Source organism: Cynocephalus volans, chromosome 14 (assembly GCF_027409185.1).
Source record: "Cynocephalus volans isolate mCynVol1 chromosome 14, mCynVol1.pri, whole genome shotgun sequence".
In the NCBI taxonomy this organism is placed as follows: domain Eukaryota; kingdom Metazoa; phylum Chordata; class Mammalia; order Dermoptera; family Cynocephalidae; genus Cynocephalus; species Cynocephalus volans.
The window spans coordinates 3,314,483-3,602,840 of record NC_084473.1 but is presented as its reverse complement, the minus strand read 5'-3'; positions in this window follow the sequence as shown (position 1 = coordinate 3,602,840).

Sequence of the window (288,358 nt, the reverse complement as noted above, 5' to 3'; positions counted from 1 at the left end):
TACAGAGACTTTTCAATTAACCTGCATTTTAGGCTGCTCTCTGCTTGTAGGAGAAAGAGACACGTCATGTGAGCGTGAATTTATACCGAGTCCCAAATTAACGTAGTCCCAGTGACAGCTTCTGGGGTTGGGTGAGCCCCACTCTCCACACACCAGAGGTCTGGGAGAGGATGCTCAGAACATGGGTTCCAAACCTGCACGAGATGCTGGTTCAGTAGATGTCCCAGTTGCATTGGCTTAGAACTATTAGCGTGCTTTTGAAAGACGGTCTTTAAGATACAGCCAAAATGATAATTCTGCCTTACCTCTGGTTACTTACAAAGATCTACCTTCTGCACTCATTCATAGTCATCATTCAGACTTCCAGATAAGCAGGGTTACCTTGAAAAGCATTTCCTTTCCTTTGATATCTGAAAATAAGACAGAGCATGGGATAACAGGGCCCTAACATAAATCCTTGACTTTTAATTTTTTTAAAATAGGGCCTTTTTAAATACATGCGCTTTTGTATGTGTTTTTAGGGAGATTGTGCTGGACACTGGGGGTGGGGGAAGGGACGTGTCAAGTGAATCCCTGCCTTCAGGGTGGTTGGAATCTGGGAGAGATGAGTGCTGTGTCAGATAGCAGCAGTCAGTGGCGGGATGTGGGTGTGCCGTGGCGATGCTCCAGCAAGTCACTCTGCGAGTCATGGGGAAGTGCTTGGTCTCCAGAGCTCCGGGAAGGCCTGGCTGAGCAGAGCCCTGGCAGGTGCACGGCTAGCAGGCAGTGGCAGAGAGTGGGGCATCACCTTAAGGAGGCAGGGCCCCAGTGCAGGGCGTGGGAAGCAGGGTGGGGCTGCTGAGTGCCAGGGCCTGGCTGACGTCAAATTCCAGGAGGAACAGTGGAATCTGCAAAACCTATACCCAGCCTGGGTAGGTGAGGGGCCACCAGGCTTGGTAGAGTGCAGCCACGGCGCAGGGCCATCTGGAGTGATCCAGGCCTGGCTGGGTGGGCGGCCCTGGCTGGCAGCCCTGGGCGGGCACCACTGGCCTTGCAGGAGCATCGTGCAATACCCAGAGTCAGGCAGGGAGTGTTCATCTGCTTGTCCTGGAAGAGTGGGGGGAGTTGAGAAACAGGAGGGGGATTTGGGTTACTCTGGGTCAGGTGGCGGGGCCTTCGGACTTAGCTGGGGAGCACAGGTTTTACTCTGTTGGCCATAGGAGAACTGCTCAGAGGCTTTGGGCAATGAAGCAAACAGAAAATAATTACGTTCTGAAGCCTGCCAGCCTTTCTATAGTGATATTTCCAGGCTTCTCTCGAGGTCAGGGTCTGCGTCTCCTGCTTTTCTGAGCAAATCTTGGGTCTTGCCCCCACTGAGGGCTTGGTGCGCAGGGGTGGATGCACAGTCAGTGGGCAGTCACTGGCCCTTGTCAGTGCAGCAAACACTCACCTCCCAACTGGTCTGGATCTGAGTTCTGCCCAGTTTGAGACCTGATTAATGAGAGTTGATAATTACAGTGCCGTATTCCAAGCGTTATGGACGTGGCTGGAAGCCAAGCCTTGTAAGACGCAGACTCATTGTCCAAGTTGATGCGAGAAACTGGGCTGTCCCAAGGGGAGGAGGCAGGGGTGGACTAGAGAGGATGTCCCCGCCTCGGCACGCTGTCATGCCACTCGCCAGAGCCTCTGTCTGCTGGCTGGGCCTGACAGTCCCTCATTGTTGTGGCTTGGTCCCCAACTTCAACGACATTTCTCACTTCCTTCCCATGGTGGTGAGAGCACTGGGCTGGGTGTGGGGGCTTCTCTGCACATAGAGAGGAGCTTAGAAGGAGGGGGGTATAGTGGGAGGGGATATTCAGGGGAGGAAGATATCGGAGAGGAGACCTGGAGGGCGCACAGACTGCGGGAGGGATGCAGGGATGGTGTCACAGCCACTGAGGACCCTGGGTGAGGTCACCTTGGCTGCATGTCAGAATCATGCAGAGAGCCCCCCACCCCCACATCCAGGTGCGTCCAGACCACAGGCATGAGGGTCTGTGGAGGGGCAGCAGGTGATGTGAAGTGCAGTCAGGCCAGGGACCCCTGCACGGGACGGACGGGTTTATCCCGATCCCTCAGCAGTGGGTCAGAAAGAGGCAGCCCAGGGACACCCAAGTCAGCCGTCGATCTCATCCCCAAAGTCACCGGCCAATCTGATGAAGTTTTAAGGGGCTTGGAACGTCACCCCATGTTCTTCCTGGAGACTGGAAATTTCCACCGTTACAGTGCTTTTTCTCTTTCGTTCATTCCGCAAGTGATGAAGTGCATTTATCATGGACCGCCCATCACACACGAGAGAGACTGGGGCCACCAAAGTGGAGGAGATGCTGGTGCTGAGTGGGGGTGGCGGGATGGAGGCAGGGCTTCACTGTGGGGTCGTCTCGGGGGGAGGAGCGTCTGGTGTGCATGCGGCGCACGCGGTCTGCTGGGAGGAGAGAGACCGAGGATGAGGGAGGCGCCTGCAGCTCCCCGGAGACGCAGCCAGACGAGCCAGGGAGCATGACAGAACCAGAATCCCCGTAGGCTGGGCTTCTCAAAGTGACTCCTTAGTCCCCGCAGGATTCCTGTTATTGCAGCATTTCCCCAGGTGAGGAAACTGAGGCTCAGAAGTGGTAACTGACTTGTCTCGAGTCACATGTGCAGCCAACTTATGAATCAGAGAAAACAGTCGCCTACCTGAGGGTCCAAGAAGCCCCCAGGCAGAGCTGGACACCAGGGTCGCCAATGAGAAACCCCCAGTCCCAAGAGAGGAGCTGGCTTGGTTGGATGCTGGGGCATTGGAGCTGAGGAATCCCGGCAGAATCGGGGCCTCCCTGAGCATGTGGGCTTGTCCCTCAGGCCACTGCTCCTGAGTGGCCCACATCAGGGAAGTCTACAGAGAAGGCAGCCCCACACCAGGCCGTGTGGGGATTCCTCATCCTTAATGAGGGCTGGGGAGGACAGGGGAGACCAGGGCCCTCATCGTGGGGAGCTCAGGTGGCAGCAAAGGCCCCTGAAGCTGCCGATGAAAGAGCGGGCAGTGGTATATTCCGAGGCACCATTCGGTAACTCCATACGTGATCAGTTGAAACCAAGCAGGAAGGTTGAAAACCAGCTGGGGACAGGTGAGTCTTGCTGGGGGCCCTGAGGACTGCTGTGGTCCATGTGCTCAGGCTGCCTCAGCACCCTGAGACTGCAGACGGGGTGGTGGGCCCCACCTCCCTGGGGTATTATTACCAAAGGAGTGGTTTGGAAAAATACAATCTTGATTCAAAGACGGTTTGCTGTTGAATGGGAGGTATTTTGCGTCCATGAGATCCTCCTTATCCTCTGGTGTCACGTGGCAGCTCAGCACGGCTTCCTCTGCCTGCACAGCTCCAGTGTCTTCAGAAGAGAGACCATTCTGAGCAAGGGATTCAGGAAGCTTGTCCTGACCTTCCCTGGGAGAGCCTCCCTGTGCTGGGTGCGCAGGGCAGTGCCACTTGACAGCCCAAGATAGGTCAGATGCAACAGAAATGGTGTCTTAAGAGGAAAGGGTCACGTCTCCTCTCCAGAAGAGTCTGGGTTTGGGTTGCACCCACCTCCCCCCAGCAGCAATTCCTGGGGTGGAGCTGAGGGGCACCCAGCCTGATGGAGCATGGGGCAGGGAAGGGCTGGGGGTGGCTGCTCCAGGAGAGCCTGGCAAGGAGGAGCCGAAGCCATTTCTCAGACCTTGCGATGATGGGGCTGCATCCTATCAGCACTGCACGGGCCACTTGCGCAGTGGCTGGAGTTTCATCTGAGATGAACCCTAGAAGCTACCGAGAGGTCAAACACAGGGCCTGGTGACAGGGGGCAGCCCCCAGGGCTGGCATCTATAGACTGTTAGGGGCCATCAGCTGCTGCATGGTGAGAACTGGGGTGAAGACGCTGCCTTGAACTCAGAACCTTCATCACCATCAAGCCACCAGAAACACATCAGAGCACCCCGGACTGCAGCAGGAAAGGGCTGCATGGACCATCCAGGTAATGATGACGCCAAGTGTTGCTTGTCATCCTCCTTGTAAAGGACATGGAGGGGCATCAGGAGGCAGCTCCTGTGCAGCGCTCAGGCCCCCCAGCCGTGCCTTGCCCAGGCCCCTTTTCCGCTCCTTCCCCCCGTGAAGCCTCCAGTCTTGCTGGGCCTCTGCCGTTCCATGACTGTTCAGCTCTGCCCCAAACTTACATACATGCCACATACTTAGTGGCGTATCTAAAGTGGAACCTGCCGTGCTGGGTTCCAGGCTTCCTGTGGTCTATACGGTTCTGATCAAGCCCGTGATGGGGACCAAAGTGGTTCTTCTCCCTGGGGACAGACCAGACGACACTTCTCGGCTGCCCTTTGCAGGTAGGCATGGCCCCCGGACCGGCTCTGGTCACTGTGGGGTAAGTTACCAGTGCCTCGCTCAGGTCTGGCTGGCCCTTTCAGCGGTCTTCCCTGTGCAGCCTCCGTGCTGTTTGCCCTGTCTTTGCATCTCGTGTGCAGATGGACACTGCGACTTTGGAAGTTGTGAGTTGAAGGTGGAGGAGCCACAGGATGGAAAGAATCCGATCTAAGAACCTCTGAGGATGGAAAGCCATTGGTCATCAGGAACACCAGCTTTTGGCTGTGTCTGGGTGAGAATTAAATGCCCAGCAGCCTTGGTCATTATACATCTGGGGAATCTTCTTACAGCATCCAGCATCACCTAAACTTACAGAGAGGGCAGTAAGGACCTACTCCAGCCAGTTTACTCCATTCGAGACTGGACTGTCCACCAAGGACTTTCAGCAGAGGTGACCCCCCTCATGCCTGCCCTGCACCTGTGGCCTCATCTCCTATCCAGGAAACCTGTACCCCTAGAACTTCCAGGCTCAGAGGGGACAGTGTGTGTGTGATTTTGGGTGTCCAGCCACCACGACCCGGGCAGCCCACCCCCCGTCTTTCCTGCCGGCCCCTGTCCTCGCAGCCTGGCTTTCACTGAAGGCTGCAGGCGGGAGAGGTCCTCTCTTGTATGGGGTTTGCTGCTCTTCAGTAGAGTCTACCCCGTGTCTTGCAAATAGTGCTTTCCCTCGGCAGGAAATCTTGGACATGTTTGCAGGACTTGGGAAGAGGACGCTTGTATGATACCATCTCATGTGGAGTCCAAAGCATTCCTGAAAGCTGCTTTCCAACTCTAAGAACTTACCTTTTGACCTTTCTCAAGCCGGGGCAGCCTTTTATTTCGCCAAATATTACCTATTCTAAGATGAGGGTGGTCTTTACCTTGATTCTTTGATTTGGAGCCTTTTTCCTAGAGCTCTGGAGGTGTGGTCAAGGGGCCCTACACTCCTGATGGCCACCTGCCCTGAACCTGGGACCTCTGGGTCCCTGATCTGATATTCCAGGGCCCTGGAGAGGACATGTGATTTCCTCCCCGCTCCTGCAGACTCTAGATTGAGTTTTCTCCTGGAAGCAGGATGAATGGTGGCCACCCAGAAAGAGCAGGTCCTGATCCATGGGACCTGTGAATGTCACTTTACGAGGAAAAATCATCTTTGCTGATGTGACTAAGGATTTTGAGAAACAGAGAGTATCTTGCACTGTCTGGGTGGCCCTCAGTATGATCATAGTGGCCTTCTAAGAGGGAGGCAGATGCCTGGTGACCACAGCGGCAGCAGCTGGAGTGATGTGGCCACAAGCCAAGGAACACCGAGGGTTGCCGGCAGCAACAGCAGCTGGAAGAGGCAGGATGTCACGACCCCTAGAGTCTTCTGAGGGATTAGGGCCCTGCCGACACCTTGATTTTGGACCTCTGCCCTCCGTGACTGTGAGAGAACACATTTCTGTTGCTTTAGGCTGCCGGCTTTGTGGTCATCTGCTAACAGCAGCCACAGGAAACTCATAAGCTCCCTGACATTAATTCCTACACATAGAATGCCCATCGTTCACTGAAGCCAATGTAGCAAATGTTCCACAAGGTCCCTGCATGTCGGGAGTGGATCAAGGGGCTTCAGATGACCCTGGAGCAGAACTGAGAAAGCCCCGCTCTGAGAGGCTTCATGGTCCAGTGGTCTGCACAGGGTGGTCTATAGACAGAGTGACAATACTGTGATACCAAGTGCCCTGAAAAATAGCCACTCAGGTGAGGACACAGAGAGAAGACAGGCCGCCACCTCAGGACTCGCTGATGCCAGGGGTGAGCACCGGCCCTGAGGCCACAGGGAGGGGCCTGTGCGGGCAGAGGTGGGCGGGATCCCTGTGTCAGGTTGGCTAGGGCGAGGCCCCACCCATTTCCACAGGGTCCTTTGGTTTCCTGTGTGGGGGGTGGGTGGAGGTGGTCAGTCTGGGCTGGCTGGGGAGTGGGCGGTGGGGCCACGACTCAGGTGTGAGTGGTCAGGGGTCACCCTCTGGTTCTGACCTCAGGAACTGTTAGGGTGGGTGTCCCATACCAGGATGGCAAGCCTTGGAGGGGCTGTCGAGAATGTTGATCTGGACCCAACAGATGTCAGAGGTCTCTCAGGAACTCACGGTGGGCTGTGGAGTCGTCCCTTGGGCCTAGGGATTTGGAGCTTTGTCCACAAGATTCCTCCTGAGGGGGACACACCCTGGGGTGCCGTGGTGATCCCCGGGCAGCTCCGAGCTGCTGGGAGCATGGCCTTCCCCACAGCCCCCAGCCCCTGCTCCTCACCCCACGACAGGTGATCGTTCTCCAGCGTGGACCCTCAGGAAACTTCCACGCAGCCACTGTGAAGGCCGCTCCTGACACTTGGGTGCAGTCATCATGAAAGAGCTGTCTGCTCAGCCTCCTGGCGTGGGTGGCCAGGGACGTTGACAAGCTGGCAAAGCTCCGAAGTGTCCTCTGGAATAGGACATGGTACCTCCTTAGGGGGCTGGCCTGGGTGTGTTGTGGGGAGGGGAGTTTATCAAAGGTGGTGAGAGAGGACCCACCACGGTCGTCACAGGTAACTGCCCCCTGCCTCCACCCAGGCTTCCGCAAGTGACATGCCAGCGTCTGTGTGCCCGTGTTCTGCCCGCAGGAGGACCACCGAGGTCATCCAGGAACAGGCTCTTCCCTGCGCGCTTCACCTCACACACAATGTAGTGGAAGATTTCTTTCCTGTCGGTCACCTGCAAGCCTCTGAGGACTGGTGGGGTGCCACACCTGTCCTGGGCCTTACTCCCCAGATCGTGCCCAGGGTCGGACCGGGAAGAACCATCCCCCACTCCCTCCCTGACTTCTTGCTCTGCCTAGCCTCGCTTTTTCTACTTTCAGAGAAGAAATGGGCTCCAAAGATCATTTTGAGCCCAGTCGTGGGACATGCTCTCAGCAGTCAGGGCTGGCGGGAGCGGCCACTTCTCACTGTGAGCTGCCCCAGGTCAGTGGAGAGTGGGAGACTCTGTTGATTTCAGGAAGGCTGAGCAGGTCTGGGCACTTGGAGGGGTCTCCAGCTCTGGCCAGTCCCATGCTAGCTCAGCCGACGTCAAAACCAGAGGCAGGACATGCCTATTGAAGGGGTGTGGGGACGCTCAGCAAGGAGGCCTGGAGAGGCTTTGTCCCCATGACCCCACCCCACCCTCGTTGTCCTCGAGGCATTTCCACTGAGGTTCCCACACCTGCCCCTCCCTCAGCCAGCATCTGGGAGGCCTGGAGCTCTGCCCTCGAGCCGATCCTCTGGGGATCAGCCCAGGCGCCTGAGCCTCCAGACTGTGACAACCAGTGTCCAAATCTCAAAGCTGGCTGCCCTCCTTCAGGAGAATTTAGTGAGTTCTGGGCAATTGGGTGGAGGAAATTTGAGAGCCATCGCCTAGCACCCTCTTGAAAACATTGCTCTTTGTAGGGAAGGATCCAGGCTCCCCTCAGAGACAGCTCTGGACCCACAATGCCTCCTGCCTTTCTGAGAGTTTGCTGTTTTCCCGGCACATGTTGGGGTGTTGGCTTGTTTCCCTGTTTAGGTAGCATTCCCAATCCTGGCTTCCCAGTGCCCTGGGTCCTCTACCCCACGGTGAAGGTCCCTGCAGTTCTGACCTGGGGTCCGGGCTCTCGGGGGCAGGGGGTACACAGATGGACAGACTCCTCCTCCCCTGGGGTCTTTATTGGAATTGCGTGTGTGCAGACAAAGCCCAAACAGAAACGGAAAGGTTGTTTTAACTGGTTGGTGAGGGCCTCTGGGCTGGGATGCTGGGCGCCCTGCCACGCTCCTTATGGCCAAGTGCTGAGATTCTGGGGAGGTGAGCTGACCATTCAAAGCCTCGGTTTCCCTCTCTGTAAAATTTGGGAGATCAGAACAACTAACAAATGCAGCTTTTAAGGATTGACTGCAAAGGGCTAACCCAGGCTTAGCTGGTCACAAAACGCTGATTCCTGGAAGAGATGTGCCCAGCAGACGCCACAACACCATTGAGAAGGAGTGTGTCTCTGACCCCTCCCATGGACTTTCTGGCATTCTGGATCTTTCTCAGGAGGATGAACGGGATCACAGGCGGGAGGCAGCTGAAGTGTCACATGGCTCCCCTGCTGGCGAGGGCCTCTGTGGGGTGTTAGGGATGGGGCACACTGGAGTGACCACAGAGAACCCAGGGCTGTGTCCCAGCCCATCCCCATCAGAGACATGCCCAGCTTCCTGGCCACCCCCACACAGCATAGTCTGTTCCTTCCCGAGACCGCTCTGGCTCTGTTTCCCCCCCAGTGAACTTGCCCCCTGTGCACCCTGCCCGGACCCTTGCAAGGGTGACTATGAGACACATGCCCCAGAGCTCCCTAGGGTGTCACTGCTGCACTCATGCACAGAGCCGAGCCCTGCCCCCTCCTCTCACCTTCACTGTTTCTGCGCTTTTTAGAAGGCGTGATCGAAAGGCAGCCATGTCACCTTCGACTGTACAGGTGTCGCAGACCATGGCTAATTTGATTTTCTCAGGACTGATCATTTTGATTTAAGAGAAAGGATTCTCAGAGCAGCAGACCAGAAACTGCCATGGAGAAACCCCACAGAGCAACTGGCACCTTCTCCTCTCACTTGAATCCATTTTGCGTAAAACACAAAATCTCAACCAGGGATCTGCCTTGCGGGGAAGGGAGAAGGCAAGCCAGCGCTGTCCATAATCAGAGAACTCACAGGAGGCAGAGGGCTTGGAGCTCTTGGGGCCCTCTTTTGTAAGTTATCACCCGAGGCTTGGAGGGGCAGGGATTTGCCCGGACACACCGAGTGGGCCTGAAGCCACCACCTTGGCTGGCTCACAGGAGCAGCATGCGCCTGGCAGCCAGGCACCCCCCTGCGAGGAGGAAAGTGAATCTGATAAATGACCCGTGCCTTGGTGGAAAATAGGCTAATGCATCATCTTGCCCTGGTATTGGCATTCTGGAGAGGAGAGGAAGATGGAGGAAAGGGCTCTGAGCCTCGGCCCCAGCTTACCCCACATGTGTAAGGTGACTTCAGGCCTCACCTTTCTGGAAGCCCCACTTGGTCAAAGGATCTGGGCAAGAGGTGGTCTTGTGGTCACTATGCCTCCCTGGAAAGGCCTCAAAGAGGCCATAGGTGTCCAGGTGTGGGCTTCTGTGGGAGTCCCTGTGCCATGGGATGCCTGCTTCCGTTCAAGCCAGGCTACGGGCTGGGGGGCACTGGGTTCTGTCTGCAGGGCCTTTGAGGTGGTCCTTCTGCACCACGGGGTGACTGTTGTCCTAGAGAAAGGCCCAGAGAGGGGAGCAGGTGCTCATGGGAGCAGGTACCAGCCCCCGCTGCTGCCAGGCTCAGTGCAGGCCAGACCCCTCCCACCACCTGGCAGGTGGAGGCTGCAGGACCCCCACACCCTCCCGTGGCTTTGAGCTCCCCAGCTCCCACTGCTGGCTCTCCTGCATGGCCCAGGTGCTCCAATTCCTCTAATGTTGGGTGGGGGTCTGTGTGTGTCTCTCCCCAGGCGCTCTCCTGCCTGTGGCTCCATGCTCACTACTGCCACAAGCATGCCCCACTCCCTAGACAGAGCGAGTGAGCCCGGGCCTCGCTGTCCCGCTGGCTGCTCCGGCTTCACCTCACCAAGCTCCTCTGCCCTCTCCACGTCCTCACTGGCCTGCAGTGGACACATGGGCTCAGCATCTGGAGCCTGGAGAGCTTCTGCCTTTCACTCGCTTCCTGCTAAACCCAGCTTGCAGGTCAGCTGGGTTGACCACTCAGTGGCCACATGAACCTTTCTGTTCCAGCCCCCACAGCTATATTACGTGAGTCCCTGCTCTACATCCCATGCTAGAGGCTGAGGCTCAGGGACGGTGGAGACACGAGGAACGCATTTGTGAAGCCACGTCGAGCAGAGAAGATGTGTCCGGGGAGAAGATGCTTGTGGCGCACAAGTGGGGTGGAGTGTACCTGCTCCTACCTGGAGATGCCCAGGAAGGAAGCCCGGAGAAGGGACATTGGAGTTCCCCGGCAGCATCCTGGGGAGGAACCCATAGACTGACACGTGCCGGTCACAGGCCTGTGGGGCAGGGTCCTTGGGGGCGAGGGAGAGAGGGCACCCAGAAGCGGGAACACAGAAGCGGGAGCCAGCGCAGTGCCATGACAATGGGGCAGTCCATACACTCGCGGGGCACATCAGGGCATGGGCAGCACGAGAGGGATCCAGTGAGGTCCGACCACAGAGGACTTTGAATTCAAGGCAGGAGGAAGGCTGCAGAGTCGTTGTAGGGTCTCGATTGTTGAAGAAACTCACTTGTAACCCAGCTGCAAATCCTGCCACCTTCCAAGTCAAGCTGAATGCTGAAACCCCTTTGCCACCCCCTGGTCTTAGCTCTGGCCAGAGCTGGCATCTGCTCCAGGGTGGGGCTACAGCAGCAACCCAGCTGGTCTTCCTGCTCTGGCGCTGCCATCTAGTGCTTGAGGGATCCTGGAAGAGGGACGGCAGCTCTGTCCATCCACGATCTGGCACGAGCCGAGGGCTCCCATCTCATTCACAGTGAGACAGAACTCAGAGTCCTGTGGTCCCCCAGCCCTGTGCTGTCCTCAGATGTCTTCCTTGATGCCCTGGCTACTCCTTGACATGCTGGGCTGGCTCCTCCCTCTGGGAATTTGGAGGGTCTGTTTCCTGCATGTGGAACCGTGATAATGGATTTGCCTCCTTCCAGGCTTGGACCAAACATTGCTATTCACAGGGCAGCCCTTCCCATGGGGCTCCCCATCACCCTTCCTGGCTTCATCTTTAAGGTAGGACTTAGAGCTGCCTGTGGTGCTGCCTCCTGGGTTCATGCCGTGCTATAATCCCCTCCCAACCCATAGAATGCCCAGGCATGATGGGATGCCCCCCGTGGTTACATGGCATTGTACAGACTGTGTTTTGCAGCAAACCTGCTCTGGAGGCTTGCTTTCCTGGGCTTGCCTTGAGTAACCAAGTTGTCCCTAAATGGAAAGACACTCTTCCAGCACCCTGAGAGGGCTCAAGAGGGCGTTCTTCCCCAGGCAAGCCTCCAGATGAGGACACAGCCTGACTGACATCTGGATTGCTCCTTTCTGGGATCCTGAACAGAAAACCTAGCTCAACAGTGCCCTGACTACTGACCACAGGGCTGTGAGATTATAAACGTGGGTTTCTTCCAGCTGCTAAATTTGTGGTAATTTGTTGTGCAGCAATAAAAGCATGCATTTTGCTTCTGTATTTTTTTTTTTGTCTTCTCCCCACACGTGGGCTCCATGTCTGTTGCTGGGCTGCACCCCCAGTGTCTAAGTGGGCGTCTGTCACCCAGGAGACATTCCACAGACATTTGCTGTATGAAGTGATATTTCATTGCTTTTGCAGACAAGCAATGAGCACAGAGAGAAACACTTTGATTCACAAAACACAAAATGTTTCTGCTCTGCAGACACAGCAGCAGCATCCCATGTCACTTCAATTCTTCTATCATCACATTCTAACAACATTTCCTTTCCTCAAGTACAGACACAGAATGTGGTAGTTGGAAGGGGACCTACTAAGCACCTAAGCTGACCCCTTTATGAAGAAATTGCACCTCAGAGAGGGGAAGAGTCACCCTCAAGGTCATACAGTGAGTTAGTAAGTGCTGTGCACAGAGAGCGGGACAAAACAAATCAGGAAAAAAGCTAGTTCTTCTATTTTCCTGTCGAGGGCATTTATGCCGATGCTATGCAAAACTCCAAATACCAAGTAGCTGTAAGGACCAGCTCTTTTTTTTTTTTTTTTTTTTTTTTGTCTTTTTCGTGACTGGCACTCAGCCAGTGAGTGCACCGGCCATTCCTATATAGGATCTGAACCCGCGGCGGGAGCGTCGCCGCGCTCCCAGCGCCGCACTCTCCTGAGTGCGCCACGGGCTCGGCCCAGGACCAGCTCTTTTGTCTGTCTTAAAAATGAATGAAATACTGGGATAAGTAAATTATCTGTTGTTTATAAACTGAAATTCACTATTAATGAAATTTGCTTCTAGTTTGGAATAAAGCTATTTTTCTTAGGGAATGTTAGCCCTGGCAAGAACTACATAATAAAATTTGTGAAGAAAATGTCCTATCACGTGGTACAGACCTCATGCTAAGTGGCTGCATGTGGTCCAGCTCCAGGAAACTGATTTTACATGAGGACAAGGAAGACTTTTCTCAATGAGTGCAAACCTGTATTTTATTTTATGGAACGTACATATTTTCTTGTTCAGCCGTATTTTCTTGTTCTTTTCGAGTCAAGTGTCTGTCTACATTCTGTATGTGACGACGTTTGATAGACTTTATTTTGCCACTGATAAGCCTGTGGACATATTACAAATACAATTTCAAACCACCTATTAAAATTCTATAGGCAGAGATGATTTAATATTTAATGGCATATGTCTAATTAATACAATGTCATACGGTAGTTCCAAGAGGTGCTGTCTCTTAGGCAATGCATTTATAGTGAATTATTTGCTAGGTGTTTTCATAGACGTTTGGTAAAAATTACCATTTAAAATAGTCTCCTATATATATTCTTCAAAGATGTACAGCATCTGCTCCTGGTTATAGGACTCAGTTAACAAGGTCAGGATGAAATCCCATCAGCAATACAGTCCCGTATAGGCCCTGCGTCCTTGTTGCACTCTCTTCTCCTCACGCTTGGAGGAAAACGGGCTGAGGGCACCACTGGATGATGCTTGTGCATCCAGTACTGTACCTGGGGGAGCCTCTGGTGACCCTTCATGATCTGGGACAGAGGCCAGCAGGGAGCAGGACAACTGGAGCGCCGCCCACTGTCCACCTGCCCCCCTGCCCTCAGACACCGTCTGGCCCTGCAGCCTGTTCTTCTCTCTGTCTGTGCTCTGCCATTTTGTGCCAGTGCTGGGCGTCACCTGAACTCACCCCGATGCTGTTTCATGCATCTGGGCCTGGCCCGCCTTGGCACCGTGTCCCGCCCACGCATTTTCCTCTGTGCAGCACTGGCTCCCAGGCATGCAGCCCCCATTGGGTCCTGACCCAATGCCCAGTCTCCAGGGGACATTGGCCCTTGTGGTGGATGCACGGCACAGGCAGGATAACTGTGGGGTTATAAGTGGAGGCCAGGAGGAGGATCTGATGGCCCCAGGGTCTCTACATGTGAGGCATGAGTCTGAGTTGCTGGCAGTGCAGCCTGCATGTGAAGTGGAATTAGACAGGAATGGACAGACCCAAGTGTGTGGATGTGATGGGAGCCTGCATGAGCTGGGGTCACTCGGAACCCAGTCGCCGAGTGCTGTGTGCCCCTGTGGCATCCTTCCTGGCACAGAATCGATAAGTACCATTTTGTTGAGTACGTGGGTCTGGGTGCCCATTACTTGTAGGCATCATAACCAACCCTGTGTGGCTAGCACCATCATCCCCATGCTACAGAAGGGGAAACTGAGTCTCACCAATCTGCCCAAAGTCACGTGACTGTCATGCAGCACGGCAGGATCACACTTCCTCCTCTGAATCCAAATCTGTGCTCCTCTGACCCATGCTTGTCTTGTTCAGTCAGGGAGGAGAAGCAGACGAAGGTGCATACACCCCAGAAACAGAGGCGGAATTGCCCAAGAGGGACTTGCAAGTGGGATTCTGTTCCTGAACATCGCAAATGTCCTCAGACAATTACTGACATTAGAGGAGAAAGAGCAGAGCACGTAGCCTTGTTAGCTGGGATGTTTGCTGTGCACTTTCAATGAGAGGTGACCCTAAGGAGACAGGGACTCTTAACTCTTTCCTTTCATCTCCTCTGGAGACATAGGTCTGCCCCAGCTGCCACAGAATGATACGCCAGGGAAGAAATAGGAGCAACAGCTGCTGGAGGAAAGGCAGAGCAGGTCTCCCTGAAACCCTTCCTTGCCTCTGATCTTAACCTCCGCTTTGGGAAACTGAGTGGCAATACTGCCCAGAAAGTACTCGTTAGTGACGAGCACTTAGTGGGTGAATGGACTCTGGAATCACCTCTGCACTCAGGTTTGCAGACCTCACGTCTCCGCTGCAGCCCAGGGTCTGCAGGGGCTTCGGTTAGACTTGAGCCTGTTCTGGATGCTGCCCTGCAGTTGTGACGGCCTCTGGTCCAGGCTGCTCTGGCGCTCGCCTCCCGTGCCCCAGTGCACTCAGGGCAGTGGCCCTTCCCGTGTCCCAGTGCACGCAGGGCAGCAGTCCTCCCCTGTGCCCCAGTGCACGCAGGGCAGTGGCCCTCTGCTTCCATCCCGCAGCATGGCCTGCCCCTCGCCACGGCCTCCCTGCCTCCCCCACTTCCACAGTGGTCACCCGAGAGCTCTCGAGGATAAACCACCTCCCAAGGGGCCGCTCCCAGGTGTCAGCCGAGGATGGGACAGGACACAGAAGAGCCAGCTGTGATAGGCACAGAGGGACACGAAAGTCCCGAGGAAGCAGTGTCCCCACTGCCATGAGGGGCTCCTGAGGGGCAGGGGTGCCCCTGGCTGTGGAGGCGAGGAGCTCTGATTCCCGAGCCCCAGGCACCCGCTGTTCTGAGAACCCTGGGAAACGTAAGAACCTGCTGAAAGTATGTGGTTTCTACTAGAAACGCTTTGTTGCTTACCTCTGTTTATCTCCCACTGTCACTGTCCAGTGCTGAATCTAAACAGAACTAACAAGACAAGCCAAGAAAGCAGGTTTGTCTCCCCCTCCTTCTCCAGCTTCTTGGGAGTGGTGTGTACACAGGCCTGTCTGCTCTGAGTTTGCATCCTTTGGGACATGGGACTTGCAGAGTATCGTGTCTGTGGCCCTGGGGCTTTGCTGCCTTCAGGAAAGGACTTTCTGGATCTCCCCAGCAAGATGGCTCCCAGATGCAGCCCAGCAGAGGTCTGACCCTACTCTACTAGTGGGGCTTGGAGGAGGACGAGGTGTCAGGGTCCTCGGGGGCACTTTATTTTCCTCTTGAGAATCTCTGTAGTTTGCAGGCTCTTGCCAGTCTGAGCATTGTGTTGTCACTGTGGTGACAGTCTCTAGCTGCCACCTTCCACCTTCTGGGTCTGGGGCCTTGGCTGCTCCCAGAGCCTTGCTCTCATCCCCTTGACTCTGGACGAGCCTTAGCATCTTGTCCCACCCACGCAGAGCAGAGGAGGTAACACGCCGGAGTGTGGGATGCTGGATCAAAGGAAACTGGCAGCTCTGTAGGGACCTCTTGGAACACTGCCTGGGGCAGCCTTGATACACCACGGAGGCATTCCCAATTCCCACCACGTGGTCAGGACTGAGGCTCCACAGGGAGGTAGGAGACTGGCCTTCCCACAGTTCCTGCCAAGGCACCCGCATGTGAGTGGAGCAGACCAGAACTTCCCGATGGCCAGAGTAACCCCCAAATGACCCTGCTGGTGCCTCACAGAACAGCAGAACTGCCCACCTGTGCCTTGCACGTACTCCTAACCCACACAGTCATGAGCTATGATAAAGTAGACAACTGGAACACACAGCAATAGACAACTGGAACAGCCAACTAAGTCTACTCAAGCGATGTTTATTGAGGGCTGGATATCAGCTGCATCCTGCTCACTCAGGGAGTGGAGCCTTGCAGGCTTGGAGGTGATCTGCTGCAGCCAGCTACCAGCTCACCATCATCACCTTCAGCACCGCAATGGCCACCTGGTAGACCAGGTCTGCCAAGGTCTCTGCACTGGTGACGTGGCAGAATCCCATCCATCTTTGTCAGTCTCAGCACCTGGTTTGGCATTCTTTATGGTGACTGTGGCCAGGATGGGAGGAAGACTAGCAAGTCCAGTTGTCTGGAAGGAGCTGCAGTATGCCATGCCACAGGAAAAGGGAACACTGAGTGTAATGGTATTAACTGAAAACCAGAGAGTTCTGAGAGAAAGGCCATTGCAAGAGAGAAGAGGTTTCAGGGCTGAGAAAGAGGGGCCGGGACAGGCACAGACACTCGGAACCCAGACATGGTATGAGATGGAGAATTAGACAATATTATGGTGAAAATAACTTCAAGAGCACCAGGATGCTCAGATGATGAGGGTCTGCAGGGCTGCCAACACCAGTGACATCTGTGCAGTATCCTTGCTTTGGACTTTGGGGATGTTCCGTGCCTGGTGGGAGCCAGTGTCCACGCTGGACCAGATGTGGGCTCTGAGTCATGAAGCTGGGTTTAAGTTCTCACCTGTGCCATGTGCTGTGAACCAGCTTTCTCTTGGGTAAATATGAAAATTAAGGAAGTTAAATTAAAAATGTCTTAGCTGTGCTGGCTACAAAGCTGATATTCCTATGTCTGAGGAACAGCATTCCACGGGAGGACACTGGCAGGAAGCAGAAGGTGCCGATCTTGGGGGGTCAGCGGAGTGGGGAGAAGAGACCACTCACAATGATCGCGAATCGCTGCTTCCGTCAGAGAGAGCGACAGAAGGAAAGTCTACATCTTCCTGCGGATCATTCAAATTATCAATGAAAATTAAATTCTGCTCTATGTAATTTTTAAAATCGATAGACTACTTATTAGAGGATTTTTAAGTTTACAGGAAAATTGAGCCAAAGATACAGACAATTCTTCCCGCCGCTCCCCTCCCAGCCCGTTCCCTCTGTAACTAACATTCCCCGCTAATGACTTGGTTTGTTACAGCTGAGGAACCTGCGCTGACCCATCACCATCTCCCAGAGTCCACAGCTCACATGAGAGTTCACTCCTGGTGTTGTAGCTTCTAGGGCTTTGGAGCAACGCACAGTGCTGTGTCTCACCATCACACTGCCCTAAGTGTCCTCTGTGTCCACCTGTCCATCCCCCTAACCCCTGGCTGCCACGGATCCCTTTGCTGTCTCCGTAGTCTGACTTGTCCAGAACGTCACGGACTTGGAATCACACAGTGCGTAGCCTTTGTAGACTGGCTTCTTTCCCTTGGCCACATGAATTTAAGGATGCTCCACATCTTTTCATTGCTGTACATAATTTGCTAGTGAGTATAGGACATACCATTACGTCCTCATTCTTTAAAAGCTGACAACCTAAGTCACCGTCTTTCGGCAGCTCTGCAGGTTAAGCAGCAGCCCCACCCCATCCCACGAGAACCAACGGGAACGAGGCTCCACCCCCGCCCCAGCAGCTCGCCGCTGCCCACCCTGCAGCCACTGCCCAGCGCTATGGGTGTCCTGGGCCCTACAGGGTTCTGGGTGGCCCTCCAAGGGGCACCTGCTCATGGTCTGATGCCCCCCTAAAGCCCAGCTGCATCCCACTCACTTGCTGGTCACTCCTCACAGCCCTGACCCTGTGACTATCAAAGAACTACTGTCAATGACCCAGCTCTGTGCACTGCATGTCAGAAAAGTCCAGAAGCTTTTCCTGTTTCCATGGTGACGTTTCCTAGGAGAGCAGGAGGGATCGGCGGATGCTGTCTCTCAGATAAAGTGTATTTCTCCTCCCCTTCAGGCTTCTCTGTCCTTCCTTGTCTGCTCCTCACACTTATCTTCTTAGGCTCTGTCACCAAATTAATCTGCTGCCCCTGGGGACCTGCTGCTCACGAGCCCACCCTCTTGGACGTGCATGGACTGACGCTAGTCAGTTTGGCCGTAGCTGATGTCACTTAACGGGTGTCCAGCCTGGACGAGGGGCGTGGGCCTCTCGGAGCCTGTGTCCTTCGAGGGTGGTGGACAGGTACCATCACGTGTGCCATCAGGTTCGAGGATGACTCCGTGAGATCCCGGCTGCAAAGCGCCTGGTGTGGGATGCTCAGTAAGGGCCTGTTCCTTTGTTCTCTCTTTTCATACTGAATGGAGGGTGAACATTCAGTGGAAACTGTACCTCTGAGCTTTACCCTATAGCTGTCTAAACAGCCACACGTGAAAAAGTCCTGTTTTGTCTTAAAGGTTCAGGTAAATTTTGCATGTTTTATCATGGCATATCCATGTTTGCTTTAATAAAAATGTTTTTTCCTTTGTAAAAAACCAAAAAACTGGCTCTTAAAATTATGTACGTATACATGATTATTATATATTTTTCTGATACAAAAGAAGCACAGCACACAATTTCTAAATAATAAAATATGCAATATTAAAAAAAAATAAGCCTCTCAAGTCTAGATTGGGCAACTCAGTCAAACTAAACAAAGCACAGCCAAATGGTCAAATGGTCAGTATCATTTCTGCTCACTCTGCCCAACACACACACTCCACACACGAACACGTGCACATGCACACACCCACCCCACACACATACAGTACACACACACGCACACACACGTTCTCTAGTCAAGAACCACTAAGTCAAAACCTATTAAATTCCCAGGAAGCAGAAGCTGTCAAGCGATAACAGAGCTTTAGAGAAAGAAGTCAGGAAGCTCACGGATTTCTAGAGCTGAAGGGAGGCTGCAGGTGTATCCTGGTGCACCTCCAAGGAGTGGGGACAGGGGCTGTAGCTGAGTTGCTTCTCACGCACTGAGTGACCTGAAGTCAGTGTGACAGCGCAAACTCACAGGCTCCCGGCCTCATGGGGCACGCAGGAACACCTGCTGACTCAGCGCCTAGGGATCCTGGACCATAGTCGAACACCTTGTTGTGATTACTGTGCACTTAGCCTGTGATATGGAGGAGGTCGTGTGGCCTGGCTGTTAAGACAGCACATGACATGACCTGCTCTAGAGGTTTCAGATCCTGTGAATGCCTCACCCTGGCCAAATAGCAAGCCCTGGTGAGGCTGGCTGGCCTTTACTGAGTATTTGCTATGTGTAGGGAAAGTACACAGACTATCCCACGTAATCCTCACCCCGCTGAGGGTAGTGTTGTTCTGATGGTACCAGCAGGAAAACGGCCTCAGAGTGTCGGCAGGTGACACTGGGCGCAGCCCACGCCCCCCGCAGGTGCAGGAGCTCTGCCCTCCCAGCCTGCATGACTGCAGCCGCAGCGCTGCCTCTCCTGGTCTGCCCTTGGCTGTAAGCTCGCTCCCTTCCCTGCTGCGGCCCTCCTGCCTGCCCAGCCTTCCCGGGGAGCCTGCAGGGTCCGTGTCTCCTTCAACTCTCCTCCCCCGCATGCTGCTAGTCCATCTCCCTCTCCAGCCAAGGCATCGCGCCGCCCCAGCCCCACAGCCAGGGTGTCACCCATCTCTGCAATATCCTGGCACACACAGGGGAACACTCGCTGTCCTTGAATGATTCACCTGAAGGAGAAAGACTTGCAGAATGGCCCTGCCTGCTGCAAGGCAGACCTCTGTCCACAGATTTCTGCTAATTGGGCTATTTTGTCACACAGAGGTTTTCATCAAATGGCCGGTCACTGTAATGTTCTGTCACCCAGTGGGCACAGCAAGTGCAGGTGGCTGAGCCACAGGTGAAATGAGACTCCCGGGAAAGGGAGGCCCCAGTCCCAAATGAAGGAGCTGAGAGTTATAGGTGGGCGTAGCCTGGTGAGAAGGGCCACAGCACGCCGTTAGGGGGTCTGCTCTCAGCCACCTCTCTTCACGCACATTGTGTTACTTTCAACACAAAGCCCGTCATCGCTCTGTCTGCAGATGAAGATGTGGAGGTTCCCAGCCGCAGCAGGAACCAGCTCCCACCCCAGAGTAATTAAAGGTGACTTGTGACCTTTGCCAATACTGCCCTCCTGAGAAGAGTTGATTCCTGAGACCCTCTGGTAAACCCAGGGACCCCTGGAAAGTCCAGGCTCCTCTACCAGTCACTCCTTGACTCTTCTTGAAGGGGCTGTGCTTTGAGTTTAGGTCCTGTAAATGGTGTCGAATAAAAACTATTTTAAGTGTGAAACAGAGAGAAATGACTGGATGTTTATTGAATATCTACTAGGTGTGAAGCTCTCTAAGTGTCTGGATTATATTTTGTAATTTATTCCTCATGACACACCGGGTTCAGGCACGTCTGAATAAGATAAGGAAATTTCTGTTTAGGGAAGTTTGGTGTTACGCCAAATCTCATGGTTAGGGAATGGCAAAGTCATAATTCAAAACAAGATCTGTTTTACTGAAACAAACAAACAAACAAAAAAACCCAAAAACAACTATGTAATTCCTGGTCAGCTTATTTATTCACTGATTCTTCCAAGAGATCAGTGTCATATGCTACGGTAGAATATATGCAAACCCTACAGTTTTTTGATGCTTCTGCTCAAACACGGAGACATTGCCTGGACCTCTTTGTGTAAGTATGGCCATGGAAACCCGCAGAAGGACAGGGCAGCTCTGGGAAGAGTTACACTCGAAGATTTCCAAGGCGCAGCTGCCCTGCTGATAACACGAGGGCTCCCCTCGTCTGATTACCAGTCATGCCAGGCTTCTTCAGAGTTTATGACCCCTTAGAGAATCGCAAGGAAATCTGTACTTTAAAAGGGAATTAAACTCCATGGAGAAATGGCTGATTCTCAGACTGAGGCAGGAAATGTACAAGATGAGCCTGGAGCATCTCATGGTGCCAGAAAACATGGAAGTGCTCAAAAACAAAATTAGAAACAAAAACCAACAGTGATGGGGCTGTGTCATAGGGACACAGGGGCCAACTGAAAAAACCCCAAAGGACAAAGCTTGAATCATCTGAGCAACAAAATAATAATGTAATATTGGATTATAACCCAAAGTATAAAATACATACCCATCACTTCATATCGATGTAAGTACATGATTGCATGAATAAGTGGAGCATAATTGACAGATTTCTCATGCAGAAGAACTCCAGTTTATGAAGCCACCCCACCCCCCGAGAAGGTGGGGCATCTCTCCCCACCCCTAAAGTGTGGGCTGTGCACAGTGACTTGCTTGCAAGGAGGACAGTCTGGAGGGGTGAGTCAAGAGTGAGCTTTCAGTGGAGAAGCCAGACAGATACACCTGAGCCAGGTGACCCAGGCCAGCATCACCAAGAAAGTCCTGTTGAGGGCGCGGCCCTTGACGTCGTGAAATGGGACGGGCCCTTCACCTCTGTGGTCTTCTTCTGCAAACCCTTGACCTCGTCAAGTCACGAGCATTGTACAAAATACCCGACCAGCACTCCTCGCAGCTGTTAAGGTCGGCAAGGGAAATCTGAACGGCGAAGAGGATCCTAAGGAGACACAATAAATAAGTGTCATGAGGGATCCTGGAAGGAATCCTAGGCCAGAAAAAGACGTCAGGTAAAAACAGAGTAAATCTGAATAAGTTACAGACTTAATAGTGATGTATCAAGATTAGCTCATTAATTGTGACAAATGTACTACACGAATGTGAGATGGTAGTAATAGGGCAGCCTGTGCAGGGAGGGACAGGTATCTTTCCAACTTTTCTATAAATCTAAAACTACTCTAAACTAAAAAGCTTATTAAAACAAAAAAATAAACCTAAAAAACGTAATACCCCCGCCCCCCGGTATCCACATAGTACACTGATGTTTGAAAAAAGTAAAATGAACCCATCGTAGCCTGGATATGGGCATGTTATAGGGCTCGCATAACCAGGGTCCACAGCGTTTTCCTTAACAGAAGCTATCTTCACTTTTTTTGGAGTCTTATTATCTGGGGACTGTAAGAGGTATAGAATCGACAAATTCAAATAAGAGGATACAGATAAGATGTGCATGAAGGTACTACAGATAGGAGGGACTGTGATATAAGCTGTGACCCCGAGTCCTGCAGCAGTTGCTAAGGGTTCCAGTCAGCGGGTGTCAACCGTGGGGCGGATGTTGCTTCCGCTGAAAACTCCCAGGGTCCCAGGAGTTGAGAAGCTGGAAGACGGAGAAAGTCGTGCGGTCCCATGACAGCAGCCTGTTGTTCTCAGGCTGAGCCACTGGCCCTGCACTTAGTCTGTGGGTTTAGGAGCCCAAGTGTGGCTTCTGTGACTGCAAGAAACGTGAGACTTTTCACTGATGGATATGATGTCGGAGGTAGGGTCCAGGGGCCCGAGAGTCGGCCTCAACCCACCCCGTCCTCTTACCATGTTCTTGACTCCACCACAGGAAAGGGCAGAGTCACAGCAGAAAGTGAGAACAAGTTTAATGTAACAGATAAGAAGTGCAGGCTCCACGGAGAGAGAGCAGCACAGCTCCAGAGACTGAGCAGGGCCCACACCAAGTTTAACACAAAAGTAGGTTCAGTACAGACATCAAATCTAACACAAAAAACAAGAAAAACACACTTAAAGTGCAGGCTGGCTCAAGAGAGCGGGCCGTGCTTGCTGAAAACACACCTCAGCCAGCAAAGTGTGGGGTGTCTCCAGGAGAGTGAGCGACAGTCCTGCCTTCGGCTGGGACTCGGCTTTTATAGTTTCTCGGTCTAGTGGATATTCAGTTAAGGAAGTGGTTCCCAGCTGTCTGTACCAGAATGTTCTGTGCTCTCTACTGAGCTTGCCCAGCCACTGGATTGCATAGGCCAGCCCCCTGTGGACTCATTTTCCCCTGCTGGTGCTGAAAATAGGTCTGACAGGCAACAGTAACTTTCTTCCAGGGGAGAGCTCAGAGGAGGGGCCTGAGACCTCAGGGAGTGGCTGGGAATCCAGAGGCGTGTCCTGAGCCCAGGGAAAGCGAGCCCCTCTGGTATCAGACAGAGGAGTCTACTGTAAAATGGACACAGTCCTGCAGCCCCTGAGTTTATGCTGACAGGCTGCTGTACAGCCTTGGGCCTGGGCCTTGGGGAGTGCAGGGAGGAGACGGGAGTCGAACAGAAGAAAGATGAAAAGCAGAGACGGAGCCCCGCAGAAATACTCAGAGCACGTTCAAGGAGAAAGTCTTCTTGTCCTTGGGCAGCTGCAGCTCCCAGCACCGGGAGTCCAGGCTTGTGAACTTGCAGGCAAGTGGCACTGCACCCTGATCTCACTTCAGCTAAGACGAGCCAAGGCCCTGTGGTTGCAACCTGTTTGCGTGTGCTTTGCCTATAGACTCTCTGTCTATACTGATGGAGCATTCCCTTCCCTCAGTCCTGCACTGAGAGCCATCCAGGAAATCTCACTGTGAATGCAGTTTGCCTGTGGCTTCGAGTCTGTGCGCGGGCAGTTCCTTTACCACGTGGAAAACTGTGAGCCTGTAGAGGAAGCAGTAGTCAGCCTTGGTATGCCAGGATTTCTTTAGGGATACTGGCCCAGAGGTTGGTAAAAGGCCCCTCTTCGTAGGCCCCCATTCTAGTCTTCCTCTTCTTTGCGAAGAGAAAACAAGATCTGTGCAGGCTTGAATATGGTCCTTTCTGGCATCAGCACTGAGGCTGTTGTCATCACTGGCTCCTTCCACTTGGCCCTGACCTAATCCCCAAATCTCAGACCCATGTGTAGAGCACACATCTAAGAGCTAGGCAGTCCAAAGAGAAACTGAGGAGCTGCTGGCAAAGTAAACGTGCTCTATTTTAAGATGTGTGCTCTGCCCAGCTGCTGCTTCACACACTGAAGAACACACAAGAATAGCAACAAGCTAAAAGATACATGGGCGTGCATGGGCACTAACTCCACCCACACACAACGTGTTTACAAAGAATGTGCTGCACCACCCCCAACCCAACCTGAGGCGAGGGGACCTGACTAAACTACTCTATTTTCCTCACACCGTGTTTCCAAAGCTTTCCTTCTCTAGCCTGCTTCCAAAGCTCCATAGACCTCCCTTCCCTATAAACACATGCCCTTTGGCTCTCCTGGTTTGGTTCAAAGCAGAGGTGTCGGTTTAATTTTCCAGTCATAAAGTGACCACTTATGTGCTGGGTTTTCTTCCAGATAAAGGGAAAAAAATACATGAATAGGGGAGAAGGAACTAACGTCAATTGAGTGTCTGCCGTGAGACAGACTTTGTAAACACATCGAAAAGTTGGTCACCATCAAACCCTGAGAGATAGCCATTTTTATTCCCCTTTAGAGGAGAAACTGAGGCACAACAAGGTTGGCACTTCTCTGGTGTTGACACAGGTAGTAATCGGCGCAGCCTGAATTAAAACTCAGGTGTGGAGATTCCAGTGCATTCTCCCTGACATCATCTACACTGATCCGCATCTGAATGGTTTTAATCCAGGAGTCTGTATAGAATTATGCATAGCCCAATAGTTGGTTTGTATAAAATCCTTCAAAAAAGGGGTTGTGCTGAAATGCTTCATTTTCTCCCAGGAGAGCTGATTTAGGAAAGCAAAGATAAAAATAGTGGGCAGGCAAGACTGAAATAAGAACAAAGTTTATGGTCCGCCTGTGTAAGAGGGTCCTTCCTTTGTTCTTGTAATTAAGTGCTCATGTTTACTGAACTCTCATTACATGTCAGGACATGAATGTGAACAAGACCAACATGGACTCTTCCCTCACCGAGCGTGCACTCTAGTGGGACAGACACTAAATGTGCAATTGTGTGAGCATTCAAATGGCATTCTGGCAGGTCCAGGAAAGAAAATGGACGTCTGGCCTTCTCAGGAGGGTGGCAAGTGCTCACCAGCTCCAGGGCAGCTAGGCTGACTGCTGGCCTGTAGGATAAATGAGCCAACCAGCTCACAAGGGATGGGGGTCCAGGGGTGTAGAAAAGAGAGCTTACAGACGCCCGTGACAACATGCACATGGGCTCTGAGGTGGGAAGGAGAGGGGGAAGAGGTGGGTAGAAGGTGTGTAAAGAAAGACAGACTTGAGCCCAGGATGGCGGCAGGCTGGCTGCAGACGTGCCCAGATCCACACCCTGCCCTGCATCCTCAGCCCTCTCTCTTCAACTTGGCTGCCTCCACCATCAAGAGGTGGAGTCTGTACCCCTTCAGCCCCCACCCCCACCCCAATCCCTGGATCTGGGCCTTCCTTTGACCAACAGAATGCGGTGAAAATGAGCCCGTTGTGAGCCTGAGCCTCAGGAGCCTGTGTGCTCTTTCCTGTTCCCCTCTGTCTCTCTCAGTTCCTCCACAGCCCTGTGCACAAGACCAGGCGGAGATCCCGTCATATGAGCCAGTGACTTCCTAGTCCAGCCAGCCTCAGCTGACACACAAGGACAGACCGTGTGTGAGCCCAGCTGAGAGCAGCCCAGCCCAGCCCAGCCTCCATGAGCACTGCTGAGCCAACTCACAGACTCATTAAGAAATGAGAAATCGCTGTTGCTTCAAACTGCTACACTTCGGAATGGTGTGTCAGGCTGCAATAGCCATTGTGTCCGCATGGAACAGTTGGGACAGTGAGAATTGTAGGTCAAAGTAAGAATTTTGTATTTTATCCTAAGCAAAGGGAAGCCAGCGAGGGATTTTATGCAGTGAGGTGATAGCATTGACTTGGCACTGTAGGAAAAGTTTCTGAGCAGTGAGAGGACAGCAGCGGTGCAGGAGGCTGTCATTCTTCAATTCACACCGGATGTGACCAGTGCGTCTCTAGGAAGCAATGCTTGACCTCTTCATCTCTGATATCTGCTAAAGCGTTTGCTAGCCAAAGTCTATCAACTTGTGTTTTAGACACTTGACTATTTAGGGTGCTCTGAGGGATAGGCCACAACTATCATCTATGGCCTTAGATACCACCGAATTGCTGGCAAGAGTGAATAAATATGTATTAACCCATTCAATATACACCACCACCCACCTACACACCCATCCATCTACATGTCCACCCATTCATCCACCCGCCCTCCTATCCAGCCGTCCGTCCATTCGTCCATCCTTCCACCTATCCATCCATCCACTTACTTCTCTTTCACTGAGGATGACCTTTTTGTGTATCTAAGTTCAAATGCTCCATTCTTCTTTAGATCCCACCTCCCGCACCTCCTCAAAGATGTTATTTTCCAGACATCCTCCACTCTAAATTCTGCATTGTCAATTTCCCACTCTCATGTTTTATTTCCAACAGCAGATAAATGTGACTTATTTCTTTACCCTTTAAATAGTCTCCCTTGACTTTTCTTTGTCCTCCAAAGGACACTACCACTCCATTTGTCTAGTTCCCTTCACAGCCAAACTCTGTGAAAGAGTAGTCCACATTCGTCACCCCCATTTCTCCCTCCCTTTCTCTCCTGAATGCATCAGTCTTCCCCACCTCCAACAAAGCTGCACTGTCGAAGTCGCCAGTGACCTCCACCTTTTTCATCAATGACAGCTCGATCCCCACCCCTCTTGACCTGAGGCACCGAGACTGCAGACCACTCATTCCCCTCAAGGCCTTTCTTCACTGCCCTTCAGGATGTCTCCCCCTCTGGCCTCCTACTACCCCCCTGGATGTTCCTTCTCAGGCTCCTTTGTAGGTCCCTCCTCATCTCCTTGATATTCCAAAACCCGAGACTTTAGAGCTTACTCCTTGGAATTTTTTAGTCAAGTCACATTTATGATTTAGTGATTCCATCCAGACTCATAGCTCTAAATAGTGTCCAATCGCTGGGGAGTCCCATTGCACATCTCCAGCCCCATTGTCTCCCGCAAACTCCAGAATCATCCATCGAACTGTTTACTTGACATCTCCCCTTGGGTGTTAAGTGGGCACTTAAAATATAACATGTTCAAACTTGACTCCTGATCTTTTCTCCAAAGCCTGCTTCTCTTGTATGTTCCCCATCTCAGCTAATGACAATCACCTCCTTCCAGTACTCAGACCCCAAATCTAGGAGTGACTCTTATGTCCTTTTTACCTCTCACTGCATATTAATCGATTACCAAACCCTGTTGACTATACATGCAAAATATAACCACCAACGTCCACTGCTCAGAAACTCAAAGCCACTGTCTTTCCTGGATTATGAAAACAACCCTCTAGCCTCATATCCTTGCACTCTCCATGAAGCTTACAGTCAATTCTCAACACAGAAACCAAAGCGACCCAAAAAATATAAATAACAACTGGTCATGTCTTTGATCAAGAAGAAAATCCCCCTATCGACTCACAGTAAACACTAAATAAATGTCCGAGGCTCCAGGGTCCTCTATGACCTTCATTCATAGTCCCTCAGATCCTTTTTTCTACACATTGTTAGGCTCATTATAATTTTCCCTATAAAATGTCTTCTTGTTCCTTAAACAGGAGACAAGATCCAGCCTCAGTGCTTTTGCACATGATGTCCTGTTCCCTGGATGGTGCCTCGATCACCCTCCTCCCTCCCTCCATCACTTTCTCCATCAGCCTCCTCCCTCACTCCATCAGGTCCCCCATCAGCCTCCTCCATCACTCCATCATGTTCTCCTCCATGAGCCTCCTCCCTCACTCCATCATGTTCTCCTCCATCAGCCTCCTCCCTGACTCCATCACGTTCTCCTCCATCAGCCTCCTCCCTCACTCCATCACGTTCTCTCCCATCAGCCTCCTCCCTCACTCCATCAGGTCCCCCATCAGCCTCCTCCATCACTCCATCATGTTCTCCCCCATCAGCCTCCTCCCTCACTCCATCACATTCTCCATCAGCCTCCTCCCTCACTCCATCACATTCTCCATCAGCCTCCTCCCTCACTCCATCACGTTCTCCCCCATCAGCCTCCTCCATCACTCCATCATGTTCTCCTCCATCAGCCTCCTCCCTGACTCCATCACGTTCTCCTCCATCAGCCTCCTCCCTGACTCCATCACGTTCTCCATCAGCCTCCTCCCTTACTCCATCAGGTCCCCCATCAGCCTCCTCCCTCACTCCATCAGGTCCCCCATCAGCCTCCTCCATCACTCCATCATGTTCTCCTCCATGAGCCTCCTCCCTCACTCCACCATGTTCTCCTCCATCAGCCTCCTCCCTGACTCCATCACGTTCTCCATCAGCCTCCTCCCTCACTCCATCACATTCTCCATCAGCCTCCTCCCTCACTCCATCACGTTCTCCCCCATCAGCCTCCTCCCTCACCCCATCACATTCTCCATCAGTCTACTCCCTCACTCCATCACGTCCCCCATCAGCCTCCTCCCTCACTCTATCACATCCTCCATCAGCCTACTCCCTCACTCCATCACATTCTCCATCAGCCTCTTCCCTCACTCCATCATGTTCTCCTCCATCAGCCTCCTCCCTCACTCCATCATGTTCTTCTCCATCAGCCTCCTCCCTCACTCCATCACATTTTCCTCCACCAGCCTCCTCCCTCACTCCATCACATTCTCCTCCATCAGCCTCCTCCTTCACACCATCACGTTCTCCATCAGCCTCCTCCCTCAGTCTCATTGGTTCTTTGCTGCTCAGTGAAGTCTCTCTTAACATTATATTCAAAATTTAATCCCATTTGTTTCTTATGTGACTAACCTGTTTGTTTTTGTCTTTAGAATTTTTTCAACATCTATATTTTACTTCTGGGTATCTATCTTGTTCAGTGTCTCCTCCACTAGAAGGTCAGTTCATTTAGAGACAATTTTGGGCTGTTTTCAAGCCTAGATCTGTAGTTATGTTTGTTAATAGTCATTAGATATTTATAGCATCAAATAAGAAGTGAACCAATGCACTCAATTTTCCTGAGCACCTACTTTGGCAGACCTTATTCTCACCTGAGGACACCTCCACTAATTCTTGAAGTGCACAACACCCAGTAGCCATGTGTTGGAATGGAACTGCTGCCACAGACCCCTGACACAGGAAAGGGTGTCTGAGTGCTACTGCTGGGTTGAGCTCAGGGTTCATCAACTGCTTCCTTCATTGTGTGGAGGACTTTGGGAGGTCTGGGAGAAGCTATGTGGACCTCCTGTTTGGAAATGTGGCCACTGCTCTTAGTGAGCAAGAGGGAATTGGTAACTTCTGTGTCCTCAGATTTTCACCTGCAGAATGATGGCTTGATCTAAGTCACCAGCTCCATCTGGTCCCAATTCATTTTAGGGGCCTTGGGACAGCATTCCATCACCTTCTGTCTTGTTGGCTCTCTGTTCTTTTCCAAGGCTAATCCAGTTTCCTCATCCTGACCTTTATGCAGCTTAGCTTTGAAATGCATGTTCGGGAGCAACTAAGCCCCAAATTCTGGGCTAGAGAGAGAGCCACACTAAATATTTGATTGCTTCTCACGTGGCCCCTGCTGAGAGGTGCCCAGGTTAAGGTCAGTCTGAGACCGCTGAATTCTTTAATAATCATAGCCTTTACAGTCTTCTCCAAGAGTTCAAAAGGAGGCTCCATTTTCGTCCCATTAATATTAATTCACGTGCTGTGTGGGCTTATTCTGATGACATATTTTCTTGTTAAATATTCATTACTGGAGCTAGTAGTGCACCGCAGACTAACTATTACTGGGGGAAATTGGAGCAAATCACCATTAGCTGCTATTGACAGTTGTCCCTGATTTGCCCCCCTGCCCTTTGAGAGAGAGCATCCCTGTCAGAGAACAGTAACCTGGTCCTCTTCAGGAGGGGAGCAGGGTGGTGAGGTTTTGCCTAGCTCCAAGGAAGTCCTTGGCTTCCCCTTGATGCGTCAAAGGCCGTGCAGCCTGGATGCTGCTTCTAGTGAGAGAAGCTGCATGAATCCCCAGGGCAAGACTTTGCCATATCTCACATGCACATCCTCCTTTGCAAATGATGGACTGTTCAGGTGGAAGGGACGTTCTATTCCAAACCCTCATTTTACAGATAAGAAACTGAGATTCAGAGATGTGATGGAAATTGATCAAAGTTAAACATGAACCAGGGTGGGGCTGTGGGAAAAATCCATGACACAATAGGTTACTTATCTGTAAAATCAAAACCAGTAATTTAGCTCCTATAGATTATTCCATTGAGCAATGCTTAGATTCCCCAATGACCTGTCAAATCAACCTGCTTATCAAATTATTTGAAACATGAATCAATCAGCAGGACTTGATTGGCCCCCTGCCAGGTTCCGAGAACTGTTCTAGGCATAGGGGAGGAACCCCTAATGTTAGCATCTCTCATAACCTTAGAATTTGTGTCCAGCACTAGCAGGAACACTGGTGCATCCCAGGGCTGGAAGGAGGAGGGACTTTGCTCTGTGATAACCAGTGAATCACCTTCAAAATCTTCTGCTGCTCCTGCTATTGATGCTGTTGCGAGGGATTTACAACTCTCCATGGCTGAACGCAAAAAAGAGAAAAGTGTGATGTCTGAGCTAATTCTTGACATAATGACGTTCGCATTGCTCATATAAGGGTTATTAGTGACTTTCCTGAAAATCTTTCTCATAAAGTCTCTGGGGTGAGTTGTTTTTGTATTTGTTGTGCCAATACTGTCTTGATCGGATGTCTGTCAACAGGGGATCTGATACTTTGCTGTTTTATTTCTGCACATGGACTGTGTAGAGAAGGTCTGAATGGCTCTCCATGGATCCTTATGTGTCCACGTAGGGGCATCCTTCTGTCACTTTCCTTTACATCCTGCTGCTTCTCTGCCTGCTCTCAGGGTGTATTTCAGGTACCCACAGAAGTTCTCTGCTCACTGCTGCTGCTTCTCAGGTCTTGGTCCAGAATACAAAGGAAAAAAATGCCATGGATGTGATGTGTCTGCACTGCCTACACATCAGCTGTGGTTTTATCTCTCCAAGCAGTAATTTCCCAGGAACCTGCCTCCTAAATCAGACCAGGTTTCTTCCCTGCACCCTTCTTCAGCTGAGGCATTTGATGATCAACCTGTAATTGTTCCCTTTAACACCCCACCTGAGGGTTTTACTCCCTCATTACTACAAGCTGCAATGGCAACGTTGTTCAGCACCTGTTAAGTTCCAGGCATTTTCCAAAATGATAGCCTAGCAGGCAATTATTTTCCCAACCTTACATAGAATGGCCCTTTTTTTTTCTTAAATTGTAATAAAGTATGCACAATGTAAAAATTGCCTTCTCAAATATTTCTAAGTGTACAGTTCAGTAGTGTTAAGTACATTAACATTGTTGTGCAACCGACATACAAATCATTTTAATTTTTCCTTTTTTAAAAACATTTAATTACTATTTATTTTTTACTTTTTTTAAAAAAAATATTTTATTTTGTCAATATACAACGTGGTTAATTATTGTGGCCCATTACCGAAACTTCCCTCCCTCCTCCTTCTCCCCCCCCCAACAATGTCCTTTCTGTTTGCTTGTCATATCAACTTCAAGGAATTATAATTGTTGTGTCTTCTTCCCCCCACCCCCCAGTTATTTGTGTATTTACTTATTTATTTTTAGCTCCCACAAATAAGTGAGAACATGTGATATTTCTCTTTCTGTGCCTGACTCATTTCACTTAATATAATTCTAGGTCCATCCATATTGTTGCAAATGGCAGTATTTCATTCTTTTTTATAGCTGAGTAGTATTCCATTGTGTAGATGTACCACATTTCCCGTATTCACTCATCCGATGATGGACATTTGGGCTGGTTCCAACTCTTGGCTATTGTAAAGAGTGCTGCAATGAACATTGGGGAACAGGTATACCTGCGACTTGATGATTTCCATTCCTCTGGGTATATTCCCAACAGTGGGATAGCTGGGTCATATGGTAGATCTATCTGCAATTGTTTGAGGAACCTCCATACCATTTTCCATAGAGGCTGCACCATTTTGCAGTCCCACCAACAATGTATGAGAGTTCCTTTTTCTCTGCAACCTTGCCAGCATTTATCGTTCAGAGTCTTTTGGAATTTAGCCATCCTAACTGGGGTTAGATGGTATCTCAGTGTGGTTTTGATTTGCATTTCCTGGATGCTGAGTGATGTTGAGCATTTTTTCGTATGTTTGTTGGCCATTTGTATATCTTCCTTAGAGAAATGCCTACTTAGCTCTTTTGCCCATTTTTTAATTGGGTTGCTTGTTTTTTTTCTTGTAAAGTTGTTTGAGTTCCTTATATATTCTGGATATTAATCCTTTGTCACATGTATATTTTGCAAATATTTTCTCCCACTCTGTTGGTTGTCTTTTAACTCTGTTAATTGTTTCTTTTGCTGTGCAGAAGCTTTTTAGTTTGTTATAATCCCATTTGTTTATTTTTCCTTTGGTTGCCCATGCTTTTGGGGTCGTATTCATGAAATCTGTGTCCAGTCCTATTTCCTGAAGTGTTTCTCCTATGTTTTCTTTGAGAAGTTTTATTATTTCAGGGTGTGTACTTAATTTTTAATACATTTTGAGTTGATTTTAGTATATGGTGAGAAGTATGGGTCTATTTTCATTCTCTTGCATATGGATATCCAGTCATCCTAGCACCATTTGCTGAAGAGACAGTCTCTTCACCAGTGTATAGGCTTGGTGCCTTTGTCAAAGATCAGGTGGCAATAGGTGTGTGGGTCGATTTCTGGATTCTCTATTCTATTCCATTGATCAGTGTCTGTTTTTATGCCAGTACCATGCTGTTCTGGTTATTATAGCTTTGTAGTATAGTTTAAAGTCAGGTAGTGTTATGCCGCCAGCTTTATTTTTTTTGCTCATCATTTCTTTGGCTATGCATGGTTTTTTGTTATTCCATATAAATGTCTGGATAGTTTTTTCCATTTCTGAGAAAAATGTCATTGGAATTTTGATGGGGATCACATTGAATTTGTATATCACTTTGTGAAGTATAGACATTTTCACAATGTTGACTCTTCAATCCAAGAGCATGGGATATCTTTCCATCTTCTTGTGTCCTCTTTAATTTCTCTCAGCAATGGTTTGTTTTCTCATTATAGCGATTTTTCACATCCTTGGTTAACTCAATTCCTAAGTATTTTATTTTTTTGGTGGCTATTGTAAATGGGCAAGCTTTCTTGATTTCTCTCTCTGCATGTTCACTACTGGAGGATAGAAATGCTACTGATTTTGTGTGTTTATTTTGTATCCTGTAACTTTGTGAAATCATTTATCAACTGCAAGAGTGTTTTTGGAGAGGCTTTATGCTGTTCAATATATGGGATCATGTCATCTGCAAAGAGGGACAGATTGACTTCATCTTTTCCAATCTGGGTGCCCTTTATTTCGTTCTCTTCTATGATTGCTCTGGCTAGTACTTCCAACACTATGTTGAATAGGAGTGGTGAGATTGGCCATCCTTGTCTAGTTCCTGTTTTTAAAGGAAAAGCTTACAGCTTTTCCCCATTCAGGATGATATCAGCAGTGAGTTTATCATATATGGCTTTAATTATGTTGAGATACTTTCCATCTATACCTAACTTATAGAGAGCCTTTATCATGAGTGAGTGCTGAATTTCATCAAATGCTTTTTCAGCATCTATAGAAATGACCATATGGTCCTTGTGTTGATTTTATTGATATGGTGTATCACATTTATTGAATTGCATATGTTGAACCAACCTTGCATCCCTGGGATAAATCCCACTGGATCATGGTACATAATTTTGTGTATGTGTTGCTATATGCTGATAGCTAGTATTTTATCGAGGATTTTTGCATTTATATTCATCAAGGATACTAGCCTATAATTTTCTTTCTTTGTTGTATCTTTACTTGGTTTTGGTATCAGGGTGATGTTTGCTTTATAGAATGAATTTGGGAGAATTGCCTCTGTTTCAATCTTTTGGAATAGTTTGTAGCAAATTGGTGTCAATTCCTCTTTTTATGTTTGGTAGAATTCTGCTGTGAATCCATCTGGTCTTGGGCTTTTCTTTGTTGGGAGCCTTCTGATAACAGCTTCAATCTCTTTTATTGTTATTGGTCTGCTCAGATTTTCTACATCGTCTTGGCTCAGTTTTGGTAGTTTGTGTGTGTCCAGAAATTTATCCATTTCTTCCAGATTTTCAAACTTGGTGGCATATAGTTGTTTATAGTAGTCTCTAATGAATCTTTGTATTTCAGAGGTATGAGTTGTCATATCACCTTTTTCATTTCTAATTTTTGTTATTTGGGTTTCTCTCTTCTTTTTTTAGTTAGCTGTGCTAATGGTTTGTCAATTTTATTTTTCTTTTCAAAAAACAAACTTTTTGATTCATTGATGTTTTGTATCATTTTTTGGGTTTCAGTTTCATTAAGTTCTGCTCTGATCTTAATGATTGCTTTCCATCTGCTAACTTTGGGTTTAGATTGTTCTTGTTTTTCTAGTTCTTTAAGGTGAAGTATTAGGTTGTTCACTTGCCATCTTTCCATTCTTCTGAAGTAAGCATTTAATGCAATAAATTTCCCCCTTCATATAGCTTTTGCAGTATTCACAGGTTTGGTATGATGTATCATTGTTTTCATTAGTTTCAATAAATTTTCTGACTTCCTGTTTGATTTCTTCTTGGACCCATATGTCATTAAGTAGAATGCTGTTTAATTTCCATGTGTTTGTATAGTTTCCAGAATTTTGTTTGTTATTGATTTCTAATTTTAATCCATTTTGGTCTAAAAAAATACATGTGATAATTCATATTTTTTTGAATTGTTGAGACTTGGTTTGTGACCTAACATGTGATCTGTCCTGGAGAATGATCCATGTGCTGATGAGAAGAATGAATAATCTGAGGTTGTTGGATGGAATGTTCTGTAGATATCTGCCAAGTCCAGTTGGTCTAGAATGTTGTTTAGATCTTGTGTTTCTCTGCTGATTCTTTGCCTCGATGATCTGTCCAATATTGATGGTGGGGTGTTCAGGTCCCCTGCTAATATGGTATTAGTCTCTATTTCTTTCTTTAGGTCTAATAGAGTTTGCTCTGTAAATCTGGCTGCTCTGACATTGGATGTGACTATATTTATGATTGTTATGTCTTTCTGAAGGATGAATCCCTTTATCATTATGTAGTGGTGCTCATTATCTCTTTTTATGTTTTTTAGTTTTTTTTTTTTTTTTGTATGGCTGCTATTTATTTATTTATTTATTTATTTATTTAATTTATTATTTTTTTAAGTTTTATTTTGTCGATATACATTGTGGCTGATTGTTGCTCCCCATCACCAAAACCTCCCTCCCTTCTCCCTCCCCCCCCCAACAATGTCCTTTCTGTTTGCTTGTCGTATCAACTTCAAGTAGTTGTGGTGTTATATCTTCTTCCCCCACCCCCGGTTTGTGTGTGTGTGTGTGTGTGTGTGTGTGTGTGAACCAGCCCAAATGTCCATCATCAGATGAGTGGATACGGAAAATGTGGTACATCTACACAATGGAATACTACTCAGCTATAAAAACGAATGAAATACTGCCATTTGCAACAACATGGATGGACCTTGAGAGAATTATATTAAGTGAAACAAGTCAGGCACAGAAAGAGAAATACCACATGTTCTCACTTATTGGTGGGAGCTAAAAATTAATATGGTTTTTAGTTTAAAGTGTATTTTATCAGATGTAAGAATAGCTACTCCAGCTTGTTTTTCATTTCTGCTTGCATGGTAAATCTTTTTCCATCCTTTCACTCTTAGTCTATGTGGGTCCTTATAGGTGAGGTGGGTTTCTTGAAGGCAGCATATAGTTGGGTCCTCCTTTTTAATCCAGTCAGCCAATCTGTGTCTTTTGATTGGGGAATTTAATCCTTTTACATTAAGAGTTGTTATTGAAAAGTGTTGATTTACTCCTAGCATTTTATTAATTTCTGTTTGGATGTCTTAAGTGTCTTTTGTTCCTTTCTTTTTGATTTACTGTTTGTCTTCTTTATTTGTTGGTTTCTTAAGTTGTAGATAAACATTTTTTTCCCTCTTCATTGTTGACATTTTTATTTTAGTAGTGGGTTTTGATTTTTCTTGAGTTCTTATGGCAGTGATAGTTATTTTTCAGGCACCAAACCCAGTCCACCCTTTAGAATTTATTGTAAGGTTGGTCATGTGGTAGTGAACTCCCACAGTTTTTTGTTTGTCTGAGAAATATACTATTTTCCCTTCATCTTGGAAGCATAGCCTTGCAGGGTAGATTATTCTTGGCTGGCAATCTCTGTCTTTTAGTATTTTCAATATATCATCCCCTTCCTTTCTGGTTTTTAGAGTTTGTGATGAATAGTCTGATGTTAGTTTGATTGAGGCTCCCTTATAGGTGATTTGACACTTCTTTCTTGCAGCTTTTAAGATTCTCTCTTTGTCTTTGAATTTTGCCCATTTGACTATAACATGTCTTCGGGAAGACCTTTTTGGGTTGAATACATTTGAGAATCTTTGAGCTTCCTGAATCTGAAGATCTGTGTCTTTTCCTATACCTGGGAAATTTTCTGCCATTATTTCACTGAATATGTTTTCAATGCCATTTTCTTTTTCCTCCCCTTCTGGAATACCCATGACTTGGATATTTGGGAGCTGAAGTTTGTCTTTTATCTCTCATAGATTTCCTTCCTTTTGAAGGCCGAACAGTATTCCATTGAATGTATATACCTGATTTCCTTTATCTGTTCATCTGTTGATGAACATTTAGGTTGTTTCTCCATCTTGGTAAATGTGAATAATACTGCTATGACTAGGGTGTGCAAATATCTCTTCAAAACCCTGTTTTCACACATGGATACTAAACAACATGCTCCTGAATTAACTGTGGGTCCAAGAAGAAATTAAGCAAAAAGTCAAAAAATTTCTTGAAACTAAGGAAAATAAAGACACATCATATCAAAATCTGTGGGGTGCTGCAAAAGCAGTACTAAGAGAGACGTTTATTGCAGTGAATGCTTATAGCAAAAGAATAGAAATATTTCAAACAAATAACCTAACACTACACATCAGAGATCTAGAAAAACAAGAAAATTCAATCCCAAATTAGTAGATAGAAAGAAATAATTAAGATCAGAACAGAACTAAATGAAATAGAGACCCCCAAAATGATACAAAAGATCAATGAAAAAAAATGTCCTTTTGAGAAGATAAAAAATAGACAAACCTTTAGCTAGGCTAACTAAATAAAGAAGAGATAAGACCCAAATAATAAAAATCAGAAATAAAAAAGGAGACATTATAATCAATACTTCAGAAATACAAAGAATCATTAGTGACTATTATAAACAACAATATGCCAACAAACTTGGAAACCTGGAAGAAATGGATAAATTTTTGAATGCATACAAACTACTAAGACTGAACCAAGAAGAAATAGAAAAATGGAACAGACCAATAACAAGCAATGAGATTGAAGCAGTAATCAGCAGTCTCCCAACAATGAAAATCCAAGAACAGCATGCCTTTACTGATGAATTCCATCAAACATTTAAAGAAGAATTTATACCAATTCTCTTCAAACTTTTCCAAAAAGTTGAAACAGAGGCTATTCTCCGAAATGCATTCTATGAGGCCAGAATCGCCCTGATACCAAACCAGACAAAGATACAAGAACAACCAAAAACAAACAAACAAACAAACAAACAAAAACTGTAGGCCAATATCTTTGTGAACATAGGCACAATAATCCTCAATAAAGCATTAGCTAATTTAATACAGCAACACATCAAAAAAATTGTATGCCATGATCAAGTGGGATTCATCCCAGGGATGCAAGGATAATTCAACATATGCAAGACAATAAATGTGATATACCACATCAGCAAAATCAAGGACAAAAACTATATGATTATCTCAATAGATGCAGAAAAATCATTTGACAAAATTCAACATCCCTTCGTGATAAAGGCTCTCAGCAAATTAGGTATATAAGGAAAGTATGTGAATACAATAAAAGCCATAGATATGACAAACCCATCGTCAGTATCATCCTGAATGGGGGAAACCTGAAAGCTTTTCTCTCAAGACCAGGAACAAGACAAGATATCCACTCTCACCACTCCTACTTAACATAGTACTAGAAGTACTGGTCAGAGCAATCAGGCAAGAGATAGAAATAAAGGACCTCCAGGTTGGAAAAGGTGAAATCAAATTGTCCCTGTCTGCAGATGACATGATACTACATATAGAAAAACCTAAAGACTCTACACAAAACTTCGAGAGTTGACAAATGATTTCAGTAGAGTTTCAGGTTTCAATATCAACACTCAAAAATCAGTAGCATTTTTCTACTCCAACAACAAACTAGCAGAAAAAGAAATCAAGAAAACTAGCTCATTTACAATAGTCACCAAAAAACAAAATACATAGGAATAAATTTAACCACGGAAGTGAAAGATCTCTACAATGAAAACTACAAAGCACTAATGAAAGAATTTAAGGAGGACACACACAAAAAAATGGAAAGACATTCCATGCTTATGGATTGGTAGAATTAATATTGTCTAAATGACCATATTACACACAATGACCTAAAGATACAATGCAATCTTTATCAAAATACCAATGACATTCTTCACCAAAATAGAAAAAACAATCTTAACATTTATATGGAACAGCAAAAGACCCTGAAAGCCAAAGCAATCCTGAACAACAACAAAAAATAAATAAATAAAATAAAGCCAGAGTCATAACACTACCTGACTTCAAATTATACTACCAAGCTTTAATAAACAAAATAGCATGGTACTGGCATAAATACAGACACTCAGAGCAATGGAAAAGAATACAGAACAAAGAAATAAACTCACATACTTAAAGACAACTGATCTTTTACAAAAGCGCCAAGAACATACATTGGAGAAAAGACTGCCTCTTCAATAAATGGTGCTGAGATAACTGGACAAACCTACACAGAAGAATAAAACTGGATTCATACCTCTCACCGTATATCAAAATCAACTGAAAATGGATTAAAGACTTAAATATAAGACCTACAATTTTAAATTCCTAGAAGTAAACCTATGGGAAACACCCCAGGATTTAGGACTGGGCAAATACTTTATGAATAATACCCCAAAAGCACAGACAACAAAAGAAAAAATAAACAAATTGGATTACATCAAATTAAAAAGCTTCTGCACGGCAAACAACAACAACAACAACAACAATAACAACAAAACACCTACTAAGTGAGAGGAAATATTTGCAAACTTTGCATCCAAGAAAGGATTAATATCCAGAATATATAAGGAACTCAAACAGCTTAATAAGAAGAAAAAAACAAAAAAAAACAAAAACAAAAAAAACAAATAACCCAGTTAAAAAATGGACAAAGGAGCTGAATAGGCATTTCTCAAAGGAAGATATACAAATGGCCAACAGACACATGAACAAATGCTCAACCTCACTCAGCATTAGGGAAATGCAAATTAAAACCACATAGAGACATCATCTCACCCTAGTTAGACTGGCTATTATCAAAAAGGCAGAGAATGACAAATGCTGGGGAGATGCAGAGAAAGGGGAATGCTCCTACACTGTTGGTGGGGCTGTAAATTTGTGAAGCTGTTATGGAAAACTGTATGGAGTTTCCTCAAACAACTACAGATAGAACTGCCATACTAGCCCACAATTCCACTGCTCAGTCTATACCCAAGTGGAAATCATCATGTCAAAGGGACACCTGCCTGCACCACCATGTTCATCACAGTTCTATTTACAATAGCCAAGATATGGAACCAGCCTAAATGTCCATTGTCAGATGACTGGATAAGGAAAATGTGGTGTATTCGCACAATGGAATACTACGCTGCCATAAAAGAGAATGAAATTAGAGGAATGGAAATCATCAAGTCGAAAGTATACCTGTTTCCCAATGTTTATCGCAGCACTCTTTACAATAGCCAAGAGTTGGAACCAGCCCAAATGCCCATCATCGGATGAGTGGATACGGAAAATGTGGTACATCTACACAATGGAATACTACTCAGCTATAAAAATGAATGAAATACTGCCATTTGCAACAACATGGATGGACCTTGAGAGAATTATATTAAGTGAAACAAGTCAGGCACAGAAAGAGAAATACCACATGTTCTCACTTATTGGTGGGAGCTAAAAATTAATATATAAATTCACACACACACACACACACACACACACAAACGGGGGGGGGAAGAAGATATAACAACTACAATTATTTGAAGTTGATACGACAAGCAAACAGAAAGGACATTGTTGGGGGGAGGGGGGGAGGGAGAAGGGAGGGAGGTTTTGGTGATGGGGAGCAATAATCAGCCACAATGTATATCAACAAAATAAAATTAAAAAAAAAAAAAGAGAATGAAATTCTGACATCTGCAGCAAGATGGATGAATTTAGAGAAAATCATGTTAAGTGAAATAAGCCAGGCACAGAAAAAGAAATACCACATGTCTTCACTCATAAGTGAGAGCTAAGAAAATAAACAAATAAACGAAATAGGAAAGAATGAAAGACACACCATCACAATGATATGTTGAACTTTCAGAAGGAGAGAACAGAACTGAGGCCACCAGAGGTGGGAAGGGGGTGGGGGGTTAGCAAGAAATTTGTAAAGGACCACAAAAAACAATTACATTGTATAATGTTGAATGTACCAACTCTCTTGACTACAGCATCACATATCGCACACAGGTAATGATATTCAACTCTGTATCCCACAGATATGCATAATCAACTATGTTTTAATAATTTTAAAAAAGTGACAGCAACAAAACCAAAGAAAACAGAACATCTCTGTTTTTGATCCCTTTGGGTGCATAACCAGAAGTAGAATTGCTGGATCACGGAGTAATTCTATTTTTAATTTGTTGAGTAATTTCCATATTGTTTTCCTTATTGGTTGCACCACTTTGCAAGGGTACTTGCAAAAGTTCATGGAAAGATAGAATTGAAAGACAAGATAAAGGGAAGCCATGAACTTTTGGAAGTACCCTAGTATGTTCCCACCTACAGTACAAAGGGTTCCAACTCCTCCATATTCTTGCTAACTTTTGTTATTTTCTACTTTTTTTTCCCCACAGTAATCATCCTACTGGGTGTTCCATGTCCATAAGGGATGTGTTGTAAGCTGGGTGCATTGAGACCCGTCAGCTTGGCAGGAACAGGGGCCAGTGTGAGAGCAGACATGTTGATGGCATGCTGACCAGGCACTGCATCCAGATTGGTGAGTTAGAAAACTCATTCGTTTACCCCACAAGATGCCTTGGAGGCTGACGAGAGGGACGAAGAACCAGCCAGAGAAGCTTGCTGCTCCACACCATTTAAGTAACTCACTAGTAGTTGTGATTTAAAGGTGGGATTTAAAACTGAGGCCTGGGATTTCCACGTAGTATTCCACAGCCCGTATGTATGATTTTAAATTATATTTTTAGCATACTTTAATACATTCTGCCATGGGTACAGCCTTTTGAAAACAAGGGCCCCTCTTCTTTGCTAGGGCAAGGCTCCTAGACCGCTTTTGGGTAATGACACTGCCTTGCGTGTCTGGAAAGTGCTGGAAAGGCCATCTGCAGACCCAGCCCAGCCCTTGCTCTCTCTACTGCAGGGCTGGGATTCCTTTGCTGAGCTCACCCTTAGTGACATTAGGGCTCTTGTGTTGAGCGGAGCAATGAGGGGTCGTGACTTCCTGGTGGTGACTACAGCAGAGAGAGAGAGAGAGAGTTCCTCACTGGCTCTCCTTTTAAAGCCCTCAGAACCATGTCCATGACCAACATTAAACCTTCAACTTATTAACCCACTTACTAGGCTTAGTCCTTACAATCTAATTACCTCTTCAAGGCCCCACCTTTCAATGACCATAATAGGATTTCCCACCATCTTAACTCTGTCATGGTCGGGGTCAAGTTTCCAATACATGGACTGTGGGGTATACAATTTAATCCACAGCACCCCATAAATCCCAGTTTCCATGTCTATGAAGTCAGCCCACGTATGAAGCATGCATAGCAACCTGGCTCACGAGAATAACACGGATAAAGCAGGAGTCACATTTAGCAAAGTGTCTATCACATAAGTGCAATGAATCTTAGATATTGTTATTCCCTGCAACTTTATCTCTTTCCATCCATATTTTGTGTATTTACTTATAATACTGGAAGTATGACATAGCTTCTTGGGGTCTCAGTTCCATCATATGTAGACTCTTGGGCTAAGGAATTGTCTCTAAGGACACTCTGACTTTGATACTTGGTTTTATTTTTTAAAAAATTTATCCACCAAACTATCTAAAATAAACGAAATTTTGCAATTAGCTTCTTATTGTCACTGAACTCAGTAATGAAAGAATTGGGGATTTTGTTTTCCTGTTATCATTTTTATGTTACATTGTACACCATAATGAATGTTGCCATTCACACTCAGGTAACTATGCAGAGTGACACGAGCTAATTAGATACTTTGTAACCACCAATCAGCAGAATCTCACAATATATCATGATAATGCCCCTGTATTTCACTGAGGGAACGGGCTGTTGAAATACTGGGTTAATTATGCTTGCATTTTATAGAATCTTGGCATGGGGGGTGGGTGTGGGGAGAGAAGGTGTGGAGTCAGCTCATTTGTACCCCCCTCCTGGTACTTACGGCTATGCGGTTGTCATCTGCTGCCTGAGTGGGTATGTTGGTTGCATTTATTTGCAAAGCGATTTACACTTTGCAAAATGAATTCATGGGAAGTATCTCATTTGATTCACCAATAAACTTAGGAATTGGTAGACAGAGGGATATTACTTGTGTTTTTTCATAAACAAGGAAAGTGAGGATCAGATCAAATCTTGCCCATAGTCATGAAGCTATTTCCTGGCCGAACCAAGACTCGAACCCAATTCTGCACTCTGAACTCAGGGCTACTTCCAGGACCACATCCCAGAGGAGAGTTTTTAAACACAGGGAGCAGCAGAAGGCTGTGCGTCACCTGTCCCAGACCGCCGAGCTGCTGTCCTCTGCACACCTGTGTGTTCCCTCTACAACACACACTAAAACCTCTCATTATTTTAATCATATTAAATAATGTCTAAATTTGATTTGGTGCTCCCGTGTCACCTCGAATGAGGTGCCTGAAGCACAGCTCACCGTCTTTGCTGTCACGGTCATCACTAGAAGCATTAGTTGCTGTGTGACTCTGGGATGCTCTCGGGCAGTACACTGTTTAGAAGAATTCACTCCTAAACTACTGGGATCCAGGTTGCTGTCTCGCCAGCCCCTGGCTTTGGTTTATACCGTTCCTCCCTTTTCTCTCCCTGTCGGTGGTTTCCTGTCCGTCTCTCAGCTTCACACTGTGGCATGTTGCGTTGTGTGTCATCTGATATAGTCTAGAGGGGACACAGTGGGTGAGAGTGCTGTGGAGACCGAGTCCTGGGGATCTAGTGCCATCCTAGGAGTCTCTTGCAGCCTTGATTCCCATTTCACTGTGTGGAGCCCCTTCCCTCAAATTCTGGGTCTCACCTGCGTCCTTCATAGCTGTGGTCACCGAATGTGTGACCTCTGGACAAGTTGTGTGTTTTTGCCACCAGAGTGCCATGACCTGCGAACTGAAGAAGCTGCTGTCATTAACTGAGTGGCAGCAGCAGATGGATGGATGTCACGGAACATCAGCCACAGGGAGCACCCCTCCACCCTCCCATTCACGAATCCAGGGGCAGTGGGAGGATAAGATCTGCAAAAGGCTCCCTGAGGACTCCCGTGGTAGCGGCTTTATGTGGACCCTATTTCATGAATTTTCACCATGCCTCTACAAAGTCAGTGCTACAATTCCCATCTTACAGATGGAGAAACTGAGGCTGAGGCTGAGAAGAGGCTCTCCAGGCTCAGCAGCTAGACGTGTGGGGCAGGGTTTGAGCCCAGCGTGACTGCAAAGCTGCTCCCTTGACAAGCCCGCTGCCTCCTTCCCCGCTGAGCTCCCTGGGGGCAAGAACGCCAGCTCAAAGCTGGGACTGCTTTTCAGGGAGAGAGGTGAGTGTGGGAGGAGGCCTATGCTGCTCACAGGTTACAGGTGCGTCCTCTCACCAGAGACAGCGAGCAGCAAAGGCACACGCTCTGTAGGGGCAGGGACAGGGACACACCAGGTCCCAGCCTTTTTTCTCTGGCAATAGCTGGAGGTGGGTTTATTCACATTGGAAAGAGTGGGGGCTTCCTTAAAGGAGCAGTTCCTTCCATGTGTGATGACTGGGGAATCTCGCAGCTGGTGGGCCAGTCTGTGAACAGGGCTCAGCACTCCCGTCTGTCCTGCTGCAGGTGAGCACACAGGTCTTCAGCAACAACACGGAGACCACTAACCAAACGCAGGGGAAGGCCCAGCTCCTGAATCCCCTGCCCCAGCAGGAGGTCTGGGCGCTGCCTGCCTTGGGTGTGAGCCCTTGAGTGACTGTGGAGGGAGGGATGGGGCAGGCCAGCTACGTCTCATCCCGGGTCTCCACGGGGTCCCTGGCGGTGTAGACCCAAGTCTGGCCCAGCGCAGGTGCTGCTGGTGAGCAGCCAGAGGATAAAGGGCACCAATGGGTCAGCACTTTCTTCAAAGATGTTTGCAGAATTCCAGACTCTCAGGAGTTATAACTGGGAAAGACGAGGCTGTGACACCATCGATTTGCCCCATCTTTCAGGTACAGATCCTGAGCCCCATCACAGTGAGCTGGTGCTGGAAGGTAGATGGGGCCTGGCGTTGGGCTGCCGGGGAGCACTTGCCTTCATTCCTAATCTCATTCCCCCACCTGCAGTCATGGAGCCCGGCGCCGTGGTGGGCAGGGGGATTAGGGCGAGACAGCTCCCGGGGCAGGGTGGATGTCCCATCATAGAGGGGGATGCACGTGGAGGGAGGGCGTCACAGCAGGTGGCTTTGGAAGGGATCCTGGTAATGAGGAGAGGCTAGCAGGCAGAGGTGGGAGTCCTGCCTAACCTGGAAGCAAAAGTATCCAGGAGAACATGTATTGAGGAAGTCTGCCAAGAGTCACACGGGCGGTTGGACCTTGCGGCTGGGAGGTGTTGGCCTGTCCTGCACGATCCTTGTCCCATCGAGGCCCCTGCTTGTCACAGCAGGCTGGACCAGGCTGGCTTCATTCTGGCCACTTCCTTCCCTTTGCTGCAGCATTCCGGGCCCTTCACGCTCTCCTGACTCTTGGCCTGAGATCTGGAAGTCATGCTCCTGCTTCCTCTTGTGCTCTCTCTCCCTCTTTGTTCATCCAGAACTCCTGAGCAGCAGGACAGCCTGCGCCCTCCCTTCCTCCCTGTGTCCTCCCCCAGCCTCTGAACACTGCCCCTGGCATTCCCCCTCCCTCTTAGGATGTTTGCTCAGGCTCCTGGGTGGGCCTTCGTTTCCATCTGCTGTCGGAAGGCAGAGGTGACCACATCTCCTCACTGCAAGTTCTGCATGACGGCTCTCAGACTCTGATGCCCGCCTGCACGCTGCATGTACCCATCCGAGGTCCTACACCCTCCTCAGACCCCAGCTCACCCTCTCTCTTGCTTGCCCTGCCCCTTCTTGGATCAGAGCAACCACTGTCCTTGATCAAGTGTTTTCTGGGTGCCAGGCACTAGACCGATGTTCTGTGGAAAGCTCCACCACAGCCCTAGAAAGCAGGCCCCGTATTGTCTGCATTTGGCAGCTGGAGAGGTGGAGGCTCAGAGACGTGAAGGAAACAGCCACCTTTGCTAGCCTGCCTTCCATCCCTCATGCACATCTTCCCCTGCACCCCTGGCACCCCCTTCCCTGGAGTGAGACAGGCTGGAGCCCCTCCTGCCCTCCTGCTCCCTTAGATCTCCCTTCTCTGGTAATATTAAATTTTCTGTGAATGTCACCATTCTGTAAAGGTCATCTGCTGTATTCTACAGTAAGAATACAAACTCCCTAAAAGGACGGACCTGACCCCATCCCTCCCTATGTCCCTATCATTCTTCTGGCACCTGCAGGGAGCAAATGCTCCTTCGATGGTCCTCAGCTCATCAGGGAAATGTCCCTGCCCTGAACTTCTCGCAGGATCCCCAGCATCCTGCGTCCTGCGTCCAGTGTCCAGTGTCCCCTTCTTTCTCCCATCCCTTTCCCACTCACCTGGGTCCTGTCCCTCGAGGCTGCCTTTCTTCTGCTTGTGAATCAATTACTTAGTAGCCCAATCACACTTGTATATTGAGTACCTACGCGAGAAAGGTCGGGGACAGGAATCGCAGCAGTCATGCAGCTGTTAGACGCAATGAGGAGCCTCCACATGTGGCCCGACCTCATCCTATGGCAACTTGGGGAAAAGTTCTGCAAAAGTTAGGACCGTTTGACAGAGAGGAGACATTCTGCATGCTGACCCTGGGTTTATAGTTACAGTCAACAAGGCTTTTGAGAGCCAAGACAGGCCCTGTTGAGATCAGCTGTGGCTGGGGTGGAGATAAGCAGAATTAAGAGTAACCTAATAAAGAGAAAGTAACGGGGCAGGGGAAGAAGAGCCAAGACGCCTGGAGGGAAACATTATAAATATATGCGTGTATGTGCATGTGTGGGTGTATATGTGCATGAGCAGGTGCTGTGTGCATTGTGCATGTGTGTCATCAGCACTGTATGAGTGTCGATGTGTGTTTTGTGTATGTGCATGTGTGGCTGTGCATGTGCATGCTTGGCTGTGCACATGCATGCGTGGCTGTGTATGCGCATGTGTGGGTGCTGTGTATATTGTGCATGTGCATCATCAGCAGTGTATGAGTGTTGTGTGTGTGTGTGTGATGTGCTCTATGTGTGTGCGGTGTGGTATGTGTGTCTGGTGCATGTGCCTGTGTGTATGTACATGCATGTGCATGCATGTGTGTGTTGTGTGTTTTAAACTGTTTGTGGATGTCTATGTGTGGGTGTGTATATGTGGTGTGTACCTGGTATATGTAATGTATTGTATATGTATCTGTTTATGTGTGGTCTGCTTGTGCCTATGTGTGTATTTCTGTATATGCATGCCTGTACATGTGTGTGCATGTGTGTGTTGTGTGTGTGTGTATATTTACCTGTGGACTGTGTGGGTGGGGTGTGGTCTGTGGGTGTGATGTGGTCCATCTGTCTGCCTGTGTGTATGTGCATGCATGTGAATGTGTGTGTGTGTACCTGTTGTGTGTATGTTTGTGTTTGTGTGTGGCTGACCTCTAAGAACCCTGTGGTTTTGTCACCAATGCACAGATGCCCAGGAAGCAGAGACTTAAAAGCTGGAGCTGTAAGTGCTCCTGGGCTCCTAGGAGGCCAGTGTTTTATGAAACAACCAGCCTTCCCACTCGTTCCTCAGGGCGCAGTGCTGGGGGGCGGCAGGCTGGGTTCCTGAGTCTGAACTCCAGCCAGGGCCGGCAGGTCTGCTGCCAGGCAGTTTCAGGCTCCAGGATGAAGCTGCAAGACAGCTCATCAGGGGACAGCATGACAAGCAGGGTGCCAGGCTGAGGACAGACCCAGGGCCTGGGGTATGTGTCAGAGGTGCCATCCTCTAAGGACACCAAATAACAGGAGAGCCTCTGCTGCGAGGATGTGGCTCTAGCTCAGATGCAGGCCGGGGACTATGGAGGCAGGAAAGGGCATGTCAGTCAAACCCCAGAGAGCACTTTAGGGCACAGCATGTGTCTGCAGGCAGGAAGGCATTCTAAAATGCTCAGGAGAGACCCTGGCATGTGGACTGGGGTGGGTGGGAGCAGCAGGACCAGGAGGAGGCAGGAGAGAAGTGATGCGGGAGGACAGGCCCCACCTGGGGTGGGCGTGAGCTTGATCGATCATTCCATCCACCCATCTGAGGCCCCCAGGTCCTCCAGGTGGAGGCCTCACGTGCTCTCCAATCAGGCTGGCAGAACAAAGGGAGGAAGGCAGAGGTGGGACGCTATTTCGTGTTGGCATGGTGGCTTGCTATTTCAGAGATCTTGTCACCTGTGTGAGCTCACCGGCTTCTTTCAGGGACCTAGTGCATTGCATAGTGGCAATGATTATATTATAGAAGCCAGAGCAGTCTCAGTGAGGTCAGGCAGCCTGTGGAGCTGCCACAGCTGGTCTGGGGAAGAGCCACGGGTCCAGCTCAGGGCTTGTTTCCTGCACTAAAGAGGGACTCTGTGGATCCTCTTGCAGGGTAGATAGTGTGGACGTGGTCCCCTTTCTAGCCTCTGACATCACTTCAGTGCTCTCCATTACTTTTCCTTTAGGTGCATCATTAAGGGCTTACTTTAGCATGGAATTCCATGGAATGCTAGATGTGGAGGTGCTGAGAGTTCAGGAGAAGCACAGAGTGCCGGGCATGAGGCAGTGGGGACAGGCAGGTGGCCTGCTGTCCACATCCCAGGAGCCAGGGCTCCCACTGAGGCAGACGTCCTGCTGATGTGTAGGCCCTGGTTCCCCCCATGTCTTTCGCAGAACATCCCCCCCACCTCCTCCCAGTGTCTCTCCCTCTCCCTCCCCACCCCTACCCTCTGCCCATCTCTCTCTCAGTGCTGGGAAAGATAACCCTCCCAGGCTCGTTTCAGGGCAGTTGTCAGAGCAGTAAGTGGTGGTTTCCTGGATGGAGCCAACGTTTCGGCCAGACCTGAGCTCTTGCAGGACCTCCTGGGTGTGTATGTACAGGGAGGGGTGTGGAGGCAGAGCCCACACAGGGGTGGGGCCAGCTTGCAAGAGAAGGCTCTGGCAGCCAGAATGGGAAGCAACTGGAGAAACCTGGTGTCAGTCCCCCAGGGAATGGGTGGGAGCTAAGCAAGGAGGAGCATCGTGACAGAGGAAGCCCAGCGCGGGGCCCAGGCGCAGAGCCCGCAGACACGCACGGAGGGGAGCCCCTGCCTCCTGCCCTCTCCCAGGACACACCTGACTTGATGGGAGCCCAGACCCGGGGCAGGTGTTCGGCTCGAGGAAAAGAAAGCCTCAGTGTCAGAGCCCAGGGAATGGCTCTGGGGTGGTGATGTCCCCTGAAGAGCAGCAGGAGGAGAGTCAAGAGAGTTTATTCTCTGTCACATGCACCTCCCAGAAGTCACCATCCGGGCATGGGGCCAGGGCTTGGCTTCCTTTTCTCTTGTTCATCAGGAAACATCTCTCACCTGCCACACATGACAGGGACGAGTAAGTTAGTGGAAAGCACGCTGACTTCAGGGTCAGGTACATCTACGCTGGAAACCTAAACCCTCTCCTTAACCACTGTTTGATCCTGGGCAGGTTAATATACCTTTATAAGCCTCGGTCTGCTCATCTGGGAAATAGAGGTAATGCCTATTTTTCAAGATTTTTTAAACACTAGAATACATGTATAAAGCATGGGTCTTACATGAGAGTACTTAAAAAAATTCGTGGAAAGATTCATATTGTCATTTAATTCTACCTTTCCCCCAAATGTTTTGAAGCCCCTTGTATAGCACTGTCACCAGAAAATAGCCACTGTGGTGACTCTGCTGGTCTGAGAGGAGCTGTCGGTTGCTTCTTTAATAGACAAGGATTCATCGAGAACCTGACGCATGCTGAAAACTGTCCTAGGTTGTGGGGTACAGGAAAATATGACCCGAAAACAAGCACAAAAAGCAAACGAGGAAGCTCACATCCCAGCAGGCAGACCCTGAGTGAGCGAGCCAGCCAGAGGACATGGCGCGGGGCCCTGACGAGGGCCTGGAAGGGAAACGGGTGAGTGAGGGCAGGGGTGCAGTGGGGTGTTGGAGCAGGGCTGCTAGAAGCCCTCCTGGGAGCTGAAGCTTGGCCAGGGAGTGCAGCGAGGGTGGGAGCCACCTCTGGATCAGGGGCAGAGGCACAGTCTGTGTGAGGCATGCGTGATGGGCTGAGAGTGGAGCCTCGAGGTGGGGAGGCGGGTCCTGGAGGGGCACCGGGCTGGAGAAGGGGTGTGCGTGTGCCCTGGCAGTGTTTTACAAGGAAGTGGAGACACTGAGCGAGTGACTGATGTGAGTGGAGTTCCATTTTAGAACCACCGTGTGTGGATTAGTTGGTAAAGGGCAAGGGTGGGTGTGTTTAGGACGCTGAGGTTATAATCCAGGCAGTGTGGGAGGTATTGGGGGTTCAAGTGGTTGACATGAGCAGGGGCCATGCCTGGATTTTGGGACCCCATTGGTAGATAGGATGCTGGCTGTGAGGGAAAGGGGGACCCAGAAGGAGGAGGTTTCTGCCAAAGGTATAATGACAGTGCCACTTACTGGGAGGGCAAGACTGGATGAAGACCGAGTGAGGGGTGGGATACAGGGATCTGCATTAGGAGCATTAAATCTGAGACATCTGTTGTCCCGAGCGTGGAGCTGTCCCATCAGGAGCTGGATACACAAGCCTGGATCAGAAGTTGTGTCGAGCTGGGGGGCGTAAGCTGGGAAGTCCATGGTGTCCAGGAAGGACTGAGTTTTAGGGTCCTAGGGAGGATCACCCAGGGAGTGAGCCGAAGTTGAGAGGAGACTGAGCCTTGGGGTCAGAAGAGGAGGCGACATGGGGGAAGGAGACTGAGAGGCCTTGCCAGGGAGTAGAAGGAGGCCGGGAATGTGCAGCCACATGGAGGAGACATTTCAAGGGGACAGTGCTCAAATGTGTCCACTCTTGTGTCTCAGGAAAGCTGGAGACTGAGATCACCTCTGGATTTGTCTAGAGGGAGCTTTTTGGTAACCCTGATTGCAGCGATCGCAGAGGCTGCTGATGGGAGTGTGCAGAGGTGAGGATGGAAGGTGGGGGTGGAGAAGGAACAGGAGACGTCAGTCTCAAGAGGAAATAAGAGGCTAGTTAGAGAAGGACATGGGACCTGCAGACTCTTCCCCTTTTTAGTACGATGGCGACTGCCACAGCCTGAGTGTGGCCTGGTGAGAAGGGTAGAGCACAGGGCACAGCTGAGGTGCAGGGAGGAGAGCAGAGAGCTGGGAGCAGCTTCTCTGAGCAGAGGAGACGGGTGTCGCACACTCACAGAAGAGGGCAGCCCACGAGGGCACAGCTGCGTGACAGGCGGTTGGCTGGTGGGAGCATGTGGGAGTCATACTTTGATTGCTTGCATGTTCTCAATGAAATACGAAGTGAGGCTGCTAGTTGAGCACAAAGCAAGGCAGGCGGGGCTGGAGCAGTGAGGAGAGAGAGGGACCTGCAGAGGAGGGTGAACCGATCTGCACGGCGTAGTTGCCAGGCAATGTGGAGGTTTCACGTGAGTTGCGTGGTCCTAACTCTAAACTTGGAATGGTCAGCACAGCTGTGTCCGTGTGAGTGTCTGGGAGCACATGAGTATATAGTGCCTTTGTTTATTCATGGGTAGGCACGACCGTCTTTCACCCAGCTTGGATTTTTCCAGGTGGTATCTTGGAAGAAATATGGGACAAGAAATCTAAGAGCAGTGCCAGGAGCACTCACATTGACGTGCCATGGCACCTGATCCACTTCACGATGGCAGAGGGGCTGTGAGGGGTTATGGACAGTGAGAAACTGGGAGGGTGAATGGATTGCAGGTTCCAGTGGGGCCAAATGTAAATTGTACTGGAACTTCTAGAATGACAGATCCGGAAACATGGAGCCTCGCAGGGTAGGTTTCTAAAATCATGACATTGAAGACGACATAATTATTGACAGTGGCAAGGTCTAGGGTTTGGCCATGGACTGAGTGGCCCGTTAAGGTGGAGAAGACCACTGGAGGAGATGCCCTGTGGGACACTGGATGACAGAGTCACCCCCAGTGACAGGAGTGGTGACAGGGACAGGTGTTATTTGCCAGGTGCTAAAAATGTGGAATGCCCCTGAGGCTGGTGAATGACAGCAAAAAGTAGGGGTAGCAGGTAGGATCATCTGATGGGCTGCGCTCCCAAGGAGGTGGGGGCTATGAAGGAGAAGGGAAGAAAAGTGGTTGAGATCATCAGTCAGGGGAGATGCCACCACCACATGCTGGCATGGGAGAGGAGCCTGGACTGCAAGAGGAAACGGAGATCTCAAGGAGATCCCTGCTTCAGATAGAGAGAGGAGGTGGGCGCCACTGAGGCAGTGGAGCAGGGACGTGGGGACACTGGGCGTGCACAGTCGGCCCCCTTGAGAACGCAGAGTAGAGGGCCTTGTTGGACAGGGAGAGCGTGCTGAATTGGAACAGAGGATGTGTACGAATGAGGTTGAGTTTGGGTGATGATAATGACCAGAAAGTCTTGGACTCTGAACCGCGACTGAGGGTGAAGAGAAGGAATAAGAGTGATGACACCACTCTTGGTCTTGGAAGGAATCTGGGTAATCAGTTCTAGTTCCAGCATCTGCTACGGTCTGAAAGGTAGGGTCCCCCCAGATTCACAGTTGAAACGAGTGCCCAGTGTAGTGGTGTTGGGAGGTGGGGACTTGGAAAGTGGCTCGTTCATGAGGGTGGAGCCCTCAGGAATGGGATTAGTGGCTTCCAAAGAGCGGGGAGGCAGCTTGTTCCCCTGCCACCATGTGAGGACACAGCAAGCAGGTGCCACCTGAGCACCAGAGAGCCCTTGTCAGACACTGAGTCTTCCAGTGCTTTGACCTTGGACCTCCCTTTGTAAACCATCTAGTCTAAGGCATTTTGTTACAGCAGCCCAGATGGACTAAGACAGCATCCTTCTTGGAACTGGTATTTAAACCGTGAGTGACAGGGCCCGGAGCATAAGAGTGGACTTACCATGAGCACGTGAAGCCTTGGTGTGCACTTACATACAAGTGCAGATGGACTTGCTGCTGTGGGAGGGAGAGGGTGTAAAGACTGAGCGGAGTTCCTTAGATACTCTTTACAGACAGAGGTAAGAGATGCTGTGGCCTGATGGGGCAGGCTTTCCAAGGTCACAGGGGATTCTGGAGGGCCTTGGTGCACTAGGAACAGTTGTTTTGTCCTGGGTTTGGGTGTCACTCATTCAGGGAGGACTTCCAGGTCACCCTCGTTGGCTCTGGATCCTCCTGATAAAGGTGGGCCCTGGCCCAGAACACCCTTTAACCAGCCAGGCTTCTCTTGTCCAGGGATGACAGACTCAGCCTTTTGGGATTCTTGGGAGGGTGAAGAGAGGGTATGTTATCCTGGGACATAGTTGGCCACATTTGCAGGTATAGTTGGAAAAGCCTAGGTTAGGGAGCTGGGAGGAGCTGGATTCTGACCTCTGATCTCTGACCACAGTGTGATTTTCGCATCGAATCATCTCCGTAAGTTTGCTTCTTTTCTCTTAAGTGTGGACCACAATGCAGGACGTGCATGCAGGACACACATGTGAAGGTTAAGTATGCAATAGCTTTCAAATAGATTTTTCTGTCTCTATTCTTAGAGTGGCCAGTATTTACTGACACCATCCTACAGATGAGAAGACAGACTCAGGGGATTAGGGGCCATAATTCTGGGATGTGGGGACAGCCCCAACCAGCTTTAAAAATCCTGGGGCTTTTCCCACTCCATCACAGCCTTTGATCACTACTGGGTCAACATCTCTTTGATAATGTGATTTAGAACGACAGGCTCTTTCCCATATGTTCATGAGCATATAGTTGCAAAATCACTTGCAGGGATATGATGGTTAAGAATCTCTTTAGGATCATATTCTGCCTCATGACCACCATGCTGTGTTCATCCATTGAAATGTTTAGAGGACCTACTATGTGCGCTGCATGTGCTGCATGCTTTTCCATAGACTGTCTCCTTTGATGCCATGGTGGGTGCAGAGGCAGTGCCCGAGCACCCAGAAACCTCATCCACATGTGCTTTGAGTCAAAGAAGGCTGAAAGCAGAGACGGCCATAGACACTGGGGCCCACAGGCAGGTTCTCACCTCCAGATGGCCTTTGGTGGTGGGTCATGGGGCCCAACCTCAGTTTCTGAGAAGCTGGGGCCATAGGCAGGGTCATGAGTTATGGACGAAGGTCTAGGAGACTGGAACTAAGAGATTGGTGGGTCTAAGAAGACAGTAGCTTAGAACTTGGTGAGAAGCTCAGAGGAGACCCCTGCCTGTGAGCAGATGTTTTATTGAGACCCAGAGCAGAAGTTCTTACATTTTATACACATTAAAATCACCTGGAGATCTTTTAAATATCCTAGTGCCCACATTGTACCAAGACTAATCAACCCCAAATCTCTAGGGATGAGACCTAGGTGTCAGTATTTTTTAAAGTTCCCTAGGTGACTCCATTGTGCAGCTAAACGTGAGAACCGCTGGCCTAAAGGATGGGGCGGTGTGGCACGGTGCTGCTAACATGGCGGGAGCATGGGGTGTGGAGTGAGTGTGTGGAAGGGATACAGATGGGCAGCCTCAAGCTCCGAGCCTGGCCCTGCCAGCTGCTCTCAGGAGAAATGCTGTCTCCCGAGCTCACAGGACAAAAGCTGAGTGCCTGGTCAGGGAATTCCTCCTGCCTTCCCGTGATTTCTGCTCCAGCCGAACCCCACTCACCTCCCCCACACCTAACACCCCAGCTGTGCACGTTTTCGTCATTCTGGTACATGTCGTGCTGTTGCTCATGCTGCCTCCACCTGCGGTCCTTTTCTTCTAAGCTGAGTGGACACCCGGGGGCAGACTGTGGTGCGCCAGGCAACGAGTGTTTCTGGCCAGATTTCAGTCTTAGTTTCACGGTCTCACCAAAGAGAGGCAGAGACTGGAGTCAGGCACACCAGCACTTGACTACTGCCTCCTTTCTTCCTTTAGCAGACATTTACTGAGCGCCTACTATGTACCAGGCTCTGTCCTAGGTGCTGGGTGTGCAGTGATGGAGAAGTTTATCTAAAGTGACGTTTATCCATTTTCACTGCAATATCTTGCTTCAGCAACATGCTCTTTTGCTCAAATTGTTGCAATAGCTTTCAAATAGATTTTTCTGTCTCTATTCTTACTCTCACTTAAGCCATAACACATCCTGAAGCCAGAGCAGTCCCTCTCTAGTAACACTCACCAGCTTAACACCACCCATTCATTGCCCTTGGGATTGAGTCCCGAGTCTCTGACGGGACTGAGGGTGGGCGCCCCTCCTGTGCCTCCCCAGCACTTCTCTTTTGACTCCATGCTCTCAGATGCGCTTGTCCTCTGCTGAAGCCACAACCAATTACTCTCAGCTCGTAAGTGAACCATTTTCCCTCTCACCTCCAGATCATTGCTCATTCTGTTTGCTTTGCCTGGAATGATGTTCTCCCTGACTCTGCATTTTAATTGCCTATTTATAATTCCCTCTCCATGTAAGGAAATGAGCAGATATATCGTTCCCGTTTGTATTTCCAGTGCCTAGCATAGTGCATGTTCCTGGTAGAAGAATACAAGGTTTTAATCAAGTGAACAAGTGTAGGCATTAGTTAATTACAATACGTAAGGTTAGCTGCTGTTCACTTGGCAATGTTTGTAACATCTTTCAGTCCCTCTTTGCTCATCTTAAAAACAAGATGGTAATACTTATCACATAGAGTCGTTGTGAGATTTAAGATAAATTACATTTGTAAAGCAACTGTGATGTGCAAGTCAGACGGTCACGTGGCAGTAGTTCATCAAACACTAGCCATCTTTTTACCTTTGTACCGTTTCTCTCTGGGCGCGGGACAAGTCCACAGCTCAGGGTCAAAGATCTGAATTCTAGCCTTGTTGCTGGCCTCAGGGAAACCCCGGCGATGTCCATGCCTGATTTTGTTTATGGGGGGAGCAATAGCACCCGCTGTTCTGTGCTCACAGAGCTAAAGTAGGAGAAGGTTGCAGAGCACTTGGGAACACTGGAAACTCTACGAATGGAAGGGCTCGTCACTTCAACGTTTTGGCTTCTCGGATAATCTTGAAACCCGTGTTTTAAGTTGTTGCCTCTTTCTTTCAAATTTTAAGCTGATTGTTCTTTCTTCCAAATCATTAATAAAAATGGTAAATCCAGCCTGATGCTCTGACAGTGTCCTTGAAGACCTCATTCCCTCTCAGCACTGCGGCCAGATCATAGTGCATTGTGTGTTTGCACTGTGCTTACTGCAAATGCAGTTGTGATCAGCTTTGTGGAAACTCTGAGCAGTTCTGTAAAACTGACACTTCACTGAAGTCTACACATGTTCTTGTTATTGTCATATGTCCCATTGCTTCATGCAGCTTTGACAATGCTTTCTCTGACCAGCACTCCGGAGTGAAAAGACGCTGTCCTCAAATGAACCGTGTGGCTAACTAAAGTTCACCAATTTGAGCAGCAAAACTTAGACACACAGATTATTTTGAATTTTGAGTTGAGATATTTCTAAAATGGATTACACATTTTCTTGTATACAGAATATGAGAAATATCATTTGGCCATTCATTAATGATGTGAACAATATCAATTATTCCACATGCTCCTGGAAAGTAGTAAGAGGGAGAAGTAAGGCAAAGATGTGGGAGATGCAAGATTCAGGGCTGAAGCCCTTTACCGAGGGGTAATGGACAGCAGGTGCAGGCTCGTATTCAGTATGATTTCAGAGCCACAAAGACAAATGCTCCAATTCTGGCTCTGCTGCTTAGCGGCTGTGTGACCTTGGATGAGACTCAACTGTCTCATTTGTGAATTGCGGCCAACATGACAGCCTTTCCCATGCAGGTGCTTTCCTGCCAGGTTGGGGAAACAGCCTACACGATTCAGGACTCTCTCATGAGAGACTTGAAGAACTGCCAGAACTTTAATTAAAGTGACTTTAATAGGAGTTGCCCATGGACTCAAATAGTGTTTTATGTCTCAGGAACGCTGCGGGCACACAGTAGAGCTGAAGCCAGGAAATCCTTGGCTTTTTTCTTTTGTCCCTTAACATTTCAAAATTATAATTTCTCATGTGTCCAGGGACCAGAAGCAGGAGATTCTATCACTTAGGGGATTGTGTCCAACCTGCTTGTTACATTCCCAGTGCCAAAATTGGTCTCAGACTTCACGAAGTTGCATGGAGGAGCTGGTACTGGATGCTTCAGAGATTCTGCAGGGCAGTGCAGCTTCTCAGAGCAGGGCACGGGGGTGAGGAGATGACACCCAGCTTTGAACAGGGCCACCATGATGAGTCTAATGATCAGGCATACACCAAACACTTCCATGCTAAAACACAGAGCAGGATGAAGTCTGCAGATGCCTAGGCTACCCGCCTCCTGTTGGCCCAGCCTGCGAGGCACAGGGGAGGGGGGAGGAGGAGGGAGAGCCAGGGCGAACCTCCGTCTTCCTGCCCTGGATGGTGTCTCCGGCTGCTGCTGTTCCCTGTGCCTCTCCTGGCAGCCGGATGCACTCAGGCACTCAGGTCTCACAGGGTGGCCCCCACCTCCTGCTCCCTCCACTGCCCAGATGTGGTCCCCGTCCCTCCTCCTGCAGGGTGACTCCTTCCTGCTTTCAGCTCTGGCTTCTCAGCTTCTCCACCCTCAGGTAACCGGTTCCCTGCAGATGCCCTGGGTGCTAAGCACTCAGCCTGGTGTCTGATCCCGGTGGGTCCTCATAATGACATGCTGCGTCACCCCAGGGCTTCCAAATTGTTATCTTACCCTCCGCACTGCAGGGGCTGGCCTCACTATCGATGCAACCAAACGCTCTTCCCTTCCCCCTCAAATGAGGTTTTCCAGGATTCTGCTCCTTGGTTACGGTTTCTGGCCCGAGAGAAGCACCTAGTTCACAAACGATTCCACAAGCAGCATTAAAATGCATTTTCTAAGTTTTCCAATTTTAGGTCCATCATCAGAATAATAAGAAATGATTCATCAGGAGAATATGTGTCTCCACGGGGGGGTGGAATGTGGCAGTCTTCTCACGAAAGGCTTCAGGATGACAGGACACCCCTCCCCCTGGACAAGCAGCCAGTCGCTTCAGGGCACGCTCCCCAAGTACGTGCCAACCACAGAGAGTGGCGCCAAGTTCAAGAACGAAGACAAAGCTTCCTGCTCTTCCAGCATTTGCAGTCCAGTGAGGGGAGACTGATAGTGAGCAATAAACACAACACCTAGTTTATGGCATTAGACGCTAAGTTTTAGGGAAATAAAAATAGGAGGTGGAACAGAGTGCAGGGTTTGGAAGTGCCATGGGGCACGCAGGATTCAGCACTACATCGGCCAGCGTAAGCACCACTGTGAAGATGTCACTAGAGCAAAGTGCACTTAGAAATGTGGGAGAGAGCACCCCAAGGAGAGGGCAGGTGGGAAAGCACAGGCTGGGCTGTGCCCCGGTGTGGCCAGAGAGCAGCCAGGAGGCCCCCTGTGGCCAGAGAGGACAGAGAGAGAGAGAGAGAGAGAGAGAGAGAGAGAGAGAGAGAGAGAGAGAGAGAGAGAGAGAGAGAGAGAGAGAGAGAAGGAGGATCCAGGTGAAGGACCGTGTAGGATCCTGTGATCCACTGTAAAGACTCGATCTTTTATTCAAAGTGATATGGGGCTACTGGGGATTTTGAGTGATGTGTTGGGACGTGTTGAAAGATGGCCCTCCATTCCATGGGGGAACCAACCATGGGAGAGGAATGTTGGTGGGTTGATGAAGTGAGCTTTCCAGGAGCTCGTGGTGGTCATCCAGATGAGGCATGAAGATTCAGAAACAGGCGTGGCAGTGGAGGTGGTGAAAGGTGACCCCATGTGGGGCGGCTTTAGTGGTGTAGCCAACAGAATGTCCTGAGCAATCACGATGTGGCCAAGCTGCTTCCATGCTTCCTGGACAAGTACAGGATGTCACCATCTGAGGGGCAGAGGCAAAAGGACAGGGAGTGTCAGGGGAGGGAAAGCCAGGGGTCCAGTGTGGAAAGCCTCTTCGGTTGGAAATATTTGAAAGGCTCAGCCAGGACAAGGAACGTCTGCCAGGGCTCCAGTGCCTGCCTGTCTAGGGGGGCCTGTCCACGGGCACAAAGCCGAGCTCTCCTGGGTCGGCAGACCCGGACGGAGAGGAACAGCTGGCTCAGAAGCCACCAGGTCCTGGGCGCCACCTCGTCAGGGGGGCGTCCGTGATGAGGGAGGAATCACAGATCCGCAAACAGAGTGATTAGGTTGAGTTAGAAACCGTGATTGCTCAGTCTATGGCTGAGGTCTTAATAGAAGGAGGTTGATGACGCTGATGGTAATTCTGTGGTTTACAGAAACGTTAGTTCAATTTTTGCCTCATCTGGGATTCACACCTGAACTCTGTGTGTGCATGTGTTTGGGTAAAGTTAGTATTTAATTCTCATGCTTTGGGGAAGACGGCCCCCCTCTGAACACTTATGAAAATCTCATCCTCCTGTTCATCTTTTAAGGCCGAGGTAAAATGTTTTCTCCTAAATTAAGGATTCCTTGTTTTCTTTCACTCCTTCAGGCTCACGTTTCATTGCCACGGTTATCTCGCTAATTCTGTATTGTAGCTATTACTTCCTCGTTAGGTCGTGGACACCTGGAGAGAAGGACTCTTGTCTTATCAATCCGCACGTCCTGCATCATTCCAAACAGTCCCTGAAACACGATCACTGTTCAGTCAATAAATAGGTAGATTACTGAATGAATAAGTACGGGAGAGTCGAAATCTGTGGTCACTGTCAGTTTTCAGTCAGAAGGTGGACGACGAGCTGGAGGGACATCACAGGGAGGCTGTGATGCTGATGTCGGTGTGTGGGGGGGACCTTGAGTTGGGCCCATCTAAAGCCGTGTCTGTGAGGCTGCACCCGTGTCACCTCATGCTGCAGCCCACAGCTTCCCGCTTCCTTCCCTGCTCTGTGCTCCTAAAGGCTGCTCTACCCTCCCGAGCACGTTCCCCGTGCACCTGCCCCAGGCTCCCACTGCCGTCCAGCCGGTTTCATCCGGTGCATGACACCTGCAGGAGATTAGGGGATGGAAGGAAGGAAGGGACGCATCTGTGTTTCCTCCTCGCTTTCTCCCGGGGGGCCCTGAGGAGGCTGCCTCCCAGATCACACTCCTGCCAGGGGGACCCCCGAGGCCCCAGCTCTACAGGCCAGGCTGCCGTGGGCTCCCGTGTCTCCACCCTGACCTGTCAACAGTCTTTTCATCAGCATCTTCTGAGCATCCTCAGCTGGTTCTGTTTCCTTCTGGAAACTGGAGACACTTTCTGTTATGGAAGTTGAAGATTCCGTGATTCTCTAAGCACCCGAGGTTCGCTTAACCTTCTTCTGTCCTGCATGAGGGTATTCAGAAAGGGGGAGGAAGGACTTGAGTTACCTTTCAATTCCGTTTTCCCACTGTCTTTTTGACGTTCTCTCGTACATTATCTGTGCCTGCATCTGTGCCTGCATCTGGACATGGAGCACACGAGCATGTGTGTGTGTGTGTAGAGTGGAGCTTCCAGAAATTTGCCTTGAGTTGGTAGTGAGTAGAGACCATGGCACAGGGCGGTGGGGCTACAGGGTAAGAGGTCACAGGAGAGGTCAGTCTGGTTTCTCTCCATGTCCCTCTGGCCCCTGGCCTAGTGGATGAGCAGGCCCTCAGGGAGACCTCCCTACAGGAGATGTAGGTTTGCCCTTTTTCTCTCCAGATTTCTTCTTTGTCAGTGCCGCATTCCATGGGATTCCCTTTTCCTCCTTTCTCCCAGCTCAGTCTCCACCACATGCCAGGGCAGTGCCGGGCTCTGCGAACACAAAGGCAGATGGAGGAATGTCATTTAACATTCACTGGTGATGTCATAAACATCAATCATTCTGTCCTGTAAGACAGAGATACTCTTGGAAGCGATGGAATGGCGCTAGTCTGTTTTCCCTACACCGAGTGATCTTGACACATGAGGAATTCTGAGCGTTCAGTGGGGTTTGTCTCCTTCTCTCATGCAAGCTGTTGGCAGTTTTTGCAAGGTAGGTTCATGAGTGAATTATTTTCTTCTCTTTACTTCTCTGAATTCTTAAATAAAAAAATGTATTTTTTGCACATGCCGTTAGTGGAAGATATTTATTTTAAATGAAATAAGTACTAATACAGTTACAGGTTAACATATACTTGGAAAAAAGTAAAAAGAATTATTATTTGGGGAGTGGAATAGAGCTCACAGAATGCAGTGCATGTGGTGGTGGTAAGAGAAGAGGTGGGAACGTAAATACTTGGGAAGTGTTGTCCAAGAATTGGGCACCAGGCATGGACGCTTTGGACGTTGCTATGGGTCAAATGTGTCTCCTAAAAGTTCATGTATTGGAAGCTTGGTCTCCATTGTAACAGTGTTAAGAGTGTAGGACATTTGATTATGGTAATTGAAAGGTGGGGCCTTGAAGAGGTGATTAGATTGTGAAGACTGTGCCCTCGTGAAGGTGAATGGATTGAGCATTCATGGAGTTACGGGCGTGGTTCCGATGGCTCTGTAAGGGGAGCCAGGGAGGAGGTCAGCTCTCTCGTGCTCAGCCTGTTCTCACCATGTGACACTCTGCATCGCTATAGTCACCACCAAGTAAGCCCTCACCAGAGGTGTTCCCTGGACCTGGACTTCCCAGCCTCCAAAACTGTAAGAAATAAGTTTCACTTCTTTGTAAATCACCTAGTTTCAGGAACTCTGGTATAAGCAACAAAAATGGACTGATACAGAAGTAGAGAGGGGGATCTTGCCTGCTGTTCTTGGGAAGGTCTCCCAGAAGAGACAAAGCTTGAACTAAGCCTGTGACGGAGACCAGGGCTTGGCCAGGGGAGGTTGCTCTGGACAAGAGGAGAAGATGGTGAAGTATGCCCTAAACAGGAGTTCAGAAGCAAGCTGACATTTCCAGGTGACATGTGAGCTGGGGAAGAGGGCAGGGAGAGAAGGACTGTGCAACGGTGACCAGGACCTCAGGTGATGGGCATTGGAAGATGCTTGCTGCAGAAGACGAGGAATGACATCAGCAGGTGTTTAACTACTCTTCTAACTGATCACAGTTGAGGTACATGGAGGATTCATTTAAAGGGAGTGAGACTGAAACAGAGAGAGACATTAAGGTATTATTTTTAGGGTCACCATGTAGGTATCTTCTAAATTAGGACACGTTTGTTCCTGAGAAAGAGCACTACTAATGATTATGCCAGAAAAATAGTCATAAACTTGGATTACCAAAGAAAAGCAAAGACAGGAGTAAACCAAGCGACTGCAGAAGGTAAGAGGAGACACATCGAGGACCAGAAACTGGGCAGAGCAGCAGGGCTGGAAGAATGTGGGGTGGTGTTAATTGATGATTGATTAGATGTGAGCAATGTAGGTGGGGAAGGAGCAAAGGATGACAGTCAGCTTTCTGACTTGGGTAAACAAGCACATGCAAAAAGCTACAAAATGCTGGAGGAGAAACGTGTGAGATCTCAGGGGTCTGCAGGGTCTGAGCTCAGAGCAGTCGCCAGGGTTGGTGATGGAGGTTCGGGAGTTGCCAGCACAGAGGTGGAGGTTAACCTGAGGAGAAGGGATAGGAACACAGAAGACAAGCATCAGGAATCCTCAGAGGTGTATGGAGGAGAAGAGAGGGCTTTGGGAGGGCACTGCCCTGGGTAACTCCTGCTCATCAGGAGATCCCCTGGTCCCGCACCAAGATGTCAAGATCAGGGAAAGAGTCGAATGACAAAGAGCTGTGAGAAATCACTGAGACCCCATTTCTGAGTGTCCTGGAGTCCTCCGTTTATAACTCTCCATGCACTCCATAGTGTTTTCATTTCTAACTCCTCCAGTTTCTTCAGATCTTGAGGGTCATTCCAGGCATTTCAGTCCTCAGACCCCTAAAATTCTCTTTGTACTTAACCTGTGCCACATTTACCAGTCTCCCTTTCTGCTCTTCAATTCTCCGCCCTCGTGTGGACTGAACTCACCTCTCTGCGAGCAGAGACGTTCTTTTTCATTTAGGAGGGAGGGATTGGGACGAGTGGTCACAGACTTCTCTTAGAAGGCCAGGGAAGGGAGAGGCTGCAAATACTATTTTGTTAATTTTGTCCCGTTATACGCAGGACTTGTAAGATTGAGGGGAGGATCCACAGTACCCAAATGCTCAGAGTGTTTCAGTAGCCTGCTGGACTTGACACTGCGGGGCAGAGGTGGCCTCCCCACAGTGTTTCAATGAAGTGGTCAGGGTGAGCTCAGAAGCTCAACTCACGATGGGAAGAGACAGAGCGTCCACTAGGAATAACAAAGACACCGCTGAAGGTGGTCGTGGCTTGGTTTGGTTGGTTGGTTGGACAATGAAAAGGACAAATCTGGGCTTTTGGGATTACCGTCCAAATTCACAGAGAGCGATGGTTGTCAAAAACATAATCTTTTGTCTTTCTTTCTTTTCTTTTCTTTTTTCTTTTTTGGTCCCAGGGCTGATTACAGGAGTCACTGAGCTGTCTCCACAGGTCTGGTGTCCTGTCAAAGTAGGAAAATGTTACTGCAGTCCCCTCCTCCTTGTCTGTCTGTGACTTGTGTTCCATCGTGGAGTTCAATAGGCAATTTAAAAGCTTTTTTTTTTTTTTTAAAGTATTTGGTAAGGAATCCCTTCTTTCCTCCTCTCTCAGAGAGGCAGGTGGCCACTTGCTGCAGGAGATTTTATTTAGACAGAGTCCTTGTGTGTGGAAGAAAAGGCAGTGGGACCTTAAAGAGAGCTGGGGGTCCACATCAGAGCAGGATAAATCCTTTCTCACTTCCTCCTCTTTGACCCCTGTTAGGACTCTATTCATCAACTAAAATGACAGAACTGAATATCTTTCAATAGGGCTTCTCTTCTTGATCCCAAATTCTATTTAAGTATCTCAATTGGGACCCTGGGGAAACATATGGCCACTTCCAGCCAAGAGAGGAAGCCCACAGCAAATCCTGATTTTCTACACCTCGTACCTGATTAGAATGCTGGCATCTCAAGTGAAGTTTCTGTGGTGGCAGGAGTGCCACAACCCCCAGCACTCGCAGGGGACCTGAGCTTCTCCCCAGTCCCACCGAGGGAGGTGCAAGGAAGAAAGGTGGCAGGAGAGAAGGGCTCTGAGCCTCTCCTCATGACAAAGGAGTGGTCAAGACCCTTGACATGAGCATGGCAGGTGCAGGACAGGAGAGACATGGGCCCTGGGCCAGCGGTGCAGTGGCGTCATTTACCTCATGATGGGTCCAGGGTTTCCCTGGCCAAAGCCTGTGGGAAGCAGATGGAGAAAACTGAGTTGTGGTGCCGAGGGGGCACCTGCTCCTGACTGGGCAAGCTCAAGGCAGAGAAGAGAAAGGACGTGGAAAGATGGAAGGAGAGGACGTGCCCCCGAGGACGGTGCCGAGTCCAGAGATGCTGCCCGCTTATCTGCGGGACTGCGCGTTCCAGCTCCATTTCTGCTCTGACATCCCCTGATGGTAACACTGAGGCTGTTGGAGGGGACAGGGCTTGCCTGAGACTCCTATCCCATCTCCCATCCTCACCAGCTGGGGCCACTCTGTGCTCAGCTTTCTCCTGTGTCCCTCAGGGCCCGAGGACAATAGACGCACAGAAGTTAAGACTCTTGAAGAATGTTTAATGAGGGTCTCTTTAGAAGGATGAGGGTGGGTCAGAGGGGGACCTCACATGGTGGTGACAGAGGCTTATTAACCACAGAGTTTGTGGTTGATCACCACTGCCTAGCTAGGGAACAATGGGAGGGCCCAGTTATCAGAACCAGAGGGTCCTGCAGGGGTAGGGGTCCTGATGAGGGAGAGCATCCATAGAGACCTTGAAGTGATGGTGCGGGGGGTAAACGCCCTCCTGACTTGCTTCTCCCCATGCTCTCGCTCCAGGGCTCCCCACGGCCAAACCCAACCAGAAGACGGGGAGCAAGAGTGCTCACGGACCTCAGCAGAGCCAGGTGGAGGGGTGGGCGGCCCTCCTTGGATGAGCAGAAGACCCTGCTCAGACCTGCTCCTGGGTTCGCTCGCCACCCTTAGGGCCAGCTGGCTGGCTCTGGTCCCCACCCCACCCTCGTGCTCTGCACCCGTAAAGTGGAGATACAGTTGTGGCCACTCTGTAGGGCTCTCATGAGGGCTAATAAAGCAATTGCACAGTGCCTGACACGTGGCCAACACGCAGTCACCATGAGCTGCCTTGGTGTCCCCTGCTGGATGGCAGACCTGGTGCTTCACTCTCCCAGAGGCTGGCCTGGGCTGGAAAGCACAGCATGGATGGCCTACGAGTGAGGGTCAGGGGTGGGTAAAGGGATGGGGAGATGGGCGCACATTTCCTGCCCTTTAAATGCAGATGGCTCTTTAGGATCCCAGGAGCACTTTCAACATAATTGCACCTGCCGTTGGGCAGGTAAGGAAGATGCATTGTCCTAATGTCAGACAGAGTGCTGAGGCTCACCAAGGCTGACGATGTGCCCAAGGACACACAGCTTTCCACGGAGCAGCAGGCATCAGTCCTGGACTCAATTCCAAATCTCGTATGTATGCCGTGTGCGTATTTGTGTATGTGTGCATCTCAGGTAGTGTGCGTCTATGCACACACTAATGCATGCACGTTATACACATAGAGCCTGCATGCACATGTCTCTGGGTTCAGTCTGCCCATGGGAATGGCAACCCCTTTTTCTGTAACAGCACCAAACACACAGTCATTTTTCAGCCAATGCGTTGGCTGCCTTGGCACTTTGTTTAGAGCCTGCTCTAGAAAGAGAGGGAATTTCTCTTCTGAGGGCTGGAGATTGACAGAAAGAGAAGAGATCACTATGCACTTATTTGTGAGCATTTTTTTTCCCTCCATGCTGAGGTCTTCTCCACTGATTAAAAGTTCAAATACATTAGTGTGTGAAAATGTGTAGCAAGGGTGAAAATGGTACTGCAGGAGGTGACAGCCATAGTGACCGTGGTCCAGGTTCCCCAGGTGCACCTGCTGTCCCAGTCTGAGTGGGAGGGAAGCATCCTTGGAAGGGCAGAATCTCAGCACTGGCAAGGCCAAGCCCCCCGCCTGGCTTTCTTTCTTTCCAGAATCAGTGTGACTGTCCAATGAAAGACACCTCAGCTGTCCAGGGATGTTCCCAGGCACCTCCTCTCCTGGGTGCCAGCACAGCCAGCAGGAAAATCAACTGGCCCAGCAGCTTTGCCATCCAAGACCTTCCAGAGCACCCCAGAGATTCGAGCCTGGGCACCAGGGTCTGTTCCACATGGAGCAACAGGCGGGCTCTGGGTGTGCTGTCAGCTGAGCAGGGAAAAGGGACAAGCTGCAATGTCAAAAATGCCATGCCGTCTTCTGCTGGCCTTGTAGAAAGTGTCTGCTGTGATGTGACTGCGGCTGACATCCTGCAACAGAAGTGGCTGGTTTCTGTGCTGGATTGAAATGCATCCAGCTCCCTGCATTCACAGCGATGATTTCCAATGCTAATTCTCAGCGAGCCAGGCATGAAATAATATACTCACAGGCACTGCTCGGCGAGGGCCTCTGGAGCTATTTGAGGCACCTGCGATGGAAACATCTGTGCCACTTGCCATCGTGCGTTTTTGTCCGCTCGGTTTCAATTATGCAGTCAAAGACTCTTTGGGCAAGAGAAAGAGAGAAAGGGAGAGAGTTTGCTGATGCAGTTCTTTCTCCTTTTTGATAAGAGCAAGTACCTGGTCAGATGCTGGGATGGGGAAAGTGAGAGAGAGAGGCAGGCTTTGATCTTCTGCAAAGACGCAGGGATGCCCTCTGCTTTATGCAGATGAGGCTGTTCTAAAGGCAGCCACATGTCCTGCTGAGCTGCCCAGGGTCACTTAGCATCCTCTCCACAGGACAAACAGGGGGTGAGTTTGCTGAAATCACGTCTGTGAGCATAAGTAATTGATAGGGTGCTGGCAGCAGGGGCGGGGGCGGGGGTCGAGGGAGGGAAGCAGGCCTCCAGGGCCGTGGGCGTGTGCGTGAGCTTTCATGTTTAATACCCTCCTTCCTGGTGCCACAGCCTTGAGAGTCTCTTGTCTTCTCTGCTGCAGATCCAGCGTTTGTTCTCTCGTGGAGGACGTGTGCTGGGCACAGAGTGTGCTGGGAGACAACCTGAGGTCCAAAATTCAGAGACTCAGAGATGGGCCCCAGGTCACACTGTGGGGCGGAGATGAGCTTGGAATCCAGGCCTCTGATCTCACAGGTGCTGTGGCTGGACAGGGCCCCACATCATTCCTGCCCGCTGGAGGCTGCTCCTCCAAGTGTCGCTGGCTCCTTGAAGCCAACACCTTGCCCTTCTGAGACGCTGCCCTGTCTAGCCTCAGCTCTCATGTATAGTAGCTGATGGCTTTGCAGGAAGCATCCATTGATTCCTGGACCCGCCTTAGACATCTTAGTTACTGTGGGAAACGCAGACAGAGGTCTACTCCCTCTGTTCTGAAAGCAAGAGCAGGCACAAACATGATGTGGAGGAGCTAGTGGGGGTTTCTCCAAGAGGCCCCTCCACAAGTCAGCACACACCGTCCCCCGCTGTGAAGGGGTAAAGGCAGATGTGTCCTCCTGACACTCAGACACAGTTTCCAGACCCGTGTGGCGCCTGTGTCACGTGCATTCTGCAGTCGAACACAATCTTGCACTTTGGTTTGTGTGTGAATCTGCTTCGTTCTCTCTGCACGCTGGTTTCTCTTCTCTGTGCTGCTGGGAAGCTTCTCAAGGCCCCATCCCAGCCCTGCACCCGATCGGCTCCTCCGTCATCCCGTTCTGTGCGCATGGACCCCTCTGGCTTCTGATCGGGTTCGATAGTGGGTTAGGATCAACGCTCCAAATACGGGCTTGCGGGGCCTACTCTTCCCAGCCCTCCCTGCAGGGTCTCTGCGGTCTGATTATGCCCTTCAGTCTATGGTCCCAGCCCCTCGTGCGTGTTGGTACAACTCCTCCATATTTGTTTCCTGTGGCTGCTGTGACAAAATACCACAAACTTAGTAGATAAAACAACACAAATTTACTGTCTTACAGTTCCGGATGTCACAAGTCCCAACAGAAACGTGTCTGCAGGACCACACTGCTCCTGGAGGCACTAGAGGGAAGTCCCGCCTCCTCCAGACCCTGGAGACCACCCACGTTCCTGGGCTTAGGATGTGTGCCCACGTGAGTGCCACAGCGCAGCATGTCCATGTCTCTCTCTGAGGCCTCCATGTCTGTCCTCACATTTCCTTCTCTGACTCTGTAAGGAAAGTGTGGTTGTTCCGGGCCGCCTGTGTGATCCAGGATCACTGCCTCAGTCTCAAAATCCTAAACTTAATCTGCAAAGTCCCCTTTGCCATGTAAGGTGACATCATCACAGGTTTTTAGGATTAGGGCATGGACATCTGCGGGATCTACTGCTCTGCCTGCCATGGCCCCTGCCCCTGCCCCTGAGGGTCTGTCACCAGCCGCACAACCTTACCTTCCATGGGCTTCTGTCTCCGCCGCCCCTGTCTTTGGGCGTGGTCCTTCTGGTGGGCTCTCCTCAGATTACCTGTCTCTGCTGGGACCACGGCTCCTCCTCACGGCCCATCAGGGCTCCCCACGGGGCATCCTGTTCTCTGAGTTCAGGTCTAGAGCTGCCTCCTCTCCTTTTCTTTTTCCCCTTCCAAAAACACTGGTGGAGGGAGCCTGCTTGTCCAAAGCCCACTCTTTTTTTTTTGTCTTTTTTGTGACTGGTAAGGGGATCACAACCCTTGGCTTGGTGTCGTCCGCACCGCACTCAGCCAGTGAGCGCACCTGCCATCCCTATATAGGATCCAAACCCGCAGCCTCAGCACTCCCAGCGCCGCACTCTCCCGAGTGAGCCACAGGGTTGGCCCCAAAGCCCACTCTTGAAAAGCCCTAGGAATGGTGCAGACAGCTCCGCAGGATGGTGGGCTGGACACAGAGGGGGGCTTCCCGTTCACGCTCCCTTCCCCACTCAGCCCCCTGCGACTCTGGCCTGGGCGCCAGCACTCGGTGCCGTCGGTCGTCGCCCTCTTGATGGGAGGCCTGGAGATGTAGCCCTGGCCCTGTCTGCTCTGCACCCCTTGTGTCCGTGCAAAGTAGGGCTCAGGCAGGGCTGTCCTGCTCCTGCTTCCCTTTTGGCTCTCATGGTACGTTGCTCATGTGATTTATTTAGCAATGGCTGCATGCTTTGCTGTGCATCTGTGTGCCCGGCTGTCTGTCCTCAGACCCAGAGCCAGCTGAGGCAGGGCTCTGAGGCACAAAGAGGGCGTGCGGCGGGTGGAGTTGCCTTGACAATCGTAGAGGCACTGATCTCTCTAGGGGGCTTTCCGTCAGGAGGCTGCTCTCCGTCCTTCTCTATCCTCAGGCCCTGGAGTTCCCCTGCTGCTGCTGCTGCTGCCATCTGATTACAGAGGAACGGGGTTCCCTGCTAAGAAACGGGCAGCTTAAAGCCAGGGAGGGGAAGCTCTGCACTTGAGAAAGGGAGGGAGAGGGGCATTTCTAACACGAAGACCTGGATTGTGCATGGGGACATTTCAGGCCCAGAGGGAATGAAATTTGGAAGTGACAAGAGTCTGTGTCACACTCAGGTCCCGTCTGACGCCGACAACTTCCTTCACAGCCTCCCTTGCTCCGCTCCTCTCTCCGGGTCTCATGTGCTCAGACATAGCGTGAGGGTGTCGTGCCCCCTGTGGTTTCTGCCTTCCTGTCCTGACCTTCTAAATCCCTCCCACCCCGTGGATTCGCACAAGGATAACCTAATGGAGAGAGCCCTCCATGCCCAAGAGCAGACATTGTGGAGAGACCGAGGCTGACACCTGTACCCCGTCCCCTGACGTGTGTCCTCAGCAGCTCACGTGACCCACCCACCCTCCATGTCTCATCTGCAAAATGGGCACTTAAGACCCAGCTCGTGAGATTTCCATGTAAAAGTGCTTAGAAGCACCTGGCATGTAGTCCTTACTCAAAAGTACAGATTTTTTTTTTTTTTTTAAATTTATTAGTATCCAGGTTCGGGATTGTTCTAGGAAGGAGTTGTATGTACAGAAGAAACGAGATCCCAGGGGGATGAGGACGAAGGGCAATCTGGGTGGCCACAACAGCTTCTCCACCCACCACCAGGTCAGTGCCATCAAACGCCTTGGACTGCGGACCCTTCCGGAAAGATGGCCCGAATCCAGGACCCAACACGGCAGCCAGCCTAATCTTTAAATGCACGTTTTTTGGCAATCAGTGTATGTGAGAGAGACAAAGACAGCAAGGGGAGGGCAGGGAGGGGCTGGCTGCCCTTTTAGAGAGGAGATGGATTTGGGGATTCTTTTCTTCCTCCTAATTATCTCTGGATGGCTGCTGTGTCTTCGCCCCTCCTGTCTTAACTGCCTCGTTCTAAGTGTCTGGGGATCGATCGCGGCTCAGGCTGAGAGCCCTTGGAAGGAGCCAGTTGGAGCCGTGTGTGCGCCGGCCATGCAGGATGGAGTCTGAGAGCTGGGCAGGGACCCAGGCTCAGGAAATGGATGCCTGTTGCTGCCACGCTCACCCCCACCGTGGCACACGCTCTGCCTGGACCCCGGGATGCAAAGGCACAGACAAGCAGGACTTGCAGGGCCTCCCTGGACTGGCCACTCTGCTGCACATCTTGTCTGACTCTGTGGAGCTCGAGTGAGACCCCGTGCTGTGTTCAGGGGGCTGCGTGATCGCACCGTCTCTTCACCCTCCTGGGCAGAGACCACAGCCCCAACGTGCCTGCTGGTTACTCAGCTTATTTTGAAAAAATAAGGATGAGGCAGTTCCACATCATCTCTAAAGCCAGCTTGCCTGCTGACAGCTGTGGGTGGAGAGAGGCTGGTGTCTGGCCACCGAGGGCCCTCTGTGGTGGGTGGCATGTTGAGGGTGACACCTGCTGAGGCAGATTTTACCTGGGAGGCAGCAGGAAGGCGAGATTCACTGGAAATGCAGACACGGGTCTGGCCAGAGCTGCTGCTGAGGCTTCTCAGTAAACGTCCCAGCTAGATGTTACTTGGGTGTTCTGAAATAACCAGGTGAATATGGGCCTTCTTTCTGCACAAAGAAACTCAGTACTAATGTAGCCTCGATAGTGATGTGACTGTTAAGGATGGGAAGGTTTCTTGTTTTTTAATTGCATGGAAAGATGTATTATTAGTGTCTTCCAGGCATAGTGAGGGTTGGGTAGGACAAAGCCCGAGCCTTCAAGGAGCTCACAGCCAGGTGGAGACCACATGGCAGACACCTGTCTCCACTGCCAGTGCCCAAGAAAATGCTCAGAGAGCCCAGGGGGATGGGCAGCCACTCTGCAGGTGCAGCGGGAGGCCTGCACCAGAGAGAGATTCAGGTTTGCCCACCTACCTAGGAGGGCTACTATCGTTCACCCCACTGCCCCCAAACTCCCCAAGTCACAGAGCGAGTGACAGAGAGTTAGGATTCAGCCTAAAGCACCCCACCCACCACCAAGGGAACATTGCCTCTCTAAAAAGACCATGATTGCTACAGACCGGATTCTGCGCAGAGGGAAAGATGAGGAAAACCTGCCCAGGTCGATATCTTCTCGTTTGCTTATCTTCCCAGTAAATGGAGCACCAGAATAGGAATTGTTCTAATCCTACATTTGCTCTGGTTAATTCCATTAACTGTAATACGTAATCATATTTCATGTACCACTGAAAAGATGGCACCAACTAAATTGATGTGCTGTGGATGTTAAAATAAGAACAAGAAAGTGTGGAAGTGACCGAACACACCAATGCCTCTGTGGCGTCCTCTGCTCCATGGTGGCTCAGGGGTGTCTGTCACCTCTCCAAGTGTGCCTTTTGCTGGAGGAGGCCCAGGGCAGGCTTCAGCCCCATGCTTCTGTCCAGCAGATGGACAGGGTCGTGAAGTCCTGCTGGTCCTTTGCACTGCTCTCTCCTGGCTGGTCTGGGCTTGCCCTTGTTTCCAGGGAACAGAGACCAGTGGAAATCAAGACGACTCTAAGTGCAGCTGCAGGATCTCCACCCTTGGCAGCTACTCTCAGGCTAGTCTGTCCTAGCATTTGGGCATTTAATAATGCAGATGAGAGACTCTCTCTCTCTATTAATTATTAACCGTCCTTTTTGCATTTTAAGAGCAGCAAGGAGATGAGCTCCAAGCGGAAGAGAATGAGACCGGAGGGATCAGCAGGCAGCCGCCCTCTCATGCTCTCTGCTGAGGGACCTCCAGGGGTCATTCTGCTTGTGTCCTGGGATTCACCTCTTTCTATATTGCATGTGTGTTTGTTCATGTAGTGCGTGGGAAGGCAGAATTGCCACGTGCACAGGGCAGTGGTGGCAGCGGGGGGGTCTCCAAGCAGGAAAAAGCAGGGAGGCTGGTTTCTTGAGAGAGCCTCCTTTGTCTCTGAGAGCGACTAATGAGCGTCACCGCCGCTGATGTGCTCTGGAGAAGGCACAGCACAAGCCCCATGCGGGGCCCAGACGTGGCAGTCACTCTCTTGGCCGTGGGCTGGGGAACTCTCCCTCCCTGATAGTTGGTGGCATGTTTGGGGGCTTTGCAGCATGCCCACGCTCCTTCTGCATGGCCCTTTCCACTGCCAGCCAGCAATTTCATGCTCACGGGCCCTGAACACGCAGCAGCAGGGTGGGCACTGTGGGATGTGCCAACCCCGTCCACCAGCCCGGCCATCATCAGCTGCCTGGCAGTGGTGCTCGTGACAGCCAGACCTGCAGAGACAGTGACAGCTGGCGGGAGCCGCCCGCCCACTCGCTGACAGAACCTACAGCCTTTCCTTCCATGATATCCCTCTGTTGTCTTACTAATGTGTCTCTTACCCTTGAGAAGTAGAATTAAAAAATAATTATAAAAAGGGGAGAAAGAAAAGACAAATGTTTTCCTTGGTTGAGCTCAGCTTTACTTGTGTCCTTCTAAGTCGTGGGGGGGTGGGGTCACCATCATTGCCATCATTGCCAGAGTCTTCTCTGGGAGGAGGGGCTGACGGAGGTGAGCCAGTCGGGGCAGGGGGCTCTACTGACTCCCATGACCTCGGGGCAGCTCCGTGGCATGATTGTGACAGTGAGGACCAGCCACCAAGTCCAGGCCTGAGGCAGGAACAGGAGCTGCCTGGCAAGGGCCTACGGCTTGGGGTCTTCCCATAGTATTTTGCCAAATGCCAAATCTGAGCCCCCCCCCCCCAAAAAAATTTACTTGTTCCAGCTCTCAAAGCCAGTTAATAACAGAGCAGGGTATTTATAAAACCTGCAGCAGACTTAGCTGCGAGCATGGAGCCTGAACTTGGATATGAATTTCTTATTATTCACAAAACCGTCAGTTTAAAGGCATGCCTGTAGAGGACCAAGTAAACAGCCTTAACTAGTGCTGGGGCCTGGCCTGGCAAGGCCACGAGTGCACAGGCTTCCCCTGCCTGGGCCTGGGGCTGGCATTTAGGTCTCGTGCGGCCGCCTCTGCCACAGACCTGTGAATGGAAACCCAGCTGGCTGTGAGGTGACTCCAGGTGTCTTCACTGTGTCTGCACCTATTTCGTGTTACCCACCATGAACTGCAGATAGAAGGTCTGGGTTTCCACCCAAGTGTTTAATGATGATTGTGTGCTCTCCACGTGTCTAATTCATCGTCTCATTTTCATCCTTACCACTGGCATGTGAGATGGGCATTTCCATCTCTGCTTTACAGAGGGAAAGGTGGAACTTAGGGAGGTTCTGGGGGACCTGTTGTTGCTCAGAGGCTGGTTATGAATTGCACGCTGGCCTTGACCTCAGCCCGGGGCCCTCTGGAGCTGCTCTGTGCACACGGGTGCTGGGCAAGGCACTCTCATGTCAAATCATGACTGTGTCCTCACCCTCAGTGTGAGGTTACTGTCATGTGTGACTAATATCACATTATACAGAGACACTAACATTTAATTAACTATTTCCCTAGCTGTGGACATTGACATTGTTTCCATGTATGATACTATAAGTAACACTGTAATAAACACCCTGGTTAATACACTTGTTTTCTTGTTTTAGATTCTTTAATCAGGAAAAGTTCCCCAAAATATTGTTCTATTTAAAATTTTTATTATCAACAGCCATGTATGGGAATGTTTTTATCACTACACTCTCATCAGAAACAACTTGTATTATTAATCCTTTCAAATTTGATTGTTAAAAAAAAGTTTCTCCTTTCTCTCTCATCACTTTAATCTGTGGGCTACCGGGGCTGCAGCCAGTGCCTGCAGTCTCCAGAGTCTGAGAGCCAACTGAGTGGGGCCTCCTGTAATAGGCCCTGCTCTCCTCAGATGGTACCCATTCAACTTTCCAGGGGAAACAGAGTCTAACCCAGCTATGGCTGGCCCCCCAGGGCCCACCCATTCCAGCTGGTAGTCTGTGTGGGGCACACCAGTGATGCCCAGTTACAAGCAGTCCCACACAGAACTGGTAGACTCACCTGGACCCACCCACTCCAGCCCCAGAGAGGCCACTTACCTCCTCTGCAGCACACAGGGACCTGCTCAAATCTGGCAAGCCTGCTGGACCCTCCCACTTCCTAGCAGAAAGGGTCTAGGGAGTGTGCTGGCCACTTCTGGGTACATGCAATCCTGAAAGTCTCTGGTAAACTTGCCTAGACCCACCTGCTCCAGTAAGGAAGTTTGGAAAGTCCATAAACATTTCTCTGAGGGCACAGAGCCCTGCCTGACTTTGGAGAATCCTGAGCTTCCCACTCCAGCAGGAAAGTTGTGGGAAGCTCATCAGCCTCTCTCAGGGTACAAAATCCCATGATCTTCTCTCTTAATCATTGAGCACCACCCAACCCAGTAGGGAAGTTTCAAGAGCCTGTCCACTTCCTCCCAGGGGCACAGAGAAGAGCCCCAGTTTGCCTACCAGGAGTGTGCAACATGCTCAATATCCCAACAACCCTACCTACTTTGGTGGAGGAATAGCCCATCGCTCACCTCATGTTAGGAAGCACTGAGCACACCAGCACATCCCCAAGGTACTCAAGGTCTCACACATAGCCCCAACAACACCATTCAGTGTCATTCACAAGAAGGTACTGCCAAGGGCCCCATTGCATAGGCCATGAATGCATTCACAGACAACCCCATGATTGAATACAGTCAAAGAAGTCACATGAAGACTACGCTATCATTCTTAGCCAAGAACCAAATCTAAAACTTACTACTCAAATGCCATATAGAACACTTATGCAGGAAAGAGTTTCCATTTTCAAGTAATACTCCAAAAATCAGAAGAAGCAACTGCCCAGACATCAATGTAGAGATACAAGAAACATAAAAAAGAAGGAAACATGACACTGCCAAAGGAAGACAATAATTTTCCAATACCACACCCCAAACAACAGGAAACCTATGGAATGCCTGGAAAGGAATTCCAAACAATAATCTTAAAGAAACTCAACATGATGTAAGAATATACAGATAGAAATCACTTTGAAGTCAGAAAAACATTTCACAACCTAAGGAGAAATTCAACAAAGAGGTAGATATCATAAAAATGAACTAAGCAGAAATATGGAACTAAAGAATTCATTCACTGAAATAAAGAATACAACTGAGAGCTTAAGCAACAGGCTAGAACAAGAGGAAAAATAATTTTTGAACTTGAAGACAGGATTATTGAATTAACCCAATTGGACAAGAAAAAAAAAAAAAGAATTAAAAAAATTAAAAAAAAAAAAAAAACCCTTGAGATCTATCAGGCAACATTAAGCTTATAAACATCTATATTATGGTTGTTCTGGAAAGGGAAAAGAAAGGAAAAGACATTCAAAATCTATTTAACAGAGGAATAGCTGAAAATATCCCAAGTACTGGGAGAATTGTGAGATTCCAGATTCAAGAGGATAAAAGATACCTAAACAGATTTAATCCAAAAAGTCCTGTCCAAGACACATTGTAGTCAAAGTGTCAGAAGTCAAAAATGAAGAGAGAATTCTAAAAACAGCAAGAGGAAAACATGAAGTCACTGTAAGGAAATCCTCATCAAATACGGTAGACTTCTCAATAGAAAACTTACAGGCCAGGAGAGAGTGTGATGACAGATTCAAAGTGCTAAAAGAAACAAAACTGGCAGCTAAGAAATCTATACCCAGCAAAGCTATCCTTCAGAAATGGAGGAGAAATAGTGTATTTCCCAGACAAACAAAAACTGCAGGAATTCACCACCACATGATGGACCATACAAGAAATCCTCAAGGGAGTCCAACATTTGGAATCAAAAAAGCAATAACTACCATCACGAATACATGAGAAAGAATAAAACCCACTAGTAGAACAGATATGCAAATGAGAAAGAGAAGAAAACTGTATATTATCATTACATAAAAACACCAAACAGCAAAGACAAACAATAAAAGGGAAAGAAAAGAACAAAGGAAATATGAAACAACTATAAAAATATAAAAAAATGGCAGTGGTAAGGCAATACCTTTCAATAACAACCCTGAGTGTAAATTAATTCCCCACCTAAAAGATATAGACTGGGTGAAAGGATTAAAAAACTAGACCCAACTATATGCTGCTTGTAGTAAACTCACTTCATTTGTAAAGACGCACATAGACTAATAGTGAAGAGATGGAAAAAGATAATCCAAACAAATGGAAATCGAAAAGGAGCATGAGTATCTATACTTATATCTAATGATACAGACTTTAAGCCAAAAACTATAAAAAGAAAAAAAGAATGTCATTATATAATGATAAAAGGGTCAGTTCATGAAGAAGATAGACAATTATAAATATGCATGTATCTGACATCAGAACACCCAGATATATAAAATGAATGTTATCAGATTTAAAGGGAGAGATAGACTCCAATACAATAATAGCTGGGGACTTCAACACCCCCCTTCTCAGCATTGGACAACACTTAGCAGGGAAAGATTGGATTTAAAACGCACCTTAAACCAAATGGACTTGACATTTATAGAATATTTCATCCAACAACTGTAGCACATATATTCTTCTCATCAGCACATGGATAATTCTCCAGTATCGACCACATTTTAGGCCACAAATTAAGTCTCAATAAATTTAAAAAGATTGAAATCATATCAAGTATTTTCTCACACCACAATGGAATACAAGAAATCGATAACAAGTTAAACTTTAGAAACTATACAAATACATGGAAATTGAACAACATTCTCCTGAACAACCAACAGGCCAAAGAAGAAACAAATCAGGAAATTAAAAAAAAATTGAAAGAAATGAAAATAGAAGAATATCACACCAAAACTTGTGGGGTACTGCAAAAGCAGTACAAAGAGGGAAGTTTATTGCAATAAGTGCCTTAAAAAAATAAAAATATCTCAAGTAAACAACCTAAAGTTATATTTCAAGAAACTAGAAAAGCATGAAAAATACAATCCCAAAATAAGGGGGTTGGAAAGAAATAATAAGATTAGAGCAAAACTAAATGAAATAGAGACCAAAACAATGATACAAAAGATTGACAAAATAAAAAAGTCGGTTTTGTGAGAAGATAAACAAAATTGAAAAACTATTAGCTAGACTAACCAAGAAGAGAGAAGACCTAAATAAAAATTAGAAATGAAAAAGAAGACATTGCAATTGATTTCACAGAGATACAAAGAAGCATTAGAGACTATTTATGAACAACTATGTGCCAACAAATTGGAAAATATGTAGGAAATGGATAAATTTCTGGACACATACACAACCTACCAAGACTGAACTAAGAAGAAATAGAAAAACATGAATACACCAATAGCAAGCAACATCATTGAAGTAGAATCAGCAGTCTCCCTACAAAGAAAAGCCAAGGCCCAAATAGTTACACTGCTGAATTCTACCGAACTTTTCAAGAATATTCAATACTAAATCTTCTCAAACTACTCCAAAAAATTGAAGCAGAAGGTATTATCCCTCACAAACTCATTCCATGAGGCCAGTGTTGCCATGAAACCCACACCAGACAAAGACACAGCAAAAAAAAAAAAAAAAAAAAAAAAAAAAAAAAAAGCAGAGGCCAAGATCATTGATGAATGTAAATGCAAAAATTCTCAACAAAATACTAGCAAACAGAATTCAACAAAACATCAAAAAGATTATACATCATAATCAAGTAGAATCCATCCTAGGGATGGAAGGATGGCTCATCATATGCAAATCGATAAGTCTGATACACCACATCAACAAAATGAAGGACAAAGACCATATAATCATCTCAACAGGTACAGAAAAAAAAGCTTTTGATAAAATTCAACACCTCTTCATGATAAAAACTCTAAACAAAGTGGGTAAAGAAAGAAAGTATCTCAACACAATAGAGGCAATATATGATAAACCCACAGCTAACATCATTCTCAACCTGGAAAAGTTGAAAGCTTGTCCTCTAAGAACTGGAACATGACAAGGATGCCCACCCTCACCTCTCCTATTTAATACAGTATTGGAAGTTCTAGACAGAGAAATTAGGCAAAAGAATGAAATAAAGCACATCCACACTGGAAAAGAGGAGGTCAAATTGTTTCTGTTTGCAGATGACATGATCTTATGTAGAGAAAAACCTAAAGAATCCACCAAAAAACTCTTAGAGCTGATAAACAAATTCAGTAAAGTTGTAGGATTGAAAACCAACATGCAAAAATCAGTAGTGCTTTTATACTCCAATGACGAAATATCAGAAAAAGAAATAAATAATGCAAGCCCACTTACAATAGACACAAAAAAAGTATAATACCTTGGAATAAATTTAATCAAGGAGGGGAAATATCTCCACATACAGTGAGAATTACAAATCACTGCTGTAATTAAAGAGGACACTAAATGTTGGAAATACATTCCATGCTCTTGGATTGGAAGAATTTACATTGTGAAAATGTCCCTATTACCCAAAGTGATCTACAGATTCAATGCAATCCCCATCAAATAACCAATGACATTCCTCACAGAAATAGAAAAAAATAATCTCTACAATCATATGGAACACCAAAAAATCCCAAATATCTAAAGCAATCCTGAGCAAAAAGAATACAGCTGGAGGCATTACACTACCTGATTTCAAATTACACTACAAAGCTATAGTAAACAAATCAGTATGGTATTGGCATAAAAATAGACATATGGACCAGTGGAACAGAATAGAGAACCCAGAAATCAATCCACAAATTTACAGCAAACTGATATTGGACAAAGGCACTGAGAGCATACACTGAGGAAAGGACAACCTTTTCAATTAACGGTGCTGGGAAAACTGGACATCCATGTGTAGAAGATTGAATCTAGACCCCTATCTCTCAACATATACAAAAATCACCTCAAAGTGGAGTAAAGACTTAAATATAATACCTGAAACTATAAAATTTCTAGAATAAAACATAGGGAAACACTCGAAGATGTAGGACTGGGTAAAGATTTTATGAATAAGACCTCAGAAGCACAGGCAACAAAAGCAAAAATAAACAAATGGGATTTTATCAAACTAAAAGCTTCTGCACAGTAAAGGAAACAATCAACAGAGCAAAGAGACAACCAGCAGAATGGGAGAAAACATTTACAAACTATACATCTGACAAGGGATTAATAACAACAATACACAAGGAACTCAAACAACTCACTAGTAAAAAACGCCAAATAACCCAAATTAAAAATGAACAAGGGAGCTACACAGATATTTTCCAAAGAAGACATACAAATTGTCAAGAGGTACATGAAAAAATGTTCAATATCAGTAATCATCAAAGAAATGCAAATCAAAACCACATTGAGATATCAGCTCTCCTCAGTTAGACTGGCTATCATAAAAAAGATAGAAAATAAATGCTGGGGGTGAGGAGAAAGAGAAACTCTTACACATTGTTGTTGGGACTGTAAGTTAGTATGACCACTATGGAAAACTGTTCAGAGGTTTCTCCAACACCTACAGATAAATCTACCATATGATCCAGCAATACCAGTGCTGGGTATATACCCAAAGGAATCATCATGTCAAAGGGACACCTGCTCTCCCGTGTTTATTGCAGCTCTATTTACAATAGCCAAAGTATAGAACCAGCCTAAATGTCCATCACTGAATGACTGAATAAGGAAAATATAGTATATCTACACAAAGGAATATTACTCTGCCATGCAAAAGAAAGACATTCTTCCATTTACAGTAGCCTGGATGAGCTTGGAGAAAATTATGTTAAGTGAAATAAGCCTGTCACAGAAAGAGAAATACTGCATCTTCTCAGTCCTAAATGGAAGCTAAAAACAACAAAAAATGAAACAAAACAAACAAGTCAATAAATAATAATAAGACAAACCATTAGAAGGAGAGAGTAGAACTGTGGTAAGTAGAGGTGGGAAAGGGGAGGGGGAGGGGTGATAGCGAGAGGCTGGTTAATGGACGACAAATTACAGCTAGATAGGAAAAAATAAATTAAACTGGTGCTCAGTTTAGTCATTTGTATATAATTAATAATAACTCACTACATGCTATCAAAAGACTAGAAGAGAGAAGATCAAATGTTCATATCCCCTGATTAGATAATCACACTTTGTACACATGTATTGAAATAGGGCTATACCCCATAAATATGTACGATCAATATGTTTCAATAAAAAAAATTAAAAATAAATAAATAGAGGGCTTACTTTGTGCCAAAGACTCTGGAAAAAACCCGAAATACAAAAGACAAATCAGGACAATTAGCATATTCATCACCTCCAATATTCATCATTTCTTTGTGGTGAGAACATATAAGATCCTCTCTTGAGAGATGTTGGTCAAAGGCTACAACGTTCTAGTTAGATAGGAGGAAAACGTTCCTGCGATTGACTGTAGTCAATAATAATGCATATTTCTAGGGTCAGTCTTGACCATGTCTCTTCCCTGTTTGGACTACTCAGAGGCACTACGAAGCCCCCAGGATAGAACCCAACCCCTCTGACATAGTGCGTGAGCCCTCAGGCCGGGCACGGGGCTTCTTTAGCCTCCTCCAAGCGTCCACCCCTCCGCCGTCCGTGTGCTCTCTCCCACGTGTGGCTCCCTGCCTCTGGCCATGGAGAGTGTAGTCAGTTTTTGACAACTTCGCCTGATGCAGCATTTTCTCGTTTGGTCTAAGTTTCTCTGTCTGTCTGTATTTACAACGTCATATACCTTTAGTTTTTATTTTAGAGAGGGTTGAGGACAGAACAGAGATAAACTCTGCATGTGACCCACGATGTTTAAACAAAAGTCCCCTGATTACCAAACCCTTCCTGGCAGCGGAAGTGAGAGGCCAAAGGCCGTGCATCTTGTACAGGGTGAATCATGTCATCAGCCGCACACACGAAAAGTGTACTGATTTACTGACAAATGCATAGGAGGGTTGGCATTATTTTACGAGGGCTATTTTTATTTCATATGGTAAAGGAAACTTCTTTTCAAGGCAAAATATTTTAGCCAGAGTATTTTAGCTGGTTGCTTCATCACGGAACTCTGGGATGAGACTGCAGCCCCCGAGGTGGCAATTCATGCAGCCTTCCTGAGAGTGGACATTCCAGGCAGATGCTGGGTGCACACCTACAGTGCAGACTGTTTGGAAGGTGGTTTTGAGGGGGCCAGTGATTTGCAGGAAGGCTTTGCAAAAACTGAAAAATAGAATCAGCCTGAGAGGCATTTCAGCTGCTGCTGAAGTTCCTGGCGTGTTGGGCAGAACAGTGGTGAGAAAGTGAACAGGAGTGAAAAGAGCCCCCTGGACCCCCCCGAAGTAGATGAAAGCAACTGTGCTTTTGCCAGGGAGGGCCGTGGAAGATGCAATCCCTGCACCGTTCCGTGCCTTAGGTTTGCTCGGTGAAGCGCAGTTTGCACGCAGCTGTGTGTGCGGGCTGGGGTGGGGTGTTGCCACTACTAAAGGCATGAGGCCGGTGGGGTGCAGGCTTAGGTGGGGAGTTGCAGCCCTGTGTCTTCTCTCTGAAGGTGTGGGTGTCCAGGAAGCAGCCACGAGGATCCACAGCAGGAGGAAGAGGAAGGCCTTTGAAGGGGCTGTTGCTCAGGGCTCTCCCTGGATGGTCCATGTTGGGAAGGACCTGGCGGTCCCCATTGCCATGGAAACACGCTTCCCTGACAGTGGAGAGGGGTGCTGAGTCCTCCCCTGGTGGAGCTCTAATTCAGACTTCAGTTAGAATATCCTGGGGTACCTTGCTTGTATTTTCTGCTCCTATGGCTCTTTTCTGAGTTTCTCTTTCGTCCTTTTCCCCGCTTCGTTTTCTGTTTATGTGATCTCTCCTTCAGGGAGGGAAGTGTGGGAGGTGAGTGAAGGAGTCCTGTTTTAAAGATGAGGGGCCAGGTTGAGGGGAGAGCCAAGGACAGAGGACGTGGCAGGCGGAAGCCCCAGAGCCGGTGCCCGTGCTGGGCGGTCACTCAGGGCATGGGTGCAGAGTCAGATCTCAAGAGGGTCTGGACACCAGAGCATCCTCTCCTCTGTGTCCAGCCAGGTTGGGACTTTATTGGACCATCTCTTTTCAGCATTCGTGGTCCAAGGGAGCATGATTGGAAAATTAGAAGTCGCTTGCTCCACATTGTTCTCGTCTTCCCTGTCACCGTGCCTGGGAGGGGAAGGTTGCTGTTTTGGTTTGTTAGAAAAGAACTGAAAATCTAGCAGGTGACATAGCTTTCTCCAGAGGACAGGCCTGTGTTTGGGAAGGAAGATTAAAACAAGTGGGTTTCTATTCCCCAAAGCTCTAACGAATACATATCAGAAGGGCTTCAAGGTCCAATCATTCATTCAAGGACATTTTTGAGACAAGGTAGCAGGTGCTCTGGAGCCAGGAAGATGGATGGCAGGTGGCATCACGGAGCCTCCCTGGGAATTCTGCCCCAGGTAACTGCATCTGCCAGGAAAGGGTGCTGATGCCAGAGTAGGTGATTCGCTGGACAATTGTCCATTTCGTCCAGGCGATATATGCTGGCACATAGAAGACAAACGGACTTTTGACGCAAGGCATTTCAGGCGGGGCCCCGGGTATCTGTGCTGCATCCTCCCTGCTCCTTTCTGAGGTCAGATGCTGAAAAGGACTCAGAGATCACCCAGAACAGTGTCCTGGGCTGTTGCCAATGTTTCACCCACAAACATTTACTGAGCACCTGCTGCACGACAGACACGAAAGCAGCTGTGCAGGAGGACCCTGGGTGTGCATGCTCTGTGTGAGGCCTGGAAAAGAGTCTGCCAGGTCGTCAGGATGCCTTACAGAGAGGCTGACACTGAGCTGAGTCGGGAGGAGCGAATCAAACTGGGCCGCAGGAGGAAGGGGGTAATGATGTCCTGAAATGATTTGTAGGAAAAGGAACGGATGTGCCGACTCTGGGCCATGTTGCAAGGCTACCCTTAGAAGGGAACTCAGAAAAAGTCCGGTCCAATGCTGACCAAATATGAGTTGTAAACAGTGGAGCTCAATACATAAAATTGGGACAATTGGCCCACTGACAAATGGCTTGGGGCCCCAGAGCCCTGCCCCAGGCCAATCCCAACCACCCAAGTCCCTGAGGTGCCTCCGGGAAATGCCAACGTCCACAGAGCACAGTTGCCCCTTAAACAGGCCAATCCCCGGTTTCTACAGGGAAGAAGGGAGGCTCAGGGAGGGCGCTTCCTCTCTGTAGCTCACACCGCAGAGGCATATCTGGGCCCGGTGCTGCGACCCCTGACCTGAGAGCGCCCATCCTCACAATGCCTCGGTACCTTTCTCTCCAACCAGGTGCTGCGGGCTCAGCAGATTTGGCACAGGTGCAGGTTCCGTGGCTAGGCTCACAGGCCAGCAGCCACCGCAGAAGCACCCCCCTCCTGCAGTGATTGAGCCGGTGGACGGCACCTGGACTCTACGGGGAGGAAGACTCGGTGCACAGCAGAGAGAGAGCAGCCTCAGAAGAGACCAGCAGAGGCTCAAGCTCAGTGGACAGCCCGAGACAGGCTGCCTGGGAGCCCACCACCGTCTGCACATCCCCTGGGCACTGATGAGACGAGTCCTGAGCTCAGCTCAGCTGGCCTCAGTGCCTGTCAGGCTTTAGGCTGGAGGATCTCAGCTGCGATCTCACTGAACCCCACAGTGCGGGGAGGGGGCTGAGGACACTAGAGCTGGGATCCCACTGAATCCGCACAGCACAGGGAAGAAGGGCTCTTCTGGGGCCAGACAGGCCGAGTAACTGGGCTCAGACAGGCCGAGTAACTGGCCTGAGGCCACACAGCAGCAAGGGCCGAGCTTGGTCCAGGTCTGTGTATCCGACTCCAGGCCCCGTACTGTGGTGACCACACAGCTTCTTCCTTTCTCATCCTTGGATAAAACATGTCTTCTTTCCTGAGAAAAATATGAATCATCTGACACCTCAGGACACAGAAACGCCTCAGTTCCTAATCCCAGGGAACAGTTCTGACTGGTGGGTTTTACTCTGGCACAGAGGTGCTGTGACAGAGAATGAGAAAGAAGAATCCAGACAGGGCGTGGTGTCCAGGCCCAGGAAAGGGTGCCCTGCACTTGCACTGGATGCCAACCAGGGGACACCGTGGCTCATCTGGGGTGCCAGGAGGAGCTGGGAGGTGCCGGGACTTGGGGCTTTCAGGTCTCAGGGGAGGGCTCCGACACTGCCCCCACAGCAGGGAGTGTAGACCCACTACAGACACGTCACCGAGGCTGACTTCCTGGCCCCGGTCCCCGCTTCCCCAGGTGAGTGGCTATTAGCACCTGAGAGCCTGCAACATGGCCCCATGGCAGCAGCCAGGCCCCTCACACTTGGCCTGGGCCTGAACTCTGGCTCCTTCCCTCCACCCGCTGCCTCGCTTGCCAGCTTCCTGCATTGCTCCTGGGAAAAGGGCTAGCTCAGGCCTTGCACTGCTTGGGCAGTCACTGGAGATGACCATCACAGTGTGTGTGCCCAAGCTGGGCAGGGCTGGCTCGAGGGCCTTGCAGCACCCAGACATACCCCACTGAGGCCCTGGGTCACACTCAGTCTCCAGTGTGCCTCCCTGCCCACATCTGGGTGCCAGCTTGTCCCCCACCTGTTCAAGCCAGGAAACAAGGCTCCTGGGTTCCCTGGCACATTACATTCCAGAAAAACAGCCTGAGGGCCCAAGCTCGAGTCCTGTTACACAGTGACATGTTATTTTTCTGCTTTGAATTGTCATGGTGACTCTTGGAGACTTTGTTCTGATCTTTAGAATGGCTTGGGTAAGATCATTATGACAGAGTGGCAGGAAAAACTGTGGTTATTTTATTATGACTAGAAGAAAGATTAAAACAAAAGAGAAAATCTTACAGGCCAGGCAGCTAATCCAGAGTACTTATGTAGCAATTCTGAAATGTAAGTGGTGCTTTATGCATTAAATTACAGAAAAAAACGAGCAGCAGCTTTTACACACTCTTTGTTAAAAGATACAGTTAAGATGAGAACAGAGTCTGGTGTTGGTTTGCTCAGGCTGCCAGAAGGAAACGTCACAGACTGGGCAGCTTGAACAATAGACACTCACTGTCTTACATTTCCAGGTCTAGAATTCCGAGATCAAGCTGTCTGCAGGGCAGGTGGTCACCTACTGTGTGCTCACAGGTTGTCCCTCGGTCCCTATTTTCTCCTTTTCTTAGAAAGACACTAGTTATATCATATTGGGGCCCAGCCTAATGACCGCATTCTACTTTGATATTCTCTTTAAATCAGTCTATCCAAATGTGCTCACTTTCTGAGATGCTGAGGATTAGAACTTCAAGCTATGAATACTGATGCTGGAAGAGAGGCGCACCGCAACTCCCAATACTTGTGAATTCAATTCCTGCAGGGCACCGTCATTTTGAGCAGAAAAGAGATAGGCCTGTACATGTGAACATCTGACAGGAGCATGGTGTGCGAGGCAGAAGAAGACAGCTGAAGTGCATGGAGCCTTCGCTTGAGATGGCTAAGAACAGGTGACAGGTGAGGATATGTGAACAGAAGGTACAAAAAAGTGAGATGCAAAAGATGTGAGGTGTGGGAGTTGAGGCATGGGAGGAGAGGCGCGAGTTGTGGGAGGTGAGGTGTGAGTGTGGGAGTTGAGGCACGGGAGGTGAGGCATGAGATGAGGGAGGTGAGGTGTGAGTTGTTGAGGTGAGGCGCAGGAGTTGAGGTACGGGAGGTGAGGCATGGGAAGTGAGGTGTGAGTTGTGGGAAGTGATGTGCAGGAGGTGAGGTATGAGATGTGTGAAGTGTGAGTTGTGGGAGGTAAGGTGTGAAATGTGGGAGGGGAGGCACAGGAGGTGAGGCATGGGAGGTGAGGCGTGAGGTGTGGGAGGTGATGTGTGAGTTGTGGGAGGTGAGGTGCAGGAGGTGGGGCATGAGAGCTGGGGCGCAGGAGATGAGGTGCAGGAGGTGGGTGTGGGAGGTGAGTTGTGAGTTGTGGGAGATGAGGTGCAGGAGGTGGGGCACAGGAGGTGAGGTGCAGGAGGTGAGGTGTGAGTTGCTGGAGGTGAATTGTGGGAGATGAGGCGTGAGTTGCTGGAGGTGAGTTGTGGGAGGTGAGGCGTGAGTTGCTGGAGGTGAGTTGTGGGAGGTGAAGCGTGAGTTGCTGGGGGTGAGGCACAGCAGGTGAGGTGTGGGAGGTGGGGCATGAGAGGTGAGACAACACAATGAGCTCCTATGCAGGTTCCTGGTGTGGAATTTGGAGGGGACACAATCAGGCAGACAGTGTGGGATCCACAGCCCCTGCACATTTGTCCTTGCAATTCACTCAGTTTTATGTCCAAACTTGTGACCCAGTTAGTGGCTTCTGGGAGTTGATGGGAGTGAGGATGAGTCCTGGGACAAGGAGATCAGGACTGGCTCTGCGGTCACTGGTCATGATGGGGCCAGACAGCCAGGTCCCGGGAATCCAGGTTGAAGAGGAAAAGTGTCACAAGGATGGTGGTATAGACTCAGAGAAGGAGGGATTTGAGGAGAGGTGACAGCAGATCAGGAGGTAGAAGCCAAAACAGAACAAGTGCACTGACTAGAGAAAATGCCAGAAGTGAGCTCCCATGGAGAGAGGTACGAGCAGAGGACGGTCCACAGCTCAGTGCAGCAGTCGCCTGTGCACAGAGTGGATGGACCCTGGGGGTTAGACCCAGATCAGCAAGGCCACGGCCCCCTCTGACTGTGCACATGCCTCTTCCTTGAGGGTAGACGACCAGCCCACTGGGCTCCACGCACATGACCGTCTTACAAACAGTTATGAACCTAAGCTTTGGATACGTTGATCTCATGACATCTTCATGTCCACTCTTGTCCTCAACCCTGGTGGCACCCCTGCTTTCTCTGACGGGCTCCCCACCTCCGCAGTTTTGAGGGGCTACTTGACCTCCCTGATAAGGAGCAAAGTCACTGGAGGGGATGTCACAGTGGCAGGTAACACACCCGGTGACGGGAGCGGAGCTCTGGGCGTGCTGAGGTGCTAGATCAGCTCCTGCTGTGCCTGGGATGGGCGGTGTCCGCTGCTCCACCTGGCTTTATCGTGATTTATAATTTCTCATCGAAGGCAGAGTAAGGATCCTTGGCAAGCAGTGTGGGTTGCGAACACTGACACCAACTGTGGAATTATCCATTAATTACATTTTAAGCCTTTGCTTAAATGGTAGGGAAAAAAAAGCTGAACCTGATCCAAATGTGTTTGAACTGAATTATTACTAAATTGTTCTGGGAAATACAGGGAAAAGCAGAGCTCAGGATACAGAAGAGGGGGTCCAGAGCCAGGACAAGTCCCACCTGCCTTGTGTCCAGCAGGAGCCTGGGCGAGACCAGGGGTCTGCTCCTCAAGCCGCTCCCAGGTAGGGCATGCCTGCTGAGCTGTGGCTCAGCCTATCCGGTGCTGTTGCCTGGAGATATGGGAAGATGCTCCCCAAAGGAGAAGGAGGTAGAGAAAGAATGGGCTCAAAACCAGGTGCCATGAAGGTGAGAGTGTGGCTGTAGGAGTGCTGGGTGTTGATCAAATCAGCATGGCGTGCTCTGTTTGGACCCAGGGACTGTGTCCCACTGCAGGACGTGAGCGGGGTGCATGTGGGTCTGTCCACAACGGCACACCCTGCAGAAGAGGAGGAAGAGGACAGGAGAGGAGGAGGAAGAGGAGCTGGAGAAACCCTACCTACCCGTGGGTCGGTTTTGCGAGCCCAGGCACCGCTTTCCGGGTGAGGTTACTGCAGGGCCCTCAGAGGCCACGCGTGCAGGACACTGGCTTCTGGGCATGCATCAGATAGGTTAGGACCCAGAATGGGCACATCAGCCTGAGCCTACACCAGAGCAGCCACAGGGCAGGCTTGAAGCAGCCTGTGATGCCACATCAGGGGTTCAGGCTCCAGTAGCAGATTTGGGGCCTCGGAGGTCTCCTCAGTAGACATCACCCCAGGGAGCCTGACTGGGTGGGAGAGAACGCCCATCCATTATGAGAACTGTGTCCCGGGTCACAGAAATGGTCCAGAAGGCTCTGCCCAGAGTCTGGGGCCCTGGAGTGGCTGACATGGAGAGACCTGGAAGTTCCACCCTTGTGTCCCGGTCGGTCTCTGCCCCAGAGCCCACGCCTGGTTCAGGGACTTGGGTGGCATTAGTTTTGCATCGGGCAGGCTCTGAGGGTGATTCTCTTCTCCAGAGGCCCCTGCTGAGATGGGCCACGTGGTTTCTGGCAAGACTTTGGCTCTTCATAGAGCACCTAGGAGCTATGGACAGTGTTCCTGCCACGGAGGGACTGAATCTTTTAGCTGCTTGTTCCCTTTAAACCGTCACTGCAGGCAGGGGTGAGGGCACAGTGAGAAAGCACACCTGTCTGCAGAAGGGTGTTTATCAAGCAGCGCTTGAGGGTGGAGAGTGCCTGACTCCATAAACCCCTGACACCGCAACGTCCAGGCTTTGAGGAGGAGCCGTGGGACCAAACGATGTTGGGTGACAATCTGGCTGACAACGACTGGGGTCTCAGGAGCCAGCAGCAGGAGCTGAGGGCCTGACCCAGGAGGTATGACTGGAGTAATGGGGTGGACCAGAGGAGGAGAAAGCGCTGTAATCATGGGCAAGAGTGGGTGGGGGCTCTGCCACCCAGTGAAGGTGTCCCCAGAGAAGCGAGGAGTCTCCTGACACATGGGAGACCAGGCAAGGCAAAGACAGAACAGACTCCAGGGATCAATTCTGCCCTGGCCAGGAAACGACCCCGGCGATCTAATGCCTCTCCTGTCTCTGACTTAACGGCGAGCTATGCAGAAACAGGGAGGGGGATGCGTGGTCTAGAAAGGGAATCAGGAAATTATGCTGCAGGAAATCTCTCAAGTTTTCCTGTTCTGTTTTGACCGGACCCCTTGTTCAGTTAACCACTAGACCCCAGTTAAACACTTTCAGGGATTTCATAAAGTCACTCACCTGGAAGACTACCCGCTTCAACTACAAATGTGGTCCTCGTATAAACAGTGCCTTGCTTTCTTCCTGCCCTAAGAGATGAGGTGCTTACATCTGGGCATGAATATCAGCAGGAGGAACTATAATTACAAAAACCGCCACTAAGCTGAAATTACTGTGCAGAGTGCGTGGGGACTGTAAGAAACAGCTACAAATAGCATGCCCTGGTTTGTTGCAGACAGGCCCGTGATGTGTGCAGGTCTCCATCTCCACAGAGGAGCTGAGAGAGGAAGTAACATACCATGTCACAAATGACAAGAATAAAAGGAACTGTCCAAAACCAGAATAGACAGCCCAACAAGTTTCTAAGCTCCCTGTCCCAGGTACGGGGACACAGGAGGGACAGTGTCCACATGCCAGGGATGCCGAGGGGGGCCTCTGCATGGGGAGAAGCAGGTGTGAGGAGCTATGGCAAGGTCTCTCCTCACCTGTGTTAGTTATCTTCTGCTGGTAAAGGATTACCACACATTCAGGGGCTTCAGACAACACATTTCTAATCTTGTGGCTACCGTGGGTTAGGAGTCTGGGGCCAGGTTAGCTGGGGCTTCGGCTCGGGATCTCACCAGATGTCAGTTAAGACACTGACCAGCTTTGTTCTCATCTGGATGCTCGACTGGGGGGGTCCACTTCCAAGCACACTTGGGTTGCTGGCAGAATCCACTTGATTGTGGTTGTACGACCCACAGCCTAGCTGTTTGCTGTCAGCTGGATGCCACCCTCCTTCTTGCAGGTCATCTGCCACTCCTAGACATCACCCGTGGCTCCTAGAGGTCACCCGCAGCTCCTTGCCAACAGGAGCTTCCCACTCCATCAGACCAACCAGAAGAGCCTCTGAGCGAGTCTGCTGGGGACTGAGCTTTCAGGGAACGCAGCGTGCTCCCCTGATGTCATCAGGACGTGCAGTCCTGGAGTCTGCCTGGGCAGTCTAAATCCCATGGTTATGTTTTGAGTGGCAATATTTAAAGATTTAAAACATTTAAAGATTAATAGTTTCTCTTGAGTTTTACTCCTAAAAATAACAATCTCTTTTAATATAAACAATGTATCTTTGCTAATTTTGATAGTTTTACTTATTAGAATTTGTCCAATAGTGTTTTATCTTTCAGTAGTTAAGACACTTTCATGGAGAGGACTCTGTAGGCAGAAGCTCGTGGCCACCTGGGATGGCAGCACTCGGTGACCTGTCTGCTCCAGCTGAGGTCAGATCTGTCTCAGGTTCAGGGCCGGTGGGCCTCTCCTGGGCATGTCAAGGAGGGAGAAGGGCAGCAGCTTTGCTGTCAGGAGCATGAGACACACACCCCACACTGTGAGAGTTCAGGGTTTGCATTGATGAAGTCATCAGATATGCAGGAGAAACTGGACACACAGGGCAAGTTTATAAAGACAGACATCCTCTCCCTCGCAAACCTGTGCGTTCCAGGTGGCCCCCTGCCCCCTGAGCCCAGTCCCTTGCTCACAGCAGCTCCTGCCTTCTCCAGGGTCCAACACCTCCTCCCATATAGTCCACCTCGTGTCTCACTGGGATCCCCCTGTAGGAACCTCACATGCTCATGTCTTTTTCACTTAAACAACACATTGAAAAGTGAGAAGAGTTCTCGATCCCCACGCCCCTCCAAGTGTGCCTACTTCTCTTTGAGCCTCCTTTCCTGAAAGACTCATCCATCCTGTCCTCCCTGCCAGCTCCCTCACACTCAGTCCACGGCCATCCCTCTGCCATCCGCCTCCGTCTCTCCAGCACCAGTGTCGCTCGCTCACGATGGCCTCCCTGATGGGACAGACAGCAGCTGCATCCCAGACTCCGTTTTGCTTGGCCCCCGGTTGCATTTGACAAGGGCGACCTTGAAACGACCTCTCTCCGGGCACCGTCTCTGCAGGCCTGTGGTTGTCCTCCCCTCCGGCCACCGCTGCTTTGCCTTCTTTGTGGCTTCCTCTCCTCACCCGGCCCAATCACAACCGTATCACAATGTCTGTGTGAATCTGCTGCGGTGTATACGGTCCTGCTCACATGCCTACGCAATTCCGTTGTTCGCAGGTTTTGCTAATGTGAAGCATCAGGCACGTGTCCATCTTCCTTCGCACTTCTGATTCCTTTGTCAGGATAAATTTGCACATATTCTCAATGCTTTCAAGCCTCGCTCCACGGCCCACCTCCCTTTTATCCAAATCCTCCTTCTGGAAAGGCTTGCCTAATCCCCCAGTACGAAGTGTTCTTTTCTCCTCTGAATTTCCTTGACCTTTCATCAGACTCTTTTCTGTCATTTATCGCTTTTAATCTTGTATTACATTATTTCCATGTGTATAAGCTTCTCAGAGGCAGTGTGAGTTGTACTCTCTTCTTTGTAGCCCCATGTGAAGTCTGACAGGACACTTACAGGGTGGCAACTTCTGCCCACCTTTAACCGTCGGGCCAGTGCCTGCTGTGTCTGACCCCAGGTGTCCTCATGTGCAAAATGGGACACCCATTTTCAGGGCTGTTGTGACGATGAAAGCACATGCACAGATTACTAAGTATTCAGTAAACGCAGTGGTTATCGTTGGCAAGAGTTGGTAGAAATGTGTGTTACATGAATAAAGGATGGAAGGATGGGTGAATGAATAAATGTACAGAGAAATTCCTTAAGATAGGAAAAAAGCAAACCACGCAAAGCAGATAGACAACCAACCAAAGAAGTAGCCAGTCACCAACTAATCCAACTTCCCTTTGCTCTATGACTTAAGCTGCATAATAGCAACTCTTAGAAAGGTCTACGTATCAAAAATATGTGTCTTATATTAACTAACGCGTTAAGGATTCCTTCAAAAGCCTTTCCATAGTCTCGTCATCTCTTCTGCCCTAAAAAAGGTGGTGGTAGGTGGTGGTGGTGGTTGGGGGGGGAGGGTCAAGGCTTTCGGTGGCAGATGTTGGAGATTTTAGAGCCTTAAAATAAGAAGAATCAGAAATTATCCAAAATTTTAAGTTGAGAATTACATTAATCCCTAAGGATTTAGATTTCAATCTGGACTTGCAAATTAAACTCATGTTGGATGAAACAATTCATGCTTTGCATTTCCTTGGGACGTTTACCTTATGTGCACTTGGTATCATGGTAGATTTAGAAAATACTCACATAACCTTGTTCACAGAACTCAAGTGCTTCTCCCCATGAGAATTCACCAGTGTATCTGTTGGGGCTGCGTGGCCCTCATAACCAATGCAGCCCCCCGTCATGCTTGTCACGTGTCTACGCGTGGAAGGCCGGAGCCTGATTTTCCATTCCACACTCCCCTGCCCCTTTTAAAAGCCTGGGTCTAGGAGAGAAAACATCAGAATGGAAATTGCTTCTAGAGAAAGTTGCAGTAGTTGATTCAAATGAAGACTTCCTCATCTCTGATTCTTTGAGGCTGCTGATGAGGATGTGAAAAATTCAACGATATGATCTGTATTTTACATTTCCAAATTTATCACAGAGGGAGCAGCATGTTGATGTGTATGTCTTCTTGTAGATCTCCAGAAATGAATTTCCTGACACTTAGCTCTTAAAGAAAATGTATATGTGTTACCTGTCAGAAGCAGGGTTATTTACGTGTCCTGAGACTCAGAGGTCCTAGCAGCTAATCTTCACAAGTATTACTCGATGGCCATCATAGACAAGATTTACTTGCTTTTTGTCCTTTTTCTAAATCTGCACATTTATTTAAAATAGTATCCTGGGCTCTCTAGTGAGGAATGGTCTCCAGACCTAGCCGTTCTCTACCTGGGCTATTGCCAAACATTGATTGTTCACAAGATAATAGCATCACGGAAGCAATTTAGCAAGGGGGAGGAGGAAGGGTAGCTCTTGTGAGTTAAAAATGAATCAGAAGGCAGCTGGGTCTCTGCCGAGGAGAATATGGAGTAAACACAGATGAAGCAGATGAAGACTAGAAGACAGTTCAAAACGTTTGCATCTTACAGTATGCAAAGAGTTATGCCAGGCATTATCTCTGTCCATCCTCACCCCTGCTGGGGAGTGGGCAGGGAGGTGGCATCAGTCCTATTTGAGGAAGAAGGAAACAGATTGGGGGGGCTTAGATGGCCCCAAAGTCTTGGGTCAAAAGAAATATTTGAGTCCCAAGTGGCCCCCAGTCTCTCAAGGAGCCATCGAGGCTGGCACCTCCTTCAAGCAACCAGCATGTTGGTAAATGGAAAGTCAGAATTGAAAGCCATAAGTTGGAACCGTCTGGCTGTGGGATTGAGCTCAGAGCCATGGCTTGTGGTCAGCGGTAGTGGGTCTGAGCCCGGGCTCTCTGTGGACTCAGCCAAGCTCCTCCACACTGCCATGGTTCAGTTCTCCTGAGTTATCGAATGACGAATGACGTCCGAGCTGGGTGGTAACTGAGGTCCTTGCGAACTACAACATTGTAGGATTATTCTTCCAGCATTTTTCTCACCACCTACTAGGCACCAGACAGTGCTAGGTTCCAGGAATACTAGGGTGAGTCAAACATAGTAAGGAGAGGCTAGTGACCCTGGGCACTGTGACAGGAGTGTCCACTGTTCAAAGGGACTTCACAATGGGCACCTGGCCGCACACAGAGAGGGACCAGAGGGCTTCCTGCAGGGGGTTCAAAATCTTAGAGGAGCACTTGTCCAGGTAAAGAGAAAATGGGAATGCCCAGGAAAGATAACTGTACCAAAGATAGGGAGGGCTTAAAATTAGGGCTTTGGCTTCTAGGTGGGGATTGCACACCCTCAGGACTTCCATTACCCACAGACCCCCCCGCCGCCAGGGGTCTGGCTGTTGGAAGTGACCCCTGGCTTCTCCAGATGCTCCTGGTCTCACCGAGAGCCACAGAGGGAGCTTGTTGCAGTAGGAGTAAGTCCGCTCCCTCCAATTTCTCCTCCAACAGGAACTGGGAGCCGACCACAGCTCCTCTGGGCTGCCTGCCCTTTCCCCCCGACGCCCCCACAGCACCCAAGCCTCCCACGCCTCACCCTCAGAGCCTGTCTCCACCCTGTGGCTCCAGTCACCACAAGACCCTGGCCAGGTCACCCTCCCCTTCTGCGCGTTTCTCTACAAGGCTGTGACATCTCCAGCGACTGCTCAAGTGTCTTCTGAAATGTTCAGTCCACTTCCAGGAGCACGTTTACGTCCTCACCTCCTCCTCCGAGTCCCCTTCACTTCTTGCGGTAACAGAAACCTGGTTCTCCCCCAACACTCTCCCACACCTGCAGCTTTCCCCACGGTGCTCTTTTCCTGCCTGCCTGTCTGTCTGTCTGTCTGTTTCCCTCAGCCTCCTCACCACCTGGCCTGGGCTGGGAGCTGAATACATGACTTTGTCTCCCTCTGCCACTCCCAGCACATTTTTCAGCCCTTCCTTCTAAATCCCCCAGTGTTGCCTCTTATGTCATCAGATGGCATCATCTGGTCCCCAGCTGTGGCTGTGGTCCACAGATGTCCACGTCACTGCTCTGGTTCCTGGATGCTCCTTGCTTCTGACTCACGGCCACTCTGCCTGAGCGCCACGCCCCCGTCTTGATTCTTGGATGCTCAGTGTGCATGTCGATGGCATTTCCAACAGTCTGCACACTCAGTTCCGTGAACTTCTCTTCTCCAGGCACTGTGCCCTCCATCCTGCATGGGCCAGACTCTAGTTTCCTTTGTCTGCATTCCCAGTAGCCACTACATCCCCATGAGCTCAATGCTGGGCATCCCCCACTCCTGGGCCACCATCTCCTGTCCTTCCTGTGCGTAACTCCAAAACCATTTGACTTCACCAGGAACGCCAAACCACTGATGCAGCCAACGCTTCCCTCCTGTCTTCTCTCTCAGATCACCTCCCCCATCAGGGGTCTCACTGGTCCTCACACACTGCTCTGTCCTTTTGTAGAACTCTCCCAGCAAAGCTATGTCCCTGCGTAAGCCCGACTTTCTATCTACATCAAGCCTGCATGCACTCAGTTGATCACGTCTGGAGAAAAACGTAAAACAGAGTGGAGTGGCCCTGTGTGTCACCCTCGGTGCCTCCACCTGTCCCCATCCCCTTCTCCAAGAGGAGTCTTCTTACCTCCCCTTCACTGCTCAAACCATCATGGCCTCCCCTACAACTCTCACCTCACCAATGACCTTGCCTCCTGCATCACTGAGATCAGAACCGGGAACCTGTGCAGCCCCTACCCTGCCCCACGTCCAACTGGCAGCCCCCAGCCTTGCCTCCGCCACTCGCCTGCTGCCGACGCTGCTGTGCATGGACCATCCGTGTACCTGTCCCACCTGTGCACCTGCCCATGACCCAGCCCCTGCCACCTGCTGAAACGACCACTCTAGTAATAGTCTCTTTCTCCTCAATTATTATTTTTCTCTTATGCTAAGTCATTCCCATCAGCCCCCAAACCTGCTGATGTTTCTAATTTGCATGTTTGCGTGTGGTATGCAGGAAAACGAGGTGACGGGGGCTAAGGCTTTCTAACGCAGAGCCGGGAGATGTCGAGAGCATTGTACTCATACCTGCTAAAGGTCGAGCCGCCGGATGTTCCAATAGACTCAGATAAACACTGAAGTCAGGATCCCCCGGCTCTCAGCTGGGAGCACACTAATTACTAACCAATCAGAATGGGTTTGACATTTAGGATTTCTGTCTAGCCAACGAGCTGCCTTGGAAAACAACCTTTTGTAAAATCCCCTATAAAAATGCTTGCCTTACCGGACACTGTTCAGGGCCACCCCAAATCGGTGTACCCGGATTGCAATTCTCTATTTCCCAAGTAAATGCTGCTTCCTTTGACCTCTTGTCAATCTTCTTTCTAGTTAACGCTTTCACTCGAAGCCCCTCCAGCTGCTGCTCTATTGATCTGCGCCTCTTTGCAGTAAAACCCTTTGAGTCATCTTGTAAATTCAGCTCCTCTCTCTCCTCTTCCATCTCAACCCCCTCCCGCTGGATTTCTGCCTCCACCAGGCCACATGATGACGGTGCCAGGGGCAGCTTCTCCTGGGACTCATGGCACATAGAAACCACGGAGCTGTCTTTCACTCTCTCGGTCTCACACACTGGACTCAGTACAGCGGGATTCTGTTGGGCCTGTCTTCCAAGCACGACCAGAATCCAATCACTTCCTCTTCCTCCACTGGTCCAGCCTGGTGTGGCCCCTTCATGTCCCCCTGGGTTACAGCAGCAGCCTGACTGGCCTGGCCACCACCACCCTGGCTGAGTACAGTCTGTTTTTAGCCACGCAGCATTCTCTTTTCAGAAGGCAAGTCAGATCATTTCACAGCTCTGTACAATGTCCTCAAATGGCCCTGATTTCACTCTGAGCAAAAGTCAAATTCCTTGCAATGGCCTGGTCCCTGTGTCTGGCTTCCTGTCACCTCCTTCCTGGCCTCCTGGCTCCAGATGAGCAGGCCTCCCTGCCCATCCTCTCCTGCCGGGTGGGCTCCCAGCCAGGGCCTTCCTCACAGCTCCTCTGCCTGCCCGGAACACCTTCCCAGCCCCACGTGGTTCTCTCCCTCACCCCTGCCAAGCTTTCACTCAAATGCCACTTTCTCGATGGGGACCAGAGCACCCCAGGTAATCCAGCACATCACCCCAGTCCTCCTGGGCCACTCTGTTTCTTCTCTTCTCGCAGCACATACAACCTTTAAACAAACTCTACTCTTTTCCTATTCATTTGGTTTATGGTTCATTGTGTGCCTTCTCCCAGTCCATTGTGAGTTCCACAAGGCAGGGCTTTCTGGTGTTTACATAAGCATCCTAAGTAAATAAAACAGTGCTTGACTGCAGGGCTGGATTGAGAGGTTGGATTTGGGGTTTTTGGGGTGGGGGAGTAAACACGGATGGGGACAGATTATAAACAGCCTTTAAGAGAATAGAAGTGAGCTGGAGGCTGATCTGGGAAGCCCATGAAGACAGTGAAGTGGGGCCAGCCTCATGGGTCTGCGCCATGGAGAGGCCACCTGGCTGCAGGGACCGAGGGCAGAGAAGGGGCCTGGGCTACACCAAGACGGGGGCAGCGATGGAGAGTGGGGGACATAGCTAAAAATAGCCTTTAAGAAAGGACACAAAAGGTTTCTTGTGTTGGACAGCTGGCTACACGGCAAGGCTGACACTGAATAAGGATTGGAGGAGAGGAACCCGCTTCCTATGATAAGGTAGGACTCACACCACAGGCTCGATCGGAGTCTTCCATGAAATGACATATGCGCAGAGAATGGGGAAGCAACGGCCAGCGGTGAGTACCTGGTACAGGTCGGCTGTGAACACCATGTCAGGAGTCTCGGGGTGTGGAGGCATGTGGGAGTCGGCTCAGAGACACAAAGCAGGCAGTGCTGAAGGATGCAGGCATGGCACGTGGGATCTGACTGTGGGAACAGAGTCGCCACCCCGCCCAGGGCAGGGACAAGGGCCAGGAAGGCCGGAGAAGTCCGTAACGCACCCTGGGTCTCTGTCCCTCTTCCCCAGCTTCCTTCTGTCCATTTCCACTTCTCTCTGCTTTATCCCATTCTCTCTGTTTCTATGCCTCAAGCAGACCCTGATCCCTCCAGGCCCAACCTGACTTTTAATTTCTTCTCAATTCAAGCACCCGGAGAGGCTGACCAGAATCTCTGTGTCCCAATTCCTGGTAACCAGGAAGAAATCTGGCTGTCTGACCCAGGCTGTCTGGCCAATGGGTCATGTCACAAGGGCCTGCCTGTGCAGGTGTGTGCCCTGCTGCTGGGCACAGTGACACTGATGAGGGAGGATCAGGCCCAGGCAGAGGAGGCGCAGGCCCGTGGCAGCCATCGTCAGGAGGCCAGCCCTGACGATGAATATGGAGCTCAGGTCCCAGCCCACTCATACACACGATGACCTTATGCAGATCTGGAGCCCCTCAGGATTCAGCATCCTCACCTGGGTCTCTCCCCCACCTCCAGGGAAATTTTGGGGAGCAGCGTGTGGTGGAGGCCCATGCTGGTAAGCTTAGAATAGGTGCGTGTGGGCAGGGTTGTCATTACATCCTCAGTTCTGAAGTGTGGAGGGAAGCCCTCTCCTCTCAGGGCTCCATGGAAACTGCTGAGAGGACCTTCTGGGGCATGACCCCCTCGCAGCCACACTGAGTGCTCCCCGATGGCACGAGCGAGCTGGAAATGGCGGGAGCACAGCAGCACGCAGGCAGGCCCTGGGACACCTGCCTTCCCAGTGAACCAAGGCTGTGCCTCATCAGCCAGCCTTGCCCTAGGGTGGATGGGCTCTGACACCCACCTGCAGCCTGGTGCAGACACGGCAGATGTTTGTGATCTCCTGTCCCACTGTCACCCTCCTGCAGACACCTGACCCCTTTGTTCCATGCTGTACCGATACCCAGCCAGAAGCCTGAGTAGGGTGGTTGGCAGGACGTGGGAGGTAAGCTGTGGATTCCCCCGCAGGAAGACTGCGATCAACCTGTTAGGGGCTCTGCTTGGAATGGACCTAGCCCCAGAGTGCGGCTCCTGCTAGTCCTCTGGGGTCCCAGTGAGCAGGTCTTCTGGTCCCTTCGCTGACGGCAGCCTCTCCACACTGCCAGAGCTGCATGGCCATGCTGCATCGCACCGTTGACGGGTTTGATGCCCTCACCGGGTGGTGTGGGCCTGAAGATGGGCACCCACTCCCGATGCTCCCCCCAAGTGAGTGCTCACGGCCTGTTGACCTGGGAAACTGATGGGACCCTGGGGGAGCCCTGTCTGCTGCAGAAGAGAGAAGCAGCGAGGGGCTGGCATTTCCCCCATAGAAGGCAGAGGCAGGAGTGAGCGGGGTGGGTGTGGGTGTGTGTGGAAGAGGGCAGGAGCAGCGCTGACCAGTCAGGACGATCCTGCCTGTCGAGCAGGTTTGCAACTGTCTGTTGTGGGCGTGGAGGGCCACGGGCCACCAAGACTAAGTGGTCGGCCAATTCCCTTCCAGGCCTTTGGCATCATGGGGCACTGTTTTAAGGACAGTTTCCATGAAGTCACAGTGGAAGGAGTTTTGTGGAGCAAACCAAGCCCCTCCGAGCACATCCCCTGCTGCCATTCGCTCAGGCCAGCAGGATGAAGGCTGGCGTCTTCATGGATGGAAGAAAGCCCGGTGTGGACAAGGACTCCAGGTGGCCCCTCGGTGCTCTTCTACCCTCCACCGTCATGTGGTCTCCCTCCAGATGACAATTCATCAGGAGCAGACAGTGCTCTGAGGGTGCTTGAGGTCCTTTGTGAGGAGCACCTGAACCTTGGGCACTTGTCCAAATATTCAGATGCCCTGGAGGCAGAGGCACGAATCAGGACATCAGCCCTCAGAACCGATTAGTCCTCTCTGCCAGAGGGTGGATGGCGTCAGGTTCCATTCACAGCTGGGGGACTGATGAAATCACACCACTTCCGACCCTTCTTTCAAGGCGCTTGTCAGAGGAGGCCTCCTTCTGGAAGTCTTCCTGGATTACCAGCAGGCGCTAGCTGTCCTGTGTGTCACCACTGCTCCATACCTTCCCCTCGCCCTGCTACAAGATGCACTGTTTTCCTGGGCTCACAGCTGCTGTGCCGGAGTCCTCAGGCTCAGGCTTCCTGCCACGTGTCTTCTCTCCACCATGCTCACCTTCCTGTAGGCACATGTGTGCTTGAGACGTTGCTAGTGCTTATTGTGAAATGTCCATGTCCTGTGCCGCCTGCCCGAGAGCCGGGGCATGAGCATCGTGGTGCCTGCACACGGAAGGCCCTCAATAAATCAGTATTGACCAGCTGCTCTCAGTATCCCCAGAACTCAGCAAGGGTCCCAGAACACCTGTGGAGTGAATGCTGGGAAGTTTGAAGTACCCAGGATATCATCACAGCAGTACTGAGGTGCTAGAGTACTATGTTTATTCACACTTTAAAGAGTGTCACTGCATCTCACTCATTCACTTCTTTATTTTCTGCCTTAATTTATCCTCAGATGGCAAAAAGATCATGGCACATTTTAGACAGAGCAAAGCCACAAGGAGGTTTCTAATTTTTTTTTTTTTTTTTTATCTTATAACAAATAAGCCCAAAATTCTCTGCAAAGCCAGATGTGGAATATATTTACAGCACACCACTGAACTGTTTGAATTTCAAATTGAAAATACATAGACAGAACAATCATGCCAAGGTATTGTATGCTTTCCCTGAGCGTGGAGGCTGCTGTCTCTGTAGAAAAAGCTGAGCCCACGCCGGGCCTGGGGACCAACACTGCCTTCCTGCACTTGGGATGCTGTGACCACCACCTGCCTTTTGTGATAGTCCTTGAGGGGCTTGGCTGATATTCACCTGCTGCAGCGACATGTGGAGAGCTAACTCAGGCTGATGGAGAGCCCAGTGTGAAAGTATGCCCTGTGTTCATATTTCTTCTTATCTGAAGACTCCCTGGAACAGATGCAAGCTTCAAGCTGTCTTACCTCTGAACACCACACCTTTTAGCAAGGGCCCTCTTCCTGGTGGCCGTGGGGAGCTTTGAGACTTGCATTCACAATCAGACTCAGAGATGAGGACCCCAGAACCCTCCTGACAGGCTCTCCCAGACAGAAGGGAGCACAGACCTGCATTTTCCAGGCCTGCCCTGAGGACTAAGGAAGGTCTGGAGAAGGGTCCAGCAGGACAGTCTGTTATGGATCCACCATGTGGTAGGAGGAGGACTGGGGCACCAGGAGAATGCTCGCCTGCTAAAGGAGATGATGGTCCTAAAATGCAATAGGTGTGTCCTGGAACTTCAGAGAGATGGGATTCACAGAATGTCCAGAACCATTCCTGGCCTGCAGTGGCTGCTCAATAATGTCAGTCCTCTTCTGTGTATGCACACAGCCCCTGTCGAGGAGGATAGTGCCGTACAGTCAGCAGTGCCAGCCTCGGGTCAAAAGGACTTGAAATGTGGTGGACGTCTCCTAGGTGATGGAACCTACCCTCTGAACCTTAGTTGTCTTACCTGTAAATGGTGCAGACAGGCACCTGCAGGGTCACTGTTGCAAGGTCATTGTCAAGATCAAGCGTGAGAGGCTTCACAGTGAGGTTCCATCATCAACCTTCTCTGTACAGAGAGCTCAAGTCACACTGTCCTGCCCGGGCCCTCATCCAGGCTGTTCTGGGCTGGATCCCAGCCTCGGTGGGCTTCTGTCTCAGAGCACAGACATCTTCTAAGTCCCTGTCCATCAGATGTGGCCACTTCTCATCAGGCAGCTCCCTCTAGCTTCACCTCACTCTGTCCAGCCCTGAGCCTTGGTGGGCCCAGCTGTCCCCTGGGGCCCGACAGTGGCCTGGTCATCAAATGGCATCGCTGAGTGGAGTACAAGAGGCTGGATGCTCAGTGGACTGATATGTGTGCAGGCTTTGTGTATTCACTCTATCTTTGGCAATGCTGAAAAGCTCAGGGAAGTTTTGTTTGTTTGTTTGTTTGTTTGTGACCGGTAAGGGCAACGGAACCCTTGGCTTGGTGTCGCCTGCACTGCGCTCAGCCAGTGAGCGCACCGGCCATCCCTATATAGGTTCCGAACCTGCGGCCTCGGTGCTCCCAGCGCTGCACTCTCCCGAGTGAGCCAGGGGTTCGGCCTCTCAGGGAAGTTTAAAAAACAAAGCCTATAAAGCAGCAGGATCTGTGTTTCCAGGGCGTGGCTTCATCAGTCCCCGGCTGTGAATGGATTCTGATTCCATCCACCCTCCAGCAGAGCGGGCTAATAGGTTCTGAGGGCTGACACCCTGATTCAGGCCTCTGCCTCCAGTGCATCTGAACATTTTGATGAATGCCCCAAGTTCAGGTCCTCCTCACAGAGGAACTCAAGCACCCTCAGAGCACTGTCTGTTCCTGATGAAATTGTCATATGGAGGGAGACCACACAGCGGTGGAGGCCAGAAGAGCACTGAGGGGCCACCTGGAGTCCTTGTCCACACCAGGCTTTCTTTCTTCCATGAAGACACCAACCATCAATGACTCTCCCATGTCATCCTTGAATCCCTCAGTGACACTTTTGTGTCAGACCTGGGGTCCTGTAGTGACTCTCCAGGGTCATCCTTGCATCCATCAGTGACAATCCCATGTCACCCTGGGGTACTGCAGTGAGGTTACCATGTCATCCCAGAGTCCTGCAGTGACTCTCTCATGTCTTCCCCAGGGTCTTTCATCGACTCTCTCGGGTCTTCTCCAGGGCCCTGCAGTGATTCTCCTGTATCATCCTTGAATCCCTCAGTGACACTCTTGTGTCAGCCCTGGGCTCCAGTAGTGACTCTCCAGTGTCATCCTTGCATCCATCAGTGACACTCCCACATCAGCCCCAGAGTCCTGCAGTGAGTCTATCGTGTCTCCCCCAGGTTCCTGCAATGACTCTCCCATGTCTTCTCCAGGGCCCTGCAGTGACTGTACTGTGTCTCCCCCAGGGCTCTGCAGTGACCCTACAATCTCTTATCCAGGATCCTGCAGTGGCCGTCCCGTGTCATAGTCTTTCTTCCTGCCTCACTCCCCTGCTCAGGGTTGAAGAGAGAGTTTAGGGAAATTTCCAGGGTTTTGTGGGGAGGGTTCCTTGAAGAAGGGAGACAGACCTTTCCACTTTCTTGGTTTTAAAACCCAGATTTCAGGTGGGAGCATGAAATTTGACATCCGTGCACAGAGTCAAGTGCAATGGTTTCACTCTGGAAGTGCATGTAGGTAAGTGGAATGGGTTTCTCTCCAAGACATGCTTCTAGGAGTCTCTCTTAAAACACGTTATGGACATGGATTTGAATTATACGTCATTTTGTTGATCTATGGGGAGGAGGCATTTTCTTTTATTTTTACTGAAAGTGGAAGTATTGTATTTTAAATATAATGGATTTTTTTCTCTATCCTGTGTGTGATCTACACAGTGGTAGGGACATGAGGGGGCAATGTGGGAGCCCACCAGGCACTGGGGACACACCTGTGGAGGTGACTCTGTGCTGGAAGATGACTCTTTGGTGCCTTGTAAGGGTTTTAGTAGAAAAATTCTGTGACTTACTTGTAGCTGAGCTGAAAACGACTCCCTTCCCTGAGCAGGAGCCCTGTGACTCCCTCTGTGTGAACACTGTCAACACCCTCCTCGAGTACAGGGATTTAGGGGCACAGCTATCCCCCCCCCATGAGGTGGTTCCTGAAGGAGTTGATGACATTGCTGTGGGACACACGGGATGCACTAAACAGAGCATGGTGGCCAATGAGGTGTCAGGGTGGAGCCCATGAGGATGCAGGGTGACCTTCGTGGACCTACTGCGGATACTGATGTGCAGAGGCTCAGAGGCTGGTCACCAGAGATCAGGCAAAACCTGGTGCCTTCGAGAGATGCCTATGGCTGCCAGAAGCTGGCTGTGGACCAGACTGACCTCCCCCGACTTCTGCAGCTCCTCAAGACTCTCAATGCCCAGATGACATATGCAGAGGAGAGGGGCTCCTGGGCCTGTGCTGGCATTTTCCACCTGGAGTTCTCACAGGAGGGCTGACCTCACCTGGGAGAACCATTAGTCAGGAGGAGGGCTCCACACACCAGTGATGGTCGCTGAGACACCACAAAAGCTACTTTTCTGCCCGTTTTGAACTTTGTCGAGCACTGTGTGTGCATTGTGAAGGCCGTGCCTGATGCACTGTGAAACGGTTTGCCTGGAAAAACCTCAGAAATAAGCTTAAGAAATACTCTGCTTATTAGAATGTTTGAAGGTGGGAAAGAAACTCGCTTTTTGAGTGCTTGTGGTGTGTGAGTCCCATACCTGATGCTGTATAAAATCATCTCATTTAATTCTTGCAGTAACTCTGTAACTCCCCATTTCTAAAATAGAAAGACTTTGACTCACAGAGAGTAAGTAATTTGCCCCAAATCTCACAGCCAGAAAGTGGCAGAATGAGGCTGGGAACACGTACCTGAAGCAAAGCTGTCGTTCCTGACAGTCAGTCGTTGGAGTGTGTGTTCAGCCCCCACCCACCGGAGGTAGACAGGAGCAGAGGGATTTTCCATCCTGTCAGGACACAGAGAGAATTCAGGGGCCTCCTAGTGGTCTGGGACAGCAGGGACAGTGGCCGTGGGAGCTCAGGACCGGGGGGACGGCAGTGTGTCTTGTTCTGTCTGGGAAGTCCCAGCGGGGCCACAGGCTCGCCGCCTCCCCAGCACACGGGCAGGTGTGACTTAGGCCTGTACCTACAGATGGGGAAGTGGACACAGCCGAGCTGAGCTGCCCTGCAGCACACACCGGGGATTGTCTCTGGGGACAGTGCAGTCTGATTAGCAGTCACCCCATCCCTACAGTCACCCCGTCCCATCACTAAGGATGGGAAGCTGCAGCCCCAGATCATGAACCCCCAGGGACAGCACGAGGCAGGAGCACCAGGATTGCCTGGGGTTGGGGGTGGGGTGCAGGTGTGTGTGTGGAGATGGGACTGCAGGGTAAACCAGAGTTTCTAGCCACTGCAGCTCCCAGGGTGACAGGGCCGCCTGGTGTGTGTGACTCCCAACAGCGGCTGGGACGACTGACTAGAGGGACCGCCACATCCTGACTCATCCAGAGAGCTGGCCGGGGCAGCACCAAGGTGGGGCCTTGACGCCAAGTCTTCTGGGCAGTGAGCCTGGATTTACTCTAAATCCTGGGTCAGGAAGCTCCACACTTGGAAGTAGAGAACACAGCGTGTCCAGCCCTGGGAAAGGGGCTGTGGAAGGTGAGCCGAGGGCTGCCCCTTCAGTGGGTCCTAGGTGAGGTCCCAGCTGCATGGGTGCCCGGGGCTGCTGTAACACATTAGCACACATTTGGTGGCTTACACGACAGGACTGTATTCTCTCCCGCTCTGGGCAGGAAGCCCCAGGTCCAAGAGCTGACAGAGCCGTGCTCCCTCGGGAGACTAGGAGAGAGCTCCTCCTTGCCTCTTCCAGATTCCACTGGCTGCAGGCTCTGCTCGGCCTTACCCGTGCCCCTCCCCACTGTTCCTCCACCGTCCGATGGCCGTCTTTCCTCTGTGCGTGGCTCTGTGTTCTCACATCTTCTTCAAGAACACCAGTCACTGGATCTAGGCCCCACCCTAAATCTTGATCACATCTGCAAAGACCCTATTTCCAAACAGGATTACATGCACGGGCAGCATGCACAGGGTTGAGGCATGCATGGGTCTTTCGAGAACATGATCAGCATGTAGCATTGGCTACGCTCTAGTTCCAAGGGGAGTGAACTCAGGCAGGGGATGGAGAGTCTGGGGAGCCGACCAGGAAGGCTGAACCGAAAAACAGAAGCGAGGTCTCTGGTGACAGTCCTATGCTTTCCCCACTCCGGGCACTGTGCTGGGGCTGCTGTGTCATGTCATGGCCTTGTTGCCTGGCTCTTTATGTGGCTTTAAAAAGCAGGCTAGAGTTGCCCACTGCCCTGTGCTCTGCCAGCCCGCCAGTTCACCAGCACCTCTGCGGGACGAACTCCTCTCGCCCTCATCTGGGGCTCTTTTGCTGTGTTGTTCCCGCACGTTCTCCCTCCTCCAGGCAGTGCCCCCTCGTGTGACTCCTACGTGCCCAGGTAAGGCCCACTCTTCCTCTCATCTCCCACGTGGTGATCCCAGCCATGGGTGCCGCGGCCCGCTGTGAGATCAGAGCCACTCTTGGCGGCGACCCTGCGAGGGCAGTTTCGGTCTCCAGCACAATCTGCAGTGGCCACTGTGATTGGGATGCTCAGGTCCACATGTCCTGTCCATCACGGTTTCTAGGCATCTATGGCTGTTAATCTGACTTACTTTCTCTCTACTATCTTTGTACTTTTAGTTTTGCTTTTTTTTGTTTGTTTGGTGTGAGGCTGTTTTCCCTAAAATTCTTAATTCTATTTGGAAATGACTGTTTGAACTTAAACATACTGATGTATGCAGTTGTCACTTTTAACCCTTACCCTTTTATTCCTCAACAGTGACCTCACAACAATTCCACAAGTCAGTTATTAGTGCCACCCCCCCTTTAAAGAGTAAAAAAGAAAAGAAAAAAAAGCCTGATGTTGCATGCTCTGCATAAGGCGGAGGTCCTGTTATTACTCCCACCCACTGTTAGTAGAAGAACACTGACGGCACCGCACATGACCGGAATAAGGAGTCACGTCCACAGGTGCATCTCTATGCTGCAGAGCCACGAAAGCCACCTCCCTCACGTCATCCTTCCATGCCCTTATCTCCCACGTGGCGGCACGGGAGAATCTTTATGGACCTCTTAAGTGAATAGGTCACTGGTGGAAATTTCCAGGAAGGGAGAGTGGGTGTGGTTTGGAACAGGTACATATGGACAACGAGGGCTCGGATGATTTGGGTAGAAGGGCAGGAGAGAGAAGGTGTGGAGGAGACCCCTTTGAGAGCTGAGACAGCCTGGGTGTAGGTGACTACTGTGACAGTACAGTAACCATGACAACCGCCAAATGAGTTTTCTAGTGCATGACCACATTCACCTCTAAATGGCCCTTTGAGGTGACTGTGGTTTCCCCTTAGGTGCTGAGGGCAAACAGACTCAGCAGTCACAGGGTTTCTGCAAGTGGACGTGTCTGGCTTGCATCGGGCCTGTGTGTCCTGCGGCTGCTCTCGCTGCTGTTCCTCGGTGTGGGTCAGCCACGCTGGGAGCAGGTGGAGCTTCTCCAGCAGAAACACTGGTACGATCTCGGAGGTCTGAACAGGGCTGGGTGATGGAGAGGTGGGGCTGGCCAGGGCGAGCACAGCTGAGAGAGGTGGGGGCCTCAGGTGGGGGACTAGGAGGCCACAGGGGTCCTCTGTGCCAGGAGCGCAGCTGCACGCAGGGTTGTGGGCAGGCTGCGGGAGAACGGGGACCTGAGGGCGGCAGCGGTGGACTGTGGAGCGCGCAGGCTGCACCTGACCCAGAGTCCCCTCCTGTGTGCTCTGTTATATGGGGCGGACGTGCCTACCTCTCTGAACCATGCTTTCTCCCCGTCGATAGCCTCGCTATGAGGATTAAAAGGTACAGTTCCTAGGACAGAGGTGCTCAGGGGAAACACAGTTGAGTTGGAACCTGGATGATGTCATGGCATACAGGGCTCGAGCAATCAGGAAGGGAGGAGGGCTGGGGGAGGCTGTAGTCCAGCTTCAGGTGTAGAATCTGAGTGAGATCCAGGGGAAGGTTCTCAGACGCAGAGCCCAGGTCTGTGGGGAAGCCAGCCTGCCCTCAAAACTGGGGACCATCTGCCCTGGAGTCTCCGTGGACATGGGGGCTTCTGGGCATTATATACAGAAATATAGCAGTGGGAAGCTAAGGGCTGGGTCCTGAAAGGCCACAAACAAACAGAACTGAGAGCCAGGAGTACAGGAAGGGCTCAGTGGAGGGAGGCAGCTGCACGTCGCAGTCTGGGCCACCACCCCCAGCCATGCAGGGAGGCCTAACTGTGCCGGCTAGTCAAAGGCGCCACGGGCACTTTCCCCTGCAAGCTTTTGTAGACCTTTCTCCCACTCCCTGCGTTTTAATTCCTCACATCCACAGAGGAGCATGCAGAATCTCAAAATACACAGTTTTTTGAAGGTGACTCCAAACGCATCTTGTATTTCCCCTCCTGGCTTTATAGGTCCATCGATCTTTCTTTTCTTCTAAAACGTCTGCAGCCAGTGTTAGGAGTTACCTCCCATGAAATGTTAAATGCAGCAAAGGCTTCAGTTTTCCATGACCCCGAGGCCCAAGGCAGGCTGGCTGGCCCCATAGCGAGAAGAATCTGCAGGTGCGCTCTGTGGATGTGCGGGGCAAGAGGGGAGCCTTTCTGGATGGGTTTCTCCTCTGCACGGGGCTGCTCCACTTCAGATCCATTTTCTCATCAACCTCAGACTGAGCCCGGAGAGGCCATAATCTGAAGGTTTCAAAATGCCAAATCCAATCCTGCGGGACGCAGAAATACAAGATAAACAGCTCTCTGGTCTGGAATCTGAAGGAGCCCGGCACCGTTCTCATGACATGTTCAAGCTGCTAACCCAGCACCAAATGTGCTAGTGCTTTTCACCTGCCACTGGGCAGACACAACAGTCACTCTCCTCTGTCAAGGGCAGATAAGAGCTTCTCTGCTCAGCATGGTGATGGGGGGGAGATAAATTCAGTTATGAATGTGAACATGTTTTATAAATTGAAGCCGTCCGAATTATCAGGATATTGTTAATGCTACACATTCGGGGTATAGAGTCTGCTCGTAACTAGACTGTCACTGCATATCTGTATTTCTTTAAAAGCTCATCTTGTCTCCATCGACACATTTTTATAGTTTTATTTTCCATAGCCTGAAAATTATTTGCCTGCACAATGGTTCAGTATAGCTACTTTTGAAGAATGCTCTCAATTGCCATCAAGTGAATGCTCTGTGGACAAGACTGTCTGAGCCGAGGCAGAGCTGTAGGGACAAGGATTCCCAGGTTTGTGTGTGTTCTTAGAGGTCCCGCTTCCACTGACTGTTACCCTGTGCTGCCGGGCCCGTGGTTGTCTCTGCCTCGGCCCTGGCGCCGTGTAGAGTGTCTGACCGCTGCTCGTGGGACGACCACTCTTCCACCACACAGAGCTCTCCTCTAGGCTTAGCACACGTTCCTGCCACCCCGTGTCAAATCATTCCATGCCTAAAACAAGTTACTTAGCAGAGATACTTATTACTATTTTTGAAGAAAATTTAGCCTATACACACACACACACTATATATATATATATACACACATATACACACACTATATATATATATATATATACACACACACACACACACACACAATATATATATATATATATATATATATATATATATATATACATATACACACACTATATATATATATATATATACACACACACACACACACACACAATATATATATATATATATATATATATATATATATATATACATATACACACACTATATATATACACACACAAATATATATATATATATATATATGTATATGTATTTTGGTAAAAGTACACATTTGGATAGAAATTGGAAAACAATTTCTATTTGAATGTGTACTTTCAAAGAGCATTGGAGAAGTTTTTTTTTGTTTTTGTTTTTGTCTTTTTGTGTCCGGTAAGGGGATCGCAACCCTTGGCTTGGTGTCGCCCGCACTGCGCTGGGGCAGTGAGCGCACCGGCCATCCCTATATAGGATCCAAACCCGCGGCGGGAGCGCCGCTGCGCTCCCAAGTGCTGTACTCTCCCGAGTGTGCCACGGGGCCGGCCCCAATGGAGAAGTTTTTAAAGAAGTAACTTCAAAAAAGAAATGTATGATTCTGCCACCCGGAGATAACTACCATAGGCATTTTAGTGAACATCTCTGTTTTCCTATGCATATAGTTACATGTTTTATGTTTTAAATGTTTTTTAAATTTTTAAATGTTTTTACTTTCTTATGTTTGAATGCTTTTTACGTTTAAGTTCTTATGTTTACACATTTATTTTTAAAAATTTATTTTTATTATTTATTTATTATTCATTTAAATTCATATTTAATTTTTTTCTATTTTTAAAGTTTTTTCATGTTTAATTTTTATGTTTAAATGTTTTTAAATGTTTTAAAACATTCTATGTTTTAATGGCATCATACTGTATTTATTGCTCTATAGTATCCTCCTATGTTTCAAAATATCCTAGACTTTTTCCCATGTCATTTGTTAAGTGTTCTCTATGACATTATTTTGGTGGCTGCTCAGTGTTCCAGCTAAAAGTGCACCGTTGCTCTGCATTTCTTCCTTCTCCATTTCCCTTCCTGGCAGGTGCTGTCTGTCACACTGTGATGTGTTCAGTCGTTTCTCGTCTGTGTCCTCCGCTGTGACAGAAGCTCCAGCAGGACGGGGCTTGGTCAATTTTCTTCACTGCTGTATTCAAGGAACTCAAGGTTATATTTGGCACTTAGGCAGTCAATACATCTTGTTGGATAAGTGAGTGGATTTAACCAGTTTTCCACCGGCGGGCACTTGAAGTGATGACGCAGTGAGCTACGTTGTCCCCGTACATAAATCTCTCCGTGTATTTTTGCTGTTTACTCGTAGCAAATTCTTCAACTCAATGTTTCTAGGCAAAAAAGTATAGACATTTACAAGGTTTCTGATAAAAACTGCCAAACTATCACCCACAAATGTCACATCAACTCATATTCTTACCACCCCACATATGAAAGAACTAAACTTATTTTTTAACTCCTTCCCCAAAACTCATTTGCATTTATTTTTATCTCTGTCAACTTGATAGGTACAAACAGTAACCTTTATCTTAATTTGAATTCTAATTCTGATGAATTAGAATCTTTTCACATATTTATTGATCATTTGTATTTTCAATTGTCTGTTCATTTTCTTTGTCAGTATTGTTTTCTCATTTCTTTGTTAGATTTCTTTATATTTTAAGGATATCGATCTGTCACAGGTAGAAATATTTTTTATTTGCCATTTGTCATTTCATTTTGTTAAGATGGTTTTGATGTATAAGATTATTGCATTTGTATATAGTCAAATGTATCCATCTCTTTTTGACTTCTGGCGTTTTATGCATGGAAATATTGCTTTGGTTCTTGAGTGAAGCCCGGCTATGACGGCAGGAGCTCTTTTTGAATGAGGGAATCCTCCATGAATTCAGGGTCCTGCATTTTCCTGCCGGAGAGAGGGGAAGGAGCTGTACGTCTCTCTCAGGATGGATTGAAGTTCAGCCCCATAGCAGAGACAAGACGCACAGCACGCCTGTACGGCATATTGCAACGGGCCCTAACGGGGCTGCGCCTGGGGATCCAACCAGCAATGAAATATTAAGGGGAAAGAGTGTTTCAGAACAGAAAAGGCCATTCTGTCCTGCACACCTGTCCTCTTAAAATTTATCTTAATCCCACATTCCTGATGTTTCACCATCTGTCGTCATTCCTTTTCTGCCTTGAAATAAGTCAGGGGCTTGAATTAATTTTTTGCTACATTTGCCTTTCTCTTCATTCATCCCGTATGTTCATTACCTTCCCCTGCAATCGCTCTGTCCCGATCTCTCAGCTTCCATCACAACTCCCCAGCTTTTATGCCTTCACCTTCGTCTGCAAAGTATGCTTTACTGTCTTTACTAATCCCTCTCCTGATATCACCTCAAACTATTATTTTTCAAGAAAATTAGAGCAAGTTTTAAAAGCCTCATTATTTTACACAGGTGAAATGAAAAGAGGTATCTTCCAATGGACGATGTCTTCACCAAATTTACAACTTCGCCAAGTCGCACTCTGACAAGACTCGGAAGTTTCCAGAACCCTGAAGTTGTAATTTGACTCAGGAGGAAATGGACTATTGGAGGGAACACAGAGAGATAGGAAAAGGCAGAGGTCTGGAGGGTCCTGCATGAGAACGCGCTGTGCAGACTTGAGATGCCAATGGCTGCTTCTCAGTCTTCCTTTGGAGCGAGGCACGCGTGGGTTAGTTTCCACCAACACTGATGAGGATTGAACATGCATATCAAAGGCAGCCCCTTGTGTGCTGCACTGAGCTTGTGCACAGGCAGGGAGAATGCAGGTCCCCTGCTCCGTATTAGCATGTGCTGCTCACCAGCCCCTTCAAGACTTCACTGAACCTGCCTTCAACATCTTGGGCTCTTTTACTTAAACCAAATGACTCCAAGCAGTGATCAGAAGCAGGTGGCGGCGTGAGTGGGGCTGGTTTGAAACGTGTTTGCAGACAGGCTTCTCGGCATCAAAGCTTCCTGATGGCTCCTCGGTGTTAGGAGACGTAGACTTGGATTTTCTGATTTTGTTTCAAAGGGAATGAGCATTGTCAGTACAGTCAGGAGATAAGAAATAATAATCAGGAATATGTGGCCTAATTTACTCTCTAAAATTTAAGTCGTGAAAACTGTCATCGCGTTTTCTTGCTTCATTTAGTTTTTACCCCACTTGTGGTATGAGCTGTATGTGCCAGACCTGCTGAGGTCCTGGCCTGGAGCTGGGCGAGCCCAGCTCAGCTCTGGGTGTGTGTGCTGGGGACCCTGGAGGAGCTGCTCTGAGCTGTGCTCTAGCCTTCTCTGCACAGCGGGATGGTGGAGTAGAGTAAGAGCTTGGCAAACTGTGGTCCTGCCTTCTCCTTTCTCCTCTCTTCCCATGAAGGGGACTTCGTTTCTCATTCTGCACCACAGAGTGGGGCTACGTGCTTGCTAAGATCCTTCTGGTCTCCACCCCTCTTGGACTTAAGTTGACAGTCCGCCTGGATGCTTTTCTCACATCGCTGCTCACGTCACTGCCCCCTCCAGGAACATAGTCCCTAACAGGAAGGTGGGGCCTGGTAGCCTTACCCCGGGGCCCAAGCACCTGCAGTAGGGCCACCTTCATGCTGTCTCCCTCTGTTGTGCCGCCGGCTGCTGTGGTAGGAGGGGTGTCTGCATCCCCCCTAAGTCCCTACAGGTCCATGCAAGCCTGCCCGGCCCCACCAGGCCTCCTGCAGGTGGCGTCCAGGGAGCCGTGAATGAGAAGGGTCTACAGCAATTCTGGAACAGTTTTTGCATTGGCCTGTAACAGGAAGGAGTGTGTGCGTGTGTGTGTGCGTGTGTGTGTGTGTGTGTGTGCATGTGAGTGGGTTGTGTGTGCATGTGCTCACACACGCGGCAGGAGCCTCACAGCGGCATCTCTCCTTGTCCTGCCCACCCAGGCTGCAGGTGCCTCGCCCTCCTGCCCCCCTGCCTGGTGCGCCCACCTCTCCACTCTTGTCTTCTCTCCTCGTTCCCCTCTCTCCCTCAGTCCAAACCCTTTGTACTCGGCTCAGCTAACTTCAGTCCTGCCTCCAAAGCCCCCCAAATGGGTCATTCTTATTGTAGGAGTGTTAGGTCCCAAAGCAGAGGGAAGGGACACGATAAAAGCAGAACTCATGGGAAAAAACTGGAAGGTTCGTGAAGCCCTTCCTGCCCTGGCCCTCCTTGAGTTATGGTGTCTGACACCCTCCGGGATGTGCTCTGGTGGCTCAGGTGGATATGCCTCTCCGGTTCCAGCGCTCTCAGCACTCGTCAGGTGGCACTCACTCCTGCTTCAGTGAGCCCTGCTGGACAGTGCCTTCTTTCCATATCCCCACCACCCAGACTGAGCGCCTCCAAGGGCCACCTGTACCTCTGGGGATGTCTGACCTCAGGACTCCCAGGCCCCACATCACTAGGCCTCTGATCCCATGTACACACACACACGTGCACAGAGCATACACTCCCACACAAACACACACATAGCATACATGGACAACAAAACACACAAACACACACAGCACACACACACATATCACGTACACACACCATACATGCACACACACAAACACACACAACATACATGCATAACAAAATACACACAAACACACACAGCACACACACACATAGCATGCGCACACACCATACCGGCACACACACAAATACACACATAGCACACACACACAGTATGCACCTCTACACACACACACACCTAGCATATGTGCACAACCATACATGAACACACACATAGCACACACACATAGCATGCACACATGCACACATACCATACATGTACACATGCAGCACACACACAAAGTGTGTGTAAAATCCATGTTTTGTGTTTATTTTTTAAAAATAAGAATTCATCCAAATGAATGAGGGCATCTCCTTCGAATTCCCTGCAGAGACGACATCAATTATTTTTCTTCCCAGACCCGCCCCCACGTTCCTGCTTCCTGGAATGCTCTTGTAACCCGCCCTGCCTGTGTCACTGTTGTGAAAGTCCTAATCATCTGAAATGCCCGGCTCAGTCTGTGTTTCTCTCACTCCTGTTTATCCAGCCATGAGGCAGGCTCCTCGCCTCCCTATTTCCTGCATCTGAGCCTTCCTGAGGACCCACGGCACGTGCAGCTGTGCACTTCCAATTTTTCTTCCTGCCTCATGTCCCATAGAGGATTGTGTGCATGAGATCACCCCTCCACGGCAGTAAGACCATCAGCTCATCAGCACAGCCCAGTGCCTAGGAGATGCACAGAAATACACGCACAGAGGCAGAATCTGCCAAAGACCTGCAGCAAGTCCTGTGATGTCACTGGTACCAAGAGACATCTGAGAATCTACTTTGTGCCAAGCACAGTGCTGGGTGTTACCTGGGACTCAGGGACGAATAAGTCTTGTCTTCTGTGCTGCTGAGATCGTTGCTGAACAGGCAGTGAATGTCACATACACGAACGTCAGTCCTGTGGTGTGAAGGGAACATGGCAGGGCTGAACATGCCTTGGGGCCATGGGAAGGGTAGGGGTGTTTTCTGGTGGAGCCAAAGTGGTAGGTGGTCAGCAGGCTAATGACCCCACCCCACACATGTACACATCCTGGTCCCTGGAACCCATGAACACGTTACACTATCTGGCAAAAGGGACTTTGCATGTTGAGATGGAAGATCACCTGGATCACCTGTGTGGGCACCAGTCAGCCACAGGGTTCTCATAAGAGGAGCAGGAGAGTCCTATAAATGTGAGAACAGAAGCAGAATGAGAGTCAGAGAGATTCAGAGGTGCTTCTGGTTTTGAGGATGAAGGAAGGGGCCATGAGCCAAGGAATTTAGGACCTGGGAAGCTGACTGAGGCGTTAGAGAGGCTCACAGCTCACTGCCCTGCACCTGCAGTATATCAGGTCTCTGGCCTCCTGGGATCTCCCATAGCTTGATATTACAGTTTTTAAAAACTCAAATGAGTGCCCCTTCTTTTCTAAAACAACCTGTTAATAAGAAGTGAGTCCAAGATCTCCTTTTTTGTCAATGTGCACATTTTGTTCAAGCAGAAATATTATTTCTCTAATGGCTAAGTGGTCCCTGCCTGACTGTGCAGAAACATTGTATCACCAAAGGGTCCAAGCCCGAACAAAAGAAGTGTCACCCGATCACTTACTCAGTGGAAGCGCGTATCTGCTGAGCACCCAGGAGCAGAGTCGCCCGGCTTGGGACTGCGGATCTCCTGATTGCAAACACTGGCCCTGAGCTCTCTGAGTCTGAAGGGGAAACAGACAGGCAGGACACTGCATGAGAGGCTCTGAGGAGGCGCACCAGAGCGGACACACGGCACCGCTGGAGCCCTGCCACGCATGGGCTCTGTGCTGGGGTACAGGACCCGGCAGTGACTCCTGCCCAACGTACTAGAGCTTCCAGCCCAATGAGTGAGAAAGATGACCCTGTTTTTACACAAGTGAGTAAGTACGACTAGGACATGCTAAGATGAAAAGGTGCAGGCAGCTCTGTGCAGGAGCTTGAGCTGAACTCCAAAGGTGAACAGCACTTGTCGGGCCCAAAGTCCCGAGGAAGCTCACGGGCAGAAGAACCTGCCTGGGGAGAGGTGCCTGGAGGTCCAGGCAGTCCCAGGGGTTCAGGCGGTCACAGCAAGTGCAAGTGGTGACCCAGGGGGTGTTGGACCAAACAGGAAGGATCTGTAGGTGACAGGGAGCCCTCAACCCAGAGAGGGTGCATGACAGGTGTCTGCTGGAAATGTTGTGTGGGTTGAACGTAGATAGAGGTGTGGGGCCCGTGAGGATGCTGGGGCTGAGCGGGGGAGTCTGCCCGGGGGTGGTTCAGCCAGTGTCCACCAGTGAGGAGACGGAGGCAGACACGAGCTGAAATCCACAGAACTCAGCGCCTGGCTGAACGTGAGGGGAGGACGGAAGGAAGGTGTCTAGGACGTCCTGGACAATTGCTGTCTTGGGTATTTGGACAGACAGGCGTCTCTTTTACTAAGAGGGCATACACAGAGATGGATGTGACTGAGGGAACATGGAGGAATTTAAGTATGGGACAACTCAGCTTTAGGCTCTGATGAGACACCCGAGCGGTGATATTGACCAGGCAGTGGTGTTTCCTTCTGGACTGGAGGCAGAGAGAAGGATGGCAGAAGGGATGGATGTTGTCATTAATGTCATGAGCCTGGCTGAACTCCTCCTGGGAGGTGAGGGACCGGCATGGAATCCAGGAGATGCAGGGAGCCACAAAGGAAGGGGACAGAGGTGGCTGGAGAGGTAGGACGTGAATCAGGAAAGAGGTTTTACAGAAACCAAAGGAAAGAGAAGTTGGAAGGAGCAGGAGATGAACAGTTTCAAACGCTGAAGAGGCATTACCCAGGAAGGTGGTTCAAATAGTCTGTAGAGTCTGCACATAGGAGTCCTTTGACACGTTCGTGAATTTCAGCGTCCTGCTGGGGCTGGATGCGGACCCTACAAGTTAGAAATAATGACCATTTGAGTAAGTGAAATACTGTGTCCAGCAAGTTGGCGATGAGAAGAAAAGGGAGAAACAAGCTGGTACCAAGAGGGATGGAGGGTCAGGAGAGGCCGGTGTTGTTTCTGCTGCTAAAACAGGAGGGTCCAGTGTAAGACGCTGAACTTTCTCGAGTGCCAAAAGAAATAGGAAGGTAGGAAGGCAGGAAGGCAGGAAGGCAGGAAGGCAGGAAGGCAGGAAGGCAGGAAGGAAGGAAGGAAGGAAGGAAGGAAGGAAGGAAGGAAGGAAGGAAGGAAGGAAGGAAGAGTATAGAGCTGTCGAGGTGGAAGGGAAAAGCGGCAGAGGGAATAGAAATAGAGACAATGAACTTTGAGGGGTGGACGGACCTTCAACAGAAAAAGGAGGCACATTTCTCTGGCAGGAGGAGAGACGGAAAATGAGGTGAAAGCAGTAGCTGAGCACGAAGTTGGGGACACAAAGAGATAAATAATGAGAATCGTCTCTTTTCTGTAGGTTTTTATTCCAGTTATTTGTTAATTCTACATGGAGCAATCCATAGGAAAGAGGAGTTTTTCAAAGATTCTAGCTGCCCCATTCTCTGAACCGTCTAAGTGAGACTTCACTTTTGCAGACACGTTCCTTTATTGAGAACCTTCATGTTTTCGCACAGCCAATGGGTAGGGCCGACTCTGCATGGTGCGGGCTGTGCCTTGAAGAGTCAAAGACACTGCTCTTCCTTCCTGGGTCTCACGTCCACCAGTGCAGAGGGCCAGAGATATGTTTCCCCAAATATTCTTTTTTCCCTTCTTCCTTAATTGTAAACGTTCAAATTCCCAGCTGGGCGCATGGCCCTCTAAAATAAAATTATGTTTCTTGCTCCCTTTGTTGCTAAGAGTGTCCACGAGAATAAGCTGTGATCAAATGGGTGTAAGCAGAAGGGTCGAGTTCAAGTTTGAGAAGGGGCATTTTTTTTTTTTTTCTGGTAAGGGGATCATAACCCTTGGGTCAGTGTGGTCTGTACCACGCTCAGCCAGTGAGTGCACCAGCCATCCCTAAATAGGATCCGAACCTGCGGCCTTGGCGCTACCAGCGCCACACTCGCCCGAGTGAGCCACAGGGTCGGCCCCAGAAGGGGCATTTTTAAGGGAGAAGACATGTATGTTTCAGGTCCTTCCTCCTTCCTGCTCACTGGAACATGAATGTGATGGCAGGAGATCGAGCAGCCTTCTCAGAACATGAGTTGTGAGTAACACATGGGGGTGTCAGAGAAACAGAATTGTGGGAACCAGAGTCCTGATGTTGGTGAAGCTGTCGTGCCAGCCTTAGGCTGCTTATCTCTGAACTTACTTTATTTGAAATAAGAATAAACCTATGTCTTATTTAAGCCTCCATTATTTTCAGTGTTCTGTTACTAGTTCAGCTGAAATTATACCAAATAATGTTGAGAAGCAGAATGCAATCATATAAAAAAGAAATATATGATTTTAACTTGAGATAAGTGATCTGATGGAATAAGTATCATGCAGTGATATAGACACGAAGGACAGGAGAAAGGGGATCACCCGGGAAAGGTTGTCAGGGAAAATGGGGAAGGTAAAATCTTACAGAGAAAAAGGATGAAAACTATGAAGACAGAGGCGGGAGAACTGCAGCAGCGGGGATGATGTTTAATGTGATTACACATGTCATGGTGTAGATTAAGTTGCCAAGATTTCTGTTAATCAAATGTAACAAAGCACACCCCTGGGATTCATAGAGCCCCTGCAAGAGACAAAAATCTAGCTAAGGTTGGCTACCTTCAAAAGAGGGCTTACCTGGCCAATATAGCCACCTTGCAGGCAGGGTGGGGGTGGCACCTACCTGGGGAGACCAGGGTAAGGCCCTCAGGTCCTGCTCCCCATTGTATTTCTCGGGGTTCAGTTTCCTTCTGTCCAATCAGCTTGTCCAAGAGGTTGGTCCCACTGCCCCGGGAACTACCTGCTCCGAAATTTAAATCTTCACTATCAGAGAGAGGACAGTTTCACTCTTAGTCTAGATTAAAAAATCTCTAGAATGCTTTGTGAATTATATCTCAGTTTTTAAAAAGTCCCCAAAGAGTTTTCTGAATGGCTTTGCCACCTTGGGGCCACTCCAGGTGGGAGAGCTAAGACATGAGAAGTAGGTGGACGGCCCAGATACGAAGGGGTCATGATGCACCTGTCAGGGCTGGGAGGTGCAGAAAGAGGAGTGAACGGACTGAGGGAGGAAGGGCACTAGCCGCTGTTAGAATCGCCGGCTCTAAAGGCACTGCATTTAAATTCCACCACCGTGCTCTCGTTCAATCTTAAGTCACCTTGTGTGCTGGAGTTCAATAAGCTGGTTCATCACATGGGCTGTGGAGTCAGAGATAGCCAAAGCCGAGTCTCTGTTCTAATATTTACCAGCCATGTTAGCTTCATGAACTACGACAATGCATAACACAGCTTATGACTGACACATAGTAAATGATTAATAAATGTTGGTTATTCTTAATAACTCTATAAATAGGTTTTTGTAAACATTCTTTTACAGAAAAGTGAATTTCAGAGAAGCCCACAGACAGCATGTTACTGACAGGGGTTCAGCTCCAGCTCTCCCTTATTTCAAAGCCACCCAGCAGCAACCCCCCAGAACCCTCCATCACCTCCTGAAAATGCCAGTAGGTGGGATGAGTCCTTACCCACGTCACATTCTTCTTCTGTGTTTTCATCAAAGCTCTTCACGTTAATTTGTCCCTAACTTTCAAACTCCAGGGTCATTCATAATAATATAAATTCAGCAAAATTTTTTTTCCCCAAACTAAACAATAATTATACAACTTAAAAGTTTATTTAAGTAAAATAAACTTAGGAACTCTTGCATTCCACATTAACCCAGGGATTATCCTGTCAACAATTTCCTAAGGGCCATCTATGATGTGGGAGGTTCTGTGCTGGGCTTGTGTGAAACAGTAAAATAAACCTGCCCTGCTCTCTGCACCAGCATGTGCACTACAGCAGAAGCTCTGCTCAGTTTCCAGCTGCATGATTTGGGGCAAGTGATAGAACTGTAAAGCCTGGGTTTCCTCATTTGTGAAAAGGGAAACAAAAATTATCTATTTTCCTGTGTGAGGACAGGTTAGCTGCTGTAACAAATCCCTGTCTGCAGTGTCTTAGCACCGTTAAAGTTTATTTCTCACCAGGGCCAGGCCCAACTGAGGCAAGTGGGTGCCCAGGGTGCAGAGTTGAGAGGCGTCACCTGCACTTGCATGGTCCTGAGAGCAGTGCCTGCTCATGTTATGTGCCCCAGACGCCCCCTCCCTCCACCACTCCCCACCTCAGACTTGGCTGTTTCTTGCAGGAGAATGCAGGTTGGCAGGGCTCTGTGCTATGCTGCCACTCAGGGGCCTAGGATCCTTCTGTCTTGTGGCTCCTCCTGTTGGTTCTTGGAGGGTTCTCCAGTCATCTGGCACAGAGAAGGGAGAAGGGATATGGAGCACACGGCTATGGCTCACATTCCACTGAGCAGAGCTCCATCTTGCAGCCAAAGGGGGATGGAATATGGGTCTAGCCAGTGCCAAGGAAGGAGAAGAGAGTGTGGGTGTTGAGAGCCTCCTGGACTCTGCTGCCTGCCCTTTCTCATCAAATCATATGGGACCATTCAGATAACATGAAAGGATTCTGTAAACTCCATGGAGATCTTGCTGCTGCAATTAGCCCCTGTCCTTCCCATATGGAGCAGAGTGGACTGAGAGCTGCATGGAGCTGGGGAAGTACTCCAGGAGCACGGGGCAGGGGAGAGCAGGTAGAGGAGACCACCTCTCCTGGAGGTGGTGGATGAAGAGCAGCAGGATGCTGAGAGGCAGCCACCCCAGGAGGGGACATGGTGACGACAGGAGCTGGACTCACATGACTCAGGCTCAGGGGGTCTGGCAGCCGCCCTTCTTAAACAACAGCCCCTCCTGAGCATGGTGTACCAAACTCAACCATAAGTTCTCCCCAGCCTGGACCTCCGAGGCATTTAGTTTACATTTCCTGCCTATTTCCTCCAGATTCTGCTTTACAAAGTCCCTGAAAAGTGGCCTAGCCAGGCAGGAATCCCTTGGGAAACTGAGACAGAGCCAGGTCACTGGGGCCTCAGTCGATGCTGGAGACCAGCAGGGTCTACCTGTGCACAAGTCTCGCCTCCTACATGGACCAGCTTCTCCAGAGTGGGCACTGAGTCAGACAAGTGAAAACAGCCTACTGCCAAGGGGGCCACTCCTTGGAGGTAGCAGGAGGTCCCCACCCCTGCCTACTGGAACCTGACCTCCCAGGGGGTCATGTGGCTGAGGTGGAGCTGACATTGCCCCAGGTAAGGTCATCCAGCCTGACTTGGCTATGGTGCCCTGAACTTCTTGGACATGCCAGTGAATCACTTGGTATCCCCTGATGCCTACACCCAAGAAGAGGCTGGGTCTGACCCCTGGGTCCCCTCCCAGTGACAGAAAGGGAGACCACACCTTAGAGCTCAACCAGTCTCTAGCAGGGGCCAGAGAGCCCAATGGAGGCTGGCAGCTGGCAGACATTTAGGGCTGGTGAGCCCAGATCTACCATCCTCATGCCCAGGCTTGCCCCCAGCCAGAAGCCAGGGTGTTGGTCAGTGGAAAGGAAACACTATGGCCAGGAGCCTGAGTTTAGTGCCAGCTCCTGGCCTGCCCAGCTGTACCATGCCACAGCAGTCAAGGCTAAGACCAAGGAATCAGTCTCACCCTTCTGTGAGCCAGGGTGATCGGGCTGCCACCATAGGAGCATTTATCTCCAGCTGAGGGGCAAGACTTAGCCTCTGAGGCCAATGACCTGAGCCCTGAGCTTCCATGTGGCCCTGAGATACATCTTTTTCTGGTCCCCAGGATGGCAAGTAGGTGTGACCTGCCCAGTTACCTTGCCTCTGCTAGAGCACCTCTCAGCTCTGTCTCTGGCCTTTCATCCAGCAGCTGGACTCCCCAAAACCACAGAGCTGCTGCCTCTGGGTTGGTGTGAAACTCTTGCTCTGCTGAAATGCCACTTCCCCCAGGCACTGCGCACAGTGGCAAACAACAGGGAGGGTGATTTGCTGGCATCAGATGGTGTCCGGAGGCATTCACGCGGGATTCTGCACTTTATTCTGTGGTTTTCTAAAAATGTGCACTGAGTTTCTATGCTTCTGAATACAGTTTGCAAATCTGAGCAAAAGAAAAAGTGTTAGGAAAAATTCTTTATTCCCATGCTCATAAAACAATCTGCATGTAAGGGTGTCTTAAGAGGTAACATTCCTCTGACTATTATTACTGGCTGGGTTTAAAATGCATACAAATTAAAATGCTGAAATGAGGATAAATATAACACAATCAGTAGTAAGATTAATTCTCTGTAACTGTACAGGAAATATTTTAATTTAGAATTTTTTTCAGTTAAACCTTGCTTTTAAGGAATTACATCAGAAATTAATACACTACAGTTCCTCTCTGTGTCTGCCTCTTTTTTCTTATTGAAATAGATTTTCCAACAAACCAAACGTTCCTGGTCTATGTTCCTAGATCTTCTAGGTGGCCAGTTTCCATCTGGGTGGCATTGCTTGTTTAATTTTGAGACACAGGCCTGTGATTTAACCCTAATGTAACATTGACTCGCTTTAAACACTAAAGCTGTCTGAGGTTCGTTCTGGTTTCAGCAGGCCTGCAGAGGTTCTCTACCCCTTCATGATCACAGACACAACGTGAACTGCAGCAGAGCAGGCTGGGCGGCTGAACCAGCAGAGGCTGCAGGTAGGAACATCACCCAACCCCTGAGCGCAAAGGCAGCCCACTCACTGCGGGACCCAGGGCTCTCCTTGGAGCAGCAACGCTGCACAGAGCACCGCACACCGACTCAGACAAGGCTACTCTCTTAGCGTGACATGTCAGGACTGAAGCAAATCCACCTCTGAGATTGTGTCTGAGCCCAGACAAACCAAGACCACAGTTCATTCAGGTCACACAGCTTGTCACATGCCCCCTTTCCTGCCTAATATGAGTAATGGAGGCTTCTTTAATAATGAAAGCTTTAACCTCATTCCATCCTCCTGTCTCCTGGTTAAAATTTACCAAAATCCCAAGACAGAGAATCACCTAATTTCTGACAGCAGCCAGACCACAGCAGGCCTCTAAGCCTTTCCATGGCAATGTGACACAGCTGGGTCCTGTGTTCCTGCCTCAGCTCCACCAGTCACTGAGCTGGAATCCGTCTGCCCGGAGATACCCCCTGCTAGGCTCTGGCTGGGGAATCCGCCACAGCAATGGCTTTTCTCCAAGCCCTTCCACTGCTCTGACTTGGGACAGCACTGCACCTGGGGGAGGACTGGAAATAGCAGGCTCCATTGCTGCACAACTAGGGACAGCTTTGGCATGGAGTGGAGGACAGACAAGGGGTGCAGCAACCTCAGGCAAGGAAGAACTGTCTGCCTGGAACAGCATCCTGCTGAGAAGCGCCCAATCGCTGGGAATTCCCAGACAGCCCAGGTGCATGGCCAGACAGCAAACCCTGTGGCCTCCAAGAACAACTGTCCTCGTCCCTAGACATCTGGACAGCCCACTCCTCCCATCCAAGACAATTTCTGTGAGTGGTTTCCTGGCTGTCTCCTGACCAACCTCATCAGCCGTTTGCCTCCAAATAGGAGCGTGCCAGGGACGGGGTCTTGTGAGTGCATGTGGCTGCTTCTGAGCAAGCCTCAGCTGAGCATGCACAGTGTGCCCGATGCAAAGCCAGGAGACAGGTAGGGCAGCTGCAGAGGTCACTGGGGGTGGCAGGGGGGCAGAAGTGGTGATTGGTGTAGGGGATGTAAGTGATGCTGCATGGGTGGAGCTGGGCACAGCTCTGCTGGGGGAGCCACAGGGCTGGGCCTCAAAGGACATGTTTTCCAGGCAAAGAGAACCAGCATTTGCAAATAACATACCCGTGAAACATGTGGTATGCTTGGGAAACTGAACTTTGATGTTGGGACATGAGCTGTGCTCCCAGAGTGCAGGAAGCAGAGACAAGGAAGAGGAAGGTCAGGAGAAACTTCCAGGGAGCTGTTTTCCTTGGCTGGCAGCCATGCCCCAAACTCTGCTCCCTTCCTCACTTCTCTTTCTCAGACTCTGACCACTGCATCTTTCCTTGTAAGGTCCCTTGAGATGACAAGGGCCGACCTGGATAATCCAGCGTAGTCTCCCCATCTGCGGATCCTTAACACAACCACACACGCAGAGTTGGCTTTGCCCTGTGAGGTGATGTATTCACAGGTTCCAAGGACAAGGGCATGGACATCTTTGGGGGCCGTGATTCTGCCTCCAGAGCTGTGTGCAGATTTACTTTCACCGTAAACCCAGCATGAACAAAGCAAGCCCGTGCTCATGCACCCATGCTAGGAGGACAGCTCCAACCTCCTTTTCCCTTCAAGACCTCTCAATGTATTTGCATTTTCAGGAAAAAGTAACACAGGTCCCGTGATGACCACATGCCAAGTGGTTGGTCAACCTCTTTTCTGCAAGAATCAGAGAAAGGGAGAAGCCTATGGTGTCAACTTCAGAATAGAGCCTTGAACCCTCCCCAGGTGCCTTTTTGTTCTATTTCAGGAGCTGTTTATTGCCATAATGGCCCCAAGAGGTGCTGTGGGAACCTCATCCCTATTGCCATGTCCAGGTCTGAGCTCAGGAATGTCAGTGACATGCTCAAGGTCACCAAACCCAGTGTGAAACTGCAGCAGAGGCTCCTGGCTTCCCCGGGAAGCAGACAGCATCAAAGATATGCACATTCTGCACTCAGATTTTAAGTTCCCTTCTCCTTCTGTGACGTGTAATCATGAAAAGAATATGTTCTGGACAGGCAGAACTTCCTGAGTTTGCATCCCATTCCTACCCTGGAAAGTGGACATTCCCGTGCTGCTAATTCAGGAGACTAAACATGAACAGCACCCGGCGCGGGCCTCTGCGTATCCAGCAGGAGCCGAAGCAGGGTCCCCTGCTGCTGGCAGGTGCTCTCTCTCTGCCTGCAGATTTCCGTTTCTCCCAGCCTGAAATAGCTCCCGTGGTCTGTGACCTCGGCAAGCACCCCTGAGAGGCTCTCCAGGCGCCCGAGAAACTGCGCCGCATCTGCGCTGGATCCATTGTTCACGCGCGTGTTCCAGCGAGCACGGTAATTCAGTCTCCCGGAGAGCCTCTCTGCAGCAGCCGGACACCACGCTCCACGTGCTCCCGGCAAGATCACCTTTCCGTTGCTGAAGCTAGGGCTTATGCCAGAGCGCTCGCACAGACGAAGCTAGGCGGCCCTTCAGGAAGTGCCGAAGACCCAGGCTGGGTGGCGGCTCACCCGAGTCACCTCCTGGAGTGCTTGAAACTTCAGCGTTCTGGTTGTGAAATGAGTCACTGCTCTAGATGTCTCACAGTCGGGCGTGCACACAGCTGCACCCCCAGGCCACCCCCACCCCCAACCTACAGCAAGTGATTTACTGCCCTCCAAAAAACAACTAAGCAGGGTTATTGATGCCTATGTTCCATGTTTTAGGAACCAGAAACAGTGCATGTACAGACCTAGCCCATTGAGACAAAAGTGCATTTCATGTGTGTATTTATCTAAATCTTCATAGCTCCCATTTTAAAAACATGCAGCTTTTATGTCTACAGAGAACATAACATGTACAGAAAGTGCAGATTTTCCTGGAAACACAGCATGGAGACTGCAAATGAACAGACATTAGCAAAGGCCACTCGTGCTGAGGGGTGTCGGTGAACATAAAGAAAATAAGGAAAGGAATTAGCGTCCACTTCTAGATGCCAGAAGAGCGACTAGGAGAGCACGCCGCAGGGAAGCTGGGAGGCCGGCACTGGCTACTGATTTTCCAGCGTGGCACACCTTCCTCTGTGCAGTGCCAGGCTCCCATTTCTGTTCCCCCGAAAGCTCAGCTTCTCTAAAGCATCATTCCATCCCGAGCAGCCTGGGCTGGGCATGAGCTGGATGCAGCTCCTGCCACCCCAGGGCAAGTGGATGCCCTTGCCCTGGCCCCGGGGGCTTCTGCTGCCCACCGCCTGCCGCCTGGCTGGAGAGCTGATACACTGCGGACTCTCCGGGGCTGTCCTGGGCTTCCTTCTCTTCAGGGCCTAGACTTGGCACCTTCTCCAACTGTCCTTGTGCTCATGATTGTTGGCTGGTGACAAAAACATCTGTGTGATACAGACCCTGAGGTGAGAGAAAGGACAGAATGCAACCTGAACACCTGGAGTCCCAGCAGGTTGGTGACACCTCCTGAGGTGGCAAGAGGAGCCGGTGACATCCGTCACAGGCTGATGCTGCCATGTTGGGTTCTTGCTGAGTTCTTGCCTGTTCAGTGGTCTTGAAATGTGCCCCTATCACTGTAGGGACATTCTGTTCCATGGGAACCAGGTGACAGCCCAAATCTCCTTCGTTAGTTTCCCAGGGCCTTTGATTTATCTGTGTCCTGTCCATGAAAAAATATAATAAAATAAAAATAAAATAACTCATCTAGCTGCACAATCTTTTGAATGTACAAAAAGCCCCTGAATTGTTTTCCTTAAAATGGTTAATTTTATGTTATGTGAATTTCACATCAATAAGAAACAGTAATAACTCATCAACTAAAGCAGCCTTCTGCAAGCCTGAGGTCCCTAAAGCTGCACAGGACTTCAGGGGTCTTTGCGAATTCATTCCTGCTGCAGGTAAGGAAACCAAGGCTGAGGTCCCACAAAGGAGCACCCGGCACCTGGTCTCTTTTCTGGAAGGGTCTCCAGGCTGGGCTGCTGCACCTTCGCTCTTGCCTCTTCTGCTCTTCTCTGGTTACCTGTTGGTCCTCCAGACTGGGCTAGGGAGTAAATCTGTCACACCGTCACGCCGACATCCGTGGTTTGTGGTGCCACTGGCCTGTGGTCTAATGCATCATCTTAGGATTCTGTGATGATCAGGCCTCACGGCAGGAGGCTCGCCACCCCTCCAGCTGCCCCAGTGGCTCCTCATGGGCCAAGCAGCTGGCAGTCAGCAGTCCTGCATCCTTGCAGGCTTGTCATGGTCTGGCAGTGTGGCTCTGCCCTCCTCTCTGAGGTGGGATCCTTCCAGAGCCTGCCACGCTCCTGAGCTGGGAGCAAGCTCTGTGAGGGTGAAGGGACAACCCAAATCCCACCTGGATGCATATGGTGTGGGCCCAGCAAGAACCACTCCCACTCCCAAAGGAGTTTTAAAGGCAAGGCTTCAAGAGAGCAGCGCAAGGATTAGCTACCTAGAGCTGAGCTGGCCCGCTGTGAGCTTGCACACGGCAATCCCGAGCGAGCAGGCAGAGCTCTTCAGGCTGGCTCACTGGAGCAGCAGCAGAGAGTCCTGAAGGGGGACTCACTGGGGTCGGCTGGGGTTTGGGTTTGGAACACTGACTTTTTTGGTCAGCCATTCATTCAGTAAAGGCTTTTTATCAAGCACTGACTGTATGCCCAGCCTGTTGTGGCTCTGAGGTTACAACATGGAAAAAGCACAGTGCCTGCTGGCTGGGGGCTGCATTGGGGGGTGTACAGGGTGGTTAGGGTCCTTGACACCTGAGCTCCCCGTAGGGCCTCTGGAAAGACCATGTCTCCACAGACCCAGAAGATGCACAGGTGGCATCAGGGGAGGGAAGGCAGGTGACAGGGACATGGGAACAGTTACGAGGGCAGAGAGGGAGCCGTGGCTGGGAGCGCTTGGGCAAGAAAGGTTCCAATGCCAGGAAGGGGAGCAGAGCCATTGATGGCTCTACAGGAGGGAGGGTCAGAGGCGCCCTGGGAAGGATTCTCTGTCCAGGGTGGGGGCTGGCCCAGGTGATGGGCAGGACAGGGCATGTACTGTGTTAAGAGTGGAGAGTGAGAGAGAAGGTTGGATTAGACATGACTATGGGGTCAGGGAGGCAGGCAGACCCGGGAGCTGCTGGGGGACCTGACTCCACAGGCCTGACGACATCGTGAAGCATAGGGAGGTGGGTGAGTGGGCATGGGGGTGGGCAGGTGGGGGCTTTCTCTGCTGTCTGCTTCTTTCCCCCACTTTCCGCAGGGACTATGGGCCCTCACAGAGGCCCAAACCCAACTTCTGACACGCACACTCCAAGGGCAGCGACACCTCCCCTCTAGGGAAGATCAGAGACTCAGACCAGGACAGCCTTTGGAGGACAGCCTGCGTCTGCACCACAGGTCCTTGGCACAGGCATGGCTGCTACCCTCTGAAAAGCTTCTTGTTTGCTCTGAGGCACAGTTTCCTTGTCTGTAAGATAAGGATAAGTCATTGTGAGTGGTGGGCTGCTGTGCAGATGGAGTAATCTCCTAATGCAGAGTGGCAGGGGAGCTGGGCTCAGAAGTCACCCATGGAGGTCAGTTTTCTCCCCTACCCTCCGTACCTTCAACTAACATGTTTGATCTTGTGATGTTAATTAACACGTTCAATCTACATCAGGGGATGGCTTCTGTCCGTAGGCAGGTGTTTGTCACGGGAACTCTCTAGGGTGTCCATGTGAGTCAGACCCAGGTGTGGGCAGTCCTACCTGCTTCTAACCTAGAGAATATCGCATAGATGAAGGGATATTTTTCAGATGTAAGTAAGGCCCCTAATCAAGATTACCCTAGATAGGATTGACCTAATCGGGCAAGCCCTTTGAAAGAAGGTGTGGGCTTCTCCAAGCTCAGAGACTGGGAGCAGCAGAGAGCCTCCTGCTGGTCTTGGAGGGCTGAGCTGCCACCATGTGAGAGGCCCACGTGGCTAGGAGCCGTGGTGGCCTCTGGGAACTGACAGCAACCACAGGCCAAAATCACAAGGAACTGAATTTTGACAAAACCCACATGAACTTGTTGGAGGACCGTGAATCCGGAAAAGAGCACGGCCCGGTTGACACCTTGACTGTGGCCTCAGGGGACCCTGACCAGAGGACCCAACTGCACTGTGCCCAGACTCCTGACCTGGGGGAACTATGAGGTAATGAATGCATGTTGTGTTAAGCTACCAAGGTTCTGGTAATTTCTGACAGAGCGATAGATGGCCAGTACAATTTTTAAAGCATGTTTCTGCTTTGTGACTTTTTTTATTCATTGTCTTAACAAGCAGAGTCCTAACAACTGTTAGTACTCACTGCTGACTCCTTCCTGAATCACACATCGCTAGAAAACAAGAGAGCTGGCATCAGATGTTTCTTGGTCTCACCCCTAAGAACAGGCTGAAGACCCAACCCCAGCCCATCTAACGGTGCGACCGGGCATCACGAGGTCAGTCTCAGTGGACATGTGCACCTCTGTTTGGGAGGAGTGGGGGATCTGATTACATTTTATTGCTAAACAAATGTGGCAATGTTTAGCTAGTCCTTTTTTTTTTTTTTTTTTACATTTCTTGAGGTAGAAAAGGCCCCTCTGAAAGCAAAAATGTGGGACCTTGTGGATGGAAGATAATCAAACACAAAAACCGTCAGGATCAGCAGTCACAAAATAGACAGGGGCTGCCTATAATATGAGAAGAAAGAAGATATTGGTCATTGATAGGCAGAGACTGAGGAGGAGGACATGGGGAGAGGAGAAACAGTGGGAGCGCGGACGCTGAGGGAAGAACGTGGGGGACGCGTATGGATGCCGAGGAGGTCACTGTGGAGCTGAGGAACAGCAGGACAGGTGAAGCGGGAGGGGACGTGAAGCTCAGAGGCATCGGGTGTCAAGATTAGGGCTGCCGTGCTCACTGCAGCACTGTCAACAGCCACGACATGGACTCGACCCAAGTGTCATCAGAGGATGGACAGATAAAGACAACGTGGGATATATACACAACGGAACACGACCAGACTTCAAAAAGGAGGAGATCCTGCCGTTTGCAAAAACATGAATGAACCTGGAGAACACCACACTGGGTGAAATAAACTAGTCACAAAAGGACAAATACTACAGATCTCACTTACGTGTGGAGTCCACAAAAGTTGAAGCCACAGAAGTAGAGAGTAGAAGGGGGGTTTCCAGGGGCAGGAGGCTGAGGGACTGGGGAGTGGCTGGTCAAAGGTACAAACTTCTGGTTATAAGATGAACAAGTTCTGCAGACCTAATGTACAGCATGGATGGTGATGGGTGTGTTACCAGTTTAATTGTGATAATTACTACACAACGTGTGTATATATCAAGTCATCACATTGTACACCTTGTTTATATGTAATCTTTATATGTCAATTAAATATTTTAAAATTTAAGAAACTTGAGTTTTTTGAAGACTTCCATCACCCAATGACCCCCCCAAATAGAGGACCAGGCCACAGAGTTAGAACGTTTAAAAAGATAGTAACATGATAAAAACTACTTAGAAAAGTAGTCTGAGAAAAGAAATTTGGCAGACCGTGGGATGAGTAGGAGCACCAGGGACTGAGGATGAGGAGCACCGCTCGAGGGTCTCGCTGAGCTGACACTCCGGACCCTGCGGGCAGAAGCAGCGGAGCAAGTCAGAGCTCAGACGTCATCCCTTCCTTGCACAGAGAAAGGGATGAGCCCGACGTGCCCTTCCCGAGGACATGCAGCGAGCTCTTGGCAGAGTCAGGACTGGCCCACAGAGCTGGAGGCGGACAGACCCTGCAGGGTCATGCACCTGAGCCGTCTCCAAGGGCCTCCTGGCTCCAGCTCTGCCTGCAACCCCACGCTGTCCACAGCGCTGCAGACTATTGGGTAAATTTCTTTTGTGAATAGGTGATTCCAAACTCTTGGCCAGATTTCTGTTTATTTATTCCTCTCCTTTTTCTGAGCATCTCTTACAACGTTCACTTAGCCTCCTTCGAGGATGGCAAGTGAGGGTCTGTTCACAGCAGCACTGGCAGATAACAAATTCCTCCCGTGTCTTCGTGCATTGGCTGGATTCTCAGGATGGTTTATCAAAACCCTGTGCACTTTTCTTCTGGTTCTTTATCAAAGGCTTGAGAAAGGCAGTCTATTTGCATGTTAAGATGAGGAAAAAGAACAACCATTTTAAGAGATAAGAGTTGGAATTTATAAGCCTTTACAAACTGTTATTTCTTTCACTGAGAGAAAATAAAAATGGGAGATAATATGGAGAGGCAGTGGCGTTGCAGATAACATCATTTAGAGGATTTGAAACCTGGTATAATTTATCATCATATAAGATGCTTTGGTCTGCAAGATCAAAGGCAGCCATGCTATCTATCTACACGCCGCCAATTGAATTCCTCTTCAGCGTTCCAGACGAACATTTCACTAGTCACCATTCATCACTAAATTGGGATAAAACGCCAAAACACTTCTTTAAAAAAGCTGGATTGCATTTCCTACATATGGTGCTTTAAAAATAATCATTTATATTGCACTTTTCTTTCAAGTATTCGAACGATGCTGCTTTCCAAATATTTGCATAGTCTCCATGACCCTCTTTTTCAGTCACATGTTTTATTCTGTTCATTTCTTAAGCGTTTGGGGGAGGAGGCACAAACTGTCCTCACACATAAAGTCAGTCTGAATTTTGCTAAGAAAACCATGAAGATATGAAAAAAGCTATTGAATTCAGAAAACTGCTGTGTCACTTTTTGCTTTAGGTTGGCAGGTGTCTGACCAAAATCATTCAGTAATCTCCATCAAAAACCTAAAAATGGGTTAGGCAGATCGGCTTAATTTCACGTGAACAACTAGGGTTACATGTTGAGAAAATTCCTGGGATTGCATCATGAATTAGAAAACATAGCAAAGATCAAGTAGGAATATTGTCCATGGACTGGTAGCAGGTGAATCGTGAGCCCCATATTTTCCGTCTGAACTGGAACCATGCTGGAGTTTATGGAGCCGTCCATGCCTCCCAGTTTGGCTATCAACAGCTTCCCTGAACTTTATCACCATGAAACCAAACTCAGGATTTCTGTTTGCAGCTAAGGTGAGGTATTGTTGCACCACATAACAATGCTTCATCGAGAAGTTTCAGAAAAGTCAGATTTTTTAAAAAGTCACTTTTAAGACACCAGAGAGCTGCCCAGGCAGCCTGAGAAATAAAAATCACAGACAGAAGGGGCCACTCAGAGGTGAGCTGAATTGGAGTTTCAAAAGTAGATTGTTGTTAGCAAATAGTCTAGGCTTTCAGTTAGAAACTTTGATGGTACATCTTAGAAGAGAGAAAAACTACAGGAATAGGAAACTTTATAAAAATTGCACCAAAACAAAACAAAACAATCGAAAACTGCATCATAGTCGCTAATGAACTCAGCCTACAATTAGATTAGGGAAAACAATCTCTCCCAGTTTGGGTACCAGAGGAGAGACATATCCTCAAAAGAAAACAACAACATCCACAACTTCTATAAATTTTTGTACAAATATACACAATTTTGTGAAAATCATCAGGTGTAACCAAGAAAAAAGGTAAATAGAAAAAGACCCCCAAATAGTCCATTGATTAGAGTCAAGATGTATGGACTTCAAAATAGTTCTGATTCATATGTTCAAGCAAAGATGAAGAATTTAATCAGAAACTGCATCTATAGAAAGGAAACTAACAATTTTTTAAAAAAATTATAATGTTCATTTGTACATATTTGTGGGGTACAGTATGTTGTTTCAACACCTGTATAGTAGTTTCATAGTTTTGGGTCTTAAATTTAGGTCTTTGATCTATTTTGAGTTGATGTTTGCATATGGCAAGAGATAGAAATCTACTATCAATCTTCTGCATGTGGATATCTAACTTCCCAGCACCATTCATTGAAGAGGCTGTCCTTTCCCTAGTGTATATTTTTGGCACTTTTGTTAAAAATCAGTCAACTGTAGATGTGTGGGTTTCATTCTGGGCTCTCTATTCTGTTCCAGTGGCCAATTTGTCTGTTTTTGCCAGTACCATGCTGTTTGGGTTACTATAGCTTTATGTTATATTTTGAAGTCATGTAGCATGGTGCCTCCAGCTTTGTTCTTCTGTTTTAAGATTACTTTGGCTATATGGGATCTTTTGTGGTTCCACAAATTTTAAGATTTTTTTTTTGTATTTCTGTGAAGAATGTCATTGGCATTTTGATAGTGATTGTGTTGAATCCGTAGATTGCTTTGAGTAATATGGACATTGTGATGATGTTAATTCTTCCAGCTCATGAACACAGCATATCTTTCCATTTATTTGTGTCCTCTTCAATTTCTTTAACAAGTGTTTTATAATTTTCATAATAGAGGCCATTCACTTCCTTGGCTAAATTTACTCCTAAGTATTACTTTTTTTTTTGACAGCTATTGTGAACGGGATTACTTTCTTGATTTCTTCCTCTTGACTTCTTTTGTTATTGCTGTATAGAAATGCTATTGATTTTTGTATGTTGATTTTCTATCCTGCTACTTTACTGAGTTCATTTATAAGTTCTATTAATTTTTTGGTGGAGTCTTTGGGGTTTTCTGGGTATAGCATCATGTCATCTGCAAATAGGGATAATTTGACTCTCCTCTATCCAATTTAGATGTCCTTTGTTGCTTTCTCTTGCCTTGTTGTACCGTCCACAACTTCCAGGACTATGTTGAATAAGGGTGGGGAAAGTGGGCATCATTGTCTTGTTCCAGATCTGAGAGAAAAAGCTTTCAATATTCGTCCATTCAGTGTGATATTAGCTGTGGGCTTGTCACATATGGCCTTTATATTTGAGGTACATTCTTTCTACACCTATTTTGTTGAGTGTTCTTTATCAAGAAGCAGTGTTGGGCTTTATCAAATGTTTTTTCTGCATCTATTGCAATGATCATATGGTTTTTTTCTTCCTTTCGTTGACATGATATATGACATTTCTTATTGATTTGTGTATGTCAAACCATCCTTTCATCCCTAGGATGAATCCCACTTGATCATGATGAATATTTTTTAATGTATTGTTGAATTCAGTTTGCTAGTATTTTGTTGAGGATTTTTGCATCTATGCTCATTAGGGATATTGGTCTGTAGTTTTCTTTTTTTGTTGAGTCTTTTTCTGGTTTGATGGTAGTGCTGGCCTCACAGAATGAGTTTGGAAGTGTTATCTCCTGTTCAATTTCTTGGAAGATTGTGAGAAAAATTGGTGTTAGATCTTTAAATGTCTGGTAGAATTCTGCAGTGAAACCACCTGATCCTGGGGTTTTCTTTGTTGGGAGACTTTATTACTGCTTCAGTTTTATTACTCACTATTGTTCTGTTTAGGTTTTCTAGTTCTTCACGATTCAACCTTGGTAAGTTGTATGTGTCCTGGAATTTATCCATTTCTTCTAGGTTTTCCAGTTTGTTCACATATAGTTGCTCATAGTAGTCTCTTATGATCCTTTGTATTTCTATGGTATCAGCTGTAATGTCTCCTTTTACATTTCTGATTTTAATTATTTGAGTCTGCTCTTTTCTTCATCAGCATAGCTAAAGGTTTATCAATTTTGTTTTTTTGAAAAACCTACTCTTTGTTTCACTGATCATTTGTATTATTATTCTTTTTTAAATCTTTAATTCATTTATTTCTTCTCTTATCTTTATTATTTCTCCTTCTACTGATTTTGGTTTTTATTTGTTCTTGTTTTTTTAAACCATTGAGATATAATGTTAGGTTGTTTATTTGACATCTTTCTTTTCAGATGTAGGAATTTATCAGTATAAACTTCCCTCTTAGAACTGCATTTGCTGTGTCGCATAGGTTCTGGTATGTTGTGTTTTCATTTTCATTTGTCTCCAAGAATTTTTTAATTTCTTTTTTGATGCCTTCTTTGCTCCATTCATTGTTTAGGAGTACGTTGTTTAATTTCCATGTATTTGTACAGCTTCCACATCTCTTCTGTTATTGATATCTAGTTTTGTTTCATTGTTTGGACAAGGTAGTTGATATAATTTCAGTTTTTAAAAATTTGTTGAGACTTGTTTTGTGACCTAACATATGGTCTCTTCTAGAGACTGTTCCATGTGCTGCTGAGAAGAATGTGTATTCTGTAATCATTGAATAAAATATTTTATAATGTTTGTTAGGTCCACTCGAATTACAGTGGAGATTAACTCTGGTAGTTCTTGGTTAATTTCCTTTGTGGATGATTTTTCATTTGCTGAAAGTGGAGTATTAAAATCCCCACCATTTTTGTATTGGAGTCTCTCTCTCTCTCATAAGATCTAATAGTAATTGCTTTATATATCTGGGTGCTCTGGTGTACAGTATGTACATATTTAAAATTGTTATATTATCTTGTTGAATTGATACCTTTATCATCATATAATGACCTTCCTGTCTCTTTTTACTTTCCTTGGCTTGAAGTCTATTCTATCTGATATAAATATAGCTACTCCTGCTCTGTTTTGGTTTCTACTTGTATGAAATACCTTTTTCACTCCTTCAGTCTCAGTCAATGTATGTCTTTACAGGTGAAGTGAGATTCTGTATGCAGCATATTCTTGGTTCTTGTTTTAAAATCCATTCAGCCACTCTGTGTCCTTTAATTAGGGAATTTAATCCATTTACTTTATTGATATATAATAACAATGGGACTTGTTTCTGCCATTTCATTACTTTTTTTCTGGCTGTTTTGGACATTGTTTTTTCCTCATTTTTGGTCTTATTGTCTTCCTCTGTGGTTCAGTGTTTTTCTCTAGTAGTATATTTTGATTTACCATGATGTATTTTTAGTATGTCTCTTAAAAGTTTTTGTGTTATGATTACCACGAGGCTTACAAAACACATGTTATAGTCGTAACAGATTATTTTAAACTAAAACCAACTTAACTTTGATAGCTAAGGAGAAAAAAAACCTAAGCCAATTCTATATTTTGATATCATTCCCCCCTACTTTTTGACATTTTGTTGTTTCAAGTCACATCTTACAAAGTTGCCTATCTCTTATATGGTTGTTGACTTTGCTATTACCTTGTTGGATATGTCCTTTAGTCCTCATGGTAATAATGTAAGTTGTTCATTCACCACCCCTACATCATTGGAGTATTCCGAGTTGTCTGTGAACTTAATATACTAGTGAGTTTTGTACCTTCAAATATTTTCTTGTCACACTTTAGCCACATGGAAGAGAGGATTATATTTTTGGATAATGGATTAGTAGAAAATATTCAGGCTGAAGCAGAGAAGGAAACATAAGAAAATGCAGGAGGCATATGGAACATGATGTAAAGTTCAACTGTACCACATGCAATTAGAGTACCAGAAGAAGAAGTGAGAGAGAATGGGAAAAAAGGAGTATTTAAAGAAATAATGTAAATAATTTTCCAAAACAGATGATCGAACCTGTCATAGATCAAAAAGTATTATGAATCCCCACCAATAAGTGAGAACATGTGGTATTTCTCTTTCTGTGCCTGACTTGTTTCACTTAATATAATTCTCTCAAGGTCCATCCATGTTGTTGCAAATGGCAGTATTTCATTCGTTTTTATAGCTGAGTTGTATTCCATTGTGTAGATGTACCACATTTTCCGTATCCACTCATCCGATGATGGGCATTTGGGCTGGTTCCAACTCTTGGCTATTGTAAAGAGTGCTGCGATAAACATTGGGAAACAGGTATACCTTTGACTTGATGATTTCCATTCCTCTGGGTATATTCCCAACAGTGGGATAGCTGGGTCGTATGGTAGATCTATCTGCAATTGTTTGAGGAACCTCCATACCATTTTCCATAGAGGCTGCACCATTTTGCAGTCCCACCAACAATGTATGAGAGTTCCTTTTAAATTCACACACACACACACACACACACACACAAACCGGGGGGGGGGGGAGAAGATATAACAACTACAATTATTTGAAGTTGATACGACAAGCAAACAGAAAGGACATTGTTGGGGGGGAGGGGGGGAGGGAGAAGGGAGGGAGGTTTTGGTGATGGGGAGCAATAATCAGCCACAATGTATATCGACAAAATAAAATTAAAAAAAAAAAAAAGTATTATGAATCCCAGGCAGCACAAACATGAATTAAGTCACATCTTGACACATCATAATAAAACTGCTGAAATCCCAAGACAAAGAGAAAAATCTTACACATAGACAGATAAAAAGTAATCATTGCCTTCAAAGGAAGAACAAATTCTAATAGTTAACATTTTAGTCAGAGCAATGGAGCTAGAAGACAAAAGCCTGATCCTTAAAGTGCTGAAAGAAAGTAACTGGCAACCTAGAGCTCTGCCTAGAAAAAAATCTTCATTAATAAGTGAAGCCAGAAGGAACACATTTTCATGATAAGCAAAAGTTGAGAGATTCTGTGGCCACCAGATCTATCCAAATATAAATATTAAGAGGAATTGCTTAGGAAGAAAGAAAATGATCCTAGAAAGAAACACAGACATCTAGTAAGGGCTAAAAGGAAGAAAAAGGGTAAATAAAAATATAAAGATAAATATAAATAAATATTAACTGTATAATAATAATTATATCTCATGTGGCCTAAAATACATGGAGATTAAAAATGCATAACAATAATAACAGAGAGGTAACTGACTTTAAATCTTCTAAGGTTACATCATTGACTGAGGTGTGGTAATAGCATTGATTTTTGTTAGGCTATAATCAATCAAAAATACAAATCTTGAGTTTATAACCTTGACCTCTTAAAAAATAACAGACATTTTTAGAATTAATAAAATAATACAGTTAAAAATTAAAAATACTTGCTTAACAGAAAGTAAGAAGTGTTTGCCAAGTCCTACTTCCTGAAATATTCACCTGTGTTTTCTTTTAGGAGTTTTTATGGGTTCGGGTCTTATACTTAAGCCTTTAATGCATTTTGAGTTGATTTTGGTATTTGGCTAGAGGCACAGGTCTAGTTTCATTCTTCTACACATGGATGTGCAGTTTTCTCAGCAACATTTATTGAAGAGGCAGTCTTTTTCCCAATGTATGTTCTTAATGCCTTTATCATAGTTCAGTTTGCTGTAAGTATGTTGGTTGATTTCTGGGTCCTTTATTCTGTTTAATTGGTCCAAGTGACTGTTTTAATGCCACTACCATACTGTTTTCGTTACTATAGCTTTGTAGTATAATTTGAAGTCATGTAGTGTAATACCTATCGCTATATTCTTTTTGCTCAGGATTGCTTTGGCTATTCAAGGCCTTTTGTTGTTCCATGTGAATGTTAGGATTACTCTTACTATTTCTGTGAAGAATGTCATTGGTATTTTGATGGGGACTGCCTTCAATCCATAGAATGTTTTAGGTAGTATGGACATTTTCACAATGTTAATTCTTCCAATCCAAGAGAATGAAATGTCTTTCCATCTTTTGTGTCCTCTTTGATTTCTTTCAGAAAAGGAAAATAAAACAGATAGAAATATAGAACAAAAGGTAAAATGGTAGATATAATCCCAAATGAAGTATTAATTATATTAAATGCAAATAAGTATAATTATTTGCAGAATAATATTATCAGAAGAGAGAGAATTATTCTTTGCATTTATTATAAAAATGCATTTATTACCTCTAGGCTCTAAATTCAAGTTGTTTTAGCCAGCTGTGTCAAGAAGGATCTGGGCCCTTTAAGTATTTTTTCTTTGCCACCTAGCCTGATGTTAGGTTTTGTGAGTAGAAGGCACTGGATAGACACTGCAAGAGGAAAGGAATTTGCTTCCCCATTCTGGTGAGTTCATTAACCAGGCTCCTCCAAATGTGCAGCTTCTCCAGCACCAGGCTCCTGCAGGTGTGCAGCTTCTCCAGCATCAGGCTCCTGTAGAAGTGCAGCTTCTCCAGCACCAGATTCCTGCAGGTGTGTAGATTCTCAAGCACCAGGCTCCTACAGTGCATGGTGGCCCACAACAGCCATTTTAGCCCAACACCCTATTTCAGCCAGTTTAGCTCAACACCCTGTCTCAGTTTGGCACAACACCCTGTTCAGATGGTTTCACACAAGAGGGCCTTCAGAGACACATCTTCCATGCGGCAGCTTTCCACAGCACCCTAGAGGGAAGATTTCTGGAAAGATCCGGGGGGCAGATTTCCAGCAAATTTCTCCTCTTCAGCAACATAATCATTCTCTTACATCCAGTGAGCCACAATTGTATCAACAAGCTCAGGACCTCAGCCCTGGGCAGGGCAGGGGTGGGCTGGCTCTTCTTAGGGACACATCTTAGTCCTAGAGGTAATGGCTGATCTATTTCTATGTTCTTTGGAGTTCTCTTTACTTGTTATTGCTATCACTCATTGTAGTTAGTACTATTTTATATTAAACTTTACCCTGTTCAAATTACTTTATGATTTCTCTTTCCTGATTGGGCTAAGACTTACACATATTCCAAATTAATGATTAATTACATAAAGTATAAACAGATTACCTACTCTAATTTACAGATTAAGATTTTCAAAATGGATAAAAGTTTTCTGTGCTGCTTAGAAGAAATACTTCTCAGATTCTAAGTAATTATAAAGACAAGAGGATATTCAGAACAACTTCATACCAATAAATATAAATGATATGCAAATGGAAAAATTTCTACTAAACATAATTCACCAACATTGGCACTAGACAAAAGAAGAAATCTGAATTGTCCTGTGTCTATTAACGAATTCAACCTGCCATCTAGAAAGAACATATCCACAAAGAAGTCTCTAGCTTCAGAGAATCTTGGTAATTTTTTTATTTACAAAATATTTAAGGAAAAATAATGCCAATTTTACACAAGCTCTTCCAAAGCATACAAAAAGAGGGATTATGTCCAAACTCATTATATGAAGCCAGCATAGCCTTGTTACCAAACCTGGCAATGACATCACAAGCACGTGAAACTATAGGCCATTCTCTCTCGTGAACATATATGTACAATGTGTAATGAAATATTAGAAATTAAATCCAGTGATATGTGAAATCAATACGATATCTTGACAAAGCTAGGATTATTCTAGGAATGTAAGGTTGGGTATCAGCCAGGCGTCTTCAGACATAATGGAGTACACCAGGTTTCTCAATTGAAAGACACAGTATTATAACAATGTCAGTTCTCCCTAAATTTGCCAACGTATTCAGTGAAATTCCAATTAAACCCCAACAATTTTTGTAGAAATCAATAACCAGATACTTAGATATCTATGGCAACGCCAAGAGCCAAAAGTAGCTGAGACAATTTCAAAAAGAAAAAAAAAAAACAAAAAAAACATTTGGTAACTTACACTATCAGATTCCAGAATTTATTATAAAGCCATTGTAATAAAAACAGTGTGATAGTCACAAAAATATACACAAATAGATTTTTTAAAAGGCAAAAGACAGAGTTCAGAAACAGACTAATACATATTATGATTAACTGACTTAGGACAAAGTTGCCATTCTTCTGCATGAGGAAAAATGGGCTTTTTAATAATGGCACCAGATCAATTGAAGATTCATATAGAAATGAAGTTAACTCTGACTTTCATTTCATAGTGCATGTGCGTGTGCATGTGTGCACACATGTGCACACACACACACACACACACACACACACACAAATCAGTTCCAAATAGGCCATAAACTTAAAATTGAGTATTAAAGCAACAAAACTCGTATTAGACATAATGGGAAAGTTGCAATCTAAAAATATCCCCTAAACAAATCCAAACACACTAACTTTAAGACTAAAATAATTGATTTTATAAATGTAAAAAATTCTGTTCATCAAAATTTATGATGAAGAAAGTGAAAATGCAAGCCCCAGAGTGGGATAAGGTGTTCGCAGTATATTTTCTACCCATGAACCAGAACATTTAGAAAACACCTACGAAAGAGAGTGGGGAAATTCTGATGAGAAACTCCACAAAAGATGTTATCCAATAACTGACAAACGTATAAAAAGGTGTTCAACATCATTATTCATCAAGAAAATTTAAATGAAAAGTGCAAGGCATTGCTACACACACACACACACACACACACACACACACACACAGACACACTAAAATGTTAAAAATGGACAGCACCGAGTGTTTACGAGGATATGGTGCAACAAGAATTCTCATGCATTGCAGGTAGAATTTAAGAAGTTGGGATGACTCATTTTGGAATACATCTGCTATAGCTGAACAAACACTTACCTTTTGTTCTAGTGATCCCACTTCTAAGTATATACTCTAAAGAATTGCTCACATATGTGCACCAAAAAATAGGTACAAGAGTGCTCACAGCAATGTGATTCATAATAACTCCCAACTAGAAACGACCCATCAAGTGTCCATCAAGAGTAGAACGGACAAAAAATTGGTCATATATTTATATAATGAAATAATATAAATCATCAAATAACAAACTATTGCTATATGTAAGAAAAACAATGAATGTCAGAAGCATATGATTGTGTGAAAGAAACCAGGCACCAACGAATCTATGGTGATGGATGTCAGAATAGTGCCTTCTTTGATGGAGTGTTGGCTTGGAAGGGACATAATTGGGGTCTCCTGGACACTGGTATTTTTCCATATCTTGAGCTGAGTGGTGGTTACATGGGTGTGTTTACTTTGTAAAAACTCCTCAAGCTGTGCATTTGTAATTTGTGAACCTTTTTGTCTATGCCATCCTTTAATAAATAATAATTTTAAAAAAACAGAGGATCACTTCCTCTCATTATGTAGCTTAGCAACCTTAACAGCTGCTTGATTTTCCACAGGTAAGATTCACATCTGCCTCAGGAAATTTCTAAAAACTAGATCTTTTGCTTTCATGTATTCCACATTGGAATCCCTTCTGTACTGAACTTTATTTCAAACTTCAAGCCTGGACAATATTTTGGTAGTTATTTTGGTTCTTACTTTCTAAAACATCTTTAACACTGACTTTAAGATTTATCTTGATTATAGATTCTGTAGTCAATGGATAAACCCCAGCTCAATCCCATATATTGCCCCAAGTGTAAGAATCCTAACTTAAATATGACTCCTAAGTTCCTGCTTGTGCAGGGAGGCATTCAGACAGCTTTCTCAAGGTGGCTTTCATTCCTTGTGTCACGACATCAGTCCAGCATCGCCATGGAAGTCGACGACCTTGAGATTATCTCCCATATATCACCATTATTCAATTCAATACAAAATTGTTGCTGTTAGCAGAAATGAATAACTCTTTTCTCCTGTCACTGAGGATATTATAGTCAACTTTGGACACTGCCAACAAAATGCAGCATTGTAAGTGTCACATAAGGCATTATGAGAGTAAAGAGAAGAGGCATCTCACTAGTGATAAGTTCCCGAAGAATATGATGATTGGGCTGAGTCTTTCAGAATAAGAAAGTAGTATACAGGGAAAGAGCAGGTGACAGAACGTTTCAGACAGAGAGAAACGCAGGAGCAAAGGCATGGTTGGCATGAAACAGACTGATTTCTTGTAGTGACTTTCTGACCCTTTATTTCTCGAAGAAAACAATGGCGTGTGTTACAACTTCACTAAAACCAACCAACCATCCAACCAACCATTCATTCAACCATCCAACCCACCCACCAACCAACAAAACAATCAACCAATCAACCACCACCACCACCATGACCACCACCACCACCACCACCAAAACCAGAAAAATCATTTCTCCCTAGGGTTCATCACAGGATGATTCAAAATACTCCCACATGTTTGTAAGGATTTCTATTGGCCTTGACTTAATAAAATCAGTTGCTGTTTTGGCTCTTTAGGATTGCTTCCAGGACTGTGGAACTGGCTGAGAATAGCTATGACCTCGTGGTTTCCCAACCCTATAGGTGCCATTGGATATAGTGCTGTGATGATAATTGCTTAATAACTAATCTCCATAAAACACTAATGTATGCATATATACATACACATAGTTTATCATACATTTTAATGATGTAAAGGGTATGTTACATAATATTTTAAATTAATAATAAATACATAATAGTCTTTATTATACATTTTGTATAGAAAGACAGATTATACCAAATGCTTTTGTTAATTTTCTTTTCAAAAGTCTTCGTCAATTGCAACAAATGTACCACTGTTGGGGGAGGATGCTGATAATGGGGGAGGCTGTGTTGTGGGGGCAGGAGGTATATAGGAAATCTCCGTATCTTTTTCTCAATTTTGATTTGAACCTAAAAGTGCTCTAAAAATATAATCTATTTAAAAAAGAAAAACTCTTGAACTAAAGCCAAACTATGGTTTGCCATAAATAAATAAATGTAATTGCAGCAGGAACGTTGGTCGATACTCTTGTTTACATAACACAAACCAAGGAGGAGGGACACTCAAAGGGAGACGCGGGTAGGAACTTCACCCATTTGTCAACGACGTGTGACTTCTTTGCTGACTTGGACAACACTTTTTGGATACTGGAAGAATATTTCCTCGATTCTTGTGCTGTTCACAATGTAACGGCTTTAGTTTCAACATACTTTAAAGCTTAACCTGCATTACTAATATTTTTCTCTATTGTAAGTCTAGGCAGTCAGGACAACACTGCATCAAGTGCTGAGTCACAGGTGTGCCGATGTCCACTGTGAAACCACTCCCACTATGGCCAATTCCCAGTTGCCAATGCGGCGTCACAGAGTGAACAGCTGGGGGAGGCGTGCAGGAGCACACAGGTGCAGGATCCCACCACACGCACAAAGATGCATTAGCCTCAAGGGAGCAGCTCAGAGTAAAGTACAGTACGGTAATTAGGAAGTGATGAGTCTGAATATTTCTTATTTTTATTACTTTTGCTTTCAGTAGAATTTATTTGATAATCTATTATTTAATTTTTAGCAATGACTATATCTAACAATGGGCTCACAAAATTCCTGAAGATTTAACAATCAGTTCTCACGATCTGGTATAGACCATCTCCACCATACTATAATTGGAGATCTTGGACAAGATGTTCCACACATTTTTTGCTATAACTTTCTGAGCTATGTTTTCTTAGGCTTATTTTCTAGGTGAAAAAGGGCTCATAGCTATAGAGTTGTAGAAAATCACACAGCATTCAATAGGTAGTGGTCTCCTAACACCTAGCCCACTCCTATTTTCTTTAACATTATTTCGCAATTATACAAAACAAAGCAAAAAAAAAAAATCTTACCTACTGGCCTACAAAAATTCACAACTCTGGTAATACCCATACAAACCATATGTGAATAATTATTAAAATGCATTGTTTCTGTGTTTGTTTAGAGGTATGACGTTGTATTACTTTTGCTCTGTGAAACATCATTTTAAACTTCTTGATTTTAATGTGCTTAAATTTATGAGCAAAATGACTTTGAATACTTCTGCTTTAATGCATAATTTCCTTAGCAACAAGGAAAACATGCACACACACACACACACATACACACACACACAAGAGCACAGCAACACAAAACAGGTGAACAAACAGAAGGTGTGAGTTTCAGGTGCCTTGTGGCTGGTCTATTTCCATTTGCAGAACTTGTATGAGTCGTACAGAAATCAGAGATGTATCCAAACGGTTGCCTGGCCATGGCCTGTCCCTGGAGGCAGAGCGTTGGAACCAAGAGTGCCCCTCCCTATGGACACCCATCTGTCATCCTGGCTTGCCTTCACAGGAAATCAGCTTGTGAGCACGAGGTGTATGGTCATGGTGACCTAAGGCCATTCCGGCCTGTCAGCATGCTCTCTGTCCCGGTAATGGCTATGCAGTCCAGGTAGGAAAAGACACACACCATGAAACTCAGTTGCTTAGGATTCAGAGTCCTTCACTTCTGTTGAAAAAGGACAACTGACCAAAAAAGCCAAGGTAATGGCTTAAAAAGTTTCCAGGTTGTGTCTTGCCTGCACACTAGAGGGGAAGCAGAGGGGCTGCCCTAGAAAGCAGACAGATAGCTTCAGAGCTAAGAAAACCTCAGTTTCCTCCTACTCTGTCTTTTACTAATTGGACATCGGACACCTCCCCTAACCTTGTTTATCCTGGTGAACTCACGTGTTGTGCCTGTGAGGAGTTGTGTGATGGAATGGAGATGATGTGCTTGAAATGCCTGGCATGCAAAAGACATTCAGTGACCCAGAGTTCCCTCTGTGTCACTGGCGATGTCAAAGTGGTCACCTCATCCTACCCACAGGTGGCACTTGCCCTAACACACTGTGTCTACCTGTGACTGCCACTAGACGACTCTTTCAAGCATAATCACTTCTTATTTGTTGGCATTTCTGGCTCCTGCTCATTGTTTGGCACAGATTACTTCCTCAACAACTTAAGTACAAACAGATTTCTAAAAAGATACTGTAGATGTATGTTTGATTATATAAAGTTACATCCAGGGTTTATTGATACATACAAAAACCATATACTCAATATTCTTTCGGACTCATGGACCATGATTATTCAACCGATTCCTCATGTAGAACTTTTAAGTTGTTCCCATTTTTCACAATTATGAACACGAATCTTCCAGCTTTATTATATTGACTCTCTTGTTTGACACTTGTACATGGGTAAGTTTCTAGAAGTGGAATTTATGAGCCAAAGCACACAGGCATGCCTTGGAGATATTGCAGGCTTGCTTCCAGATCACCACAATGAAGCGGATATCACAAAGTGAGTCACAGAAATGTTTCGGTTTCCCGGTGCCTATAAACGCTATGTATGCATTATACTGCAGTCTATTAAGTGTGAAGTGGCATTATGTCTGAACAGTGTACACGCCTGTACTGGTGTGGGAAAACAACAGCATGGTGTTTTCCCTCTATGCTCTTACTCAGCAACAGCCATCACAGAAGACAGTCTCTGACTTCTGTGACCAAATACATGGAGATTTCTTCTCACTGGTAAGTTAGCCAGCCATTTCTCAGTGGACACCAGCTGGGTGTCCTTCAATTCAATTCTGATGCTATTTACCTGGAGATAGCATCAGATCCCACAGGCTGACGACTCAGCTTCCCTCTCCCCCACCCATAGATGCCAGTCACAAGCCCAGGCTTCTGGAACTTTGGACCGACCAGCTATAAATCAGTCTTCCCACACCCCCCTCCTTGGGTGTGATTGGTTTGCCTGAGTGGCTCACAGAACTCAGGGAAACACTTCCGTTTACTACTGTATTATAAAGGACATTACAGAGGACACAGATGAAGAGACACACAGGGAGAGGTATGGGGCAGAAGCGCGGAGCTTCCATGCCATCCCCAGCTGCCTCCCTCCTCAAACCTCCACGTGTTCACCTATCCGGAAGCTCTCCAAACCCAGGCCTCTGCATGGAGGCTTCATGACACAGGCATGATTGATTAAGTCATTGGCCACTGCAGATCAGTATAACCTTCAGTCCCTCTCCCCTCCCTGGAGTTTGGGGGTGGAACTGAAAGTCCTGCCTTGGTCTTTCCTGTGACCAGCCGCTACCCTGAAGCTACCTAGGGATTGCCAGACATCAATAGCATAGGAAAAGGCTCTCACCACTTTGGAGATCTTAAGGATTTTAGGAGTTGTGTGTCAGGACACAGGGATGAAGAGCAAATGCATATTTTCATAATAATCCAATACCTTTATTTTAAAATCTTCATTCCTAAAAAATGCTAAGGATCATCTGAGTCTTCAGTAAGTTGTAATCTTTTTGCTGGTGGAGGGTCTTGCCTCCATGTTGATGGCTGCTCACTAATCAGGGTGGTGGTTGCTGAAGGCTGGGGTGACTGTGGCAATTTCTGAAAACAAGACAGCAATGAAGTTTGCCACATGGAATGACTGCTCCTTTCAAGAAAGACTTCTCTGTAGCATATGATGCTGCTTGATAGTATTTTACCCACAGTAGAACTTCTTTCAAAATTGGAGTCAATCCTCTCAAACCTGCCACTACTTTATCAACTAAGTTTACATCAAATTTTAAATACTGTGTTGTCATTGCAACAATGTTCACAGCATCTTCACCAGGAGTAGATTCCATCTCTAGAAAACGCTGTCCTTGCCCATCCATGAGAAGCAACTCGTCATCTGCTCAAGTTTTATCATGAGATTGCAGCAGTTCAGTCGCATCTTCAGGCTCCGCTACTAATTCCAGTTTTCTTGCTGTTTCCACCACATCAGCAGTTACTTCCTCCACTGAAGTCCTGAACCCCTCAAAGTCACCCATGAGGGTTGTAATCAACTTCTTCCAAGCTCCCATTCATGTCGACATTTTGACCTCCTCCTATGAATCAGAAATGTTCTTAGATGGCATTTAGAACGGTGAACCCTTTCCAGAAGGTTTTCAATTTCCTTTTCCCAGATCCATCAGAGGAATCACTATCTATGCGAGCTATAGCCTTATGAAATGAATTTCTTAAATAATAAGACTTGAAAGTAGAAATTACTTTTTGGTCCACTGGGCTGCAGAATGGATGCTGTGTTAGCAGGCATGAAAACAACATTAATCTTCTTGTACATCTGCACCAGAGCTCTTGGGTGACCAGGTGCATTGTCAGTGAGCAGTAGTACTTTCAAAGGAATCTTTTTTTTCCCTGAGCAGCAGGTCTCAAAATGACTTAAAATATTCAGTAAGCTGTGCTGTAAACATATGTGCAGTCATTCAGACCTGATTGTTCCATTCATAGAGCACAGGCAGAGTAGATTTTGCATAATTCTTATGAATCCTGGCATTTATGGAATGGTCAATGAGCATTGGTTTCAACTTAAAGTCACCAGCTACTTTAGCCTCTAAGAAGACAGTCAGCCTGTCCTTTGAAGTTTTGAAGCCAGGTGCTGACTTCTCTTTTCTAGCCATGAGAGTCCTAGATGGCATCGTCTTCCAGTAGAAGGCTGTTCTGTCTGCACTAAAACTCTGTTTTCCAGTGCAGCCTCCTTCATCAATGATCTTAGCCGGGTCCTCTGCATCACTCGCTGCAGCTTCTACATCAACGCCTGCTTCTTCCCTTTGTGCTTTGATGTTATGGACACAGCTTCTTTCCTTAAACCTCGTGAAGCAACCTCTGCTGGCTTCAGACTTTTCTTCCAGCCTTCTCACCTCCCTTGGCCCTCATAGAACTGGAGAGAGTCAGGGCCTAGCTCTGGATTAGGCTTTGGCTTAAGGGAATGCTGTGGCTGGTTTGATCTTCTCTCCAGACCACTAACACTTTCTCCACAGCAGCAGTCATGCTGTTCCTCCTTTTCATTACTTGTGTGTTCACTGGAGTAGCATTTTTAAAATGCTTTGAGAACTTTTCCTTTGCACTCACAACTTGGCTAACTGTTTGGTGCAAGAGGCTGAGCTCGTGGCCTCTCTGTTCACTGCACCTTCCTCCCTAAGCTTCATCATTTCTAGCTTTTGCTATAAAGTGAGAGCGTGTGACTCCTCCTTTCGCTAGAACACTTAGACACCATTGTAGGCTTATTAATCAGCCTAATTTCACTATCATTGTATGTCAGCATGTAGGGAGGCCTGGGGAGACTGGGAAAGGGCAGGTTGGTGGAGTCATCAGAACACACAACTTATTTATCACAGTATTTATCAATTAAGTTTGTGCAATTATGGTTGTGGTTTGTGGCACACCAAAACAATTACAATAGTAGTAACATCAAAGATGACAAATCACAGACCACCATAACAGATAGACTAACGATAATGAACATATTTAAAATTTTGAGAGAATTACCAACATGTGACAGAGACACAAAAGTGAGCATGTGCTGTTGGAAAATGGCGCTGTAGACTTGCTTGGCGCAGGGTTGCCCCAGACCTTCCATCTGCAACAAGTGCAAGATCTGCTGATCACGATGAAGGGAGCGCGCTGCAATGAGACATGCATGCACGTGTGTGTGCACATCCTAAGCCTTCTCATATTTGTTGCATTATTGACCTCCAAAAGCTTTTGAGATAATTGCAGAATTAATGTGGCCTTTCATTAATTCTAATGTATTATGCCACCTTCCCCTATTGATTTTTAAGGTTAGAACCACTCTAATCACATACTCAGTTATTACATAAATTATGCTTGTTCTTGTACTTTCAATTTTTTCCCATTATCAGACCACCTTTGTCTAGGTCTAGTAAAATGCTTTTTTGATTATAGTAGTTTTATACATTTTTAATAATGGTTTAAAAAAATTCGTATTATGTTTTAACTTATTTTCTAATGAACTTTGGAAATGTTTAATATTTTTTATCCAGTTGGAATATTTTACTAAAGATATTTAAAATTATAAATTGATTTGGAGAGAAACAGTGTTTTTCTAGTACTTTGTATCCTGCCAGAGATCACAGGATGTTGTTCTGTTTAGGCACGTCTTCTTCTGTCTTCCTGGGCTGCATTTAGCAGCTTTCTTCGTATAGGTTCTGCTCATCTTGCTAATTTCATTCTTACCTATTTTATATCCATTATTCCAATTTTTCACCTGCTATTATTTTCTTCCACGTGAAATACCTGCATAATTTCTCTCAGTACTGGTCTGCTATTAACTCATTGTTCACTTTTTCTTCGCCTGAAAGTCTTTCTCTCATCTTCATTTTCAAAGGGGTACTATCATTTAATATAGAACTTTAGGTTGAATTTTTTTCACTGCTTTGAAGATGCCGTCCTGTTGTTTTCTGGCTGTCTTGATTTCTGAGCAGTCTGCTGTCTTTTTTGTTATTGTTTCTCTATGACTAATGTGGCTTTTTTTTCCTGACCATTTTTAAGAAATTCAATTTATTATTAGTTTTCAGGAATCTGATTGTGATGTCCTTTGTGTTTCCCCTGTTTGGTGGTTCAGGGAGCTTCTTGAGGAGATGAGCTTACAGTTTTCATCAGATTTACAAAAGTTCTGGCCGTAAGTCCTTCAACCAGTTTGTCCGTGCTGCTCTCAGTGCTCCTTTCTTCCTGCTTTTCTTCCTCCCTTCAGACTTCATCTGGGTTGTTTCTGCTGTTATGTTCTGAATTCACTGTTCTTTTCTCCTGAAGCATCTAATCTGCTGTTAATTCCAGGCTGTGATTATTTTTCTTAACCAGATATTGTCATTTTCATCTCTAGAATTTCCATTTGGTGATTTTATCCTTTTACTTTTTATTATGGTAAAATGTACATAACATGAAATCTGCTGCTTTAGTCATTTTCATTTAAATGGTTCTGTGGCATTAGGTACATTGACATCACTGTGCGGCTACTCCTGTCATTTCTCTCCAGAACATTTTCAGCTTCCCTAACCTTAGCTCTGCGACCGTGCCCCAGCCCTGGTGGCCACTATTCCACTTTCTGTCTCCACGAATTTGACTACCCGAGGTACCCAGCATGAGTGGAAACATACGATGCTTTTGTCAATTTGTATGTGACTTATTTTACTTCGCATAATGTCTTCAATTATTCATCTCTATTGCAGCATGTGTTAGAATTTCCTTGGATTTAGGGCTGAATAATATTCCACTGTATGTATAAACCACATTTGGTTTATCCATGCATCTGCTGATGGACACACCTTGGGTTGCTCACATCTTTTGGCCACTGTAAATAATGCTGCTATTAACATGAATGTATAAATATCTGTTTGAGTCTCTCAGTTCTTTTGGGTATATACTCAGAAGTGGAGTTGCTGGATCATATAGTAATTTTATGTTTAACTTTTTGGGAAACCACCTTGTTGTTTTCCACAGCATCATTTTAAATTCATGCTAGCAATTCACAAGAAATCTAATTTTTCTATGTCCTTGCTGACACTTGTTACTTTCTTTTTCTTTTTCTTTTTCTTTTTTTTATAAACAATAGCCATCCTAGTGGGTAAGTGGCATCTCATTTTGATTTTGATTTACACATCTCTAATGATTAGTGGTGATAAGCATGTTTTCATATGATAACTGGCCATTTGTATATCTTCTTTAGATAAACATCTATTAAAGATTTTGCCTGTTTTTAAATTGGGTTGTTTCTTATTTTGCCATGGTTGAGTTGTTGATAAATTCTCTATATGTTATGGATATTAATCCCAAATCAGATACATAATTTGCAAATATTTTTCCCATTCCATGGGTTGTCATTTCACTCTGTTAATAGTGTCCTCTGCTGCATGAATGGCCATTTTTTATGGCTTATATATTATTTCCTCATTACGTTCATGTTTTTCTTTCAATACTGGAGCATATTTGTAATGTTGTAATAGCTGTTTTAATGTCTCTGTCTACTAATCCCATCATATCTGTTATTTCTCGGTCTGTTTTATTGACCCATTTTCTCCTTGATCTGCTTTACAACTTGTAGCTTCTCTACCTGTCTGGTAATATCTGAGTGGCTGCCAGGTACTGGAGAGGCCACGCTGTTGAGAGTTTGGCTCTGGCTCTTTTCCTTTAAAGAATGTCGAGTTTGGTTTTGCAGATCATTAAGTTTCTTTTAGATCAGATTAATCCTTTTGTGGCTTGTTTTTAAGTTTTCTTATGGTCGGTAGAGTTACACTAGGTCTAATTTAGCCGAGCTGGAAGGAAGACTTGACCCTTCCTGTGTCTTCACTGACAGTCCCATGGTCCTGTGAGGACACAATGCAAATGTATCATGTCCCTGGGAGCTTTGGGAATTGTCCACCTCACAGTTACCTGACATTCGTTTTTGCTTTGTCTCCTTGAGTTTCTCCCTAGACATGGATAGATGAGTGTTTAGCCAAAGACTTAAAGGGGATTTCTGGAGCTCTGTCTGAATGTTCTCTGCTCTGTGCACTGTGCCCACCATTTACAGCTGCCGCCACCTGCCTGATTGCGCATCTCCGTTTCCTCAGCTCAGCAAGACCACTGCTCTCTCACTGGGATTCTCTTTATGGCACCACAGCCTAAAAAGTGACCCCAGGCAGAAATCCACGGGAGCACTATGTATGTGTGTGTTTGTGTGTTTTTGTCTATGTGGCTTTCTATGTATAACTACTTCAAGCTGTGGATGCAGGTGAAACATATCAGTAATAATACTATGTACGAAAATACAAGTAATTAACCCAGGTTAGGTGTTGACTCTTTGCCAGATACTATTTTCGTGCTTCTCATTAACAGCCAGCCTATGACGCAGTGGCTATGACAGACGAGGAAGGCACAGGGAGGAGCTAGGGATCCTGGCCCCTTCCCCTGGAAAAATATCAAGCATTGAAATCACTTTCCTTTTGACCTATATGGCAACAAAGTGATTACCTACACATAATTAGAAAGTGGATTCCCCGGGCAACCCCTCCCCCAGAGACACACTCTGCAGAAAGAGCTAGAAAGGTGTATTAGTCCATTTCTGTTGCTTATAACAAAATACTTGGAACTGTGTGATTTATAAAGAATATGAAATTTATTGCTTACAGTTTCAGAGGCTGGGAAGTTCATAGTCCAGCGAACGCATCTGGTGACGGTCTTCTTTGGTAGTGGCTTTACAGCAATGCAGGGGTATCACATGGCAGAAAATGGCAGAGCAGAGAGCAGAGCCAGTTCCTCGTGTGCTCTCCTTTTAAAGCCCTCAGAACCATGCCCCTGACCCCCAGTATTAATCCATTCACCATGACATGGTCCTACAATCTAATCACCTCCAAGCCCCACCTGTCAATTACCGTAGTAGAATTTCCCACCCTCTTTACACTGTCACGGTGGGGACTAAGTTTTAGGCAGAACTTCAACCCAAGGCAAAAGGTAAAGAAAAAGAAAGAAGAAAAAATGAAAGGAAATAGAAAGAGAGAGAGAAAAAAAAGGATTAAAACCTAGCCTATGTTATAGACTATGTCTCAGTTCCATTTTTTTTTTTTCTCCTGACAAAAGAGTTTTGCAGCTAAAATATCTTTGAAAGCTTTTTAGTTCAATCTTCTCATCTTAAAAGGACAGCGCTGAGGCCTACAAGAGGAAGTGTCTGTCAGGACCAGCTGCATAATTTGTGGGGACCAGTGCAAAATAAAAACGCATGGCTCCTTGTTCAAAAATGATGAGGAATCTCAAGACAGTGATGGCAGAGCATGAAGCCAAGCATGTGGCCCTCTGAACTGGCCCAGACCAGTGCCCAGGAAGCTGGCTGTGGTGTCTGCCATGGGGCCAACAAGCCTCACTCTGATCCTTGCACGTGAGGACTGCTCTCTGTCACTGAACAGAGTTGTTGGTTGCTGACTCCCCGCCTCTAGCCGTCATGCTCAACTGAGAGCTCATGTGAGATTTGAGGGTTTCTAAGTTTTGCTGCACTCACTTTTCTGTCTTTGCACACAACTGAGAAGCAAAGACAAAAATATGATTTTCTCAGGAACAGCCCACAGGAACACAGATTAATAAGCACAGTGTGTCCCTGCTGAACCCTGGGGAGCAATGAGGATGGGCAGGTGACCTTGCTCCTCCCTCTTCCTGTGGGTCCTAAGCAACCACATGAGGGCTGAGTTCTACCAGGTAAGTCCCAGCTGTGAGGAACCTCAGCGTGTCTTGGAGAAGCAGCTGGAGGCTAGGTCTGGGGTATAACAGGTCTCTGAAAGTTCATGCCTTCCCGACGAGGACAGGCTGGGTGGCCTCCAGAGTTTTCTGCTGTGCTCAGAGAGACCTAGCAGACACAGCATGAGCCTCAGCTCCAGCTAATGTCTGTTAGGCTGAGGAAATCCTCAGCAGGCATGAGCCAGGCAGGGAACAGCGGCTCAGTCACAGTCTCTTCAACCCAGGAGCCTAAGAATACTGTCTCGTAAAAATGTCATCAGCCTGAAGGGCTTCTCTCCGAGAGCGGGGGATATGCACACAAGCACACCAAGCACCCACACTCTTGAGCACTACGTAGGCACACACGTGCATTTAGATACACAGAATGACAGATGCACACGCACACGCTGCAAACTGAAGGTGTCCAGAGTGAAATGACAGCTGTGTTTGATTCAAAGTGAACACAATCCAGACACCCTAAAACAAAGACTGACTGTCCAGGTAGTGTCACCCTATACGAGAATTCCCACTCGCTGTAAGGCTGATGGAGCCATATTTAGAATGCCTGCCACGTTCTCTCGAACGTTGTCAGGGGACACTGCAACCCTGCAGCAGCAGTCGGCCTCGGATCGCAGGAGAATGCTGTCCCCACCGGACGACAAGCGGCCGTCTTCTCTGCTGCAGGGATGCCGCTCCTCTGGGGTCCAGACCGCGGTGCGCGCTGCATGCTGGGGACTGTAGTTCACAACCCCTAACGCAAGTGCATGCTGGGAAGTGCTGTTCACAGCCCCTACCACGGGCTGGGGCGGAGCCGGCGCAGTGCATGCTGGGAGGTGACGTTCACAACCTCGACCTCGGACAGGAGCTGTGCTGTCGCTATGCATGCTGGGAGCTGTAGTTCACAGCCCCCACCGAGAACAAAAGCTGTGCTGGCGCGGTGCATGCTGGGGACTGTAGTGCTCCACGGGCACCACATTCCAGTGAGTCGGAGCAGGGTCTATCACGGCTGCGCAGATGTCCCCTCAGGCCTACAGAGCTGCCTAAATTGAGCCCTACGCTTTTCATGGCGCCCTGCTGTCTACTAAAAATTTCATAAAAGGAGAATAATAAGAAGGGAAAGAATGAGCTTGGAACTTAAGAAAAGGTGTTGCTGAACAAAAAAGAGTTAATTAAGCCAAAGACTCGGGAACAGCAGACTTCTGAAAATTAATTATTTCTGCATCTGAGATAGAGACATTTAGAAAACTGTTTATCTTTCTTTTCAAAATTTAGTTTTATTTTTAAATTTTAATTGACACATAAAAATTGTATGTATCATGGTGTACAATATGATGTTTGATATATTTATACATTGTAGAATGACTAAATTGAGCTAATTGACATATTCATTACATCGCATTCTTATATTTTTTGGTGAGAACATTTGAAATCTACTCTCCTAGCAATTTTCATGTACAAAATACATTGTTATTAACTATAACCACCATAATGTACAGTAGATCACCTGAATTTATGTCTATGGTGTAACTGGAACTTTGTTATCTTTTGATCAACATTTTCCCAACGCTTCCTCCCTCACCCAGACCCTTGTAAGGACCGTTCCACTGTTTCTATGAGTTAGAAATTTTTAGATCACACATACAAGTGAGGTTATTCAGTTTCTGTCTTTCTGTGTCTGGTTTATTACACTTTACATAATGTTCTACAGGTTCATCCATGTTGTTGCAAATGACAGGATTTTCTTCTTTTTTAAGGCCAAATAGTATTCCATCACATATATATTCTCACATGTTCTTTATCCAGTCATATGTTGATGGTCATTTAAGTGGATTCCATATCTTGGCTGATGTGAATAATGCTGCAATGAACATGGGAGTACAGATATTTCTTCAACATAATGATTTCATTTCCTTTGGATATATACCTGGAAATTGAATTACTAGATATTATGGTAGTTCTATTTTTAATTTTGTTGAGAAACCTCCATACTATTTTCCATAATGGCTATACTAATTTACACTCCCACCAACAGTGTGTAAGCATTTCCTTTTCTCTAAATCCTCACCTATATTGGCTATCTCTTGTATTTTTAACAATATCCATCCGAACAGATAGGAGGTGAGATCTCATTCTGGTTTTAATTTGCATTTCCCTGATGATTAGTGGTATTGAGCATTTTCTCATATACCTGTTGACCATTTGCATGTCTTTTTTTTGAGAAATGTCTTTTCAGAAATGTCTTTTACCTATTTTTTAATTGGTTTTTTTTTCCATGCTGTTGAGTTGTTTGAGTTTCTTATGTATTTTCAATATTAACCCCTAATCAGAAGTATGGTTTGCAAATATTTTCTCTAGTTCCATAGTTTGTCTCTTTACTCTGTTGACTGTTTCATTTGCTGTGGAGGATATTTTTAATTTGCTGTAATCCCATTTGTCTATTTTTCCTTTTGTTGCCTGTGCTTTCGGGGTCATATCCGAAAGATCTTTACCCAGACTAATGCCAAGAAGTCTTTCTCCTATGTTTTCTTCTAGTAGTTTTATAGTTTTAGGTCTTGCGTTTAAGTATTTAATCCATTCTTGAATTTATTTTTGTATATGGGGTAAGATCAGGATCCAATTTCTTTTTATGCATGTGGATATACAGTTGTGACAACACCATTTATTGAAGAGACTGTCCTTTCTCTTTATTTATTTTTAGGTTGCAAAGATGTATAATATATACATATGTATATATGTATTTTAGCATTACACAATGTAAACGTTTTTTTGTCGCCCTTTACCAATTGTTCTTTCTCTTTGGGGTGTTCTTGGCACCTTTGTGAAAGATCAATTGATGTTAAATGCATGAGTTTATTTCCGGGTTCTCTAGTCTATTCGATTGGTCTTTGAGTCTGTTTTTGTGCCAGTACTATGCCCTTTTGATTACTATAGCTTTGCAGCAGATTTTGAGATTAGGTTAGCAGCTTCGTTCTTTTTGCTCAAATTGTTTTGGTGATAGGAGTCTTTTGTGGCTTCATATAAATTTAAGAATTCTTTTCTATTTTTGTGACAAATGTTATAAAAATTTGGTAGAGATTGCACTGAATTTATAGATTGCTTTGGGTAGTTTGGACATTTTAACAATACTAATTGTTATAATCCATGAACCTAGGACATCTTTCTATTCTTTTGTTTCATCTTAAATTTATTTCCTCAATGTTTTATAGTTTTTAATGTACAGATATCTCACCACCTTGATGAAATTTATTCTTAGGTATTTTATATATTTATTTTTGATGCATTGTAAATGAGATCTTTTAAATATACTTTTTGAATAGTTTGTTATTAGTGTATAGAAATACTACTGATTTTTGTTTGTTTATTTTGTATCCCACAACTTTAGTAAATTCATTTATTACTTGTAATAATTTTTTGGTGGAGTCTTTAGGATTTTCTATATATAAGATCACACCATCTACAATCAGAGACAATTTAACTTCTCTCTTTCCTATTTAGGTGGTTTTATTATTTTTCTTGCCTTATTGCTCTGTCTAGGACTCCCAGTACTACTTGAATGTTAAGTGGTGAGAATGGGCATCCTTATTTTATTCCTGATCTTAGAGAAAAAGCTACACAATTTTCACTGCTAATTATAATGTTAACTGTAGGTTTGTCATATATGTCCTTTACTGTGTTGAACTACATTCCTTCTATACTGAATTTGTTGAGAGTTTTTATGATGAAAGAATGTTGAATTTTGTCAATTTATTTTCCTGAATCTAATGAGATAATAATATGTTTTTGCCCTTCATTCTGTGAAACATGTGGTGTATTACATTTATTAATTTGCATGTTTTGGTACCTCCTTGCATCCTAGGGATAAATCCCACTTGATCATGGTGAATGGTCCTTTCAATGTGCTGTTGAACTCAGTTCATTTTTTTGAGGATTTTTGCATCTACATTCATCAGGGATATTTTCTTTCCTTGTAGCATCCTTGTCTGCTTTTGGTATCAGGATAATGCTGGCCTTATAAAAAAAGTTTGGAAATACATCCTCCTCTTCAATTTTTTTGAAAGAGTTTGAGAAGGTTTGGTATTAGTCTTTTAAATGTTTGGTAGAATTCAACTGTGAAGACATCAGGTTCTGAGCTTTTCTTTTTGGGAAATTTTTGGTGATTGATTTAATCTTCTTACATAAGATTACTTTGTTCAGATTTTCTATTTCTTCATGGTTCAGTCTTGTTAGGTTACAATGTTTCTAGGAATGTATTGATTTTTCTAAATTATCCCATTTGTTGGCATATGAGGGTACTTCAAAAAGGTTGTGGAAAAATAGAATTGAAAGAAATACAAATCGCTTCATGAATTTTTAGAAGTGCCCTTTATAGTCATTCATGGTAGTCTTTCATGATCCTTTGCATTTCTGTTTATATTCCTCAAAAAAATTATCTGTGAGAAACAGGCAGAATTTCATTCTGACAATATTAATATTATTAATATTTATATATCAATATTAGTATTATTAATTTGTTATTAACTATAACAATTATATTAATATACTAATATATATTGATCAATGTATTATACATTAATTAATATGTTAATATTAATAATAATGCCTTAGCCGGTTTGTGCTGCTATAACAAAATACTTGAGAATGGGTAATTTATAGTGAACGTAAATTTTTTCTCACAGTTTTGGAGGCTGGAAAGTTCAGGATCAAGCTGCTGGCAGATTCAGAGTCTTGCTGCATACAGGAGGGCTTCTTCCTGCTGTGTCCTCGCATGGTGGCAGGGATAGAAGAGCCAGACAGGTCTCAGAAGCCACTTCTACAAAGGCATCAGTCCCACTCCTGAGGGTGGAGCCGTCATGACTCAGTCACTTCTCAAAAGGCCCCACCTCTTAATACCATTACCATGGGGCTTAAGTTCTAACAAAAGAGTTTTGGAGATACACATACATTCAAACCACAGCAAGCACCTCACATGTACTGAGTGCTTAACTTGTGGAAGGTAATTTCTAACTACTAGACACATATTAACTCATTCAGTGCTCACTAGCAACCATGTAAGGCAGATGCTACTGTCTTCCCTGCAGTGTAGACGACAAGGCTAAAGAAGATGGAGGGTAAGTGGCCTTCCACAGCTTCACAACTGATGAGAAGCATGAATTTGAGTCCAGGCTGTTGCCTGGACCCACACCCCTCATGTTGGACCCCGCTCCTCATGCTGGAGCCCACTCCTCACAGTGGACCCCTCTCCTCACGCTGGACTGACATGAGGAAAGGCCGGTTAGCCAAGGTGAGATCTGAGCTAATTTGAGCAAGGAAGTCTGCATGGAAATGAAAACCACAAGGGCAGAGTTAAAACCTGCATCACGAGGGACCAGGAGAACAGCCTTCCAGATGAAGAGTGAAGTAAGTTCATAGGAAACTGTAAACAATTTCCTTTAAGTGAACACAAGAAATCTAGAAAAGCCTAGTTAGAAGTGAGAATTCACCAGGTTTCAGAAGTTTAGTTACGTATCATTATAAAGTATCTATCTTTGGAAAAATTCCTCCAGTGAAAAATATGCAAAAATACTAAATTATCTTTGGTATGAGACCATGAATGACATTTTTATTTTTGTGTCTCTGAAGTTTGAACATGTTGTAGGATATATGTTTCTTTTAAAAATAAAGGAATGTACTTTGCCAAGCCCACCCGTTTATGGAGGGATGAGAGCAGGGGCTGGCATCAGTGTCGTGTCCTGGTGCCCTGACCCTCTGCCACTGTCCTGGGTCAGCACAGGCCCCAGTTCCTGGACGCGTGCTTCCCTTCTCTGGAAGTAGTGATTCTCGTCTTTGTCAAGGTAGTTGTGGAGTCTCCGCTAATCTTGATTCACTTCCCGTCTGTGATTCCATCAGATGTCGTTGGGGCCGTGGAAGTGTCCGCACCTCTGTCTGGGAGACAGCCCTGTGAGTGCCAGGGGCTGCGGGAGAGAGGAACACTCACAGGCGGGAGTGTTGAGCGGGATGTGGGTGCGGAAGGCTTCCCCGGGGGGTCAGTGGCAGGGCTAGCACTGTTCGCTGAGCTCAGCAGTATACTAAACTCTGTTTAGGATGCAAGAGAAACACAAGGTCTCTGTCTTCAAGGTGGCTTAAGAAGCAATGCCCACAGGAAGGGGGAATCAGGAGGAACAGCCCAGCCACGGAGGGCGGGCGCCCTGGCTGGCTTGGCTCCTGGCTGTGAGTGGGGGCTCACTAGGGACAGGGGAAAACCTTAAGGGCTTTCTCAGAACTGGGTTAGTGGATGCTACCTGCTCCCTCTTATCCAATAAAGCCACCCCCAGCATAATGAGCACTCAACAAATATGATGAATGACTGCTCGTGAGTGAGCCAGAGTTCCAAGACAGCCTTCCCCTGAAGTGCTTCTGGGAGAAATTCCAGCCTAGAGTTCAATAAAGTATAAACAGTTCCGTGCACTGCATCACTACCATGCTGATTGCTGTTTAAGTTGCCCACCCGGAACGCGTCTATTCCTCTCGAGAACCCCAGGATCTGCACTATGTGTTCGTTTCTATTTTAGAGATCAATTCATTGATTGATTCTTGATGTGGGGCTGCCTTCTCCAAGAAAATGGGCAGGCTTTGGGATGAAAATGTTCTCTCTGGATTCTGGGTCTGCCACTGATTGGCCATGAGGTCTGGGTAAGCACTTGCTCGTGCTTCAGATGAGTGACTATCTGTGTCTGCTCTTTGGGATTCCTGTAAGGACCGTAGCAATGCACGGACAGTGCCTGATAGCTGTCTGACACATAGTAGGACCTCGACGGAGGCAGTGGGTGGTGGCTGTGGGTTAGGGTTCTGCGATGGCCTTCAGGTTAAAATAGAGCAGAACACGTCTCTCCGAGGTGCACAAAAGTCCACGTTCACTGCCACACATGAGATTGTCCACTCTCATCCTGCAAAAGTGGCCATGGCTTTCTCAGCATCATGAGGAGTGTGTCAGAGGTCGCAGGCACAGACGTGGCTCCTTGACACATGCCTCCGAGGAACAGTGAGGAAATTAACGAGCTCTTTCCCGCATGGCCTCCTGATGCACTCTGAGCACACTTGGTATCTTTTGTTTTATTCAAGTGCAGGAGGTAGAGATATCATCTTCTCAGAAGTAGCTTCTGAAGCAATCAGGAAAAGGAAAGAGCAGCTTCAAACTGCAAACAAAACCAGTATCCTGACAGCGGGGTCTGCTCTGGATGGGGCCCCTGAATAGACCATTTTCCTGGAGCTGGCTTTGGGTGTGAGCTAGGGGAGGAGAGTGGGTTCACCCCTCGAGGGACTGGATGCTTTGTGAAGACAGAACAGCAAAGGGAGAAGAAGCCAGGGAGCAGGGGAGCCGCACGGCATGTGAAAGGATGGAAATGTGCCCCACGTTCATGGGTGTGAGAAGGGGCTAGAAGGCCATTGGTCAGGACAGCAGACAGAGCCAGGAGCAGGAGCAGGCCCAGGTCACATGGCTGGGAGCAGGGGAGCCGCACGGCATGTGAAAGGATGGAAATGTGCCCCACGTTCATGGGTGTGAGAAGGGGCTAGAAGGCCATTGGTCAGGACAGCAGACAGAGCCAGGAGCAGGAGCAGGTCAAGGTCACATGGCTGGGAGCAGGGGAGCTGTATCTCTGTGCAGGGCTGGTTACGTGGGGTCAAGCAGGACATAGAACTAACTGTAGGAGACAGAAGCTCAGGGCAGCCACACAGACTCAGTGATGACGGTGGCATCTCCCCAGCTCAGTCCTGGGAGAGCCTGTAGTCCACTGCCCAGGAAGCACAGGCATGGTATTCCCTGGGACTGAGTCTGAGCCCGCTTCCCCAGGGAGTCAGTTTGAACACTGGGGAGTGTTGTCGTAAACTAAGCCCTGGATTCAAAGACAAGTTTCACGGTTCAGGGTGTACCTTGCTCCTTTAGATCTCAGTCATTTTATGGTCATAAAATAGCTTTTGCAGTGCAAGTTTAAGATAAATTCAGGAGCAGTTCCAGAAGCACCCAGTCTGACCTTAAGTAAATGCAGGTTATTTAGAGGGTATCTACTGTCCTCTGTGTACCCTACAACCTACCTATTACAAAATTCAACTCCAGTCAAAAGAATCCCCTCACTGTTCACAAATAGTTTTCTGTGTTTCCTTCTCCACAGTTTTTCTTAGTGCTTGACTCAGCTGGAGACCTCTCACTGTTATTATTATTTTTATCTGTATTCTACACATCCTACAAGTACTAGCTCAAACACCTCAAATCCAGTGTCTACTCATCTGAAATAGATGCAAGATTGCTTGTACCTGGTTCTTTGTTCTTCATTCCTTAAGAAATTTGGGTAGCCCCTAACTGTGATGACAGATACATAGTACCCAAGTAGGTGCCCTTACCACTGAAGCTGGCAGCCTGGGGATCTTCCTCAATGGATGACTTCAGGCAGCCACTGCCAATCCATCATGCTTGACCTGCAAGATGAAGCCTGCTTACCAACCTTGTTCTACAATATCTAATGGGTTATGTAACTCTCACGCTGCTATTTAATATTTTCCATATTATGATTTGCTATCAAAGTGGATGGATGGCTTGGAAAGGGATTAAAAATCCTCAAATTGTCTCCAAGTGTTTGGCCACCATGGCAAAGAGTCCCCCCACTGGGGACTCATTCTTTATTTCAAGGACCCAGCCTCTAGGATACTGATGTTAAAAGGCAGATGTCCCCTGGGGACAACCCATTTGTTCATTATTAATTTAAAGTAGAAAATGCAGGCACCTTGGAAGTAAGAAAGTAGGACCTATGCGCGGGACAGTGGGCAGGTGGATTTTGATTGATTTTCACTCTTCCTAAGAACTGTAGATGATGGGCTTTACCATCCCCAGTAGTCGAGGGAACAGAGACATATGGGGTGAATAAATTGACTGTGTTCACCCGGAAGGTTAATGGCAGAGGTGGAGCCCAGGCCAGGAGGAGTGTGTGCTGAGTGATCTTGACCAGGGTTACGAGAGGGACCCGGGGAGGCCAGGCTGGAAGGCTCCTTGCAGCTGTCTTCCCAGAAGGACTCCGCTTCCCCTTTGCTGGGTCCCCACCAGTCATGTGCTCTCTCACCTGCAATACACAGGTAGAGCTGCGGAGCCCTGCCCCAGTGGCTCCAGAGGTGCTGGAACTTCTATGAGTTCTGCTGGGAGCTACAACCTTGAACCTCCCCACACTTAATGAGTCACCCATAAATGAAGTCAGGGTATTGACAGATACAGAGGTGAGAAGAAACATGCCCAGGAAAGTGACACCAATCAGCTTGAACACCACTGTGTGTACATATACGCACACGTACGTCTGTATGTGTATACATATGTGTATTATATATGCATGCACACACACATGTAACTGGATTAGTAAAATAGTCCTTCAAACACCTGCAATAGGATCTGCAGTGAATGGATTCAGGGCCCCTCAGCAGTACTCTTGGTTTGCTGTCTTTTAGCAGTATCGCAGAATGGATAAGATGACAGAAGAGAAATACCATGTGCATTTAACCCAACTGCAATTTTACATTTTAAATTAAATCAGAGAGCTTTGATGTAAATTGGGAATGAAAGCTGTCTGAACCATTACATAAAAGAAGCCTTGCTTAAGTGGCCGGTACCTAGACCAGGAGATAAGAGATATTTGGCCAGCTTTGGCAATTAAATTGACCTTCCATCATACTGTGTATATATATAGGCATGTTATATATATATATATATATATATAACACCTCCAAGAAGAACACAAAACGTGATATTTTTAAGTTAGAAACATTATGGGATGTGAAGACCTAAGCTCTGGGGCTGGTTTTCAGCAACAGTGCGGCATTTCTCATTTCTTCCTGTTGTCAGGGTACACGACCCAGGTCCAGATGCACAGATTCTGAGCAGAAATCTTCTTATAGAGAAAACTTAGGAAACCTGATAAATATAAATGTAAATTAGCTGTCATTCAAATATTAAAATGGATTTTTAGAAGAATTTATCTACTTTAAAAGAGAGAAAAGACGATCTTTCTGCTGAATGATTTTGGAGTGTAATCGGCGATGAGGGTGCAGAAAAACAGTAATGAATGGAACGTGCTTTTAATTTTAGCTCGTCATGCCGAGTTTTATAAATTGTTTTTTTTCTAAATGAACACACAGTTTTCAAAATTAAATTACATTATTTAAAAAATTTATTTAATTTTTTCTCCTCCAAGCTATGTAACTCCTTAAATATACCAGCCAGTGGACAAAAGCACAGAATGTGAGTTCTCTGTGCATGTGTGTGTTTCGAGGTATTTTATAGAAGAGCATTCTATTTAATGAAATTGCATTATATTGTCATCCACACACAAACCTGGTAAAACACTTGGCGCTGGGTGTGTCTTCTTCAGATAAGCCCTTGTTTAGAGGAACTTCGGTTGGGATGACCATATCTGATTTCCATTGTGGCCTTTTTAACCACATGAAAATCCTCCCTACCCCCTGCAGAAAACCTTAACAAGTTTCTCTGCAGAGCAATTAGCTGTCTTCAGTTGACTGTGTTACCAAACACACCTGGAACCCGCAGGGATCTAGTTCTGCATGAAGATCTGCCCAGACAGGTAAGGGAGAAGCCCAGCCAGACTTGTATTCACATGTGAAAATTCAGTCCATGATAAGAAACGGGTTGAGGATGACCGCTTCATAGGTCCTTGGAAGGGGACAGGAAGAGAGGAAAGAGTTTATCAAGAAAGGTAGGTTAGTGTAATAAGTGGTTCCCAAAGTGGGGTCCTCAGTCCAGCAGCAGCCACAGCTGCCATCACCTGGAAACTTGTTGGAAACACAAATTCTCAGGCCCCACCCCAGACCTGCTGAATCAGAGCTCTGGGGGCAGGGCTGAGCAATCTGTATCTCTCCAAGCCCTCCAGGAGATTCTGGGACACGCTCAAGTTTAAGAATCACAGATCTCATGCACAAAGAGCTCACGGAGTCTTGGGATTGAATCTCAACCCACTTATTGCCTGTGTGAATGTCAAAAAATTACCTCACTTCTCTGAGTCCAAGGTTCTTTATATGTAAATGGAGATAATTAAACCCACCTTGGCAGGCTGCTGTTAAGTATGTTACATGTTATGTTAAATACATTTCATAGGAAATCATGCCTTATATATGAAGTAGGGTGTTAAAATGGAAATCTTCCTGCCTCAGTGTCTATGGAAGCACCTGCGTGAGAGTTGTCAGACACCAAGGGAGGGTGACATATCCTATGAGCAGCCGCAACCGAGGCGGTCATTCACGGCAACTCTTCTGCTCCCCAGCGTCCTCGCCCACTCGGGATATGAAACCGCTGCACTTGGGGAAGAGAAGGTGTGAAGAGGTATTTCAGTGTTACTGTGATTCTCCAATCCTAATGACAGCAAGCTTCAGAGGCAGCTGGGTACATGTCCCCTGCAGTTGACAAGAGAGTCTACCAGTGGCTGCTGCAGGCCTGAGGAGGGTGCAGCAGCCTTTGCTGCTGTGTTGAGCTGGGTTTGCACACCCTAGAGCTCACTGAAGCAGGAGCTGGGGAAGAGTGTGGCGTGCTGTGGAGGAAGAGAGTCAAAGGGGTTGTTGGTAGGTCTGTCCAGAAGTTCTTCCCAGAGGGCAGAGGGGACCCAGCACCAAGAAGTTGGAAGTGGACACCAGCCTCCTAGGGACTCAGGAGGAGTCACAAGCAGACTTCCAGAATAGAGATTCATCTACCATGTCACATGAATGCCAGGAGTCCCAGCAAAGCTAATTTCCATAAAATGCTCAAGAGTGTCCATGGGAGAAAGAACCTGTCAGATGTCTGCCGAACAGAGAGTGGGAAGCCAGCTTATCACAGCACAAGTTCAGTAAGAATGGTTTCTGTCCTTTATCATGCGTGCTTTCTCCTGGCTCCACATGGTGGGGGGAGGGGGGTTCATAAGCTGAGAAAAAGCTGGTGTAGGAGGAGGGGGAAGGGTGAGGAGACAGATGCAGAAGCTCCATACAGCCCCTTTCCTCTCCAGGACAAGCTGCGGGAGCAAAGGAGATGGGGGCGTCCCGTCGAGCTCCCAGATTTGATTAATATTTGATCCCCACATTCCAACTTCTGAATTGAGACACTTTCTGATTTTAGTGACGCCAATATTTCTATTACCTAAAAGTGAGCAAAACAGCCATGGAGGTTCCAGAGTTTTCCTGTAGGAGAAGTTAAAATCACATTCACTGGAAAACTCTTCAAGGGCCAGGGATAAACAAGGCAGCAAATCCGAGTTGATTATGATGTGAATTACACTTGCTCAGGACACACAGATGCACACACACTTCAGCTGGTAGAGCCACAATGATGGTAGCTATTAACTTTCATTAGAAAAAATAACGTTTTGGCTCCTTCTAGAATCACTAAGATTTTATTGTCAGATTTTACAGGTCTAAGAATAAAGACAGATCTGTCAAAATGCAGTATTTTAATTAACATTAACAAGAACTGGCATGTTTTAGGCAGCAAAGTCTTTTCATAGATTCATGGAAAGAGAGGGCTGTAAAGTACCTAAGAGAGCTTCGGCTGTGGCGCAGAACTTCAGGGGGCACTGTCACCTGGTGGACTTTAAGAGTAGAACCCCCTGGTGTCCTGAAGTGCATAGTTATTATGGTCACAGCTGGCGTCCTGTAAATGGACCTCAAGGCTCAGCCCAAGTTAAGGTTCCATCCCCTCCAAATGGTCACATAATATTTTTGAATGCTCCTTGTGACAGAGAACCCTCTGCTTCTCATTGGAGATGACTCTGCTTAGGAATTCGAATGATCACTAAAACACCTCCACTCACATTCTTGCAGAATTGGAGCTTCTCATTACACCTCTTGGATCCAGGATTCAAGGCCGCACTGAGAGGTCTGTCCTCTCTCTTCTTAGCATCCCTACAGAAGTCTGGGAAAAGCGAACGAGTTCCTCCTGAGTCTGATTCCTTCAACGCTCTCTCATCTGAAGCATCTTAGACGCTCCACCCTTCCCACTCTGAGCTAAGCATGCTCTGGTTTATGGGGAGCCGCCTTAGAGTGAAGGTGATGCTCCGACAAGCCCGACTGCCACTGCCTTTTCCAGATAAGAAAAGTAAGGTCTGGGGAGGACGCTGACCTGTCTATGACCGTCTTCTTTGTTAGTCTCAGTAAGAGCAAACACTGGTTCCTTGTGATGTCCAGCTCTGGGCTTCCCCACCATGCCATCATCTCTCCAAAGCACAGAGCACAGGCTTGAGCACCTCTCTGCTGTTTCTACTGAGTGGGGAGGTTGTTTCCTAGTCTATATCCTTTTGCTTCCTTCCGAGTTTGGCGTGGTTGCTACTGACAACACACTGGAGCCCCCTGGACCACAGCATAACCCAAGCATCCACTGGACAACTTTCCCTAGAAAGACTCACAGTGGGGCCACTTAGTTTTGCCTGCCAGGGCAGCCGTGTGGCCCGGTGGGTCAAGGTGCATATCAGCTACATGGAGCAATCATGTTCATCAAAGGAAACATAATTCCCCGAATTCAGTGACTCAGTAATAACATTGATTACCACTCAAAGTTGTAGAAAGCTAAGGACTTTCAAACACATTATTCCCTTTTAATATTTTAATTATACCATAAATAAATGTATGAGGATGAGCAGATAAATATCTGTTGATTTGTTGAGTATTTACCAATTGCCGACTATGCTTCAGGTGCTGTGCAGGTGCCCTAATGCAAATTCACATCTTGTCCTTACATCCTACTTGGAGGTCAGTAATATTGTTTTCATTGTACAGATGATGTCACAGAGGCTCCTGGAGAAGATGTAACTTCTCAGGGTCACAGAGCTGCTCAGTACAGACCTGAGTTCAGCTCAGCGCCCATTTGACGTCCAGTCCGGGCTCTTTCCACTATACACAGCTCACTGAATTATCTACTTCTGCACAATAATTCAATCCAAAATTTAGCAGCTTGAACAACTCCTATTTATTATCAACCCACACACTTTCTGAGGGTCAGGAATCCAGGAATGGTTTGGGGTGGCTCTGGCTCAGTGTCTCCCAGGAGGGGTAGTTGAGACATGGCCAGCGATGGGCCACCAAGGGCACTCACATGGTCGCTGGCAGCCCTCGCCCCCTTGCTGCCTGCTGTCTGGAGGTGTCCTTTCCTCTCCATGGGGCCTCCCCACAGGCTCCTTGCATGTCCTCATAATGTGGCCCTGGCTTTGCCTGGTGCATGTGATGAGAGGGAGAGAAAGAGCAGGAGAGAGTCCCAGTGTGGAAGTGCATGAACATCCCCTGGAGCCATCGTAGAGGCTCCCTGCACAAACACAGCAGAATGTAGGGTGTGCTGAGAACAGACAGCTCCTACATCGACACCATCACCACACTGGCCATTCCCAGATAGACTTCATTTTTATTGTAAAAAAACAATGTGACAAAGAACAATCACCAAATCATTCTATTGTTGCTGTCGCTACACCTGTAATCTCCATGTGCCAACTTAATGGCATAATAGGTTTGTCCAAACAAAAAGACGAGCAAGCCATGGCGGGGGAAATGGAAGGGGGAGGACTTGGGCCAGGCAACTGGGGTTCAGGTCATGCTGCTATGTCACTGAGCTCATGTGTGCAGGTGAAGACTCAACTGGGTCCATTCTTTCCAGTGTGGGGATCCCACGGCCCACTGCCCACGGCCCCTCACCTGTGCTGCTGTAGGTGCTTCCTCCTCGGCTCCTTACCTGCACAGTCATTCAGTCATTTACTGTCTCCACGAGCTCCAGTCCTCCCAGTCCAGGACCAGGCCCTCCATGGCTTGCATCCTCTCCTGTAACCTGAACCCTGGCTGAGCACAGCGTCCTAGCATGACACCCACCAAAGAAACAGTGCAAGTCAGGAGTAGGGAAGGTTAAATATTCAATGAAGTCTTGAACACAAAACAGATTCTCCTTAAAGAAGAATATTTGGAAATATGGCAGAGAGAGAGAAAGGGGAGGGAGAGAGCGAGCATCCCTGAATCTCTGCCCTTCTCTCCTGACTCCCCCAAATGCTTCCCGCTCCTCTGGCTGCACTCCCTGGTCTCCTCATGCCCCTGATCTACACCACCATCAGTTTCCAAAACCATCACCACGAAGACCCAAGAGCCCCAGGGAAGGCAGGGGAGGATGTGCATATTCAGTTTTTCATTTTTCAGCAAACATTCTTTTGACGAATATTTCATGAATACCTATAACTTGCCAGCCATTGTGCCAGCGCCTCACCTATTCACCTTTAATTCCTGCAACAGTCCTGCAGGTCATCTGCCACTATGTCATTATACAGGTGAGGCACCCAAAGTAACGTGCTGGGAAGAGGTGTCGACTGGATTCAGAACCCATGTCTGCCTCGGAGCCTGGGGGTAGGGGGCACATGTCTGCAGACACACCCCTGTGATCTAATGGAGGCAAGAGTGGGACCGACCCAGGAGTTCAGAGGGAGCCAAGGTCACTGCTGTTTGAGGGTCCAGTGACAGAGGTCTTGGGCAGCGGTGGGGTGGGAGCAGGGATAGAGGCTGGAGATGAATTAGTTAATGTCTGAAGTGTCATTTCCATCCCTTTCCCTCACTGAATCTCCACTGGCTTTTGAACTATTGGAAATCACTGTCATCTACAGAACTAGGAGGGTCCTGAGGCCTCACACAGGTATGTGTGCCGTCACTTGTCCTGTGTTTATATAGCATGTTTGGAGGACACTGGAAAAGACTCCGTCGAGAGTTGTCAGCCAGGTACAGTTTTTAGACAGAAGCTGGACATTCTGTGCATTTGGTGAAATTGAAGGGGCTTTGAGGAAGGTCTGGGTTAATCCTTGCTGTTTGGAACGTAGCTTCTGCTTTACAAATACGCAGGACTGAGAACAAGTGATAAATAGAGACAACAGGGTGAGGTTCATTCTCTGATGATCCACATCCAAATAGGCTATAAAAATAGTAATGGATGTATTCATAATTAACATGCTAACCATAAATCACCTCAGAACTAAATTATTAAAACAATGAAATGTACACATCTCTATTAGGGATGAAAACGTGTTTGTGGAAAAGTTACAGAAGTTAAAACTAGACCTGCCAGGGGAGACTCATGGTGGCCCACAGTGATCCGCACTGGATGATGCAACGGTCTGGGCATCTAATGAAGAAACACAGACTCATCTCACGGAGATGTGAAAACTCCAGGGAGATGTAAGAAATGTTATGAGCTAGGGTGGTGATCACAGAACAGAATAGAATCATAGAAGGTGATTCTGTGACTGCCAGGTAATGCCCACAGGTGCACATTTTATCCACAAAATTACAGTGGAAATTCCCAGTTACCTTGCATAAGTCCCTCACTTATTGGCAAGCTTCTCTTCAAGAGCAATAGGACTGTTGATCTGCCCGGACCTTCTGTCTCCCTGCTTTGGTAGAGACGAGGTCACATAGCTAGTAAGAGCCTCGAACAGATTGAAATCTTGATTTTCAAGGCGACAGGAATGCTGGACCCTATTTCCTTGTAGTATGTTTCCCTGATTAAGGGTTCATGTCTGGTGAGCTGGGACAAGTAGTCTCCAAGAAGGAAGAATTCCCTCATTCTTCCAGGGAAGGTGACATGGGCTAGAGACCTCCAATAATTAGGACTTACTTGGGTAAATCCTCAGGCCCCAGAGCCACTTCCTGACCCAGACCCAGTTAGGATGGGGCCCACTACCTACTCAGAGCTGTGGCCAAGAGTGATCTTGGCTGAACTGGGGGCCTGTGGCAGACTTGCAACAGCCACGTCCCTGGGGTTGCTTTGGCAGAAGACCCCTTTCCTGGTGCCTTTGAAAAATTAAAATCTACTGAGCAGAGATGATGTCCACACAATGAAAAGAGCCTCCATGGACCATGGATTAGCTTTTTTTAATGAAGGAAAATAAAAGAGAATAAAAATGTATTGAGGACATGTTGGCGTTACCTGTGACAGGTGCTCTCCTGTTCATCATCTGAGTTACCCCTCATGGTAGCCGGAGCAGAGACAGGTACGCTGCTTGCTCTGCTCACACTGCTAGCAAGTGGTGAGGTCAGGATCTGCATTTGAATGCTGTGAAGCTGATGCTCATGGTTTCTGTGCAAACACATTTGGGGACACACACACACACACACACACACACACACACACGTACGCAGTAAGCAACAGAAGATTATGCAGTCTTCTTTTGTAACACCGGTCACTGTATTACACTTTCTCAGCTGCCCGCTCTGTCTTACCCTCACTGGATTATGATCATCTCCTTTTAAGCCACTGTTATAGATGATCCAAAGATCAAGCAGGGATTTCTTGGGCAGCTTTGAGCTAAGAAAAAGGATTGAGCTGAGAGTCTGCATTCCACATTTCTTCTCTCCCACCTTCTGAAAATGCACCAAATAAAATCAGGTTGTTATGATTTAAGTAGCTGATAGAAAGCAGGAGCATCTGCCCTCAGAGACGAGGAGGGAACCAGTACTGGAAAAATAATAATCACTAAACATACTGAGTGCTCAGTCTCCTACATTGTCATCAGTCCTCACAAGGCTCTGCCAAGAGGCATGACTGTCTTCTTGGAGAGTCAGAGAGATTCAGGGACCCAGCCGAGGTGACGCCACTGTGACATGGGCAAGCTGGATTCATATGCCAGGCACTTTTGTCTCTTCCTACTCTGCCCTTGCCTCTCCTTGTTGAGAAAATAAGCTCTTGAATGATTTTGCATGAAACATGAACCTGGAAGGAAGACGTGAATCACAGGCTCACCCTCTCCTTGGCTCTGTCCCACCCAGCTGTAGTGATCCCTTCTGTAAAATTGGAGGGGGGACATTGTTCCTCTGCAACTGCCTCCAAAGATGTTTTCCGAAACAAAATACAAATGTGACCATATGTATCAAAAGCACTTTGAAAACTACAGAGGACCACAGAAATGTACAGCTTGTATTTTATTGCTTAGGGGGTCACTAGCGGTGTGGATTTAGCTATGCAATCCCACAGATGGTTAGATGAAGACTACTCAAACCTTAGCGTCAATTGACCAACATTGCAAGATGTTAGGAGATATAAAGAGAAAATAATACAGCATAAGTAAAAATGTTTAAGTTCAACATACTGGATACTTATCTGGATCTTCCCACAGAAAAGTCAAATAAAAGATGAGGAGACACACTTAAGATTAAAGAGATCAAATAGGTTTGCTATGTGGATGTCTTCTGGTTAGGTTGGGATTATGAGGCAAATTGTGTCCTGGTCCTGGGAGAGGTGGGGATGGCGGGAGGGGAAACTGGGCCGTGTGTGCTAAGTTGGAACCCACTTTAACAGAAAGTAGATGGAATCATGTCACTTTCTAGCTTGTGGCCTGGAGTGAGGTGATGAACACCATGTCCTAATCCATAAAATGGGGAAAAAGTAATTGTCATAACCACTCATGGGTTCTTGTGAGGACTGCACTTGATAAAGAATGTAAAATGTGTAAAACAATTCCTTGAAACAGAGTAAATGCTCAGTGAAAATTGGCTAATGTGGTTTTTACTAAACAAGAACAGAACTTGCTACTTTCTGAAAGTCCCTGACAGCTCTGGTGATGTGCCGTGCCCTGTGAAAGGCGAGTTGCATCTTGTAAAAGCCTCTCAGATGCACCGCGGCACACTTGCTTTCTGTTGGGTTCAGCCAGTGATTCTAGACTGGACCGCATCCTCCACTCTCCTGGAAGGACTTCAAAAGTACAGATCCCTAGGAATATACCAAACTGATCAAGTCAGAAACTCTAGAGGCAGGTGCAGGCATCATCATTTTTTAATAGTGATTTTAGTATGTCACCAAGTTAAGGGGAACGACTATGTTAAGGGGATACCCTGAGAGAAACAGTTTAAAACCAGATCAGTGTGATCCAAGCAGCAGGATGGCAGGGCCTTGAATGGCAGATAAGGTGTGACCGTAAGTTCCATGTGTTAATTGGACGGAATTTACATAATCGTGAAATTTAGGGCAAGGAGAATTTTTTTTTTAATAAAGTCCAGTTCAAACCTTGGTCTCACAGTAAAGAAAACTAAGACTCCAGGAAGCCGAGGAACTTGCCTCGAGGTGACAAAGCACAATTGGTGCCTGATGCAGTATGTGGTTTGGTGTCCTGACATCCACGCTGGTGCCAGGTCCCTACGCCGTGGAAATTCCACAGCAAGTGCATGAACACCACGTGACCAATTCCGTGCTCGGCCTTACACTTCATTTCCTTTATCTTTCCAAGTAGAGAAGGAATTCTGGACTTTAAAAAAAACAAATGTTTACTTAAGAACCACATTGTTTTGGCTCCAGCTACAAGTCCGCCCGTGACCATCAATTCACCTGTCCTTTACAAGAGCCTCCATTTGAGCCACGCCCATCTGTCTCATGACCGTGATCACAGTTACGCTTTCTCATTCCCTCCTGTCACTCTCCTATAATAATCTCCCAAATATCTGTCCAAATGTTTTTCCTCAACTTGGCCAGTGGAGATGGCTGATCTGGAGGTCCCAGGGCACTCGCTTCTCACTGTCTGAGGTCCCGCTTCCACCAGCAAGAAGCAACTCCCTCCTCCAAGCTTCTGTGGTTATTGCCCCTGCCCTAGACTTTTGCAAGTGAAAACACAATTCCAGACCATGAGGCCTGAGAGTTGCATATGGCTTAAAAGTAAATGTCTGCATGATTTCAGCAAGATGAGGGTGGATTGCGATTACTAATCTTGTGGTTACTAAACAAACTGCAACTGATGCCTTAAAAAGAGAAAAAAACAGATCACTTTCTTTATGATGCACACTTAATAACTGTGCACACACACCAGTCTCACAAAGACCAAAGTACTTGTCAGTTGCCAATTTGTTGCAAGATGCCAACTACAATTATGGTTATACGTGTATATAGATACAGATGTAACCACCTATGTGAATATATGAGTGTGCACACGTGTGTGTTTGTATGTGAATTCAGTAATAGCAGATGTTGAGTTACCACTAGATGTTGAAGCCCAATATACTTGATTTTACTTAATTGAACCTATCGCATAAAATATGAGGACACTGAATAGCGAGGAAGAATCAATTTGCAAGTGGCTGATGTAAGAGGTAACCTGAGTTACCTACCGAGGAGTCACATACAGAAAGATTAGTACAAGTGCAGACCAAGAGCATCGGCTTCCAGCTGTTGCAGTGTCTGTCTTCCTTACATATTTATTACATGCAGTGTGTGCTATAGACATTTCTGAACACGATGGTCCTCTGATAGACTGATCTTCTAGAAGTTTCAAACAACCTCTCACTTAACCTGATCTCCCCCACCATGACCAGCTGAGTCCCTGGTACAAAGAAGATGGTAAATGTTTGGTTTTGGGTCCTGGTTGGCATCCCCTGCCTTTAAGCAGCACTACTCATTACCGGTAGTGATTTTTCTCTATGTGTAACCAGTTTTACTATAAGCACCTCTAATTAGGCTTTCCACCCTCTTCCCTCGTTCCTGCCAGGTTCATTCTCTTAAAGTCATTCCTTGCTGGCCGCAAGTGGGCAGGAGTGCCAGCCCGCAACCCTTCCAAACAGAGATGGTGGGTGCAGACCTCCTAGCTCACGCTGCCCGGACCCCTGAGAAGAGCCCGCAGCCTCGAGCAAGCTGTAGTCTCACCTCTTCCCACCAACCTTCAGCAATCCCTGTCCTCAGGGAGACGGCCCGGTGTGGGGAATCCAGATGACAGCTCTCTGTACCCCCAGGCTTGAGTCTATGTTCCTCGTGAGACTCCACGCCGCTGCCACTGTCAGCTGTGCGCTGCCCCACGCTGCCATCTCAGGACCGGAGTCAGCTTCGGCGGCTGCCCGGCTGCTTCTGAAGCCTGATGGTTCTTCCAGACTTTGGCGACTTCTTGTTCCCTTTTCTGCCTTTCCTCTTTCTGGCAATGACGTTAGGTGTAAGGCATCCCAAAACATACACCAGGGAATTAAGAATGAGGCAAAATGCCTACAGTTTGATCAGCCTGAATAGGCCGGGGCTTAAATGGCAAAGGGGCAAATAATCCAAACTGGAAACGCGTTCAGGTCTGGTAAACACAGCCGGAGCTGGTAGTAATAAAATATCGGTACTTACCCTCAGTTTGCCGGGGCTGGCACCTGGGGCTGAAGCCCTTCCTGCCTCCAGCCTGCTCTCTCTCCACCCAGGACCAGCTCTGGGCTCTGTGCCTCCAGAGATGCGTGAGGTTGAGGGCACATGCTCTGGCATCAGGAAACCTGGTTGAGTCTCATCTCTATCACTTGCTGACTGCTTCAGGCACAAGACTTCCCTGTGTGTTAGTCAACTGCAGTTTCCTCATTTACGACAGGGACATAAAAAGTCCTGTGATGCCAAATTCCATGATTCCCAGTCGTTCCACACTGTAGAACTTGCTGGGGAGCTTTTAAAAACCTGGAGTCCAGGTCAACCCCATTCCAGTCATGTGACAATGTTGGGCGGGTGTTAGCATTTATTAAAGAGTCCCCCTTCTCCACCGTGCAGTGGTGGGAGCTGCAGGGGGGCTGTGTGATGCCAGGGCACCTGTGGGGAATGCACTGCCCACTGGCAGTCCGTCCATGCTGTCCCCAGCAGGGCCAGGCACTGCCCTGCTGCACATGACCCACCTGTGCTTGTCTCATTTCATGTTAGTCATTTAAGTCCATAATAAGCTTTGAAAAGTGGAAGGATTTCTAAATATGTTTTTATAATCACATTTAATATTAAAACTGCATTGGTCTTTCCTGAATAATTTTATAGTAAATTGGAATTTTAGTCAAAGTGCTCTAGATATTTATGCTCTTTAGTGATTCTCAAATAAACAGGTGCTATGCTTGTTGGTCACTGGTAGAGTTTGTCATTTTATGTGGGGATTATCCAGCATGCTTGCTGGATTGTGCATGTCTTATTCATGTATACATTTTGATTTATGCCTTAGTGGGGCTGGGCATGGAGCAGATACTCAAAACATGCTTTTTGTAAAGGCTAAAAGAAAGAGTGAGCAGAAGTACAGGAAGACCAGCTCTCTAAGTGTCCTGGTTAGGACTTTGCACTCCGTTTCTGTAACCCTCTTAGGGCTTAGCCTCTGAGCAGAGCCTCCTGCCCCTGGAGCTTCCTCTCTGCACAGCCGCATCACGTGCACTTTCTACACACGCCTTCACTGCACACTGACTGGGAGCCCACTTTGTGCAGGCATCGTGAGATGAAAGCCAGCTCCCTTGCTTTGCTCATGCGCAGACACACCAAGACTTGAGAAGCACATAGGCTGTCACCACACCAGGTGACTCGGTCTTGGTGGACTCAGGCAGGGCTTGTCCAAGTGCAGAAAGAGGGTGCCTGATTCAGCCTGGGGCATGGGTTGGCCAGCGACGTCTTTGTCCGCAGGCTTGAACATCTGCTGGTGTCAGCAAGTCTGCGAGAGGCAGGGAAAATAGAACCATATGACGTGTGCAGATCGGCGGATTTCCGAGTGGTGGAAGGTGAGCAGGACTGGGGACAGTGGACCAGGTCCTGTGGGCCTGCTAGGTCCTGTGAAGGAATGTGGTCTCCAGGCTAAGAATGATGTAATGGTCTTATAGCATTTTTATCAGAGTGGTGATCTAATAAAAGCTTTTTAAAAACCTTCCTTTAAAAATAATTTTAGGGTGACATAGAGGTTCTAAAAACAGTAGAGTCCCTGAATACTCCTCCTCGAAATCCCAGAGATGACAGCATATTATAAGACCCCTCAACTGGGACACTGACCTTGGAACATTGCTATTAAGTAAACTTCAGACTTGTTCAGATTTCACCTGCTCTGCTGCTGTTTTTTAGACAATTTGTCACGTGCATTCATTCACAGAAAACCATACAGGCCCGTCCCTTCTCCCTCAACCTTGTGCTGACCTTTGTAGTCACAGCACCCATGGTCCACAGCCCCTGACATGTCAGACCCCTGACATGTTGGATCATGTGGCAAATGAGCATTTAACTTCATAAGATGTTGCCAGACTGTTTTCCAGTGTGGCTGTGCCATCTTGCATCCCCACCCACAATGTGTGAGTGACCTCGCCGACACCCGGTGGTAGTGTGTGTTTTATTTTTCCTGTCCTTATAGGCTTGTAGTGATATCTCATTGTGGCTTTAATTTGCATTTCCCTAGTGGCCAGTGATGCTTACTTTCTTTTCATGTGCTTCCTTGCCATCTGCATCTCTCCTTGAGAGAAGTGCCTACGTCTTTCGCCCTCTTTCTAATTGGATTGCTTATTTCTTTCTGTTCAGTTTTGAGTTATTTATGTATTCTGGATACAAATCCTTTGTTGGATTTGTAATTTTCAAATATTTTATTCAAGTCTGTAGCTTGTCTTTTCATCTGCCTAACAGGGTCTCTTGCAGGGAGAAACATGCTTAGTTTTTATGACGTGGAAATGATCTAATCCTCCTCTGTGGCTCCTGCCTCGGGTGCCACGTCTGAGAACTAATCCCTGACGACCACGGAGATTTCTCTTATGTTTTCTTCTAAAAGCTTTATAGTCTTACACTTAAATTTGTGGTATATTTTCAGTGAACGTTTGTGTCAGGGGTGTGAAGATTTTGATTTCAGAAAGACCACTGTGGTGTGCAGGATGGGTTGGAAGGGGCTGGGCATGGAAGTAGAGAAACCAGCAAGTGAGAGACGCAGGGTAAGGGCTTCGGTAGCCAAGATGAAGAGTAGGGATCACAAGCCCCCCAGCAGTGGTTGACCAGGTCACAGTGGCATATGTGTGTGCCTGTGTGTGCATATACACATGTGTGTACGTGTGCATGCATACATGAATGCATGTGTATGTATGTGTATGTGTATGTTTGGGTCACATATTTATAATCATGTGGAGAAAACCCCCTTATCCCAACTCCTGAGATGGTTTTAAACTTTTAAAGGGAAATATTTTAGTGTTTGGAAAATTTAACTTGAAGTGACATACACACTTGTTTAAAAAAGACAAACTATTAATTAGTTTGTATGCATGCACACAACGATTTAGGGACTAGTAGTTTAAACTGTAGTTATTTCCAAATGATCATGAAGTCAAGTTACTCACAAATATATTTTCTGGAAGAACAAGGTGTGTGTTCCTGGTCTAGACTGGTCTGCCTTGGACAGGACTCTGATGACATGATGAGGTGCTTCTGGCTTCTTGCCTTGGGCATTAAGAAGAAATAGTGCCTTTAGATCTGAGAGATCAGGCTTTAAATCTCGTGTTAGAAAAGAATATGAAGCCGCTTTCAAATAATCTCAGTGAAATACCACAGAATTCACTAAGGATCAGCACGTTCTGGGGAAGAGGAAATTAACACTGTAGAGGAGGAAGTAACGTGCACGTTTTGTACAATGATGCCGGCTCTGTGCACACTGTGCTGTGTCATGCAGCTGCTGGCCGACAGTGATTTAAAGGCCTCTCTGTGCATGTTAGAGCTGCCGTGCATGCCCTGCCAACAGTAGTGGTATTTCAGTGGCTTGTGGTGTATGTGATTTAGCACGTGAGACAAAGCTGCTTAATATGCGTCTGGATGTTGATTTTTTAATAAACAGTACAATACTTTCTGCAATGCACATCTGTAAAAATATCCGTATTTTTCTTTTTCTGAACTTGCATTTAGTGTTAATAATATTTATTCACGTAGCCCAGGAATGTTTCAAGCATTTTTTTTCAGGACAATCTAAGCCCAAGCACGCATGTGGTTTCCCACATGACTGTCCGGTCTTTTCTTGCTTATGGAAAAGGCAAAATGAGCTGTGGTGCAAGTGAGTCAGCGGTGGCTTCTGTCATCCCTTGTGACCCAGGAACCCGCTCTCCCAGTGCATCTCAGAACAGAAGGAGTCTTGTTCTATGCCCGTTGTTGCTTTTGTCTTTCTACTGTTGGTGACTTGGGATGCTGTGGGCACCACTCCTGGGTATCTAGGTCATGATCTAAATGCATCTTTGAATAAAAATACTTGGATTGACCATGAGCTGAGTGAATACGGATGATAGCCAGGCCTGTGTGTGTGTAAGAGAGAGAATGAATCTCTTCTTTCTGTACAAAATTTCACTCTTTGACCTTAAGAAAGAAGATTACTAATTTTTTTTGAAATTATTTTTAAGTATAGTTATACATTTTTTAATGTAAGAGTTCTTTTCTATCATTTTCCTTAAAAACAAACTTTGGAGTGAGAGAGTTCTCCCTAATTCCTATCCTATATCTATCTTGTTTTAATTTTGTTCATTGAATTCCTCGCCTCCACTCCCTTCCCCTCCTCCCATCTTCATTTGTCCGCCCTTAGGTGGAGCAGAGGTGCCTGCTGAGTGTTTCCTGCAGGATAACTCACCGTTATGTAAGTGCGGTTACCAATCTGTTATATCTGGACCTTTTTGTTTTACCCATTTATTTATTCAATAAGAAATTGAGTCCTATATTGTTTCCAGCTCTGTCCTGGGTTCCAAGGAGGCAGAGATGAAAACCACACAGGAAACCCTCCTGAGGCTCCAGACATGTGAGGAAACCTGCTGGGTGAACAGACCCTCCACCAGGCGTGCTGCCCGCACCTGTCCGGGAACTCCCCGGAGACTGGGGACAGTGGGCTTCCAAGAGGAAGGACAATAGGATCTCCAGCCGGGCAGGCCCCACCACGTGGGGGTTCGCCTCATCATTTTCTGAGGCTGAGCCTTGGCCACTGCTCTCGGCTTCATGCCACAGTGACCACTGCCACTGACTGTTGGGACTACTGTGTCAATGCTGCTCGCTGTGGTGTTTGAAGACCGAGAAACAAAGAGGCAGAGACAACACAGCACAATCCCCTGACTCTGGCTCTCTCAAGGTGTTGGGGTGGAGAAGCTCTAGGTGGCCTGTCTGTGGCAGCTGTGGGGGTCCAGAAGGCTCCCAGAGAGAAGACGTCTGCCGTCCTCACCGCAGAGACCATCTGTGTCCCTGTTGCTCAGCACACGGTTTACTTTGTAGGGCTCCGAAGCTAAGGCATGAACTATGGAAGAAGAGTGAATTATTTCCCATTTATCTTATGTGCATTCTCAGTGTTAGGCCAGTGCCTGGCCCATAACTATCACTTATAAACAATTACTGCCAAATAATCCAATTAATGGAGAGGTTTAATAAGTGTGTGCTGGTAAAGGCTTAATAACTGGCTCTCAAAAAGTATTACCCCCCCCCCCCCCCAATTTTCAGTGTTTGCCGATTTCTGTGGTATAAATACTCCTGATGTGGCTGATTTCAAGCTACCAACATGATACATTTTCACAAACGTCTGAAAATCTAATCACTGGCTCTCACTGACCAATGTGAGCAGCTCCAGGAATCCACGCGACCGCGTGTCCATTATTCAGCTTACCGGGACGGCAAGTCACAAATGCAAAGGACACAGGGTCGTATCTAGGGGCAGCCGAGCTTAAGTACGTGCTGAGTGTGATCTTACTGGTTATTCTGCTGGACCGACGGCCCCTTAAGGGTGGGCCTCGGCCTCGCCCCCGAGTCTGCTCTGTACCACGCATCAGGCGCGCTGCAGTTGCGCGGACGGTGGCGTCACTTCCACTTGCTCCGAAAGAGTTCTGACGTGAGCTTTTTGTTTTTATTTTTCAGATCTGCAGATTGCCAGAGGACAAACATATTAACTGCTCATGCCAAGTCAGGACCCAGGGCTGTGGGGGCCCAGGATGAATGAGAATCCTCTGTTCCTCAGTGGGCCTGGCATGCACAGAACAATGGTGGCCGGGCCAGATGGAGGCCGGGCCTTGGAGGGTGAGCAGGACTGGAGGGCAGCTGGGAGCAGCGGGGAGCAGCCTCAAGGCCCCGAGCGTGTGCACGTGCAGAGCCAGCGCGGGGGCTGGGCCCTGTGGAGCCATGGTGCTGGGCCCGCGGCGCCAGGAGGTGTCTACACAGCGCTCGGGTGGCTGGTCCACTCAGGAGCTAGGAGTTCAGACGGTATCACCAGGCAAGACCTTCACTGTCTCTTAACACTGACAGGCTGGGTGACAGCCGGCTTAGATTGAACCAGGACAGGAGAGGGTTTCTGGAGGTTTCTAGGACCTGGCTCCACCCCGAGGAGTTGGCCCAGGTCACCGTCCTGTTCCTTATTGTGATTCAGGGCTCCAGATCTCAGGTTTTCCTGAGCCTCACTCTGATGGCTGCAGCCTCAGCTCCCGGTCACTGAGCCTCCCCTATGGGCTCCCAGACAACCCCTGTGGTCTCGAGTCAGGAATCAGCACCCTTCTCTGTGTGGGCCTGGGCTGTCCCCAGTAGCTGCTGCAGGACGAGGGCCCAGGTCCAAGGCCAGCCCAGGATCTCCGAGGCTGCTCAGTCCCATCCACAAGACCCCCCCAAACCCCCACAGCTCCCCTGAGGCACAGCCTCCAGTGGGACTGAGTAGAGAGGAGTTTGAAAAAACCGCCCTCCTGATTATTCTAAGGATATCTACCTACATGACACAGACATGCTTTTTCTTTGTATAAGATAACATGTGTTTCAGTGCCTAGGATTGTTAGAAGTGTTCAATTTTTAATTTTTCCCAGAAAGAAACTATACAGTGGTACGTCTGTTTTCATTTGAGGTGTGTACACCTGTCTGGTGCACGTGTGTGCGTGTGTGTGCATGCGTGTGTGTGCATGCGTGTGTGTTGTCTTTGTGTGTCTGTTTGTGTGGGGTGTTATATGTACATGTCTGGCGTGTGTGTTGTCTGTGTGTACTGTGTGGGGGGTGTGTTTTCTTTTCTACATTGACGGGAAAGCCCAGCAATCAGATAACTCAGAACCTTTCCAAACTGGCTCTCGTCTCTCTCTCTTGTGTAGAAATGTGCCATTCAGGTCTTGTTGGAGCCACTACTGAGTCTTGGTCATTTCTAGGCTGGACAGGCTGATCAGGAGAAGATGACACTGACTAATGTGTTAATCTGATTCGCTGTCAGCACTTCTAGAAACTCCTGTCCCTCCATCCCATGTGGCGGAGAGGACTGTCTTGGGGAGGAGCCCCCAGGGTGGACAGAGTCCCCACTGTCAGGCCCACGGCCATAGGCCCAGATGCTGCTGAGGAACAGCCACCTCTTGGGGCCCCGTTGGTGACACCAGGCTGCTCTGGGGTGTGCATCTGCCCTACAGGGGACAGTGGAGAGGCTGAAGCCCACTGGGTGGTTTGCGTCAAGAGGCTGCCAGTGCCTGACAGGGAGCCCAGAGATGCAGCTGGGCCACTCTGCTGCCAGGACAGAGCTGGGGTGGGGGCACCTGTTAGCCAGAGCTGTGCATCCCTGGAGAGGAGAAGAGAGTGAAGAGCCCTGTCTGGAGACCAGGCTCCAAAGCTGAAACCAGAGGGCACCTAAATGGAACTTCAGGGCATGGAAGGCCCAGCCAGAGTGTCGGGAGCAGCAGGGAGCAGGGACCGTCCAGCCAGGAAGAGGGCAAGGGCAGCCAGAGGAGGCCGGGGAGGCCTAGGCAAGGGGGGTGCTCTCCAGCTTGGCCCCAGGTATCCGACCGCAGGTGCCAGGACTGACCCGCAGCTTGTGAGCAAGGTGGGTGAAGCTGGGTGTGGACAGTCCATAGCCCTGGGTGGCATGCTGGGATGGGAATGCGCTCCGGGAGCCCACGTGTGGACAGGCCGCAGCCCTGGGCAGCTCGCTGGGATGGGAATGCTCTCCAGGAGCCCACGTGTGGATGGGCCACAGCCCCGGGTGGCACCCTGGGATGGGAATGCTCTCCGGGAGCCCACGTGTGGATGGGCCACAGCCCCGGGTGGCACTCTGGGATGGGAATGCTCTCCAGGAGCCCAGGGAACCACCTCAGCTTTGCAGCCCTGTGGCCCTGCAGGAGGGCGTGGGGTCGAGGATGTGCCAGCCACCAGAGAGGGACATGGCTGAGGCACAGGCAAGGCCAGCAGGAAGGTGAGGACAAAGGGCTCATCTGAAGGGGAAGTAGCACTTTTCCCCTTTCCCTGTGTGGGCCTCGTGGACAGCTAAGGGGGACACCTGGGGGAAGGGGTGGGCTGTTTGGACAGCTAAGGGGGGACACTTGTGGGGTGAGAGGGCGTCAGGATTCTAAAGTGACTTTGAATACCTGGTGGCCCTTCATGTGGGGATGAAGGTGATGAGATCTAGCCTGGGTGAGGGCGGTGTGGTGCATTCACCCTGCAGGTCCCTGCAGGTGCCCAGGACAGCCCAGCTGTCATGGTCCATTCTGTAGACGAGGAGACGGAAGTAAACACAGCAATCCCCACCCGGACAAGGTGATGGCACACTGTGACAGCGCTCTGGAGAGAAGGAGCGGAAGACAGCGCTGAGGAGCACCTTGAGCAGGCCTCAGGCCAGGACGCTGCTGGAGAGACCAGGGAGGAGGTGGAGCTGCTGAAGTGGCTGGAGCATGTCCCAGGACTCGGTGGAGGTCAGCACAGGTGCCTGAGGAGGGAGCGGAAGGACAGGGGGACAGATGGGCAGTCAAACACGACTCAAGTCCCACCCTCACCCAAGACCCATCCAAAATGCTTTCCACACTGCTTCTGCCAGTGTCCCTGTCTCTGGCCCCAGGGACTACACCTGTCCAGGTGGTGCCCAGGGGAAGGCTGTGCTTGCCACTGGCCCTCAGCCACCCTTGGCAGCCCTTTGATGGCTGACATCTGTCTGTCTGAGATGCTCACTCTCCAGCCAGCTTCTGCCCCTGGGAAGTAGCTACGGGGGCTCCTGCTCCTCATGGGTCCCACCCAGCCTCACCCGCCCCTTCCTCACCTCCAGCCCTGGAGCCTGGAGAATGACACGTCCTCCTCCTCTGGAACAGTGCCACTGGGTGCACATCTTATCCAAGTTCTGCCTCCTGTGGTGACTGAAGAGAAGAGAAACAGTGCGCTTCCCTGAGAGTATGACCCTCCTGCCCTTTCCCCCAGGGTCTTGGGCAAGGTTGGTCTCCGAGACCCATTCAGGGAGCAGATTCTGGCTCTTCCTGGGAGAATGGGGATAGCCCCACATTGGGTCTGTCCTCACCAGGCCCTGGCAGCAGTAGAATGACCAGAAATGTGTGCTACTGTCGGCTCAGCTGGTGACCTACAGGGCTGGAGGTGGCCTTGACTCAGCTCTCAGTCACCTGCCCCACCCTCAGGACCAGGCCCCCCACGAACTCTGACCCCACGCGGTGAGAAAGGTCCTCAGAGCAGTTCACCTGCTCCCTCTGGGGGCTCTTCCCTGCTGTGAGGACGGGCTTGTCGGCCGGTGGGGAGGGGGCTGCTTCCCCCTGCCCAGCCTGAACAGCTTGAAAACGCAGCCGCTGCTCATGGAGCGTACCAGGTGCTGTTCCGAGAACTGGGCTGTGTTTGGGAGCTTTTATTTTATTGTTTTTTTTAAGACTGTATTTTTTTAGAGCAGTTTTAAATTCACGTCAAAATTGAGAGGAAGGTACAGAGATTTCCCATAAACCCCTGACCTTTGCCCCTCCATGCACAGCCCCCCCCCCACTGTCAACATCCCCACCAGAGCTGTGCATTTGTTACAACCGATGAACCTGCATTGACACGTGATCATCGCCCAAAGTCCATAGTTCACATTAGGATTTGCTCTCGGTGTCGTACATTCTATGGGTTTGGACAAATGTGTAGTTACACGTATCCACCATTACCATAAAATTCCTCTGTTCTCTGCCTGTTCATCCCTCCCTAACCCCAACCCCTGGCAACCACTAATCTTTTTTACTATCTCCATAGTTTTGCCTTCTCCAGAATAACATATTGTTGGAGTCCTACAATATGTAGCTTTGCAGATTGGCTTTTTTAACTTAGTAATAGGAGGTTACTTCAAAAAGTTAATGGGAAGGTTTGTGTTATTTCTCAATTCTATTTTTCCACAGACTTTTTGAAGTACCCTCAAATACGTCTGAGTTTCCTCCATGTCTTTTCACGGCTTTTAGCTCAATTCTTTTTAGCACTGAATGATATTCCATGTCTGGATGTACCACAGGTCACCCACTCATCTACTGAAGGACGTCTTGGTTGCTTCCACGTTTTGGCAATTTTGAATAAAGCTGCTATAAACATCCATGTGCAGGTTTTTGTGTGGACATAAGTTTTCAAAATCATTTGGGTAAATACCAAAGAGTGTGATTGCTAAATCGTATGATAATGGCATGTTTAGTTTTGTAAGAAACTGGCAAAGTGTCTGCCAAAGGGCTGTGCCATTTCGCCTTCCCACCAGCAGTGAACGAGGGCTCCTGCTGCTCTGTATCTTCACCGGCATTTGGGGTTCTAGATTTTGGACATTCTAATACATGTGTGGTGGGGTCTTATTGTTTTATTTTGCATTTCTCTGATGACATGTGATATGGAACATCTCTTCATATGTTGATTTGCCATCCGTATATCTTCTTTGGTGAGCTGTCATTGGCCCATTTTTCCATCGAGTTGCTTGTTTTGTTAATGCTGAGTTTTAAGAAATTTTGCATATTTTGGATAACAGTCCTTTATCAGATGTCTTTTGCAAATATTTCCTTCCAGTCCATGGTTTGTGGTTCGTGGAGCAGAATTTTTAAAAATTTTAATGAAGTACAGCTTATCAGTTATTTATTTTATAGATTGAGCCTTTGGTGTTGGATCTAAAAAGTCATCGCCGTACCTAAGGTCATCTAGTTTTTCCCCTATAATATCTTCTAGGAGTTTTATAGTTTAATGTTTTACATTACTTATGTTATCCATTTCAAGTTAATTTTTGTGACAGGTATAAAGTCTTTGTCTAGATTCACTTTTTTTGCATGTTGATATCCAGTTTTTCCAAAGCCGTTTGTTGAAAAGACTCTCTTTGCTCTATTGTTTCATCTTTGCTCCTTTGTCAAAGATCAGCTGACTATACTTATGAAGGTCCATTCCTGAGCTCTCTGTTCTGTTCCATTGATCTGTTTGTCTCTCTGTCACTAGTACCACACTGTCTTGATTACTGAAGCTTTATAGCAAGTCTTGAAGTTACATTGTGTCAGTCCTCTGACTCTGTTATTCTCTAGTATTGTATTGGCTACTTGAGGTCTTTTGCCTCTCCATAAACACTTTAGAATCAGTTTGTTACTATCTACAAAATAACTTGCTGAGATTTTATTTGAGATTGCATTGAATCTACAGATCATGTTGAGAAGAACTGACATCTTTACAATATTAAATCTACTTATCCATAAACATGAAATATCGCTCCATTTACTTAGTTCTTTTATTTTTTTCATTGGAATTTCATAGATTTTCTCATAGATTTTGTACATATTTTGTTGGATTACACTTAATTATTTCATTTTGAGGGGGATGCTAATGTCAATGAGATTGTGTTTTTAATTTCAGATCCCACTTATTCATTCCTGGGTGACTGACTTTTGTATATTAACATTGTATCCTGTAACCCTGCTATAATTGCTATTTAGTTCCAGGACTTTAATTCCTTCAGATTTTCCACATAGATGATAATGTCATCTGCAAAAAAAAGTCATTGATTTCTTTCTTCCAAATCTGTATACCTTTTATTTCCTTGTCTTATTGCATTAGCAAGGGCTTCCAGCATGAAGTTGGATAGGGATGGTGAGAGTTAGTGGAAAAGCTTCTAGTTTCTCACCAGTAAGAATGATGTGAGCTTTAAGTGTTTTTTACATACTCTTTATCAAGGTAAGTAAATTCCCCTCTATTCTAAATTGACCAAGAATTTTTATTATGAATGAGCATTGAATTTTGTCAAATGCTCTTTCTGCATCTATTGATATGATTATATATTTTTTTCCTTTTTTAGGCTGTTTATGTGATGGATTGCATTAATCAATTTTTGCATGTTGAACCAGCATTGCACACTTGGGATGAGCTCAAGCTTTTAAATGCTGCTCTGTACATAAGAGAACCAGACCAGAGTCTTCAAGGCTGTCGTACGCCTTCCCTCACGGGTCTGTCCTAACTGCATCTTGGTCAGATACATGTGATTTCCTCTTTCTAGAGACTTGGGTAGTCATTAGTCTATTTCTGAATTTGTCCCATGCACTGAATACTGGATTGCTTAGCAGGCAGTCGTGGGATACCCACATAACAGCAGAAACTTTGGGAACAGTCTCCACACTGCGATTAGGGGGGTGCTCTCTGGCCTTGGCAGGCATCTGATCAGACACAGGGGGCTGCCCCTGCTCTCTGGTGTCTTGCTTCCTGGCAACCGTTTCAGGGAGCTCAGTCACACCTGTCTCATCTCCAGCTTGCCAAATCTGCCAGACTGTCCCCTGTCCCAGCTCTTGTTCATTTCTGATTTCCTAAGAATAGCCAGTGACATTGCCTTCTCTTTTAAACCTAACATGACTTTTCCCATCAGCGAAACTTGCTGGGAGGAGAGGGCTCCCCTCTCCAAAGTCTTTCCAGGGATACTCACCAGGAATAGTCTGGGGCACATGCCATGGCCGAGCCCTGCTCTCTGAACTGAGCAGCTGACCTGCTGGAGGCTCACTGCTGGAGCCTCCTGATTCTCACCACACCTGTGGATGACTTCACCCCACCACCGTGGTGTGTGGTTAGAATCTCAACACACAACTCTCAGCATCTGTGTACATTACCGGAAACCCATTTAGGTGCCCTCAGCCATCCTGCCACAGGAGCAGTGGCACTTGGGGTTTGAGACCACAACTGACTCTTAATGCGTTTCCTGTAAAATTCCTGTTCATTGCTATTGCTTCTCCATTCACTGGTCCCTGGAGCATTCTGGTGGGATGTTATGACCACAATTCAAAGTCCTCCTCTTTAGTCACTCGCCTGTAGTTCAGGGAGGCAGGGCTGGACAAGCTGTCCCATGCCTGCTGGAGGAGCCAGCCCACCCTCTGGAGACCTCGTCTTCAGCAGCAAAGCCAAGCCACGTGGCTGTGAATGAAGCCTGAACCTGCCTGCCACAGTCCGCCTCCCTCCATCCAGGTTCTCCTGCTCATGCTGTCGGTCGAGGCTGGGGTGGACTTCCAGCCTGCTGCTACCCTAGAGCTTTCTGAAGTGCTCACTCTAACAAGCTCATGTAATATCTCTCGGGCTGAAACTTTCCATCTCAGACCATGGAATAACTCAGAAGCCTACAATGATGTATCACAAGGTGATGATTTTCCCTCTGATTTCGGCCTTCACAGAGTGTACAGCCTCAGTGTCCCCAGCCCCCGACCCCGCAGCAGTCAGGGAAGGTCCTAGGGAGGGGGTTCAGAGCAAGGGAGACACTGATAGCAGTCAGCTCTCAGACGGTGCGGGATGTCATCATTCAAAGATATGGCTCAACCTGGCCAAGGGTAGCAGCTGTGGCCACAGCTGGGCATTGTACTCTCCACCGATGCTTCCACAAATCCCGCCTGCCTTCCTCCTGGTCCCTTATGTCCTGTTCTGTCTCCATTCTGCTTTTCACTACCTCCCATGAACCCTCTGGACACAATCACTTAGTGCAGCCGAAGAGGTGCGGGTGTCCGGAGAGAGATCCCGTCTCAGAACATGCAGCATGGGCCCCTGGCTGGCATTCCCCTCACACACTGCAGGTTCCAAAGCAAGTGTTCTTTGTTTATGCAGGGACTGCCATAGGTGGACTCCTGGGAAATAGTCCAATCCCAGTCCCTTCCATCCTACCATGAAACCAACAACATTACTATCTTTTTATATAATGAGGGCTGGCATAGTCTGAAGATCGTACAAAATTGATAACGCAAAGGCACGCTCAAAGGCAGCGGTGGGATAAAGCAGCCTCCCCCTCAAGGCCAACTCAGCACTGCCCAGTATCTAACAGGAAGACAGCCACCCAGTCTGGAAGCATTCACAAATCTTTCCCATCTTGGCCTGTAGCTTCCCCAAACACTCCCCTTTCATGCTCATTTCTTAGGTGTGATACAGACCTCGCCCCGCTGCCCACCTCCCTGGACATTTAAATTCCCATGGACAGGCCAGCCCATTAAGAAGGGTGCAGTGATCCTGCTGCCTTCTCTGAGGGCCAGAGGAGCCCAGGGGAGCCCTGAGAACCTGGGGAAAGGAAGAGGAAACGATAACCACCTTCTGCAAGTCCTCTTGATGCTTCTGTCAAAACACACCTTGACCTAGTCCTTTCCTCACTTCCACTACCCCAGGTGTGGCCCTCACCACCACTCACCTGGAGTGTGGCAAGGTGCCAGGTGCTCAGCTCACCTGCCTGATCTCTTCACTTGCCAATGAGCTCTGGCTACACGGGCTTCTGCTAGGAACTGACCTGGACATTTCTAGCATGAAGCCCTTGCCCAGCAGTCCCCTCAAACAAGGCATTTCTCTCCAGATCTTCTTCTTCTGACAGTTTGGTGTTAGATCACAGGCCACGTCCTTAGAACTTCTTTGCCTCAATTTATAATTTTGTTGTATCAGGCTGTTGTATTTTTATCGTAACATTTGTTAGAAGGGGACATTATCCTTTAATTTATTTTTTTGCTTTGCTCTGTTACTCCTGTTGGAAGGTGAGCCTCACTGGAGCTTTTCTCCACTGGCTTGCTAGGGTCTAGCACACAGCCAGGCACTCAGCGGACACCTGCTGGGGTTATTTGTAGGGCCCACTAACAGGAAGGTAGAAGGTGCTTATGTTCAGTTTTGCTGGAATCAACTCCATCACCCATGCAGCTGCATAATGTGTGGAAACCGTGAATATGCAGAGAGGGTTTGTGGCATGGAAGACCTGAACCCGAGCAGGGAGCTATCATAGCACCGCTGGCCAGGTGACGCAGGCCAGGGCTGGGAGGGTGGGTTCCCCTCCTCGTCATGGGACGAGCCACGTTCTGCCACTTTTCTGATGGAAAGGCAGAATCTGGACTCCACCAAAACTTCTGTCCTGTTACTTCTCTTAAAGATCAAGCCTCCCTTCCAGGTTTTAACACTCAGTCTTGTTCCCAACCCCCAGGCACCTGCTTTTTCTGTGTCATTGCCATATTACACATCCAGTGTGTGTCCCCATCACCCTGGGCCATTTCCTCCACCACACACTCCTTTGAGAATAAGGTTCAGCTCATCAGCTTCATCATTCCACAGGCATTCAGCAAGACACAGGCGGAGAGGCAGTGCCCTATTGTAGTGGAGTAAAATCAAAATGTAATTCACAGCTGGGAAGAACTCATGCGGAGAGTTCGGCTCAAAGACATTAGGGTGTCTTCTTGCACCTGGACATTCAAAAAGTCTCCACTGTAAGAATGAATGGACCTCCTTATGATGTCTTGTATGTAACAGGGCACCTTGTGTCTACCTTAATGGCATTGAGTTAACTTCTGTAAGTGGTCATTTGGAATATGCTTTAACAATAAAAAGGTGGGCAAGATAAAATTTATTATACAAACATTTATTAATGATACCATAAAATTGATTCATAAAAGTGAAAAAACATGTGAGAACCAATAGGAAAGAAGGAAACAACCAGTTTTTGTCCCCCATATTTTCTTTTGGCAAGAAATAGAAATATATAAAAGGTTGTGGTGTACTCCATGAAAATTATTTGAAAGGACTCTCTGAGGTCACACCAAAACCAGCCTATGCACCTTGACTTGGGTGACAAAAGGCTGGGAGTGGTCTTCGAGCTCCTCCAGGTGTCATTTCTTGGTGACATTTAGAGAAGCAGGAATGCAAGGACTTGGATCCGTGGCCCGTGGTGCAGGTCAGGTGTGCACCGTCAGCCTCTCCAGTGCCACCCTCTGCTGGTACACCTGTGGCCTCCCCCATGCCTGAGTGTACAGACTGAGTGGACACTCCAGTTACACACACATCCAGGACTTGGAGGCTGGCCAAGACCAGCAGGCTCACTGAAGACACTGGATGTGTGTTTTGGACAGTTTAGTGCTGGGTGCATGTAACACTCTGCATCTCCTGAGGGAATCCAGCCCCCTCCGTCCAGCCCCGGGGCCTGGTGTTCTGCACGTTCAGGATGGCAGTGCTTTGGAGGTCTTGCAACCCGGGGCTTCTCACCCTTGCTGGATCCTGCTCTGATTCAGTGGGGCCTTGGAGTCTGCATTTATGAAAAACTTCCTTGAGCTCCCAGGTGAGCCTGATGTGAGACCCCTCCAGGTGTTATAGCCCAGGAGATGGCAGCTCACGGTGGGAAAGGGCTTGTCCCAACTCACCTGGGTAGTTTTCACGGCTCTCAATTCCCCTCACTCTCAGCCCTACACTTCTTCCACACCTTGCTGCCGGCTAACCACTGCCATTGCTCCCACTTACTGTGAGTTAACTTTACAGTGTCATAAGTGACAAACATGAAGCCTCATATGAAGAAGAATCAGGCCAATTTATTTATAAGCTGCAAATTTGCAGGAAAGACATGCCTAATACACATTCTAGGCTCACATCTGTGCATGAACAAGACAACCCACCTACCCCCTAATTTGTCTTTGATATGATAGCAGGGGGTTCAAGAAAATGTTATTAAAACACCTTTAATGTTGAAATAGTGACTTCAAACAATACAGTTAAATAAAAAATATAGTCGGGTTAAAAAAAGGAAAATTTTGTTATCTTATTGCAAGAACTCATGTTTTTTTTTTTCTAACTTATTATAGAGACTTAAAATTCTCCTCTAAAAGCCATGAGAGGAGGAGCATCCTTCCTCCTTAATGGAGTTGCTTGTGGCATAGCAGCTTCATGAAGGTGCTCACGGTGCACAGAACAGATCTCTTGGCCCAGATAGAATCCCACATGGTCCCTGCTCCTTCTGGCTGAACCCGATCCAACTTCACTTTCTACAAGGTGACCAGGTGACCCTGTCAGACCTGTGCCCCCTGAAAGGACGACTGCATTTCCTGCAGCCCACGGGGTTGAGCACAAACGGCTTCCCACAGGTGGCAAGTCCAGCCAGCCAGCATTGCTGTGGCCTCCTGGCCTGCACTTGCCCCCAAGCCCACTGCATTCCAGAGACAGCATGTAGGTCTCACCACCTTAGCAAACATGACCCTTTGTGGTCATGGAACAGCTTCTCTGCCCAACAGACTCCCCAGATTCTCTGGAGAGGCATTTGACTGTCCCTTCTGAAAAGCCATCCTCAAGTCCTCAGCAAGACAGTGACCCAGTCTCGGCATCCACAGCAGTTTGCAGACCACTTGTCTCTGCCTGCTCAGATGTCCGAACCTGTAGAGGATTCTTAAAGCAAATGTACTTCACAGGTTTTCCAAAGCCTTGCAGTTTTAAATATTGACCTTGCAGAGGACAGGAAATTTTCCTCAGGTTATAAAGTCTCTGGTGTAAGATAAAGATTTGTGGCACAGCAAGGTTGCTGGCTCAAGGACAGACTAGTTACTGATTGTTATGTAAAGATACTGGGAACTTTCTGGAGGGAGAAGGAATGTTTGCTAAGATCAAGTTTTTGTTGATAGGACCACTTAATTGTCTAAGGGAATGTCATCTGGCTTGTTTCACTGAAAGTTACCAGCCTATATAGTTAAACTATAACCCCGCCTATGTTCTCTTCCTGTAACTTCCTGGTCTGGAAAATAAATGCAGGAAGAGAACCCCAATTCAGTGTTAATTTCCCAAAGAAGGGATCCCTCTCACTTGAGGGTTCTTGGGGATATTAACCTCTTAGGGGCTTCTCATTGCTCAGAAGAGATGGGCTTTGAGTAATCCTTTGCATCTCCATCACCCAGGGGGAGTGGGGTGACAAATCCATGGGGGGCAAAGCAACATGAATCAATACCATGGACCAGGTGGCTTACACAACAAGATATGTCATCTTGCAGTTCTGCAGGACAGATGTCAAGACTAAGGTGCCAACAGTGTGGGCTCTCGAAGGCCTCTCTCCTCATCTTACATACAGCTGCCTCCTCTCTGCATCCTCTGTGCATCACATCCCTGCTGTCCCTTCCTCCTCTTTTAAGGACACCAGACCTATTGGATTAGGACCCACCCCCATGACCTCATTTTACCTTAGTTACCTCTTTAAAGTGTTATCTCCAAATACAGTCACATTGGGGATCAGGGCTTCAATAGGAATTTAGGGGGACACAATTCAGTATATAGCACCTCTTGGGAGTGGGAGTGTGTGTGTCAATGTTTGTGTGTGTCTGTGTGTCTATTATGTGTGTGTCAATGTATATTTGTGTGTGTCAATGCATGCATGTGTGTGTCAATGTGCATGTCTGTGTGTGTGCACGTGTGTGCAAACTGTTTGCTTAATGTCTATGTCCTTCTCTGGTAGGTGGGGAAGCTTCTCAGGGAAGGGAATGTATCTCATTCAGTATGAAGAGTTCTAAAAGTTTGCACCCTGGCTTGGGGAATGCAGAAGACGGGTGAGAAGATAAACAGAACGTAAGGAAGGGTGGCTTTTAGCATGAGTCACTAAGTGGAGTTGCCCAACCATGTGGGCCCCTTGGGACCAGATTAAGTTTGAGGTGCTGGTTGCAGCTTAATGGCCTGACAATGTGTAATCAGCTCTCCAGAAATGGAGCACTCCCTGAAGGTGTGCCTGCTGGTATGCGGCTTGTCCCTGTCAGCATTCCTTCCTTCCCCTGCCCAGGCCAGTGAAGAGACAGCAGTGCTTATGCATAAGTCAGTGTTATGTTAGACCACGTGTTTCTGGCATATTCCAGTCAGAAGCACTTTGTAACACAGTAAGGAACACAGTAAAGGCAGCAGGAGAGAGACAGGACTGAACGCACATGGGTTGTGGCCAACACAACAGAGCAGAAGGGCCTCTTTGCCAGTGAAGAGGAGGGTGGTGTCTTCTCGTGTCACCGAGAGCGTGGCTCTGTGCACAGGATGGAGCTTTGTGGGACCTGAACACCTGTATGACCTTGGGGAGTTGCCCTCATTAGACCCCATTGTCTCCAGCTTTGCAGAGGGGTGATAGGAGTGCAGCGTCTCACGTACCCACCTGTCAGGGTTCTCCCTAAGACGGAGCGTGATGATGTTGCATGTGAGACTCACGGGTCAACTTTTCTCCTGAATAATAATGACAATGATAACACAAATAACTGCTATTTCAGGCCTACCCATGTCCCAGACATTATGCAATTTATTTTAATTTACAGCAACCCTGAGATCTAGGTGTGGTATGACCCTCAGTTTGTATTGCTTTGCCTCTCATGGATTTGTCACCCCTTTTCCCCTGGGTGATGAAGCTGAGAAACATTACTCAAAGCCCATCTCTTCTGAGCAGTGAGAAGCTCCAGAAAGGGGTTAATCTCCCAGAACCCTCAAGAGCAAGGCATTCCTTCCATTTGGGAAATTAACCACGAATTGGGGTTCCATTCCTGCATTTATTTTCCAGCCCAGGAAGAGACATAGGTGGGGTTATAGTTTTAACAAGTTTAACAACAGAAGCTGGTAACATTCAGTAAAAAAAAAGTCAGATGACATTCTATTAGGCAATTAAGTGATCCACCAACAAAAGCTTGATCTTAGCAAAACATTCCTTCTTACAACAATTTCCCAGTATTTTTACATATCAATCAATAACTTGTCTGTCTTTGAACCAGCAGCCTTGCTGTGTTACAACTGTTTATCTTATAACAGAGACTATATAGCCTGGGAAAAAATTCCTGTTTTTTGTAAAGTCAATATTTGAAACTGCAAGGCTTTGGAAAACCAGGCCCTGTGAAGTACATTTGCATTATGTATGCTCCACAAGTTTACATATGTGGGACAGAGGCTTAGCTCAAGTCACACCATGAGGAAGTGGTGGCAGGTGAGCTCCCTATGGCACCTATAATCCTTGCATCCTCTGGCTGACTGACCTGATGTCACAACTTTGGGCAGGTGCTGCATGGTCACCACCTCCCGTGATGTCTGATGGTGAGCAGCAGTGATGGTGACCAACCGTGGAGGCACACAGCTGCCCTGGCTTAGCTCTGCCCTGTGACTCCCCCAGCCCCTGAACTGATCCTGGGGCTGCTATGGCCACCTGTAGCCCATGGTAAAGGCCACATCTCTGAAGATCTTTCCATGCCTCTGCTTCTCCTTCCCATTTTTCCCATGGACCTCTCTCTCTCCAGGTATCTCAGCTGCTAAGTCCAGGCAGGCACTGCCTTTCGAGAGGTGGCCTGAGTTAATATCAAATAGGGATCTGATGGTGGCCTCACCTTTTCCATCACTGTGCTCTGTTGACTCTTCTGGGTGTCTTCTTAGATAGGAATTATAATGATCCCATGCCAGATCAATCTTGTGTATGGGATACTGTGGTTCATAGCAAACACACATATTCTTTGCCTGGACAGTTTATGCATACAGGACAATTCCCATGCAACAGTAATCCTTCTTTTTGCTGCTGTCAGAACACCTAAATAGCCTCCCCACCCCCAAACTCCATTAAACAGCATCAAAAAGCCATAACCTAGACACAGAGCAGTCAGGAGGGCAGGGCTCCTGGAGGGTAGGTGTCAGCAGCAGTGAAGTGACAGAGTGAAAGACCACAGCCTGGGCTGCAGTTGTCCCAGGCAGGTGGGCCCCCCTGGTTACTAGAAGAAGCCACTTTTCTTGGAGAAAAACAGTTCCCATTTAGGGCCATGTGACTAACCCAGACTGAGTAACAACAATGATTCCCAGTTGATGCCCACTAAGAAAGCCACCACAAGTGGGTGAGGAGAAACAACACGAGATTTTATATTACCAAGATTTGAAGACTTTGACATTCTCAGACAGCATATATTAGAGATGTGTATAAAATATTTTAAAATATAAAAACTATAATTACAAAGATAAGGAGGAAACAAGAAACGTGCAGGTAAATTTGAAAATAAACACAAAAAATTTAAAACAGAATGACCATATGATTCAACAATCCCACTTCTAGTATGTATCCAAAGGAAATGGAGTCGGTATATAAAAGAGATATCTGAACCGCCCCTGTTCATTGCAGAATTACTTATAGACGACAAGACATGAAAACAACGTAAGTGTCCATCAGTGAATTAATAGATAAATGGTGTAGCCATACAAAGGAGAATCATCTAGCTATAAAAAAGAAATAAGGAAATTCTACTATTTGTAGAATTTGCAGCAATATGAATGAACCTGGAGGACATTGTGGTAAGTGAAATAAACCAGGCGCAGAAAGACAAATTCTGCATTATTTCACTTACATGCATAATCTAAAGAAGTTAAGCTCATAAAAGCAGAGAGTACAAAGGTGGTTACCAGGGGCTAAGAGGAGGAAATGGAGAGATGTAGGTCAAAGGGCACAATGTTTTGGTGATAAGATGAGTAGGTTTCGGGGACTCTAATGTACATTGTGGTGATTATGGTTAGCAACACTGTATTGCATGCTTGAAATTTGCTGAGAATAGGTCTTTCTTTAGCGTCCTCATCATACATACACACACACACACACACCACACGCAAACACACACACATAAAATGTGAACTATGTGAGATGATGGATATGTTGACTTGATTGTGGTAATCATTTCACAATGTATACTTACATCAAAGCATCCCGCCATACACCTTAAATGCGTACAATTTTTATTTGCCAATTATACCTCAATAAAACTGCAAAAGTAAACAAAAGGAATTTCTAGAGATATATATATTATTATTAATAAAGAATATATTTACATGATAAAATGTTTTATTATATGTGTGTTATATTACATATGTGGATTTACTAAGCTAAAAAACTAAAAACTAAAAATAATTCAGTGGATGAATTAAACACTCAATTAGCCATGGCTGAAAAAAGAATGAATGAAATAAAATATATGTCACAAATTCTACAGGAAGGAAGAGACATACATTGTAAGTTGAGAGGTGGAGGATGGAACGAGAAGGCAGAGAGGCAACCTTAGAAGAGCTAATGCCTGAGAGTTTTCTAGAAAAGAAGAAAAACATGACATAGATTCAGGAAGCACCACGTATCCCCCGCAGAAAGAGTCACTAGAAATTCTTGCCCACGAGCCTGTTCAGTGACACTATAGGACATCAAAGGCACAGAGAAGACATTCAGGAAAAAGAAAGGAATGGCCGTCAGAGCAACAGCAGACACCCCGGGAGCAACCACGTGCGAGAGAGAGGAACAGCATCTTCAAAACACTGGGAGAAGAGCAGCTCCACTCAGCGAAGTGTCTTCTTGGTACAAGAAAGAAATAGAGACACCATTAGACAAAGAGAGAGTCTTTCACCACGTGTCCTCAACTAAAGAAACTTCTGAAGGATACGCTTCTGAAAAAAAAAAAAATCCCCCCCAAAGGGTCTAAAATAAAAAACAAATGGTAGCCCATAAAATGGTTAAAAAAAAATGTAAATCAAAGAAAACACTGCCCATGTAAAGTAAGAATAAGGATAATGATTAATATAGGGTTCAAAAGAGGAGATATCTTGAAATTATTGAGAACAAGCATGTAAGAAAAGTGATGGTGATTAAAGATGAATTATACTTTCTGAAGCAGTGTTAAGACAGTCTTTAATTCTAGGCTTGATTGTATTGAATTGCATGGTAATTACCAAGGTTAATAAAAATAATAAAAGTAGATTGCACGAATTTTGTGTCAGCAGAGAAATGCAGGGAATAGGGAAGAGCAAAAATCTCAACCAAAACACAGGAAAAAGAGGAAAAAAAGAGAGAAAAGCAGTGACAGGCAGACCAAATACAAAATGGTAAGATTATAGAAAGGAGTCTAAATATCTCAATGACTGTAATACATTTAAATGTAGTAGCTCACCAATTAGAACACTGTCAAACGGGATTTACTTTGTCATGTAAAAAAAAATAACTTTATTTCTTCACTTTGATATTTTTAAAGAGTGGTCTGTCACAAAACTCAGCTTGGAATCTAATGTCTGTAGCCTTAGCCTCTTTGCTGAAATGTCTATTAAGCATTCTACAGCATGTCAGACATGCATGCGCATAGTGCCAAGCCCACAGTAATACCGAGTCCATAATCATCACCCCATCAGTATCATCACCACCATCACTGCTGCCGTTACCACCATCACCATCACCACCACCACCATCACCATCACCACCACCATCATCACCACCACCATCATCACCATCATCATCACCATCATCATCACCACCATCACCATCACAACCACCATCATCACGACCATCATCACCATCATCATCATCACCACCACCACCATCACCACCACCATCACCACCACCATCATCACCGCCACCATCATCAGTATCATCGTCACCATCATCACCACCATCATCATCACCACCACCACCATCACCATCACCACCACCACCATCATCATCACCACCACCACCATCACCACCATCACCATCATTATCACCACCATCATCATCACCACCACCACCATCATCATCACCACCACCACCATCACCACCATCACCATCATTATCACCACCATCATCATCACCACCACCACCATCATCATCACCACCAACACCATCACCACCATCACCATCATTATCACCACCATCACCATCACCACCACCACCATCATCACCACCATCACCACCACCATCATCACCACCACCATCACCATCATCATCACCACCACCACCATCACAACCACCATCATCACGACCATCATCACCATCATCATCATCACCACCACCATCACCACTGCCACCATCATCAGTATCATCGTCACCATCATCACCACCATCACCATCATCATCATCACCATCATCATCACCACCACCACCATCATCATCACCACCACCATCATCACCACCACCATCATCACCACTATCATCACCACCACCACCATCACCATCATCATCACCACCACCACCATCACCACCAACACCATCACCATCATCATCACCACCACCACCATCACCACCACCAACACCATCACCATCATCATCACCACCACCACCATCACCACCACCACCATCATCACCATCACCAGCATCACCAGCATCACCCTCATCACCATCACCATCATCACCACCACCACCATCACCACCATCACCATCACCATCACCATCATCACCACCACCATCACTGCCACCACCATCATTACTGCCATTACCACCATCACCTCCATCACCATCACCACCACCATCACCATCATCATCACCACCATCATCACCATCATCACCAGCATCACCATCACCACCAACATCATCACCATCATCATCATCACCACCACCACCATCATCACCATAACCATCACCATCATCACCACCACCACCATCACCACCATCACCATCACCATCACCATCATCACCACCACCATCACCGCCACCACCATCATTACTGCCATTACCACCATCACCTCCATCACCATCACCACCACCATCACCATCATCATCACCACCATCATCACCCTCATCACCAGCATCACCCTCATCACCATCACCATCATCACCACCACCACCATCACCACCATCACCATCACCATCATCACCACCACCATCACCGCCACCACCATCATTACTGCCATTACCACCATCACCTCCATCACCATCACCACCACCATCATCATCATCATCACCACCATCATCACCATCATCACCAGCATCACCATCACCACCAACATCATCACCATCATCATCATCACCACCACCACCATCATCACCATAACCATCACCATCATCACCACCACCACCATCACCACCATCACCATCACCATCACCATCACCATCACCATCATCACCACCACCATCACCGCCACCACCATCATTACTGCCATTACCACCATCACCTCCATCACCATCACCACCACCATCACCATCATCATCACCACCATCATCACCCTCATCACCAGCATCACCCTCATCACCATCACCATCATCACCACCACCACCATCACCACCATCACCATCACCATCACCATCATCACCACCACCATCACCGCCACCACCATCATTACTGCCATTACCACCATCACCTCCATCACCATCACCACCACCATCATCATCATCATCACCACCGTCATCACCATCATCACCAGCATCAGCATCATCACAAGCATAGCCATCATCATCACCCTCATCACCAGCATCGCCATCATCACCATCATCACCATCTTCATCTATTCAGAGGCTTGTTTCACATTAATGGGTCTGTCTGGGAGGTGTCAGAGAAACAACATATCTCTCATGCTCCCTTCTGAGCAACACTGTCCTAATTTTACAGATGAGAAGACTGAGCTCTGGGGTCACGTGGAGGAGAACTGGAACATGCACCTCTTCTGCTCTCGTCTGGGGCTTGATCCACCACAGCTTGCAGGGTTAGTCAGAGGGGCTGTATCACGCTGTGGTAACAAGTAAACTCTGAAATCTCTCTGAAATATGACAACTAAAGCTTATGCTTCATTTATGTAAAGTAGGCCACATATCTCAAGGCTCTCAGTGATGCTCCCTTCTACCCGCTCTTTCCAGGATCCAGGTAGAGGTCCGTGTCAGGAATTTGGTCCTGTCTAGACTGCAGCAGACAGTGTGTTCCATATATCAGAATGAGGACAGGGCTCTGGAACAATCCTTGCACAGCTCTTCCCTTTGTTTTGTGGGGAAAATCATCTCAGGTCACTGTGGTGAAGGGAAGAGCTTGCAAAGGACTTGGCTGCTTCAGACTGGCAGGACATCCCTCCACCCATTGGCCAGAACCAGGCAACATGGCAGTGTCCATAACTGTCTGGGAAAAAATATACAGTTTTTACCACTGGACTTATTTCCTTAAAATAGACCCTCACTGGCATTTGCCTGACTGTAGATTAAAGTCTAAATTTTTCTCCTGGAATTCAAGTCCTTTTATGCTCTCTGCTCAACAATTTTATTTAACAATGGTTTATTGAGCACCTAATGTTTTCCAGGCAATTACCCTCATGTTTCCTGAGTGTACCCGTGGACCTGTGGCCACTCAGAGATGCCTCACGACTTGTCAGATACCTGAGGTCGAGCAGTGGCAGGCAGTGGCCCACCTCTCGAGACCCTGTCGCTGCCAAAGCCCAGCCTTCCCTGTGATCCATTCAACCTCAGGGTGGGCAGTGCTCCTCTCTGCCCACTGCCACTTGTCTCTCCCAGTGACACCTGCTAGGTTTTCATTCTGTCCTGAGAGATGGCTTTGTGTTATCTTTGCTCTCTCTGAATTGTAGGGCAGCTTTTGCTTTTTCCTTTGGTACTGTGAGCTCTTGCCAGGGAGGATTTTAGGCTGATTTAAGTAGTTATAGCTTTGGGTCTTGGTTTAGATCCTAGTTTCCATTGCCCTTTTTGCACTTTTTGCCACTGTAGTATCTATGCCCCGTTGATAATATCCAACAACCACAGAAACCCAGGATGATATCATCCTACTGGCCTGAACATTAATATTAGAGAGCTATTGTCTATCCAGGGCCTCATGGTGCAAACATTATCTTGTTTACTCTTGCAGCAAGGTCAGATATTAATTTCTCTATTTTACAGATGAAAAAATTAAAGCTCAGGAAGTTTTAAGTAACCTGTGCAAAACTGCAAAGCCCAAGATTCAAATCCGTCTCCAGCCGACCTCTAGTCTTTTGATCTTTACTTCCCTGTATCCCATCCATCATCCATACAGCACACATCAATTAGGCACTGATGGTGCTCAGGACAGTGTCAAGAGCTAGCAGGAAACACACAAGTGTAACTCACAGACGGTGGTCCCAACGGGCTGGGTCTGAGTGAGCATCTGAGACCTAAGCAGAGGAGAAAGCTAAGTGACTGTTTACAAGGGGCCAGAGGCTAGTTCTTCTCAATTAAGTGTGAGCAAGTCATACTGATGATGAGGGTGAAAGTCGCCTGGGCAAGACGTACCCATGGCTTGGACTGATGAAGCATACGGGAGTGAGAATACAAAGAGTCCGGTCAGAGAACCCACTGCCACTGAATACATGTGCGAGGGGTCCTCAAAACGTTCATGGAAAGATTCATGTTATCTTTCAACTCCATTTTCCACGAACTGTATATCTATATAATATATATATACACACACACATACACAGATATAGATGTAGATACAGATACTAATACACATACAGATATAGATAGAGACATGTAACTGCTGTGGGTTGGATGTGTCCCCATAGGTTCGTGTATCGGAGATGTGATTTCCACTGTAACAGTGTTAAGAGGGTGGCAAATCCAACTATTGTCATAGAACGGTGGGGCCTTTGAGAGGTGATTAGATTGTGAGGACTGTACCTTAGTGAACGAATTGATCCACTGATAGTTTACCGGGTGGTCATGGACGTGGTTCTGATGGCTCTACAAGGAGAGGAAGCGAGGAGGTTAGCTCTCTCTTGCTGAGGCCATTGTTACATTGTGACATTCTGTGTCACTGTAAAAGGCCCTCACCAGATATGCCCCCTGGACTGTGGACTTCCCAGACTGCGAACTGTAAGCAATAAATTTTATTTCTTTATAAATTACCCAGTTTCAGATATCCTGTTGTAAGCCACAGAAACAGACTAACACAATGATGTATAAAGTGGTGTGTATATGCACATACAATATACATCACATGTATAACAAATGTAATGCCTGCCCTTCTAGTAATCTGTGTATATTGTAAATTCATTCATTTATTGTAGATACGCTTACATGTAATTTTTACATTTATATAGAAATATGTTTAAACATAACAAATAAAGTTGACACTGCGGCAGCTGCTCCTGGATTAATCACTGCCTTTCCTTTTCACTCGGCGGAGCTCATGGAGCTCTTACTATGTGCCAAACGTTTGGAGTAAACAAGCTCTTTCCTTCCTTCAAGGAGTTTGTGGTCTGGTAAGAAAAAGCAGATGTGAAGACAGACAATGGCACATTGGCCTGGAGACCGTTCTAGTGCTGATGGAGTGACAGGGGGGAGCGACCCACTGGCTGGGTGCTGGGAAAGACCCCGTGTGGGTTGGCGTGGGAGGCGGGGCCCAGCACGCGCAGGCACCGAGACTGCACAGCACGGCGGAGCAGGGACAGAGTTGTGGGCTGCAGTCATCAGTGAGCCTGGAATAGGGTGCTGGAGATGGGCCAGAGGGACAGAGAGAAGACGGAGGCCAGGTCACAGGGCTTGTTAGGATATGTTCACCAAAGGTGTACATCAGAGCGGTGTCCCAGTCTGACCACACTCTGGCTCATTGTGGTGACTTCATGGAGGGAGTTGAAAGAAGAGACGTTTGCTCAGTGCTTTAGAGTTTACAGAGCCCTGATGCTGTCATTGCCATATTTCTGAGTTTTGCAGAGACGTGGTCTCTCTGCTGGTTCAAGGACAGAGAAGAGAAGACCTCTGTGGGTATGCTAGGTCCTCCAGGTGGGCAGGCCACATGTCCACAGGGCCTAGAACTGAGAGCACTGCAGGGAGCCAGGAGGCAGCTGGGATGGAGTGTCCATTGGGACTCTGAAGTCATCCTCTGTCCCTACCTGGCAGACAGCCCACGTGGGCGCAACCGCCTCTGCATGAAAGGTAACCAAGCAGTTACTATCCTCAGCCCGTGATTTTCTTCTCATAACGTCATTTAAAGGTTTAAAAGTCATTTTCTTCAGTTACTTGTTCACGTGTCTGCGTCACCCACGGTTCTCAGGTTTCAGTCAGGCAGGTGTGGAAGTGCTCATTTTAATGTCTCCAGAGCAGGACAACGCGGTGCCCAGTGGGGTTTGATGAGCAAGTTCTTGTTTAGACAGCTGCCGCCCACTCACCCCTCCCTCGGTGCCACAAGCCATGCCCAGGCAACAAGCGTCCCTCCTTTGAAACCTCATGCCTGGGAGATTTTCTGAGAGGCAGTTCTCAGATGGCCCTCATCAAAAGGATCTAAACAAGACTGCTTTGTCAAAAGCTTGCCCCTTGAATCAGAATCTCTGGAAATGTGCCTGGAATATGCGTTTTCAACAAGCCGCTCAGCGATGTGCAGGCACCTTAAGCTTGAGCATCTTTGATTCAGAGTCAAGGACGGGCTTACATACTTGTGACGAGGAAAGGCATTTAGATCTCAGGCAATGGGCCTGTCCAGCCCCGTGTCCTGCCCTTCCCTGCATCAGGCACAGCGAGACCTTCCCACGTGTGGTCTCAAAGGGAACATGGCAACCGGCAGAAGAAAGTTGTCGAGAGACGTGCTGGACGGACGTGTGGAAATCTATGGAGGAAATGATTGTCGTGAATAAGAGCAACGCTTCCTGTTTTAAGAAGAGCCAGGTTTTATTCCAAGAGATAAAAAAGGACTTATGAATCCTAACTCACTAGATTCTGGAGTGCTCAGCATAGATTTCTATATTTTACGCCGTGAGGTAGGAAGACACAGTTGAAGTCCCCGTGCCGCATTCCTGCTGGAACGGCTCTAGGAGCTCCCCCAGCACACGGGGAGAGACTTCCAGACCTGTTCTGCGTCCATGAGAAAGGGCCAGGGGCTCCGCTGCCTGAGCCTCCCTTTGGGCATTTTGGAGGCCTGTGGGTGGCAGAAACACTGACAGAAGTCACAGATTGAGGGCAGAATCTGAGATCAGTGAACTTTTGTCTCTGAATAGCCAACAAAACTGCAAATCTCAAGGAAAAGACTGTCATCCAATGTGGCACCTGAGACATAGGGTGAGTGATGGCTAAGAAGGTGGGGCTGGGGGACGGACCACCAGCGAGCAGCTCCAACTACAGCTCCTTCCACAGTGGAAAAAGGAATCCATCCCCGTCCCCTCCAAGGAATGGGAATATCCGAGGTCCAAGAGGGGACCGACTGGAGAGGACCAGAGCTGCAGGATGCGGTGGGTTGGCCTGGGGACTGGAGGCCACAGCAGGATGGAGAACAACAGCAGTGGTTACCTGTGCACCAAGAACACAGCGCAGGTGGACCTGCTCCCCTGACCTTGACTCCAAAGCACAGAGAAAGAAGCCACGGTCCAAGTGCCCACTGCCCCAATCCAGGGCAGCTCCAGAGCGCAGACACCCTGAAGAGGACAGGGGAGGGGAGCACGGAGAAGACACTGATCCGTGCATTTGCCCCAAAAGTGAGGCCCCAATTTGAAGTAGCTGAGTTACCCTCTATTGTTGGGACATTTAGGATTTTTTATCTTTCTTCTTTTTTGTTACTGAGGGAAACAGGGGTTTGTATACTTCATGCTGTTCAGTTTTGGAGAAATAGGATCATTTATATCTTTCCAATCCTCCTTTCAGGACTACACATTTTCCACCAAATTCCCTTGTACCTGAAATACTTAAGAGCCATGCAAATGGTAAATGACCCCCCAACCTTTCTTAAACCACCTTTATTAGAAAGAGAGAATTAACAGAAACTGGGAGTATTCAGGGATGGCTTACGGCGGAGATACCTCTTCAGAAGCAGCAGTTTCTCAAGTTAAGTGAGAGATGTTAAATACCAGTAGAATCCTGTCCATCACTAGTTTGTGTCCATGAGGACAGATTTCCTTTGTGGAAGATGAACCTGGTGTTGTGAAAAGGACAAGGCTCACGGTCAGCTCCCAGACCCTCTCTGGAGACACCTCTGCGACTGACCCTCAGTTTTCCCATCTGTGAAATGGGGACAATGATACTTCATGAAGTCGTTAGGATAGAAATAGAGGATTTATGTTTAAGCACATCTGTCACCTGGTGGAGTGAGCAGGACTGAAGCCAGGTTGAGACTTAAAACTACATGAGCTCTAAAAGATTTTAAAAGGACAGTTTTTTTTCTTGGCATGCATTTCTGAGTTCTCTCTTTTCCCATGGCTATACGATATTTTGAACCTTGGTTATGGGGCCAGATGATGTTATGTACATAAATGTACACCTGTTTTTCAGCTAGCCTGAAGTTGCAGACTTGCGGCAAGGCATGTACTACCCAGCAGGACCCTGAGATAAGGACAGGAGCAGAAACCAGACGGAGCCTTGGCGAGACTCTGCACCTGGCTCCGTGCACGGAGCCCCCGGGGCTCATGTCCCCCTTCCTCCTGCTTTTCGTTTCCCATGTTCCATCCTCTCAACCCCTCTGTAAAAACTCATTAGTAAATCTGAGTCTTCAGGGTGGCTTTAGTCTGGCCATTCTCCTTCAGGCTTACTGGGGAGATGGGTCAGCCTAACATCTCTCCTCAGGTCACTGTTATTCCTGAATAAAAGCTGACTTCCATTTTCACCAACATTTGAGCTTTAAGTGGTTTATTTTTGAAAGGGGCAGGTGGCCAGACCTGTGTGTCTGGTAACACAACTATAGGTGTTCATATCTGTCCCCATACAAATTAGTCACACTTCCCTGTGACTCCCATGAGACCCATGGGGGACCCTCATGTGCCCGTGACAAGTCCACAACCTCACCTTTTTCCTTCTGAACCTGCTGACAGGCCATGACCAGACCCAGCTCTTGCGAGGGATTCCCTGGGGTTAGAACTGTTTGTTTCCCTAAAATGAGCTAGACACAGAGGTGGCCATTTCCTGATCAGCTGACTGAGACCTCCCCTGACTGCAATATAGTCACCAAGCTGTAATCGTCTATGCCCCTCCATGAGTATGAGGCAAAGCCACCCTGATGACACCCCGAGTTCTGGATCTGGGGGCTCTTCCTCCTGCATCAGGCTAACATTATGTCCTCATTTGGTCAATTTTGTCCTTGACAATGTCTATTTCTATATCTCTATATACGTCCATCTTCTATCTCTGGTGCCCTATCTACCTGTCTCTCATCTATCTGTCCTATCTGTGTTATTTACCTGTCTGTACCTACATCTACCATCTCTCTATCTGCCATCTATTTATGTTCCATATCTACCTACCCTATCTCTGTTTACCTATCATCATACATGTGTGTACACACACACGCACACACACACACACACATACTTATGTATAGATATAATATTTGTGCCCATCCAATCATTTTCAATCCTTAGTCTCCTTTTTTTTTTCCGCCTTGATGTTTCCTTGGTTTGGGAATGACAAAGAATGTAGCTCAGAGCTGATCCTACCAGTTTGCTCGTCCAGATATGGTCCTCTGACAGCAAACATTAGCATCACCTGAGATAGAGGTTAGAAGGTTTTCTCTGTGAAGGGCCAGATCATAAATATTTCAGCCTTTGTGGGCCACATAAGGTCTCTGGTGTATGGTCTTCTTTGTTTTCTTTTACAACCCTTTAAAAATGTAAAAGCCATTTTTAGCTCACTGTGTACAGAAATGGGCTAAGGGCTGGATTTAGTCCTTGGGTAGCAGTTTGTGGAGTCCTGACCTAGGAGGTGGTTAGAAATGCAGAATTGCAAGCTTCCTCCTACATTTACTGAATCAGAATCTGCATTTTCATAAGAACCCCAAGAGATTTGCATTCATATTAAAGTCTGAGAAGAAGGCAACTTACTAATCCACGTCAACTGAGCTAGAGGCCGATTTTCACATTTGCCATTCAAAGGTTGATTTTCTCTGAGATGTCTGAGATGTTTAGCTCCTCCTCTGTGGCTGCAATCTGTGGTCTGAACTACCATATAAAGTACTTCAGAAACATAGACACACAAATCCAGGCATCTCATCTTCAGTGAACAATTCGCAATGTACAATCTGAGAAATGTTTCCTGTGTACTCTGAGAGCGATGGAAAGCTAGTGACCCGCTGTGCTTAATTGACCCGGAAACAGCTTTGCACTTAATTTTAATTTGCTGTGGGTGGCAACAGTGTCCTTATTCTGGAGAGAAAAGCAGCAAACCCCCTATGCTGGTGGAGGGCTGCTGCTGCAACTGGTAGCAGAGAACTCTAACGGCAAGGGTGGGCAGGGCTGCAACGGAGCCCACGCCGTTATCCTGCACAATGGCAGGAGGTGCCATGCAGCTGTCCCCAGAGGCTGACCGTTCTACCTCTGAGGGGCTGAGGGGGTCCTGTGTAGAGCCAGAGGCCACCTGGGCTTGGACTTCCCACAGCTAGGCCCAGAAAAGAGATCCTGATACCATTGTAGTGTTAATTCTTCCTGTCTTCTGCAGCCAGGCCAACCCAAGGCAACCTGGAGATGGAGATGTTTTCAAAGAAGAGCTCTGGAGTCCAGTGGGCTTTGCTTTGGACCTCCCACTCTGACCCCAGCCCCTTTCCTCACACCATTGGCCTTGGCCACAGGTGCCCTCTGTGCTCTCTCACCTGTCCCAAATCTGCACTCATCACAGATGTCTGGGAGCTTCTGTGCCCTCAGTGCTGACCCCACACGCCAGCCCCCAAGGGTCCTTCAGGGGGCTCGGGTTTTGAGGTTGGACGTTTCCTGTGTCCCAGCAGACTGGGGTGAGGATGATGAGCTAAATTCCTCACCTGGATCATGGCTCATTGGTCTCTGGTCCAGGTGGATGAGAGTCCAGGCCTGCGTGCTGCTCACTGTTTCTGCATTGGAAGTTGTACAACGCACTGCCTGAAAGAAACCAGGCAGAAGCCCCGACCCAGTCCTGGGACAATCTAAGGTTGCTCCGAATAGCACCGGTGCCAAGAAGCAATGGAGACACCACACCAGCCTCCTCCATGGAAGCCTTAATATGGCATTCACCGTTGTCAATGCTTATGAGGTTCCCCCTGAGCCACTAATGTGTACCTTCTCATCCAGTTCTCCTGATACCTGCTGTGAGAGGTGCTATCACACCCCCTTCATAGAGGTGAACACCTGAGGCACGGGGAGCTCACGTGAGCTTCTGAGGTGACATTGACAGGAAATGATGTAGCCGAACCCCAGAGCCCCACCCACAGCTCAGCTGTGATCCGAATCCCCCTTGTAGTTGATAGAGGCCCTGCTTTCTTTGTAGCTTAACGTCCTAGACAACGTCTGTAGTAATCTCTGGCCAGGCTTAGGCCTTGATGTTCCTGGACCCTTGCCCTCAGGGGCGCCCCTCTCTCCTCTGGTTGCTGGGGTTTCCTCGGGGATCCATGGCTCCTTCAGGGGAGGAAGCTGAACAGGCCTGAAACACACCCTGTGGGTATTTTCTTCCCAAGGAGGAGAGGCATGAAGTCATCCTGGAGACATGGAAATATTCCTTCTGACAAGAGGCGGTCACAGGTCTTCTGAAGGAGCAGAAGTTTCCCAGATCTGTGACCCCAAGGACAACCCTTCCATAGACTGTCAAGGGTCCCGTCAAGTATGTTCCCTGCTAAGTTAGTTAGGTTCACCTAAGAGCCACGATAGGGTGTGTTTTCGGGTGTTCAAAGGCATCATAAATAAGAGAGAGGAGAAAAGGAAGAACGTGCCAGCTCTCGGTCCCATAGATTAGCCGGCTGCTGAGACCCCCAGGCCTCAAAACCCAGAGGCCCCCAAATCAGCAACGAGGGAATGAGGCCCCTGGTGGCATCCAACAGGGACAGGCTCCACTGGACACTGGGTGTGACCCCCACAGGCAGGTGGCCGCCTGGAGTGGAACCTCTATTTGAGATGCTGCCCATCAAGCCCAGGACACCCCCACATTCCCAAAGTTCCAGGCCCTCTTCTGGGAGCCTGGACAGGGCCATGGTTCGAGCCTACTGTCATCTCCACCTCGCAGATGTGGAGCTTCCCTCTGAGATGGGGGAAGCGTGGCGGGGGTCTGCTGCTGACGCCCCTGAGCCACGTGCTCTTCCCAGGAGACCAAGCCTCTCCCTGGGGAGCTGTGGAGGCCCCACCCTCGCCACCTTTCCAGGTCGCCGGGGAATTGCTGGAGACAGGCAAGCAGGGGGCTGGGGGAAGAGTTCATCTCTAAACAGGTAATCACTTCCCCAAGGTCGCTTCCCGAGAGGAGAGCTGGAGTTCAAATACGTTTTGCTGACATCGGATCCCCCCTCCTCATGACTGCACTAGACTATTTCTTGCTGTGAAGTCTCAGGATAAATTGCCATCAATTTCCGGATGATTGGCCCTTTTGCATTTCTCAGGCCATTGTTTTCTTACTTTGGTGAATATTATTAAGGTGTTTGAGCTAAGTGTAGAACGCGGAAACGAGGTCTGGAAATTGTACATATGCATTTAATAGTCTATTTGTTGATCTTTAGTGTCATAAGGTGTCCTTTGTAGCAGAGAATGTTGGTTTCTTCCCTACAGAAATTCTCCATTTTTCCTTAGTGAAGAAAAGGCCCAACATTTCAGTTCAGCACCTTGACCCTCAGCTGAAGGACCTCCTTCCATGACATCATTGCAGCTTACGGGTCCAGGTGGCCAGGCTCAGGTGCTGAGATGGAGGTGCAAGAACTGTGTTTGACGTGGGAATATCTTCACAGGACGGGGACACTTCCTCTCTTTCCTCCTCTGCCCTCTCCAATGTGGATGGGACACATGCGGGCCACTTCTGCACAGCCCTCCTGGACTCTGTACCTCAGCTGAGCAGCTGCCACTGAGGCCTGGGCCACCTGCTCCTGGGTCCTTCTGTGGGGGACACCTTCTGCTTTGCTCAGCCATCATAATGTTGACTTTTGTATCCAACACAACAAAACAGTCAGCATGCTCCCTTCATGGTAGTTGGAATGAAGGGTGATGTCTCAGATGACCGACTCTCCCAGATGCTCTCTGGACCCTGAGTCGTGAGCTTTGTAGACCCAGGGACTTAGGAGAGAACCCAGGGCCACCTAATTCTAGCTCTCACTCAAGCCAGATGTCCTTTCTGGTGGGGCTCCTGACTGGATGACATGAGGACAGTGTGGAAAGATCACTAACTTTCCCTCCACCTGCTTTCTCTTTCTCTTTGGACTCGTGACTGAGAGATGATCTGCAGGCAACACGCTTTCCAAGACCCCTTATAGCCTCTCTCTTGTCCCAGCTTCTGTGATCCTCTCCTTTACCCACACTTCTTATCCAGAGCCCTGTAGTTTTCCCCACGGGGGCATCAAACTGTCCCTTCCCCAGTGATCTTAAAAACATGCTCCTCCCTGATTTCTGTTCCCGTAACCACATGTATGTATGCTGAATCTCAGCAAGTCATTCCACTGGAGAAGAATCACTGGCTGAATCCATTTGTTAGTAATGGCTACATATCGAGGATATTTGCACCAAATGGTTCTTTGACTCAAAGGCATCAATTCATACTGGGAACATCAGGCATGAGGGCTGGTTGGGGAAAGGAAGACGTTTGGGGTGGCTTTCCCAGTACCCAGGAAATGCATTTGCTGGACCACATTTTCTGTCCACAATTAGAGTTAAATCTGAAACATGACTTGGGGCTTCTGAAAGAGCTGTTGTTATCTGAGACAAATTGTGGTCAGACTGCTGCGGTGGATTCTTACAGGGTCGAGATGAGCTTCTACAAATATGCCTATATCATCCAGAGATCACAATTCACTGGATGAGCCATTAGACTGTTTCCCACATTTCCTAGGGCTTCCAGATGCTGTGCATGGAGTTTTCTATAACGCCAGCCTCCACCAGGTTAGATTGTCTATGAAACCTGCACCAAGGCTGGTGTCAGCCCTGTGCAAAAATCTGTAAGCTCCACAGCCTGCCTCTGATACTTCACAAGGCGCCGAGCAGGAATAAAAGAGAGAGACCTCAGAGCTGGCCAGACTGGCTCTCCATTCAATATTTATGATCCTGAGCAAATCGCTTATTAAAAATTCATGGGCTTAAACATCCTCAGCTATAGATTGCTGATAGTCATACCTGTCTGAAGGACTCCTCTAAAAATCAAATGAGGGGTGTTAGTGAGTTCTCAGAACAAGCTTGTCGGTGGTGAGGGACGGGATTTCCTCCCTTCAACCCCCGCACCCCATTTCCTCTTTGTCTCTCTCTGCTCCTTCCTCCCCACTCTTCCAATCAGCACTGGAAGTTCCCTATCAGGGGATTTATTAGCAACATACTGGAAGTTCCAGTATGTAAATGGAGTAAGTGTTTTTGTGAAGATATTGTAGAGGATTTTAAAAACCTAGCCAGAGCTAAAGAGGGAAAGAAAACTAAGGGGACAGCAGTGGGGAGGTGAGGAGAGAGAGCGTCCTGCGTGCAGGTGGAAAGCCTGCCTGTTTCTTCCTTTCCCCCCAGCATCCACCTAGCCCCAGTCTCAGTGTTTCGGGGGCTCCTGAGGGCACCAAGGCTGCAGATGGGTCAATTGGTCCCCTTCCCAGTAAGAGATCTGCAGGTGTTCTCCACTTTGCAGCTCAATGGAGACTAGAGGACGTCTGGTGGATGCTGCAAACCCGTCTCCAGCAACAGCAGGAGCGTGGTTGGGTAGGGCCGAAGGGCGGGCTGTGTAGTCACCCGTTGTCTGAAGTTTCTTTGATTCAACAAATATTCATCATTCACTTGTGACACATGACTTTGTGCTACCCACTGCAGATACAAAGATAAGCCGAACAGGCCTGTCCCCGATCCCCCACTGCTGGGGAGGACCATGGCAGAAGTTCCCAAGAGAGCTGGAGCTGTGCTGAGTTCAGACCTTCTGTCTGCTCACGCCCTACTCTCAACATGGCTGAATATTTTTACCATGAACCTCCTCAGCAAAGAGGAGGAAGAAAAAACACTTGTCTGTTCTCTTACAGGGTTGTTTCGACCCTTTGTAAACTCCGGGTTCTGCATGTTCAGGTTTTGCAGACACCACGACTTTTTCATTGTCTCTGGTCCTGAGCCTTGTGAGAAGGCAAGCTGGAAGTGTGGGGTACGCTGGAGGTTCTGTCCGGGGAAGAGTTTCACTGTGATGTGACACGCGCATCCCTGAGCATGGTCACGCTGTGCAGAATCCTGCTATAAAAGCCCCCGGGTGTATAGCACTGGAGAAACACACACAAAAACTTCACAGACGCATGTGTAAAAAGAAAGTGGGGGTGGGGGAGGGGAGAGGAACCTAACAGAAGTGGCAGAACAGCTTTGCACATGTAAATAGTTCAGAAACACAGAATTCTACCATGAACACAGCACTTTACCTTGAGGAAGACCTGGAGCATGCTTATGGAAGTGGCTGTCAGAGGATGGGTACTCTGGGGTTATTGTGAAGGGTGGAAGAAAGGCTACCTAAAATGAGGTGGGAAATCTCTATCACAGGCAGCTGGGGCAGCAGAGGTGTGTGAGGTGAGCTGCATTCCTGTGTCCCTCTCTGCATGGTTCGGCGAGCACGGGCTTTGGGTTCATCTGGTGTTTCTTGCAAATGAAATCATGCATAAGCAAGCAGGAAATCCACGTTATGCTCAAGTTCTTCCCTAATTTACCAATTCTGTTGGAGCAAATTTGCATTTTTGAAATAAGGATTAGAATAGAACACACCGTATTTCCCAAATAATGCCTGTGATCTGGACAACTGTTACTAATGCCCACATTTTGCTCTCAGAACACTCTAGTTCCAATAGCACAATTCTATGGCCACTTTGTTTACGGGGGAGAAGCACATTTCTTACATGAAAGCAGCCCGTGTGCTGGACCACGGGTAGGACCCACCCATCATTTCTCCCACGGTGTTCATCAGGAAGGGATCCCACCTCTGTTGTCCTTCCTCATTCTTCAGTCCTCAGCCCACTCTCTTCAATAAGCCCTTCTCTAATTCAGCCCGAATCAGTTACTCCTTATATCAGACTCTGGCCGCTGTTCTGTTGGAGCAGTTATATTGTGGGGCCACTGGAAAACGAGCTTGGGGTCTGAGACCATCAGTTTCATAACTGATAAATCTCACCATCTCTTTCTAATAATCTTTATATTAGTTTTTTTTAACTCTAGTATTCATAGAGGTTACTTGAAACGCTCACTAAAAATGCAGATTTCTGGGCCCCATCAACAGAGATGTTGATTCAGGAGAACTGAGAGATTTAGGAAATATGGACTTTGAATAAACACTCTGGGCTATTTTGAGGGGTGCTGCACAGCCTACACTTTGGGAAACACCGCTCTAGATCGTCAACTTTATGGCCTCATTTCACACCAGACAGCCTGACCAGGAGTAAGTGATAAGCCATGCTTTGTGAGGAGACTCAGTGTTCAGTTAGCCTGTCGCTCCTTTAGGATTTGCAAACATGGGGGATTCAGCTCCAGCCCAGGTGTCTCAGTGGAGAGACTGAGCCCAGCTGGGCTCCTGTGGAACCCAGAAGCCACCATCTGAGGACTGAGCTGCCATAAAATAACTAAAAATCATTGACTCTCCATTGTTGTATCCACAAAATGGTCTGCATAACTCCTGTCTCTCAGGGATATTGCAAAATGAACAATGAAACTGCACATTTCCTGTCTCTGAAAAGTGCCTGTTTAGCACATAACCAATAGCACATAACCCTGAGTGGTGCTGTTGTTTAAAGAAGTGAATACCCTTAGACAACTTAGCATTGGGATCCATCGCACACCCCTGACATAGCAGAAGTGGCTGATAGAAATCAGCCAGGCTGGTATAGTGGGGAGAGAGTGTTGCAGGCAGCACAGGTGGAAGGACAGACAGACAACAGGACCTCCCTCTTGTGTGCATCCTGCCTGCTCTGCAGGAAAGTGTCCCTCCCTCTTCGTTCCCAAACACTTCACCATACCTTTGCCAATGCCACAAAGAGCACAGCACATTCACTCAAAGAAAATTAGTTAAAAGGAATCAGAGGAGACATTTGCAAATACACCAGAGGAGAAATGTGCTTCAGATTAAAGAAAGTCAGCTCAGTTAGGGAAGATAAAACTAGCTCTGCACTCTAGGTGCGTCTAAGGTTCTGGTTTGATCAGGAGTCACCCAGGGACACAGCAGTGTAATTGTGTCTATGTGAGGAGGTGAGCAGAGGAGACGGGGGAGCAATGGGGTGTGGCTCAGCAGAAATAGCACAGGTGGGTGGGATGGCCGGGGCTGAAGCTATTCTGGGGGTATGAACCCTGAGAGGATCTAGTCCCCTGTCTTTGGGAGCTGTCACTTGCTAACCAGAGGATTTTGGGTCTCCTTGTCCGTGAACTTTAAATCTAACAGAAAGATGAAGTCTCCTCACGTCAGCCCCTGCTGACGGGGCTGCAGACGTCACTGGCTGTTCTGATGCATCTCAGCTCCAAAACAAAGGAGAGATGATGGCTCTTTTGTCCTCTGCATGGACAGGACTGTCCCTGAACCATCATCTCCATTCTGGGTATCGCATTTCGGAGAAAAAACTATAGTGGAGCAGTATCGAGGACGGCTCCTGCAGAAGTGTCCATGTCCTACTGCATGAGGTGCAAGTGAGACAACCCAATGCCTTGACCCTGGAATAAGGAGTTTCTTCTTGAGAAGGTGGTTGTGTAAAACTAATTGCATTTAAAACACATGAAGACAATTGCCATGTGAAAGGAGAACGAATTGTTCAGTTCATGGCCTGAACACCCTCCCCATGCAGACGACTTGATGCTTTTTGCCGTGTGCTTCTTGGAGGGATGACACTTCAAAGGCAATTCTGGATGCAAAGTGCCATAAGCTGTCAAGCACTGTGCAGACGTAAGGAGCGTTCCCACTCAAAACACAGACGTCTGCACATTAGCCGGCCCACGTGGCGCAGTTCCCAGTGCACGAGCCTGTCGATGGTCCTGACCGGAGGCTGAGTGCCCTGGTTTTATCTTTCACACAATCGCAAGAAGAAAACATGGAGAAAGGCCGCCACGTGGAAAAGTAAATACTTAGGAGACCCTGGGGATGAGCACACCTTATGTGTCCCAGAGGGCTAAATTGCCCAGTAATTTTCAGAATCACTGGCAACTATTTCTGAAAATCTACAAAAGGCCGCAGAGAAACAACTCACAACAGAAAGTCCTAGGATTTCACCTGCGTGTAACGACGGGTTGGTTTTCACTTCTCACGGTATGTGGGTCCAAGTTCTAACTGTCAAAGCAGGTGAATACTTCTTGTGCAGAGGCTTTTGTGACACTTCGCTCTACACCTCAGGACTATCGGCACATCCCAGCAATGGTCAATGTGTGACCGAGTTTGCTGATGCGGACGTGTTTACTACACGAAGACAGGTCCGTTCAGCAGCCAATCCAACTGATATAAATACTACTTTTGTTCTGTTTTTATAATACTGAAATAATTGGCTAGTGTAAAATATTCTTAATATGTGAGAGGTTTTTCAAAGCATGGTGGTAATTACTTTCTGCTCCTCTTTCCACTGAGCGCCTATTATGTGTCGGACTCAGTGTTAAACACTTGTGCTGGTCTCGACTCTCAGGTATGGAGAAAGCTTCTGAGGCCAGAGGTGCTCAGGCACCGGTCGCTGGCCCCAGGGCAGCAGAGGCCAGCACAACGGCTTGTGAGCATGGCAGCTGTTCCTGGCTCGAAGAGCAGCAGGCATAACCTTGTCATTAGGAGTCCTGGGCTTGAACGGTGAGCACGCATGGCTATGAAGGAAACTCATTAGACAAAGCGTTTACTTAGACAAACTGTGTAGGCATATGCTAAGTTCATATAAATCAATTTCTAAGCCATTTGCTGGAGCATCTACATTTTAGAACCTCATCGTAGACGTCCCCCTAGGCCCCGGACCCTCTGGGCCACTGCAGCTCAGTCATGCGTGTGAGGGAGCAAATGGTGAGTGACTCAACCCCTCAGCACTCACTGATCCTGGATATTTTGTGGTCCCTGAGAAGCAGCTTTCCTCCACACCACCAGCCTTTGTGGCATCTAGATCAGGAATCTCCTTATACTGTGTGATGTCCAAGGTACGTGGAAGCATGTTGTCAAGGGCAAGATTCATTTCGGGAAAAGGGAAAGTCTTAAAGAGAACTCGATGATTCACCATAATGAGGGAGTAGAGAGAAAAATAAAACCCAGTGTCCCTCTCATGCTGCCTGTCCACCAGTCTCTCCATCCCACACCTGGACTCGGACTGCGAGGGCACCTGAACATGGTGGCTCTCGTGGCCACCCTGTGGCCAGCCACTGCTCCTGGCTGGTAGACACAGATCTCACTCCCAGATCCCCATCCCTGCAGAGGATGTGACACCCGGGCCAGGCAAGGCACAGGCTTTGCAATCAGATATGTCTGGAATGAGAGCTCTCAATGTGTGGCTGTGGGCAAGGGGCCGAGCCTCCCGAGTCTCAAACCTGCTCACCCACTGCCTCTGTGCATTCCTGCTCATCTTCCCAGGGAAGCCTGCTCCCCTCGTCAGCTGAGAGAAGCCCTCTTCATATTAAACTCTGTGTGTGTGTGTGTGTGTGTGTGTGTGTGTGTGTGTGTGTGTGTGGCGGGGGGAGTTGCATGCACCTGGTAATATTTTTGTATACCTACAATCTAAAACTCAAAATATCTGGAAAATGCAACACATTCTCCAAATACGCATTCAACCATTGCAAATTCTCTGAAATAATAAATTCAATATCACAGAGTATTATCTTTGCACACGTAACAGCTTCTATTACAATAAAAAGTTTAAATATAAATTCTGTACATTTTAATAAAGTTTAATATAAATGTCACAATAGTTTATTCCTCATCGATTTTATTGAAACAATTCAGATTTCTATCCTGGAACAATAGGAGCTGTAGCATTACGTTTAAAGCATTATCTAAAGCAAAACACACAAAGAAAATTGCAGAAAGCACATGCTCTACAGACTTTATAGCTCTCTCCAGTGGGATAACCAAATTCTGTGAGAAAGGGAAGTTCAGTAGATATTTGGATGACTCACTAAAGTGTCTGATACACTGTACTCATATTTTTACAATCCACACCCACATAACTATAAATGCCTATTAAAAATGGACTTCACATGAAGCACAATGAAACACTATTACATATCTATCAGAACGTGTAAAATTAAAAGGACAAACCTCTCCAGGTGCTGGTGAGGGTGTGTGGAGCTGGAGGTCTTGTTCACTGCCGGTGGGAATGTGAAATGGTGTAGCCTTTGGGAAACAGTTTGGCAGTTTCCTAAAACTTTAAACATTTACCTACCATTTACTTGATCCAGCCATTTTATTCCTAGGTATTTTCCCAAGACATAAGAAAATATGTATGCATGCAAAGACTTGTACACTAATGTTTATAGCAATCTCATTTGTAATAGCTCCAAACTGGAAACCAACCAAATACCATCAACAGACAAATGGATACTCAAATTTTGGTGTATCTATAGAATGGAATATTACCTAGCAATGATGGAAAATGCCTTATTGATATATACAACTTGGTTATGCTTCTAAATAGATATGCTGTGTGACAGAGGCCAGACAAAAAAAGATTCCTCTTGGGCAAAACTTTGAAAAATGCACATTAAACTACATTCACCAAAGACAGATCGGCAGTTGAATAGGGCAGAAAGGGTGGAACAGCCAGAAGGGAGAAGTGACAAAAGGAGCAGAGAAGATCTTTCGAGTTGATGGCCATTTTACTGTCTTAATTGTGGTAGTGGTTCTATACGTGCATACATCTGTTAAAATTTATCATATTCTATACTTTAAGTGTCTGTGGTTCATTCTATGTCAATTACCTTAGTAAAGTGGTTTAGCATTTTTTTTTTAAAGGAAAACTTCTACCATCCTAAATAAACAGCAGTAATGTGGGCCTCAAGTCCAATAACAGGATGGCATTCATGTAATTAAAGTTCTAGCTTTTTAGTTATAGTATTCAACATTTTAAGGAGGAAAAGGACATGGCATTCTTATAGACTCTTAGCACAAGTGTTAAATTTGTTTATTTATTTGGGGGGTGTGAAGATTAATTCTAGGTGTCAACTCGGTTAGATGAAGGAATGCTGAGAAACCTGGTAAAGCTATCTTTTCAGGTGTGTCCGTGAGGGTGTTTCCTGCAGAGATTAGTATGAGAGTCTGGGTGGACTGGGTGGGAACTCTCAATGTGGGTGGGAACCATCCAGTCGGCTGAGGGTCCAGAGAGAACAAAAGACAGGGGAAAGAGGTAAAGCTCTCTCTCTATCCGCTGGAGTTGGGACACACTCTTCTCTCCTGTCCGTGGACTTCGGAGCTCGAAACTCTTCAGCGTTTGGATTCCAGGACTTACACCAAGGACACCATCAACTTCCCTGGTTTTGAGGCCTTTGGACTTGGACTGAGCCACGCTACCGGCATCCAGTTTGTAGACGGCCTATCGTGGGACTTTTCTTCACAGTCACGTGAGCTAATTCCCCTAAGAAATCCCTCTCATATAATTATAACATATCCTATTGATTCGGTTACTCTGGATAATCCCGACTAATACAGGGGGCAATTTGGAAGTGTGTATCAAAAGCCCTGCTAATGGTCATGACCTTAGGTCAGGTGGGAACATACTAGGATTCTGTCACCTGGAGACATACCCGTGTAGATGTTTTCAAAAGTCTCCAAAATGTTATTCAAAATAGTGAAGAATCAAAAGCAGCCCGAAGTTCAAAACTCAGGAATTAGTTGAGTAAATCTGGGCCATGCATTCTGTGTTCTGTCTGTCTCAACAAATACTCTCTCTCTACCCCACCATGTCTCTCATGCACAAGCACAGAAAGAATTCTTAAAAATAAAAAGCACTAATTGGAATGATTTTTGGACATTCTGGTGCAGCGTGTTCATGTGTCAAATATCTTGTGCATCATGTCCATATCATTGACTGAATAATTAACTTGTTTTTCATGACTTCATTGTAGGTATGTACTGTAAGTAATTTAATGTACCACCAATTGACAGACAATTAGATTTTTCCTAGTTATTTTTAAAATTCCTATAATATAGCAGTAAATATCTAAATGCACATATATTTCCACACTTGTGAGAATGTATCCACCTTAGACTAAATTCTAAGAAGTGGAATTTCTGAGTCAACCTGCATATTCATTTAAAGAATTCGTTAATACTTGGTCTCCAAAAATTGTGCTCCAGTGTAATTTACTCCAACAGTCTGTCTCTACACATCCAGCCAGCAATAGCAAATGTACTAACCTCTGTAATCTGATAGGCTAAAATATATTTAATTATTCTGGTAGTATTCATTTCCTTAAGTTCTAGTTTGGTGAATATTTTTAAAACATTTTTTTCTGACCTATGAACTGCCTGTTTAAGTCTGTGATACACACATGCTTTTTCTATTTGCCCAGGTTACTTTTCTTACAAAGAAAGCCCCACCCAGCTGCTGTCCCAGGGAATCCTGGTGGAGTTGTGACTCTTCTGTACTTACCTCCTTAGCCCCCAGGACCAGCCTCTGACTCGGTGGGGCCAGAGCCCCAGGCAGACCTGTTAAGTCAGAGCATTCATGAGACCCTACCAGGGCCAGTCTTTCATAAGAATTTCCCAATCTATCATTTGTGGAGTAGTTGCTCTGATTCTGTGATCATAAGATATAGGGAATTGGGCCTTTGTTTAATTATTTTTCCTGCCATGTAGATTGATTGTGGTTGTAGCAAGAGAGCAAATCCAAATCATGAAGACTACCAGAGCTTAGTACAGATCGAAAATGGAGAGAAAGCTTTGTTGACACTGTTTGAGATCCTGAATCCAGCCATCTATAGGCTCCAAAGCCAAGCCTTCTCCCTCTTTCCAGTGTCTTATGCCCGCATATTTTCTTTTTTCAATTGCAACACGGTTAATTGTACATATCTGTGGGGTACAGAGTTGATTATCAACACCTGTGTGCAATATATGATGCTCAAATCAGGATGATAGTACATTTAACAATATATAATGTAACAGTTTTGGGGGGCCCTTTACCAATTCCCCCAGCTTGAGCCAACACAAGTGGAATTTCTGTCCATTGCCTGATATCAAATGTGCTTTTGTCATTTTCAAATAGATGGGTGTTTTCTTATTGATAAAATAACTTGGTGAAAATTAGTCCCGTGTTTCCAATTTCCTAATTAAAAAAATAATAACGTGCATTAGAAAAGTTAAGGTGCACCGAAGGTCACTGAGCCAATTGTCTGCACATTTACCGAGGTCTGCTCTCCTATATGACAAACTCAGTTAGTTCATAGAAAAAGAGTCAGGCTGAAGATCTAGCCGACAGGTAATACCGGGAGAAAACCTGCAAAGACTTGAACAAACTTAACTATTTTTGAAGCTGAGGAGCAAGTCCAATTAGTCCAAGCAGCAAAAACTGCTGGTGTGTGTGAGCAACCTTGGAGTACCCTTCCTCCACTTCCAACCAGGTCAACCCCAGGACCAGTTGGTGGCAGTGCCAGCCAAAAGGAGCATATGCAGAATGAATGAGGTGGTTAGTCAGCTCCTAAGACATTCGGGTCCCTCCCAGGCTGGATCGGCAGCCAGAGGAGATAGCCAAGCGTTCCTGAGAGTGGAGTGGACAGCCAGCTCCCACCAGCAGGCCGGCGCTCCGTTCTCCACCAGCTGTGGCTGCCATGTGGCTATCTGTGTCCGTGCCAGGCTGGCAGAGGCTGCAAAACAAGACCTGGCTGAATGTGACTTGGAGGACACTTCCCTGCTCAGCGACCTTGGATTCTCCTTGCACATCATGTTTAGCAGACTTGAGCGGGTGTGCACACACACACACACACACACACACACACACACACACACACACACACTCTCCAGCTCATATACATACACTCCACATTCCAGGCTCACAGGTTCCACATGTGCAGCTGCCTGTACCGCAGACAGAGAGGAGACTCTGTGGCCAGGTGGCAGGGGCGTTACCCTGCTGCCTGCAGCAGCTGAGTAGAGATGGCTGTTTTGTAACTCCACCTGGACCTCCCGGGTGAACAGCAGGGCTGCATGTTGATCATGGCCGTCAATCCTTTTTCCTCCTGGCTGGGCAGCCTGGGACAGGAGGCACATTGACCCCATTTAAAAGCAGCCAGACAATGGGATAAGCATTCTGGAGATTTCCAGATACCTTGCAGCTGGCATCATCAGCATCCTGGGGCAGAGGTGGGTACCACATTGCTCCATCTCTCCCAGGTCCATCTTGAGTGACAGCATGGCAGGGGAAATGTGTTTGTCAAGAAACTCAGAGGAAAAAAAAATTGAAACAGAACACTTCCAGAACTATCCACATGAAGCTTGGGCTGGTGAACAAAACAAAATCAGCACGGCCATTACCTTCTTATCCCGAACTAGTCTCACCACACAGTTAACTAAAAAAATGTTAACTGTCTTTCCCCTTCCCCCACATGTTCCTTCCTCGTGAGGGCCCCTGTCTCTTATCCCTACCTGCTCGTGGACCAGGCTCCCCATCATTCACACCTCACCCATCCTCGGCTGTGTCCTTTGCTAGTAGTTCTGAATTTAGTATTCAATGAACTAACAAAATTTCATAAAAATACAATGAGGGAGGAGACTGACATCCAGCTGTGAGCTTTAAAAACATTACCCTCTCTTAGTGTCATTGTGTCTCAGAAGGAAGGCCCTTTACCCACCCAGAGACAGGGCTGCACCACAGCGACACAGACAATTGCTTAAGCTGCGTGCACGGAGCCTCGTGGACCTTGCTCTTTTGTCCACGTTTGTCTCCCTTCGCCTCAGACCCTAAGCCTCAGTGGCCAGGCTGTGTTCAGGACTGCAGTCCTGCCACTTCATTGGCCAAACCTCACCTCTGCTGCCAGGGGAAGAGGAGGGATGAGCTACTTCATGAGGAGGCTTAACACCTGATATGACCAGGTGTAACATCCTTCGTGGGGATTTGGTTTTTGTTAACAAGAGATTGGACTTTTTCCTAAATAAATATCCAAGGTGGAATTTCAGGCAATGGGCCAGGCCGCAATGAGTCAATATTTTAGGAGTTCTTCATACAGGATGCACCTTGCCCCTATATATGCACCTTGCGCCATCCCTGCAAGGCAGGATGCCTGCGAGCTCTTAGCTCCTGGGCTTGAGTCCTAGGCTCAGCATCATTCCTTTGACATCGGTGGGACAGAGGACACAGATGTGCCACACTCCTCCTGTACATGACTCCCTGGAGAATGCCCTCTAAACTCTTCAAATTTGCCACTTTTCTTATGGTTTAAAGACTTTCAATTTTGTTTAAGAAAGAGCAGATCTGGATAAAAGTAACTATCCAAATAGGGTAAATTAAAATAAACTCTTGTCTTAGGACCTTGAGAGACAGGATTTGAGCACAGAGGACCCTGGAAGTAAGTTCTAAGTTCTCTCTTTCTAGCCATGGTGGAGAGAGCAGAGGAGCTGCCTGCTGCCAGCGGCTCTCCCACGGGCCCACCCTCCTGGACGGTGCGGTGCCTTGGACACAGACACTGAGGACTGACCCAGTGAGAATGTCTCTCCCGGGCATTTGGAGGTGGAAGGAGGCAGGAAAACATTCTTGTGAGAGTGTCTTGCATCGACGCTCCTGGGAATGGCCAGCTCCTGACCTTACCAAAGCCCAGTGGATATACGGGCCTTCGGTTCTGTGGGTGGTCGCAGAATTCTTCCGAGTCTCCATTTTTCATTCAGTTCTTCATCCATTCTTTTTTTGCTCAGTTATAGCTAAAGTCAGTTTCTATTACTGGCTGAGTGAGGCTCTTCATAGTATCTGTGTAACCTGGAAAGCTCCTTGCCTGACCTTGGGTAGGTGACCGGCTTTCTGACCCCATGCTTGCTGTAGCATAAATATCACACCAATAGCTTCTAGCAGGATTGAGGTGAAGGCTACAGGAGGGAAGGTCATTTAGGAGTGGCCGTGCTCAGGGCTGGCATCAGTCACTCCTTGAACCTGCCACAGGGAAGCAGCCACTGCTGTGTTTGCTTACTCATTCCTGATGCCGTTCTGAAGTTTCAGATAACCTCTACAGAGGAAGCAGGTGAGCCTGGAATTATAGGGTCTCAGGAGCCCAGATTTCTGGTATCTCCACCTTAGAGGTGACAATAATGGAGATAATAGTAGCAATGACGTCTACCACATATTTGGAACCCACACTACATAAAATGCATACATTATCTCTGATTTCGTGACATTTTACTACAGAGCTAAGGAAACTAAGCTCCTGTAAGTAGAGAGAACCCCTGGACAGCACCAGAGTCCCACTACGCCCCTGTACTCACCACCTCACACATAGACTCCATGTCAAAAAAGAGAAAAAGTGAGAAAGAAGAATCACGGCAGAGCAAGCGGGGCTGGTGGAGGGAGAGGGGCATTGACATGATTTACTTCTGCATCTTCATCTGGCTTCACAGCAGCAGCAGGACCAAACACAGCATGGAATTGTGCAGGTGGGAATCCCAGCCACTCTTGTAATAAAACTGGAGAGGCTGGAGAGGCTGCAAACATCAGGGAGCAGAGGGCAATGGTAGGTCATGCTAAAGGGCTCAGATTAAGACAACTTTCTACTTACTGTAGTAGAAGGAATCTGCATATGTGACCCCAACCATGTGGTCCAGAGATGTGCAGTTCTGTAAACACTGGGTGCCATATCATTGCCTCATTAGGCAATGACCTGTTTCAGCTGACATGGCGGGGAATGCTCTCTTTCCATCTAGCACTGATAACGTGATGTCCTCCTGCACCTGAGTCACCCAGGATGCCATGTACAGTGTCACAGGTCCACTAGCTTTGATCTTCATGTCAGCAACCCCAGACGTGGCTTCCCTGGAGTCTGAACTCTGCAGGAGGGCTCAGCGAGGCAGAGGGACCTGAGAGGGGTTCTCCTGCCAACACCATAGAGACGCTGGAAGGGAAAAGGACTGTGCTTGAATTTCCGATTGCTCACTTATTAAATCTGTGTCCTTGACCAAGACTCTTACCTCTCTGAGCATTAATGTTCTCATTTGCTAAGTAGAAATAATATCAGTTCTCTCCTTCTCAAAGAGTTTTCATAAAAATCAAATAAAGTAATGTGCACAAAAACATTTTTTCATACTGTAAATGGTGTTTTTTGATGGATACAATATTGACATAATTAAACACAATGATTATGAATTTTTTAATGATGTGCACCCAGCACATGCTTAGGTTGAGGAGTAGGGAAATCTGAAAGGGGGACTCGCTTTAGCGTCTAGCTTAGGACATGCTCCGTGCCAAGTGGGAGGATGGGGAAGGGAGGAGAAACTGTCGAGGGGGCATGAGGTCAGACGAAGGTTGCAGGGGCCTAGAAACAGGAGCAAGTGAGGTGAGGGGGTGTGTGAGCCAAGCTCCTGGGCCCAGAGCTGCCCCTTGGCAGATGCCCAGTCTAGGAAAACAGGACAAAAAAGAGAAGATCCTCCACCCAAGAAACATATCAATCATTAAAAATGTAATGGAAAATTAATGTGATATAATCGCGTGGACACCCCCCGGAATTGCAACAACCCAATTTTTTTCCCCAGGAGGGAACATGATAAAAAGTGGTGAAGAAAAATGTCAAAGGAGGTGAGGACCAAAAGCAAGGCCTCTAATTTAGCAAAGAGAAGTTGGAGGTGACCTTCTAGAGGGCAACTGTATTACAGTGTGGGGTCATAGGAGAGAGCACATGGGGAGGTTATACTGCTTCTTGGACCCCCAGGATTCACCCTTAATAAATATTCAGAAAAGGTTCATCTACCAGTTTAATGTTAGGAGACCTTATTTTTAAAAATTGCCACTCCATTCTTTGCTGCACTTCTTTGCATTGCTGGTCAAGAAAAATTAAAAAACAAAATCAAAGTTAATGCCCCAAAACCCCTGTAAGAAAACCTAAAACACGAAACCATCCAGTCAGATTTTCAGATGCTTGGAGGTTTCACGCAATCTGAAACGGCTTTAGCAATGGTTTAGACACCCGTCGTGTGCTGTCCACCTGCCGCGTTTTGTTATCAGGCAGGACTTAGCAATCACTCAGAAGACATGGCCCCATGGTGATGCTGTGCACCTCAAGCTGTCCTCGGAGAACGTCTAATCCTGATGTCTAATAGATGCTGTCGTGGATGAACAGGAAGGTTAACAAACAGACGTCATTAAATAGGAGAGGCATCTTTAGTTACCAGCTGAAGCTGCAAAGCAAAAGAAAAATATGCAGAACAATATTAAGGTGTATGTGATTAAATTTGGGTTAAAGAAGGAGTCACTTCTGTCCTGAGTACACTGTGCGGTGGGAATTGTGCTGCAGGGCTGTACACCCTTTTCAGAATCCTCCCCCTGACTTATGGAGGGGGTGGCTCTGAGCTGTGCACAGGGTGTGGCCTCCCTTTCCTGGGCTCACTCCTTTCCCAGGAGTCTCTGCATTTAAAACCTTAATTCTAGTGGATGAATGGAGAATAATTTCAATTAGGGGAGCTGATGGTGAAGACTTTGGCAGAGAAACTCATGAAATCAGTCCAAACAGGCCACCTCCTGCTGTCCCCAGAACTAGGCTCTGTCCTACATTCCCAGATCAGCAGTGGACAGCACCAGCTTTTCTGTGATGAGATTGCAGAATTTGGGATGGGAGCACAAATTATCAATCGTGGCTTGCATCAGAGTGTCAAACCACAGATGTTTCTTCACCTTTATGCTCTCAAAGAAGGGAAAACCCAATCCCGCAGGTAAACATAGCTGGACCGAGAGGCTGGGTACTGGGGTGTCCTCACTGGCTCTGTCACACTGGCAGTGGTGGGCATGGAGGCACAGCAGGGCATTGCGGTAAGAGTTAGATGCGCCTTCCCAGCTCTGCCTCTGATGGTCTGAGGATGGGGAGCAAACCTTCTCTGGATCCTTTTCCTCATCCACAATATGGGGCAAAATACAGCTTTGGAAGTCTGGTTCGAGGAAGCCTGTTAGACCTGGGGGTCAAGGGCAGGGACATGCTTTGGGAATGCACCTCACCTGCTGCTGTTGCCCAGCCATCAATGGACACCCTCCTTCTGCAAGCTTAGAGCTCTTCTAATCGTCATTTTGTCGTGCCTCCTCACCCTTCACGTCACAGAGGAGTTAGAGCCAAGGGCAAAACGAGGCTCAGCAGGAACCAAGATGTGACTTGCCGTGAGCACTGGAAGCAGAAACAGGGCATTTTGTGGCCCTGGGAGAGGAAGCCCCGATGCCTCTCTCTGGCCTGTTGTTGTTTAGCTGCACCGGCCGCACTGTGCATTGCTCACACAGTCCCAAGAGTCTCAGAGCTGGGGCTGCAGGGAGGATCCCCCTGTCTCCTCACTGGATCTTTCCCCTCCATGCTTTCAGCTTCGCTTAGAAAAGAGGAGCATTTTCAGTGCATTCTGATCTCCCTGTCTGTGCTGCTCCCAGCTCAGGTGCGGACTCTTTCCACTTTGTTAGGACCCATGAGTGTCGCCCACAATGGACATGCTCAGAGTCAGAGGCCAGCGCATGCCAGCGCTCCCTGCATTCACAGATGTTCATGGGGCTGAGACAGGGAGCGTAAAGATGGGCCCCCTCCCACCCTTTATAATTCCAGAACCCTGGAGCTATCTACGTGGGGGCAAGAAATGGCGGTGGCTTTACTGTAGTTGTCGTTCTGAGGTCAAAATGTGGTTGCAGCCAGAAGCTCAGGTATGAAGCGTATCACTGAAAATAATAAAGATTAAAGATATCTACCCTCTGAAGTCAGCAGAGCAGAGCTAACAACGCCATATAAAGAAGCTTCGAGGGGGATGATACTGTGTCTGGGAGGCAGGAGCAGAGCATGCCGCAACTGTAAATCTTCCTCCTGCACCCACTGCCGAGCGAGGGCCAGGAGGGGTTCAGAGAGCAGGGGGTGAGGGCGCTGGAGGTAGGAGCAGAGAGAAAGAGAGAGAGAGAGAGAGAGAGAGAGTGTGTGTGTGTGTGTGTGTGTGTGTGTGTGTGTGTGTGTGTGTGCATGCTCATACATGAGAGAGACAGACTCGGGGGAGGGGAAGCAAGGCAGACACACGTTGCTCTGATGGGGATGAAGGTGTTCATTTCTCTCTTAGGTAACCTGAAATGGCAGCGCTACCTTCCTGATTTCAGCCTGTGCATTTATCTTTTAAAACTGCATTTGCCATAAATCAAGTTCCACAACATGGTATTTTTTTTCCCTTTAGGTCTGCAATACCTAGCAAATCTCTCTCTCTCTCTCTCTCTCTCCCCCTCTCCCCCCCTTCCCATCTCTTTCTCTTCTTCACATCCCTATTCCCTTCCACACTCTTAGATTATGGATTATATCCAACAGTCTCCCTTCTCTTCTGATCCTACTATAAATAGTAATTTTTTAGATGACACCTTGCTTCTTTAGGTGTAGAAATCTATTTTCCATTCTGCAAACATGTATTAAACCCGTTTTGTGTTAGTATGCATGTTAGGTACATGTGCATGTGTGTATGTGTACGGGTCTACTAAGAAAGAGTGGTGAGTTTGTAAACTTGGAGCTCAAAGACCTCTCAATCTAATGTGGTGGAAGAGAAGCTGGGGAAGGGAATTAGGTCAGCAGGTGTACATAAATGACCACAATATAGTTTAAAAGAATAATTGCATCAATAAGCTTGAAATAAAGAGGCACAGGAGAAAGGGAGACTGTGTGGAGCTTGGAAGGTAAAGGAAGTCAGCACAGCATCCTGCAGCTTTATCTTCCCATGGAGGGGGGGGGGATTTTATGAAGAGCAAGACTTGGAATTCCACAGGGATTTTCGTCTATTTATATCACACCAGTCAGTGTTCTTGATGAATGCTTGTTAAATTCATTTGTTCACTCATTGGAGATCAAGTATATTAATAAAAGAATGACATTTTAGTTTTCTCATTCTCAGCAGACAAGAGTCAGAGTGCTAACCTTCCTCATAACTAATTCCGGAAAATAAAGGACTCTTTCTTCAAGGATATGTCCTCATGGATAATCTCCTGCTCATCCCTTACTTTAGACTTGCCTTTGCCAAGCAAAAGATGCCTGTGCTCCGCTCTGCAGTGCTCTTCTGCAATGTGGGGGGTTCTGGGGCACAGCTCACGGTGACCATGGCAGGGCAGAGGGCTCGCTGTCCAGCCTGCCGGTGCTGAATTCTGGCCTGCCAGGTTCTGCCTTAGTGGATTTAGGCAAGTTGTTTGGCATATTCTCAGTTTCCTCATCTATAAATCGTGGATAATTCCTGAGAGGGTTATGATGAGGATGAAATGAGGTGATAAACGCATTATGTTAGAGTAGGACCACACTACTGGGACTGTCTCAGTGCTGTTACTAAAGGATGGGTAAGACTTCATCTAATGTGAGTCCTTAAAATCCTGTGATTAATATAGTATTTTAAATTTATCTGCCTGAGAGGGCTAAACATTTGTTTCCAACTTAAAGCTCCCTACTGGCATTGTTAAGAGGTCTCTACTGGGCAGAGCACACCTCCCTGAGTCAGGGGGTCTTTTATGGGTGCTTTTTGAAGAGCGTGATAAAGTGTTTTAGAATGTCCACGCTGGAAGTGGCATTAGAGGACACCAGCCAAGATTTTTCTTTTTACTGATGAAGCAAATAAAGGGTCTGAAAGATTTGATAATTTGTCTTGCTCGACTTTGAGTTCTTCCTAATGGCTGGCACAGGGCTGGGTTTTTCAGTGCTTCACACAAGACTCCTCAGAGAAAGAACACATGGATTGGTGAATAGCTGGTGGATGGATGGACAGGCAGATGTATGGGTGGGTTGATGAGTGGCTGGTTGGAGGGGTGAATAGTTGGGTGGGTGGATGGATGGCTTGATTGGTAGATGGATGGATAGATGGATGGATGGGTGGACAGATAGGTGGGTAGATGGATGGGTGAATTGGTGGATGAGTAGATGAGTGAATGAAGAGTTGGGTAGATGTGTGGACTGAGGAATGGATGCTTTAACTTTGATTTATTATTGTGAAAAATATTGGCTGTAATTTGGTAAAGGGTTTTCAAGAAGGAAATCCAGGCAATTATTGGTAAGGAAGACCAGTTTGAGGTCCAGAGAATTATTTTCAGAAGAGAAGGAAACGCTGAGATGGTGGAGCAGCCTGGGAATTGGGGAAGGGATGGAAAATGAAGGCACTGGCAGCGAAACATTGAAGGCTTCCTGCTGTATATATTATAACTGTTATCTCAGTTAATCCTCCCCAGTATATCCAATACATTACAAGTAATATTTATATTTTTTAGTTATTTTAAAAAAAGAAATAGGAAAGGCAAAACAAAAACTTAAAGAGGTTAAACAGCTCTTATGAGAGCACATGGCATCACATCTTCAAGCTGGGACTCAAACTAGGACTGTGGGTCTCCAAAGGCGACGGCTGGCTCAGCCAGTGGGAACTGCCCCAGGAAGGCAGGCATGAGTGACCAGGTCCTATGCTCCTCACAGGACACGCTGCACCCACTGAGAAAAACAGGGCTAGCTTTTTGGAGAGCAGGCAGGTGGTATTGTGAAGCAGAGGTGCCTTCAGGGTTGCAGGCTTTGAGATGGAGTCTGTCCCTGCCTGTGGGGGTTGAAAGGGTGAAGCCTCTGAAGTTGGCTGCATACTGCCTCTGGCCTTTCTTCTAAGAAGAAAGGCTGTTTCTGTCTGTATGGACACAGTCTTCATCCTGCTCAGCCCCAAAGCTGTACAGGCTGCTCCTTCGTTATCCTCCAAGTGCCCTGTCCCCGGTCCGATGGATCAGGCAGGAGGAGAGCTGGGCTGACAGGGGGCAGCAGACGAGACCCACCCTCCTCCTGCAAGGACAAAGAGCAGACGCCTCTCCTCTTGTCTGAAAGCCTCCCTACGTCTGCAGGCTGAGTGCCTGCCAGAATGAAATGCCAGCCTAGCGCCAGGTTCTGCAGCTCAGTACCTGCAATTTGCACAGGGGGAGCTGAGATATTTCAGACACCTGAGGTGCTCGTAATATCCGTATGGAAGGGAAAAATATAGATGCCTTCCTCGCCTTCTCCCACGCCGCCCTCAGAATCCAGGGCAGTACAGGGTGAACTTCTGATCAAGGTGACATTGGTTTAAAATAGGAAAATGGCACTAATTTTTTTACAAGCTGGACAGAAACCTGGAGAAACTGAAAAGCAAGTGAAATACCAATCAACGCAGCTCTTTGCAGAGAGAGGGCAGTGGATTTCCTCCCAGGTCAGGGCTTCCAGGAAGGCAGTGCACACGGGGCTCCCAGGACTCTGTTAAAATGCAGATTCTGATTCTTGGTAGTTCTGGAGTGAGGCCCAGGATTCTGCTTCTATGAATCTTCTGGATGATCCCTGCTCTTAGGAGGGGTGACACACCTGTCTGGAAACCGACATGTCCCAGCCTCTCTCATAGGAAAGGCTGCCAATGAGATGAAAGGAAGAGCCACTGTCTGAGGCTCAAGGGCAGCCTTCTCTCCTCCCACTGTCCGTCCCTTCTGTGGGAGCATGGGCGTGATGATAGGAGCCCCAGCTCCAACCTGGCACCTCCAGAAAAAGAACTAGTGATTTATCTCAGGAACATCAGCCCTAATATCTTAAGCACTGGGACCAAGGCCAGTCAGCACCAGCTGTGGACTCCTCGTTATGCAAAAGTAAACACATGAACACGTAAATAAACAGATAAAGAAATACACCTTTCAGTTGCTGTGGTTAAGGGCCCCTTTCTGCATCCCACGTGGGTCCAGAAGTGGGCTCAGTGCAGTGGTCCCAAACACACAGCGTTGTGTGTTTATCCCTTGCACCTGAATGCTCGGGGCTGTGCCACGGTGATCTTTGGAAGTGGAGTCCCCTGTCCTGGTTCCTCGGCAGGTCAGAAGCAGCAGCTGCCACAGGATGAGAGGCCCGCTGGGTGCAGAGGATGAGTCTGTCTTTGCATTATCCAAGCGTGGACAAGAGGGACACTGACACTTGAAAGCACTGGTGAAGTAGCCGTCACTCCAGAGCCTCTCGAGCAACAGCCAAGGCAAAACCAGTAAGTTTTAATTAAAGCCTCAGAACAATCAAAGGCAATCAGGTCTCTCTCCTCTCAGAATGCTGACAGCTCCCGATGGCACAAGGCTGCAAATCCTACAGGGGAGCACAGCAGACCAGCAGGGAGAGGAGGGGCCGCCCAAATCAACCAGGCTGTGTCCTCAGGCCCCCTCCAGGCTGGCTGGCCCCGCTGTCCCTCGTAGAAGTGGTCACTCAGCACTGTCCACTCAACCTGTGCCCTCTGACCCCCCCGAAGTTCGGGGCATGGAGGCAACACATAGCAGTGCTTTTCAAAAATCCTGATGGCATGACCTATGTCGAAGGGCCTGGGTTTTAGTCTGGCTTTGCACGGAGATTTTGGAAAAATCACTCAATTTCTCTGTGCCTCAGTTTTCTAATCTTTAGAATGAGAATATTATCTTTTTTTCTACCCATATAATTATTAGGATCATATGAGATAAGGAGATTGAAAAAATCGTAGATCAACACAAACTGTGTGGGAACATTGAAGTGCTACTCTCGAATTGATGTTTTCCTTAGAGTTGCACCGTGCAGGCGGTGGAGAGGTAATGTCTGAGGTCTGGGGAGACTGCCTGCATGGGTGCTCTCAGGGAGGCTGGGGTCATCAGACCACGTCAGAGCCTTAAGGGTCGTCAGGAATAATTCAGTGCGCATCTTCACTTTCCTGATGAGGAGACGGAGAGCAGGAGGAGGAAAGACTGACCTAAGGCCACATGGTTCCTGTGCAGTGGGGGTACTTGGTCTCTCTGGATCTGCTTTCTGCTGTGCCTCCTCCCTGCCTTGCAGGGACGAGACAGTCCTGTGCAGCCAGTGTGCCTTCCTCCTATCACCCTCGGCAGCCACTGTAAGAAACAGGATTGTGTTGCTAGCAGCAATCACTATTTTTACACAAACATTGGCTGTAGGCACTACATTCAGGACAAAAATCCAGGGAAGATAAGGTGACTGTGGGTCAGAAGGAGTGGGTTATGGAAAAGTAAAAATGCTTTAAAATAGATGTGGGAGGAAAAAAAAAAAATGTGGCTGTAGAGAAGCCAGAGTTGAAGTTTTGCCTTGTCATTCTGCAAAGCCACACCTTCTCCATCTGCAGGTGTGAGGGGACCGTGAAGAATAGACACCTCCAGTCATGGGGATATTCTGTTCGTATCTGCTCTTAAATTATTTTAAATGTGATCACTTAATGTGTCTCTATTCTGCTAAATTTTAAGGACCAAGGACGGCTGGGCAGAAGCAGAATGACGAAGACTCCAGGAGAGGAGTGTGAACCAAGACACGACCGTGGTGACGGGAGACGCAGTGGGGAAGAGGGAGGTGCTGGGGATGTGCAGGCCGTGCTGGACGGGGGCCAGCGGGGCCAGGGGGTCCTGATTAGATGTCTTCGAGGCTGAGGGGAGAGGCTAGTGGTGGACTCTCACCTCATTTGGGGTGGACCTAGATTGGGGACAACCTAGGAAAAGAGTTGATTCAGGAACTTGGGCTGTGGACCCAGGCAGAGCCACCAACACAGAGCAGAAACAGCTCTCGCAAGCAGGGAGGGTATTTTGCGTTTACCCAGGGCTCTGACGACTTGGTTTAAATTGACTGAAACAAGACATTAGACTTGTTAGGTTGAGGACTCTGGTACAAACTGAAAACTTGTATTGCATCTATTTATTTAATTTAATTTTTTTAAAAAATTGTTTTTAAGTATTTGTGGGGTACAGTGTTTTTTTTTCAATATGTGCATACACCGTGCAATGATTCACTTGGGGCATACAGCATAGTTGTGTACCTGTTAGTCTACCACTTCTCCCTTGCTCTCTGCCCAGCCTCTGGCAACCATTATTCTACTCTCTACTTGTATGAGAACTGCATGAGAACGGCTTATTTTTAGATTCTACCTGAGGGAGATCATGCAGTATTTTTTTTTTCTGTTCCGGCCTTACTTCACTTAACATGATAGTTTGATAGTTTCCACTTGCATGTAGCAGAAAATGATAGGGTTTCATTTTTTATAGATGAATAATATCCCATTGTGTATATATGCTACAGTTTTTACATCCACTCATCTGCTGGTGGACATTTCAGCTGATTCCATCTCTTGGCTGTTGTGAATAGTGCTGCAACAAACATGGGAGTGCGGGTGTCTTTCCGATACATTGACTTCATTTCCCTTGGGTATATCCCAGTAGTGGGATAGCTGGGTCACAGGATAGTTCAATTTTTAGTTCTCTTAGGAAACTCTGTACTGTTTCCACAGTGGCTGTACTAATTTACATTCTCAGCAGCAATGTAGGAGTTCGCTTTTGTCCACATTCTCATCAGCATTTGGTATTTTCTTTTCTGTTGATAATAGTCATTCCAACTGGGGTGAGGTGGTATCTCTTCGTGGTTTTAATTTACATTTCTCTGGTGATTAGTGATGTTGAGCATTTTCTCATGTGCCTGTTGACCATGTCTTCTTTTGAGAGATGGCTGTTCAGGAACTTTGCCCATTCTAAAAAATTGGGTTATTTGTTTTTTTGCTGTTGAACTGTTTGAGTTTCCTGTATATTCTGGATATTAGCCCCTTGTCTGATGTGTAGCTTGCAAACACTTTCTCCCATTCTGTAGATGTCTCTTCACTTTGTTGACATGTCCCTTGCTGTGCAGAAGCTTTTCAGTTTGATGTAGTCCCATTTGTGTATTTTTGCTTTAGTTGTCTGTGCCTTTGTAGTCTTATTCAAAAAAGCTTTGTCAGCTCCCATTTTATGTAGCATTTCTCCTATGTTTTTTTCAGTAGTTTCAAAGTTTCAGGCCTTTAATTTCTTAGGTCTTTAATTTAGGCCTTTAATTCATTTTGAGGTGGATTTCGATTATGGTGAGATACAGGGGTGTGGTTTCAACCTTCTGCATGTGGAAGTCCAGTTTCCCCAGCACCATTTATTGAAGAGGCTGTCCTTTCCCCACTGTATGCTATTGGTGCCTTTGTTGAAAATCAGTAATCTGTAAATGTGTGGGTTTATTTCTGGGTGCTCTATTTTATTTCACTGATCTCTTTGTCTGTTTTAAGGCAGCACCATGCTGTTTTGGTTATGATACTTTATAGTATATTTTGAAGTCAGGTAGTGTGATGACCCGCTTTAGTTTTTCGCTGTTTTTTTTTTTTCTTTTCTTTTTTTTTTTTCTGTTGTTCAAAATTGCTTTAGCTATACAGGGTCTTTTGTGGTTCCATACAAATTTTAGGGTCTTTTTTTTTTTCTATTTCTGTGATGACTGTCATTGGTATTTTGATAGGGTTTTCACTGAATCTCTAGATTGCTTTGGATGGTGTGGACATTTTGATTGTGTTAATTTTTCTGACACTGGAACATGTCATATCTTTCCATTTATTTGTGTCCTCTTCAGTTTTTTCCACAGTTTTCATTGTAGAGTTCTTTCACCTCCTTGTTTGAATTTTCTCCCAGGTATTTCATTTTTTGAGTAGCTATTGTGAATGGGATTACTTTCTCCTTTTCTTCCTCTAGATTTATTTTGTTATGGCTGTATAGAAATGCTATTGATTTTTGATGTGTGGATTTTGTATCCTGCTACTTTACAGAGTTCATTTATAAGTTCTATTAATTTTTTGGTGTGGTCTTCAGGGTTTTCTGTGTATAGGATCATGTCATCTTCAAATAGGGACTCTCCTGTCTCCAACTTAGATGAACTTTGTTACTTTCTCCTGCCTCCAGTTGTACCAGCTACAACTTCCAGGACTATGTTGAATAAGAGTGGGGAAAGTGGGCATCCTTGTCTTGTTCCAGATCTGAGAGAAAAAGCCTTCAACTCTTGTCCATTCAGTATGACATTACTTGTAGGTTTCTCGTATATGGCCTTTGTTATATTGAGGTACATTTCTTCTACACCTAATTTGTTGGGTGTAGGGTTTTTATCATAAAGCAGTGTTGGATTTTTATCAAATGCTTTTTCTGTGTCTATTGAGATGATCATATGTTTTTTTTCTCATATGATCATATGATGTGATGTATCACGTTTATTAATCTGCATATGTCAAATCATCCTTGCACCCCTGGAATGAATCCCAATTTATCATGGTGAATGATGTTTTTAATGTGTTGTTGGATTCAGTTCACTAGTATTTTGTTGAGGGTTTTTGCATCTATGTTCATAATCGTTATTGGTCTGTAGTTTTCTTTTTTTCTTGTGTGTTTTTCTGGTTTTGGTATGATGGTATGCTGACCTCATAGAATGAGTTTGGAAGTATTCCCTCCTCTTCATGTTTGGGGAATGTTTGGCTTTCTTTGGGGGGAGCATTTTACAAATTGGTATCAGCTCTTTTTGAAACACTTGGGAGAGTTCAGCAGTGAAGCCATCTGATTCCTGGGTGTTCTTTGTTGGGAGACATTTTATTACTCTGTCAATCTCATTGCTTTTACTGTTCTGCTTAGATTCTCTAGTTCTTCATGATTCAACCTTGTAAGTTGTATGTATCCAGGAATTTATCCATTTCTTTTGGGTTTTCCAGTTTGTTCACAGACAGTTGTTTTAGGTAGTCTCCTGTGATCCTTTCTATTTCTGTGTTAACAATCGTTATGTTTCCTTTTTCATTTATGGTTTTATTTTTTTGAGTCTTCTCTCTTTTTTTCTTTGTTAGTCTAGCTAAAGGTTTATAGGTTTTATTTGTCTTTTCAAAAAAAGCAACTGTTTGTTTCATCCATCTTTTGTATTTTTTTAATCTCTAATTCATTTATTTCTGCTCTGATTTTTGTCGTTTCTCTCCTTCTAATAATTTTGGATTTGGTTTCTTCTTGTTTTTCTCATTCCTTGAGGTGTAACATTAGATTGCTTATTTGAATTCTTTCTTCTTTTTTGATGCAGGCATTTACTGCTATAAACTTCCCTCTTAGAACTGCTTTTGCCTCATAGATTCCTGTATGCTGTGTTTTCACTTTCATTTTTTCCAGGATTTTTTTTTTTTTAAAATTTCTCCTTTGACCCATTTGTTGCTTAAGAGAATGTTGTTTAATTTCCATGTATTTGTGTAGCTTTCACTGTCCCTTTGGTGGTTGATTTCTGGTTTTATTCTCTTGTGCATGGACAAGAGAATTGATATGACTTCACTTCTTTAAATCTGTCGAGACTTGTTTTGTGATCTCACATATGGTCTTTTCTAGAGAATGTTCCATGTGCTGTTGAGAAGAACGTGTATTCTGCAGCTGTTAGATGAAATGTTCTATAAATGTTTGTTAAATCCAGTTGATCTATAGTCGAGATTAATTCTGATAATTCTTGGTGAATTTTCTGTCTCAATCATCTGTCCTTTGCTGAAAGTGGGCTTCTTAAGTCCCAAACTCTTATTGTGTTGGAGTCTATCCCTCCCATTAGTTCTAACAGTAATTGCTTTGTATATCTGGGTTCACCAGTGTTAGGTGTGTTTATATTTAGAATTATTTTATCTTCTTGTTGAATTGATCCCTTTATCATTTTGTAAAGAGCATCCTTATCTTTTCCTACTTTCCTTGGCTTGAAGTCTATTTTGTCAGATATAAGTATAGCTACTCCTGTTCTTTTCTGGTTTCAATTTGCTGAATTATCATCTTCCATTCCTTAACTTTTAGTCAGTGTGTACCTTTATGGGTGAAGTGAGTTTTTTGTAGGTGGCATATTATTAGTTCTTGTATTATAATTCATTAAGTCACCCTGTCTTTTTAATTGGAGAATTTAATCCATTTACATTTAGAGTAATTATTAATATATAGGGACTTATTAGTATCATTTGTTACTTTTTTTTCTGGTTGTTTTGTATATCCTTTTTCCTTCTTTCTGATTTTTTTTTTTTTTTTTTTTTTTTTTTTTTTGGTGGCTGGCTGGTAAGGGGATCTGAAACCTTGATCTTGGTGTTATCAGAGCCATACTCTCCCAAGTGTGCTATGTTTTTGGTCTTTTTGTCTTCTTTTGTTGTTGAGTGGTTTTCTCTAACAGTATATTTTGATTTCTTCCTATTTATTTTTACTACATCTCTTGAAAGTTTTTGTGTTATGATTAGCATGAGCCTTACACAAAACATGTTCTAGTTATAAAAGATCCATTTAGACTAATAACAGCTTAACCTTGATATCTAAGAAAAAAGAAAAAAATAACAATGATAACTCTATGCTTTGGCATCACTGCCCCCAGCCCCACTTTTTGACATTTTGTTGTTTTGAGTTACATCTTTTAATACTTCCTGTCTCTTATACAGCTGTTGTGTTTTTTAATGTCTTTATAGGTTTGTCTGTTAGTTTTCTTACTAAGAATATAAGTGGTTGATTCACCCTCCTTACAGCACTGAAGTATTCTTAGGTAGTCTGTGTCCCTACCTTACTAGTGAGTTATGCACCTTCAAATGTTTTCTTGCTACTCTTTAGTGTTGTTTTCTTTCAGATTGCTTTGGTGGTGTTTGACCTTTACTGGTTAATATCAGAGCTTTGTCTCTGGGCTATGGTTTTTGCTGTTGTTGCTGTTGCTGTTGTTTTGTGGTGGATTAATAGCCACCATCACCATTTAAACTCTGCACTGGAACCAATTATTGTCCTGTAGTTAATTCCCAAATGGAGGGAAGATTCCTGTGGGGACCAGAACATGAGTTCCATGACTGAGCTAAATTGCTGCTCTGCTGCTGATTTTCAGATCGGGGGTGGCTTTTTGTGCAGATCAGATTTTAATTGTCAGCCATTTAGTAACATCTGGGTCTTATTGGGTCACCACAGACCAAACTGGGCTGTGTGGAAACTCTGGTCTGAGACTGAGTCTTTCTAGCAAACTGTGCCCCCTGTAGTTCTAATGCCATGAACAGTCTCCACTGAGCGTCACATAAGGGCAGATAAGCTGTCAATGCTGTACCCTAATGATCCCCTGTTGGATCAACCTCCCCCACACCCAGCACCCAACATTTCCAACGGGGCAAGCCACATGTGATAATTCACCAACCTGTGGGTAGTTTCTTTCTCCCACTCGCTGTGGTCCCTCCCTCCTACGTGGGTCCAGGAAAAGCTTTCTGGTGGCTTTTCTGGCCTGGGAGATGGGATGGTGGACTCCAAAGCACCCTTGTCTCCTTCAGACTCCAAGTAGATTTACACAAAGGGTGCTGCTGTGGCTCTGGTCTTGATATCTGCTCCGTGTGTGCTGGCAGCTGCTCCTTGCCTGTAGGTGATGGCCTGCAGATCAGCTTGGCCTTGGAACAGTTAGAGTGGTCCCTTGTCTCTCTTGCCATGGCTTTTCATGCCTTCAGGATCTCTGTGGGTCTCTTTGCCTCTTTCTCTGACCTTCAGAAACCTCAGGAAGACAGTTTTTACATTTTAATAGCTTTAACTTGATCAGTTATGGGGGAGAATGATGAAAGCGGTCATCTATTCCACCACCTTAATAACATCACTTTCTCTATTGTATTTATTTTTATGGAAAACATCACCTGGAGTAAGTATATTTTGTGCTCTCAGTGACTGACTGGAAAAATCACAGTGTAATCAGTGCTGCAAAGCAAAGGTAACCATAACAACATCTTATATGTGAATTCTAGAATTCATGATGTAACCTCTATTATCTTATTCCAAGCTATGGCATAACAACTTCTCCAGGTGGATATTTCTTTCTTTCTTTAATATATGATGAAGTTGGGATAAAGGAAGTTCACACAAATTTTCAAAACTTCTGGCAATGGGCCAAACTACACTAACACCTGCTCATGGTTACAAATCCTGTGTTCTTTTCCATCCTGGTGACACATAAGAGACCAGGGTGCAACGTCAGGAGGTGCTGAATCTGTGGGTGGTGGCAGTGGCAGAAAGGAATGTTTTTCTGTGGTAGAAATAATGGGTCTTCTGTGACTGTGGCCATTCTGATTGGATAGGAGCCTGGCAAAAGCGACTGGTATGCCAACATAGGCAAGAGTATTCCCAAAAGCAAATAAAACTTTAGAGAAATGGGTAGACCTTTGGTAAGAACCTGCATTAACCCAAACTCTGTTAGAGAATAGGCACTCATGACTACTCCTCTGGGTATGTGAGCAGAATTACTAGTGAAGTCTTGGACAGTCTCTATGTCACTTGTACCATCATGTTCCAAAACTAGATTTAACAAAGCAAGTCTTTGCTTTTTGTTTTTAAAGACTTTGATTTGTTTTGATTTAACAAAGCAACTGTCCAGTGAATTAATGTCTATTTCACCTAGGCAGTGGTAAATAAATTAAAGCCTATTAAATCACCAGGCTTGGCATTAGACTGACATAGATTCAAATTCTCCATCTGTCTATCTATGTCTGTCTATAGAACCTTAATCTATTCAACCACACTTCACACAATTAACCTATGGATATAGTGTCCTGTCAGAGTTTTGAGAAAGTATTCGTGTATATCACACATCTAGCAAAATGTCTAGCACAAAATAAGTCATATGTAAAGCACAGATAAAAAATGTTAGTATTAGTAATAGTAATAATGTGTTTTGCAATATTAGACATGGAAGAAAAGTAATGTCAGCACACTACACAACTATCATTTATAAAAAAAGCAAAGAGAAATCAAAGATGTGACAAAAAGAAGCAAACGAATTGTGGAAATTATACAGAAGATAGTGTTGTAACACTGGTCAAAGCTTCACAACAGCAGAGATGGTCTCATTTATTCTAATGTCACACTTATTGTATGAATATAATAATGGATTGTTGAATGACTGGAGAAATAGACCAATAGTTCTGGTAACTGGGTTGATTTGGGGTGGAAGTCCATCCAAGGTGAGGCTCTGACATTAGTTAAGGTATTACAGTATCTTAATGATCATACACTGCCTATCTTCACAGAAGTTTAGTGCCCTCATAATCTTTAGAATATGCACAATTTACTTAGAAGTGTGTGTGCCAGATTTTGACAATTTGTCTCACTATCCACTCTTCAAAATTTAAGAGGTAAGTATGCACACAAAGTCTTCTGTCTGTTCACACATCTCTTCTTCCGTTTACCCATCCATCTACCCACCCACTCATCCAACATTTACTGGGCACCTACTTATGCCAAGTTATGTACTGCGTGCTGGAGGTTATAACATGAATGATGCAGGCATGTTGCTGGCCCTCCAAACATCACCTTGTAATTGAGTAGGAGATAATATCAAAAGACCATCACAATACTCGTGGACTGCATATCAAGAAAGTAACTCTCCTGGAAAGAGTGGTTCTAATAATCCACCCTAATGATGGCTACAACTTTTCCTTTCCTTCAAATTCCCAATAATATAAAATTTTCTGAGGCTATAGTTTTATTCAAATAGCATTAATTTATGTAACTGTTGTTCGATACTCTGAGGCTTAGGGATGTTTGTAATGTTCTATATATTATTAAGGGACTTTTATCAGCTTCTAATAGTTTACTGATTACTTTTTCCTTCCCTCATATCATTCACTGGCAGGCACCTTGAGATACAAAGTTCGGACTTTACCAAACAGGTTAATAATCTTTCTTCATTTCATTTTGTCACACTCAAAAAAAATTTTCAGTCATCATTAATAATTTTTTCATTTTTTTCTTCCAGATTTCATGGATGAAAACTGCTAGTTTTAATGCAAAATACAAAGAAGAAATGGAGGATTCAGTGTGGTTGTAGGACACCATCAACAATGATACAGTCAAGAGTGTGGAGGAAGTGAGTGTGTGCACTGGAATGACACATGACTCAGCCACGGTCCGTGTCCAGTGTGCAATGGCTGTCAGGAGAGAGCCCAGCTTCCCGTGGGCTTCCTGAGGCAGGGCTGGGACCTAGAGCAGATAGAGGACTGCAATGTTCCTGACAGAGAAAACTCCTGATCCAGCAGCACAGGTTGGGTTACCTGGGAAAAAGATTTTGAGATGGCTCCTGTGAGGAGTGACGTCATCAGGCCAAGCAAAATAAAATGTCAGAGCCAACCACCAATCTGCCAACCCACCAATCAGCCAATCCCCCCATCAGCCAATCAGCCACTGCCTTGGGCAGCTCTGGAGCTGGGATGCCCCTCAGAGCTTCCTCATTGGACTAGGGTTACTGAAACTTACAGGCCTGCAATGACCGTCATTGATGAGGGTACCCATACATGGTGATGAGGTCGCAGAACTCTGCAGTTAGGGCAATGCCTGGGAGACCCAAGTAAGAGCCTTCAGCCACCCACTCCCCAGCAGGAGGGGTTGAGGGTGGGAGAGGATCTGGGTACCCCACACGAGCCTTCAGCCACCCACTCCCCAGCAGGAGGGGTAGAGGGTGGGAGAGGATCTGGGTACCCCACACTTTCTCCATCCAATAACACCATTCTTGAAAACAGGTGAGCGAAGTGGCTGCAAACCTCCCTCGACCCACTCCGTGCTCTCTTCTGAGCTCCTTCTCAGGCATGCTTCTGGAAGGAGGCCTGCATACACATGCTTCCCACTTCATCCTATCCATGTATTCCTCGGTGTGCTCCAGCCTGGCTCCAGCCTGGCTCCAGCCTCCATCGTGCCTCCGTGACCACTTCTGCCAAAGTGGATGATGGCCTCGGCTTGCTGAATACAGCCGAGAGCTTTCACTCCTCCGCAGTCAGTCACAGACTCTCCGTTTTCCATGACCCAGACTCCTGTTTTGCCCTGTCACACAGCTGTGCCTCCACTATCCGTCTGGTGCATCTTCCTCTTCTAGGAGTTCTCAGGCCCAGATGTTCGTTTGTCTCTCCTCACCCGTGCTCTGTAGATGGCCTCTTCACACACAACTGAAACCACCCCTACGTGGCAGCCCTCACTACCTGAGCTCTCCAGCCCAGACCTGACCCCTAGCTCTGATATTCAGCCTCCCTGTCATCCCCTCTGCTGCGTCTCAAGTGCACCCTGGTCCTCGCGTGCAGACCTCTTCCAATGGTACAAGCCTGAGACTGGGGATCCTTTCGACCTCTTTCCCTTTCCTGCTTCTCAAATTCAACCTATCGCAGAGTTGTGCGGTTTTCTTTCCCTGTATGTCTCACACTGAAATCCGTGTCTGCATTCTCCCACCTCTGCTCTGGTGGAAGCTGCCAGGACACTGCAATAAGGCCATAGTACCTCCCCTCCTCCTCCCGCCCTCTCTCATGCACGCACCATAAGATAGCCAAGTGACGTACAATTCAAAGTGAAAACCTCGTACTGTCACCCCTTACTTAAAGTCCTTCAGTGGATTTCTGTTATTTTCACATAAAAATGTGCTCCCTGTATCCAGTACTAGGCATGGTATGGCCTCTCCTTGCTCCCCCAGACTCGTTCTCGTCACCCACTGTCCCCGTCCGGCTCTCGCACGCATTCTTCCATCGGGTGGAGCTGGTTTGCTCCCCTCTGTCCACTCATACTTCCAGTATTAGCCTGTGGGGGGGGGGTCACATCCTGTTGGAAAACTTCCCTTTCCCTTGTGAGCTGATCAAACCTCCCTGGCATATGCTCTCATGTGTCTGTATATCTCTCCTTCCTAGTACCTATTGCCGATGAATTTTTCCATTGATTCATGAAATTATTTAACTAAAGTCTGACACTCAGTCTGCTGTAAGCTGGGTGAGTGTAAAGACAGTTCAGGCACAGTGCTCAGTAAATACTTTTTGGATGGCTAGATGGGTGGGTGGTTGAGTACATGAATGAATTCACTGAGATATGGAGCACAGAATAAAGACCAGACACATTTTTCAGAAACGATGCTCACTTTAGTGTAGAAAATGCTGAGTTTGCATTGCCTGTGTGATATCCAAGTGCCACATCCAGCAGGTACTCTAATGTATGGTTCTGGAAGTCACGGAAGAGGACAACACTGTCAAGGGGAGGTGAGCAAGGATGAGAGCCCAGGACAGGACCCTGAGCATCGTCAGGCTGGGGAGAAGAGGGTCATAAAAGAGCTGAATGTTAGGGGCTGAGTTGCATCCCCCAAAATTCATACATTAAAGTTCCACCACCCGTAGTCTCAGAATGTGACCTTATTTGGAGATAGGGCCTTTAAAGAGGTAATTAAGTTAAAAGAGGCTGTCAGGGTGAACCCTAATCCAATATGACTGGTGTCATGACAAGAAGAAGAAATTTGGACGTACAGAGAGACACCGGGGTGCACGTGCACAGAGGGCGGGGCATGAGGGGACACAGCAGCTGTCTGCAAGCCAGGGGAGGCCTCAGAGGAAGCCAACCCAATGGACACGTTGTGGGCTTCTTCCTCTTTCAGAACTGTGAGAAAATAAGTCTTTTGTTGTTTAAGCCACTGAACCTATTGTATTTTGTCATGGTGACCCAAGCTGACTAATACACTGGCGAAGGCAAATACTATAGCAGTTGGTGTCAAGGAATCCTGGAGAAGAGATTTTTCAGTAAACAATAAAGAAATTGATAGTCTCATGTTGCTAAAAGATTCAGTATTATAAGACCTAAAAATCTTCCATTGAGTTTAACAATGAGGAAGTAATTTCTTTTCTTGATGAGAGCATTTTCCAGAGACTAGTTTATGAAGAATTAACAGGACATGGAGAAATGCAGATAGTACCTTAGTTCAACTTTCTGGAGAAGCTGTGGCGGAGAGAAGGGGTAAGACAGTGGCAGTGGGCAGAGAACAAGGGGTGGAGAGAAGGTTCATTGCTGTGGGGGTGGCCCACGAGCAGGAGTGTGCACTGGCAGGTGCTTGCTGAGAGCAGGGGAGATGTGAGAGGGTGATGGAAGGGGCTTCTGAGAAGAAGGGGCCTCCCTACAAACACAGGAGGAGAGATAGGCATCATGGTCAGTTGTGTGAGTCAGCTTGACTGGGGGCCACGGATGACCAGAAAGCTGCAAAGCATCATTTCTGGGAGTGTCTGTGGGGTGTTTCCACATTGGAGGAGATCACCATGTGAATCAGTAGACTCAGTAAAGAAGATTGCCCTCCCCAACGCGGGTGGGCATCTCCCAGTCTTTGAGGGTATGAATAGAAAAAAATCGTGGTGAAAGGGCGGATTCACTGTCTCTGCTTGAGCTGGGACGTTCATCATCTCCCATCCTTGGACATTGGTGCTTCCAGTACTCAGGCCTTTGGAAAGCATGAGCTTTCCTGGGTCTCCAGCTTGCAGATGGCAGACTGTGGGACTTCTCAGACTGCATAATCATGGGAGCCGATCCTCCACAGTAAATCTCTTTCTACAGATCTCTCTCTATACATATATTCTATTGATTCTGTTTTTCTGGAGAATCCTACTAATACAGTAAGCAAAACAAAATAGGAGGACAGATGAAACAAGAATGAAATTCCAGGTCAGTTTCAAGTCTGATGGCTAGAAAGCCAAGGAGGTTTTAGCTGAGGGATTCTATCATCTCCGAGAAGGGAGTTTCATTCATGTATTCTGGGTGGCTCCCAATGACACAGCTAAGATAGACTGGGGAAAATTCAGCAATGCAGATTTCAGATAAGAGCATCTCAATAATAACGATTGCTTCCAGTAGTAATAACAACAATATCTAACTTTATTGAGTATTTGTCATGTGCCAGATAATATAATAAAACTTTATATTAATGACCTCATCCAATTCTCTCTGCAACCTGATGAAGTAGGTATCATTATTATTTTTATTTTGAAGATAAAATAATTAAGATGCAAAAGTTGAAGTGACTTCCTCCAGGTCACACAATCAAAGCCAATCCAAGTATGGAAAACAGTATTCGACTGGCAGTGAGATCCTTATCACGGATAACATTTTTGCCTAAATTGTGTGATGATGGTTTAGATCAAAAGTAGGAGTTTCTTTTAGAAATAGGAGATAAAAATATTTTTTTGTAAGGGAGGGCTGGCCATTTTCCCTCCAAATACTTAAAATAATCACTGGTTAGGTATGCCATAAAGAATAATTTGAGCAATAAAGGTGGAGTTACAGTAACTAGGTGGTTTTAAACTGTGCTTCTTGGAATCTCGGGGTCCATGGACGTCCCCAGGGTCACACGGGAGTTTCTGGTTCATCCTTTCCAGAGCCTCCCCTGTTGCAAGCAGAACATCTGCTCTTGCATCTGCTCTAATGCCTATTGGGGTCACATATACAATTCCATATTTAAAAAGTCATATGGATTAAAAACACCTATGAAAATCATTGGAATAAAAAGCATTTGCTTCTGTCCTAGCCATATGATTCTGTGGAAAGAATTTTCTGGAAGAAAGGTATGTCCTGGTGGCTGGAACAGCCAGCCTTTTCCACACAGCTTTGTCCACACTCCTGGCCCCCCGGCCCTGCCTGCCCTGGACTCCAGCCTGTCTTACGGCAGAATCTCTCCTCCTCTGGGAAACCCATTCAGGGCTCCTCACCCTGGGGCACCCATCATACCCCCAGCCCCGGCTTGTGAAACCCCAGCAGGCTGCATCTACCCCAGGAGCATCTGATTCCTGGGGCTGCCCGGGGCTGATGCTTTGCATTTCTAACAAGCTCTGGGATGCTGATGCTGCAGGTTCCAGACCTCCTTTGAGTAGCCATGATCTAAATGGCCTTCCAGGCCACTGAGTGGAGCCCTGGCTGCTCTGCGGGTGGATCCTCCCACCCCATCCCCTGACAATGTCAGCTGTGCAAACAGCACTGGCAGACACGCTCTCTGCTCACACTGAAAGCTCCTGACTCAGCCGATTCTCGCTGATTCCAGCAGTCCCCAGGGACAAGGCGGGCAGGCAGGGGACAGGCATTACGGATGAGGCTCCAGGCGGGTGACCCGTGGGCTATTTACCACCCACACTCGGCCGTGCCACCTGGACCATGCGCCTCTTCAGATGAGAAATTCCAGGGGTGGGCACCAGGCAGTTAATCACCGGTTGGTGACCAGGCAGCCGTTCCCATGGTGATTTCACACCGAGCCCCACATACCCTGGGCTCTCACCTCCTTCCATTCACTGTAACCTCCATTAAGTAGAAACAAAAGATTAATTCAGCATGAGCCATTTAATGAACTGGCGACGGCGCAGAGGCTTTTAGCTTTCTCCTGCAGCGTGTTCCTGGAATGGGGGTGCAGCTGCTGCTCAGCCGCTTCCGGGAGGGGGCGGCTGGGCTGGCTTTCCTGTGTCTCATCTCACATGCCTGCCCAGACCCTCCCAGATGGGGGAAAGACACCCTTTCCTCTCCCTCTGTGTGTGGCTCACTTGATCTCTCCCACCCCAGGAAGGAGAGAGAAGAGGTCATCAAAGGAAATGATGAATGAATGCAGACCTTCTCTTCCAGCAGGACAGGGACAGAGAAGGGGACAGCCAGCACATTTGGGTGTCTGGAGCCCACAGGCTCCTCTGGACTTGGTGTGTGGTCACCGTCTCCTGCCGTGCACATGAAGTCAGCCTCCTACCCAGTGGGGGCATCAGGAGGTTTCCAGGCATCATGTGCAGAGGTGCTCATCTGAAAAGGGACATGGGGAGATTTACATCCTTTTACCTCCAGAGTCCCCTTCTCTCTGGACCCTTTTCTCCTTCATCTCCCCTCTGCATTCTGCAGCATCTGGTGTGAGTCAGTCTCCAGCTGCAGCCTCTCGTACGGGACCTTTACTGGCCTGCTTGCTCCTTCCTGCCTCCCGTCTTGTGTTTCTTTCTTTTTTTTTAAATTTTAACTTTTTATTATACATACATGTGGGGAACAATGTTGATTTTCAATACTCATGTACAATGTGGTGGTGAGATCAGGACAGTTAGCTTAGTCATCATTACCATATGCAATCATTCTTCATGTCTGTTGACCAACTCCTCATCAGTCCCCCTCCCCTCCCCTTTTCCACCTCTAGTTTTTTAAAAGTTCAACATATTGTTGTGATTGTTGTTTCTTTATTTCTGTCTGTCTGTCTCCCTTTATTGTTCATTTGTTTATTGATGGATTCAGCCCCCAGTTATGAGTGAGAACATGTGGTATTTCTCTTTCTGTGCTGGGTTGTTTCACTAAGGATAATTTTCTCCAGGCTCATCCATGTTGTTGCAAATGGTAGAATTTCATTCTTTTCTATGGCTGAGTAGTATTTCTTTGTGTATATAGACCACAATTTCCTTATCCAGTCATCCATCAATGGACATTTAGGTTGGTTCCATCACCCAGCTATGGTAAATAGAGCTGCAGTAAACATGGGAATGCAGGTTTCCCTTCAACCTGATATTTTCCAGTCCTCTGGATATATCCCCAGTAGTAGGATTATTGGATCATATGGAAGTTCTGTCTGTAGTTGTTTAAGGAACCTCCAAACTGTTATCCCTACTGGTTGTACTAATTTATAGTCCCACCAACAGAGCAGGAGGGTTCTTCTCTCTCCACATCCTCATCAGCATTTATTATTCTCTGTCTTTTTTATGATAGCCAGTCTGATTGGGTGAAGTGATATCTCAAAGTGGTTTTGATTTGCATTTCCCTGATGACAAGCGATGTTGAGCATTTTTTCATATACCTGTTGGTCATTTGTATGTCTTCCTCTGAGAAATGTCTATTCAGCTCTTTTGCCCATTTTTAAATTAGCTTACATTTTTGCTGTAAAGTTGTCTGAGCTCTTTGTATATTCTGGATAGTAATCCCTTGTCAGAAGCATATTTTGCAAGTATCTTCTCCCATTCTGTAGGATGTCTTTTCACTCTATTGATTTTTTCCTGTGCTATGCAGAAGCTTTTTAGTTTGATATAATCCCATTTGTTTATTTTTTCTTTTGTTACCTGTGCTTTTGGAGTGTTATTCATAAAGTCATTGCCCAGTCCTAAATCCTGGAGCATTTTCCCTACATTTTCTTCTAGGAGATTTAAAGTTTCAGGCCTTATATTTAGGTCTTGATTCCATTTTGAGTCGATTTTGGTATATGGTGTAAGGTACAGATCAAGTTTCATTCTTCTACACATGGATATCCAGTTTTCCCAGCACCATTTATTGAAGAGGCAGTCTTTTCCCCAATGTGTGTTCTTGGCACCTTTGTCAAAGATCAGTTGATTGTAAGTATGTGGGTTGATTTCTGAGTTCTCTATTCTGTTCCATTGGTTCACATGTCTGTTTTTATGCCAGTACCATGCTGTTTTTGTTACTACAGATTTGTAATACAGTTTGAAGTCAGGACGTGTGTTGCCTCCAGCTCTACATTTTTTGCTCAGGATTGCTTTGGCTATTCGGGGTCTTTTACTGTTCTATATGAATGTTAGGATTGCTTTTTCTATTTCTGTGAAGAATGCCATTGGTATTTTGATGGGATTTGCATTGAACCTGTAAATGGCTTTGGGTAGTATGGACATTTTTACTACATTGATTCTTCCAATCCATGAACAAGGAACATCTTTCCATCTCATAGGTAAAGAGGAAATCAAATTGTCCCTGTTCACAGATGACATGATTCTATACATAGAAAACCCAAGAGACTCTACCAAAAAACTCTTAGAGCTGATAAAGGAATTCAGTACGGTTGCAGGATACAAAATCAACGTACAAAAATCAGTAGCATTTTTATACTCCAACAACAAACTAGAAGAAAAAGAGATCAAGAAAGCAAGCCTATTTACAATAGTCACCAAAAAGTAAAATACCTAGGAATAAATCTAACCAAAGAGGTGAAAGATCTCTACAATGAGAACTACAAATTACTTCTAAAAGAAACTAAAGAAGACTCTAAGAGATGGAAAGACATTCCATTCTGTGTTTCTGACCTGCGCCCACCCCATCTGGGCAGCATGGACTGTCATGCCGAGGAAGAGGCTCCAAGTCACCACTGGCCTGGGAGCACGGCATGCACCTTCTGTGGCCAATGCCCCTCGAGATGTGGATGGAGGTACAGAGAGCCTTTCTTCCCAGAATGGCCAGGAGGCTCTTGAGGGAATCCCTCGGCAATGCATACTGGCAATAAAATAAATAAGCTGTCGTTGTGAGGGTGAAAGAGGAAAACCAATCACAAAAGGGATAAAGAGCAGAACTGCAGGTCATGGCCCCTCGTGGAGGCTGACTCCAGTGAGAAATCCTGGGTCCAAGCCCCCTCTGGTCCATGCTAATCACCTAAGTGAAGGGACTTCCCTGACTTCTCCAGTAGGACAGTGTGGGTGTGAGGACTCGGGGTGCTGGGCCTGGCCTGCTGTGCATTGGATACGTTAGTAGTGCTATTCTCTATTTTCACATAGCCTGCTTTCTCCCTTATCCAACTCACTTGGACCAAGCACTCTGGAGGGGAAAGGGCACTTTCCAATACCTCTCCCAGGCTGCGTGCAGCCCTGTGCTATGGCAGAACTGTGGTTCTGTCTGCAGCCTTGCCTCAGTTTCCTCTGTGGGAGCACTGGCCTATGGGCGGGGCTGAGGCAGGGATTGACTCTGTGTGTTGAGTTTGTCGGCCCATGTCCCAGAACTCTGGAGGCAGGTGTTTGCCCAGCAATAACCACAAGCTGCAGCTGAATGAGGGGTGAGTTGCAGTGTGGCTGGGAGACAAAGCCACCTGACGAGGAAGGAGAAGGGTCCCTGGCCTGGTCCTGAGACAGGCATCTCTCTAAACTGCTGGGTCAGGCCAGCAAGTTGCAGTTCAGGTGTGGAGATGGAGAAGTCGGGAAGATGGAGCAGGTGCTGTGAGCCCCAGCTCTGGCAGGGCCTGAGTCTGGGCCCCTTGAATCTAGCCCCAGAGTGGATACGCTCTGGGAGCTGGGACTGCTGGCTGACTTATTTTTAGCTAAAATTCACTTCCTACTACTTTTTAAATTGTAAAGCAACTTTACATTTTATTTTATGGAAGATGGTCATTTGTTGAATAGAAAGCATTGAAGCTAAGAGAAAGGCTGTTCTGATACAGACTCCAGCTAGCAGGCTGACCTCCCCACCCCACCATGGCACAGAAACTTCTAGTGAACAGCTCCTCACTGTGTACATAAGATGTTTTGGTCATTAGATCTAGAGATGTTCAACAGCAACTGATGATTTTAAAAGTCCTCATAAGAGGACTTATACGTAGACAATGTATGAGACTTATGAAATTGGTATGGTAATGCTTCAAATCACTTATTTAAAAAAGAAGTAGGATAGATATAAATTAAAATCCAATTTCTTCATTTTTCTTGCCATTTGAATTAAAATCAGATATACTTTCTTGGAGAATACAAAAAGAAAAAAAAAGATTCCACTACTACTGTCCGGTTACTAATTACTAGATGTGCGTTACTAGGTTATATACTTATTTTTCAGTTAGTAGCACATTTAACATTCAATATAAATTTACAAAAGCCGGTTTTCAAAAGTGCATTTCCAGCTCAATTGTAGAACTCAGCATTCCTGCACAGGGACTCTACTGGCAAGGACAGTGGGACCGAAACCTGCCCCACAAGCGAAGCTGGCCCTGGAGGTTTTGAGAGTTCCCTGGAGACGAGTCCAGTCTGGGGGTAGGTGTGTTCTTTCTCATCACACAACCACGTGGGAACATTCTGGAGCCTCCTCAGGACTTCTGCAGTTCCCTTTGATGTCAATCCCTTGTTCTCCCAGACGTGGTGACTTTCCCTTGACCCAGACTGACTTTGCAATGGAGATTTGAGAAGGGAGGCCTGTGCCTGAGTAGTAGAATATCATGGCTAAGAGCGAGTTGTCATCCACATGAAGTCTGTGAGACTTATGTCTGTTCTCTCCAGTTCTGCTCCCACCTCTGCCCCAGGGGGCGCTGACCAAGCATGCTGAGTTCTTTAGGGGTCTCCCTGAACTTTCTGCTAAGATCCTGTTAGTAGGATCTGAGGAATAACAAGGTTTAAGTGGCTGAGACCTTCAAGTGTTATCCCAGGCACCCAGCTGTTTGCTTTTAAATGGGCAATGCTGGGGGGGGGGAATTTAAGATGGGAGAGGCAGCGACAGTATCCGATTCCAGGAATACCAGGCAAGGATTCTCAGGATTTACAGAATCTCACTATACAGGTGATTCCCTAGTCGTAATTCTGGACCCATATTCTCTGATTGGATTATTGACCTTTAGAAATACCCAATAGTTTTCCCACAGTGGAATATATACATTAAAATTAATCAATAGAATAGCGATTAAAACTGAAACTAAGCTGAACATAAATTATCACGCTCCTTGAGAAGAATCTACACTGTAGAACAAGGAAGCATGGTCTGTGCGGTCAGAAGCACCTGCCGAATCTTAGATCGCTGCTTCTCAGCTGGAGGACGACAGGCCAGGGACGGATGTGCAGTTTCATCGCCTGCGCGGGGGCAATGGTACCCTTCCCTCAGTGCTGGTTCATGGTGATGTCAGTAAAGTGCTTGGCAGGGCCTGACTTGAGGCGAGTGCAAGTGCAGAGATTCTCACCCTGCTATGAGGGCAGAAGGTGTCCGCTCATCCTCCCAGTCCTGGGAGTGACTGTGGACACAAGTGCCCATTTGTAGATCCATGAAGAAAGCCCTCTAGCTCTCAGGAGACGGGCGGTGAGCATGAGCCACTGAGAGTGTGGAGAAGGGAGAACAGCCCTCACTGGGTGCAGAGCCCATGGGCGAGTTAAATACTGGATGGGACTGAGTGAAATGCTCTGTCACCTGGAATGCGTACGATGAAGAATATCAACAGAATGGCCTTGACGTCTGGATGTGGCTCCACAAGTGATGATCCTGAAAAGCCGGCGTGTTGACTTTGGAGAGGCAGCGTGACATAACAGCAAAAGCAGGTCCTTGGCACAGGCGAACCAGTGGCAGTTTGTGCAGATAAATATCTCCGTGCCTCCATTTCTTCCTCTGTAAAGTTAAATACTTAAAAGTCAGTCTCACAAGCTTATTTTGAAAATTAGAGATAATGTCTGTACAGGAGATGGCTTCTGAAAAGCACTAGATTAAAAAAAAAAAAAAAAAAAAAACCTATTATTGCTGTAATCCGAATGAACCCAAATTTCTGCTCCAGCCCTAGGACCTGGCTCAGCAGGGCGGCATCCACCAGGAGCCAAACACAGCTTCCCAAACCCTGAGAGGAAGGTGAAGCTTTATGGAGGGAGGAAGCAGGCGAGTAGAGTGTGCCCCGCCCAGGAAGGTCCCAGGCCTCCCTCTGCCCGTCCCCTCCCCTGAAGCTCAGGGCTCACAGTGTCCTGACCAGCTCCCATCACTCGCAGACACTCCCTGCTCCTCTCTCGCATCTGCCTCTGATAGAACAGCCTTGTCTACTTTCATTTGCTGCCTTTCTGCTTTCCGTCCTGTTCCCAACAGCACAACTAGAGCCTGGCACTGACCAGGCAAGCAAGGGATCCCACCTCCAGCCGCCGGGAGGTGGGAGGATCACTGCAAATACATACATGCACGGGTAAAGGCACGTGTGTGCAAATGCATGTGTGCATGTGCATGTGTGTGTGTGCATATGTGAATGTGCATCTGTGTGTTTATATGTTCATTCACACAAGTGCACAGGCACATGCACACATACAAACACACAAAATATATATCCTTGGCACATGATCATTTCTTTGTATTTTTCACGTACTTGCCTGACCCCTGCATCTGTCATTGAAATTCTGTATCTCCATCCCTCCCTTGGCCATCTCTCTCTTGGCTGCCACTGACCATGTCCTGCCCTCTGTGCCCTTAGGTCCACAGACATGACTCTTGTTCATGTAACTGTCTGTTCATTTCTGTATCTATCAATAGAATGTTTCAAAGGCAGGGACCAGGTCTGAGTCATCTTTGTCCCTATGGCAATTACTGCAGTATCTGGGCCATAGTGGACCCTCATAAAATGAATCACATAATGAGTAAATGACTTAATAAATTATTATATGAATAATGCATGGAAGAAAGAACATTGCTGGCAAACCATTAATTCATGTGTATGTACAAATGTATTTCAAAACGTTCCTGGAAAGATTTATATTATCTTTTAATTCTACTTTTCTATGAACTTTTTAAAGTACCTTCATATATAATTAACCCACAGATGTAATTACTAGATGTTAACACAACATATTATGTAAGTCAGAGAGTGACGTGGCTCAGTGTCACATCAAGGCACTTAAGAATTCCTGTCATACACATGACACAGAAAATATGTGCTAGATTTGGTCCAGAAGCATTTTTAAAACACCTTTGACTTGTCATTGACGTATAGTAAAATACCAATCTTAAAGTGTACAGATTGATGAATTTTTACATATGTGTATGTCCATGTAGATACAACCAGATGAGATGCAGAACATAGCCCCACACACAAACTTGCCTCAGTGTTTCTTATAAGACAGAACCACTCCACAGTAATGTTTCCAGCAATCACAGTCTGTTATTTGATCATTGTAAAGGAAAGCCCCAACACAGGGTGGGACTGGAGAGTGGCGAGATACAGTGGCACCCCACACTGCAACCCAGTGTCCTGTGGACCAAGGAGCAACCTGTTACAGGTTGAAGAGTTTCCCCCCAAAAGACATGTTGATGTCCTAACTCCCAGAACTTGTGAATGTGATCTTATTTGGAAATAGGGTCTTTGCAGATGTAATCAAGTTAAAATGAGGTCTTTAAGGAGGACCCTAACCCAATATGACTGGTGTCCTTACAAGAAGAGAAGTCATGCAGACACACAGACAAGAAGAATGCATGTGATGACGGAGGCTGAGACTGGAGTGGTGCACTGCAGACTTAGGATAACCAAGGACTTCCAGCCACCACCAGAAGCTGGGTGAGGGGCATGGAACAGACTTTCCCCCAGAGTCTTCAGAAGGAACCAACACAGATACCACGGTTTTGGAATTCTGGCCTCCACAACTTTGGAAAAACAAGTATCTGCTGTGTGAGCCACCCAGATTGTGCCAGTTTACTTTGATAGCCCTGGGAAACTAATACACACCCACAGCCCGTGCCTGTGCAGCTAACACCTTCCTTTCTTTTCTTGAGAACTGTCTTACAGACTTTTACTTTGCTTAAGTTCATGAACTGATCATTGCGGATACAGTGAAACATTCAACTCTCGGGGAGCTGAGGGCCTCAGGTCACCCCTGAGCTGCCTCTCCAGCACCCCATGTTCCCTTATCAGTCTTCTCATCAGGACTCGGGGTGATACAATTTTGATGAGGCTCTTTCATATCAAGGTCTTACTCATAGCAAAAGTAGCAAAATTCTACACTCTTTCTATCCACTGGTTATCTGAAAGAGAGGAAAGGAATGAAAAATTCGCGTCCCCAGGGTCACCTTCTTAGCCTCCTTAGCCACACTGTGGCTGCCGCATTATTTTCTAGTTATCTGAAAGTAGTTGGATCACCTCCTCAGATCCTTCTCACCCTCATTAAGTAAATTTGCTTCTCATGTTGGAGGAGGATGGGCACACTCCAAGCACTCTGTATGGTCTAGTGACATAATTTATCCTCCCCATAGGACACGTTCTCCAAAGCTCTTTGGCCATGAGCATGGGTACATCTCATTGATTCACTGATTTAGCAAATATTTATTGTCTAGAACAGTATTCAGCAATGGAGAGAATATCATGAAAGATCCAGCAGTCCCACTGCTGGGTATATACTCAAAGGACTGGAAATCATCGTGTTGATGGGACACCTGCACTCCCATGTTCATCGCAGCTCTATTTACAATAGGGGCTGGATAAGGAAAATGTGGCACATGTACATAATGGAATACTCCTCTGCCATAAAAAAGAGTGAAATTCTTCCATTCACAGTGACATGGATGAACTTAGAGAAAATTATGTTAAGTGAAATAAGCCAGGCTCAAAAAGAGAAATACCACAAGTCCTCACTTATGAGTGGGAGCTAAAAAACAAACAAACAAACAAAAACCCAAATAAATAAAAAAAAGAAGGAAAGACAGAACATTCACAATAGTATGCTGAACTTTCCAAAGAAGAGAACAGAACTGAGGTTACCAGAAGTGGTAAACGGGGGTAAATGAAGAATTGGTAAAGGGCCACAGAAAGTTGGTTACATTTTATAATGTTGAAAGTCTTAATTATCCTTATATGAACATCACATATTGCATACAGATATTGATATTTGATACTGCACTGCACAGATATGTACAGTTAACTATGTTCCAATAATAAAGAGAAATATCTATGACCCCTATTCTTATAAAACACTTACTGCAGTTGGAACAGCCCAAATCATAAGGCAAATGCGGACAGAATATTTAAGCAAAATTTTAAAAATCTGAAATCTAGAATTTTCTATGGTTTTCAGAAGCTCATTCTTGAAATCTCTTTGGATCTTACTCGTACTATTCAATCTATTACACATTTTTCTTGAATGGAAACCTGCAGTGGAAGTTTCCCTTGCCTCCTGGAAAGGGCATTCCATAGACATAATCGCCATCAGCTGACCGATGCAGCTTGGGGTGTTGCACTGGGGGTTTCATGGCTATCATGATGCTGTTGTAAACACTGGCCAGATTTTCATGCTGATAAGGCTGCATGTGATTTCATGACCATGCTTACTTTGGAAGTGTTGAATCATACTGGAGCAGCGAGAGCAAACGCAGTCAAGGAACAGCATATACAGAGCAGAATATGTGCTACTGGTAGTGAAGCTCTTCTTATCTTAGTGTCAGGAAGTTCCACAACTGCTCTGTGCCTGCCCACCATGCCTTACACTGTGTGCTGGTCACAGCCTTCACTGGCAGCATCTTTCTCAAATTAACACTTGATCCCTTTAGTTCGCCAAGAATGCAGTTCACACTCTCTCCAGCGGAAGACATTCTTATCAGCTCAGTGTTCAAACCTCCTCTCCACATGGATCAAAATCCCAATTAACTGTCCAGAACCCATAGCCAGGAACTGTATTAAATGTGTAAGGTGGGCTGTCCTACAGCAGGACTGAAGAATTCAGTTCCTCATAAATTATCTGACTGTAAATGATCTTATGGCGAATACATGATATTTCAGAAGATAAGTATGTTCCATTGGCCATAGTATGTGCAGGCACTCTAGAAATTATTCACCTGAAACACTGAATGGAAGTAAAATCTATTTGTCTGAAACTTATTCTCATATCTAAAAACTTGCACCAATCAAGTTATTCAGTCTCACCAAACAAAGATAGGTCCTTTTGCATAGGTAATCCAGCAAGCCTTTTGAAATTGTAGGGAATACCCAGGGAAAGCATGTTACATGTTTAGGTTTTGCTGTACTGCCTGCTCTGCTTGGGATGATGTCTCCTCTTCTGACAAACACCTGAAGCCGCTTTTCACTGACCTTTCTGTCTCTTCCCCCTAATTCCTGCATGCTATTATTCCATCCTTATTTTCTTTGACCACTACACTTGGTTATGCATATCTGTTTATACATCTATATCTTTCTTGTTTCTGTAACTGTCACTGCAGCTGGGGCTGAGTCTTAATTGCATCATTTCTCCAGCACCGATAGTGATGTGTGACACACGATAGGAACACATTTATAGTTTCTCATCACAACAATGAATTAGTGAACATACTGAATAGACTTCCAAAACTGTTTTGCAATGACTGCAGCAATAGCTACATTGATGAATCTTTCAAAAATTATAGCTCCATCCATACCTTAATCCACAGACCACCTACTCTGTGCAAGGCGTGTGGGTGGCACTTCAGTGAATATGTCTCACTATTTTCTTCGTCTGAGTTTAAGAAATATATAGGAAGAAACCACATTTTCTCCTTTCACTGCTGTGTTTCATCTTTTTCACGTAAGTGATCATGAGGTTGAATAGATTGTTCAGATGTCTAAATGTGCCCTAAAGTTGTTCAGGCAATGCCACGTTTTTTAAATGCTTCCAAATATCCTTTTTTGTTCAATCACAGGAATTAATCTTCAGAGTTGATTAATTTTTGGGTGTATTCTTCTCTCTCAATCATCTCTAGGAAGAATAAGGTGGAAACTTACAAGACAGACAAGATTATTCTCTCTATATTTCTGTTCCCACTTACTCTTCAACCTGTCTTTCCATAAGTACAAGACACCATGGAGCCAGGTCCAGAGAGTACTCACACATAAAACTGATCTTGCAGTATCCAGATCCGGACAGCGTCATTACCGTTATGGTTTGTGATGCTGGTGGACGTCAGAGGCATTCTTTTGGGTGGCTTGACAAATATCCACTTATCTGGCATTGGAATTTCTGCAGGACTACTTAAGCACCAACCAGAGCAATAAAGTGAAGTAAAATATGTTTCTTTAGTTGGTTTCTAACAACCCACATAAGGGAATATCCTTGAATCTTTACTTAGTAGCAAAACTGGAGAAAGTTTCCCCAGAAAGAATCATCTTCTCCAGTTAAAAATGTTTTTTGCCAATTGGGAAAGATACTATGTGTATCAGTGGGTTCTATAGTTCCAGGAGGTTCTGTTCTCTAGTGACTTATGGTAGAATTGGCTCAGTGTAATTATTCAGTAATAAAATATCGCTATCTGTGTCCCTGTTGGGCTCTTGTCTGCTTTCACTGCTACAATGACATGCCAAGCAAATTGTATTGTCTAGAAATTTCTAATCAGAATTTCCTTTACAGTCTCTGAGCCAGATCAGACAAGAATTGGTAGTTCTGTCCTCGGGGTAATAACAACACCTGGAATGCTGAGGGAAAATGCTAATTTTTAAGATTTCAGGAAATTATGAGTAAAATTGTGTAGATAAAACATCAGGATCATGACACCTGACATAAACTTATCAATCTTCTCTCCTGTGCTTATTTCTCAGATTTGAAACCTAAAGAAAGTCCCCAAATGAAAAGAAAGACATTTTATTATACATATTCAGCAAGTGCAAGGAGTCATTCCATAACCTGCTAATATTTTTAGAGGTGACCAAAAAGCTTGATATTTTTAAACAATAGGAATTAGGAGGCTTCTGTGCCTGATAAGAATTTCAAAATGATTGGATTGGTGGTTGACATTAGGTAGTTATGCTGGCTCATCAAAATCATAGTAGGAAAATTTCTCAGAGTGCCAAAATCAAGCAGTCACATTCTCAGTCCCCATCATGTGCCTAATACTGAGTCAACTGTGTGAGGTCCTGAAATCATAGAACTTATGCTCCCAGTGGGATTACAATTAATAGGAAGAGACTAGACCGATACCTTAAATGATAATTAAGTTGCTGCACTATCTTGTAGGGTAGATCATTCTAAATCACAACAGTACATTATTAGTTGTAAATTTTGCATATACCAAAAAAAAAAAAAAATTAAACTATACAAAGGTAAATCAGATAGAATCCTCTCCCCCAAGGAACTGTCTTTTCTTAATTCATTCAACACATGCTGTTGAATGCCCCAACAGGTTTTGAGCACTATGCGAGGTGGATGGTCTACAAAACCAATAACCATATAGACTAGTCAGCTAGTTTGGAAAGTACATCAGTAAAGGCTTGTTCAAGGCACAGAAGAATGGGGACAGGAATGGGTGTCTATGAAGATTTCACAAAGCAGAGGAGAGTCTGAGCTGTATTCTGTAGCTAACTGGCCAACTTGGAACGAATGCAGTGATACACAGAGGTGAGGCCACAGGCATCTTCAGGAATCCACCTGCCCTGTGGTGCGGCTGCCACGGGGAGTGCAGGGCAGAGGTGATGAGGTGAGGAGTGTGTCAGCCAAGGTTCTCCAGAGAAACAGAGCCAATAGGGTGTAGGCATGTGTGTGCATGCATGTGCATGCATGTGCATGTGTGCAATGGTGTTTGAAATAACGAGATTTAGTATAAGGAATTGGTTCACGTGACTATGGAGGCTGGCAAGTTCCAAGATCCACAGGGCGAGTTGGCATGCTGGAGAGCCAGGAGAGCTGGTGGTGCCAGTCCAGCCTGAAGGCCCACAGCTTCAGATCCAGGAAGGAACCATTGCTCTGGTGTGAGTCCCTGAAATCAGGGAAAAGGACAGTGTCCCAGTTCAAATGAACCAAGCAGGAATAATTTGCTCTTCTTGGGGGAGGATCAGTCTTTTTGTTCTATATACACCTTCAACTGATTGGATGAGGCCCACCACATTAGGGAGGGAATTGTACTTTTCTCTGTCTACTGATTCAAAAGTTAATCTTCCCCCAAAACCCCCTAATGAAAACACCCAGAATGATGACCGACAAATATTTGAGCACCCTGGACCCAGTCAAGTCAACATAAAATCAACTGTTATGGAGAGTTTGAGCCATGATGGTCTGATATAGCACAGTGAGACACTGGACCTTGATCCTCTACGTGACGGGAGCACAGAGGATTTCAGTGAGAGAACGCCATCACCGTGCTTGTGTGTGTGCACATGGACTCCGCTGCTTCCTGAGGGATGGAATGAAGGACACTGTGGAGAAGGAGTGAGTGACAGGACAGACTACCTCTTGTCGAAGAATTCATGATTTACACATAAAATATAAAATACCTCAGAGCAGAGTTGTGAACTTTGGATCCACACTGATTCAGAGGTCTGTGAACTGATGGCAATTACACAAAAAATTGGGGTGCGTGGACATGGTGTTGTATACTTGAGCTGTGTGTTTATAAATTTTCATACAGAGAAAATACATAGGTATTATCAGATTTTAAGGAAATGTACCCAAAATGACAGGAAGCACTAAAGCATGGAAGCTTTCAGGCCAGTAAAAGGTCGCTGATGGAAAAATGTGTGTAATTTTCTATAGTGATGGTTTTGACAAACAAGTTGAGCACTAATTTAGTCTGGATGAAAAGTAAGAGGTAAACATAAAAATGGCCATCTAGCCACATTCTGTGAATTTATAAAGCAGCCAAGAAGACTTTCTAGGCTTAGGGGAGTAGAGTCCCCATCAACCCCCTTCCCATGGTACACCAGGAGTCATTGGTTCTTGCTGGGGAGGACTTTAATACTTACCTGCTCCAATTGTCTAGTGGTACCTGCATTTTTACTACAACTTCATACTCCTCTATGTTCATTTTGACTTTGGAAGGCTTTGGTGGTTAGATTGTTGCTTTCTTGAGGTGCCTGCTGCTTCCTGACGACATCTTCTGGTTCTCCCTCAAGGATTAGACAGATGCATCTAATCTCCTTCCTCATGACAACACAGTTCTGTCCCTGAGCCCATCTTCCTTCAGGCTCTAGTCCTCAACTCCTTCCCATGACCCACAAATGCCACCCTTTCTGGTCTTCCATTGGTATCTCAGCAGGTGAAGAGTGGTACCAGAGATGAACTGTGATCAGCCCAAAGTGATAAAAGGGACATCATTTATTGGCTCTTAACCAATAAAAGAAGACTCTGTTTTTCCCATTCTGTATTGAAGCCACGGCATTCCCCCTAACCTCACATGTACAGTTGTTTTTATGCACACAAAAATGACACTTTCTATTTTTCCATAATATATTTCAAAATTTAACATTCTTCTATGACAACCCTCCAGAGGCCTCTGCTGGAAAATGCAAAAAGAAAGCAACTTACAAGCCAGGTGGGTAACCTTACCGTGCCTTAGTTGTTGTTACAAATTTGACTACTTTTTATTTCTTCTGTCTATTTTTGTCCAAGTTATTGTTCTCTTTGTTTTTGACTGATTTCTATTTTTTATTATTTGCCGCCTCACAGCTAGCTGTGATATTGGGATATATTTGAGTATGAGGTTGGGAAAACTGTAGAAAAGAGAGAGAGAAAAGCTTTTCTTATTCTTTTGAGGACATTATAGTTCTATTTGTTTACTTATCAGCAAGATTAATCCCCAAATTTACCTTATTACCCATTTTCTGCTTTCAACTTTTTTATCTTTTCTCTCTTTTTTCCTCCTCTATTCTAACATCCAACTTCCCATGAATAAGGCATGTCAGGACTGTGTGCACAGGTGGAAGACATGAGAACTTTCCAGGTCATCTTGCTGCACCAGAAGCCATGGTCCTGACCAAGCAGTCAAGCGCAACTTGGTTCACTACAGTAAGTCTCCTATAGTGACTATCTTGTTGCTTAAGACACTATGGAACAAAATAATTTTAATGTATATTAGCCAAAATAACCTACAGGTGCCAGCCTATTTTTATGTATGTATGTATGTATGTATTTGTGTTGTAACATAGTTGATGGTGCATATCTGAGGGGTACAGAGTTGAATACCAACACCTGTGTGCTCAAATCAGGATAATTAATATATTCAACCTTAAAAATGTAATTGGTTTTCGTGGCCCTTCACCAATTCCTCCCTTACTCCTTTTCCCTCTCCCCTTTTCTCACCTGTGGTAACCTCTGTTCTGTTCTCTCCTTTTGAAAGTTCAATGCATTATTGTGATTACTGTACCTTTCCTTTTTTTTTATTTAGTTGTTTGCTTTTTAGCTCCCACTTAACGAGTGAGGACATGCAGTATTTTTCTTTCTGTGCCCGGCTTATTTTACTTAATGTGATTTTCTCAAAATTCATCCATGTTGCTGTGAATGGCAGAATTTCATTCATTTTTTATGGCTGAGAAGTATTTCATTGTGTATATATACTACATTTATCTCACCCAGTCAACTGATGATGGAAATTTAGTTTGGTTTCAACTCTTGGCTATTGTAAATAGAGCTGCAATAAACATGGGAGTGCAGGTGTCCCTTCCACATCATGATTTCCATTCCTTTGGGTATATACCCAGTAGTGGGATTTCTGGGCCATATGGTAGTTCTATATGTAGTTGTTTGAGAAACCTCCATACCATTTTCCTCAATGGCTTCACCAGTGTACAGTTCCACCAACAGTGTGGGAGGGATCTCCTTTCTCTGCTTCCTCACCAGCACTTGTTATCCTCTGTCTTTTTGATAATGGCCAGTCTAACTGAGGTGAGATGATATATCAGTGTGGTTTTGATTTGCTTTTCCCTGATGCTGAGTAATGTTGAGCATTTTTTCATGTGATCTGTTGGTCATTTGTGTATCTTCATATGAGAAATGCATATTCAGCTCTTTTGCCCATTTCTTAATTGGGTTATTTGCTTTTACTGTTAAGTGTTTGAGTTCCTTGTATATTCTGGATATTAATCCTTTGTCTGATGCATAGTTTGCATATATTTTCTCAAACTGTGTAAGTTGTCTTTCTGGCCTGTTAATTGTTTCTGTTTCTGTGGAGAAGCTTTCTTAGTTTGATATAATCCCATTTGTTTATTTTTCCTTTTGTTGCCTGTGATTTGGGGATCATATTTATAAAGTTTTTGTCCAGTCCTACTTACCAAAGTCTTTCCCCTTTGTTTTCTTTTAGGAGTTTTATAGTTTCTGCTCTCATATTTAAGTCTCTAATCTACTATCAGTTGATTTTGGTATATGGTGAGAAGTACAGGTCTAATTTCATTTTTCTGCATATGGAAGTCCAGTTTTTCCAGCACCATTATTTTTCCCAATGTATGCTCTTATTGTCCTTGTCAAAAATCAGTTAGCTGTAAGTTTGCGGGTTGATTTCTGGATTCTCTATTCTGTTCCATTGGTCTGAGTATGCTTTTATACCAGTACCATGCTGTTTTGGTTACTATAGCTTTATAGTATAATTTAAAGTCAGGTAGTGTTATGCTTCCAGGTTTATTTTAATTTTTTTTTTTTTTTTTGCTCAAGATTGCTTTGGCTATTTGGGGTCTTTTGTTGTTCCATATAAACGTGAAGATTATTTTTTCTATTTCAGTGAAGAATACCATTGGTATTTTGATGCAAATTACATAGAATCTGTAGATCACTTTGGGTAATATGGACATTTTCACAATATTAGTTCTTCCAGTCCAAGAGCATGGACTGTCTTTCTATCCTTTCATGTCTTCTTATATTTCTTTCAACAGTGATTTGCAGTTTTTGTTGTAGAGATCTTTCACCTCCTGATTGAATTGATTTCTAGTTTTTTTTGTTTGTTTGTTTGTTTTTTTTGGTGACTATTGTTAATGGGCTAACTTTCTTGATTACTTTTTCTGCCAGTTCATTGCTCGAGTAGAAAAACTCTATTGACTTTTGCATGTTGATTTTGTATCCCACAAGTTTACTGAAATCATTTATCAAGTAGAAGAGGTTTTTTTTTTTTTTTTTTTTTTTTTTGTAGAATCTTTAGGCTTTTCTAAGTATAGGATAGTGTCATCTGCAAATAGGGACAATTTGACTTTGTCTTTTCCAATCTGGATGCCACTTATTTCTTTCTCTTATCTGATTATTCCAGCTAATACTTCCAATACTATATTAAATAGGAGTGGTGAGAGTGAGCATCCTTGTCTTGTTCCCATTTTTAAGGGAAAAACTTTTAGCTTTTCCCAATTCATGATGATATTCCCAGTGAATTTGTTCTGTAAGGCTTTTATTGCTTTGAGATCCTTTCCTTTTACACCTAATTTGCTTAGAGTCTTTATTGTGAAGGGATGTTAAATTTTCTCAAATGCTTTTTCTGCATCTATTGAGATAATCATATGGTTTTTATCCTTGATATTGTTTATGTGGTGTATCACAGTTATTGACTTCTGTATGTTGAAGCATGAATCCCATGCGATCATGGTATATAATTTTTTGATGTGTTGCTGCATTCTATTTGCTAATATTTTATTGAGGATTTTTGCATCTATGTTTATCAGAGATATTGAACTGTTGCTTTCTTTTTCTGCTGTATCATTTCTGGTTTCAGTATCAGGGTAATGCTATCCTCATAGAATAAGTTTGGGAGAATGGCCTTTCTTTCAATTTTTGGAATAGTTTGAAGAGAATTGGTATTAATTCCTCTTTAAAGGTTTGGTAGAATTCAGCAGTGAATCCATCTTGTCCTGGCTTTTCTTTGCTGGGAGACTGCTGACTACTGCTTCAATCTCATTTCCTGTTATTGGTTTGTTCAGGTTTTTTGTTTCCTCTTGGTTCAGTCTTGGCTGTTGGTATTTGTCCAGAAATTTATCCATTTCCCCCAGATTTTCAACTTTGTTGGCATATAATTGTTGTTTATAGTAATAATAATAAAGTTGTTCATAATGGTCTCTATTGATTCTTTGTATTTCTGTAGTATTGGTTGTAATGTCTCTTTTTCATTTCTAATTTTTGTTATTTGGGTCTTCTCTCTTCTTTTTTTAGTTAACATAGCTAATGGTTTCTCTATTTTGTTTATCTTCTCAAAAAACCAATTTTTTATGTCATTGATCTTTTGTATCTTTTTCTTTATTTCATTTAGTTCTGCTCTGATCTTAATTATTTCTTTCTGTCTACTAATTTTGGGATTTGATTGTTCTTGTTTTTTCTAGTTCTTTGAGGTGAAGTGTTAGGTTGTTTATTTGAAATCTCTCTAGTCTTTTGTTTATTGTGATAAACTTCTCTCTTAGTACTGCTTTTGCGGCATCCCACAGGTTTTGGTATGATGTGTTTTATTTTCATTAATTTTGAGAAAATTATTGATTTCCACTTAGTTTATTCTTGGACCCATATGTTATTCAGGAGATTGTTGTTTAATTTCCAAGTATTTATATAGTTTCACTTGTTATTGATTTCTTGTTTTAATCTGTTGTCATCTGAGAAGACACTTGAAATGATTTCAATTTGTTTAAATTTCTAGACTTGATTTATGAACTAACATGTAGTCTAACCTGGAGAATGTTCCACATGCTTTTGAGAAGAAAAATAGACATTTGGATCAGGGGAACAGAATAGAGAAACCAGAAATTAATTCACAGACTTCCAACCAATTGATATTTGATAAAGGCAACAAAAACATGCATTGGGGAAAAAACTGCCTTTTTAATAAGTGGTGCTGGGAAAATTGGATATCCAGATGCAGAAGTATGAAACTAGACCTGCACTTCTTACCTTATGCCCAAATCAACAAAAATTGGATTAGAGACTTAAGTGTATGACATGAATCTGTAAAACTACTAAAGGAAAATATAGTGGAAACACTTCAGGAACTAGGACAGGGCACAGACTTCATGGACAAGTACAAGCAACAAAAGAAAAAAATAAATGAATTGGCCTATATCAAACTCAAAAGCTTCTGCACAGGAAAGAAAACAACCAACAGAGTGAAAAGACAACCTACGGAGTAGGAGAAAATATTTGTAAACTATACATCTGACAGGGAATTAGTATCCAGAATATACAAGGAACTCAAGCAGTTTACACAGTAAAAACCCAAACAACCCAAATAAAAGATTGGCAAAGGAGCTGAATAGACATTTCTGTAAGGAAGACATACAAATGGCCTACCGGCACTTAACAAAAAGCTTAAAATCACTAATCATCAGGAAAATTAAAATTAAAACCACACTGAGATATCACTTCACCCCATTTAGACTGGCTATAAACAAAAAGAGAATATAGAAATGCCGATGAGGATGTGGAGAGAAGGGACTGCTCCTACACTGTTGGAGGGACTGTAAATTAGGACAACTACTATGGAAAACAGTATGGAGATTTCTCAAACAGCTACAGGTAGATCTACCATATGATTCAGCAATCGCACTTCTAGGTATATACCCAAAGGAACATGTCGAAGGGAGACCTGCACTCCCACATTCATCACAGCTCTATTTACAATAGCCAAGATATGGAGCCACCATAAATGTCCTTTGACAGATGACTAGATAAGGAAAATGTGGTAAATATACACTATGGAATATTGCTCAGCCATAATAAAGAATGAAATTGTGCCATTCACAGCAGCACGGATGAGCGTGGGATATATTATGTTGAGTGAGGTAAGCCAGGCACAAAGAGAAAAATACCACATATACTCACTCGTAAGTGGGAGGTAAGAGAGAAAGAAAGAAGGAGAGAAAGACCACAGTGGTATGTTGGACTTGCAGAGGGAAAGAGCATACCGAGGGTTGAGGAGTGGTGTGGGGGCAGGGGAAGGGATGTTGAGGATTAATTGGGTGGGGTACCTGGGAAATAATCACAGTTTGTGGTAGTAGACATGCTGATAGTATTGATCTGGTCAACATATCTTGGGCACAAGTGGTAACAGTCAGCCTTGTACCCCAGGAATGTTCCTAACCAATAAAAATTAAAAAATAAATAAGTTTAAAGGGAAAAAGGAAAAAAAAAAGGAATATATATTCTGTGTTTGTTGGGTGAAATATTTTGTATGTACCTGCCAGGTCCAATTGATCTACAGTGTGATTTAAATTCTGTGATTCTCTTTTGATTTGTTGCCTAGATAATGTGTCTAATGTTGAGAGAGGGGTGTTCAGGTCCCCACTCATGACCATATTTGGCTCTATCTCTTTCCTTAGGTCTAGTAGTGTCAGCTTTATATATCTGGGTGCTCTGATACTGGGTGCATATATAATATGATTTTTATGTCTTTTTACTGGATAGATCCCTTTATCATTATATAATGACTTTGTCTCTTTTTATACTTTTTGGCTTAAAATCTATTTTATCTCATATAAGAATAGCTATTCCTACTTGTTTTTTACTTCCATTAGATAGTATATCTTTTTCCATCCCTTCACTCTTGGTTTGTGTGTGTCTTTATAGGTAAGTCTCTTGTAGACAGCATATACTTGGATTTAGCTTTTTAATCCAATCAGTCAGTCTATCTGTGTCTTTTGATTGGAGAATTTTATCCATTTACATTTATGGTTGTTATTAAAAGTTATTGTCTTATTCCTGGCATTTTATTGATTTTCACTTGGATATTTTGAATATCTTCTGTTTTTTACCTGTTATTGTTTGTCTTCGGTGTTTGTTGGATTTTGGAGGCGGTAAGATACAGTATCTATCTCTTTTGCATCTGTATTTTTGTTCTACCAGTGATTTTTCTTCATTCTTGTGTATTAATGGTAATAATTTTGGGGTTTTCTTTATTCCAGATGCTAGACTCCCTTAAGTATTTCTTTTAGGGCTGATTGTGTGGTGATGAACTCCCCCAGTTTTTTTTTGTCTGGATGTACACTATTTTTTTTCTCATATTGAAGGATTTTTTTTTTTTAGCATTTTGAATATATCATCCCATTCTATTCTGGTGTTTTGGGTTTCTCTTGAGAAGTCTGCTGTTAGTCTGAAAGGGACTCCTTTATAGATGATTTGACAATTTTCTCTTGCTGTTTTTAATATCCTTTCTTAGTCTTTGAGCTTTGCCATTTTGGCTATAAAGTGTCTCAGAGAGGACCTTTTATGTAATGAAACTGTTTGGGGATCTTTGAGCTTCCTGGATCTGAAAGTCCATGTCTCTCCTTATACTTGGGAAGTTTTCTGCTATTATTTCATTGAATAGGTTTTCAATGCCTTTTCCTTTCTCTTCCCCTTTGGGAACACCTATGATTTGGATGTTTGTGTGCTTCAGGTTGTCCTGATAGATCTTTTAGATTGTCTCTATTTTTTAAAATTGTTTTTCCTTTTTTCCTCCTGAGCTATTTTGAAGATCTTCAAAATCAGAGTTTTTTTTCTTCTTCATGCACTAGCTTGCTGCTTTAGCTCTATTGTGTTTTTTTCAAAGACTTTATTTCATTGAATGCCTCCTTCTGTTCCACGAGTTCTGCTTCATTCATCTTTTAAAGTATTATTCTCTTTGTAAATTTTATCCTTCATATCCTGGATAGTTTTGCTCAGTTCACTGTGTCATCTATTTTTACTCTGATTTTTACTTGGAATTCCTTTTCAGTCATTTTAGGGATTTCCTGCTGTATGAGATTTGGTAACTGAGAGTTATTGTATTCCTTTCATGGGGTCATATTTTCTTGTTAGTTCATATTTCTGGTATCTCTACATTGATGTCTGGTCATCTGGTAGAGGAGTTGCTTATTCTATTACTCTCCTTCCCTGTACTCTGCTGGTGACCCTCTTTGTGTCAGTGCAGTAAAGTCATGGGCAGTCCACCTGCACGGTGGCAGTGCCACTGCTCTGATAGCAGGCTACCCTTGTGGTGGCAGTGGTTGTAGAAGTGGCTTTGTCAGGCTGTCCACATGGCAGCAGTGGTTCCAGCAATGATGGACTGATGGCACAACAATGGCGGCCACCTGTCAGTGCCGGAGCTGGTGACAGCTGCAGCAGTGGCAGTTGCAAAAGCCACCCACTTGGCTGCAATGTCCATGGTAGATGCCCACACAATTACAATGCCTGTAGTGGCAGAGGGTTTACCTCATGGGGGCAGAGGTGCTGGTGGCTGCAACTGCCTCCCTCACATCAGCATTGTCCTTGACAACAGTGGGGTTATCTTGTGGCAGCAGCAATGGTGGCGGTGGTTGCACCTGCCTCCCTCACATCTGTGGAGTCCGTGGCTGCAGTGATGGGCAGCTTGCAGGATTGCTGCTCTGTGGGGAGCTGTTCTGCTATGGGTGATGGTTCTGGAGCCAGATAATGGCTTCAGCTGCTGCAGTAGCAGTGATGGTGGATCCAGTTCGATCTACTTCTCTGGGAGACATGCACCCTGGGCACCTCTAGTCTGCCATTTTTGTGGACATCTTCCTCTGAAAGTGCCATCCTATTTAAATATTCTCATTTCATGAAAGAAACCTAAGGTTTAATAGATACTTAGAAATGGCAGTCTTCATTTAAATTTAACATTTTATGTTTACTGTGGCTATGGTCCCATAACATATTCTTAGACTCCATACATAAGTTATTTTAAATCATTTTTCTGAGAAAAATGAAACTTAAATATATTTTTTATTCTCACATGTTTGTCTTCATATTGATTCACCATGAAAAGACTAAAAAGGCATTTTAATTAACAATATGAAGAATGACTATAAACTATTAATGACTTTGTTTATTTATGAGAAACAGGAAAAATGGTTTTTTACATGCAGATAAATCCCTTAAATAATCGTTTTATGACTATTGAAAATAATTTATAAATACACAAATTGATAACATGCAATTCACAGTCACATTGCATATCATTTATATCACCTATATACTCTTACTACATTTATAATTAACCATAGTGATAAAGGTTATTAATAGAAAAGCCAAAATCTCATTTTCACATTGTAAATATACAACTTCCTTTGTGTATATTCTAATATTCCCTTCTACTCCACATATACCTACAGTTTTGATCTGCTTTGTGTATTTCTGTGTTATCTGTATTTTCAGCATGAAGAAGAGTTTCTAACAAAATGTAAATGAGGGGAAAGAGTAAACTGTGTATCTTATATTTTTGAACATTCTTCATCTAGATTCAACCTGATATATTTATTGTGCTAAAACTACATTACTCTACAGATGATGTAATTATGAACTTAGAAGTTTCAAATTTTCTGAAAGCTATGGAATTAAAAAGCCAAGTTATTAAGGTCACTAGATATAAAATCATACATGCACATATTAATCAATTCTATATACTAAAAATAAAAAGTAGAAAAAAATTAATAATAGCAACAACACACATAAAATATAGAAAAAACTTGTCACACAAAAGTGTGCAAGACTTGTGCACTAAACACTGTGGAACAGTGTTGAAGATAATGCTTCTACTGGAAGTATAAACAAAGGAAATAAACTGTGTTATGTAGAAGGGGTATCTGTACACCCATGTTCACGGTAACATTATTCACAATATCCAAGATAAGTGTCCATCAGCAGATGAGTAGATAAAGAAAATGTGGTGTGTATGTGTGCGTGTGTGCTGGTGGGAGGTAGGTGTGTGTTGGGATGAGGTCGGTCAAAGGATACAACGTTTCTGTTAGGAGAAATAAGCTCAAGAGAACCGTTGCACAACACGGTGACTATAATTAATAATAATGCATTATATACTTCAAAATTACTCAGAGTAGGTTAACAGTTCTCACCACAAAGCATGTGAGGTAACGCATATGTTAGTAGCTTGATTTGTCCATTCCACAATGACACATATTTCAAAACATTGTGCTGTATGTGATAAATATATGTAATTTTATTTGTCAATTAAAACAATAAATAATAATAAAAGAAATTAATACCTAAACATATGAAGATACATACAATGTTCATGGTTTGGAAAATCAATATTATATTAATTTCAATTTTTCTCACACTAATCTGTAGATTTTACAATTACAACTAAAATTCTAGCAGACTTTTTGGAAAATACTGAAAAACTGTTTCTAAACTTTCTTTGTCAATGCAAATGGCCAAGGCAATCTTGGAAAGCAAGAATGTAACAAGAATACTGAAGCTACCAGATATCAAGATCTAATATAAATCTATAGTAATTAAGATGGAATGGTAGGACAGATAAATAGACCAAAACAGAGTATATAATCATTCCCATACATAAAAGCCAACTGGTTGATGAAAAATGTGATATTGCACTATAGTGGGCAAGTAACAGAATTTCAATAAATTGGGCCAGGTTAATTGGATATATACATGAGAAAAATCAACCTTAATCTTTATTACCAATTTATAAAAATAAATTCTAGATGCACTGCAGCTCTAAATGTGAAAATAAAACAATAAAGCTTTTAGAAAAAAGTATAGATCATTTTTATGATATGGAATAAACAAAGATTTCTTAAGTAGGACAAAAACAATAAATAAAATATTAAAGCATTCAACTATAATAAGATTAAGAACTTCTGTTTATCAAAAGACATCATTAAGAGGGTGAAAAGACAAGCTGTATAGTGAGATGTTTGTAATACATACATCTAACAAAAGATTTATACCCAGAGCATGTAAGAACTTGAACAAGTCAATGAGAAGACAAAAAAATAAAAACAGAAAAAATGGGCAAGCAATTGAAATAGATACTCCACAAAAGATGTCAAAATGGCCAATTAATATTTTAAAAGATGATCAATTTCATCATCAGGAATGTGCAAATTAATTTTTCATTGTGATACTACTAAATACCCATCGGAAGGGTTAAAATGAAAAAAGACTTTCAATATTAGGGTTCTAGTAAATAGAGGTGTGTTCTGTTTGTAAAAATTCATTGTGACATTGCTGTATACCTATGATTTTATACTTTTATTTATGGATATTATACTTCAATAAAAAAATCTCCAAACTATGCCTCTTCATATAAAACAATACAACTTAATGTGCTTAATCATTCTTCCAAACCTTTAATTTTTTAAACTGATTTTTGTGGCTTACCAGAGTTCAGAATTCTTGACTTTGCATAACCTTGCTCACATTAGTTAGTTTAGCTCAGCAATATTAATTTTGATTCCTAAAGAGTCTTCAAAATAAAATCTACACATTCACAAAAGCTTCTTTTACTTTCAGTGTCTCAGTAAATTTTGGCACACTTTATTCTGTGATAAGAGATTTCCATGTAAAATCTTTTATTAAGATCACCTCTCAGAGTGAAATGCATCCTGCCTACATTTACATAAATTTGGGTATACTTGGGTCTTGTGAGGACAATTGTGTGAATACCAATTAAAAAGGAATTCCATCAATATAATTTTGGGAAAGTGATACTAATGAAAGTGTGAGAAAATTTAAATGTTTCCTAAAACAGACACTTTCCCCCAGAAGGTGTGAGTCTACTTTTATTGCATGGCAAAATAGCAAACTTGCTGTTTCCACATGTCCCCTTCTCCAGCCTCCCAAGGAAGGGTAGCTGGGGCAACACCCGCACTCCATTCCTTGGCTAGCAGGCCAATGGGGTTAGGATCCAGGCTGCCTCTGCTCCAAGCTGGAGGTGAGTTTTCTTATTGGCGAAAGTTATAGCGAGGGCTGTCCAGATCCTATTAGTTTTCTCCAAACTCATTCTTCCTGAGTCTCTGTATTCTAAGACTTTCAGGAAAACATAAGTCCCTATCTCCAACATTTTAAAAAGGTTAGATGGTCTTGGTTTAAAAGGACCTTATTATCTATGACTCTACTTTTCTGATCATGCATCAAAAATCATGGCACGCATACAGATATGGCCTATTTACCCATTCTGTGATATGATTTGATTGCTGAAACAGTAAATAACTATGTCCTTCAACCCTCTGACCTTTCTTAGTCCTTGTCTCTTTGACACTCTTGATCTTTTACCCATCTTCTCAATTCTCATTCCCCCAGCCCATGTGCACATGCACACAAACACACACCCAGCTCCTACTCCAAATCGTTTTATAAACATTTCTATTCTCAAGATTTTTTTCTGTTACTTACACTTGGCATTTTTCACAGTCTAGTTTGCTGTTATGTTTTCTGTACATGAATTGCAAAATTGTTTTTGTACCCAGACTTAGTTATGTATACGACTGCCCTGGTGAAAGGTAACTGTAACAGTCCACATGGCACTGAGGTAAAGCCACAGATAGCCTCTTGCTCCCTAAACACATGTGGCTGTGCTGCTGTGGCAATTACGTGAACTTGGAGCAGTGCTGGGGTTTGAGAATTGTCCTTGAGTGTGTTCTGCAGTAAATTATTTAAGTGAGATGTGGAGGAGCTAATTGGTTAATAACCATAATTGGGATTAAAGAGTAATTTTGAATTTTAAAAGATGCTTAAAAGGATAAATGTTCAGTTGTCTCATTTTGCTATTAAAGAGAAATAAGACTTTGTAAATGACTTCCCAGAATGGAAAACACAGGCGGGTTAAATACAACCTCATGTTGATTTGAGGTAGCAAGCCCTCATCAGAGCCCCTGCTGGTGGCAGGCTACTGAAAGCAGGCTGTTTGCCTGTGCATGGCCCTGGGGATATTGACTATTATTATTTATGTTGTATGTTGCTCAGTAAACGTGCATTGTGCAGAACAATAGATTAAATTGTGCTGAACAAAGAACACTATTCCAGCCCCCAGGAGGGGACTTAACTTTCAGACACTTAAACTAAGCAGTTCGGGACTGGCTCAGAGCGTGTGGGTGCAGGGCACCTGAGCACAATGGACAGGGAGGGGCTCATGCTTTATTAAGGGGAGAAGAAAGGCCAGCCTTGGGTCTATGTAAGGCAGTACTTGAAAACGAAAAAAAACAATCCTGGCTTTAAGAGAAGAAAACAACGTAACAGGAGGAAGAAAATTGAGCAGCGAAAAAGGTACAAAGCCAGGAGAATTGCTCTACAGCTGTGTCAAGCGTAGCTCCATCCTGTCTGAGCAAGACTGCTCAGACCCATCTAATATTTTTTCTAAACTAGATCCCTTATGTGGAGGGTGCCTGTGCAGAGCTTGTGCCCTTTTCTCTCTCAGTGATTTATACAATTTTATGGTGTCAGTAAGCAATTAGACTACCATGTAGCTTTGCTTATATTCAGGTCTGTGCAATTCCTAGAATCACAGTGTCTCTTTGTACAAGAATCCTCAAAAAGTTCATGGAAATATTCATCCTATGCTTTAATTCTTTTTTTTCACAAACTTTTTAAAGCACCCCGGTATTTTCCACGGTAGGTAGCTCAGCACTTTGCACATAGTAAGTGCTCAATAAGGATTTATAGCTTGTGTGAGGATAGAATTCAGACCCCCCTCTTTGAGCACAAAAGAGAGTGAAGATGCGTCTTAAGTTCGGGGGTTATGGATGTTTGGGCCATTCCCTCAAGGCTGCAGGGCTATGGACAAGTAGGCACTGTGCAGGCCTGGCAAACTGGAAAAATTGTACAAAGACTTTAATTCAAGAGGACATTTCAAAACCAAATGCATAAATTCAGGACAGTGCCAGGGCTAATTCTGGAATTCGGGGAGTGGTCAATGCTGTTCACATGTCATAATAAGTAGCACTGCTTCATTACCAGAAGCTGATGTTTGCTTTCTTAGTCCTTTTTATAACCAAAGTCTTACTTCCCAAATGCTGCTTCTTCCAAGAAATGTCTAATCTGATAGGAAGTTGAAATTGGCACAGAGATAGCAACTCACTTGGCACAAATGACTGTTTAGAAAGTAGTATTCTGGGGCTTCCGCAGGAACCCTTAAATAAAGCAGGCTCATGTTTGCGTATTGGAATGGCACGAGCAAAAACAAGTAACGAGCAGTCAGCGACCCTCCTCCTTGTGCACCTCAGCCTCTGCCTCTCAACTGACTCGTCCCCTCTGCTCAAAACAAGCTCAAATATTTACCTACTCAAGAATGAACACCTTTACCTTCTGGCCTCTGAAAAAAACAGACCCTTGACTTGGCAGACACGTGACCCTTAACTGTCGGATCCAATGATCTCATGGCTTCAGACCCACAGGGCTCGGAGTTTTTCTCCACTCCACAAGCTCTCTGGTGCTTTCAATACCCTCTGACTCTGCACAAACTCTTTCCCTACCTAGGAGGTGATCCTTAACTTTTTTTTTATTTACAAGTACTGAATGAATATTACATTCGTAAATTCTACATGAGTTCAGGGAAAGAGGGATATTTAGCCAGCTTTATAGAAAGAAGATTGGAGCTGAAGGCAATTCAAAAATCAACATTATCTAATTTAATTAGTAGTCAGTACATTTTCTTAAATTTCTTTTTTTGGAGTATTATTACAATATCAAAACATTAATGAAGAATATTGTTATTATCTATAATGTCATCACCTCAGCATGATTGATTTTATTTCTTTCTGTGTTTCTTTCTAGTCTTTACCTGTATTAATCCATGTTGTTTTGCATTGACCTCATAATGTTGCACATGCAATTTTATGTTGTTCATTATTTTTACTGTGCTGTATTTGTTTTTCTTCCTATAAGTATAGTATTAAGGTTTATACTACACCATAGAGTTTCTTTACCATGTATTTGTAGTCATTCTTTTATTGCTGAATATTTGTTTCTAAATCCTTATATAGAAACAATGGTATAATGCACATTTTTAGGTGTTGTAACATTTCAATTTATTTTAATTATTTTCTTAAAATAAATGTAAAAGCAATAATTAGGTCAAAGAATAAGAACAGTAAATGGCTAATAGTAGATTAAATAGATATCTTGATATTAAATGTCTTCATTAGCAAACTTCAATATAAATAAGAATTGCCCTGGAAACTTGTTTAAAAATACAGATTTTCTGAGTTTTACCTAGAGATGTTACGATACAGAAAAGCTGAAATTGGGCCTAAAAATTTGAAATTTAACCATCATCTTAGGTGATTCTGATGTGGATATTCAAATTATCAAGAAAAAAAGAAAAAAAGAAACAAAACAAAAAACCAGAAACAAAGGGCTAAGGAAGATTTTATGAAAAGCTGGTTTCATCTTGCCTCATTTGCATGTCTAGATACTGTTCTAAATGTTGTATTACAGAAATTTAGGTTAACATGATATCAAAAATAATTATGTTATTAATATTTTTTAGATGTGCCTGGATGTTCTTATTGAATTCATTTTCATCGCATGGTTTCAATTAGTTTATTTACAATGTTCTTTGAAGAAGGCTGAAAACATGTGAAAGAAGAGGGTTACTTGATACACATTCCACATCCGAACAAAAGACAAAGGCAGTCCTAGCAGTGGACGGTGAATGTTTGCTGGTACATTTGTCTTTGTAAAGCACACACCACATAAACTTTAGTGCACACAGAGCTTTTCCAAAAGCTGAGGAGATCCCACATCTGTTATATGTTCCTTCTTATGCTTATACAACAACCTACAAGGCTTTATTACTGCTTTGACTAAAAATGATAATTTTGTGAATTTCTATCCTGTAGGCATTGTCATTCCCTCAGGTTTTTCAAGGGAAAAAAAAGAGAAAAAGGCAATTAAAAAATAGCCAAGAATGGTGTATTTCATTTGGGTGTCAGGACAGCTGGAAATTTAAAGGGAAGATGTAATATGGTTGATAACTAAAGAAGGACTAAAATAATAAAGTGTCCAAAAAGCTGATGGTTAAACTGCATATTCATGTGGAAGACTCGAGAGAGCCCAGGAAAGCCTGGGGGGCTTGCAAACTTGCTGATTTTAAAAATGCATTTTTAGATCAGAAAAAGCTTGACCAAATGGAAGAAGCTTACTTGGCTTGAGAAATCTGAGCATAATCTCCTTCTAAAACATTGGATGAGCATTAAACTAAACAGGAGCAAGGGAGACACCTACATGGACAGATTTGGGGGGAAAAAAAAGAAACTGATCAGAGTCATCAATGACTATCTACTGAAAGGAAGACAAATTTTACAGCTCGTGTACGAGCACATTCATTGCCTAGGAAAACAAAACAATCAAGGGAACAAGCAAAGAAACAAAAAAACTCTGTGTCGAACAAACAGAATCCAGAGTCGCTATAATGTATTATCTACAATGTCCCATTTTCAACCAAAATTATTAGCCATGAAAATAAAGAGGAAAGCGTGGCCCATAACCAAGAAAAATATTTTGGATTTAGTAGTCAGTAACTTAAAAACAGCTATTATAAATGTGTACAAAGAATTACAAAAATATGGTTAAAATTCAATGAAAATGTACCATCAACTAGTGAACAGATGGGAAATCTCAATGACAACGTGAAAACTACAAAAAAAAAAAAAAACAGATGGAAATTCTATAGCTAAAAAGTATAATATCTGAAATAAAAAATTACTAAATGGATTAATCAGCGGCATGGAGATGGCAGTTAAAGGAATCAACTTATAAAAAGATAGATCATCAATCGCTTCTCGGCCTTTTGGCTAAGATCAAGTGTAAAAAGATAGATCAATAAAAAATTCCCAATTTGAAGAGCACAGAAAATAAGATTGAAGAAAAATGAAAAGAGACTCGGAGGTCTTGAAACATTATCAAGTATTCTGACATACATGTAATTGGAGTCCCAGAAAGATAGAAAGAAAATGCAAATAATAAAAAGTATTTAGAATAATAATGCCTGAAAATTTCACACATTCAATGAAAGCATTGATTTATAAATCCATTATGCTCAAAAAGCCCCAAGTAAGATACATGCAGAAAGAAATGAACCTAGACACTGTATTGAAATGACTAAAAACCCAAAGACAAAGCAAAAGTTTTGAAAGCAGTAAGGAAACAAACAAACAAACAAACAAATAAAAACAATTCACATATAGAAAAGAATGCCATATTATAGTTGACTTCTTGTTCAAAGCAGTGGAATCCATAGAAGGTGGAATAAAATGTTCAAAGTACAGAAAGAAAAAAAACAACTTCAATATTTATTAAAACTATTCTTTAAAAAAACTCTACAAAAAACCTCTTGGAATTGATAAATGATTTCAGCACAGTAGCAGGATACAAAATCAACACACAAAAATCAGTAGCATTTCTTTTCTCCAATACTGAACATGCAGAATGAGAAATCAAGAAAGCCTGCCCATTTACAATAGCCACCAAAAAAATAAAGTACTTAGGAATTGAGTTAACCAAGGATGTGAAAAATCTCTATAATGAGAACTACAAACCACTGCTGAGAGAAATTAGAGAGGATACGAGAAGATGGAAAGATATCCCATGCTCTTGTATTGGACGAATCAACATAGTGAAAATGTCCATACTACCCAAAGTGATATACAAATTTAATGCAATCCTCATCAAAATTCCACTCACATTTTTCTCAGAAATGGAAAGAACTATCCAGACATTTATATGGAATAACAAAAGACCACGCATAGCCAAAGCAACGCTGAGCAAAAAAAATAAAGCTGGAGGCATAACACTACCTGACTTTAAACTATACTACAAAGCTATAATAACCAAAACAGTATGGTACTGGCATAAAAACAGACACAATGATCAATGGAATAGAATAGAGAATCCAGAAATCAACCCACACACCTACAGCCATCTGATCTTTGACAAAGGCACCAAGCCTATACACTGGGGAAGAGACTGCCTCTTTAGCAAATGGTGCTGGGAGAACTGGATATCAATATGCAGGAGAATGAAACTAGACCCACACCTTTCACCATACACTAAAGTCAACTCAAAATGGATTAAAGAATTAAATATACACCCTGAAACCATAAAACTTCTTAAAGAAAACATAGGAGAGACACTTCAGGAAATAGGACTGGACACAGACTTCATGAATACGACACCAAAAGCACGGGCAACTAAAGGAAAAATAAACAAATGGGATTATATCAAACTAAAGAGCTTCTGCACAGCAAAAGAAACACTGAACATAGTTAAAAGACAACCAACAGAGTGGGAGAAAATATTTGCAAAATATATATCTGACAAAGGATTAATATCCAGAATATACAAGGAACTCAAACAACTTTACTAGAAAAAAACAAGCAACCCAATTAAAAAATGGGCAAAAGAGCTAAGTAGGCATTTCTCTAAGGAAGATATACAAATGGCCAACAGACATATGAAAAAATGCTCAACATCACTCAGCATCCGGGAAATGCAAATCAAAACTACACCGAGATACCATCTCACCCCAGTTAGGATGGCTAAAATCCAAAAGACTCTGAACGATAAATGCTGGCAAGGTTGCGGAGAAAAAGGAACTCTCATACATTGTTGGTGGGACTGCAAAATGGTGCCGCCTTTATGGAAAATGGTATGGAGGTTCCTCAAACAATTGCAGATAGATCTGCCATATAACCCAGCTATCCCACTGCTGGGAATATACCCAGAGGAATGGAAATCATCAAGTCGCAGGTATACCTGTTCCCCAATGTTCATCGCAGCACTGTTTACAATAGCCAAGAGTTGGAACCAGCTCAAATGTCCATCATTGGATGAGTGGATATGGAAAATGTGGTATATCTACCCAATGGAATACTACTCAGCTATAAAAACGAATGAAATACTGCCATTTGCAACAACAGGGATGGACCTTGAGAGAATTATATTAAGTGAAACAAGTCAGGCACAGAAAGAGAAATACCACATGTTCTCACTTATTGGTGGGGGCTAAAAATAAATAAATAAATTCACACACACACACACACACACACACACACACACACACACACACACACACACACACAAAACCCGGGGGGGGGGGAGAAGACACACAACTACAATTCCTTGAAGTTGATATGACAAGCAAACAGAAAGGACATTGTTTGAGGGAGGGGGGAGAGGGAGGAGGGAGGGAGGTTTCGGTGATGGGCCACAATAATCAACCACATTGTATATAGACAAAATAAAATTAAAAAATAAATAAATAAATAAATAAATATTTTTAAAAAAGAAAGAAATACAAGAGAGCTAAAAAAATAAAATAAATGAAATAAAAATAAAAAAAATAAAAATGAAGGCAAAATGAAGACATTTTTGATAAACACTGATAAAATTATTTGATAGCAGACCTGCACTGTAAAAAATACTAAGAGATATCTTTCAGACTGAAGGTTTCAGATGGAACCTTAAATTTATAAAAAGAGTAAAAAAAATCAGAAGAAATGGTAACTATGTGGTAGGTATAAAGTTAGGTTTCTTTGATGTTAAAATAAAATATTGGTTTATTATATATATGTATATATGTATGTATGTCTCTTCAGTTCTCTTGATTATATTGAAAAGCATATGGCTGTTTAAAGCAAAATTTATAAAAATGTATATTAAGGTTTATAATGTATATTGCCATAATATACATGACAATATAAAATCAAAAGAGTGGGAGCATTCTATTGTAATACTGTATTGCACGTTGGTATTAACATGAAGTTAAAGATGAATGTTGTATTATATTACCTAAAACAATAAAAACACATGCAGAAATAACTAACAGTTCTGTACAGAAATCGAAAGAGCCCACAAAAGTACACTTTTTATCACAAAACAATGCAGTAACTGAATAATGCAGGAACAGAAAAGGGTGAGGCCATTGAAAAGCAAAGAGGAACAGGGTGTGTCTGTGTTGCACCTACGTCCAACCACGTGGACAGTCACATGAGACTTGGTGTAGGGGCCTTAAACCAGGGGCAATCTAGCTGCTGCCTGAGAGGCAGATACAGCCTGCAGTCCTTTGTCGTGTGGTCTGTGACTTGAGAACATATTTACAAGGTTGTTAAAAGAAGAGGAGGATGAAGACAAAGATGTTGATGATGATAATGATTTAGAATAAGGAGGATGGAAGGTTGTGTGGCAGACACTGTAGGTGACCTGTGAAGTCCAATTATTGACTACCTGGCATTTTATAGACCGGCAGACATTTAAGGGATAATAAAGAAATTATATGAAAAACATAGGAGAGCAAATTTGATGATTTAAATGAAGTAGACAATTCTTCTGAAAGATGTAAATTGTAATATCTGACTCAAGGATAAATAGAAAATCTGAGCAACCAAATGTCTATTAAAGATATTTAAATTCAAATTGAAACTTTTACACACATGCACACACACAATTTCTTTAGGCCTCGATGTTTCCACAAGTATGTTCTCTCAAATACAGTCATGCATCATTTAATGACGTGGATACGTTCTGAGAAATGCCTTGTTAGGTGATTTCATCCTTGTGCGAACATCAGAGTATACTTACACGAACCTAGATGGTATAGCCTATTACACACATATGCTATAGGGTACAGCCACCTTTGGGTATGTGGTCCATTGTTGACTGAAACATCACTATGCAGTTCATGACTCTATTCAGAGAAATACTCTTCAAAAAAAATAGGATGGAAAAACACTTTTCTACATATTTTAGGATGCTGGTTATTTTAATACCAAAACAGGAAAATAAATCACTAGAAAAGACTAATATTTCCCAAAAACATACTCATAGATATAAAAATTCTTATCAAAATATATGCAAATCAAAGAGAAGAATATGTAAAAAGTATATTATAAAAAAATTAGGTTGGGTATATCTCAGGAATGCAAGGTTCATTTAAAATCTGCAAATCAATTAATATATTAAAATAATGCTATATTAATATCATGAGAGATTAAAGTCAGATCATCTTAACAATACAAATAAACTTCATTTACAATAGCATAAAAATAAAGTACACAGGAATAAATTTAGTAAAATATGTATATCTGCCCTCAGTACTATAAAAACTGAGAAACCGAAAAATACCAAAATACATGGAGAGATATACTATGTTCATTAATTGGAAAATTCAGTATTATTAAGATGAAAATACTCCCCAAATTGATCTATAAGTCTAATGCAATATCCACTAAAATCTATGCAGAATTTTTTTGTGGAAATTTATAAGCTCAGTCTAAAATGTATACGGAATCCGAAGAGCCTAGAAGAGTCAATTTTTTTTTCAACTCACCAAAGTCCAAGGACTTGCAATATCTGTTTTAAGACTTCTCTGAATATTTCCTATTCAAGACAGCAGGTATTAGAACAAAAGCAGTCACACAGAACAAAACAGAAGAACTGAGAGTCTGGAAATGATTCAAACTTAAGAATTCAACTGACGTTTTAAAAACTGTGCCTAGGTTATTTTCAGTGAAAAGAATTACCTTTATAATAAGTGACACTAAAATATTTAGTATCTGTGTGTGTGTGTGTGTGTGTGTGTGTGTGTGTGTGTGTGTGTGTGTGTGTATATAAAGAACCTGACCCCTTTCTCATGCTGTACACAGAAGTTACTTCAAATAGATCAGAGGTCTAAACTTTTAAAAAATAATAGAAAATTTTTGTTATGTTTGGATAGGCAAAGTTTTCCTAAACGGCATACAGAACCCAAGCCATAAAAGGAAAAATGTTGACACATTGGACGGCTCTTCAAGAAGCACTATTAAGAAATGAAAAGGCAAACCATAGTCTAAAGGAAAATATTTGCACTATATAAATATGTCAAAGAACTTGTATGCAGAATACATAAATAATTCCTAAAACTCAATAATAAGAAGGCAAACAATTACAAAAAAGGGAAGGGGGACATAAGATTTGAACAGACACTTCCCAAAAGAAGACATACAAATGGCCAATTAGCCCATGCATGGATTTTTAATGTCATTGCCCAGTGAGGTAGTGGCTATACCAGTCCCCACATGTTAGAAAGGCTGAAATCAACAAGACTGAGTGAGAAGCCTGAGCAAATGTGTACACACTGAGCTCTGTTTTGCACTGCTAGTGGGAAGGCAAAATTGTACAGCCGCTGTGGAAGACAGCTTAGCAGTGTCTTCTGAGATGAGTATACACTTGTCCTAGGACCCAGAAATCTCACTCCTTGGTGTCTATCCAATAGCAATGAAACATATGTCCACACAAAGATCAGTAGGCAAATATTCGTAGTGTTGGAGTAGCCAAGACTGAAGCACCCCCTGGAGACTGAAGAAGGAACATGAGAAGGGGCTACTTGTAAGAGCAGGACCCTCCAGATTTGATCATATTTGATCGTCTTTCCCTAGGGCTGTAGTTGGCCTCAGCTTTGGAGGACATTTACAAGGCAGAGTTATTGGCTGAATCCTCAGAAACTGGAGTGCACTTATCTAGCAGACTAGGAGAGAAGCATGAAGCAGCATGCACTTCTCCGAGTTCCCTGTTTTCCCATGGTTGCTTGATATTATGAACCCTGCTTATGGGGCAGCTGGTAGACAGACTTGGGTTGGGTAGCAATAGCAGCTTTATTCGTAGTAAGTAAAACTTAGAAACAACACCAATGCCCACCACGGGTAAGTGGATAAGTAAAATGTAGCATATCCACACAATGAAATATTATTTAGCAGTTTAAAGTAATCAAATACTGATATATACAAGTATGTGGATGAATCTAAAAAAAAAAATCATTCTATGAGAAAGAAGTAAGGCACAAAAGATTTCATACTGTATGATTCTATTTATATGAAATTCTAGGACAGTCCAGATAACAGCAGAAAGCTGATTAGTGGTTACATGGAGCTATGGGTAGGGATACAGATTGACCACTGATGGATATGAGGGGATTTTTGAGGGGAGATGGAAATGTTCAAAAATTTGACTATTGTGGTGTTTGCATGATTATATACATTTACCAAAATTCATCAAATTGTGCACTTAAATGGGTGAATTTTATTTAAAGTAATTTATGCCCCAATAAATCTAGGAAATAAAGAGAAATTGTACTAGACCATACAACTGAAAATCCAGCTATAGAATTGACTTCCATTCCAACAAGGTTAAACTGCAAGATACTGACTAGGTCACCCAAGCTCATGTTTTTTTAAATCCTTGTAGTGGCGTGTAGCAGACACAAGCTCCCATCATTTTTACAGGTAACAGGTAGTAGTCCCATGCACAGAGCTTCTCCTTCCCAGTAACTGCAACAAAAACCCATGGAGTAAGTCTCATTGGATGAAGCTGGGTCCCCTGCCAGCCCTTGTACAAGTTGCATGGTTGGTGGATAGGACGTGCTGATTGCGTAGGCCGGGGTCACATGCTGTCATCCAGAGGCAAGAAGAATCAGCCTCACCCAGATGACACAGACTGTGGCCAATTCTAGCAACAGGAGGAGAAATGGGTGGAGGGCTGACCGAAACAGCCTAAATTGTCCTGAGCCAGAGCCTCCTGCATGTGCTCGTTGGCCACATTTTTAACAAACACTAAATAATTTTTATCTGGACTCTTATAAACCATAATTTACATACGAACTCTAAGGATGCCTGTTTCAAAAAAGTGCTAAACATGTTTTAAGTTGAGTTTTATTTGAGACATTCAAATACTGGACTAGCTGCACAAATACAAGTTCCAGCTGGACATTGAGAAGTCTTATCACCAGCCCAGCAGCGGGTCAGAACACTGAACGGTTCATGTAATTAGCAGAGGTGTGGTCACCTTTTATGAGGACTTTATCATCAGTAGGCAATTAGAAGTACACAGAGCACATGTCTGCCTTGAAGAGTCCGTGTGACTCTTCCCTGTGTTTGAACTGGATACACTGTGGGTGGATGTTTATGATATGATCAGGGATGCTTCAAGAGTCTCCTGCTCCACCACCTTATTTCTCCATCAGTGCTGCCCCCAAACCTTGGAGTCCTCTCCTATGTTACAGTGCCAGCTCTGAAGACTTTGAGGACTTACAAGTCTACACTGGAGGATCCTGTCGATTCAGATAAATACCCAGGTATCCAATATCCATCTTGTGAGTGTTTCCCATCTGGGAAAAGCATCTGACCTGGAAGACGGTGTAGACGACAGGAAAGTCTTACAGTCTTGGTGGGGTGGAATGGATCATTTTTCAATAGGATAGAAAAGAACTCCCCAAGGGGGATGAAAACTGTAGAGAAGTGCCTCAGAACCACGTATTCTAGGGTTTCTTTTGGACTATAGAAGTGTCTTGATTTTTCTAGGAATGGGGTTGAATTGTCTGAGGCTGCCAAGCCAAGACGGTTCCCTGTCTTTGTTTACTTCTAGAAACAGGTTGATGGTATCTTTTGTGGTCCACTTCAGAAGTGAAGCCTGGGCCTATCTGGTGTTCCATCAGCTTCTGAATTCTGAGCTACAAGGCTAGTACAGGTGCATAATTTCAGTGCACACACTCACTGAACACTTTCCATAGCCTGGCTGTAAACTAGGTTTGGAGGTCACACTGAAGAATTAACATTAAGATCTTTTCTTCTAGGATATAGCAGAAGAACATCTGTCGATGACAATGTCTGATTAAATGCCATGCATGGTTCACCACATAAACTGAGCGCTTTGTAAGTGGTGTTGTCATTTGGCTCTGTGCTCTGAGCTTAGAGGAGGGAGGAATGCTCGTTTTGGGCTAGAATGGTCAGGTACATTTTCCTTATGTAAGTAGAACTTGAGCTGAGTCTTAAAGATGAATAGAATTTACCCAGGGAGAAGAGGAATAGTGTTCCAGTTTGATCTGCATTGTGGTTCACAGGTGGAGGTGCACCAGGAGGAGGAGACAGGCTTGCATGGAGGATGGGAGCTGGGAGCAGAGAGAAGGGGGAAGACACAGTCAGACCGTGCAGAAAGCTGCATGAGAGAACTGAGATGTGGCCCTGAGGAGGCTACGGAAGTTAGAGAGGAAAGCAATGGTCTAGGAAGAAGATTCTGGAAATGCTGTGGATAAAGTGTTAGCATGAAATACATGAGCAGAGAAGTGATTCAGGCCCTAAGCCAGGTGGTAATAGGAAAAAGCAGTAGAAATGACATATGAAGTTTCTTTCTTCTTTTTAAATAATTAGTAGATCTTGGCAGTAGATTAAAATGGGAGGTGAAGTAGAGTCAAAGAATGGGGTTAATGTAGCAGGACTCGAGTCCAGATGACTGGCTGAGCCATAGAGCCACAGAGGCAGACAGGAAAATAAACAGAGATGCTCGAGAGATAGACCCACAGGACGTGGAGGAGCAGGTGTTGGTTAGTGAGGTTTACAGTGAAATATGTACCGGGACATTATACTAGGATGTGGGATATGAGTGCTGGGAACTTCCAGGGAATTATAACAAATTATCTTTTGGACTGATTGATATAGAAATTATTCTGAAAGCCAAGAATAACTGAGGCCTTTGAGAAGAGACTCATTTAAAGATGTCCATCAAGTGCCTTCACATTGGCAAGCCTATGCCGAGCAAGTTAAATAGGTCTGACCCCAATTCTTGCAATCCTTCCTCTGTTCAGGTTTAGGTGTTGTACTGATATTGCAGAAAGGACATCAATGGCAGTTGTGGATTTCAAATCAAATTAACTGCATCTATGTCTGGCTTTCCCAGTGAGTCGCAAATTGGCGAAGACCTTTCCTAGGGTAAGTTTCCATTCTTTCCAGTTCATTGCTACTACCCCATTTGATATTTGATTCTTGAAGCATCCTTGACCTCCCTAGAATGTAGAGGATACTAAGTCAACAATTATTTACTGATTTCTGACTATGTGTTGAGCACTGTGCTAGGCACTGGGGATACAAAATAAATAAGTCATAGTGCATGCTCATAATTTATTAGGGGGAAGGCCACACAGGCAGTTAACCATTATAAAATTGTGTGATGAGTGCACTAATCGAGTTATAAATCGGTGAGCTGCTGTGGAAGTGTAGAAGATGGGAAGGAAAAGCTTTCCATAGGAAGTGGCATTTGATCTGGGCCTTAAAGGATGAATGAGAGTGACGGCCAAGCATTCAGGCAAGCGGAAACACACGTGCAAAGAGTAAGGAGCATGAAATTACCCTCGGCGTGTGCCTCTGTCACTCATGTTAAAAATGTCTATGGCTTGTTCTTACAGAGGCCAGATCATCCCCTGGTCTATGAATCTGTGACGTGGGGATGTGTGCACGTGTGGGCATTCAAGGGTCATTTCTGAGACCTGGACAGAAGTGTCACGTGACTCCTGCAGTGTGCGAAGGGGACCATCCGGCCTGTCTGGAGTGATGTGTGTGTACGCTAGTGTACACGCCCCAGCTGGAAGCCTTTGATCCGAAGCTGCCTTTGTGCAGATGAACGTACAGCACGTCAGAACGTCAGGAGATGGCTGAAACCTGGATCCACAGAGGAAGACACTCGTCCTTGCACATTTTTGGACACTTGAGGACCTTCGTTGCCCTGAAATGGAGGAGCCCGGAAGCTCGGCACTGTGTGATTCAACCAAACCGAATGCTGTCGAGGACAAGCGTGTTCACCGTGATTTCTTCACAGCAGCGAAAACGTTGAACTAGCTTTTGTATCCCTGAATTTCTTGACTTGCCAAAATTTTCCAGTTCATTTCACACAAGTAATTGAGGCTGTAGAGCCCCAGTCACTGGTGTTTTTCTCAGCACTCTGACTTTTTGAACAGGGGCTCTATCTGTCTCTCATGCTTTCGGTGTGGGCTCCCCCGCAGGAGGGGATGAAGGTGATTTGGGAGCCACAGCTGTCAACCTATTGTTTGAACTCATGGCCCACGTGGCTCTTTTAGGAATGTGTGGGAGACGGGGATTCTGTGACAGCTAGTGGCACAGCTCCCACCTTGACATCTGGCTGAATCCTGCTCAATTTCAAGCAGCTGCAGTTATTGCCTGTTCTAACGATTCTCCTTATTACCTGACAATCTATCTGAACTATCGACTCATTTCCGACCTGCCAGTTCTCTCAAAAGTTATGGAAATGGTCTTCGAACTGCAGCTTCAGCATCTCCTCCCTCTACAGGCTGTCTGTGCATCAATAGATCCTATCACTGACAGAGGAGAGAGGCCAATTGAGATGCCGTGCACTCACAGCATCTGTGCTGGGTCTGCGGAGGGCTGCTGCTGCCACATGCCGACTTGAAGGTGGCATGGCTTCCGTGGTCACGAGCATTTGTCACAGACCAGCATTGTGCTCTTTGCACTGGACCAGGAAGTGCAGGGAGAATTGGCCTCAGTGTGGTTTATGAGCTATATAGCATTCTGCCTTCCTGCTGACTTGTTTCCCAAGAACTCAAGTTTGCATGTTTGAAGGAGGTTGTCAGTCAGAACTTTTCAATTCTTTACTGTCTCTCTCCTTCATTCACAGAAATGAGGGACTTTCCCTTAGGGAATGCAGGGCTGAGGATTTAGAGGCAGCTCAATCAAGCCAAGGACACATTTTGCAAGAACTTTCTGAGCTCCACGTAGCTTGAACTGCTAGAGAAGTGGTGGTGGGGGGGAGTGTGGGAAGACCGACAGCACTGAAGGCAGGAGGTGGGCTTTAGCTCTCGGCCCTTCCTAACTGGGCAAACCCTGGGCAGCTGAAGTCTCTGTCTCGTTATCTCTAAGAAAGCCTGAAGACACCTTCCAACCTCCCACTCCTGCCTTCCGAATTAAAGCAGACAATATAAGTGACAGTGTTTTGAAAATTACAAAATAAATATGCTAAATATATGTTGTTATAATTATTGGTAATGTACTAATGAAGGCTTTGTCTTTGCCCTCTGGGAGTTAACCTAGTTGAAAAAAAGCAAGCATAAAATGACTAATTTGAGTACAACTGAGGTGTCACTGTGTAGAACTACTCATTATTACTAAGTTATCTTTGTATGGAACCACCTATGAGTACATGATGCATTTAATGAAGGGAGACATAAACATTCAAGGTCATTTAGCTCTTTTTGAGGCCTGGTTTTCTTTTCTTTTCTTTATTTATTTTAACATTTTTTCCCAAACACTTTACTATTTACTCCTACTCTGTGGGGTCAATAATATCCTCATCCTTTTTTTTTTTTGGTGGCTGTGCTCCAACCAACTGAGGTAACCAGCCAGCCTTGAGGTCTGGTTTTAAATTTTTGTCCTTAGATTGCTACTGAATGCAAGAAAATGGGAAACAGTTAAAAAGAAGATGAAAAGCTAACAATACAAACTCATATTGTTGGGTCCAGCTTTTAATATGGTAGCTTTTGTTCCTAGACTAACCTTGTTAATCAGAAAGCTTTAACTCCTTAATATATTGACTTGGCTGGGATTTATAGGCAGCACCAGCTCTGTTCTGAATCATGACAAAGTGGTTGATGGAAGTTGTGTAAGAACTGAGGATTCCATAGACCCTAGCTCTGCTTGCTCCAAGGTCAGCTTCCCCTCTAGGTCACTGTGGCAATTTGCACAAATCCATCTTAACATTTATCATATTGGGTCATGTCGATTTTTTAAGGGCCTACCTTCCTGACTAGAATCTGCATGTCTCGAGGTCAAGAAAAGTGCATATTGTTATAAATCTTGTACAGAACCTGCCTTACACTGTGTTTTGCACATAATAGACACTTAAATGCCAAGTAAAGAAAGAGGGAGAAAAGACATGTAGGAAGTGAAGAACCCAACAGAAACAAGAGGAAGTTATGAATCAAGGAGCAAGTAATAAAATAGAAAATTAGGAAGAAGATTCAGGGCTAAAAGAGTTTAAATTGCTTGTCCAACTGTACCAGTCTGTCTCTGTTGCTTACAACAGAAATACCTGGAACTGAGCGATTTGTAAAGAAACGATATCTGTATCAGTCTGTTTGTGTTGCTATAACAGAATTACCTGAGACTGGGTAATTTATAAAGAACAGAGGTTTATTTGGTTTATGATTCTGGGACAGCTGCATCTGGCATGGGCCTCAGGCCGCTTCTACTCATGGTGAAAAGTGACAGGCAGCCGGAGGGTACAAGCAGATCACATGGTGAGAGGAAGCAAGAGAGAGAGAGGGGATTTGCCATGGTAATTTAAACAAACAGCTCTTGTGGGAACTAATAGAGTGAGAACTCACTCATTAACCCTCTCCTTCCCCAGGGAAATCATTAATCCATTCATGAGGGATCTGCCCTCATGACTCAATCAGTTTCCAACACTGCCACACTGGGGATCAGATTTCCACATGAGTTTTGGAGGGGACAACGCATCCAAACTCCATCAATATCTATTGCTGACAGTTGCAGAGGATGGGAAGTCCAAAGTCCAGAGAACATCTCTGGTGAGAACCTTGTTGATAGATGATGACTCTTTGCAGAAATACAGGATATCACATGGCAGATGGCTGAGCAGAGAGAGATTCTCACATGCTCTCACTTTAAATCTGTGGGAGCCACACTCATGAGCACCATCAAACCATCAATGGATTAATCCATTTACTAGGGCATGGTCCTCACAGACTACTCACCTCTTCAAGGCCCCATCTTTCAATCACCATAATAGGATTTCCCACCCTCTTAACAGTGTCACTGTGCTAAGTTTCCAACATGAGCTTTGCAGGGCACAAAAATATCTAAACTTTATCACCAATCTTAATAAAAAGTAATTTTAACCTTTTATTTTGAAGTACTTTCACACAATATAAAGTTTGCAAAATTTCTACACAGTGGAAATTAGACTTATGCAAACTTGATTATAGAAATATTGGGCTTGATTTTTTTAAACTGTAAGCTCAATTAATCAGACTTTAGTTTGCTTTTAATTATTTATTTCTGAAATTAAACAAAAACCTCTGGTCAAATTATTTTTATTTTCAGGAATGAGTATTTTTCCATTTAACCGAGTCATCACAATTGTATAGAAAAATATTTGGTTTTGTTTAAAAAAATCAAGGTAGAATTTTAGGTTAATTATTTTTTTATCAGAAAGATGAAAATAAATAAAATGTAAGTTGCTGCAAAATTTTATGCCCACTGCAGTCTTGTCCACTACGTGAATGGTTGTCTTCTTTCTCTCACCGTGCTATTTGTTTACGAGGTGCAACTCAAACATCTCCTTCTCTTCTTATGCTCCTCAAATGAGCAAGATAAATTTAAAAGTTTTACTAATTCAAAAGTTTTACTAAGGCCATCTCTGAGAATAAGCCTTTTAAATTTTCTGCTGATAATTTCAGTTTCTGGTATCTAAAAACGAACACATGACTTTTTTTTTCTTTCCTACCTCCTCCTCTTCACGTCTCCTACACTAATTCATCAGTTCGTTTATTCATTCATTGCATAAAGATTTAAGCACAGACTGGGCACTGGAGCTGTAGCAGTGATAATCATGGGTGTGCTCCCTGCTCCCACGGAGCTTACATTCCAATGGAGAAACGTGAAATTAGGTAACTTCGCTTTTAATTCTCTTCTTGGATCGCCTGCAAGGGAGGAATAAAAATGTGCTGTAAGAGTGTTTCTCATAGAAAAAATAGAGAACTTTAGATGGTCTTTTTGAAATGGGAAAACTTCATACATGATGTTTGAGTTGAGCTTGGAAGGATGACCAGCCATAAGCCAAGATGAGGATGGAGGGGTGCGGAAAGGCAGGAGCCACCAAGCACGGCCGCCCAGAGGCAAGACGCAGTCCGGCATATTCAAGGCATAGACTTGTGCGTCCCTGCCAAACTCTTTTCCAAGTTGGTTGGAACATTTTATATGCCCACCAGCAATGTGTAAGAATTACAGTTACTCTG